Consider the following 288,358-nt stretch of genomic DNA (forward strand, 5'->3'; position numbering starts at 1 on the left):
TAGTGGATCCATAATTTTAACTTTAGTGATACTGTAAATTGGGCAATATATATTCAGCCACTTGTTATACCTCTCCACAATTTTCAACAGAGAAGTTGAACAGATAGTTGAAACAATATCACATGTTCCATTTCAAATATAGAAACAATTGCTGTGTTTTAGCTGATTTTCATTCTTGATCTGAAGTGAGATAGCAGTTTTTAGGCAACACCCAAAACTTCATAGATTCCAGGCAAGTTCATGCAGATTGGAAGAATAGCAAATTTGAATCCAGTATTTAAATAAAGTAGGATAGAGAACGCTGGAAAGGACATTAGTCGGCTTGGCATCAGTAGTGGGTAAAATTCTAGAATTTATTCTTTAAAGAAGTGGTAACAGGGCACTTTGGAAAATAGTAATAGGATTGGGTAGAGACGACATTGATTTATGAAAGGAGAATCTTGTTAGACAAATCTGTTTTTTTGGAGGTTGTGACTGAAAGGATAAGGGAGAATCAGTTGATGTGTTTTTAGACTTAAGAAGGCCTTCAATAAGGTGCCACACATGAGGATATCAAACAGGATTAGAACCCATGGGAGTAGTGGTTATATACTGGCGTGGATTGAGGTTTGGTTAACAAAGAGTAGGAGGAAATGGATCACTTTCAGGTTGGGAGGATGTGATTAATGGAGTACTGCAGGGATCAATTCAGATACCCATTATATTTCTTACAGATAACCTATAAACTGTGGTAATCTCAACCAAATTAGAAATTTGAAAACAATCTGTGTTCTTTAAAAAATTAATTGGTGCTAAATGCCAAAATGAAATGCAGCTCCTGTATGAAACTAAATTAAAGCCTTAATGGCACAGATTAACTCCAGCCTCCCAGACAACCTCAACCCACTGCAATTCGCCTACGGCAGACACCATCTCCCTGATGTTACACTCATCTCTGGAGCATCTGGACAGTAAAGACACCTACGTTGGACTATTGTTTATTGACTGCAGCTCAGCGTTCAATACTACAATTCCAAGTAAACTCATTTCCAAGTTCCTAGATCTGGGAATCAATACCTCCCTTTGTAACTGGATCCTTGACTTCCTGACCAACAGACCGCAATCAGTAAGGATAGGCAACATCACCTCTGCCATGATTATCCTCAGCACTAATGTTCTACAAAGCTGCATCCTCAGCCCCATACTCTGCTCCTGTACACTCAGGACTGCGTGGCCAGATTCTGCTCTAATGCCATCTACAAGTTTGCGGATGATACCACTGTCATGGGCCATATCTCAAATAACGATGAGTCGGAATATAGGAAGGAGATAGAGAGTCAAGTGACATGGTGTCATGACAACAACCTCTCCCTCATTGTCAGCAAAACAAAAGAGCTGGTCATTGGCTTCAGGAAAGAGGGTGGTGTACATGCACCTGTCTACATCAATGGTGCTGAGGTCGAGAGGGTTAAGAGTTTTAAGTTCTTTGGTGCGAACATAACCAACAGCCTGTCCTGGCCCAATCACGTAGATGTCACGGCCAAGAAAGCTCACCAGTGCCTCTACTTCTTCAGGAGGCTAAAGAAATTTGGCATGTCCCCTTTGACCTTAACCAAATTTTATCGATGCACCATAGAAAACATCCTATCCAGAAGCATCACGGCTTGATATGGCAACTGCTCTGCCTGGGACTGTAAGAAACTGCAGAGTTGTGGACACAGCTCAGCACATTACAGAAACCAGCCTCCCCTCCATGGACTCTGTCTACACTTCTCACTGCCTTGGTGAAGCAGCCCACCCACCCCAGACATTCTCTCTCCTACCCCTTCCCATCGGGCAGAAGATACAAAAGCCTGATAGCATGTACCACCAGGCTCAAGGACAGCTTCTATCCCGCTGTTATAAGACTATTGAACAGTCCCATTGTACAATAAAATGGACTCTTGGCCTCACAATCTACCTCGTTTATGGCCTTGCACCTTATGGTCTACCTGCACTGCACTTTCTCTGTAACTGTATCACTTTATTCTCCATTCTGTTATTGTTTTACCTTGTACTACCTCAATGCACTGTTGTAATGAAATTATCTGTATGGACAGTATGCAAGAAACGTTTTTCACTATCTCTGTACATGTGACAATAATAAACCAATTTACCAATTTAATATTTCTTGATTGTGGCCGGTGGTGACATCAGTACAACCATAATAAGAATTTGCTATATATTAATAAACACTGCCATTTAACACTTTTATTTCAGTTGAACAATATTTACATTTAACAATTATGTAACATCTTAAATCTTTTTACATTAGGTACAGTTTATACATCTTGCATTTCTAAAAGGTCTTGTGGTATACAGAAGTTTTCTTTTACAGAAATGTACAGGCGAAACAGTAAACTTACAAAGGCACTTTTTAGCTTCACTATAACATTATGATTAACACTGTTTCTAATAATGTGCTGAACATCTCTCACTACTTTTGAAAATGTAATTAACCTTGTTAAAACTGACAGGCCTTCTGCCTCTCATTCTGTTCCATGGGAATTTTTCTCATTTTTAAAATAGACATTTCCACTAGTCTGCATGGAAATTTCAGAAAATAACTTAGCAAAATGCAACAGGTAATGCTGAATATTAAGGTTTGATGAATGTTGAAGAGGCAAACTGCATTTCCCATAGAAATTAGAGTTTCGGGGGCCGTAAAGTATGTTGATAAAGTGATGACTTTACCAAAACATTCACATACATGCTATTCTAAGTAACAAGAATCATATCCTGTACATGTCCTATACATTAAAACAGTTCAATTATTTTCTCACACCTTAAGCACAAAGGTTCATCCAATGTCAAATATTTTTACAAAATTCACCAGTAGGAATTCTATAGGAGATAAGAGTTCAAATGAGATAGCAAACTATTTTCTCAGCAACCTAAACAAAAAATAACTTTACAAAACTGTCAACCAAGATTCAGTGAGTTTTAGCAGTAACAGCTGATCATAATTTAAACCTGAAAAATACTGTCAAGACAAGAATACAACAAATATCCAAAGTACAACAGCTACATTCACAACATTAATTTGCCTAATACTGACATCTAAATCTATTTATTTAATCCCTTCTCTCAAAATAGCACTGAGTTGTCATAGGCTTGATGTCAATTCAAGTAGTGTAATACATAACCGCACATATTAGAGCTTTCTAAGTTAAAGAGCACCAGAAGAATTCAAAGAGGAATTGTACTGATACTAACCCATGTATCAAGGCAGCAAGATACTGATCTGTGGGGCACTTCCTACACCTTTAATCAGTCCTAGTTTTCCTTTCAGTTTATTGAACATAAACTCAGTTGTGCTACAGTAGAACATCAAGTTTCCAATTTTTCCAACCATCACTGTAATCAAAGGCTACATTTTTATTTATCAGTAATTCAAAAACTACTGTACAATTTACTAAATGACAGACAACAAATATTCAAGTCAGAATTTAAATAGCCAACTCCTTTAGATGGCTCAAGTATTTTGTTTATGGCACAGTACTGCAGTCAAATTATATCACCATGTGTTCCAGAATATTAAAATTGTAAACAGAAGTGCAACTTTAGAGCTGCAAGGAAGAAGCTTTCTCTCACACATCGTTATAGTCTGGGCCAGGGAAATGGCTTGATTGCTTTTCTTAAAAATAAGAGATTAAAATTTTAGGCTTGCAAATTTTCCTTGGTTGGATGCACTAAATGTGCAGAATTATTACTGCAAGGCCATTTGATCCCCTTGCTTGCAAAGTTGAATTCCAATGACTTCAGTGGAACTGAATTTTGAAAGTGAGATACAACAACAAACCATTATGTGGTTATGATTTCTGAACATGGATGAATTTCTATCAGCTTTTCTGTTAAACTAAAATGTTCTGGTTTTTACATATTGGAGCAATTTATTTATGTAAATCAACAAAGGTTCAATCCAGAATTCTATTCACCATGGGACATTCTTCTGATCAAAATGAGATACCATTTGAAATGTATAAAAAAGCCACAATGACACCAGCAACTTGGTTCTGTATAATTGAGAGGGGGAAAAATAGATCTTTTTGCTCAGTGAATAAAACCTGTATCCATCTAATTACAAAACATGCTTTGTTCTGGATAAAGCATTGGTAGCCTATTCAAGGAAACACATTATTTACACAAATACACTTCAACATTTGCCATACAGCTGGTTTAGATGACTGACCATTACCTCATGTTTTGCTCATTGTACCCAAAATATTGACTTGCAAAATACCAAGTGAACAGACCCTGAAAAAAATTGCCAATTATTAAACATGTGCCATCACTGACTTTAGCACAGAGTTAACTGGTTTTGGGGTTAGTTTCAGGGAATAATAAATTCCAGAGGTCTCTAAAATAGAAATGAGCTCCACTTGCATACTCAATTCCACTTAGTTAGTAGTCACCATGTACATCGTAGGGGAAGAAACATATTAATATAGATACTGAAAATATGTGATATGGATGATTAGAAAATTTAAGTCACTAACTGCAATAACTGCTGAGATTATAATTTACATTATCCAAATCAGCAAGGTTTGGATAATGTAAATCACACTACGCCCAAAGTTTTAGGACTTGAAGATGTGCTAAAATATTACAGTTAAATTCAGAAATGAAGTCTTCAATAGTAGTTAAAGCCTTCCCTCAAACTAAACATTTATGTGAATACTCAGAATCACAATATTTTTACTGAGGATGAAGACAATTGTTGTAAAGTGCTCTGATATACTTTTATACAAACCTGGAAACACTATTCCATCAGTTTAGCTCAATCTTCCAAAGGCATTGGTGACTGAAGGCATCCAATTAGTCCCAGATTCATCTGTGTCGAGATTCTGAATTTGTGTGTGTATCTAATGTGTGTGTAACAGTGTAAGTACTGGTGAAGACTAGTTTATCAGTTACGATGATAAAACACCATAAATGAAGGATTACTTTTTCATCCATGCCACTGTTCTGATGTAACGCCAATCTCTGAAATGTTATGATAGGATGCATGGTGTAGCAGAAACAAATTAATAACTTACACTTGACTTTTTCTCTTTCACATTGCAGTGAAGAAATGTTTCTTATTGAAGTAAGGTTAATGGAAATGTATTGTTTTGGTTGATTATCTATTAATATGGATAAGAACAACCATTATGAAGTCCTGATTTTTCAGGCGGCATGCGAGTAATAATGGCAGTGGTAGCAGACTGGCCATATGAATATTTAGATTCAATATTTATGCATGCATGGGCTCACAGTGTGAATTACAATATCTGATCAGCAGGAGCACACTAAGACTACATTATTGTGCAACCTTTGAACTTTTTCCCCTCTGAAAGATTCACTGAACCATTGATAGCGGAAACAGTCAAGAGCAACATTGTTTTTTTACGGCATGATGGTCCTGTTGATTAGCCTGTTAGGCTTTCACATCCAAAGCTCGGTGTAATATATCCATTCTTCTAAGGTGGAAGTAATTTCCTTCCCATTACAACGCTGTGCCGAAATGAAGATATGTGAATCTGGTACACAAGATCAAAGGAGGAATGCGTGGAATTATTAATAATATGTGGAATAATGATAAAGCTGCAGGGAAAGAATAATAATTTTGTTTTAAATGTACAGAGAAGGCGTCATGTCTTTGTCAGATTTATAAAGCTCCAGTGTGGCTCAGGATGTTTTGTTGCTATGACGATTTCATTGTTAGTGCTGTTGAGAATCATATTTGTAGTACAATACTTGCAAAATTATTGCTTGCAGTCCTTTCTCGCTGCACAACAATTTCCAATGGGAAAAAGCTATAATGGTTTTCTTCTTCAGCTTAGAAATCCTTGTTTCCGGTTCATACACTCATTATCCTCCGTAAAGAATAGTTCGTTGCATTAAATACACAGTTAGATGCTGTAAGATAATTCCTGACTGCTGTCTCTAGTGTCCAGCATGTACCCATTTGTTAATCCTTTAGCATTCCATGTTTTTACTCTGCAGTCACTGAAAGAAATGTTAAAAACAAAATAAGGAAACAAATTCTGTTCGATAACCACAGTAAGCTACTTTTGTTTCATTGCTGGGATATTACAAAAATAAATGTTAAGAATAATTCTACACTGGTCAATTTCACACCAGAATACATCAAAATGTCTTGAAAAGCAAACGGCTACAGGCAAGAGTACCACCCATACCCTATTTCTAGATTCCACACAGACACTTGTCATCCACTGAGCATTTTCAGGTGAGAAGGCAAAGCTCTGAAGAGAAGGTACACTCCCTCGTTTAGCTTTTCTGAATAGCTATCAAAAGTTTGCACTAAGCGACATAGTTAGCCAAGTCATCTCACTCCCTTCATGTGAAATGCTTAATTTTGATTGGTATTCATACCTATTAACTTGGTTTTAAAGGGTCAAAATTAATCCATAAACAATGGACCCTTTCTATTTATAAAAGATTTTTTTCTGCACTTTGTTCTTGCAAAAGCTGATGTAATTGGCTATATTTAACTAATTTTAATTAAATACAAGCAAATCTGGCATACTGTACAGTATCGGTCTCCTTATTTAAGGAAGGATATCAATGCACTGACAGAGAAAGTTTACTTGAGTACTCCCTGGATTGTGCAGGTTATTTAACGAGGAAAAGTTGGAGAGGCTAAGCTTGTATCCACTGGAAGTTAGAAGAGCAAGAGGGTACTTCATTGAAACATAAGATCCTGCAGGATTTTGACAGGGTGGATGTGGAGAGCTTTCTTCTTGTGGGAGAATCTAGAATGAGGGATCACAGAGGTAGGTACAATTACAGGACATTTGGACAGGTTAATGGATAGGAAAGGTTTCGTGGGATATGGGTCAAATGCAGGCAAGTGGGACAAGCTTAGACTGGATGAGTTGGGCCGAAAGGCCTGTTTCCGGCATGGTAGCGTCACAGTTAGAGTAACGTTATTACAGCACCAGCGATCAGGGTTCAATTCCCGCCGCTGCCTGTAAGGAGTTTGTACGTTCTCTCCGTGACTGCGTGGGTTTCCTCCGGGTGCTCCAGTTTCCTCCCACATTCCAAAGACATACGGGTTAGTGAAGTTAACATGGGTGTAAATGGGCAGCGCGGGCTTGTTGGGCTGGAAGAGCCTGTTACCATGCTGTATAAATAAAGTTTAAAGTTTATGTAACCTTATGACTGTTTAACAATAAGGGATTTTCTAATTAAAAATGATGGGGTGAATATTTTTCTCTGATGATTACAGGGGATATTGGTGAGGTCACACCTGAAGTCCTGCTTACAGTTTTGGTCCCCTTATTTTGGAAACGATACACAAGTATTAGAAGTATGCAAAAGAGATTCAGCAGGCTAATCCCTGGGATGAAAGGGTTGTCCTGTCATGAGTGGCTAAAAAAGTGGGATCTGTAATTTTTTGAATTTAGAAGGATCTTATTGAAACATATAAGATTCTGAGGTGGCATGCAAGGTAGACGTTGAGATGTTTCCCCAACGAGGAGTCTCAAACAAGTGGACACAAGATAAAGGGGCGGACATTTAAAACTAACGTGTTCAGCAATTTCTTCTTGCAGAGGATGGTGAATCTCTGGAATTTTCTATCCCAGATGCTTGTGGAGGCTGGATCATTGGGGGTATTTAAGCAGAAGGTAGACATATTTTTGGAAGATCAGGAAATTTATGGCTGTGGGGAACTGATTCAGAAGTGGACTTAAGGCTTGGGGAGGTTGAGCCATGAACATTTTAATGGGCAGGCTTAAGGAGCCATGTGACCGACTCATGCTCCTATTGTGTTCTCATGTTCAGCAGAAATGGCAGAGCCGGGGACTGAGAGGACCGCTCCTGATCCTATTCTCCATGTTCATAAAATTTACATTTTCCTCTTTTTTCCTTTTCTGAAACTTTGGCTCATCGACAGTTTGTTCAACAACATTTTCCTCTTTTTTTTCTATGATCAGCATTAAACTGCACACTAATTACTAACACTCCAACACTAATGTTCTTGTTTCCTTCAGAAGTTACTACTTCATGAATGAACAGACCTCTTGGGACATTTTTAGCCCAGTTTGTGGTCAGAGCAAAGAGACCGTATTTGCTACCAACTTGAAAGAAAGCCCAGCGATCCCTCCAATGTGGATTTCACCTCTCTGACTTTAATTTTATTCTGGCTTCATCATGATAAATATGTCAACAGATAAGTTGAGCGGTCAATCACATTGAAGAATCCTTACCAACAATAAAATATTTACAGAGAGTGAAATAAATACCAAGGCAAACACATGAAATTAAGATGCTGAAAAATACTAAAATTTACTTTTGGAAAAAATTGCATTTTTTCTTGGGAAACCAGATACCACACATAAGATTAGTTTGTCAAGCCAAGGGAGGTGATTATAGCACAATGTCCTCTAATTGTAGCTCCTTCAATAAAACTTAGCTTTGGAGTAATGTGTGCAAAAAGTTGAAATTCATGTCAATTTAGTAACTGAAAATTTCCATTCATGAGGTGCACTGTGTGGGAGGAGCAGAGTATAACCCATGACAAAGAATGGATTCCAGTTGTGTTCTCTTCCACTGTTTAATGATTGCAAATGCACTGACACCACAGAATCCTGGCAATTAATTTTTCACGTCTCATTTTTTTATCAGGTTGTTTGCAGGTGGGGATGAGAGGGTGTTGACACCATGACCAGACACCATCTTAAGTTAGAAGTTGACATGAACCTTGTATATTAATTACAGCCATTATTTGTTGAGAAGGAGGCATTAGTTGGGTACATTTCCACTCATTGGTTATTTCTTTAAATATTTAAATCCACCAGAAAAATTAACCAAATAAAGGAAATGGCTGACTTAACTAAAAGGCTGCAAGCACTCTGAAATATTTAAATATAAAAAAATGTGAATGTTCCCTTAAAAAGATTCTGCTTGAATAACTATCGCATTAGAAAAACTCAACTTTTGGTAAACTAAAACTATTTCAATTGTAATGCATTTTTATGAGCTATTTTTCCCTTAGGAATCACAGAATTTTGATCTCTTGCTACTTCTAAAGGTATAGTTACAGCCCTCAAGTAAATCATTGCCAAGAGGCTGTAACACAACCAGCTCTGTACTCCCAATTCTTGATAAGAGATTCAATTCAGCCTTTCAAATTTCAAGAATTTTACTCTGTGTAATTTCATACCTTCATCTCAAAACTGGTACATAAAATCAGGCGCAATAGTAAGAATATAATCAAAATGGTATGATAGAAGAAAGTTAACATCAATTTAAAATGGTAACACTTTCCTATTGTAAGGTGATGTGGATAGATATGTAGCTTTTCAATAATGATTTAGACTAAACTGGTTATTATAAAAGCATAGGATGTAAAGTCACACAGATTTGGTGACATTGTTTGCTATTGTATCCTCTTCCCTGCCTTTTCATTTCACTCCTCATTGAAGTCACATTATGTCCCTCAAATTGATGGTTGGAATCATCAGCTATTACAGATACACCAAGGAGATAATGAATACTACTGTGCCAATATCAAACCAGCATGAATCCTTCTGCAGATTGGCATCGTCTCATTAGTGTTATTCCTCATTTAGTCGAATAGCTCTGCTGGCAAGACACCTTCATGTGGATTTAAAATTGTGCTGTGCACGTGAGGCAGCAGAGTCTGAAAACAGATTTTGCTTGTCTCAGTGTTTGAGTGCTATGAGAGGGACTTCATCATTCTACTGGCATAACTGGACTAGTGTCATCTGATATATTACTGTACATGGTCAGAAATTCTAATCAATTAGGGTATTAAAGAATGTAAATATTTGGGGAAGAGTTGAACAAGAATTGGGTTTCCAGAGGATATCAAACCCCACTATTATAATGATGCAATATCAATTTTGAAAATCCACTGGACCTGAAGTTCAAAATGGAGAAATCCATGATTTTTGCTTTTATTTAGAAAGGCTTAGTAGACAAATCACCATACCGATGAGCAGCAAAGAAGAATCAAGTACGGAGAAGAGCAGAAATCAGGGGTTTAAGGTATACTACTGGCACGGCTCTTAATGGCAAGGACACGTCGAGGCAAACAAGGAGTTAGGCCTGCAACATAATTCCATAGCTTCACCCGGCAATCGCTGTAGCAGAAAGGAAAGAGAAAAAGAGAGACAGGGGTATAATACAAGTCTGAAAGGTGTAAGGAAGAAAGAGACCCAAGGATCTGTAGATGTATGACACAGGGATTATCTTTTTAATCATCCAATTATTGAAATGAATACAGATGCTATTTAAGAGAGCATTGTTGTGGTAGGAAATAAGACTGTCTTCTCCTACCATCCTGAAAACAAAAGTATTTAATGGTCTTAAACTGGAGTAAGGCACAAGTAAAGCCACACAAAGCACCTTCCAACAACCAGGAGCAACATTTATGAATGTGCAGTTACAAGCCACACAGCCACCTCTACAACCTAGAATTTCAACCTCTTGTCCTTAGCTATTAAGTTGGAATAGGTGCTATTCAAAAGAGTCAAAAGATGGATGGTGCTTGCAAAATACTAAAACATGTCAATTCATGATAACTGTTCATGGTGTAATCCAATACGAGATTCTTAAGGTTCTTCTTGTTTCTAATTGTTATTGAACGCTTTGGGGCAACCTAAAATAGAGCTAACTTTATGCTGTGAGCAGTACCTGGTCAATCTTCATGAAAGTGAGGACAATTAGCATATCTGCTTGTCCTTGTGAAACTCCCAGCTTTTACCTAATATAACTGTACAGATGTTTGGGACTCCCAAGCAAAGGCAGAAGTCTCAAATATCTGCATAAATGATGGTCTCTCTCAGGACAACTGCACTTCACCGAATCCAACATGAGAGAGCACTTTGGCTTGGAAATCTCTCTGCTAAATCTGCTTTGTCAATCTGGTACAAATCCAGTGGGCCATTCATTTTGATTGGAAGGAATTTCTGTGGCTGTAGGTTGCAAGGAAATTTGATTTTCATAATTTAATCCAGTCAGTTTAAATGGGTGGATCTGATGTAACACCTCAATGTTAAAAGAAACTGAAAAAATTAAGGAAGTGTTGCTCCAATCTTAATAAGTTAGGAATCAAAAAACAATCTTGTTTTAATTAAATATAAATCAGATGAAACTTAATTTTAACAGTTTCAAAAAATTGTTAATTTCCAGACATCATTTTAAAATATACTACAAATAATTGGAAAACAAACCAGAACTAAGGGTCTGTTCACATTCTGAAACTTCTCAACTGTATTTTCCTTGACAAAAAACAAATGTGTCCTTTCTTGGCAAAAAAGTGTTTCAATTGACTCTTGTAAATGACTTAAGTATTAATTACATACCTGGAAGCAGTGAAAATCCTGCTGGAATTTGTGCAGATGGCATTAATGGGACTGTCATGGCCTCTGATCTCTCCCAGTGGTGTAAAGTTGTCTATGTTCCAAACTTTAAGCATTCCCCCTCGGCAACCACTCAGCAACAGATCACGGCCAGGTACAAATGCCAGAGCACATACCCAATCCTTGTGAGCATTAGGAATTTGCTAAATAAAATTAAAATAAAATATGTACACTATATGGAAATATAGCAAAGCTATCTCTTATTATCACAATTTCTGGAGAAATACTCATTCTTAAATTAACTTTTTTCTGGTCACTTAACAATTCATAATAATGCTACTCACGATGAATATATTTTAATGGAGATCAAGCTTTTTTGAAAGAAAATGGGCACAAGTCCCAATGAAACCAAGTGATAAATTTTTGTGATGGGGATATGCTTTGCAGTGTCTGTCTTGAACAGACATCAAACTAGTAGCCTTCAAAATATCTGCCCATACAATGCAACCACATAGGATTAGGAATAGACCACTCAGCCTGTTCTGTCATTCAATTAATCAAGGAAGACAATGTGTGAAATATTCAAATTTGCAAATAGTATTACACTGTAGAATTGGCTGAAAGCCCACAATAGATGAAGGTACTATTAGTGACAAGAATCAAGATGAGTAGGTTAAACATTTGTGAACAAACAAAGGTAAAGTCACATAACACACTTTGCCTAGGCATGATAATAAACAAAAACATTAAAAAATAGAAACAAAAAGAAAATTAATCAGAAAACTAATCTGAAGCCTTCTGTTCCAAATGAAAAGGTCAAAGAATTAATCTGCACACCTGTATGAGTTCTTGTCCTTCCAAGTCCCATTTTTTAATTCCATTGTCTCTTGATCCACTGAATAGAATATCACCATGGATTCCCAGGGATTCAATTCCATCATAGTGCGGAGGCTCAAAATTATGTGTAGGACTAACATTTCCCAGAGTACTTTCAGCAATTTCAAACTTCTGTGGAGCAAATAGATAGTTGTTAGTATTTGAAAATCTAAACATAATCTGAGGTAATTTAAAAGAAATGTAGGGTAGTTCAAATTAAACTCTGAGGAAATATAGGTCTAGAAATTCTTCAGTTTGTGCTTTCACATGTTGGGGAGATGATGTGCAGAGAAAAACAGGGGTGTACTACAACAATTCCAAACAAAATCCCATGGGTGTCATTCTACCTCACATGATACCCAAGGTGCCATATGCAGTAGAACTGGCAAATTCCAGTCTTTCAGTTTGGCAAATCCCATTAATGCTGCATGCTTGGCTTTCTATGAACTACAGTATCCACAGTGGAAGTGGCTGGGAGGTCAGGATAAGAGGTGCACGACAGATTCTCAGCTGGACAACATCAGGAGCAGCTTTGGAAGGAAATTTTGTGTGTTCTAGGGAGAAGATTTGTTTAGTGGTATGGGTGCCTGGTAGTTTTTGGTGAGTGGCTAAAGATCTTAGGGTGTCTTGGAGTTAAACAGCAGGTAATGGAAACTGATCAGTGGGGGAGTTGAGTATAGAGGCGATCATTTCAAATGTAAAGAGAAAACAGGAATTTATCTTCTCATCACAGCCAGCTCCCCAGCAGTGTCCCAGGAAATGACAGGCTTCTGTAAGGTAGCAGCAGGACTTAACCCTCTGGTTAGGACCTGCTTCTGCAGTTGAGGTCCACATTGCTCATTAATTGCGTACATGGCATAATAAAGGATCATGCAAGCACATTATTCATGGATACCCAATAGCGTCCTTTGTACTTTCGTGCATGATGGAATACCACATAAGAACATAAGAAATAGGAGCAGGAGTAGGCCCAGCAAGCCTGCTCCGCCATTCAATAAGAACATGGCTGATCTAGCTGTGGACTCAGATTCCACCTACCTACCTTTTCCCCATAACCGTTAGTTCCCCTACTATGCAAAAATCTGTCTAACTGTGTCTTAAATATATTTAATAAGGTAGCCTCTACTGCTTCGCTGGGCAGAAAATTCCACAGATTCACTACTTTCTGGGAAAAACAGTTTCTCGTCATCTCCATCCTAAATCTATTCCCCTGAATCTTGAGGCTATGTCCCCTGGTTCTTGTCTAACCTACCAATGGAAACAACTTTCCTGCCTCTATCTTATCTATCCCTTTCATAACTTTGTGTTTCTAATAAGATCCCCTCTCATTCTTCTGAATTCCAGTGAGTATAGTCCCAGGCGACTCAAATCTCTCCTCATAGACTAACCCCCTCATCTCCAGAATCAACCTTGTGAACCTCTGCACTGCCTCCAAAGCCAGTATATTTTTCCTCAAGCAAGGAGACCAGAATTGCACACAGTACTCCAGGTGCGGCCTCACCAGTATCCTGTACAGTTGCAGCATAACCTCCTTGCTCTTAAATTCAATCCCTCTAGCAATGAAGGCCAACATTCCATTTGCCTTCTTGATAACCTGTTGCACCTGCAAACCAACCTTATGCGATTCATGCACAAGCACTCCCAAGTCCCACTGCACAACAGCATGCTGCAATCTTTCACTATCTAAATAATAATCTGATCTATTTATCTTTCCAAAGTGGATGACCTCACATTTACCAACATTGTACTCTATCTGCCAGACCTTTGCCCACTCACTTAACCTATCTATATCTCTCTGCAGACTCTCCGCATCCTCTGCACAACTTGCTTTGCCACTTCATTTCGTGTCATCAGCAAACTTAGATACGCTACACTCGGTCCCCTCTTCCAGATCATTAATGTATATCGTGAACAGCTGTGGGCCCAGCACTGACCCCTGCAGCACTCCATTCTCCACCGATTGCCAACCAGAGAAATACCCATTTATCCCAACTCTCTGCCTTCTATTGGTTAACCAATCCTCTATCCATGCTAATACATTACACCCAACTCCATGTATCCTTATCTTATGGATAAGTCTTTGATGCAGCACCTTATTGAACGCATTCTAGAAATCCAAGTATACAACATCCACCTGTTCCCCTCCATCCACTGCACTCATTATATCCTCAAAGAACTCCAATAATTTTGTCAAACAGGACCTGCCCTTCCTGAATCCATGCTGTGTTTGCCTGATGGAACCATTTCTATTCAGATGTCTCGCTATTTCTTCCTTAATGATAGCTTCAAGCATTTTCCCAACTACAGATGTTAAGCTAACTGGCCTACAGTTACCTGCCTTTTGCCTACATCCTTTTTGAAACAGTGGCATGACATTTGCTTTCTTCCAATCCGCAGGTCCTGCCCAGAGTCCAGAGAATTTCAGTAAATTATCACAAACGCCTCTACTATAACTTCCACCATTTCTTTCAGTACCCTGGGATGCATCCCATCAGGACCAGGGGACTTGTCTACCTTTAGGCCCACTAGTTTGCTCATCACTACCTCTTTAGCAATAGCAATTGTATCAAGGTCCTCACCTTCCATCGCATTCATAACATCTCTCTTTGGCATGTTAGACGTGTCCTCCACTGATACAAACAAGTCATTCAAGGCAACTGCTGTTCCATTCTTACATGCATCAGATATTCCTTGGTTTATGGCCTGTGCGACTGCAATTCCCAATCATCTCCACCCTGCAACCACGTTTCTGTAATGGCCACTAAATCATACCCCTTTGTACTGATTTGTGCCACAAGTTCACTGATCTTGTTTCAAATAATACAGGCATTCAGATAAAGTGACCTTACACTCATTGTCCTTTTAGGACCTAGTAACCATTGTGTCCTTTGCATTTGACTTTTCTGTACTCCACTCCTACTTTTCTCTTTCCTAACTTTTGCTTTGGTCTTTGCATTGCTTCCCTCTATCTTTCTGCATGGATTCCCATTCCCCTGCCACATTAGTTTAAACCCCCTCCAACAGCATTAGCCAACAATCCCCGTCGGACATTGATCCCAGTCCTGCCCAGGTGCAGATGGTCCGGTTTGTACTGGTCCCACCTCCCCCAGAACCAGTTTCAGTGCCCCAGAAATCTGAAACCCTCCCTCCTGCACCACTGCTCAAGCCACATATTCATCCTAACTGTGCTGCTGTTCCTACTCTGACTAGCACATGGCACAGGAAGCAATCCCAAGATTATTACCTTTGAGGTCCCACTTCTTAATTTACCTCCTAGCTCCCTAAATTCCACTTGTAGGACCTCATCCCGCTTTTTTTTTCCTATATCGTAATACCACACCCCAAAAAAAGCTTGTCTCAGTCACAACAGCCATGAAATTATTGTAACAACCCATTAGGGAAGGAGATCCAGAGCAACATACACTATCCAGATGAAGGGTCTCGACCTGAAATGTCAACTATCCATTTTCCTCCATAGATGCTGCCTGACCCACTAAGTTCCTCCAGCATCTTGTGTGTTGGCCCAGATTCCAGCATCTGCAGTCACTTGTGTCTCCAGGGAAGGACATATGCCATCCTTACCTGGTCTGGCCTGTCTGAGATTCCAGCACACCAATGTGGTTTACTCTCGAATCCCTCTTTAGTTCAAGGACAATTAGGGACAGACGATAATTTTTTTTAATGTTTTGGACTGGTCTAATTACCATGAAGGCTTGCTCCAGGGAACAGGCAGGGGTAGTGGCCCAGAATGCTGAAGTTTGAATCAAAGAATATTACCTTCACATAATGATCTTTGGAACCAGTGATGACCAAATCATGTTTTGTTGCTGTACTCTCCACAGTGAGGCACATTACAGGACCAATGTGACCCATCAGTTTTCCAACAGGCTGAATTCTATGAAGGTGAGAAAGAGAGAAATCAATACTTGCCAAAGAGAGTACAGTGCATGAAAGAAGTTCCTTCCACCTAGAGAAAGCACCATTTTGAAAGAAATGCCAGCTCAGAAAATACGACATCAAGGTTAGAGTTCAAATTTCTTAAAAATAAATCAAATCCATTGAAATTGTTACATTATTAAATTTCATTCTTCGACAGTGACTACAAAGGCAAGGATGGCATTTACTGACCATCCCAAGTTGTCCCTAGGAATGTGCTGGGCCAGCTTCTTCAGTTGTCACCGAGCACTTGTAAGGTATTCCCTTTAGGCAGAAGTTTCAACCAATGGACACAGAAGGAAGAATAAAAGTCCATGGCAAGACTTGGACTAGCATCTGTTCATAAGTGTATTTCAATGCACACGTTGCCTGTGTCCTTCCAGGTGGTAGCAACTGCAGACTTCTGAAGTTCTGCAAAGAAACCTTTGCAAATTGCTGCAGTATTTTGGAGGATTTCTTTTAGAAATCTTTGTTGCTGCTACTCCCATTTAGCAAGTGGGTGTAATGCTATTGCACTACTCAGGTGCCTTGGAGGTAGCAGAACAGCTTTGGAAAGTCAGGAGGCGAGGCTGACATTAGTTTCCAAAGAACATCGCCTATAGCATATTTCAATATGAATACTTTATAACACATTTCATAATGCAAAAATATTCAATAACAATGAACCAAATGTATCAGCTGCATATTTTTAAAATTCTCCAAACCAATTAAAAATGCTAAATGAAAATTAAACATATTTATGCTACAGAAAAATAATGAAATATGCTCAGGGAAGGTTCCTTACTTCTTAAGGTCCCAGATCCGAACAGAATTGCCAGTTGCAGCATAGAGGAGAGTGCCAGTGGGATTCAGTGCAATCTGATTTATCTGGTGCTCCCCTTGTGCTATGCTCACAGTGCGGCTGGCTGTACTGGCACAAGCATCACCAGAAATTACCTGACCAGAGGAACTGATCACAGGAAAAGAAAATCAGACAGTTATTATTCTTCAAACTGTTACATAATACCATAATGTAGTTTGTTTCGTTCAGCCTCAAGGATATCAAGAAGTGACTTGCTACCTGCAAAATGAACACCCAGTATTAAACATGTTCAAGTTCCATGAGCTGTTGTTAATTAATTCCATTAGCTTCAGGCCATGGAACTAAAGCCTCAAGCTTCTTGGGAGACATATAATTAGAAAAGAGGTGTTGCAGGGTTAGCACAAGGCTGGGGAGAGTGTAAGGCCGAGTTGGATCTGGCCTACTAACTGTTTTGATTGTTGTTTTATTAAATGTTAACCTCTGGTTATTACACGTGAAAATTCTGGAATCTATTATGTTTTGTTCATTCTTCCTCAGGGGATCCAGAAAGCTAATCAGCCAACACTGTGCCCACATAAATTTTGTGAGCTGTCATTTTTGTCAGAAAACTCAGTAATAAGTGTGAAATCATTCTCTTGTGATCCTCCCACTCCCAACTGGGAACGACAATGGGATTAAATATTAACAATTTTCATTAATTTGCTGCATACATCATATCTTGGAAGTGACATTTATTGGGAACATTTGTTCCTTCAACAGCTATTGGTTTCTTGCTGAAACCCATCTGAAATCAGACCATTTCATTGGGTCAGATTGCACTGACAACTAGCTCTTTGCCAGCAGTTCTTTGGAGAACCGCCAACTAGTTGCGGTTCACGAGTGCATTCCACACTTCTGCATTTGTACACTAGGATAAGTGTAGGATGAGTGTAAATGGATGCTAGATGCTTAGCGTGGGCTTGTTGAGCTGAAGATTTTGTTTCCATGCTGTATGACACCATGACTCTGACCAATAGGTAAATATTCCTTTCATTCTTCTGCAGTCTCCAAACTCCTTGCTTCACATTGTTATTTCCATGGATTTTTAAAAGCATGTTATTGAGTGCTTCTGGGAGTCAATAATGATAGCAATAAATAGAACTCCATTTACCATACTAGTGAATGACTCCAAAAATTCAACAAAGTTAAAATGACAGAATGTACCTATCAGAATTTAACATGGATTTTCTCTAATCAACTTGTTGAAATAACCTGTCGTTTGTGTGTAAAAATAAGACCAGTAACTTACCCACAATGAACATTGAACTAACTTGTCTAAAGTTTCTGCTTTTTCGATCCCTCTGTTAAATGACATGTAATCTTCCAATGAAAAGAGCACAATTCCTTGTCCCGTCTTTCTTATAACTTTATGAGCCCAAAGTTTAGTTAGCATCAATTGAATACATATGCAGCAAATGGAGCTCTATTAGGCCATAGGATAGAGAAAAGTCTTACGTTAGTGTCCTGATGCATTTGGGAGTGTCTCGGATATCCCACACTTTGATGTACGACGTAGAGACAGTAAACACAAGGCTGGAGTAACTACAGTACTTGACAGAGACCACATTGTTTGGATGCCCTTTTAGGGTACTGATTTCCTGTCCAGTGGCCAGATTCCACACTTTGCAGGTCCGATCTAAAAGAATGACAGAGAATAAAACTCAACAAGCCACAGGAAACTCAGAAGTCCAGAAGCAGTATATTTTTAGTAATTCAATAAGATTTAAAGCAAATTTAAACTTAATTTAATCTCTTTTAAAGTTGAAAATGAAACTCGTTCTTCAAAGAATAACATAGCTCCTTAAATTTCCGTAAAGGAAAGTCTTTTTTTTAAAATGATATTTACATATTTTTAAATATCTTTTATTTTATTCTTTAAAATTGTTACTTACAGATAACTTGGACACAGAGGTTTTGCAGAGTGTCTCCTCTATTTCAATATCATAAGCAGACAGTACTATCGATCACCTAACAGGTCACTTACCACATCACAATAGGGAAGTTTTATACAAAATGTCTCTCCTCATTGAATTCAGCAATTATGTTTAAAGCATTAAGAATTTCCACTTTATCATTATTTATGTTTAATAGCACATGGCAAATGCTGCTCATAATCAATTTTTTCCCCAATATCATAATTGTGCTTTTTTATCAGCTAAGAAAACACAGAATTTCATGGTCTAAACCTTCACATTTTTTGGTTTGACACTCTGCTGGCATGACTTGAAGTCTAGCAGCATGGTAACAAACATACAAATCTGCACAATTCATTGCACACTGCTTTCTCAATCTCAGCCAAGCTGTCTACAACACGGTAAAATGAAATGAAAAAGGAAATTAATCTGCATGGCTCGCAGCTGGTTAATGGAGTGATTTTGGCACAGTTCTCGGTACATGACATACGGTATGACAGAGTAGAAAGTGATAAACAGAGACAACATTGTTTTCATTATACCTGCTAACCATATGACTTGGGTAAGGGTTAATGCACTTTCTCAACTGAATACTGCTAGAACCAGATGTCATTTTTACAATTGAAGACGAATGTGTCCAAATATTTACAAGTTGAATCAACATCCTAAATATTGTCATGATTTAACTGACAATGTTTCACAAATACAAATTAACAGTGTTTCTTCCAGTATCACTAATTTTGCAAGCAATTTTCAGACATGGACTGTGGCTTTTAATCAAGAGAAATCACTGCATTAATGAACTCATTTTAAACAGAAAAAATTCTCAATGGTTGAACCAACCAATGTGATCTTATGCTAGTTTGATGTAACACTTCATGTTAATGTGCAGAAAGAGAAATGTACTTCAAATTTGGAAACAGAATATAATTTAACATGTAGGAATAATCAGACAAAATACCAAAAAAATGGATAGAACGTGCACAAGAAGTAGTGGGAAATAACTCTAATAATCAACGAGAGGGTTAGATGAATATTGGGTTTACTCACTCACATCAGAACAAAAAAAACAAAATGCTCAAAAACTTAAATATTTATTCATTATTAACAACATATGATTGGTTGCTGTTTTCTGAGGGGGACAGGAGGAGAATTAGATATTTCAATTTTTTTCAAATTAGGATCAAAAGCATTAAACAAAGATGATATATAGAACATTTCCTCCCAAATTCCAGCATCAGAGTGAGGTGTTCTCATCGGAAAAAACACAACTGAAGGTGCTTTTATTCTATGTTTAACTGTGTTCAAGAAATTTCTTTCACCTCAACCTCAGAAGACGACCTGTCTTAGGATAAGGAGGACATTTCATTTCCTATAATCCTGCCAAGACTTCTTGAGCAAGTTATTTGATTTATTGGCAGTGTTGATCTGTCAATCCACTTTCTACACCACAGACAAAGAAGTTTATTATTCAATGTAAACTTATGTGACTCATTGTAGACCTAAAAAGCCTTTGCCTTCCCCTCCATCAAATCATTACCTTTTGAGCCAGTGAATAGCAGGTCATCAGTTGCATCCAGACACAGCACAGGTTTAGAGTGCCCTTCAGCAACTGAAATGCATTGGAGTGGGGCAGTCCTGCCACCCTTGGCACCACCAACTGGATTAATGACACCCCTGAAGAAAGAACATAAAATGGGTAAGTAAACTCTTTTGAACTGAGTGTTCTCCTCAAGGTAGTGAATGAGTTATTTGGAAATGGCTTATACTGAATATAAAAAGTACCTCTGATGTTACTTCCACCTTCCAATACGAATATTGATCACTTACTCAAATATCAATATTCTATCAAATATCATGTTTAGCCACTTACAACATTTAGTGGAAATCAGCACAAAATACAGACCATTTATCAGGTGTAAATGGTGATCCATTTCCATGCACTAGATATGTAACAATTAAATTAGCATTTTGTATTAAAATATTGTTGAAAAGAAAAAGTTGGATTTTCTAAAAAGCAAACACTTTTGCCAGATGATAAAAATCATGCAACACCAAACAACTCGCATGCAATATCATCGATTTCCATTAATGCAGCAGTTTGAAAACCAAACCAAAGTACTGTGCCAATTATGGAGATTCACTCAGATACTGAGCAGTCTTCACAGGACGTCGATGAGTATTGCTAGCTTATGGAGATATAGATCGCACCATACCCTCCGTGCCCCCTGTGACCTCCACCAGAGAGACAGACAAAAACATCAATTTTATCACAACACACCATTTTCAGTGCAATGAGACCTGGACAACATCCAGGTTGGATTGGTAAGTGATCAGTTACATTTGCATCACAAACATTTCACACATTGTTTATCTCCAACAAAAGAGAATGTTCTCTTTGCATTCAATATATTCACCATCAACATCCTGGAACTACCATTGGCCAGAAACTCAATTGGATGTCTAACAGAGAATAGCTATTCTGCCATGAATGACTCATGACTTGATTGCCAAATGCCTCCAACACATAATTCAGGAGTGTGATAGAATACCATCCATTTGTTTGGATGGGCACAGCTTCAATAATATCCAGAAGCTCAACAACACATATGTCAAAGCAGGCTGCTTTAGTTCCATCCACAACCTCAAATTTCGACTTCCCAACCACCCTTGTACTGTGGCTGCCTTAAGGATGCCATTCAGAGTTTATTAAACAGCACTTCTCAAAACCACAAACCTCAAATATCTAGAAGGATAAGGGGTACCTTGGAATACCACTTCCAGCATCCCAAGTAACAGACTGTCCAGACTTGATTCTTGGGTAAAAATTGTTTTTTTACCTTCATCATTTGTAAGGTAAAAATCCTCAAGCTCTCTCCTTATAGTGAGAATATCCTCTCCACATGTTTGAATCGATTTAAAAGAAAAGGTTGATCATTATGCTCATGGTTGGCTTTGCCAGCAAAATCCATATCCAGAGAAAGAATTAATAAAAAAAAAGCTGAAGCAGTTTAAAGAAAAGCCCACCACCTTTGTTTTGTAATTGGAAGTGTAATAAATGCAGCCTTTCCTGTGTTGACCATATTGTAGAACAAATTTAAAAGAAAGGTGTTTAAATACAATAGCACGAGTGATTTCAAAGTCCAGATAATGCTATATATTGCCATTTCAGCATTGCCCTGAAGTAATTCTGACACCTCAAAGACAAAACTTTCAACAGCCCATATTCATTGAAATAATGAGAAACAAAATATTGAACAGGAAAATAGAACAGGGAGGTAGACAGTGGTGTGCCTTCTTTAAACTGGAGACCATGTACGCAAGTCCAATGAGATTCCTGTTGAATATCATTGTTGCAGCATGATGCAAGTGCCCTTCCCTTCTGCTATACTGGGGCCTTCATCAGCTGATTAGCTCTTGAATAATTCACAATGTGTGGGCAAATTTATTGGCTATTATATTAAGTAATCTCAAAGTGAAAAATTGACACAAGTGAATGGAATAATATTTATCCACAATGTGATATTTGAAAATATAGCCTCCATCTCAATTCACAGGAATTTAAGGCCCCGTATTCCAAATATCAAAATTATTACAGTCCTTCTCTGGGTAAATCTATAGATGCAGTGCAAAATCTAATGAAAATTCATCACAAGGATATTTGCTGATATTGACATCAAATTGAGTTTCCAGCTGTTGGAAGGACTGGCTATCATCTGCTGAAACTCACACACATTAATTATTCACTAAAAGAGTCACCTTTTGAAATGGCTTCCTGCATGGTTACCGATCCTCCATCTTCAATGTAAAGCAAGGGACACGGACAATCTTATGGAGCTTAACAACATTTTTAATCCCATCAAGAAAATCATTTGTATTAAGCAGGGCTAGGGATGTCCTGCTTTATAATTAAATGAGCAGCTGTTATGAAGAAGTAAAATGCTTTGATAATAAAGGACTTTTAAAATTGATTCCCACAGAACCAGATGGTCCCACATGTTCTCCTGACTCCACAGTATTCCCAATGGCTCCACATCCTCCAATTTCAAGCATTTAACCTCCTTCCAGGATTTACCAATTTTCATTCCAGCAAATGGACAAGCTGACTAAGGTAATGCAATAGTTATTGGGAACCTAGTGAATGAACGTCAATGAGGGCTGATGTCCATTTACAGTCTGGCTTAGATTCCCTTGTAAGGATGCATTTATGCCCCAATCACCAAGTTCCTGCCCATAGTTGGAGTGATGAAACAAGCTTGCTTGATCCCAGTCGGATTTGGGATTGAGTTTGTAATGGACCCATTATTTAGAATCCTAGTTTGCATGCCATCTTGTGGCAGACGTATGATGCAACTCACCCCAACAAGCTTCCTGCTGGAGTGGAACCTATCTCTACCTATCTGCCCCATGTACAATATTGTTCCCCCACATTGAAGGTCCAGACAACACCCTGGAAAGCACGACCACTTTCCACGTCTTGGAAGCTACCTCGCAACAGAGGTAGACGTTGATAATGAAATTCACCATCACCTTCAATGGATTAATACAGCCTTTGTCTAAGTGTGGAAAATCATTTGAAGATCAAGACCTCAAATCCAGCATAAAGCTCATAGTTTACTGGGAGCGGTGATCCCTGTTCTTGTGCACTTCTGAGGGGCAGGGCATATGACTGTGGTGCACTACTTCCACATTAGAATGAGTTGGGGGTGGAGGGGGGGTGGTGGTTATGAGATGCTCACCATCCCAAAAGGGGGAAATCATTAAAATGCCACACGAATTCAAAACCCACCCTATGAAGACTGTATTCCTCTTCTAGAAGGTAGCATACCCCTTCGTACTGGCCGACTCTGGCCTGCCATGTCTCACTCAGGGCAGTAATGAGAGTATCAGTTCTTCTGAGTCCCCGAGCTTTAACAACAGGGCAATGTACAGGTCTGTTGCTGTTGGGGTGCTCCATCAGGGTCCTGACATTCTTGGTCCCAAACTTCATACCAAGACATGCATGTTTCCCACATGTGGCTTCTTTCAATATGGTATAGCTCTTACACACAGAGTTGCCTGATGCGCTTGACAGGCTGTGGTAGTGATACAGTGGTCAGGGGATACAAGAGGATTGAAGGCCAGTCTCTGCTGTGAGGACATAAACATACACATGTATATGGAGACACATGGGCAGCTGTCAGCAGGTGAACACACACATGCACGCACACTTGCTTGCCCAGTGCCTCCTCCCCGCTCTACTTCCCCTGCACCTTTCAGTCAGTCTCACACCCTGTCACTGAATCATGTCTCTTTCAGTGTTTCTCCCTTTGTTATCTGTGTTTACAGTAAACATAAAGTTGTTAGTCACGGAGAACAAATCAGCCACTTAAAATTTGAAAATGGCTCAATTTAAATGACATTTGAGCAATATTGATGTGTAGTCTGTTGATTTTGCATGATTTATTTATGTGGAAACTGCATCTACAAAGTTTAAAATCTGAATCAATAAATAGAAAAATGGTGCCGATGTATAATATTTTTGAAGAACTGCAGCACTAACTTTTAAATCCTTACCTCCATTTTGACCTTGAAATTATTATTCACCTGATATGCAAACCCCCACAGAACCAAAACTTTATTTCATGACATGGTTATTCAAACCTTTTCCCTGGAACTAAACATTCCACTGTTCACGCAACACCAAGTGATTCAACAAGAAATAGGACTACTAGTTTGACACTATGTATGTGTAAATCATACGCATTAAAGTACTGTCTCAGAGACAAGTGAAAGGTGCATGCAAATCAGCCCAATCAGGAAAAAAAAAGCAGACTTAGAAATGAAACCATCTTTACATTAAAGTGCTCCATTAAAAAGCTAGTCAACCACCAATCAACTAACATGAGGAACTGTGTTGCTTTTGGTACAAGTGCCGGGCGGACATAACACAAACAGTAACAAACAGTAACATGCAAACAGCAAAGCGATCAGCTGCATGGCCCAGTCAGACCAGAAGCAGAGGCCTGCACAATGCAAGAGGTGACAAAAGAAACTTGTACCTGGGTACCTCCGAGAGAGAGGAGTCACTGTCATCAGACCTACAAACAAAACAGCAGCAGGATTATGGGGAAGAAAGATGGAAGAGCTCCAGCATGTTGGACTGTTGAATAGAATCACTGATGGGAACAAGTAAGAGCAATAGGAGGTAGGCCAAGTTAAGCAGTACTGAGTGCCACAAAAGAAAGCAATTCATAAGAGAGGTAATTTTAAGGTTAATTTTTTTTCCTGATCTTTTTCCTCAAATCTATCAATTACATGACCTCCTGGACAAGCCATATAATACTAAGAGATGATTACAACTTGTAGGTTTAGATCATGTTTTCAATATTAATGAAAAATATTTGTTGGTTACAAGACTATGTAACCCATTTCATTCAAATAAATTAAGATATTCATCAAGATACTGTAGAAATAAAATGGAATTCCAAAACCTACATTAATTTATCATGAACAATATATTCATAATTTCAAACTGCTGGCATTTTAAAGTATTCATTTTGAACATGTTGAATGGGAAGACAACTCTGATAGTGAGAGGATGTTGCCATCAATCAACCAATGAGTGCTATTTTGAGTCCACGACAACTTCTCATTCATCTTTCTTCTAAATTGCAAGCAGTATCAACTGCTCTCCAAATGAGCAGTGCATAACTGTAACATCAAGTTGTTATGTTGGAGGTCAAGCTAAAACGCATTCAAACAAAAATAGATTGAAAACTGAATAATGAGCCAGAAATACTATGCATTTAAATTCTGCTGAGTGCCTGCCATGAGAAAGTTCATTGTTTAAAAAATGTCCTCCATGTATCTTGTGTTTGTGAATGGTCCCTACCTAAACACATTTCTGGTAATCATATTCCATCTAACCTGAAAGAAGTGCCTGTCAAAATAATTCAATTAGCAATTAAGGAATTTTTTTCTGACAACTGAGAATCAATTAGCGCAAATGTTTAATTGAATGCACATGGCCCAGAAGTGCGCACCTCATGTGATTTGTGCAACTTCTCATGAGCAGGAAGTAATCTCTTAACCCAATACCAAACTATTTCCTGATTGAACATGTTTGTATAGTTTTTCTGCACATGTTCAAGCAACATATTTCCATTTAGTGGGTCAGCCTAGAACTGTTGTGCATTAATTCCCATGGGAAGAAAGTTCAGCATTAGTTAAGAGTAAGATTCAAATTCTCAAGCTTCTAAATTTAGTACTCATTATTCCTTTACATCAGATTGTCCTAAAGCTACATTTATTGATTTCCCTTGCAGAATTTATTTTGAAAATATTCACACTGATATGGCAAGTTTGATTCTACTCACTTAAAGCAACTTAATTTATTCAGCTGAAGAACACTGAGTTGATTCTTGCTTACATCAAATTCTGAGAGAGATTTGTCTTTGAGCTGCCTGAGCTGCATCTGCAATGTGAATTGACAGGAACTTCCAATGTAGAAGAAAGATACTACTCCAGCATCACTGCTGAAAAGACAGAATACTCAATGCACTCAATTAACATTTCACTTATCCTTGGGAGGGTGAATAAAGAAATAATGTTCAGTCCTCATGCAACTAGGATTTTTTGTTTAACTTCCTGAATAATCAAAGAACAGTGCATGCCTGCTAATAGGCTGGGGTAATATTCCACGGGGAAATGATATTACCTCAAGAAATCTTTCCCTGGTCAAATATTACTGCTTATTTAGGTAGAAAGTAATGTTTTGTTTACCAGAGGGAGGATTCTGAGGAGTTCATGCTGTTTGTACTGTATGCATTTAAATACATTCTATCTGACATTTCAAACTCAGACGTGATCTTTTGTCAGCCGTTTTGGTTTGAGGGTTGAAAAGTATGATCTGCACACTACGAATGCTGCTGAAACAGCAAAGTCATTACATGGAAATTATATCATTTGATGTCATAACCCCAGAATATATTCTAAGAATCACCAAATTATTTATTCATAATCCTATCAATGTACTTCTGCAGAGACCCTGTTAAAATCAATCAAACCAAAGCATATTCTTTTAGTAGTTAATATAAATAGCGCATTAGTTTGTGGAATACTGAAGATATTTTGAACATATGAAAGCAACAGTGCCTTTGTAGCCTATACCCTGTGAAGCTAGATGCTGATCTAGACAATGAAGGTGAAATTACTAGATTGAATGAATAGAACAAGAAATTGATTCTGGTCCTAAAATTCGTCTGCAACTTTAATACTCATGATGTAAAAACAAAGTTCCTCTGGATGTTTTTACTTAGTTGTCTGCCCTACTCTTAATGCATGTTCAGGAGGCACATAATTCACACTGTATGGTAACTCTCACATAAAGAAGGTACAGTCATGCAAACAAAAAGTACTAAATGGATGACATAATGGAATATTCAAATAAAATGTTACTTGGCATACCTACTGAAAGCTTGATGACTGAGACGAGTAAACACAGAGCTAACATTATGGAAAAAAATAACATAGAGTGACAAAATTATTGTTATTGGAATAGGCAAACATACAGAACATAAACAAGGAATACAAGTGGTATGCATCTATTCCATTAATAGATTGGAAAGTTGATGGAAAATTCATGGGTTCTGGGAGAAAAAACACACAGCAATGACTACCTTTCTTCAATTGCGGATAATACATTTAAAGCACAACCATTGGCTAACTATGGACATACAGATTTTATCTGGATCTCAATTTGATCAAATAATTTTTAAGACAATTTATAAAAAAAAAACAATGACAAACCAGGCTCGAGTATGACAAGGTCATTGATCTGACTTAGATATGAAACACCTGATCAAAACAGCTGGAGTTTTAATAGACAAAGGATTTTAAACTAAGGGGTAAAAAGGGTTTGTCAGCACACAGAACAAAAGCACCAAATGTGGCTAGAGGGAATGTCCCAGGCTCACTCTAACTAGTGCCTACTACTTAAAGCGTCATTTAAAATGGGCAGTCTCTCCAAAGTGTGCCTCTGATATAGAAAGATATATTTTTATTTTCATCAAATTAAAATTATACTCAATATAATTTAAGCCCATGAAGGCTGCACACACTGTGACTTTACTGCTTTGGGTACAAAACAAGACTGGTACAAAAAATACTGGAAACACTCAACAGGTCAGGCAGCATCTGCTCAGGTAATCTGTCTAAGCAACACTGTAAAAATTTGCACGAAGTTTCTGCAGACCTTAAATGTTGGCTAATTTCTTATTTTTGGATAAAATCTTTCACAGGAGATCTTTTAAATACGTCACTGATAATTTATCATATTAACAATTCTGATGAAAAATAAGTAATTGATTCTGGTTCCACAAGGATTGGAAAGTACACATGATAGTGGTATTTTTCTCACTGTTTTTCTCCTGTAAACATTAAAATAGTTGAAGGTTTTAACTAAAAATTAAATGTTTGTATACATAAATCCATCGACAGCATTGCTCTGCTCTTAAGAAAAGCAATGAGTACATATTGTTCTAAAATAGCATTCAGATTTTGAATCGTCATCACTTTCCTGTTACTTTATGCCTGGGAGAAACCGCTGATCAGTTAAATGTTTTTTTTCTGCTGACTTATGGGGTAACACAGAGGTCTAAAAACTTTTTAAACATATATTTAGTACTGATTAGATAATTGGTCACCAAAGCTGGGGTTTGTGTAATATATATTTTAAACTCTATTGCAACTGCTCTGTTATACATTTGCACGTAGTGGGCAAGTTACACTCATGTGAGCATATCTGCTTGCAGCATGGGGACAGCAATTACTAAACCAAAGGTGCATCATTGGCATTATTTTAGGTCAATTGTCCTTGAGGAACAGATGATAAATTTTAATTATCTGTTCTTGTGCACAGTTGCTAACAGTTTAATCCAGGACCAGTGAATTGTTGGGGCTCGTGGACATTTAGTTGTACAGATTAGCCCCTAGGTTCATTCCAGATTTATTCTTAAATTTGCCATTGGATCATTGCATAATTTAGAATGAAGAATCATTGGAACAATAATTATAATCTTAAAACAAAGGCATGTTGTACTGCTACTAAAGATAAAGGAATTTAAAACTTTATTCAGGATCAAGTCACTGATTTGAAACAATGGCTTTATTTCTCTCTCCAAACATGCTGCCTAACTTTTTGTTTTTTTATTCCAAGAGTAATTATCTGATTGTCAATTTGGGGATTGTAATTAATCTCTCCCTTTATCCCTTTAAGAGCTTTTCATTATGTTAATAGCAGAAACAATAAGCATAATAATCCATAGATTGGAAAAAAAACGTGTAGAGAAAGCAGGCGTTTGGAGCAGTTTGTTTAGCGTTAATAACATGTAATAGAGCGCTTTGATGATCTCACACTAAGATAACATTAATCATGATAAGGACGTAAATGGAGCTACTGTCACAATTTAAAATGAAATTAAACTTTGGATTTTCTTCCCAAAAAAAACACATCTTGAAAAGTACATTTGAAATAAATTACTTTTCTTCTACCTCTGCAATTAAATCAGATTAGACATAATAGTAACCAAAGGTAAAGAAATAAAAGTGTTAAGTTTTCAGATATGATTTACTTTACCTTTACAATGTAAGTGTATTAAGTCAGTTTAGAACAATATTATTTTAATATTAATGGAGCATTAGCATACAGATACTTATAGCATAAAATACATTATTTATTTCTGAATGAAAAATGCCTATATTTCTTTACATTGTGATAGTGAAACTTCAACCTAAAACCATCTTCCCGATATGACCAATCAATCCATGAATATGGAAACAGACAAGGTAAATTTCTGGATTAGCTTGTTAAATTTCAAAATAATTATATTTTTTAAAAAATGCAAATTAAGGCCAGTATAAACTCCTTCTGCCATGCACTTACTTGTCGTGTGCAGGGAATGTCTGAAGCTGAGTATTGCTGAGTCGGGAGAACACATTCCTATCGTTACGAGCTCGAGTAGGTGGGGACGAAGGAGGAGTTATATTAATTTCAGAAGACCTCCATTCAGACCTGCAAGGGCCAACAGATTTATCAAGAATTATTTTGTATGAATTTACTAAAATATATTGAATATAGTCCTTTTCTCATCATATTTGTCATGAGTTATGAGAAGTAAATTATAAACCTTGTAAGGCAATACAAAGTCTTTAGCAGAAAAGAAAAAATCATCTGTTTTGGGTAATTCATTAATTATACAATTCCTGCCACTGTCTGTGAGGAGTTTGTACGTTCTCCCCGTGACCGTGTGGGTTTCCTCCGGGTGCTCCGGTTTCCTCCCACATTCCAAAGACGTACGGGTTAGTAGGTTAACATGGGTTTAATTGGGCTTGTTGGGCCAGAAGGGCCTGTTACCATGATGCATAAATAAAGTTTTAAATTACTCTAACTATCAGTATCATTATAGTACAGATTTTCAAATTATGACATGATAATTCTAAAAGTGGAAGCAATACTGTTGGTATAATGATCTGAAATTTAATAGTGTCATATCTAGGGATGGGAATAAAATATGTCTTTAGAACCATACAGCACAAAACAGGCCCTTCAGCCCTCATTTTCAAATCTCATTTTCAACAGATCCAAAACTGGCTAAATTCTGTGTTATGTTCCCATGTTTCTACAGACTTTCAATTGAAACTCGTTAAAGATACAGTCCTTAATGGCTCAGCTAACAACTGAAAAATAACTAATACACTGAGTTAGAATTTTATTCAACACCATCACTGACAAGTATTTTTACAATGCACTTACACAAGAAATGGAGCACATTCTGCAACATCACAATTGTAATGAAAACCTAGCCCAAATCTGGTAAGTATACCTAATCTAAAAGTGCAATGAAAATCCCCAAATGTATATCGCCATTATAGATTGTTAAACAATTTACAAATAACCCATAATGATCAATTCCATAAATTCTGCAGGTCTACTCAGCATCTTCTGCTGCAGTTATGATGAGTTATTGGACAAACTAAATCTGCAATGTAACTGCACCATTATACTACAATAATCATTTGTAATAAGCATATAAATTTAATTATCGACCATATGGTCAATAAAATATGAACATTTCTGCAGCATGTGAAATGGTGAATGTATGTCATTAAGACTTAATGAAGTAAAACAAAGGGCTAGAATTTTTATTAGTGACATGAGGTCTCAGAGTCTACTGGAAATGATTAAAGTGTTTTGGACACTATAATATATTGTGAAACAAGGCAATTGGTGTGAAATAGGCTCCAAGTTTCCGTGGTTGATTCAGCCTTGGGGAGATATAATGTGATCCAATTCTCCAACCATCTGGCTACTAATGTTTCAAGATGCTGTCTAAAACCAGAAAAAAAACCAGATCAAACCCTTTCATAACAGGTGTAGGCTAAAGTAGAACATGTAACTGCTAATGTGAGAACTCAAAGCATAATTGTTAAATTTTGTGTGGCAGGTATTTAAAATTGTAAAGTAATTCTTGATAAATATTCATTTCAAAGTACATTAATAGCTTTGTGTTCATCCTTTGCACTCTAACATGCTAATTATTGACATACAATGACATCAAAGCCAGCATGATGTGACCCTCTTCTGCACCTGTTCAGATAATGAGCGTCAGCAAGGCCCTACCTAAATTGTGACCATGTGGAAATTGTGGATAACACAATATCAGTCCTCTGCCACAAATGGGCTGGATCATTGGACCTGCTCCTGCTCCCAGGGTCCCTGGCCTTCCTCTCAACCAGTCCCAGGGTTTCGCTTGGCTACTCCTAGGGACAGCCATCTATCCACCAATTCCACATCTCAAACTGCAAGCAAAACCTATGAACCATACAAATCAGAAGACACGAGAGACTGCAGATACAGGAATCTGGAACAACACACAAAACAATGAAGAAACTCAATGGGTTAGGCAGCATCTATGGAGGAAAATGGACAGTCGACATTTTGGTCGAGATTCCTCATCTGGACTGCTGCAACCATACATCTGCCTCAGACGATCTGGAGCAATGAACAGCAATGCACCAAGGAATGCACATTGAACAACAATGATAGTTACTAAAATACTCCACAGATATTGACTTAATGGCATTATTCAACTGTTTTAAAATGTATAAAATCTGCTCATGTGCCTTAAGCTATTTCCTCTCATAAACCAACATGCCCTTGACTTTTGTAAATGACTACAATTAATATCGTAATTGATTTCTGCAATTTTGTTGGTTTTCTTTGGAATGCAGGCACAGTTTTCTTTAAGTTCCTCCTGCAAGTTATATTGCACCTTCAGCATCAGTAATTAAAAGTGGCTCTCTTCTACTTAAACTTGCATTAGTATTATAATGTTTCATTGTGAAGTTTTAATGAGAACAATTATCCCTTTATCACAAATAGGAGTACTCTGTTATTAATCTAAATTTAGACCATAAAACATAGGAACAGAATTAGGCCATTCGGCCCATTGAGTCTGCTCTGCCATTCGATCATGGCTAATCTATTTTTCCCTCTCAACCCCATTCTCCTGTAACCTTTGACGCCCTTATTAATCAAGAACCTATCAACCTCCGCTTTAAATATACCCAATGACTTGGCCTCCACAGACGTCTGTGGCAATGAATTCCACAAATTCACCACCCTCTGGCCAGAGAAGTTCTCCTCATCTCTGTTCTAAAGAGATGTCCTTCTATTCTGAGGCTGTGCCCTCTGGTCTTAGACTCTCCCACTACTGGAAACATCCTCTCCACGTTCACTCTATTCAGGCCTTTCAATATTCGGTAGGTTTCATTGAGACCTCCCCTCATTCTTCTGAACTCCAGCAAGTACAGGTGCAGAGCCATCAAACAATCCTCATGTGTTAACCCTTTCATTCCGGGTATCATTCTTGAAAACCTCCTCTGGACCCTTTCTAATGCCGGCACATCCTTCCTTAAATATGGGGCCCAAAGCCGCTCACAATACTCCAAATGTGGTCTGACCAATGCCTTATAAATCCTCAACATTACATCCCTGCTTTTATATTCTAGTCCTCTCGAAATGAATGCTAACATTGCATTTGCCTTCCTTACTACTGACTCAACCTGCAAGTCAACCTTCAGGGAATCCTGCACTAGGATTCCCAAGTCCCTCTACACCTCTGATTTCTGAATTTGCTCCCTGTTTAGAAAATAGTCCATGCCTTTATTCCTTCTACCAAAGTGCATGACCGTACACTTCATTACACTGTATTCCATCTGCCACTTCTTTGCCCATTCTCCCAACCTGTCCAAGTCCTACTGCCTGCTTCCTCAATACTACCTGCCCCTCCACCTATCTTTGCGTCATCTGTAAACCTGGCCACAAAGCCATCAATTCCGCCATCCAGATCATTAATATATAACGTGAAAAGTAGTGGACCCAACATCGACCCCTGTAGAACAGCACTCGTCACCAGCAGCCAACTAGAAAAGGCCCCCTTTATTCCCACTCTTTGCCCTCTGCCTGTCAGCCAATCATCTATCCATGCTAGTACCTTTCCTGTAATACGATGAGCTTCTATATTGTTTAGCAGCCTCATGTGTGGCACCTTGTCAAAGGCCTTCTGAAAATCCAAGTAAACAACATCCACTGACTCTCCTTTGTCTATCCTGCCTGTTACTTCCTCAAAGAATTCTAACAGGTTTGTCAGGCAAGATTTCCCCTTAAGGAAACCATGCTGACTTCGGCCTATTTTTATCATGTGCTTCCAAGTACCCCGAAATCTTATCCCTAGTAATGGACTCTAACATCTTACCATGCACTGAAGTCAGGCTAACTGGCCTATAATTTTCTGTTTTTTGCCTCTCTCCCTTCTTAAAGAGTGGAGTGACATTTGCTTTTTTTTGTGAGCAACCAAAATTTGGCCTTCCTTAATATTAACCTGGATTTGTCAGTTGAGATCTGTACTTTCTCATAGGATTTTCTCCTGGAGAGTGGTGATGTATCCTGCAGCTTCTTAGCAGATTGCCTGGGACTGTGGAGAGAAGAAAGATTATAAAGTTATCAATGACATTTGAGACACAACTTTACATATGGAAGGCTAGTAGCAAGTGGAATACATGAAGTAGTAATAAAGGATTGGTGATAACTGGAACAGGCACAAATCCATTTCAGTCCCAATTATACAAATGTTTTGCAGGTTGGTGTGTAACTTAACATCTAGTACTACGGATAGCATATTATGGTTCAGATCTAACTGGACACTTGCAGGTGTTCAGACAAAATTGCTTGTAAAGCATTCATTTTGTAAATGGACGCAAGATATAGGGGCACACACCATAATGAAAAAATAATTCAGGGCTTGTCCAAGCAATTAAGTTTGATCACTTTTGAAGGGGGTCTTTAAACATATTGTACATATATCCTGTTTTACTCTATGCATGAAGTAAAATAAAAAAAAACAATCCATTTACCTCTGCTAAATTTTTCAAAGTTGACAACCCTATTTAAATGAATGGGGCTGCACTATATTGTAATAGCTGGCATAAAGCCAAAAGGCCAGTTGCAAGATGCAATCTGAATTCTCTTGTGCTCCAACCACTGGTTCAAAATGGTCAGTTGTTCCAACTCACTGCCTTTAAGAAAAGAAGGCTGCACAGCACCATTCTGGTGGAATCCAGTGGCATTTTGAAACATGTCAGGGAAATACTACTGTGCCTTATTACTCATCTTGTTGAAAGAGACTTGCGTTTGGCTCAACCGCTCACAAAAATTGTTTTTCTACCAAAGCAGTTGAGCTTGTTTTGCATAATTACGTCTTCCAAAACAATCAGGAGCCTGAAATTCCCCCAAATTCAACCCAGTTTGAGACTACGTATATCTTTGAGACATTTCCTATTAAGGAACACAACTTTCCATTGCAAGGTAAGATTAGTACATTGACTCACAAAGTGTTTCCAGATCTGGGTTGAAAAGCAATGGATTCTCTATCCTTCGGGTTCCGGTTAAGGATGTCAGCTGTCTTGATGCCATTTTCTTTTACGTCAGTTGCTCTGAACAGACCTGGAGTGGACAGGTCCAGAGCAGAACCATAACCTTCCCGATAATGTAACTCAGTTCTTTGTTCGGTCTGTAAGTCAAAGATCAAAGATGTAAAGTCACTTCAAGAGTTAAAATACAATGGAGGAAAATGTCTGTCTCCAGTTGCCTGAACTAAACACGCGGGCGCTAATGATAACCACCTAAGCGTATATGGGTCCAGTGCCATCAACACATTTGTGTATGACTGGTGGCTGATAAGCACACAAGCCAACATCACCAGAGACCAAAATGTGAATCTCTCTCAAATATGGCTCAGGAATAAAATCAATGGCAGCAATAACACAGTAGTACCAGTGTAAAGACCTGTCCTAACCTCAACTATGCAAGATATAAATTAGCACAGGAATTTAGAAACACACTGTGCTCATTTTCCTTCTATGGACTTTTATTTTAAAGATTTATAAAAAAAAATTAAAAAGTGAGATTATCAACCTATTTATGGTAAATGGTAAAGTTATATATTTTGTGTTTGAACAAAACAGTTGCCAGGACAAGGTATGACATGCATGTATCCTTTAATAACCAAAATGCCAGCACAGAATTCTCAAATTATTACCAACAGTTGAAAACAAAAAAGGCTTTCTTGGGACTGAGTAAAGTACAACTTTGAAATATTGCAAATGATTGAAAACATGACATTTGAACAAAATGCTGCAAAATAGTAATGTTCATGCAGTATATTAAAAATACAAAGCCAAGTACAATACTTACAATATACTGAAAGGATACACTGGAATCCTGTTTATTGCTGCCCTGCAGAATGCTGATTCATTATAAGCACTCACAGGCCCATACACAAGTCTCTCTGCCTTGGGGATTTCACCCTTAAAATCAAGGTGCAGCCAGGCAGAGAGAAGAGGAGATAGCAGCTTTCATCATTTCTAACAGGAGATGATGAGAGACTGTTGGATCCTGTGATCTGTAAACACATGCAGGCGGTGACAGAGCTCAGCACTATGCTGGTCAGGGAGCACAACAGCTCAGCAGTTAGCAATCGCACCACTCATCCCAGTTTGTCCAACACCAACCCTCACAGGCAGCCATGGCACACAGGCAGCCTTGATGGCTCATTCCACACTGAGCCAATGATGCAGGAGTGCCGGCAAGAGCAAAGCCCTCAACCAGGCTCTCAGCACATCAGCAGGCAGCAGTGGGGAAGGGGTTCACCTCAGGTTTCTGGCACAGCAGTGCAATCAGTAATTCATCCCTAGATTTTACATCGATTCCATTAGTGCTCTTGTTCTTGCCAGCAGAGTGCTATGTGAGATGCCAGTGTAATTCCCTCTTGGCACACTAAGTATACAAGAGTTGCACATGTCTAATACAAATTAAGGGTATTACCTTTATCCTGAAATCTCCTTGGCTCAGGGAATGTTTTGAGTAAGAACTGGATGTTAAACTGGAAAGAGAAAATATAAATGTTATTGGAATTAGTTTCTAAATTAAATTTAAAATTTTTTAAATGTTTTAAAATTTTATTTACAGAGTGGTAACAGGCCCTTCCGGCCCAACGAGTCTGCGCTGCCCATTTTAAACCCATATTAACCTACCCGTACATCTTTTTAGAATGTGGGAGGAAACTGGAGCACCCGGAGGAAACCCAGACAGACACGGGAGAACGTACAAACTCCTTACAGACAGTGACGGGAATCGAACCACGATCGCTGGCGCTGTAATAGCGTTGCGCTAACCGCTACGCTATCGTGCCGCCCTCAACTTACTTTGAAATAGAAAGGTTAATCTTATACCATAAATCTCACTCTATTATTTTAAAATGTTTAAAATACTTGAAGGCAGTTATTCTTTAAAAATTACAATGAACAATTAATAGGTTTTCAAAAAATTGTGGTTCATAAATTGTGGTCCTTTGGGAGGACAAACCAGGGTAAGACTTACACAGTGAATGGTAGGGCTCTGAGGTGTGGGGTGGAACATCGGGACCTGGGAATACAGGTCCATAGTTCTTTGAATTGGCGTCACAGGTAGATAGAGTTGTAAAGTGAGCTTTGGCACTTTGGCCTTCATATATTGAGAACAGGAATTGGGATGTTATATTGAAGCTCTGCAAGACATTGGTGAGGCCGAATTTAGTGTGCAGTTCTGGTCATCTACCTACAGGAAAGATATCAATAAGCTTGAAAGAGTGCAGAAAGAATTTACAGGGATGTTGCCGGGACTTGAGGACCTGAGTTATAGGCAAAGATTGAATAGGTTGGACTCTATTCCTTGGAGCACAAAAGAATGAGGGGAGAGCTTATAGAGGTATACAAAATTATGAGGAGTGCAGATAGGGTGAACGCATGCAGGCTTATTCCCCCGCCAAGGCTGGGTGAGACTAGAGGACATAGGTTTAGGGTGAAAGGTGAAATATGTTAAGTGGAATCTGAGGGGAAACTTCTTCACTCAGAGGGTGGTGCAAGTGTGGAATGAGCTGCCAGCGGAAGTGGTAGATGCTGGTTCAAATGTAGCACTTAAGAGAAATTTGGATAGGTACATGGATGGGAGAGGTTTGGAGGGATATGGTCTGGGTGCAGATAGATGGGACGAGGTAAAAGATTAGGTTGGCATGGACTAGATGGGCTGAAGGGCCTGTTTCTGTGCTGTAGTACTCTATAGGGTATAAAAAAGCTAGGTTCCTACAGACAAACCATTGCTTGATTGGCTTTTGATTTCACCCAGTGCATTGCAAAAGAATGGAATTTCATCAATGTTTTCTTTTATCCTTTGTTCACTGTTAGGAGAACTCTTCTGGCTCAAAAGGTAGGAGCAGTTTGATTTTAGAACAATAAAACATCAAGATGAGACAACAGGCATGCAATGTGTAGTTGAGAGATTAACAGTTTCTGTAGTGAAATAAGACCAGTTTCTGACAAGGAACATAGTAAGGATACAATATGAATAATCAATGGGCAAACTCAATGAGGGCTCTGTGGTGGGCCAGGTCCTTTCTGTAGACCTGGTAATAGTTCCCTATCAGTAGCACTCAATAGAGGGAAATATTGGAGGCTGTCATCAATACCTTACTGTTGTGGCCATAAATCTTGAAAACAATTTAATATTATAGATGGATACCATTCTGCAGAACTGCATGTTCTGTGTGGTTCTAACATCCACCATCATGAAGTGCTTTAAGAGGCTGGTCCTGGCACGCATTAACTTCAGCCTCCCAGACAACCTCGACCCACTGCAATTCGCCTACCACTAAAACAGGTCAGCAGTGGATGCCATCCCCCTGGCCCTACACTCAGCTCTGGAGCATCTGGACAATAAAGACTCCTACGTTAGACTATTGTTTATTGACTACAGCTCTGCCTTCAATACTATAATTCCAAGCAAACTCATCTCCAAACTCCAAGACCTGGGACTCAACATCTCCCTCTGTAACTGGATTCTTGACTTTCTGACCAACAGACCGCAATCAGTGAGGATAGGCAGCAATACTTCCAGCACGATTATTCTCAACACTGGTGCCCCACAAGGCTGCGTTCACAGCCCTCTACTCCACTCTCTATACACTCATGACTGCTTGGCCAGATTCTGCTCTAACTCCATCTACAAGTCTGCGTATGATACCACCGTAGTAGGCCATATCTCAAATAACAATGAGTCGTACAGGAAGGAGGTAGAGAGCCAAGTGACATGGTGTCATGACAATAACCTTTCCCTCAATGTCAGCAAAACAAACGAGCTGGTCATTGACCAGGAAAAGGGGCGGTGTACATGCACCTGTTTACATCAACGGTGCTGAGGTCGAGGGTTGAGAGCTTCAATTTCTGAGGAGTGAACATCACCAATAGCCTGTCCTGGTCCAACCACGTAGATGTCACGGCCAAGAAGGCTCACGAACACCTCTACTTCTTCAGGAGGCGAAAGAAATTTGTCCTGGATTAAACTGTTAGCAACTGTGCACAAGAACAGATAATTAAAATTTATCATCTGTTCCTCAAGGACAATTGACCTAAAATAATGCCAATGATGCACCTTTGGTTTAGTAATTGCTGTCCCCATGCTGCAAGCAGATATGCTCACATGGTGTGTCTTTATTTTGGAACAATGGAGACAGAGAGAAATTTTAACTAGTTCTTGACAGGATGACCAAGATCTGCCTCTCTTGTCAGAGAGCTCATTATTTAAATTAACTGGTAAAGGGATTCAGGCAGAATCAAAGGGAAAAAAAGAATCACCCAAGGAGTACTGAGGCTTTGGAACATTGGTAGAGGGAGAAGCCCTCATCATGCTTAAAGAATACTTGGATAAGCACTCGAAGAGCCATAATTGACTAAGATATGGAGCGAATGAAGATTAAAAAAAACTGCAGGTACTGGAGCTTTTCCTTCAACTCCACTCACTTTCTCCAGATCAAGAGGTGTAGCCATGGAAACTGGATGGGATGCTTTGTGGGATACATAGAACAGTCTTTTTTCAGTCCGACTCTGGAGTCACCATCCTCCCTCATTCCAGTATATATTTAGAACATAGAATAGAACATAGAACAATTACAGCACAATTCAAGCCCTTCGGCCCACAAAGCTGTGCCGAACATATCCCTACCCTAGAAATTACTAGGCTTACCCACAGCCCTCTATTTTACTCAGCTCCATGTACCTATCTAACAGTCTCTTGAAAGACTCTATCATATCAGCCTCCACCACCGTTTCCGGCAGCCCATTCCAGGCACTCACCACTCCCTGAGTAAAAAACCTACCCCTGACATCTCCTCTATATCTACTCCCCAGCACCTTAAACCTATGTCCTCTTGTGGCCACCAATTCAGCCCTGGGGAAAAGCCTCTGACTATCTACCCTATCAATACTTCTCATCATCTTATACACCTCAATCAGGTCCCCCCTCATCCTCCGTCTCTCCAAGGAGAAAAGGCTGAGTTCCCTCAACCTGCTTTCATAAGGCATGGTCCACATTCCAGGCAGCATCCTTGTAAATCTCCTCTGCACCCTCTCTATGGCTTCCACATCTTTCCTGTAGTGAGGCGACCAGAACTAAGCACAATACTCCAAGTGGGGTCTGACCAGGGACCTATATAGCTGCAACAATACCTCATGGCTCCTAAATTCAATTCCCCGATTGAAGGACAATACACCATATAGGACAATACACCATATATTTCTCTGAAGATTATTAAAATGTTAATTGTAAACTCACTTTTCAGCTACCAGCAATATACATTACAATCCCATTGTAAAACAATAGAATTAAGAGTGGGAGCATGGAATTGTTACAAATATGGCATATCGGAGTGCACAGCTGAGAACTTGGTGAGAGTGGGAATTCAGGTTGGGGAGTGGGATGTGGAAGGAAGTGGTGGTTTTCCCTCCCAATTATTTTGGTCCTTCGTGCTAGGTTCAGAAAGTAGGTAAATAAGCTTTGTCCAATGTTTTAGTGCCAGTGCAAATTACTATACAAATCCCAGATAAAGATTATACAAAAGTAGAGTAGAACAGATTAGATGTCTGGAGTACAGGATGAAGGAGTTTGTTGCCATTGAGGTTGTCCAGAATGATCACCAGTTGACATCTCAGCCTCAAATCTCTCTGGCTCGGTGTTTCGAGGTTTTGAGATACATGAGTCTATAAAACATCTGGGCAATTTGTTCCAGACCTTGTCACATCTCTAAGAGGGCTATAGGTGACCAGCATAGAGTTGGAGTGATGAAGAAAGTGTATGGAATAAGAGGAAGTCTAGTAACTGGTCCAAGCAAAAATGATGTCATTGCAAGCTATGAGGAAATGGTGAAAGACCACGTGAAGATTAGCCAGAATGCCGACCAGGGAAGCTTGGAGAAGGAGCAGTCGAAAAGGTGAAGGGAAGAAATGAAAAAGTTTGGTAGCATAACACGATCATTAGTTTGTTTTTCAATAAGTCAGGGGATCAACGGCATCATTTGAAAACAAGTTTTGGTTTCATAACTTGTTGCCTACCTAATGCCAGGGTAAAATGTTGAAAATATATTGAAGTAGGAGGAGATGGGGAAAATCCACAGCTAATTGTGACTGTAATCAATTCATTTGGGAGAGCTGATATACACTTTTTATTGAGTAATTCTAATGGAGCCAGTGATATAATGTTAGTGCATTACCTATATGATCATATTGATCCCTTGATACTTTATATTCTGCACCAATAAAGAATGCAGAATAAGCTAAAGATATTTTTCAGCTGCTTACCTGCTGTCTAGCCCTATGCTGCACTCAGATGTTTCCTCATCACTGCTGAGTTCTCCATTTTCTAAAAGTCATAAATATTAAAAAAAAAACAAATTATTCAACTTGTCAAAGCTCAGTGTTCACAAATATTACACACATGATAACTTTTTTTTAGTTCTGTCATCTTATTGGTTGATGTTTCACACACATGCACAGTGACGTGTACAGTTGCTGATGCTCTTTATCACCGGGACATTTTATTATTAGCTTAAGGAATTTTTGAGTTAATTGGGGTGAAAAGGTGATCTGTTCTTGAAAGTTAACAATGACCACACTTTAAACCCTGCATGTTAATAATTACATGTAAATTTATATTGGAATTGTTTGGGAACACCCAATACATCAGCCTTTTCTCTGATAGTCAGTGCAGAAAACTCTTTTGTTCTCCGATCTGCCTCTTTTAAAAAAGTCTCTAAAATTTAGTGAGTAAATTTCAGTGTGTTGTGACTATAACTACATTTGAAACTTCTTTTCTAATTCAAAATTGCTATGAAAGATTAAAAGCAAGTTAGTGTAGAAACATGGAATAATGAATGCAGAACTACAAATCTTACAGTCTTTAGAATTTTAATAAATATTTCATTATAAAATATATAATTCTTACAAGATCAAGGAGAGAAGAAGAAGAACAGAGAGCAGATTACCTTGTGAGACACTTTGAAGCAATGTCTGTAGTTCAGGAATAGATTCTGCTTTTTCTCTCAACATGTTAATCAGCTGAGTTGGAACAGAATCAGTCACATCTACTTGCTTTAATCGACCTTCCAGCAATTTAATCTGAGCCTCTTTTTGAGCCACTTGCATCCCCTGGAGATGAAAATAATTGAGTGACTCAAATTCACAGCAAGGTGGCCAACACAGCCCAAGCAGATAACAACTGGATCTCAATTAATCCTCAATGTATCAGCAGGGTACTTCACTCCACAAGTATTATAGATCAAGCTCTCTTCGATCTTCACCCAGCGTGCACATAGGTGCGTTTCTGAGCAAGGGAACTGTGAACATAACATGCTTTCGGCCTACATGGGTTTAGTACTAATGTAAAAACATTTTCATATTTACATAATATTGCTGTTTGAGAACTGAGGGCTTCAACGCTACTTTAATTACTTTACCATAAACATAAGATTCCCAAAGCACAGTCTACAGAACAGCTGTTCAGATATGGTACATCAAAAGTTGCTGGCTTATATCATGGTTATGTGTCACTTTGAGAGGTAATATTAAAGACTGGACCAAGATGTTCACAATGCAAATACTTATGTTTTCTGACTACCCTCCAGCTAACAAACCACTATGCAGCATCCTATCATATCACAAGGGCACACAGAAGAGACTCTCTCACCTTGTCAATTGACATTTTAAGAAAGTGATCCAGCAGATGGCGTGCTTCAGCCAGGGAACAGGAACTTATTACAACAGACGTATCGGTTGAATTAATTTCATCCTGCAAAATACAGCAAGAAAAGTAATTATGAAACAGACTGCAACTGGTGAAATTACATCAGAACACTAAAACTGCCTGAGGATCATTCGATTTACATTAGTTTATGTTTTTCATTCTTTTCCCCGCTCACTCAAATTTGTCTTCTCTTTAGGGGGACTTCTGTCCCACATCATGCAAACCAAAAAGCAGCTGACTTGCCTTTAGACATTTACAGATGGCAAGTTTTAAAATTTTATTTCAGTAATTTTGGGCAACCTCACTAACCCACAAAATGTGTTTACCATTAGATGCACAATCACCCACAGACACAGTGTTATAGAATCAGTGAGACAAAGTTAGATAAAAAGAAAAACTCCAAAACATTTTTGACTCACCAATCTAGCAAAGTGTTATCAGTAGATGTCTGTGAAACTGCAGTGGCTACTTTACTATTTATTTTCCATCAGTTCAGTGACACTCCCATTCTATTTGGCCAAACAGAACTAAATGCAGCATGAGCCTTTTGGTGATGTTGATTTATAGTGATGAAATGAAGCCACATTTAATAATCTAACAAGCCCCAGAACAAATCCCAAGGAATTATTCAACAAGTTATAGAGAAATTCTTCCTGACGTCCAGCCAATACTTATTTCTCCACCACCCCTAAAAGTACTTTTTGGGACATTTATCTGATGTTCTGCTGTTCTTAACTGCTGGTCACTCATGCATATTACTGGCCTCATTAAGGTTACTGTTCTTTCATATTTTTCATGTTTGTAATGAGCATTCTTTAATACTTCACCTTATCAAGTGAACTCACCTAACGCAAAACTCCCTTTAAATACTGAGATTAAATTTCTCTGGATGTTGTTGTTTATGGGATGTTGCTGTGCCTAAACGGTCTGCTGGATTTCTAACATTGTAACAGAGACCACACATTAAAAATTCTTCACTGGTTGTCAAGCTCTTTCAATGTTCAGGTCACGTAAATACAAGTACAAGAAATTTTTTGCTTCATTCAGTGATCATTAATTTTCTTGGGACATCTGGTAAAAGTCAGTAAATCCTACAGCACTGAATGGGCTATTTGTCAGAGTTTCCAATGCAGAGTTTAAAATTCAGCAGTTTCCCACCAATACTACGACAAATGGCTTCTTCGGGAGTTCTGCTGTTCTTAACTGCTTGTCACTCATGGATACTACTGGCCTCATTAAAGTTATTGTTCTTTTATAATTTTCTGTTTGTAATGAGAATTCTTTAATACACCACTCTATCAAGTGAACACACCTAATGCAAAACTAGTTTTAAATACTGAGATTAATTTCTCTGTTGGAACCAAAAACCTTCCCCTTTCCCCACCTTCTCTAACCCTACCCCACAGATGTTAACTGTAAGATACTGAAAAGGTAAAGCTATCATTGGTTGTTTTTAATAGATTTACTCGTAATAATATTGAATCAAACTGGGTTAAGTTTCACATTTTAATTTAGTACAGGTTATTCAAGTGACTTAATTTCACTTTCCCACATTTACCTGGGCTCAGTTTTGTTTTATAAAAAAAGACATTGCTCTTAATACTGGGATTGATTAAAAACTAGCAGCAATAGCATTGGCTGTTTTAATATATGTTTTTCCAACAGTAACATCTGGGTTCAACCAGGTTACTGGCAGATCGAACTTCTCTTGTGATGTTAACCTGCTTTTTATTTCTTAGCTTGGACTCCTCTTCCAACAACTTCCTTCTATCCTCTCATTAAACAAGCTAACAGGTTGAATCAAGCTAGAAGTGTAGCTGGTGGTTCAGAAGGGAACAACTGACTGTTCCTCCCTCTGCTCGTTTTGGATTTGTGGCATATCTGACCTCCTACTCTGCCAGTGGATTCACCATCAAGCCACTGACATGACAGAGAGGGGACCAGATACACTTCACATCAACTCCCCAGCTTTACTCAAAGGATGGCTGCAGGGAAGATAATACCCTCATTCATCTGAATAGGGTCACTGACCCTATGGAGAAAAGCCAGTGCAGTGACTGCTTAAAATGTTCCACGCTATTTTAACAGTCTAATTGTTGTCAGTATTTGTTAGTTTTTAATTTCACGATTTTTTTAATGAAGTTTTAAAAATTATTAACATCCACTTGATTAGCTTTTAAATGTCTTTCAAGTCAAGTCAAGCTGAGTTTATTGTCATATGCACAAGTATGATGAGGTACAGGTACAATGAAAAACTTGCTTGAAGCAGCATCACAGGCGCGAAGGTTCATACAACACACAGAACATTAAATTATACCGGACACCAAAGGAAAAAGAAAAAAACTGCGCAAAACAAGATATTAGTGCAAAAACAAACACAATCAAAGACTAGTCCATGGTAGTGCAAGAGGTGGTCCATAGTGTACTGGTCAAGGTTAGCAAGGTATTCTGGGGGCAGGGTCTCAGTGATATTCCGCCCAAGTTCTACTTGTCTTTCAATGCTTGCTCAAGCTCGTGGGACACCTCAGTTGTGGACACTTAATTTGATCAGCCCTCCTACTCTGGCAATGCTAAGCAGTGGGCATGGACCTCAGGCAGCAAGTCCAGGCAGTGTGCTGGATCCAATATGATCCAAGCCAATGTTGTATGTTGCCATTTCAATATTGTGTTACCCCTGCCATCTCAGTTATTAAGTCTTTACGGTCAAACTTATTTCATACTTTCTACTTCTATCCCAGAAGACTTGTCTGCTGTTCTCATTCCAGTGTAGATCACCTTATGCACATACTCTCTCTCGCATGTGCCTTTACACCCCCTCCCTCCCACTCCTTGTTTAAAGTTATTCATCATTACGTTTTCTGGTTTTGATAAAACGTGATTCCCAAAACATTAACTTGCCTGTTCTTTCCACCCATGACCTCCTTAGTGTTTCATGGATTTTTTGTTGTTCCAGATTTCCAGTTACATTCTTTTTATCTTTACTTATTTTTAATACCTACAAGTTTCAAATGCCAAGCCAAATTCTGCATGACTGCTGATTGACAAAGTCTAAATACCTTGGTTTCTTCGATCTGCATTATGGTAGCCTGGCATTCAGAAATGTTGTCATTAATATAATCAATATTTGCATTCAAAGTCTCGAGCTCCTCATTTATTTCCTGTATAGACCCATCTTCTGGACTTTCATTTCGAATCCGTTCTCTTTTCCCATGTAGCACTTCCTGCAGGCCAATTAGTTCCTCTCGTTTCTGCAAAGAAATGACAGCTGATTATTATTTGTTTTCAAAAAGGTAGAATAGATAATGAAGAAAAACTAGTTCAGGCTCAGATTGGACGGTGTCCTCAACTCCAACAACCATTTGTTGAAGGTCAGGTAATTGGTGAATAGAAACACGATGGAACCATATCAGCCACAGGATCAAAGATACTCTAGGCTGTTGCTTTGGTCTTAGTGTACTCTACCATGTGGTATTGATCTGATATGGATAAACAGTTGCCACATCAGGCCAACAGATGTGCAACAAAACATCTGTACCATTACCAGAGCACTGAAGTCAATGGCCATCAACTAGGTCCCAACACCAGAGAACATCCCTTCCCTCTCAGCATTAGATGGGAAGCCTTTCTCTCACATCTTTGTAAGTCTGTCGCTGTTGAATAGGGGGCATGCCGAGATTATGGTTCAAGTCTGCAGGAGAGACTCCTGTAACACTACTCGTTTACCTCTTCACTGACCTCACTGAACCAATGCCTGTACGTAAACCTTCCGTGTAATAGATGGATTGCCCTGAACCAGACACAAGGAGGATAAGGAGGGTATGACTACTGCTTATACCATGTGAAACTACATCAAGTCTGAGTAGTGCCAGCAGTAATCAAATTCAAACAATGGAACACAATGTCAAAGAGTGATCCTCTGATCTTTCCCTGGGCACGTCTGATATTCACGTCACTACATGAGATGCTGCAAACCAGATATCAATTTATGAGGTATTAACAAGGAGGAGGAGGAGTTGAGAAATTAGTTCAAGGAATAACATGCCAAAAATATGAGGTTTGTCAATTTAAATTCAATTGTATGCAATGAATATTAAGCAAAATGGTGCATCACCACTATACTTCATTAAAATATTTCTGCAACTTATGTAGACATAAATGTTTGCCATTAAATGTAATAATAATAACACACTGCTTTACTGTTTAAATTCTAACTGGTTTTGAATAGCAGGTTTAACAAGTATTCTTCACAAAATTATTTGAATATATTCAGCCTGAACTAATGGTTCAACAGCTTCCACAAATGTGATATATGCCAATCTTCTGATTCTAATGTGCTTTTCATGTGTAGTTCCAGGGTATAGTAAAGGAAAATAAAGTTGAAGAAATGCGGGAGAACACTCCACGGTATGTAAGAAATTAATGTCTCCACCTTTCTTATTATGTAATCCAAAACTACTAACAAGGCAAGGCCTAAGATAGACTGTTGCAAGTTTCATCAGAAAGTTACTCTCATGAATTTACACTATTGGAGTATAATTGTTCCATTATTTCTGTTCACACCAGTTCATTAATTTTAGAAGTAAAGGAATAACAATGCACAATACTATCCAAAAATCCCACTGAAAATGTTGCAACATCTCTTGAAGCAACTTGGACTTCATTAAGCATTTCATTCCAACAGCTTAAACTAAAGATGATTTTTTTTTAAACTGTATGTCTCACTTTTCAGAACTTTCATAATAATATGAAAAATTCTTAACAGTGACACATAGCAATGATGCTTGGTAAATTCATTCTTCCAGCTGAATTGTGATACCTTGTGCCACAAGTTGCAAGTGCAAGTTGATAACAGGATGGTGAGGGAAACTGGACATCCGGGACACAAGGTAACAATGCAAGTGATCATATATTTCCTTAACTAAGTGAACTGAAGTATCCTAAAACAGTGCAAAGACTTAGAAAGAAGTACAAACTAAGCTGGCTAAATTCAACTCCAAATCAGGTACAGAATAAGAAACAAAGGGTAAATGAAAGATGGGATTATAGAGGAAAAACAATGGCAACAAAAAATGTAGTTAAAACCTAACATTTTTTAAATCTCTAACAAGAAATGAGACTCCAGACTTGCAATGGTTAATTTTCAGTGCCAGAGAGATTCACTGGCAGTAATCAATTCCTACTGCACGAAATCTCTAATAGTTAAATTGACTGAATAAATGGCTCCAAAGCCATTTTGCTCCAGTCCTAATTTTCACTTACTTCACATGTATTGGGTAAAAGGAGCAACTATAATGCATTTCAAAGATGTGCCAGACAGTGAGATGCTATTTTTACTAAGGTAATGGCATGACTTCATATCCAGGAAAACTACTTATGGATTTCCTTGTGTAGTCGAGCATCTGTCCTTACCTTTTGTGTGATAATGGTATTAATGTTGACTTTATTTTGGCAAGCACTTTAAGCCCTAGATCCAGCAGTGAATTCTGGAGCATAGATACAAATGGAAAATAACATTGCAAAAGGGCGATAACTCTACATGCTTTTGTTAATAAATCAATGTGAATACCCCCAGAAGACGATTCATATCTGCTTCCAAGTTGGATATAGTCATCCTCTGCATCACAATGTCACTTATCCTACATTCCAGTGCCTGCCATTTCAGCCGTGCTGTTTTAGAAAAGCTCTCACCAACTCCCTTTTTCTGGTACTTGTTTTTTCTGTGGAATAAAAAGAAATAACCAACACATTTTAACAAAAAAGGAAGACATGGTAAAATAGATACAGTGAATTCACATTGTTCATAGGTGTCAGGGGAGAGGGACACAGAAAACAGTCATCTGCTTTCATGAAATGCATTTTAAACAAGTTGCAAATTGTATAAGACACAACATTGGGAAGCTAGTTTTACATAATGTTTAATGGATTGTGAGAGTGAAGGTGGTGACTCAAGTCCCTGTCTCCTCCAAGCAATTTCTTTCCTTTCATGTATTCCTTGAGCCAAATTATATTTGGTTTATATCATGGCATTGCATTTATATCATGTTATTATGTTTATATTATGATAATTTATATCACGATAGTGATACTGGGCTTATAACATGCGACTGATATTCGGTTATGTCATGTACGCTTGGGTCAATGGAAAGATTTATGTTAGCTACTGATACGATTCCATGTATAAAGCAAAATCTGGAAGGGTGAGCAGAAAAATAACAGCGACTTTAAAATAACTTACACCTAAATCACACCTAAAATTACTGAAAGAAATAGTAGGAGACCAAATGAGTAGCCATATTGGATATCCACTTTACAGCATCAGATGGAGGTAGATGGATTCTCAAAAATAGACCATGTCTACTCATTCTCTCTTCAATCTAACTTTTTTTAAAACAATTACACAGCTTTTTCCAACAGCATCTGCCAAATTGAGTTATGGACCTTTCATCAGAAATGAGAGATTATGATTAAAAAATTCCTGACCAAGGTTCAAACCATTTTAAGTTCTAATACCAAATTTACAATTAAATATATATATTTGGTTCTCTGATGCAATGCAATGCAAAGCCAAAACGATGTCAGAACTTTTCATATTAACTGCTGGATTTAATTTGGGGAAAAATATTTTCTGTTTCTATGTTGTACTTTTTCCGATCATGTCCTTCATATCAAAAGCTTTTAACAAGTCAAATTTAGAGTACTGAGAGAAGATTTATCCTAACCTCTTGTGCTGGATGTTTCTCACATCCTACAGTTGTAGTTTACAGAGTTTATCACCTCCATTTCTTTCACTGACTGGAATTCATTAATGATGAATTATTGTTCATCTGTTAAGACCAGCTGTTGCTTCCATGCTTACCTCACTGTTCTGGTTCCATTCACTGCAGAAACAGTTTCATTCCAAGCTGCATTTAACTTTTTGTTCCACTGTTTAACAATGTTGGACACGGACTTGGAGGCAGACTCTGGTTCTGAAGATGTAGTACTGGCTGAAAGCTCCATACCCGAATCCAAGATATTTTGCTTGCGGCTTACACGACCAGCAACTCGGTTCGACATGGGTTTGGCTAATCTTCGAAGAGCACTGACCTAAGAATGACAAAAAAAGGCACAGAATAATAACATAAATACCAGAAGATGAAAGGACTTGCTTTTAGAGTCAGGATCTCTTTCTTCTTTGCTGCTTCCTAGTTGCACTATTTTACTTCAAAAATGCAAATCTAATCACTCAAACCAATTTCAATATTTACCTGTAGGTAAAATAATCATAATTTACTTGCCCTCTGTGTGTACATTATTTTTAGAATATTTCTTAGCTCCGACATAAGAGCAGCGCGCCAAATTCAGCATTCTAACAAGGAACATTACTCTTAGGAACAAATGTTCCAGGATAGTGCTACACATTGTTCTATTATTTGTTTAGTTTCCTTTAAAAGTATCAGTAATTAGTAAGAGTTTTCCTTCCCATCTTCATAACTTTCAGCCATGTCCTGAAGTAAGATCTCTCCTTGACTTAAGGTTGTTAGCTACAATTAAAGTTTGATGAAAAGATCAAAGTACTTCACTTCTGACATACTAGATTAATTAATTCCCTGATATGATGAACCACCAACAAAAATGTAGTATTTTCACATGTATACCTTACAACAAGTTAGTTGGCTTTAATATTGGTATATATTAATATTGAATTCCACTGTGTCTTGCAAATGTTAGGTAATTCTGCTCTCTTCTAAACATGGGTTCTGTGACCTATCTAATACAATCATTTGGGGACACTCGAGGCTGCAAATGCTGGAATCTGGAGCAACAAGCAAAATGGTGGAGGAACTCAGCAGGTCAGGCAGCATCTCTGGAGGTAAGTGAACAACAGACATTTTGGGTCACGATCCTTCATCAGTACAGATGTGGAAACTATTTTTATTTGCTAATCACTGTCAAAGGGACCAATGAAAAAGAGACAATTTAATTCAGCAGGTCAACCACAATGGGCTGCATCATGCTAATCTGTGCCCAATGTGGTCGACCTGCTGAATTAAAGTGTCTCTTTTTCATTGGTCCCTTTAACAGAGATAAGCAAATAAAAATTTATTTGCAGTTTTTGCAATTATATGTTCTTTTAGCATTGTTGCAATGATCCTTCTGTGTGGCACCAACAACCAAAGCAAGCAACTAGCCTGCAGGTGCCAGAGGGAAGGCCCATGGACCACTCTGATGGCTTTTGACAGTTTGTGTGATCAAATGGGCTTTGCACCATTCACAGATGTCTATGATCAGAGGAATTTGGAGACAGTTGAAAACAATTAAATGATATTGAAAATTTTTTAAGAAGTCAAAAAATCAACATCGATAAATTTATTTTTAAAAGATATCTTTATTAGTCGCATGTACGTCGAAACAGTGAAATGCGTCTTTTGCATAGAGTGTTCTGGGGGCAGCCCGCAAGTGTCGCCACACTTCCGGCGCCAACATAGCATACCCACAACGTCCTAACCTGTACGTCTTTGGAATATGGGAAAACACAAATTTACATTGAAATTAAAAAAAAACAAACAAGGAAGATTACTTCAGAGATCAGCAACTCCATTTAAATGGATGGGCCAATACCAGATGTTCCAGCTCTGCATGATGTTAAGATGCAGGGACACATATGGTGTACCCAGCCTCTTAGCCCAACAATTTATGGAGTGCTCCTAGACTTAAGGGAAGCACAGGCACAGAATAAGGTTTGATGTTTGCCAATCTAGCCTCCAGTGCAATCTCTATTTTGACATTGCAGCATGCAATGCAGCCTGCCAGCAACTCTCCATGTATCCAAAGACTGTTCCAGCCTTTTCTCATATAAATAAAATGCAAATCTAAATTCATATTGCACAATGGAAGAAACAGAGAAAGAAAGATGATTGTAAAACAAAAAAATCTCCTAAAACACACCGTTTAAGTTGACAGTTAATTATTGTCTATTTGAATCATTAATAATAATTTCCAAACCTCTTGAGTTTTCCTGCGTAGAACAAGTTCTTGTTGCCGTTTTTGAGACTCTAAAGCCCGAATTTGGTACTGAAATAAAAAAAATAACATCTTTATATTTAGTGGCTATAAAGGCAGAATACCCGATTAGTAAATAGGCCTTCCTTCATCTTGCATCCTTCCTATGTATGGTTGGCTATGAATTCTGTTGCCAATCTTCATCCCCACTTACGATCATGATCTCTCCCTCCCCAGTACTTACTTCTTGCCTCCTCTGTTCCTTTTTCAGTTGTGCAATTTCACGGTTCCTTTTGCTTTCAATCATTCTCATTCGTTGCTGATCTTCTCTCATCTGCTTCATGAGTGTTACCTACAAAAGAAAATTCCAGGGGAAAACAAAACAAGTTATTAGGTGTGAGGTAATGTGAATAGGATTTTGCAACTGGTTAACCCTGCTGGTAAACCTGCATAAAGAAGGATGTGGTCTGATCTCCTAAACATTCAATTCATTGCATGTACTGCATATTCAATGTATATGAGAGGATACCAAGCTGTGTGAGATCATACGTAGAAAAAGTACAAGTTACAGCAATCAACAATAAATAAAATCTGATCTCTGCAAGAGGCAATGGGATTTTGAAGCTGCACAGTAACAGCATTAAATATGTCTGACTCACACCTGTACAATATTCAATCACAGACGTGATTAAGAGGAATGGACAGCTAGCGCCTCTTTCCCAGGGCACCAATGCTCAATACAAGAGGGCATGGCTTTAAGATAATGGATGGGAAGTTCAAGGGAGATGTCAGAGGGAGGTTTTTCACCCAGAGAGTGGTTGGTGCATGGAATGCGCTGCCTGGGGTGGTGGTGGAGGCTGATACGTTGGTCAAGTTCAAGAGATTGTTAGATAAGCATATGAAGGAATTTAAAATAGAGGGATATGTGGGAGGAAGGGGTTAGATAGTCTTAGATGTGGTTTGAAGGTCAGCATAACAAGCTGGGCCGAAGAGTCTGTATTGTGCTGTATTGTTCTATGGTTTTCTATGGTTTTCTAAAAGAAACTGGATCACCTTAATGTATGGGTGCAACATTTTTGCATTTCCATTATAGTTCACGGGACAATCACATGATGAAGAGTAGCCCTTCTGAGGCAGGTCCATCACAAGGTACATTTTTACTAAGAACCAGGACAGATACAGTGGATGTGTGGGGCAGGTGGTGGATAATCAACCGCAGCTCATGTGAGCACAAGCAGAGATAAGGTCAGATAGTTGTGCAGTCTGTGGCAGAAAGGCCATTTCTCTTCCAACTCTGCTCAGACGGACAGATGAAAAACCCCAAGGGATATCAATGAAAAGGAGAATTGTGCAACAGTAGATTTCTAACATCTGCCAGACACACCATGCGCAGAAGGAAAGAGGGTGAAAGAGACCAACTCCACCCCTCCACCTTCCCCAGCTGACTCAATCTACTCATCATCCTTCACCCCTCCTCTGTCTACCGATCACCTCTGGCCCCTGTCACACCACTCCCCCTTTCCTCTTTATACTGGCTCTCTCCCCTCTCAGTCCTGATGCAGGGTTTCGACCTAAATCATCAACAATTCTTTCCCGCCCCCACAGAGATGTTGCTCAATTCGCTGAGTTCCTCCAGCAGATTGTTTGATATTCTGCTAATAATGTCTGCATTTACACGGTCACTTCTCGGGAAAGAACATGCAAGAGGGATTTCATAGAATCAAGGAACTATCATGGTGTTGATGGAAGCCAAGTGACCCATAAACTCCGTGCTGGTTCCTAGCTGAGCAATCTGGTCAGTTCCATTTTTCCTACAGCACTGCACATTATTTTTTTCAAGTACTATCCAATTCCTGTTTGAAAGCAAAAGCAATCTGCTGAAGGAACTCAGCAGGTCGAGCAGTATCTGTGGGGTGGGTGGTGATGGAGGAATCAGGATGAAACCCTGCATCAGTCCTATTGTGGGATCTCAACCCGAAATGTTGACTGTCAATTTCCCTCCACATTTGTTGCCTGACCCACTGAGTCCCTCCAGCAGTTTTCGTTCCTCCAGATTCCAGCATCTGTGTCTCCCTTTTGAAAGCAAGGTTTCATTCTGTTTCCACCATCCTTTCAGATGGTCAATTCCAGATCATAGTAACTCCCTATATAAAAAAAAGCTACTTCTTCACATCCCCCATGTATCCTTTGCTCAAAGTTTTAGATCAATTCCCCTGGTCCTTGAAACAATTATAAATGGGGTATAACACTATCTAAGCCAAGTCATGATTTTCCACACATCTATCAAATCTCCTTTCAATCTTCTTTGCCCCAAGAACAACCCTAGTTTCTAAGGTCTAATTACTGGCCATCTCCCCTCTTTCTCTCCAGTCCAGATGAAGGGTCTCAACCCGAAACGTCAACTGTCCATTTCCCTCCATAGATGCTGCCTGACCTGGTGAGTTCCTCCAGTGATTTGCGTCTTGCTCCAGATTCCACATCTGCAATCCCTTGTGTCTCTAAAGTCTAATGTTACCTGCATCCTCTCTTGAACCTTCAGTTCAAATTGTAGTAAAAATCTCATGAAATCAGCCAATGTAATTATTCTCATCAAATCAGGGATTCCTTGCACTCAGTCAAAATTGTCATGTTTAACTAGAAATGGTTTGTGCATGGTGGATTGGGTTTGATTTTTAAAAACTCTGCAAAATCAGCCTCTGACTCTTGCTTGTTGAAAGGAGTTAAAATTACAATTCCTGCCCCTTCTATCTCATATCTTGAAACAGAACAAGATAAATAACATTTTGCTATTTGGTATTACCCACAGCTTCCAATGATCCCAGGGACTGAAAGCAAAACAGCCGTGCAGATAATCTGCCAGCCACACCCAATTAGCTGCAGAGGTCATTGTTTGGCAATGTGGGGAGAAGAGATTCAGCTCAGGATATTCCTAGTCTCCGTCACCTGGAAAACATGAAAGTACATGGGCCTTGGGCGAGGACAAGATGGACCATGCCTACAGGTTTCCTTTCTTCATGAACAAACACTCAGTCCAGATGAAGGGTCTCAACCCGCAATTTTGACTGTCCGTTTCCCTCCATAGTTGCTGCCTGACCTGCTGAGTTCCTCCAGCACTTTTTGCGTTGCTACAAATATTCATTGTCTGGGTTAAGGGAGTTCACAAGGTAATGGAAGGTAACCCCATGTCTATAATATCACCAACAAAGAACTCCATGTCTGAAAGAGCAAAGGGACAAAATGATGCAAATGAAAATGTTACCTTGGTTTTCCTCATTTCAGCCACTTCACTCTGCAGTTTCCTCAACTCTCGTTCATAGCGAGTTTGATTTTTGAGTAGACGTGCATGTTCTTTCTGTGCCATCTGCAGTTTCTGGAGCTCTCGATTCATTTCCTTTAGTTTTTTCTCATAGTCTGCTTTAATCTTGCTAGCTCTTTCTTCCGTGTTGCATTCCATAGAACCTGAAACAAAAATCATAAAAACAATTTAACGTTCATCAATTTAAAATGCCACCTAAATATGGAATGTTGGCATGGCACCATGGTGCATTGTCATGGTAAACCAATAATTTAGGTTACGTTGCATTCAGGATTTTTTTCCCAATGTGTATTTGCAATTTCAGTGGTGCCTTGGTAATTGGTTTATTACTGTCACTGGAACCGAGATACAGTGACAGTTGTTTGCATGCCATCCAGACGGATCATTCCATACATAAAAACATCGAGATGGTACAAAAGGATAAAAAAAAGAATGCAGAATATGGTGTTACAGTTACAGAGAAAGTGCAGTGCAGGTAGACAAATAAAGTGCTTCCTGTTGAATAGTACACCTTGTTGAGATGTTACAAGAACAGGGGGATAAAGGAGAAATATTCGATCTCGTCGAGTTTCAGATCACTTTTCTCAGAGCACCCATTTCTATCTCTGCAACGTTGCCTGATTCCTCCCTGTCTCAGCTCATCTGCTGCTTTCATTATTTCGAGACTTGTTAAGTCCAATACACTTCTGCCTGGGCTCACTGATTCAACTCTCTATAAACTTGAAGACAACCAAAAATCTGCAATCTATGTCCTAACTCCCATCAAGTCCTTTCTTGTTAAATCATTACTCAGGATAAGGGTGTTGCTGGCAAAGACCAGCATTTATTGCCCATTGATAATTGTCCAGGAGATGGTGGTAGTAAGCCAATGTTTGAGCCGCTGTAATCCTTCTGGTGAAGGTACACCTAGAACACCGTCAAGTAGGGAGTTCCAGGATTTAGACCCGGCAATGATGGAGCTATGGCAATACATTTCTCAATCAGGATGGTGTGAGACTTGGAGGGTAACCTGCAGGTGGTGACATTATCCCATGCCTGCTGTCCTTGGCCTTTTTAGTAGTAGAAGTCACAGTTCTGGGAGATGAAAATGAAAAAGAGAAACTGCAAATGCTAGAAATCTGAAATAAATTTAGAAAACGCTGGAAACACTCAGGTCAGGCAGCATCTGTGGATGGATAAACAGAGTTGACGTTTAAGGCCTGAGACTCCATCAATTTTCAAAGATTATTAATTCTGTTTCACTTTCCACAGATGTTGGCTGACCTGCTTGGTGTTTCACACATTTCTGATTTTAATAACTGTTTTGGGAGATGCTGTTAGTGTAACCTGAATGAGTTACTGCAGTGCATTTGGTACATGGCCACACAAACAGCAGCCACAGTGAACTGGCGGTGCAGAGAATTAATATTCAGAGTGGTGAATAAGGTGCCATTCAAGCAGGTTGCTTTGTCCTGGATGGTGTTGAGCTCTTTGAGTATTATTGTTGCTCCACTCTTCTGTAAAAATGCAGGGTATTCCATCACACTCCTGATGTGCCTTGTAGATGGTGGAAAGGTGTTTGGGTGTCAGGAGGCGAGTCAGTCTCTTCTGATCACAGTATTTATTTGGCTGGTCCAGCTGATTTTCCAGTTAATGGTGAACTCCAGGATGTTGATGGTGGAAGACTTTGCAATGACATGCCATTCAATTTGAAGGGAAGGTGGTTAGACTCTTTTGCTGGGAGGGGAGAAGGGGTGGGATTATCTGGCACTCTTGTGCAAATGTTACTTGCCACTCATCAGCCCTTGCCTGAATGTTGTCTTGGTCTTGCTGCATGTAGGTATGGACAACCTCATTTGGTGATGGGATAGGAATAGGACAAACATTGTGCAATCATCAGTAAACATCCCCACTCCTCATATGAGGATGGCAGAAAACTTTTGATGATGCAGCTGAAAATAACTGGGCCTCAGATAATAATCATCCCTGCTGACCGTGATGCCTATCTGTGCTAATTCCATTTGCCCACATTAGACCCATATCCCTCTGCTCTGTTCCAATACAATTGTACATAATATTCCATGTGTGGCCTAACAAGTATTTTGTACAGCTGCAACATGACATCCCAAATATTATACTCAGCTTATGAAGGCAAGCATACAAATGCCATCTTCACTACCCTATCCACCTGCCTCCATCTTCAGGGAGCTATGAACTACACCCCAAGGTCCCTTTGTACATCAACACACCCGAGGTCCCTGCCATTGAATGTATATGTCCTGTTGGTATTTGACATCCCAAAATGCATTACTTCACACTTGTTTGGATTAAATTCTATCTGGCACCACTCCACCCAACATTCCAACTAATCTACATCCTTCTGCATTCTTTCACAACTTTCTTCTCTATCTACTACTCCATCAATGTTTGTGTCGTCAGCAAAGTTATTTAAATATATGACAAATAACAATAGTCCCAGCACTGATTCCAGCAATATACCACTGCTTATGACTTCCAGACAGAAGAGCACCCTTCAACCTCTGCCCTTTGCCTCCAATCATGAAGCTAATTTTGAATCCAGTTCACCAACACACCTTGGATCCCATGTGCCCTCACCTTCTGGACCAGCCTTGCTAAAGTCCACGTAAACCACGTGTACCACCATGCCTTCATCAGTTTTCTGAATTACCTCCTCAAAACAAATCAAGAGTTATGAGACAGGATTTCTCCTGCATAAAACCACATTGATGCCTCCTAATTAGTCCCTGCCTTTCCATGTGAACATAAATCCTGCCTCTTAGAATTTTTTCATTTCCCTATTACAGATGCAAGGCTCACCTACTTGTAGTTTCCTGGCTTATCTATTGTGAACAGAAGAGATTATGTTCAATATACTTTCCATTGTACCCTAAATGAAGAGTTGCTTCTAAAAACTGATTTTACATGACATTTGTAGAACATCTTTCCACTCCTGGCTTATTTTTTTTGTGTGGAGGAACAACTCATAACAAATGGCACATGTATTTCTTCAATACCCCAGAATCATGTTATAATTCATCAGTTAACCACATCAGAAGGTCACAGAGTAAGCAGCAGAATTATCCCCAAGTGCTAGCCTTGCAAGTTATGAAGACGAATCCAATGGCAGCAAGCAATTGAGTTGAAAGTAGTGCTAAAAGGGGCCAAGGATTCATCTAACAGCGAGCTCTCAGTTGACAGTCTCCCTTAGCTGCTGCACCTACAGTTGTCCAGCAGATGGCACACCTCAGCTACAGCTTAAAGACAGTATTTTTTAAAACGTTGCTCAGGATCACAGCTTTAGTTTCTGCAATATTATTTGCGAACAATAATTGTTGCTTTAAGGTTGCCATTGGTCTAAGTATCATATTAAATGGCTGACTACTTTCTGGTCTGCAAGAATGTGTACATAAACTTTAAGAGCAGTCCGTGAAGAGCTGAAGTGAACTGTACACATCTTGCTTGATCTCCTTGTGTATCACTTGTTTCAGTCTGTACGCCCTCCAGTGAACTTCATTAGAAGTTAAGGCACCACTGAATATACATATCTTGAAATGGTGAGTTAACCCCTCTGACATCTGGAAACAGGAAGGCATACCCACAGGGAGAAGCCAGGGGACGACAACAGAGGCTCTTTAGAATGTGTTGGTCCTAATAATTATCCTCCATAAAGCAGAGGAACAAAGAAGGCCATTGTTTGTTGTAACACAGATTGCAACCAGAAGTAAAAGAAGTCAGAGAGCTTCTAATAATACTTCAAAACAAATCTTCAATATTGTAATTATATCTCTTATATATATTTAAAAAAACCTTAAGAAACCATCAAAAAGAACTTTAAAACTCTCTCATGAGCCTAGGTACTGAAACTACATACTTTTATTTGAAAAAATCCTGACATTTTACTGCTATTAATCATTGGGATTATGGAGTTTCAGAAGTATCCTTGCCCTCTGTTGCCCCACTTTGAGCAATCCTTGGCAATTTTGCTCCCTTCCCTGCTCACCATTCCTGCCACGCCCAGTGAAACATGGAATTGTATGAAACAACATGGCCCACCAATGTTTATGTTTAAGGATGCAGAACACAAGCTGCTGTTGTTTTCTACCTCCAAGAATGGTAATTGTGCTGAATTATTTCTGAGAGTAGATTGTGGCTTTATGCAATACTGTAAAGGAGATGTTTGTGAAACAGGAGCCAATCTTTATAATTCAGCCAAATTTTACATCATTGAAACTAGAAAAGTAATAATTAATTGTCACCCCTTCTTCCCCTTCACCTAAAGACCAAATATTAATGAGTAAAAAAAAAGGTTAAATGGAAATACATAGAAATACATCCCACTAGCAGGCACGGTAATGTAGCGGTTAGCATAACACTATTACAGCGCCAGCGACCTGGGTTCAATTCCAGCCACAGTCTGTAAGGAGTTTGTACATTCTCCCCGTGTCTGCGTGGGTTTCCTCCGGGTTGCTCCGGTTTCCTCCCACATTCAAAGACGTACGGATTAGGAAGTTGTGGGCATGCTATGTTGGAGCCAGAATCATGGCGACACTTGCCGGCTGCCCCCAGAACACTCCATGCAAAAGATGTATTTCACTGTGTGTTTCGATGTACATGTGACTAATAAAGATATATCTTATCTAACCTTTGAACTAAAAATCAACCAAAACAAAGGTCAGACACATTTTGAAAGGAGAGTTAGAGTTTGCTTATCGCTTGTTCATTAGAATTAGTTTGTTGACTTTAAATTAAGTATGTATGGAAACCACGTTGAACTATTATAAGTAGATGTAGCTATAATTACAACATATTTTGAAAACATGATAATTGGGAGAAGAAATGATACAAAAATTCAGTGCTCTTTCTCACTGTCAACATGGAACAGTTTTAATTGACAATTTGTGAATAAATAACCCATACCAAGATTCTTCAGAACACGGTCTCTCTCTAGCTGTGTGTCCCGGATCTTGTTCTGCAATAGGATAAGTTTCTCCTCATATTGTTGTTTCAGTATTTGTAATCGTCGTTGGCTATTCTCAAGCTCATCAATCAGTTTCTGCTTGATTTCAATTTCACAAGTTATGTCAGCAAGATCAGCCTGATAGTTGACTGAAAATAAGCCAAAGAAACAAGAGAAAAATTATTCAAGAGTTGTACGTAAGTTATCGAAAACCTAAATTTTGAGGCTGTGCGACAGTCTAAAAATACTAAACCTTTCGATTGAATCCAATTAAACAAACAAAAAGGTACATAAAACAGCAATGAATCTGAACTCAAAATATTAAAAATGTTACACTATTAAAATAACGTGATTCATCTGCGTTACCAATTACAACTAAAACAAAGCACAGAGATAGTTTGCATATCAGTAACATAAGCTGCCTTCTGTAGCTGAGATATGTTCAATTTTTAGTATATAATGCACATTAAAATAGTAAAGCAACAGATTTGGAACAGGGTTCATCTCTTTCAGAAAATGGACTAACTTAGCTTAAAAGTAACAAAACTGGATTACTACACAAGCAGGTGGAAAATAAAGCCATAAGAAATGGACAGATTGGGGAATATAAAGTCTAACCAATTTGAGACAGACACTGCAGATTAGCTGATCGGACAGCCAAGAGCCAATCTGGGAATGGAAGTTTGATTTGAGTCACAAAGAAATGAGGAAATTTTTGGATCGCAGTATAATATGACTGCTGTTTTTCAATATCCTCCTCTCTTACAAAAAAAATCTATACAGCATCAGCACTATCTATGGAATTTAAACTTTGCTAACAGATTCTGATTTCTAAGTCCAAATTTCTCTTCTTCTATCCTGCACAGAAGAACTGACAGCCACAGTATCACTGTTATTCGTTTCTAATGCAATGATATCCTTCTGAATGACTGAAAATTTCAAAGCAGTCCGAATTAAAGCTTTACCCAGTCCAGTGCAGTCTACAGCTGTCCCATAGAGACCACTGTTAGGGACGTGGCCAGTCTCACTTCTACAATTGCAGTGAGCTGTGGAAGCCAGTCATAGCCTGAGGCAGCATTCATTGCAACGTGTTGGGAGGTGGGGAGTGGAAACAATGTCAGGGAGGAGAAACATGAACTGGCTGGAATGTTGGTTAAAGGCAGCAAGTAAATACAGGATGGAAGGGGATTTGGAAGGTAATAAACAGAAGCCAGACAGCTATGTGGATAACGTACTTCTTGCCTGAATATGGAGTGATTTGAAGCAGTAGCTACCTTTTCAGTGGGAGGTCCAGCCAATGGCCTTAGATGTAAATCAATCTTACAATAGTACCTGAAACAGGCATGTGGCCTTTGATTTGCACCAAACAATGACCTTTGGCCATTTTCAGGAACGTGACTAGAAGTGCTAATCAATGTGATATGTGCTGTAATTCTGGGTGTGGAAAAAGCACATTTTATTGCTCAACATATTACATCCTGCAGTGCTTACTTTATGCTTGAAGATATATTTCTAAGCCGAGTTACTTTGTTTTCACTCTAAAAATCATCTTTACTAAGCTCAAGCAATCTTTAATCACCTGTTTTCTAATTCTTTGTGTCTTTTGAAATAATTCTCCTCAGACTTTAAATTATTAATAAGTTCTTTGTTTTACCACTGTAATGAGCATATTGGTATTTCTAAATCTTCGCTTCATATAACATGTGCATATATATCATCTTTCACAACATCAGAATATCCCAAAGCACTCTTACATTGCAATACAAGGTCACATTTTCCATGATTAATTATGAAAAATATAATCCTTCAGAATCTTAACATGAATCATTTTGTTGTTTTCTTCTGTTTTTAGCTGTATTTCAGTCAGCCTAATGAACTGAGTGACTTCCACTACAGATTAGAATTATTACCTTTTTCCTCTGATTCAGTATCAGTTTCATCCAGACTTCCATCACTGTCAAATTCTTCTTCATCTCCACCTTCTTCTTCTTCACAGCAGCTTTCTTCCTGAAATTACAAAAGAATGAGATGTAGACGTAATAGGTTCCTTTTGTCTGTTTGGTTGATTCCTCATATACTCTCTTAACATTTACTCCCTCTTGTACTGGTGAACTGCGGCAAGGAGGGGTACCATCAACATAGTGCATTGTACTTATCTGCCAAGGCTAATCCAACAGCACCTTCCAAACCTGTGACCTCCGTCACTAGCAAGGACAAGGGCAACAGGCAAGAGAACACCACTATACACAAGTTCTCCTCCAAGTGACACATTATCCTGATATAGAACTATATTGTAATTGCTGGGTCTAATCCTGGAACAGCCTGTACATTTCACTGTAGATGTACCAGCATGAGGAAGAGTGGAGAAACTCTAAGGGCAGTCAGAGATGGGGAATAAATGCTGGTCTTGCCAGTGATATCTATATACTTAAAAATTATAAATTAAGAAAGATAGCAAGGCAGGTAACAGTTAATGGGACAAACAATAATTTTCATGTATATATCATTTCTTATGTGAAATAAGACATGAACATCTGATCATGAGGTGTGCAAAGAGCAGAAGATATAATCAACCGGAACATTCTATAGAATGCATTGGATTTGGATTTCAAGGTATGCACTCAAAGTTATTTTGGAAATTCACATTCCACTTAAGCTACACTCAATTATTTAAATCCCGAGCTGATCAATTTAGCTGCAGGAGTAGAGGCTAAGCAATAAAAAAAAGCCTACAAATCACAGTGGTCAGCAGAACAATATCAGCTGCAAGGTAAGAAAATATGCTTGAATTGTTGCTAGCTGATCAAGGACAGGAACTCAATGCTTTTATCAACTTGCTCTTTTTGTGGCCTAATGTTATGCACATCAGCAGAAGAGGCTGCACTGAAACTGCCTGGGGGCAAAGCAGATTCAGCCAGGCACAATGGGTTAATTTCAGTGTTCGAGCAAAAGTCTGTTTAAAATGGATTTGAACTTAGTTGAAAGGCAAGGTACTGGCTCCTGCAATTACTGCTAGTGTAAGTGGGTAGAAAGAGAGTTGGGGGGGGGGGGGGGGGGGGGGGGGGGGGGGGGGGGGGGGGGGGGGGGGGGGGGAAGGAATAGGCTATAGGGAAAAAAGCAGGGGAATGGGACTGATGGAAATCTTCTGACACTCAACGGACCAAATGTCCTCCTCCATCATAATATATGAATATACGTGAAAGTTATGTAAGTTTATGTGCTAAATAATACTCAGTGTTGTGCGTCAGTTCATTTACTTTCACGAATCTCTGGTTAATTTTGAAAAGTGCAAAATGCATTGCTCTCAGATCCAGCTTCTGCAGAATTTGAAGGAAGAATGTTAAAAAAAAATGTTAAATAGAAAAGTGATTGGAATCTAAGGTGCAAGCAGGAGGCTGTTCAGCTACTGACGCAGCTCACCGTTTCTAAAAGCTACGAAAACTGAGAAGGTACGGCATGAAACAGTTGGAAGGAACTTGACCCACATAATACCCCCCTTTGCCTCCATAACCACATACTTGGAAACTGGCTTGAAGTTTTGCCCCATCCTGGCTTCTGCTGACCTGCAAAGTCAGTTATTTTAGTTCTCAACACGTAGGTTTCACAATGTCTGTGCAAGTTGCTTGAAATCTTGGTAGTTACAGCCTTTCAGGTAACGCTGTTTGTTAATTATCCTCAGCTAACTATTCAGATCACAACATACTGTGATTGATCTATTTATGAGAAAAAAGTGAAAAGTCAGTCTTCAGCTCATATTTGTGCCAAATGATCTGCTGCCGAAGTCTCCACATTTACAGTATTTCTGCAGAAGGAATAAGCCTCTCTTCTCTGCAGAAGAAAGTTTGAGGCACTGGGCAATGGTATGGTTCATCTACTTGGAATCCTATTACTGGTCCTTTAATTCTTCTTGAAAAGGATGTGAAAGGGGGATTCCCCTTGGACAACCGATTGCTGGTACCATTAATAGAAGTGCAAAAAAATGAATGGTTCACTCAAATACAGAGATACAAGATTCTTAAATACATTTTTCATATTTTCTGCCTTTACATACTTCCTCTACTTCATTATCATCTGTCTCTTCCCAGTTCTCTGTCTGTAGATTCCTTCTTCTTTTCTCCTTCTCTGGACTTTTAAGGAAAGAGAAATAAGTAAATACATACCCAGAAAATATGAAAATTATGCTGGTAACTATCCAATTTATGGTCCATGATTTTTCTTTTAAGTTCAGTGATTTTCTTTTTGTAAAGATGAGATATTGAAATGCTTCTACAATATATTAACAACACAATATTTTTGTTTACAAGGATCAATAATCAGAGATGCATCCCCTTTGGTGGACATTAAAATTTAAAGTAATAGCTTTTTGGTCATTTAGCTATGTTAACCTATCATGTTGGTAAGTATCTCATTTTGTCAAATGTATGGCAGTAAAGTTTCCCCCTCCCACCCCATCCCACTAAAGTCTCTTGGCAATAAAAATCTTTATGCCATGAAGAAAAATAAACTACAGTGCTTTTCCTGAACAATAGACCCAAGTAACTCACAGTCAATGAAATAAAGTCACAGTTGTAATGTGAGGAAAGATTGCAGAAAATTCAACCTGGCAAGTTTTCAAACTCAATAAAGAAATAATCTCTGTTGATGCAGTTGGTTACAAGATACATTTAAGGACAACCCTTGCCCTCCTCTACCTTAAATTGCAACTTTAGTTCTTTCACATCCTGAGAAGGAAAAATTTGGCCGTATTTTAATGTGATTCAAATGATTCCACCCCCGACAGTGGAGTACTGAAAAAACAAAATCAATTACATTTTAGGTCTCTCAAGTGGGGCTGGAATCCAAAACATTCTGAATCAGAATGTCAGCCAAATCCATGAAAGGAAGCCAACACAACCACATCAGAGCTCTGATGTATGGTAGACAAGGGACTAGTTGGATACTTCGATTAGGATCCTCTTAAGAAGCATTCAGGGACTTCTGACTGAAAACTACAGAAAAAGCATACTTTAACCTTTCAGATCAAATTCAAAGAAGCCTATTATTAAATGCACATATTATTCAATAATTTAAGCACGCAATTACCTATTTCTTCTTTGTATCCTTTCCTTCTTCCTAAGCAGCTCCAAATCTTTTTTTGCCAGTTCAACAACTTCAGAAGTATCAGATTCCAGGGAGATGGCTAGACTTGATGAACAAGGCATGGGAGACAATCCCGCTGAGTACGGAGACTTGGATGTCAGTCGAGAAATATTGCGTCGGAGGGATTCATTCATGGCTTCACTCTCCAACAGTTTAGTCCTGCAACAAAGTGACCTTTATATCACAGAGGTCTTTGAGAAATGAAGAGCTGAAATAAAGTTCCAAAAAGAGTAACAAAAGTTTATAGGAAGGAAAATTATCTGCATTATCATTTGGATTAAAGTTTCCAAAGACTGGATCAGGAAATGTCTGTGTATGGACATACAAACATAAGAAATAGAAACAGGAATAAGCCATTCAGCCTCTCATACTTGCTGCTCCATTAAGATGATGGTTTATCTGAATTTTCCGACACAAACCCCACATCCTTGAAGAAACAAAGGACTGCAGATGCTGGAAGCTAGATGAAAAACACTATGATGCTGGAGGAACTCAGCAGGCCAGGCAGCATCCGTGGAGAAAAGCAGGAGGTCAACGTTTTGGGTCAGGACAGATTTCCTCATCTCAGTGCCAGTTTCCTACACCAACCACACATCTCTGGATTCCTTTAATAAATCAAAAACCTACCGATATGTGTGTTGAATACACTTGATGATTGAGCCTCCACATTCACTCGAGTGATGAATTCCAAGGATTCACCACCCGTAAAGTGAAGACATTTCTTTTCATCTCTGTCCTGGATGGCCAACCCCATATTTTGAGACCATGACCCTGGATATGCACATGGCAGCCAAAGGAAACATCAGTTCTGCATCTATCAAGCCATCTGAGAAATTTGTGCATTTGAATGAGATCACATCTAATTCTTCTAAACTCAAATCAAAACAACTACCTCATCATGGGTCAATCTGGTGAAACTTCATTATACTTACTGCACAAAATAAAGCCTGCAAAATCCTTTATCCCACACACCATTTTACAAAATGAAACCCCAGAGAGACTTAATTCATGGATGCAACATGTTTTACACACAAAATTGATCCACCCATAGAAGAATGTTAAGTATGGGAACGATTAAAGCATTCCATTCAGCTTTATCAAAATAAGTATTGAGAAACTTGCAAAGTACTGCGTCTTCATTTCATGTTAATAATTAGCAAAATGTAAGGATCTGTAAATGAAGTAGCAATTTTATTAAACTTTGTGAACCCCAGCTAGTTACATGGCACTGGCACTTTTGTTCTGTGGCACAGATCAAGAAAGACTAATACAAAATAGCCCTGATTTACAATCAAGGATATTTGTAAGGAGACATGAATACCTAGAGATTGGATGTCAACAATTTTTTTTGTATGCTAAGCAGTTGTTGCGTTTGAGCACCACAAAAAGTTGGGAAGTTGCCAAAAAGAGGCATGAAATAGCACTTGGATGGTTTACATCCAGAAACATATGCTAAAACAGGATCTTCGCATCCCTGACAGTAACCCATTCAATTAAATGCAGCTTTTGATAATTTTGAGAAAGCAGTCCTTATAAAAAGGAAAGTCATATGGAAGTGTGCATTGTGCCTGCCACAGAGAAAAGATATAGCAAAGGAGAGGAAGGGAGCCTATGAGAGAGATCACAGAGAGATAAATGCCAGGAGTGAGGTTACAAGGCCCAACATAAGAAAAAGAACAGCAGAAGATGGCTACACTAATCCCCCACAGATGTGAGAATCCTCACTCAATCAAGCAATTTGCAAATAAATTTCACATCCTCAAAATAGGTCAAGGTGAATTGCAAACCACTGAAAATAGCAGTGGTAATTGGATCGGGGATTCTTTTATTGATATCTTTTAATCAGTGCAGGTGGACGTTCCAAGGAGCATGTGAGGGATTATTAATTGCTATCTGGGCTCCCTGCCTGATTATTGGTATCGTATGTTTTTGATAAATATCAAAGAGTGCAATGGATCACTTGCTTCAGAAGATCCTTAAGTGAGGATCTTCAGGAGACCTCTGCATTTTCCACTACAGTTCTCTTCATTGAGTGGTTCCTTTTGCATCTGCATTTAGCTGCTATGGTTGAAGAGTGTATTGGTATGAACAGAGAAGTGAGGTACTTCTCTTGGGACCATAAAGGTGCTGAAAACGTCCAGCTCTGGCAGTGCTCACTCTCCATAATGGAGTTTTTTTGTGCTACCTGGAAATAAGGCATTCACCGTAAGGAGATTCTTTGGGTGATCTACAATAACTTGCATATTGGAGAACGCATGAACAAAAATCTGGATTGTTAATGGAAACTCTTATGGGCACAATGAGCATTTAATGACTGTCTACACTCATGAGAAGCCAGCAACACTGGTAAATCTCATAACCCAAGATGCCATTCTCTCCTCATTTAAGTCAAGTCAATGAGTGATGAATTGTTTGTGAATACACTGCCTCAGTGGTTTCTCTAATACTACAGTGAGCATCAAACTGGGAGAAATTGTGCAGATGTGCTGCAGCTACTTGAATGATCTGGCGGTAAAGAAACTGAGAGTCCATGTGACCTTGACCTCCACAAAAGGCAGCAGTCCAGATTTGAAGACACAAGAGAGACTGCAGATGCTGGAGATCTGGAGCAACACACACAAAATGCGTCAGGCAGCATCTATGGCGGAAAATGAACAGTTGACATTTTGGGTCGAGACCCTTCATCAGAAAGAAAGAGGGCAGAAGCCAGAATAATTAAGTGTTCTTTTAAATAAAGATGAATGCAAGAAAGTAGTGTGGTGTACTTCTAGCTGTATTGTGAATGTTCAATAATAGTTGTAAATGGCATCCAGAAGCCCCAATTTCTGTCAGTAAGGGTGGAAATATGCATTGTATGGAATAGTGATACCATTGAGTACATGCCTGATGGTAGAAAATTGTCAAACAAGCAAATATAATGAGTGCAAGCAATCACAGTGGATGTAATTTAATCTGGAAATGATTGCTAGCACTATCTACTCTGAATTAACTAGATCTACGTATGTGCAATATGTACTTCAAAAAAATTAGTAAATGATCCAATTTTGTGGCTTGAATTTCATTCTGATAATCCAATTTGCTTTTTATAATAAAGGCTTTGAAAATGAAGAAAAGGATTTTCCATCCAACTTCATGAATCAGGTTCACTAGCCACATTTTGATTTTGTTGGAATCCTAATGACTGTCAAGACTCAGAACCATCAGTCTTAATTTCACTAGATGTCAAGTAGTAAATTGGCAAACTGTGACAGATGCTAGAGATCAGGAGGTGTCTTTCCCTTTGTTTTTTTTCTTTGAGGTGTCCAGGCATTGGAATCCACAATACTGTGTACAAAGTGCATTGCTTGAAGTTAAGGGACCAACCTGAGATCCTGTATTTCCCGGATATAATTTTGAATTAGTGCACCTATTTCTTCATTGCCATCTCCTGCAGAACAAATAAAAAAATATCAGTATCAAATTTAGAGAAGCAAATTAATTAAAAATAGGTATGTAGAGGTGTTTTTGTTTAAAAAATAACATAACTAAATGGTTGGTCGTGAACATTAATTGAAAGATATGATTAACATAAAACTTGATTTCAGTTCCTTAAACCAGCATGCCACAATGCACTACATGTATTTAATGGCAATGCAAAACACGGTGGATGTTAATAATTTTAATAAACACAGAAATTGCTGGAAATACTCAGAAGGTCAGCTAGTTTCTTTGAATAAGAGAAACAGAGTCAACATTTCACATCGATGATATTTCGTTTCTGCTCATTGATCAGAATGCTATTCAGTCAAAGATCATTGACGTAAAATGTTAAGTCTGTTTTCCTCTCCGCAGATGCAGCCTGACCTATTCAGTATTCCAGCATTTTTTGCTTACATTAAAGTATGTGATGAAGTCAAAGTAAATGCATTTATATACATAGTAAAAGCAACAGAAACATCCAGTAATTACAACTTTGAGGAAATGCTGCTGACTGTGGTCACTAGAATCAAATAGAATCAGTCATTTCTCCCTGTCGATTAGTAATTTAGTTTAACCATTCAATATAGTCAGGTAAAAGCCAATAACATAATTAGCTTAGAGCTTCATTCAGAGATTACATGAAAGTAAATGAATAGAAGATTCAGACAGGTAGTCAAAAAATATAAATGATTTATACATAATAATCAATTCACAGTGATGTTGACTACTGATCTAAAGCATCACCTACAAAATACAATTCATTTAGAAAATTACAGCGATAAAACGTATTTACTGAAATCATTCACTTTGAAATAGCTATGAGTCACAGACCACCTCTTAATAAAACACAACTTTTTAAGAATTCTTACCTGAAAATTTCTCTCACATCACCTTTGGTAAGTTCTTGTTCTGATACAAACATCCGAATCATCATGAAACTGATAAATCAATGACCATTTTAGAGGTCTTAAAAATAGGTCTTAAAAACAAAGGAGATCTTAAAACTAGGAAGTAACTAAGCAAATAAATCAGAATCAGGTTTATTGTCACTGACATATGTCGTGAAATTTGTTGTTTTGTGGCAACAGTACGGTGTAAGACAAAGACATAAAAATTACTAGAAGTTGCAAAAATAAATATAGTGCAAAAAAGGACTAACGAGGTCAGTGTTCATGGACCATTCAGAAATCTGATGGTGGAGGGAAAGAAGCTGTTCCTAAGTCATTGAGAGTGGGTCTTCAGGCTCCTGTACTTCCTCCCTTATGGTAGTAATGTGAAGAGGGCATGTTCCAGGTGGTGAGGGTCTTTGATGATGGATGCCGCCTTCCTGAGGCACCGCTTATTGAAGACGTCCTCGGTGGTGGGGAGGATTGTGCCTGTGATGGAGCTGACTGAGTCTACAACCCTCTGCAGTCTCTTTTGATCTTGCACATTAGAGCCTCCATACCAGGCGGTGATGTAACCAGCTAGAATGCTCTCCACCATACATCTGTAGAAATTTGCAAGAGCCTTTGGTGACATACCAAATCTCCTCAAACTGTGTTGGGCCCAGGATAGATCCTCCGAGATGTTGACAGCCAGGAATTTGAAGCTGCTCACCCTTTCCACCGCTGACCCCTCAATGAGGACTGGTGTGTGTTCTCCCGACTTCCCATTCCTGAAGCCCACAATCAATTCCTTGGTCTTGCTGACGTTGAGTGAGAGGTTGTTTTTGTGACACCACTCAACCAGCCGATCTATCTCACTCCTGTACGCCTCTTCATCGCCATCTGAGATTCTACCAACAACAGTGGTGTCATCGGCGAATTTATAGATGGTGTTTGAGCTGTGCCTAGCCATGCAGTCATGAGTGTAGAGAGTAGTGCAGTGGGCTAAGCACGCATCTTTGAGGTGCGCCTGCGTTGATTGTTAGTGAGGAGGAGATGTTACTATCAATCCGCACTGACTGTGGTCTCCCGATAAGGATCCAGTTGCAGAGGGAGGTACAGAGGCCCAGATTTTGAAGCTTGTTGATTAGTACTGAGGGGATGATGGTGTTGAATGCTGAGCTGTAATTGATAAACAGCAGCCTGACGTATGTTTTGCTGTTGTCTACATGCTCCAAAGCCAAGTGGAGAGCCAGTGAGATTGTGTCCACTGTGGACCTGTTGTGGCAGTAAGCAAATTGCAGCGGGTCTAGGTCCTTGCTTAGGCAGGAGTTAATTCTAGCCATGACCAACCTCTCAAAGCACTTCATCACAGTAGATGTGAGTGCTACCGGGCAATACTTATTGAGGCATCTCACCTTGCTCTTCTTGGGCACTGGTATGATTGATGCCCTTTTGAAGCAGGTGGGAACCTCAGACCACAGCAGTGAGAGGTTGTCCTTCAGCACTCCAGCCAGTTGGTTGGCACAGATTTTCAGTACCCTGCCAGATACACCATTGGGGCCTGATGCCTTGCAAGGGTTCACCCTCTTGAAGGATGTTCTGACAAAAGCCACCAAGACAGAGATCACAGGATCGTCAGATGCTGTGGGGATTCGCACAGGTGTAGTGTTACTCTCCCTTTCAAAGCGTGCATAAAAGTTCTTCAGGGAGTGAGGCATCACTGCTATTTATGCTGTTAGGTTTTGCCTGATAGGAAGTAATGGCATGCAAACCCTGCCACAGCTGTCCTGCATCTGACTGTGTCTCTAACTTCACACGGAATTGCCTTTTCACTCTCACTATGGCCTTCCGTAGGTCATACCTGGACTTCTTGTAGGGTTCTGGATTGCCAGTCTTGAACACCACAGATCCAGCCCTCAGCAGACTGCGAATCTCCTGGTTCATCCAGGGCTTCTAGTTTGGGAGGACTTTGTATGTTCTCGACGGCACACACTCATCCACACAGGTCTTGATGAAGTCGGTGACGGCCTTGGCATATTCATTCAGATCCGAAGATCCACCAGGGGTGGAATGTACACCACTACAAGGATGACGGCAGAGAACTCCCTCAGCAGATAAAACGGATGACACTTGACTGCCAGATGTTCCAGGTCAGGAGAGTGGGACTGTGACAGAACTGCCACGTCTGTGCACCTCAAAGAGTTAATCATGAAGCAAACGCCGCTGCCTCTGCCTTTACCTGATGCCGCCGTCTGGTCCATGCGGTGGATGGTGAAGCCCTCGGACTGGAGTAATGTGTCCAGAATGCTGGGAGTGAGCCATGTCTCTGGGAAGCAGAGCACACAACAGTCCCTGATGTCCCTCTGGTACAGCAGTCTTGCTCTGAGGTCTTCAATTTGATTTTCCAGAGACTGTACATTAGCCAGGAGGATAATGGGGGGCGGGGGGGAGGTGGTGGGTGGTGGCGCCTTAGGACCCTGCGTTTCAGTTTTACCTGCAGCCCTGTCCTGCAGCCACGTTTTCTGAAACAAAATGTATTTTCTACAGAATACAAAATTCTAAATACAGCAGCATCAAATCTAATGATCCACAATTGAGTACATCAGACTGCTTCACAAGACATTGCTGAGAATTTCCCATTAAAAGTAAAATGGCACTTCTTTGATCAATATGATGATTAATAATTTTACCTGCACTGGCTATTATCTGAGTGGCTTCATTACTCAAGAGCTGTGTCACTCTGTTATTTAGTGCATCAATTGTTTCTTGCATGGCTTTTAATCTCATTCTCAATGTATCGTTTTCTTTCTGTAGCATTGCATTTTCATGGCATAAGTCATTGTAACCTTCAGAACCATCAGCATCAATGACTCGTTTACCCTTAAAAACACAACCAGAAACAGTGTCTTCATTAATCCAATGAGTGGTAAAGAAGGTTAGAGTAATTGGATCACACACATGGTCACAACATATGAAAATTTAAAACACAGTCAGTATTTTATCATGCTGATGAAGATGTCTCTATAAGTTCAAAATCTTTCTTCTCTCTTTGGATCTGAAGTATAAACATTCATGTTAATATACATGGGTTTTGTTTATTTTTGAGCTTTCTTTGCAAATAATGTTATGGTGAACCACAGCTAATTTTGCAAAGTGCTGTATTTTTGCAAAGGAAGAGTGCACCAATATCACATGTATATATAATCCCACCAATTAGACGGTTCTCTTTTCTTAGTGTATGGAAAATAAGTAATATTTATCCAATGTTATTTGAAATTTATGAATAAAATGTTATTACATGTAAATGAATATCCAAAGTATAACTCACATTTGCGACTGGCAGAACTTTGAGTAGAAATCAATCCCCATTTTATATTGAATTCATCAAGGGAAAAGCTTACACCCACTGAAGCTTATGCCCACAGAAGAATTCAAATTTAACTCTCTAGTGATGAAAGACACCTGGATCAATGCTCATCCATGATTCACTATCAATATTCTTACCGTCTTGTACTCCATCAGCTCCATCTGAAGTCGAACAATCTCAGCTCGCAAAGCACTGATTTGCTGACTGGTTTTGTCTTGGTTAACCACAACTTTGTTCTTTATATTTCGGGCTCGATTTGCGTATTTGAGGGTATTGAGAGTTTCCATGAAGTCACGATCAGATGGCTTATGCAAGCAATCATGATGGTTCGACTGTAAGGAAGTGAGTGATTTCATTCTTTTAACACAGCTGGGAAAATGATGCAATTATGCTGCAGGCTCTATATGTTAATGAATGAAAAGTCTCTCATTACTTCTACTGTTGCACATCTTAAAAACATTACTGCAGGCTTGAAAATTCTAAAATTATCAGTTGAAGGAAGAGTGCACCAATATCACATGTATATATAATCCCACCAATTAGACAAGCCACTTTACAAAGAAGATGTACTCAGAGATGAGCATTTTAGAATATTGGGCTGCATTCAATATTTATTTGAGAAATAAAAAATCAATGTCCCTCTGTTAAGAAAGAAAATCTACTTCTCTAAAGTAACATTTTTCACTTGTGCTTCCCCTACCAACTTCCTGTGCCTTTTACTTTGAACTTCTCTAATGTTTATACCTTCACAAAAGAGGCCCTTGACATCCATAAAGTCAGTGCAGTTGACTACATTAATATTCCAACCCTAATCTAACCTGCCTTTCAAGCAACATCTCCTCTCACCTCAGTAAATTCTCCCAGCTACATCGTCCACTGAATTGTGCTATTCAAATTGCTGACGTGAAGATGTTGGATTGATTTTCAAATTCAAACTCAGGTTTGGAGCCACTTCTTCACTCTTATCAATCGATCAATTGCGCATTTTCCATCCATCCTCCCTTTCACTGGAAAACTCTTTTCAGCATTGAATTAGTTGAGTCTACATTTAAAAGTCCACTAGGCTGCTCTCCTCTTAAACGTTTTGCTTTCTCCCTCATTCATGATCAAACATACTTAACTCCTTGATTTCATCATTTTGTAGAAATTTATGACACAGTAGGCTGCGCATTTATCCCAAGCTGTCATTACTGCAGGAATATAGAACTTTCTGACCACATCCCACTTCCCAGTTATTTACCCATAACCTTGTAGATTATAACCTTGCAAATGCTGGTCAAGTACTTGTTAAATGTGATATGTTTTTCTGCCTCTGCCAGGCAAAGATTTTCAGGGAGCAAATTTCAAATCCTCCAACACCCACTGAATCAAAAAAATCTCCTCAGATTTGCTCAAATTATAGTTTCAATTGTATTAAATCAATCCCACCTAGTAATAACTGTTCCAAGGAAAATAGATCTATTCTAACCAATCTATCTGGAACTCTCATTGAATCTTTCCTCAGCCTCTTTGATACCAAAGTAAACAACCCCAGCATATCCAATCTTCTGTAAAAATTAAAATTCTCCAGCTTGTGTAACATCCTTTCAAACATTCTCTGCAGCCTCTTTTGTTATCACTCTTTCCTGTCAGGTGGTGATCACGTTTTCTTTGTAGACAAGTTTGTTGGAAAATGAGAGAATCTTTGGTTGTTCTCTATAAATTTCCTTTTGAAATATGTGGCTGACATATAATATTTAGATGGTAGCAGTTTTTCCTTCTCTTTTATATTGCATGGAAGAGTATTGTATAGTACAATTCTTCATTGGCTGAATTATATTGACCGTAACTAAAGTTATCTTCTTATGCATCTCATGAATAAATACTAAACAAATCTTTACTGCCTTTATTGTATAGATCTCTTGCATTTTGGTACCTGTTTCCTCCCAGTGAATCTTGAAGAAGCCTTGTCAGTTTGGAGTCTCTGTATGGCACATGATGGCTCTTCTTGCTTTGGTCTCCCAATGCACTGATAACATTTCCCAGTGACAGCTTCAGTCAAGGATCAAAGTGAGAAACAAGAGGCAGATTAATTTTGAAAGGCAATTGAGTGTTTTTTTTTACTTGAGGGGTTAATTTAATCTTATAATTTTAATCAACTCCACACACCACTAAGGTGATCTCCCTTAAACATACTGTACTGAACTCTGTCGTTCTGAACCCATCCACAGTAAAATCCAATCCTTCCATTACTGAAGTTTTGTGCTTTTATAGACAGATGACAACATATTTTAGGTGGAGAAATATCAAAATATAAAGTATAGTACTTTGAATGTATGAATATCTTAAATGTATTCAAAGAAGGAAGTACCCCTGGGTGATACAATAAACATCTGCTAAATGATGTGTTTGATAAGTTGGAAATTTCAGTTTACAAAGTGACAACAAAAGTGGGAAACAAGATGAAATGAGAGATTTGATGAGTGTGATGTGCAATTTGTTTTCTATGAGAACGCTGAACTGATAATGGACAATGAAATAGTGAACTTAACCAAAACAGAATACTTCTCAGTCATGCATGTGTTATAGGAACATGTGTTGCATCAGGAACATTGTATTTCTGCAGCTGTGAACTCATTGCAACATACTTATTTAATAGAACATTTCACTCTCCTTGTATCCTCACTTTCACCTTCATCACCATCTTTCAATAACTCTAATACTGAACTATTAGACAGACCCTCATCAATATACATGAGGAGACAGTTCGTAGCACAGGATAATCTCCACTATTCTTTTTATCTTTTCCTTCTAGAATGATGAAGGAATATGTTATACCAAACATTCCATTCTTAAGTTTATATACCACATAAGCGACATATTAACACAGTTGATTCCACTGAGTACACAACTACCAAAGCAACCAACATTCTCCATCAGTGGATAGATTGTACAGTTAAAAAATCCAACTTGCATTCTTGTTCATCAACTTTCAGATCCAAAAATGTTTAACAACTAATAAATTACCTTTTGAAAGGTTGCTTTTTGGCACAATAATCAGTATTGAGTATCATTTGAAAATATTCATTTTCTTAGATATCATATGAAAGTTAAACATAACTTTCCACTGATTTAAACTCTCCTCCTGTAAGTAAGTTCAAATGGAAGGGAATTTCATTGTTCTTTACAGCATACAAGTGATTTGCTGATCTTCAGCAATGAATACATCACAGCAACTGCAAAGGGCAAGATTTAAATTTTAAAACTTTAAAAAAGGTCTAGTGAACAATAGATGGGAATAATAACATTTGAAAATTTGGAATCACATTCTTAGACAAATTACTTCGTTTGAGAACACAGGGAATCATTGGATATTAAAATAAATGGAAAAAAATGACTTACAGCTTTTCCAGAAATAATCAATAAGCTCCTGAATTCTATATCTTATTGCTGACTTATTAAATGTTATTTCAGATAATCAATTGGGTCATAATTCATAATTTTAGGACAGATCATTTTTAATGACACATGAAAGCAATTCTTTAAATAATTAATTATTTTTTTAAATTCAAATCTCTTTGAAAATGTGATAGATTGCTAACACCTGCACTTAACACATAACATACTGCTCAAAATTAATTGAAAATACAGGGGTTAAAACAAAAGTAGCGTTGAAGCTTTTTTGTCAGTAGACAGGCATTTACCATAAAATAAACAATGGATTGTTACTAAGGCTCTGTGGAGATTAGCAATTTTCCTATTTTCTTCCCACACTGACTCACTTCTATTGGTTAACACAATGTAGACAGCTGAATCTCGATACACCCAAGAGCCCGTGTCAGCTATACTTGAATTCACATTTGTGTATGCAACAATGAAGAGCAATTTTGTTATTTGTAAATGTTACCAACTACCTCGATGGTTGTATCTCAGTATTTTGATACCACAAAAGAAATAGGTGAAAATCAATTCAGCCAAATAGAAACACCTCATAGTATATATTTTATGTTGATTATGGTCCGCATTAAACCAATGGGTCATAACCCTCGAATACACACCAAAGATTATTTTGCTTTGTTATAAAACACCACAACTTAACATGGCATGGTTGGAATAATTTGTTTAACAAATTGAGTTTCCTTTATCAATTGTTTAAAAGGACCAGTATAATAAAATTAGAAGTATGGAAAAACATTTGGAACTCAAAATAATCATTTTCTTTCCTTCATTAACCTCTATATTAACTCCTCAAACAAAGGTAGGAGAAAGCAAGTTTAAAAGTTGTGACCCCAAATGACACCAACACAACCCCCCCCCCCTCAAACCGATGACCACCGTGATGATATAAAAACAGCCAAAAACTGCTCTTGATAATGTGTGATTACTTGTGTGAGGTGGGGGGGGGGGGGGGGGGGTCAATTAAAATTTTTGTTTCCTATCACTGCTTTTTCTTTCCCTCTTAAACAATATCATTTAAACCTCTTTAGGAAGAGAAAGTAAGGATGATTATGTACTCCAAACAGCTTCAGTCATGCTGCATAAATGACGCAAAGTATAATTTTGCCTTGCTATCTAATCATGTAGTGGATTGTGTAGTATCTTTTTCAACAAACTGCCTACTCTCCACAGGTGAAAAGCCCTGTACTAGGCAGTATAATTGGTCATTAACAACATAAAAACACAAATTCACAAATACTCTTGTCTCTGTTTTCCATGTAAAAACACATAAATTAATTGAAAATGAGCATTTAAAAATAGTTCAGTGACTTCTATGGAAGTGTTGAAGATCTATTGCTGGGTTTTTTTGGAACTGAGTAATCTTTTTACTTCAATAAACATGACTTCTCAAATCCAATAATTTTAGAAATGTATTTGTGTAACCCAAGTTCCTCTGACACCTGCACAGCTAATGCCAGCTCCTTCAATCTGCTGTAAGTTGCCTGGGCTGCTACTACTCATTGCTTCCAGCACTTAGCCAATTTTCTATCATGCCGCTACTTTCTCTTTTATTCCAAGGGCTTCAGTCTTTTTGACGAGTATATGAAGTGGCACAATATCAAACATAGTCACTGGAGCATTCGAAAATGCAAAGTTCAATGGTCTGGAATGGTCTTAGTGCACTGACAAGCTGGCGTTGGGAGCTTTACTAAATTCTAAGATGTGCTATACATATAAGTTACAAAGGCTTATCAAATTTCATAAATTGAGTTTTTGGGTAGTTTTCTTGGAATGTTACATGATTACTTTTGGCATATATTCCTTTAACTTTTTAATATGAAACACAAGTTCAGAGCCTTTACTGGGTGTCTGAGTTGCAGACTTGTGTCAAGTATTGTGGCCTTTTCCATTTCTTGGCTGACCCTTTAGATGATGGGAAGAGTTCTTCTGGAGCACATACACTGGAACCCACTGTGTTCCTACTTTAAGACCTTGAGCACAATATCTCACATGGTCACATTTGGCCCAAAAGCGTTTTTTTGTCGAGCCAACCCCAGGACATCTGAAATAGCAACAGGGGCCAGATGGGTAGGTTCCATATGGATGCAAAACTTTTAAACACTCCAAGAAAATGACTGAAAACCTAACTGTTCTTTTTGTGAAAGTTGACAAACCTCTGTGATATAGATGCACAGTTCATCTTAAAATTAAGTAAAACTTCCAGCCCCTAGCTTGCAATCACTAAATTGTCAGTGCTGTTTAAAACAGTGAGACCATTCCAGGCCATTGAACTGCATACATTTCAATGATCCAGAGACTAAGTTTGATAAAACGCTGCATAATTGGCTTGTCATCGAGACTGACGTTCATGGAACAAAGAGGTAGTAGCTGCATAAAGAGAAAATTGGCTGACAGGAAGCAGAGAATAGGAGCAAGGGGTTGCTCCTGAGACGAAATGGAAGCATACAGTAGTGTTCCCCAGGGGTCAGCACTAGAACCATTGCTTTTCATAAAAAGATTAGTCACTAAGACTTGGTTATACAGGACAATTTCCAAACTTGCAGAAAACCCAAAACTTGCAAGTGTAGTGAACTGTGAAGGGGATAGTAATAGACTTCAAGATCACATTATAAGTTGATGGAATGGGTCAGCATGTGGCAAATGAAATTTAATGCAGAAAAATGCCAACTGTTATATTTCAACAGGAAGAATGGGGAGATGCCTGACAAACTCAAGGACACATTTCTAAAAAGAGCACGAGGACAGAAAAATCTGGTGGTATATGTGCATAAATCATTGAAAGTAGCAGGACAGATTGAGAAACTGGTTGAAAAGCTTGCAGGATCATGAGTTTTATGAACAGAAGCAGAAAGCACAAATGTAACAGCATCATGATAACCATTTATAAAACATTGGTTCTTCTAGAACTGGAGTATTGTGTCCTGTTCCAGACATTACACTTTGGACAGGATATCCGGACAGGAAGTCGAGAGACGGCACTCAAGGCATTTCCCAGAATGAATCCAGGAATGAGGGACTTCGGTTACGCAGAAAGACTGGAAAAACTTGGGGTTGTTCGTCAAGGTTGAGAGAAGATCTTACAGACCTATTTAAAGTCATGAAGGGGGTAAACAAAATGGATAGAGATGAGGGCTATGGAAGGGTCAAGAACCAGAGTATTTCAACAGCATAAGAAAGGGCCTGCCAAAGGTAGATTGGGAGCATATGACTGCAGGTAAAACAACAACTAACAAGTGTGAGCCTTTTAGAAGTGAGTTGGTAAGAGTTCAGTGCCAGCATGTTTTAGTAAGAGCAAAAGGCAAAAATGCCAAGATTAGGGAAACTTGGATGACAAAGGATATTTAAGGTTTGATCAGGAAAATGAAAGGAAATATATGGCAGGTATAGGCAACTGGGGATGAGCGAGTCTCTTATTCCTCTATATTCCTTCTAGTGTAGCGGAGAACTTAAGCAAGAAATTGGGAGTGAAAAAAAGGGGTCATGAAATATCCTTGGCAAGAAGTTCCAAGACATTCTATAAGTAATATCAGGAGCACGAGTGTAGCAGGGAAAGAGTGGAGGACCTTAGGGACCAAAGGGGTAATCTATCTGTGCAGTCAGGCAATGTGGGTGAGATCCTGAATGAATATCTGTATTCACCAAGAAGAAGAATGTGGGAGATAGTGAATTCAGGGAGGAGAGAAATAGGAAAGGCTAGGTTTGTTTTCCATGGATCAAAGAAGACTAAGGGTGACCTGATAGAGATATATAAATTACAGGAGGCAAAGATACAGTAGATAGTCAGAATCTTTTTCCCATGGTTTGGGGAATATCAAAAACAAGAGAGCATGGGTTTAAGGTAAGAGGAAGGAGTTTTGAAGGGGATTTGAGGGGAAAATGTTTTTACTTTTACATGGAGAGTGGTTGATATCTGGAACTCACTGCCGGGGATTTGGTGGAGCAGGATATAATCACTACGTTTGAGGGAATATGTAGACAGGCACTTAAGTAGGCAAAGCATAGAAGGATATGGACTTAATGTGGACAAATGGGATTATTGCAGCTGGGCAAAAAGTTCTGCATGGGCATGGAGGGCTGAAGGCCTATTTCTGTGCTGTACAAATCTATACTCTATGATACAGAATAAAAGTGGTTGGCAGAAGAGCCAAAAGAGACAATAAGTAAAACTTTGGTTTTTGTTACGTGGTGAGGCTCTGGAATGCATTGCCAGAACAGGAGTGGGGAAGAAGTAGAGTCAGATTTAATGGTGGCATTCAAAAGGAAACTGGATAAATAGCTGGAACAATCTGCAGGGCAACAGGGTGGGGGAGAGTGGAACTAGCTGGATTGACTTTCATGGAGCTGGCACAGACTTGATGGGTCGAATAACCTGTGTAACCTATGATTCTTTGAGTGATGTTTACAGCTTGTTTCTCACACCATACTAATCATTTGCTTTCAGCAGCAATAGATTAATGATGATAATAATCCCACTCTCTCTTTGTGATGTTACTCCAGCAAAGAATGAAACATTGGGAGACAATGGGAAAGCACCTTGACAGAGACATCTCGAGGGCAGCATGGGTGGATATTAGATGAAGAACTCTAACCCATTCAACATTCACAGGACAGTAGCATTTTTTGGAGCCTCTGTAGGTGGACGGGTATTAGAAATTTGCTGTTTTGAGGAGAGTTTTAAAGAAAAGAGAATTTAAGATCAACAAACGGCTCCACCACCTTCTCAAACTTGAGCATTTATGTTTGGTCACTGGTTACTTGAGAGGACTCTGTTGTGCTTTTCTGGGACATGCTGCTGGTAGGAATTTTCATGAGGTAGGGATGAAGAATTATTGGGGTTGGGGTGAGGGATGGTCTCTCCCATTTGGCTGCTGCAGTATTTGCAAATGTACCATTTATGTGGGGACCAATTGAGAGGAAATTCCTCTTTCAATGGAAAGGAGCTCTATCAGTTTCCAAGTAAATGCTCTACTTTGCCATCTGGACCTGCATTTACCAGGTTTGTTCGAGATTAAGGTGTTTGATTTTAGTTAGTTAAACTTGCATAACCCGTGGATTCCACACACGATCTAGTTAGGCTATAACTGGAATATGCTTCCAGTTCTGCACATCTCACTTGAGCATTTATGTTTGGTCACTGGTTACTTGAGAAGACTCTGTTGTGCTTTTCTGGGACATGCTGCTGGTGGGAATTTTGATGAGGTAGGGATGAAGAATTATTGTGGTTGGGTTGAAGGATGGTCTCTCCCATTTGGCTACTGCAGTATTTGCAAATGTACCATTTATATAGGGAACACAAGTGAGCAGGTGGAGGGAGAGGAAACCAGCAGAGGCAAAATGTTCCACTAAAATTGCTTGGAGTGGGGCAGAGAGTGTGGGTGCAAGTGATATGTACACTAAGTCAGGTAACATATACATTTTTGAAAGTTCACTTCTTTGCCAGTAACTTTGTGTGGAAACCACTAAAGTGATGATGGTTTATTAGTGATCAAAAAGTTATGTAATCAAAGAAACAAAAAAGAAACTCATGTTGTTTCATTGAAAAGCAAGTAATAAACATTTTAAAACCCTTAATGAGATGTTATTGGATATAGACTGCTGTTAAGCCTTCCGGATTTCGGACTGATGAAATCAAAGAAAAACATTTTAAGCAAATTATGGAAACAAACACAGAAGTCACAATGCCTCTGTATTTTAAATAGGAAAAACCAATATTGGCATGTTGCTAGGGAACAATCTAAACAGAATCAAGGCTTTTAATAAGTTCTGGTATCTGCATTTTCACATTCGCTATTAAAAGCATCAGGATCTGGTTATAAATAGTGAAATTAAACAAGTTTCACTTCTGTGACCCTCAGAAATGATTTAGATTGTCAACCTGATCAACATGGTAGCGTAGCGGTTAGCGTAATGCTATTACAGCACCAGTGACCTGGGTTCAATTCCGGCCACTGTCTGTAGGGAGTTTGTACATTCTCCCCATGTCTGCGTGGGTGTCCTCTGGGTGCTCTGGTTTCCTCCCACATTCCAAAGATGTACGGGTTAGGATGTTGTGGGCATGCTATGTTGGCGCCGGAAGCATGGCAACACTTGCGGGCTGCCCCCAGAACACTCAACGCAAAAGATGCATTTCATTGTGTGCTTCGATGTACATGTGACTAATAAAGAAGATATCTTAACTCCATACAAGAAAAATGTGCACTTCTGGTTTAAGGACAGGATAATAAATGCTCCAAAGCAACAAAGCTCCTTTTACAAGTGTTTGCACAAGAATTAATATTGAGATTTGTCCCAGCATGAATCATAAAAGGCAAAGGGTCAATATTAGAGTGTATTCTGTCTTACCAATGTGAATTTTTCTTGGATATGATTCTAATCTCAATTGGATGTTCACAGAACCATCAAAAAGAAATAGTACATTAGGTGATAAATTTCAGAGCAAGAAAATTAGGTTTTTCTGTTTAATCCTTACCAGACCACAGTTGATAGAAATGCCTTCTTTAGCCCTCTCTCCTGTTGCTCCAGTTCGCTTCAGCCTTTCTGAACCGGCAAGGTCAACAAAGTGGAATTTGGCTGTAAGTGTTTCATACTCATTTACTGGCTGTGATTCATGTGCCACTCCATTTATCTCTCCATTGACCTACAGCACAAACATGACAAACATGACATAGCAATACAACTTCAAGTCATTCAAGTGGACTTACATGAATTGAATAAGCTTTACTTATCCTGAGGTGCTTTATGAATAATGACTTACTTTTGAATTACTTTTGTTTCTGTAGGAAAACCCACCAGCTAACCCAAAAATAAGGCTCCACAAACAGTAAAGAGGTTGGAGACACAAGAGACTGCAGATGCTGGAATCTGGAGCAAAAAACAAGTTGCTGGATGAACTAGAGTGAAGAGGGCAGTCGACATCAAGTGTCAAGACCCTTAATCTGGACTGCAAGAGTAAAGGGAAGATAGCCTGTATAAAAGGTGAGGGGGAGGCGTGGGGCAAGAGCTGCCAAGCGATAGTTGGAACCAGGTGAGGAGGGGTTGATTGGCAGGGGGATGGAAGGGTGGAGATGCCGACAGACGCTGGGAGATGATGGGTGGTGGCAACAAAGGGCTGCAGATTATGGAACCTGATAAAAAAAAAGGTGGAAGAACCAAATGAGGGAGGTATAGCAGGCAGGTGGGAACAGTGGAGGGAAGGGACCCAGTAGGAATGTGTGGGTGATGGGCAGAGGAAGGATGTGGGGGAGGGGAAAGAAACTAAGAGATGAGGGTCTAGTTTGGAAAGAAGGTTGTGTGTGTGAGAGCACCTGGGTAGATCAGAAGCAGGGAGAAAGGGACAGAGGGGAAGGAGGTTACCTGACATTAGCGAATTCAATGTTCATGCCGTCAGGTTGTAGACTACCCAGGATGATATGAGGTGTTGTTCTTCAAATTTGCATTTAGCCTCACCCTGGCAGTGAAGAAGGCTGAGGACAGGCAGGTTGGCGTGGGAATGGGAAGGGGAATTAAAAAGGAGCTCTGGGTGGCCATAGTAGACAGAGCGAAGGTTCTCGGCAAAAAGCGGCTGTGCTGTCTGCGCTTGGTCTCATCATTGAGGTTAATGGCTGGTTAACCTGAAGTTACCAAGGTGCAGTAATATGATCATTGTCACTGGAACTAAGTTAGTAGCATCCAGAGCCCAGGATTTTTTTATTCAGAGGCACAAGTTCGAAATGCACTTTGATAACTGGACAACTTAAATTCAAGTAATTGAAGAAGTCTGATTCAAATAATGAAATCAGTCAATAATGACAATCATGAAACAACTGTATTGTAAAAATTCATCCGGTTCACCAATGCCTTTCAGTGAAAGGAACCTGTCACGCCAATAAAGTCTGGCCTACATTTAACTTAATCCCAAACCCTCCCCACCAGTGTTGACTCTTAACTGCCTTCTGAAATGGGTTAACAAGCAATTATTTTTTTACTGGGCAATAGGGATGAACAAAAAATACTAGTCTTTCTTGTGAGTGTCTATATCCTGTGAATGAACAAATAAAAACTGTTTCTTGATGGTTTTCATCATGATTACATGGTGACAAGAACCACAAAAGAATATTCCTGCTCTTCTGTTATGAGATATTTTAAATCTCAAATTGATAACCCTGATGAAGCCTTAGTTTGGAACCTTGTCCTAAAGACAGCATCTCTGAAGAAGCAAACCTCCTGCAGTACTTAAAATGTGTTTATGCAAATGATATGCTCAGCTGTTAGCAAGGGGCTGAACTCTCAAACCTTCGATTCAATTATGGGTACCATTATTGTGAACATGAAAATTTAATAATAGGTACTTGCTTCCTTAGTCTTTCCAACATCGTATTTCATGGAACTTTTGCCTCTGGTATAAAATTGTTCATAAAGCCCCAATTTCAGTAAAATTGATACCTCCCTTAGGTAAACTCATTTTGGTCTGGCATACCTATTCCCATCAAGAGAAATCCTCCCTTTAACTAAATCTGTCACTTCTATAAATAATTCTGCCTACATTCAGCTCAACTTCCACTAGTCCATGAAAGGGTATTCTCCTGTCACTGAGAGAAGAATAATTTCCTAACATCCATTAGAAGACCACGACTTTCAGCAAGGACAACTGTAGTACTAATATGGTCAGCAGAGATGTTTATATGAGGAGCTGAGTCACAAACAGAAACAATTTGGAATGAATGTAACACAAATATTTCCTACTTCTGTCAAGTCCCACAGCTAATGTAAAGAAAGCAACTTTGCAAAACTCATTAAAAGATTAACCTAAATAAAATCAGAGATATTAAAATTATCGAAATTAATTTTAGACCATCTTAGAATATTTTATTCCTCATTTGTACAAGGTAACTTCATTGTTACAATAAATGTCAAAGTACCTGAATAGCAAACATCTCAACAATAAAATAAGAACTAACTCTGAAAATGTATATATGGGATCTGCATTTGAATAAGTTGGCAAATGTCCTGTTCCACAGTATTGCCTGGGTCACAGAGCAAAAGTTCTTCAATATTTTCAAGCTATTTGGTGATGGAAATGCAGTGCAAGAGAGAATAACTAGAAGCCTGAAATCTGATCCCTGGAATTGGTCTAAATGAAATGTCTACACATGGTCAAGTGACTGTTTAGGAATGAAAAATTGTTGGCTGTGTGATTTGTGGCCTGTGTGATATACTAAGTTAATTTGTAAATATTGGACCAAGCTGTCCTGGAACAGTTGATATAGAGCCATTCCAATGGACGCAAAGGCATCCAACAGAATGGTCCAACCTTGGGAGAAATTGACACCTAGATCCTCTGCCAGCTGCTCAAGCCTAATTGCTGGACTATGATGACTAATGTATGTGAAGTAAATGAGTTGGTTAAAACAGAAAAGATAGAAATCTAACAATGAAATATTTGGGGATTCAGTGAAATAGAATTTATGATAAAAACATAAATGAATTGGTATCATCTACTGTCAGGGGAAACATATCTTTCAACACCTGTTCTTCAAAAGAAAATAATAGCAATCAACATATTTCATAGGACTGCAAAAAAATTCCCTTCCACTTTAACTCAGAATTGCTATTCAGCATTAATCCTGTGCGAGACAACATACCATATCTTGTCTTGGGCAAACCCTCATTTGGCAGATGTGAACTGTAAAAATAGCATGGGAACGGGAACTCTCTGCATTCATCTGTGTGCTTGCAGTGGTGCGAGCAAGAGCTCCCAGCTTCAAGCACTGTATCATCTGCAAAACAAAGTTAAGAGTAATTGTCCTTTCATCTGCTCTCTGCTGACTTGAATTAAGCTCACAAACCTCATCAATGCCACTGGATATTCCCAAATGGGGCTGCCTAAATCATGGAGGAGATAAAGTGCCATTAGCAACTCCCTGCAGTTCAGAAGATGTGTCATATTCATAGCAAAAAAGAATCTCTCAACTGTATACATAAATGAAGGATCCATACTTCTGCAACTTCTGCCAAATCTAAGGTAATTGGTAATTATTTGTCATTGGACATTGTGCAATTTGTTTTTGTTAACATTCTGGTCCCAGGTTCTAAAAAGACAATGAACGAGGGAAGAGGTGGTCATGATCTTAATTATTTTACTGGCTTGCTTGCATTCATATAAGTTAGCTGAAGTTGCCTTATTTCGATGAATATTTCCACTACAGATGCAAATTCAAACATCATCTCAATAATAGTTGCAAATTAAATTCAAATAACCTGAGACAATTAGTTTGATGAAAACTGAAAGTGCAGGCAAAATGAAATCCAAAAGAAACAAAAGTAAATACAGAGAAAGTGTCTTCAACTTTTTTTTAAAGCTTAAACGTATATACCATATAATTCATTTATATTTTTTAATTGGTGATCATAATAGGTTTGCAGAAGCTTTTGATAATCATTCAAATACAAATTTCTCTCAATGCCAGGTAACAGAAGCACAGTTGGAGATTGCACTGCCACAGATGGGAAGGTGCCTGATTTGTTTCTCTGATAGCTAACTCAAGGAATGCAACAGAGTGTGTTTCTGTGCTAGATTTATTGCCAGGGTCTGGAAGGCAAAACTTTTCAGTCATCCCCAATTCCTCTGCAGCATCTACCCTTCTGGACACAGTGCACATTGAGAGAAGAAGGTTAAGTTCAACCATTATGCGTCACCTGGCCAAACAGCCTTCCAAAATTTAATCAAGTATGAACACAGGCCAGCTATTGGAGGGTTTCTGCCATCAAACAAGGCTCAACAACTTCCAGCAGGAAAGAAAAGTACATTTGGAAACAGCTAAAGATATCACAATCTATATTTCTCCAAGTAAGAGGAATAACTGTATTAAGAATAAAAGTGTTTGAACATTGTTTATCCTCAGGTAAATGCACAGTTGGTATTGTTAAAAACTCTGTAATATTTTCTAACAATAAAAATGGGAATTTAAATCCACTTCTGAATATCACATCCCAAAGTGCAGCATTTGAAAAATCACGCCACATAAAAAGTCAATTTTAGATGGAGAACAGTCCATCAAGTCACATGTGCTGACAGATCATCATAGTAGATTGAAAATGGCAGAGGTTAAACCAAGAAAGATAATCCAGGTCACGAGGAAATTGAATGACAATAAATAACGCTGGCTCCTGCTCTTGGCAGGACAAGCCGACATTCATTACCCTCATGACTGATTGCAATACATTCACTGCCACCAATGCTTATTCTCCTATCTCTTCCAAAGAATGGTCCACAACTTGCTGACAGCAACTTGCTGCCTGCACTCACTACTGATTCAAAACTAATTTCTGTAGAAACAATGATGCAAATTTGCTGACAAGCAAGTCTGGAAGCAAAATGGCCAGCCTCTGCACGTTGTTAGAAACTTGAACACAAGATGAGGTAACATGGTTGTGCCAGAAGCCCCAACAACAAAACAGTTGATAAAATTTTGACAGTCAGCAAAATCTCACCCCCATCCTACAGCTGTGTCAAGTGTCAATGTAATGGTGGATTTTGTGTGTTCTGAATATCCCCAAAATTTAGAAACATTCAAATATGATTGACAATAAACTTCAAATTAAAATAAGTTAAGATGAAAAAAATAAAAAAATTAAATAATAACTTAATGTTTTAATTACTTAAGTGCTTTAAAGTAAACCAATTAATTTTTTCAAATATGGTAGCTTACCTAATCCTTACCTTTCTTCCCCTCAGCTGTTCTTTTGTAATCAAATGAATCCTATGTGAGGTCTACCCTAACATGGACAGATTCTCTGGCAATATATGCAGGCTAATTCAGAATAGTCATATTCCATTGCCTGACTCCGTGCAGAGTCCAGCTAGAAAGTTGCCAGCAGAGCCCACTGTGCAAGTTTGGAGCTTTTACATTCACAAGGAAGTACCAAACCTGCCGGCACTAATGTTGCCCTGACAGAACTGCAGGCATTTCCAAGCAACTTCCATCTCATAAATTGCTATCATCTTCTTCCTCCAACTCTCCAATATACACATCAAGGTTTTAAGCAGAAACCAATAAAATAAAGGTCAGGAAATGAGCAGCAAATTTATCTGATTGATAATCTGATTTGAAGAATTTGTGTTAAAATGATTCACCAGAAGTATTACAATACATTCAGTTTATTTTGCTCACTGACCTCTTGTTCTGAATTAACAATGCGCGAAACAACCCCACTGGTATAAATCGTTCCATTGGCACCTTCGTGAATTTTAATGTTGGATTTCTTGTGGCGTGAATCCAGCTCCCGTGTGCTATCAAAGAGATCCAATATCTCTTCATTGTACAGCTGCAAAGGAATACAACAAATCCTTAAGTAAAGCCTGAAGGCAAAAATCACAGAATTCGAAATATTTCAATTTGATTGTTCAAATTTACTTGCAACATTGCAAAATTTTCACCACAATGGAACAAAAAAAACCTCAATCCCATAAAGCCACCATAATATTAACAGACAGAAACTGCATCCAAACAGCATTCTAGAAGCCTGACCTCACTGAAGCTTCTGGTTCAGGCAGTTGGCATTATAGAAGCAAATGCCCATCAGTCAAGGTTGCATATCTGGAGCAGTTGAGGGATGCAGCCAGCAACAGTAGCCAAGTGTATTGGGTGAACACACACATGACTCCTACTTAGGAATAGACAAACAGGATATTCCACCATTCCTGCTGATCTCTGCTTCCACAGAACCCCAATCCTTCAACAATCTTTAAGGTAAAACTCAGCCTTCGAAACTCCATCATGTGGCACAATTGCTTAGTGCTGTATTCGATGAACATTTTTTTCTAAAAAAATTAACATGCTTCTGGATCTTTGATCTCAGTTCTCTCTGCAAATGACGTACATACGCACAGAGGTCAGTGTGAACGCGTAACAATGCCAAGTGGAATACAATCCTCATTTTTACATTAATTGCAAAAAATTCTGCTGAGCATACAATGTCCACAAATAGTAGTGGCCTTGAATACTAAAAGCAGGTCGAGTACATTCCAGCCCATTAACATTTACCAATAAACTGATGCCATTGGGTTTAGTTTTCTAAGATAAAAGCAATGTGTTGACCTACCTCAAGAAACTGAGCATTGACTTTAAATTCTGGTGGCTGTTTTCCTTCTTCCTGGGCAGCTTGCTTTCGCTCTGCAATTCCTTCAAAAAGATGCTTGACTGCACGTGGAATTATTCCTTGCTCCTCCACTGTGATATTCACATCAAACCCAGTGCCCATAGTATACGTCTTCCCAGAACCTGTCTAAAATTAGAAGTTACACAAGACAAAAATCTTAAGAAACAACTTGAAGTTGAAAACTGATACCCATCAAGAAATGAACTAAGGGATTTCATGCAGGGCTTTGAATCAGAATGGTTATAAAATCAACCAAACTTTTCAGAGAAGTCCCATCTAAGGACTAATCACAAATGATGCATGATAACAGATGAAGAAGTCAGTGTGTGCCCAGCAGTACATCATTTAGTACCAAGGTTTTTATTTGGAATTTAGTTTCACTTATTCAAAGTTATTATCTGAATATATTGCCCAAAGATGTGTCATTTTAATCTATACAGAAGCAAACACTGAACCTTTTGGACGACTTCATTCTGTTTTAGTGAGCCAGTAGTCTTTCACTCTTTGTACTATTTCCTTCACATGTACAAAGTATGGATTTTTTTTTTTTAAAAAGACAGTTGAATTTACTTCTGTTTCTTCTTATTTCCCCACTCACAGTATAATGGAACTGGCACATTTTGGAGTTTATCATTATATCTGGATTGTGCTAGTTCTTTCCCATACGCAAGCCCAGTGGTTTTCATATGGGTGGGTGGGGTGGGAGGTGGCAGGGAGAGTGGGATTCAAGACGTTTGGGCGGCTCACAGAATGTGAAAAAAAGTGGGTCACCGGAATTGATTTTACTCATGGTTTGACCCTGCAAAGAAAAGAGTGGCTGCCTACTATGTAACTTCTCAACTGCTGTTCTATAGATTGCCATCTTTGCCTACACGCCTGCATCTTGTGATTTCAAAAACTGTTGCTGCTGATTTAAGGACGGTTCCTGCTTATATCAATGGTATGGATACACATACAATTAGATTTATAGTTAACTCGTTATTACCCTCAAGCCACATTTGTAAACCATTTGGTTAAAGTGGGTCTCCTAAAAAAAAGTTTGAAAAACATGACACAAGCCAGTCTCCTCCTCATCAATTACTTATGTGGTTAATATAACTTCTACAGGATTGCTGCCTTGCAATACATTTCAAAGTAAATGTCAGGCAACCAAACAAAATTTATTACACATTTTTAATCACCTCATTTTCTTACTGTGCCATTATCTTACTGGCACATTAGTATTTTGTTCTTACCTGCCCATAAGCAAACACTGTTGCATTATATCCTTCAAAGCATCCTTCCACAAGTTTATCAACACAGGATTTATAGACCTCATCTTGTCTGGCATCCATATCAAACATAAAGTCAAATGTAAAAGCCTTGTCTTTTCCCAGGATAACTTGTGGCTCCCCCGGTGTAACCAATGTACAGATATGACATCCCTCAATCTTCTCTTTGGCTGACTGTGGACGGATTCTGTGGCAGGAATACACAAAATAATACTGTCAACATCTCAAACTCATTATTTTATTTTCACTAATGTTAGAATATATCAAAGAAAATTTTAAAAAGAAAATCTTTCAAAAACTTCAACTCTGAAACACAGCACAGAATATTTAAAAGCATTTATTTCATCATTAAACATTCATTAAACATTGCTTTCATTAAAGATTACATTTAAACATATCACAACTTCAAGCACATTTGCATTGTTTCATCATAATAGTTAAGATTTTTGCTGCACCTTCAGGATAATATTTAAATAATGCTTTATGGACAGTCAAGAGAAGCATTATTGAGGGGGTGCTGTAGTCTAACAGATAAATCCATCTACCTATGGAAAATATTCAGGAAGGTATTTCACAATGACTGCCTTTTAGGAAATCAAGCACTTCCTACACCTGGAAAAATAAAAATGGAATCAGATGACACTAGGGCTATTGTTGGAATAAATCTTTCTGTAACTTAAGTTTGTGGTTGAACTAATGCACAAGTGACCAATGCATCTTAGTATTTTACTGTTGAACTGCATTTACCTTTGAGGAAAAAATATACCAACAATCATTTCTGTAACAAAACATTTAACATCATGAGACTGAAAACAGCAATGCCCCAGAAATGAAGCCAATATTCAGGGCAACCACTATATAAGTTAATCTTTAGAATGCTAATGGCAGAGGCTTCTGTCTACTCCCTTAAAGGGGGCACATCCCTCAGGATGGGTATTGCAGGAATACCTTCGGTCTCTCCAGTAGTTCAGGAGTAAAGAACAATCCCAGTAAAATCTAGTCTAATGGATTCTAAAATCACTGTTCAGGAACTGTCACTCTCAGGAGATAGGATGCCATTATCAAGCAAATCTCTTCTTTTTAAATAAAGATTGCTTTTGTGATTCAGGACGAGTTGCAGAATGTTGGTGGTCTTCATTTCATATTCATAGGGCAGTGATGTGGCTTCTCCTCTATTGTGGGAATTGAAAACAACTACAACCCCCTTGACAGCCACCAAAATCATTCTCCCGGGTCTCTCTTAGACAACTAACATTTGCTTCTTTACTAGCTTAGGAGCCTCTCTCCACTCTCTGAATTTGCAAAAAGAGAGGCCTCACAGTTCCTCGTATTCATACACCATCATTGCTGATACCACTTGCTGTTGGTGCCACAGTGCTCCATTCTTAACAGTTCCCTGAACATGAGACAACCTGGCCTTCCACCCGAGGTGTCACCCAACACCAGATATTTTACCTGGTAAGTTAAATTTCCAACAAGTAAATTGCTCCAAATCCTCCATCCCTTCTTGAAAGCCCCACAATCTATATTCCACTCATATTAAAAGGTTATGACATATTTTCTATCATGTGCAGTTTGAGCTAATTAATTTCCCATTAGTTTTCTGCACTGAGATCAAAGGTCATAGCTTTGTTATTGTCAGAAAGTGCACACTGAAAAAGGAAGCAAGTTTTTTTAAATAGGTCACAGCTGAGAAACTTCCTAGTATTATATACTTCTACAAACACTCTATTCCAGGAAAGATGGGAATCAAGAGTGATGATTCTCTTCCCTTCACCCCCCACCGCAATAATTGCATTGGTTGAATGCAGTTCTGGGAATGAATCATTAATCTTTAAGATGGAAAAATGACTACTGTTTATAGTTATGAGGCAAAAGAAATGCCAAATAATTCAGCAGTAAAAGCAACAGTGCACATTAGGCACAGTTAAATTTAGACAGAATTAAGAAGGGCGGGAGGCAAAAGATAGGAAATTATAGGCCAGTTAGCCTGACTTCAGCGGTTGGTTAGATGTTAGAGTCCATTATTAAGGATGAGGTTTCAGGGTACTTGGAAGCACACAATTCTTTGAGGAAGTAACAGGCAGGATAGTCAAGGAGAGTCAGTGGATGTTGTTTACTTGGATTTTCAGAAGGCCTTTGACAAGGTGCCGCACATGAGGCTGCTAAACAAGATAGGAGCCCATGGTATTACAGGAAAGGTACTCGCATGAATAGAAGATTGGCTGACTGGCAGAGGGCCTTTTCTGGTTGGTTGCCAGTGACTAGTGGTGTTTCGTAGGGGTCGGTGTTGGGTCTGCTACTTTTCACGTTATATGTTAATGATGTGGATGACTTTGTGGCCAAGTTTGCAGATGATACAAAGATAGGTGGAGGGGCAGGTAGTGTTGAGGAAGCAAGGAGTATGCACAAGGACTTGGACAGGTTGGGAGAATGGGCAAAGAAGTGGCATATGGAATACAGTGTAAGGAAGTGTACGGTCATGCACTTTGGTAGAAGGAATAAAGGCATAGACTATTTTCTAAACGAGGAGAGAATTCAGAAATCGGAGATGCAAAGGGACTTGGGAGTCCGAGTGCAGGATTCCCTGAAGGTTAACTTGCAGGTTGAGTCAGTAGTAAGGAAGGCAAATGCAACGTTAGCATTCAGTTTGAGAGGATCTAGAATATAAAAGCAAGGATGTAATGCTGAAGCTTTATAAGTTGTTGGTCAGACCATATTTGGAGTATTGTGAGCAGTTTTGTGCCCCATATCTAAGGAAGGATGTGCTGGCATTGGAGAGGGTCCAGAGGAGGTTTACAAGAATAATCCCAGGAATGAAAGGGTTAATGTATGAGGAGTGTTTGATGGCTCTGGGCCTGTACTCACTGGAGTTTAGAAGGATGAGGGGGATCTCATTGAAACCTACCGAATATTGAAAGGCTTAGACAGAGTGGATGTGGAGAGGATATTTCCAGTAGTGGGAGAGCCTAGGACCAAATTGCACAGCCTCAGAAGAGAAGGACACCCCTTTAGAACTGAGAAGAGGAGGAATTTCTTTAGCCAGAGGGTGGTGAATCAATGGAATTCATTGCCACAGATGGCTGAGGGGGTCATGTTATTGGGTATATTTAAAGCAGAGGTTGACAGGTTCTTGACTAGCAAAGGTTACAGGGAGAAGGCAGGAGAATGGGGTTGAGAAAAAAAATTGGCCATACTCAAGTGGCGGAGCAGACTCAATGGGCCAAATGGCCTAGTTCTGCTCCTATGTCTCATGCTATTAAAAATCAATAGTCTCTTATTTAAATTTACAATAGCATTGTTTAAGAGATACTTAGACAGACACATGAACAAGCAGGGAATGGAGGGACATAGACCATCTGCAGGCAGATGTACAGTTTAAATTGGTATCGTGGTCAGCATAGATATCGTGGGCCGAAGGACTTGTTCTTGTGCTGTACTTTTCTATGTTCTAATTCCTTATCAAGTAAGTGGTAAATTGCACAAACTCATGACGTTGGAGGAGAAAGTGCAAAAAAGTGGAGAGATATGTCAACACTGTGTTCTTAATGTTAAATGCAAATAGTGAGTGTTTTATTTTCTGTTAATATTACTGTTTTGATGTCCATTCACATCAGAACACAAACATCAGCAGAAAAACCAAAGGCTGCACAAATTTTTTTTTGACAAATTGTAACTCTTATTGCTTGGAGCAATCTATTCTTTGCAATGTAACAAACAACTTTTTTTGTTAATTAGGTATGGAGCAAAGGGAGCACTGTACAATACTCCAAACAAGTGCACTGATAGCCTCAAAAGGCTGCTAATACTCAGATTCAAGACATACAGGGGTTGAAGCTGGTCTTAGGCTATAGGACAAAGCAGGCAATGGAAAGCAGCAGCTTATTTTATATCCTGCCCAATTCTGAAGTTACCTGGTAAGGTAACTTCATATGCAACACATGCTAGTGATTTGCTGTTAACTGATGTGCCTTATGGCTTTAGAGCAATTCTATTCTCCACACTCTGCTGAAAGTAAGAATGCAGCTGTTGTACTGTTCTCTTAATCATCAAAGTTAATATCCTGCTTTCACAGATGTCAGTGAAGTATCTGATGATACAGTGATAAACAAAGTCATAGATTATGTTTCTACATTATTACAGTAGTATACAAGATACTATCTCTTTTAAAGTAATTTATCATGTATCATCATTGAACTTTATATTTAAGTCACAGATGTTTTCTTGAGTTTAGTGATTTTCAAACTAAAAAGTTTGAATTTTTTATTGATTTTCCAGGGCCACATCGAGGTTTAGTATGGCGAATTTTATCAATCATTTTTCACTCAGTCTCTTGCACCTACAATAACATTTTGAAAACCTACCAAATATCTTAAGGTTTTAAATTTGGCTAATAAGACAAATCTTTATAATATTTATAATCCAACATTTTTGTAGCCTAACTTGTTGAATATTTCAAACATTTTCTGTTTGGGTTTCAAGTTCCTATCACTGCTGCTATCTAGCCACCAGGAAAGGTTGGGCCAGTTGCTTCCTCTTCTTCTTATGTGAGGCAGATATCCTTTTCACTGGAGACATTCCCCATTCTAATACCAGTCTTTTAACTGTCCCTTTATTTGAACAATGTGCGGAATGAGAAAATGTTTTTTGTAAATTATTAAACAGCATAATATCAACATGACCCTTGTTCAATTGTTATATACCCTGTACAATCTACACATTAACTCAGCTATCCAGTGTAAACGAACAGATTACATTCTCAAGTGGTTGGTACTGTGATATTCTTGTAATCACAAAGGGGAGTAGCAACCTCTTGGTGAAAGTCTTTCTGGGAATAATCCCAGCTACCATTATAATTCTCCTCACAATTTTCTCTCCTCAGTTGCTACAGCACTGAAGCTGCCACAGCTCGCATTATCCAGTCCATCTATTCACTTCAAAATCATGCAAAGCATGATAAGCATGTCCATGACCTATGCTATGCAAATGATTTTAGCATCCTCATTAGGGAATTCAAATTAAAAAAATCATGCCCCACAATCAGATTTTTGAATATCCCAAATATATTGCTTTAAATTGATTATCATCAGAAGGAAAAAGACTCAAAAGGGAATTGACAAAAACTGGGAATACAGGGAATATTCAATCTCGATACCATTATTAATCATTTCAATACTGCAACCCTGTGATTTATGAATAATCATGTAGTTCCTTCCATTCTAATATAAAGTGAATAAAGTGAGGCAGAAACGAGGTGTAGAGAGTCATAAACACCATCAGATTCAGAACCATTTTGTCAGCAAGATACAATGTAATGAAGAAGAAATTGATATTTAACATCTTCTTTAAACTGGAAAATGTACATTACCATACAAGGTACTGTGCAATTCAAATGCATGCTACTACAATAGCATTTCTATTTCAACAGGAACCAGTGTGAGTTTCAACATACATTCTCATTCATTATTGTCTTAAGCCCCATGAAAACATTAACTTGATATTAACCTAAACCATTAAGCTTTTAATGCCAGAGAGAACCAAGCCAGTTCAGCTACCAGCTGTTGGGTGAGTGGGCTAAAATATACGAGCCAAACAACAAAACCACAGATTCAAATTAACTGAACCGTAATATTTCATAACATTCTCTCTCTGTATTCCTTACTTCAAACTTCGATAAAACTGCCAACCAGTTATTAGAAAGCTTAATTTAATGATTATTGGTCAAGGACCAACTAAAACACCAGTTTTTTGTTTGTGCTATGTGTTATATTCCCAGGAAAAATATTGATGGTAGATCTAGGAATAGCTGACATCTTCTGAGCTACATGACTTTTCTGTTCCAGACTATTGTGGCTCAGGTTTGTTTAATTAAACTGATAAAACAAGAGAAAGTTTGTAACATTCTGCAGGAAAAAGCACAAAAGTAGAGTATAGAGAGACTGTGCAAAAGTGACTTTATAATTGTCAGTTTCCCTATTTATTGAATGTCAACTGAATTCATGATGGAACCTACCTTGTGCCCAGCAAATCCAATAATTCCATTCACAATAATATAAAATAATTACTAAGGACCCCATGAGTAATTATGATTATTATAGTATCAGAACGTTTTGATCAAGTTGGTCCAGGAAAATAAATTACATGGGCTTGGTGAGTAATTTTGACAGAGCAACAATATCATGTAACTAATATCAAATCCGTAACATAACACACATCACTGACAAATGGAAATAAAATTTAGGAAAGGTACAAGGATAATTGATCTGATATAATCCCATGTACACCAAAATTCAAAATAACCCTTGATGTGTCTAAATGAGCAACATAGCCATGTATTTGTAATTGTACAAAAGAGGTTTCTTACTGAAAGCTATTCAAGATACCAATGGAAAGATATCTCAGGTAGTAAATAAAACCTTATTACACCCTATTCTACCTGGAGAGAAACATGGGTCTGAATGACTGTCATACCACCACCTTGTGCTCGAGTTCCACGTAGCCTGCACAGCATTTGTGGTCAGTGCATGGCCAGCATTAGCAATGGGAGGAGCATTTTGGCAGAGACCTAACCTGCTCAACAAAGGCCATGCCCTTCTTGCTGGGCATGCTGTGACCTGTGGGCTGACCAACTATGCACGCAGCCTGCCTTCACAAAGGGTCAGCATCCATCTCACTACTACTATTGCAACATGAGATTTTAACTGCAAATATTTTTCCAGTACTTCAGAGCTGTTTCATTGTTCTTAGCAATTTACAAAACATGTGCAATACATTGAAAGCATTTTAAAACATCATTTAAAGCACACACACAGTGATGTTGTTTTAATCTGAGTTAGCACATCTGGCTCCACTCTGCAGAGGCTCCCACCAAACCCCAGCCTGGCCAGTTCTCAGCACAATTAAATCAAATTTTCAGAAGGGCTTATGTTGCCATTCTCAGCACATTGCTCTTCAGATAAGATACCTTTATTTGTCACAGCTACATCAAAACACACAGTGAAATGCACCTTTTGCGTAGAGTGTTCTGGGGACAGCCCGCAAGTGTCACCATGCTTCCGATGCCAACATAGCATGTCCACAACTTCCTAACCTGTACGTCTTTGGAATGTGGGAGGAAACCGGAGCACCCGGAGGAAACCCACACAGTCATGGGGAGAACGTACAAACTCCTTACAGACAGTGGCCAGAATTGAACCCGGGTCGCTGGTGCTGCAATAGTGTTATGCTAACCGCTACACTACCGTGTCAGGCAACATCTTGCCAGTGTCATGCCATTGGACACTGCACGCCTTTGTTGATTCTGCCTCTCTGATGACCCTTGTATCACTCCAGTTGGTGTGATGTTACATGGTGGCGACTTTGCATGTCTGCTGGCTTCTTTTAATGAGATATCTGTTAAACAGTAGAAAAACTGAAGAGTGGGCACAGCTGTAATTTCTCAGAGATTCTCCTGCACAGACACATCCATGAAGTAGAGATGTGAACAGTAAAAGTTTTGGGGGAGCTCTGAATGCTCCTGCAAAGGTTAGTGTCCAAGCATGGAAGGAGGCTGCACAAATGATGACCACCTCCTCCCGCATACCCAGAATTGGTATTTAGTATTGGTTTATTATTGTCACTTGTACCGAGGTACAGTGAAAAGCTTGTCTTACTAACCGATTGTACAGGTCAATTCATTACACAGTGCAGTTACATTGAGTTGGTACAGTGTGCATTGATGCAGTGCAGGTAAAAACAATAACAGTACAGAGTAAAGTGTCACAGCTACAGAGAAAGTGCAGTGTAATAAGGTGCAAGGTCACAACAATGTAGATTGTGAGGTCATTGTATAAGGGAACCGTTCAATAGTCTTATCACAGTGGGGTAGAAGCTGTCCTTAAGTCTGGTGGTACGTGCCCTCAAGCTCCGGTATCTTCTACCCTATGGAAGTGGAGAGAAGAGAGAATGTCCCGGGTGGGTGGGGCCTTTGATTATGCTGGCTGCTACACCAAGACAATGAGAGGTAGAGAGTCCAAGGAGGGGAGGCTGGTGTCCATGATGTGCTGGGCTGTGTCCACAACTCTCAGAAGCAACCAGCAATGCAGAAAGAAGCTGATCTGATAGATGTAGCTAGGGTTTCACTTCTGGAGCCTAATAATGTTGCGTGCTGATGAAGCTGGCACACAATGCATTTGAATGTGCAAGGACAGGGTGGCGCTGTGGCAGAGTTTATGGGAGCTGGCTGGCATCTGCATTGGCTCTGCTAAGAGAGAGCAAAGTGACATTGATATATGGAGAACCACAATCAAATCATATTTTTGTCACGCCTTTTGTGGCATAAGAGTTGAGCAAACTCACCACCCTGGCTTTGTGCAGCCGCATGCTATGTTTGCGGACTACACTGGGAACCTCACACTGACCTTGCATATTTCTGTAAAATATGCACAATCAACACTGGTTTTAACAATTGTGCAGGTTAAGGCCTTTAGTCCTTAAAACCCTCCTCACATGCTTAATGAGAACCTTTTCCCACTTTAAAGCATAATGCGTATTTTTCAAAATGATGAAGGTAAAGCATTAAGTTGACTGTATTCTTCAAAAAAGATTGTACACTTTTACATTAGTAATCAATAAATTAGCTTTTATGTTACAGTGCATTGGATTTTTAAAGCCATTATATCAACAACATTATACATTAATGCTAGTAAATGAGCTGGCGTGGTTAATTTCCTGCGCAAGTGCTTTTACATTTAAAAAGACCACACAGTGCCAAATTAGCAACCATAACTTGGATACTGATGAATTGCTGACTAGACAAAGAGCAACTGCGGCTCAGAATTTCATTATCCTCAAGAGATGAAAGTCATTGACTTGCCAGGAAGTTCCTCATAACATTACAAGCTGCAACTAAAGTACTGCAATAAAACTCAATAAAGGAAACCATGGCGATGTTTGTGGAAGTGTTTGTGAACGTGGATCAACAATTATTTTAATAGAAATAAATATAATAATAATAATAATTTTTAACATGCAGATACATATTCAAGCACTTGACCAAGGATATATATCCACATCTGGTGGGGAAAATCAACTATAATGGATAATTTATACAGTATCCCACTTTTATTTTGAAATAATTCTTGCTTCCATTTTAACAAAGGGAGAATGTTAAAACTCCAATTTCAGGAACATTTGCCCAACTTCCCTCATTAGCACAATTTTACCTTAGAATGATTCTTTCCCCTTAACACGCTGCTTAAATTCTCACTCTCAGAATTTAGCAGTGAAAATTTTGATATGAACCAACAGCACAGTGCCAATGCACTACTTCTCAGCCACTATCAGAAATTATTTCATCTGTAACCACTGGCAACAAATGTTCAAGTAAGAAGTTTCATCACATAAGTATTTTGTTAATAGCTTAATGATGAGCTCCTCACCTCAAGTAAATTATATCCTTAACTTCCAATTTATTACATGACATTTGTTTATTTGTCTCTGTTGAGGGGCATTTAAGGTTAACTCAATACTAGAGTTGTGATTAACTAGAACACAGAAGTAAACATTAAAGGATGAAAATAATCAAATTGGGCCAGGTCAAATATTATTATTTTTTAACAAGAGAGGTGATGCCTGACCACCACCTGTCTATTTCTGTGGAATTAGGAGCATCCATTCAATCTATGATTTGAATATTTCAGTGAGGCTCACAACCTCTGATTCAAACTGCTTTGCAGATTTAACAGTGAGCAGCAGAGGTTCCAGAAAATTTGGAAATACAGGAGCTGAAGAAAATGAGGATAGCTTTGGAGAAAAGGCAAGTATCTTCACAGCACTGTTTGTGGGCCAGGAGCAGCATTGCCATCACGCAGCCCCCTGACAAAATGCCACAAGCAACCCCCCACTCCACCGCCATATAATTCCCAAAGTCTGAAAAGTAAGACCAAGCCTGCCTTGAGTGCCAGGGATGAGGTCTAACTTCTTTCCTCTGCTGTCATCACTTACCCAACCACGTGGCTCGCTCCTCACCAGCAGACTGGACCAATTGCTTTGCCAACACCTCCTCCAGCCCTATCAATGAATCCCTGTCCAATCATGTTCCTGACCACCCCATCATCCAACAGCAATTCTTAACCTCTCCATGCCCAATCCTCCTCCACCCTGGGCTTCTCTCAACTACATACCCTCCTCCACAATCCATGATCTGTCCATTTTCCTCTGCAATGGCAAAGTTAAAACAATAAAGGCCCTTATGCAGGTTTGTCTGGTTTTTTTTTGCCTTGTCTTTTTGCCAGAAAGACGTGCACCAAAGTGCCACAGATATTTTTCAAGCACAGTTGTGTCAATCACTTCCTTAAACAGTCTGAGTGAGCATTTATGAAAGATAAAATTACTTTTATATACCCAATTATGTGATAGCTAGACCAGGCATTCAACACTCAAACTCCATTGCAAAATGTACTGCTTTCACTAGTCTCTAAACAAATAAAGTTCATGGCCACATTGAGCTAACTGACAGCATGTGGTTCTGTAGACTCTCTCTCTCTCTCTCTCAATTTCCATATAGCCACGGAGGACAGCATATCATCCCTTTGCAACATTCTGGTGTTACACACCCTCTCAGGACCTTGTGTCTGGTTTTCAAACACAAAATCCAAAACGATTAACAATAGGTTCTAACACTAAGGTGCAGGTTTTATTCCTGAACCAGATCTGGCAAACAACTATCATTTTATTTGAATCCTCGCAAAATACCTATCTTGCATTATAATTCCCTTTCACTTGCTTAAAGAAACTGCCCCTTAGTACTGAATGCCTCAGAGAAGCATTGTAACATAGCTCATTACCTAAATTCTTGCCTTGATAATAAAATTAAAGGATGCTGAACCATGACTCATGATTACAGTTAACAATTCCCAGCATGCTTTCATGGTGCCACATTGAAGAAAAAGCAATGAGTTCAATATAATTAGAATTTATTAAACAACAAGAAAATTAAACAGCCAATTCATTTAAATATTGTGTACAGGACAGTTAATGCTGCAAAGTAATTTTTCAGAAATATTAAAGACTAAATCTGATCTATGTCCCTCACACAGACTGTCTGCTTCCATTCAGTTATGGATTTTTAGGATCCCCTGCATTTATGATTTGTGTAAACACAGTACTTCCAAGAGCCAAACTTATTAATTTCCTTTAAATGGAGGAGATTTTAAGGAAATTCTTGCTGTGAATACTTTGGACATTTTATATTGTCTGTAACAGAAACTGCACATTTAAAAGTTTCAACATCAAATGACGGAGCTGCAGAACATATTTTTGTGAGTCTAGCTAATCTTGCGGTTTCCAGTTTCCTTCAAACCTCATAACTGTGCAGCTGTTCTGTAATACACACTTAATTTCTTTGTATACAACATAAATCTAATGATACATATTTTATCCCATACTTGATATATACCTGATAGATAAATATTCTTAAACTGTTGGCATGAAAACTATAACAGCCATTTATTGCATTTATCTTTAAACAATAAAAAAAACTTCAATTACAGCCTTCTTCCCGTATGACCAAAAACCAATGAGACAAAACAGTTACGGAAGGAGGAAGCATTCTTACAGTGCTTAGAATGTTGGTCTGTTTCAACACAACTGAGGAGAACAATCACTTTGGTGGAACGAAAATGGCCAACAGCAAAGAAAATGACCAATACTACAATGAGGTTGAAGTAAACTAGGATGGCTGAAGATGTCTAACCATACAAAAATCATTAAGTAGGAGTTTGATCTTCTTACACATTACAATGTTTCATACATTCTGAAAAGAAATAGTTTGCAGAGGTTTTAATGAAGAAAATAGATTAAAATCCAGATTTTAAGCAAATTGAACAGCAAAACTAGGAAACAAATGTAATTACCATGCAATTGTTAGCCCAAGAAGATTATTCTCCACCTTAAATGGACTTTTTACTTCACTAAAAATTACAAACAATGGAAAACAACATGATTCTGGTCAGAAATTAGTGTTATATTGATTTCTGTAGTTAGGAATTAATACATTATATTTCACATTACATCTACAGTTAAGCTATGACATTATATGCACTGCCACTTCAATAAAAAAAAATCAAGCAAGCCATTTTTGATGTTGGTTATTAAATTCGCTTTTGTTGCGACTCACCGTCCGAGCAAGCGAACCGGCTCAGCGGTCGGGTAGCGCGTCGTCGGAGCGGCGAGGCCCAAGATGGCGTTGGGCCTTCGTCTTCCCCGAGCGACAGGGAGAACCCGCGTGCGGGAAAAGTTTGATGATGTAGCGCATACGTCATTTCTGTTTTCGGTGGGCGGGAACCGTTCCTCTTAAAAGGCCTGTGCAAGGCAGGAAAATAAATCAGTTTTGTTCTGCAGTCCACCGACTAGTGTCTTGCTTTCACATCGTGGTAGCAGCCACTACATTGGTGACCCCGACGGTCCAAACGGATTTTGGACCCACACAATGGATGACAACGCAGCAGCCAACGCAGTGGCACTCAAGCTGCCCACCTTTTGGACGCTTCAGCCCAGCGTCTGGTTCGACCAGGCTGAAGCACAATTCCAACTTCGGCAGATCACCTCCGACTCCACAAAGTGCTACCATGTGGTCAGCTCTCTGGACCAGGAGACAGCCGCCCAAGTCGGAGACTTCATCCAGTCTCCTCCTACGGAGGATAAGTACCCGGCTTTCAAAGACCTTCTTATTCGGACCTTCGGCCTCTCCTATCTCGAGCGCGCCGCCCACCTGCTTCAACTCGACGGCCTGGGGGACAGATCCCCAACGGCCCTAATGAACGAGATGCTGGCCTTGGCTGAGGAACACAAGCCTTGCCTAACGTTTGAACAGGCCTTCCTCGAACAACTACCCGATGACATTCTCCTGCTGTTAGCTGACACCGATTTCAGCAGCCCACGTGAGGTAGCTGCCCAGGCAGATATCCCATGGAAGACCAAACTTGAGAGCGAGTCGTCCATCAGCCAAATTGCCAGGCCGTGAGCCCAACGCCTACCTAAACCAGTCCCAGCAACCGAGCGACCACACCCCAGAAACACAGACGATGACACTGGCGACCAGCTGTGTTTCTACCATCAGAGGTGGGGCGTGGAGGCCCGTCGATGCCGCCCACCCTGCAAGTTTCAGGGAAACGCCAAGGCCAGCTGCTGCTGATGGCTACAACGGCTGGCCGCCAACACAGCCTCCTATTCGTTCGGGACAAGCAGTCCGGGCATCGTTTCCTCGTCGATACTGGAGCAGAGATCAGTATTTACCCCCGACCGGCCGCGACACTCGTAACAGGCAACAAGGTCCTGTACTCAATGCCACGAACGGCACAACGATACGGACTTTCAGTACCCGTACAGTTCGGCGACAGCCGTTTTACCTGGAACTTTACTCTTGCCGCGGTCGCCCGGCCACTCCTGGGAGCTGAGTTCCTTCGGGCCCACCGCCTGTTAGTCGACCTGCGAGGGAAGCGGCTAGTGCACTCCAGAACTTTCCAAACCTACCCCCTGGGAGAAGCCAGACTACCAGTCCCGCGCCTGGACTCCGTTTCCCTGTCTGGCAACGAGTTCACCAAGCTTCTAGCTGAGTTCCCATTGGTTTTGGCACCTCAGTTTACAAATTTGATGCCCAAACATGGGGTGCAGCACCACATCATTACCACAGGGCCACCCCTTCATGCCCGAGCACGACGACTACCTCCAGACAAGCTCCGCCTGGCAAAGGAAGAGTTCCGCCGCATGGAGGAGCTAGGGATTGTTCGCAGGTCAGAAAGCCCCTGGGCCTCCTCCCTGCACATGGTCCCCAAAGCCACCGGCGGGTGGAGGCCCTGTGGCAACTACCGCAGGCTGAATGATGCCACCACCCCGAATCACTACCCCATCCCTCACATTCAGGACTTCGCGGCAAACCTACATGGGGCCACATCTTCTCCAAGGTGGACCTCGTCCAGGGATACCACCAAATCCCAGTCCACCCTGACGACGTCCCCAAAATTGCGCTTATCACTCCATTTGGCCTCTTCGAATTCCTTCGAATGTCGTTCGGCCTTAAGAACGCCGTGCAGACTTTCCAGTGGCTGATGGACGCAGTAGGCCAAGACCTGGACTCCATGTTCATTTACTTAGATGACATACTAATCGCCAGCTGTGACCGCCAAGAACACCTTTCTCACCTCCGCCAACTGTACTCCCATCTCCGTGATTTCAGCCTCACTATCAACCCCACCAAGTGCCAATTCGGACTCGACTCTAGCAATTTCCTCGGCCACAGAATCACCAGCAAAGGAGCAACACCCCTACCTGCCAAGGTAGACGCTATCCGCCATTTTGCCCGTCCCAACACGGTCAAAAGCCTGCAGGAATTCCGGGGGATGGTCAACTTTTACCATCGGTTCATCCCTGCAGCAGCCCGTATCATGAGCCCTTTGTTCTTGCTGATGTCTGGCAAGGGCAAGGACATCACCTGGAATGACGAGGCTGTGGCTGCCTTCGTTAAGGCCAAGAACGCCCTGGCAGAAGCCGCAATGCTGGTACACCCTAGGACAGACGTCCCAACTGCCTTCACGGTGGACGCATCCAACACTGCGGTTGGTGGAGTACTGGAACAACTAATCGAAGGCCGTTGGCAACCCTTGGCATTTTTCAGCAGGCACCGAAGACCACCCGAACTGAAATACAGCGCTTTTGATCGGGAACTTCTAGCTCTGTACCTGGCGGCCCGGCATTTCCGGTACTTTTTTAGAAGGCAGGCCTTTCACCACTTTCACTTACCATAAGCCTTTGTCCTTTGCCTTCTCCAAGGTCTCCGATCCCTGGTCAGCTCGTCAGCAGTGACATTTCCAAATTCACAACAGATATCCAACATGTCTCCAGAAAGGACAATGTCGTTGCTGACACACTTTCCAGACCGACCAGCCACAGCCCGTCCCTGGGTGTTGACTACACGGCCCTGGCTGACGCACAGCAAGCCGATGATGAGCTGCCCAGCTACAGAACCTCAGTCTCGGGCCTGCAGCTCCAAGATTTCTTAGTTGGTCCAGGTCAGCAGACCCTCCTTTGCGACATCGCAACGGGTCAACCACGCCCTATAGTTCCTGCAGCCTGGCAGAAATGCGTTTTCGACTCGGTATATGGGTTGGCGCACCCGTCCATCAGATCAACTGTTTGACTGGTCGCCAGCAAGTTCGTCTGGCATGGCCTGTGCAAACCGGTCAGTGAGTGGGCCAGGACTTGTCCGCACTGCCAGACATCAAAAATCCAATGACGCACCAAGGTCCCGCCACAGCAGTTCGAGCCTACCCGTAGAAGGTTCGACCACATCCACGTCGACCTTGTTGGTCCTCTGCCAGTTTCAAGAGGAGTCCGGTACCTCCTTACCATCGTGGACCAGTTCACGAGGTGGCCAGAGGCAACCCCTCTATCCGACATCACGACTGATTCCTGCGCCCGGGCGCTGCTCACAACTTGGATCTCACGTTTTGGTGTTCCGGCCCACATCACTTCAGACGGGGCACCCAGTTTACCTCCAGCCTCTGGTCTGCATTAGCGAACACGCTAGGGACGCAGCTGCACACCACCACAGCCTAACACCCTCAATCAAACGGGTTGGTGGAATGTTTCCACCGCCATCTGAAATCAGCCCTGATGGCTCGCCTGAAAGGTCCTAACTGGGTCGACGAACTGCCTTGGGTCCTGCTCTGCTTATGCACTGCTGCCAAGGAAGATCTCCATGCTTCGTCAGCTGAACTCGTGTACGGTGTGCCCCTGGTCGTCCCAGGGGATTTCATACCCGCCTTTCGGGGCCAAGAGGAACAACCCACGGCAGTCCTGGAAAGACTGCGCGAGAGGCTCGGCAGCTTGGCACCAATTCCCACTTCACAGCATGGTCAAGTCCCATCCTGTGAGCCCAAGGAACTAAGAGACTGTAAGTTCGTTTTCGTTCGCAGGGGCACACCCCGGGCACTGTTGCAACGATGATACGAGGGGCTGTTCTGGGTCATCAAGAATAATGGGTCCACCTTTATTTTGGACATTGGGGGCAAGGAAGATGTCTTCACGACGGACTGCCTCAAACCGGCTCATTTAGATCTACAACAACCGGTTGAGGTCCCAACACCATGATGCAGAGGCCGACCTCCTAAGCAACGGCTAGCACAGCCCGCGAACCTTGGGGACCGTATCGCCGGTTCTGGCGGGGGGGGGGGGGGGGGGGGGGGGGGGTCGTGTAGCGACTCACTGTCCCAGCAAGTGAACCGGCTCGGCGGTCAGGTCACGCGTCATTGGAGCAGCGAGGCCCAAGATGGCGTTGGGCCTTCGTCTTCCTCGAGCAACGGGGAGAACCCGCGTGCGGGAAAAGTTTGATGATGTAGCGCATATGTCATTTCTGTTTTCAGTGGGCTGGAACTGTTCCTCTTAAAAGGCCCGTGCGAGGCGGGAAAATAAATCAGTTTTGTTCTGCAGCCCACCGACTAGTGTCTTGCTTTCACATTGCGGTAGCAGCCGCTACACTTTGCTTTTGAGAGCATTATTTTCATCGCGGAGGTTTGGACTGTTGTCTCTGACTTGTTTCAGCTCCCCATTCTCTAATTTATCAATTTTATTATTGAACACAATTATGAAAATATTCCTGTATAAAGGGGTAACCAAAAGGATTTGTTAGCATTATACAAGGTGAAACTTAAGGTGTGCGAGGACTTACTAATGGACAACAGTGATTCACTAATGGTGTGGTTTGAAAATAGACACCATCATTTCACTGAGAGGAAACAGAAATATCAATATACCACTTAAGTTCTCAAATAAAATATTACTGTCCAGGCAACGTACTTTTTCCAGCACTATGGGCAATTAGCCAGATATCACTTGCAAACTATGGAACAGAGATGCACACAATTTATTCAATTAAGTTATTATTCTATTATTTGTACTCTGGTGAAATGATCAAGAGAATAAAGAGGGTTTAGGGATCAGCAAAAGTCCAAATGGAGTGATTGGATTAATGGACAATGGGTCTCTTTATTGCCAAAGCATTTTAAATGCAGTTTCATACTCAAGGGGGTGCAACTGACAACACTATCTCGAACCTAATCATTGATAATGTAGAAAAAGTGTCTCCAAACAATCGGCTCCACATCTATCAGGTGGGATGAGGAGATTTACAGGTTGAAAGCTTTTAAATAAACAGGCACACCCACACAAAAAGAATGGCCAAAATTTACTTAAGGGTGAATCTTCTACAGTTGGAACACGTGAACTGCAAGAATTAAATACATCATGAGAGCTCATTGTCTAATGGTTGCAATAGCCAGGGACAAGCTCAGAGCCATACTGCGCAGAAATGGGCCCTTTGGCCAATGACTCCGCACTGAGAACCTATTATGCTAATCCTACACTAAACCCCACATTCCCATCAACAAACCCCAGATTTCGTTCACCTACTGCTCAAGGTTCAGGCAAGACTGCAAATCCAACACCTGCTCTTTACACTGTAAGGGATAACAGCAGTAATGCCAGTGATAGGAGTTAAAAAGCGAGGCATTTTTGAACTTTTGAAAGCTGTATTGGAAGTGGCACCAATCTGCACATGCTGTTGCTCTGAAACATCATCCAACTCTTACTCTAACTGGTGGTGTGCTCCACAGGAACAGTTTCAATGCGCAAGATTATAATTATCAGCAAGTATTCTGAGTGCGGTTGGATCTGGGGTCTAGATCTTTGGTCATTTTCATTGCAGAAGACTTTATTCAACAAACACCGCCCATTTGTTGTGCCACAGATTATTCCACAACTTTGGTGCTGTGGGTTTTCTAATGATGCAATAACAAAGAAGATACAATTCTCCAGTTCTATGCAAAAATATACAGTGGAAATTTTGCCCTCAGTAAGTTGTTCAGCCACCCATTGTATACTAATTTTCCTTTCCATTTTAATCAATGGAGGAAATCAGACAGTGTGCAGAAGCAAGCAACTAAACCACCACTGCCCACTTTAAACTTCAATAGATTATGGAAACAGAGACCAATTCGGCTCTCAAGCCTACAGTGACACTCTTTTACTGCATCTCTAACCACACAGAGTTGAACATCATTGAGATCAGAGTAAAACCTCTCTCTCCATCCCCATCATCAGAATGCATACACTCATGACAGTGGTGCTTTGGCTAAGCTGCAGAGAGTGCAACAGTGATCTTGTTGCTGATGGCAAAGCCAAATCCATGGTTGCACGTGCCACAGTCCAATTTCCTTTTCCAGAAGGTGGTGTAGATTCCAATGACCTTTTTCCTTTGTCCTTCCCTGGAATGCCAGGTTTTCCCAAGAGTGATACTGTATCTAATTCCTGGGCCACAATGTCCTTCTGGGCAATGCTCATTGATTCCACTTTCCAGGTTCTGAAGTTTAACTTTCCCATGTTTTGATCTTGGTGGTCTTGCTGGGTGTGGTTTACCAGCCAGGAAAGATGAGAGAGCCTGTGACTGAGGCAACACTCCTAGTCCCTTCCCCATTGGAGATGAGCAGATGGTATCCTGAAGAGGAACGCTTACTCATGGATGCAGCTGCCAAAGACTCTCACATCCTGAACCAAGTGCGGCAGAGCTGTATGACAGCTAATCCTCCATCGTCACAGGAATTTTGTATCTGACAGAAGCCTGCATGTGGTATGTTTAGCATAGGGACTATGGTGCTCTTTCAGGTTGACACAACCTTGGCAGTAGTCGGGGTGGGGGAATCAGTGCCACTGCAGACCACAACGACGGAGGCCCTCCCCCAGTGCAGCCTTCTTTTGTCTTCACAATCAATGGGGTCATTGGCTTTCTCTGCCCATTCAATTGTTAAAGATGTTTTGAATTATTCTTTGCCTGGACCTTCACCCTCAACCTTACCACCACAGGGCGACCCTACTCAGAGTGTTAAGCCCCAAATGTCATCGCTTTGGGGCGACTGGAACAGTCAAATCTCTCCATCAATACAATGCAACAGTCCTCAGAGACACTTAAGTTTAATTTGATGCAAAAACAACATTTTCTTTTCAAAAATGTACTTTATTCATAACATTTGTAATTATACAACACAGAGGACTCATTTGTCATCATTCACTTTACCAAGCATATCATTACATTTGTTTACAAGATTTATGTTTTGTCTGAATGGCATCAGTTTTTCATTCCCAAACATTTCGTCAGTGTTAATTCTGAGAGATTTTTGTACACAATGCTCAGTAGCAAGATGCTTCAAACAGTGGCCTGTCCCCATAAAGACTGCACCAAACTTCAGTACATCCCCCAACATGTGGTGCTGGAATACATCTGTCTGCAACATTCAGTCATGGACAGCTCCTTGCACTGGAAGGCCGGCAGATTTTAGGCAGGGTCAAGTGCATCTATCTCCGAGTCAACATTTCTGTTATCTTGGCATTGCTAACATTTAGATCTGCAGGGACTGTAACAGTACCGCTCCTCGACGATCCCCAGATTAGTTTCACAAGAAGTACATAGTAAACGAGGTGTGATCGACTTACCATCCTTTGATCAATAAATGCGTTCCACCACTGAAGAGCAATGACAGATCTATCTTTCAGCACTTTATCCATGATCTAACTGATATGAAGTACAGGTGACTCCCACATTACAGGGAGGGTTGCATTCCTAGAAAAACAACTGTATCATATTTTTCCATAACAGGAAACTGTTTCATCTGTGCATGTGTCAAGAAATGGGAGTTGAAAATAAATAAATTTTGTGTTTATTTATTTACTTTTTTTCCCCACATAAATTCCATGAGAGTGAACTTTATTGTGCATCTCAAAATTTTGGGTAGTGATTTATGAATTCTGGAAGGGCGAATTTCTGTTACCCAAACAGCCGTAATGTGGAGGTCATCTGTATAAGAAAACTAAACTGAACAGTTCAATTGGTGCATTTAATCTCCACACATTTTAATGATCAGAGCACAAGTACAATGGTAAAATAAAACGTTTTTCTTAAACTACTGCTACTTAAAGAGTACTTTTCATACCAGACCTACTATCCATCTGTGATGTTTACCAATTTGAAGCTTTCAATTTGATTAGAAGGGAAGAGAAACTAAGAAAATACATACTTATACAATATACTACCTTTTATACAAGGATGTTTTAGCTTACAACTTTTGAAACATACTCATTGTTATACTGCGAGCAACAGCCCTGCCAATGTGTATACAAGGGCCCAACAATAGCAACAAAAAATTGCAATATAATCTGTTTCAGTGATGTTGCTGGAATGAGAAATTTAAGCCTGAAAAATACCTCACACTGTGTCAAATGGTCAAATAAGAAGTCTGAGGGGGGCTAAGGTTGATTTAATATCTCAGGCAGTAGGGGTGACCTCAGATGGTGCAGCACTTCAGTATTACTTTGCCAAAGCGTCAGCAAAGATTATGAACTCAAGACTTTGGTATGAAATTTGAACAAGTGACCTTAGGCAAAATTGCCACTTCTAAACCATGCCCTGAGAGCACACAGATTAGTTGTCATTCTATTTGGGTGGAAAGCAAAGTCCATAAGCAGGGATCAAACAAAATGTTTACCATCATTTTAATCTCCAAATTGTTTATTGGTTTATTATTGTCACATGCACCGAGATATCATGAAAAGCTTTTCTTTGTGTGCCATTCATACAGATTATGTATTACATCGAGCTAATATAAAGAAAACAGAATGCAGAATACAGTGATGCAGTTGCAGAGAAAGGGCAGCACAGGTAGACAAATAAAGTGCAAGAGCCATAATGAGGTAGGTTGGGAGATTAAAAGTTCTGCTGTTACCTCTACTATACAGTCTCCTATCATAAACAAGTTAAACAATGACTCCAATTTCTTTGTATAAAATGAAATTATTTTAAAATGTTAATCCTGTTTCAAATTTCACGAATGATATTTCAAAATACCTTATTTTCCTATAGAGATGGAAAAGAACAAAAAGTTGAAAGAAACAAACTATACACAGGAGTAAACCATTCAACCCTTTGAGCCTGCGTTGCCATTTAATATGACTATGGCTAATCATTCAAATGAAGTAGACAATCAAGCAACTGCCGATGCTGGAATCTGAAGCAACAAATTGCTGATGGAACTCAGCGGGTTGAGCAGCATCTGTGGGAGGGGAAAGAATTCCTGGAAAGAGTGGACGTGGAGTGGATATTTCCAGTAGTGGGAGTGGGAGCATCTAGGACCAGAGGGTACAGCATCAGAATAAAAGGATGTCCCTTCAGAACTGAGATGAGGTGGGTATTTCTTTAGCCAGAGGGTGGTGAATCTGTGGAATACATTGCCACAGACAGCTGTGGAAGCCGTCATTGGGTATATTCAAAGCAGAGGTTGACAGGTTCTTGATTAGTGAGGGTGTCAAAGGTTGCAGGGAAAAAGGTAGGAGAATGGGGCTGAAGGGAAAAAATAAATCAGCCATGATCAAATGGTGGAGCAGACTCGATGGGCCAAATGGCCTAATTCTGCTCCTATGTCTTGTGGTTTTATGGAATTGTCAACACTTTGGCTTGAAATCCTGCATCAGGACTATGAGTGGAGAGGGGAGATGGCCAATATCAAGGGGAGAGGAGTCATGGTGATTCAGGAGCCAGAGGACTGAGAAAGGAAGAATTACAGTTAGATTGAGCCAGGTAGGGGACGGGGAGGGATAAAGTTGGCAGACAGAGGTAGGTGGATGGTGGCAAACAAAAAGAGGCAGATGAAGCCAGGAATGAGAGGGGTGGGTGAAGGTGGAGACAGTTGGGGGGTGGGGGGGGGGGGGAGGTGGGTGGGTGGTGATAAGCAGGAACACAAAGGCCATAAGAGTGGAATCTGATAAGCTAGGAAGGTGATTCCTCACCCCACCCACCACTGCATCCAAACTGGCTTTCCAGTTGCCTCTTTTTTTAAATCTACTTCCATCTAACATCTACCTACCTCTGCCTCCCCATCCCTGGATCAATCTGCCATCCTGCTTCACCCCTCCTAATTCCACCAATTACCTCTGGCCCCATCTCACTAATCTCCCTGTCCTCTTGATACTGGCTGCCTCCCCTCTCAGCTCTTAATCCTGGTGCAGGGTTTTGATCTGAAACATTAACAACTCCTTGCCCCCCAACCTGCAGATGATGCTCAATCCACTGAGTTCCTCCAGCAGATTTTTTGTTGCCTGCAGATTAAGTACTCTGTTCCAACATTTTCCCCGTATCCCTTGATCCCCAAGATACACATCTTTCTTGAATATATTTCACGATTTTGATTCAACTGCATTCTGTGGCAGAGGATTCCACAGATTCACCACTCCCTAGGTGAAGAAATTTCTTATTTTAGCCTTAAATGGCTTACCTCTTATATTTAGGTGACCCCCTTTCTTAGAGTCCCTGGCCACCAGAAACATCCTTCCTGCACCAAATCTGTCCAATCCTAAGAGAACATTTTATGTTTCTATGAGATCCCCTCTCATTCTTCTGAACTGCAATGAATACAAGCCTAATTGATCCAATCTCTCTTCATATGTCAGTCCTGTCACCCCAGAAATCAGTCTGTTGAACCTTCATTGAAATCCTTTCAAATAGCAAGAACATTCTTAGTCAGAGAAGGAGACCAAAACAATGCACACAATGCAAAGGTTTTGTTTTACCAAAACCTTGTACAATTGCAGTGAGGCATCCCTGCTCCTCTACTCAAATCCTCTGGCTATGAAGGCCAGCATACAAGTTGCTTGCTGCACGGTCTTTCATATTTTCAGCACCCCCTTTCCCAAACTATCACCATTTAGATAATAATCTGCCTTCCTGCTCTTGCCACCAAAACAGATAACCTCACATTTATCCATTTGATACTGCACCTGCCATGTATCTGCTCACGGCTTCAATGTGCCCAAATCAACCTGGAGCTTCTCTGCATCCTCCTCACGGCACATCCTCACACTCAGCTTTGATTTATCTGCAAACATAATGGTATTACCTTTAATTCCCTCCTCCAAATCATTAATATGTTTTGTAAATAGCTGGGGTCCCAGTACTGATCACTGTGGTATTACACTAGTCAGCTCCTGCCACTCAGGAAAAGACCTGTTTATTCCTACTCTTTGTTTACTGTTAGCCAAGCACATCTACTTCTTTGTTCCAACAAAAGTTTAAATAATTCTGAGATGTGGGAATGGACGACAGTACATATCATGATAAAGACAGAAGTCATTTGTTCATTTAACATTTTTCTGTTGACATTATTAGTTGAGCTTCAATCAGACCTGATCAGAAGCAGATTCAGACACAAAATGATAAATTGTCTTTCTCTTCTTGATGCCAATTGCCAAACTATTAATTTCCAGAATTTATATTTCTTCATAGATTTTTGGCATACCCGAAGTCTTAGTTTAGATTCGAAGTGTTTCACTTGCTTAGATTGCCAATGATTAAAAAATCCACATCACTGCTTCTCGACCACCATGCACCCAAACTGAAAGCGACACAAAATAGACATTTATTTCTCTTTGAACGTGCAAGGTTCACTTTTTAGTTTCAATTTCATCGCAGGTGTGCAGATGCTGGTTGCAACCCACCCCCACCACATTTATTATACACTGCACAAGGGACTCATTTTTGGGGGTGATTTGGTAGGCAGCATTTAGGGCCATTTCCTCACAACTCTGGTGGGGATTTCCACTGGGTACTTTTGTTTTTGCCCACAGACCCAGGTATTCTTGCAACTTATTATTTTACTTATTTACCACAACATAGAAGCAGCCATTGAAACCATCCAACAGAGTAACACCATGAGTCACATTGTCCTTATCTCCCATAGGTTTTTTCTCTCGCATGCCCAACTCCCCTTTGATTCTTGCATCACTCACCTCCACTAAGGGGTAATCTATTACAGCCATTTAACCTACAGCACCCCTTTGGGATGTGGAAGGAAACAAAAGTACCCAGTGGAAACCCTCAGCAGAGTTCTGAGACAAAAGCCCTAAATGCTGCTAACCATACCACCCCAAAAATGTCAATGAAAGTAAATGAATTAGAACACCACCCAACAATGCAATCTTCTGTACACTTCCTTATGATCATGATTTTACCTAAACTCTATATATCCAGTCTGAGAAATATACAGACATAAGAGACTGGAGATGCTGTAATCTAGAGAGTGAAAACACAACTGCTGGAGGACCTCAGTGGCTTGAGTAGCAACTATGGAGGCAAAGGGATCGTCAATATTTCAAGTCAAGAGCCTGCAACGGTCCTGATGCAGAGTCTCAGTTCGAAACTGTAATCCCTTTACCTCCACAGACGTTGCTCGACCTGTTGAGTTCCTCCAGCAGTTTGTCTTTTGCTTGAGAAATATACAATTGGTCTTCATGAGTGTAGTAAATACTTATATCATGTGAATATTGTCTATATTTTGAACAATTTTTATATTTATACAGTCCTTGTACATGATCAGCAGCTGAAACAGAGTGGGAGAAGACAGCTACGTTACATTAAAACATCTTCCTTTGCTGCCACCATCATACAAACTGAGAAGGTCAGCACGGTGAACATTTATTTAAAAATCTCATGAAATCTGCAGTTAGTTATCCAGACAGTTAATTTATGGCACAGGTCATGAAATAGCTGTTAAAACTTCCTTGCTGTCTAATCTTTGCCACTATTAACATCTGTTCAAGAGATGAACAGCCGCAGTTCAGTAATCAATGTAAATCATATAACAGCACATCAGTAATTAGTTTACATCACCAGACATGATAAATTCAAGCATCCATGAGTCAGTTCTTCTATTGTCCTATTTATTAATAATCTGGATGGGTTCTGCAAGGTCAAATGTGCTATTCTTTGAAATTTAATCTCACACTTGAGAATATATGTAACATCATTCCAACTGTTTTCTTACTATTTAGTGAATTGGAAAGACATTTTACTTTCCATTGGTAATATGGTAATTTCTATCCATAAAATCACAAATTCAATTGCTCTTGCTGTGGCGTTTCCTTTTTGTGCTGGTGAAGAAAATCCTCAAACCACTTAATATCCCGAACATCACATCAGAAGAACTGTGGCAACAAAAGTAGCACTGCTATTATATTCTCATGAGAAGATTCTTTCAATGACACCTTAAGTAGCCATGTGGTCACTACCATAATAAATGGTGCTCAAAACTTCATTGTACACAGAATAGTTGGAGTTTTATGAAAGTTAGGAAAGTATTCTACAATTTTAAATATGAAAGGAAGTATCATGAACTACAATTTCATTATTTCCAGTAAATAAAACACTTTCATTACTCTAAAACTGTAGTTTCAAGAATAGCAAATGCACAATTGTATTCATTAACTTGAATTTATTAAATGTAAGGGGTCCTAAAATATTTAACTTAGCTCAAGTTTTAATAAAACTTTTCAACACATGACAACCTCATTCTAGCCATTTAGGGTTAATTAAATTAAATTGTTAATTCCTTGTCTTTTTTACTTCCAAACAATGACCGTAAAACAATCCAAATTGGCGTAGTTTAAAATTCACCAATTAAATCACTTCTTTCAAGGTAGGGGAGAAGGATTTTCACAGGAATAAATTTGCTTTGCAATTCACCCTTAATCAGCATTATTAAACATATCATATTGTGTGTGTGTGTGTGTGTGTGTGTGTGTGTGTGTGTGTGTGTGTGTGTGTGTGTGTGTGTGTGTGTGTGTGTGTGTGTGTGTGTGTGGCAAAAGGAAAGTGTGGGCATTGATGGGGGCAAGGAAAGCAGGGGTGTAGAGGGAGACAAGGGGAACATAGGAAAGGGTTGAACGAGAGAAGAGGGAGGGAAGGGTAACATGAACAATAGCATGTGTGTTTACATCGACATGAATGCACAGTCAGAACGAATTTTGTGTGCGTGTGTGTAGCATGCATATGGGTGTGCAACACTCAGCTTGCCCAGCAGAGTTTGGTCTCCAATTGTCATCGGACCAAGACCTCACTCTGTCACAATCCTGCATTAAAAGAAATCATACATGAGCAACATCAACTCCAGGAAACACCCAAGTGAAAGCAAGTCATCTGTGACCCCAATCCCCTGCTAAGGCAAAGAAGAAGAAGAAGATGAAGTTGTAGACAATTATGAAGGATATGTAATGATATAATGCATTAAACACTCGCTCTAAAATCTGCTTCCAATAAAATCAATGGAACCAAATATCAGACATGGAGTGCAAATGTGCTTCTCTGTAAAACATGTAGTATAACTGAACAGGAATGAAAAGGGGGCACATATCTTTACAGGAATCTGCCAGATTTTGCTCTAGATGGCAAACGAACTCCGCTTGCTCTGGATTCTGGCATCTGCAGTCTTTTACGTATCCATTAACTTACACTAGCTGCTCATTCCTCTTGCTGTTTGATTTACTCTGGGTTTTTACATTGGAAATCACTGTAAATTAAACAGGCAAAGCAACCACGTGTCCTCTGTGATGCATCTGAGACTGGTAAGAACAGTGGTGAATTCAGCAAGTTTTACTCATTTGGATCCTAACTATTCATTTATTGTACTTGTACATTGTCTCCTAACATAAGTACATTTTTGATACTGGACACACAACCATGTTTTTTTTATCTAAGTTAGAAATAAAGCATGGGGAAAGCAGTGGGACAATATAAAAATAGGAATTACTCTTCAAATAATTTAAGATGGAGATAAGGCATTTTTTCCCTCTGAGGAAGAGAGACTCATGCCCCTCTAAGGGCAATGAATCCAGAATCTTGGAATATTTTTAAAGCCAAATATTTTCCCGACTGGTGTCCTATGGAATGATTATGTACTGTCAGAAATAAACAAGAGGGTATGGAATTTTGAAAAAAGTGTCCTTCCTTAGAAGGTAAATGAATAAGTGAAAGATATTGTTTATATAATTCAGTTGAATGGATGGAATTGGGTCATATTGCTCTTCAGGGGTATAGATGGTGTATCTAGATGCGTATAATGATCAATAATAAACACATTGAGCAAAGTATTCACGAAATGTGCAGTCACAGTGATGAATTTTGAATAGTACAGAAGCTGAGTACAAGCACAAAGCAGTCCACCTGGTGAGCCAACAGTACTGCCAAACCTATTTGCATTATAGATTTTCATTTACCAGTGACTTTCTCTATTCCACAATGTTTTATCAACAGGGACACATTTTCCAACCATGCCACGATACCAAGAAAGTTGAAATGACATCTTACAACCAAAAAGCCATCCCTTTCAAACAAGGATAAAGATTTTGTTCCCTCAAGTACTTGAATAAAAATGAAAATCAAGTTTGAATAATGAATGAGGTGCCTGATAAAGTATTGGAGACAAGCTACTTGGGAGCTGAGCTTGTTGCAAAACTAAAAATGCCTCATACAATTGCAGGGTATTTAATTTTACCATCACAGAGATTAGGAGAGTAGTGTTAAGCTTAAATACAGTTAATGAAATTGCAAAGGTTTCTCTTTCAGACAACACATTTTTGCTTCATTGATATACCTACTGATACAGAAATTGTTCAAGAAATAGTAAAAAATCAAGCAGAAAATTGACTCTGAAGCTTTACATGTCAATGTAATTTTATAACATTTAAATTTAATTTTTATTTCCCTTCAGCTCACATTGAAGATATTGACCAAATCCATGATTCCTGCTCATCTGCAGTAAAATATTTCAGCAAGCATCAACAGCAACTTACCTAATTGAATCACAAATTTAAAATTAAGCTTGGTGACAATAGTGTTGGAATCCTATTAGTCAACTGTTCCAAACAGCCATCCAGTGCTCTCAGAACATATGATTGTAGTTTAGTTGTCATTTTCAATGACATATTGGTGTGTGTTAAGTTTTTCCATGCCTGACTTGAGGTAGAAACAAATGGAGCATCTAGCTTTGGTGGAGCACTTTGTTACTGTGTTGCTGCTGCAAAATCCTAATTTTCAGGGCATTTATACCCTGAGTATGTTTGCCCATGACAATAAGCTTGAATAGAGTTCCACTCCCACTAAAATAAAACAAATCCATACATCAAGACAATCCCAAATATCACAGTGAAAGTAAATTCAGATGAATTTCCATGTTCAATGGGAATGGGGGCTGCACTAAGCAGAGTTTAAGTGGCTGGGAATTTTATTTAATGCAAATGTGTCTTGGTCTTGGTAGATCAGTGTTTTCCAAAAAAACTGGGAAACACTGTTCTTCCCAATTGTGGATCTGGATATGTTTAAGACCATGCAAAGGCTGAAGTAAGGTTGAGGAAGGATAATGCACCAAGGTTAGAGGAACATCATTTATGACATGGTTTAGGACCACTTTGGTGCTGTGGGAAAGGTGGAAACCTAATTAGAGATGTTCAAACAATGAGCAATGGGAGAGAGTACGTATCTAGGAAACAGCTGCACATTACAAGAAGAGACAATGAAGTGAACTGTATTAGCATGGATGCCTCCAACCAAGTCACTAATGCAATTTGGCTTCATGTACACTAGTGAATTAATCTCCATCAGTTTCAGACTTAATGAATGTGTCAGTGTTGACATGATAGATGCACTTGGACCAGACATGCTGACAGCTTTTAATTATTCATTTGCCATTTCAATCTTGTCCCCTTGGAAACAGAGTAATGGTACTGAGATATTATTTCCCAACTAAAACATGACCTGGGAAATTCTATTACATGGCAAAATGTCTTTGTGATGATTTTGTTTTATCATTAACCCAATGTACTTAGTTTATAATTTTTGTAGCAGAGGTTAACTCTAGATCCTCCATAAGAATGATGTACTTATATACAGAGATATCTGAACAAGAACAATGATGTCAAACAATATTTAATGCACATTTCTGGCATCACTTTGCAAAATTCATTTGTACATGCATGACCTGCAAACAGTGCAAACCACTCAGACAGAAGGAAGCTTTTATAGAACATGTAGTTTCTGCTTCAGCATAACTTAACAGTGACCAGCTTGACCAGATCCCATCTGTGGAGTCCAATGCATACCTTTGTTGGTTTTCCGCAAGCTGGCTGCCTTACTCTCTAATGTCTCTTGCCAATTCTTGAGATCGCAATACCTTCCCAATTGAGGCTACCATCCTTTACCCTCCTCACTACAGGTTTCTCTGAACTGAAAACCATCCCCTCCAACAACATTAACAAAACTCATGACCTGTCACTTCCCCAAGAGCACAAAGTCAAAGTCAGGTTTATTGTCATGTGCACAAATACAAGTATGCACAGGTGCAATGAAAAACTTACTTGCAGCAGCAGCATCACTGGCACATAGCATCATATAAGCAGCATTCACAAGAAAAACAAATTAAATATTAATTAAATCTAAATTATGCACAATTTTTACAAAAAAAACCACAATTAGAACAAAAAAAAGAGTCCATTTTAGTGCAAAGTGGTCATAGTGTTGCTCGACTGTAGTGATTAGGGTTTTGCCAGTTGGTTCAAGAACCAAATAATTGGTATTGGTTTATTATTGTCACTTGTACCGAGGTACAGTGAAAAGCTTGTCTGACAAACTGATCGTACAGGTCAAATCATTACACAGTGCAGTTACATTGAGCGAGGCGCTGGTGAGCTTTCTTGGCCGTGGCTTCTACGTGATTTGACCAGGACAAGCTGTTGCTGATGTTCACTCCCAGGAACTTGAAGCTCTCAACCCTCTCGACCTCAGCACCATTGATATAGACAGGTGCATGTACACCACCCTCTTTCCTGAAGTTGAAGGGAAGTAGCTGTTCTTGAACCTGGTGGAGTGGGACTTCAGGCTTCTGTACCTATATTATCATGTGCAAAGCCTTGGATCACTTGCAAAAAAATATTCATGCGGGGTGGAGCACACAAGCTAAGCATGCACAAGCCAACTGTATATCATTTTAACGCACCTTTGCTGGCCATAATTTTTGTCTGGCAGGTGAAATTGGTAATTATTTTTCCTTCTATTCCACATGGAATCACACAATGTTGTGATAATTAAATGCAAGCATTTTCCATCTCATCTTTAAACACAATCCAATTGTGCAAAATTGAAGCAATGCTAAAATATTTCTCTTCCTTCTCAGCCATGAGCCATTATTGTTGATTCTTATAAATAAAACTGTTCTGTGTACGCTATTGCTTATGTGCCATTTCAGTTCACACTTAAAAATATTTTTTTCTTCCTGGTTAAACAATCCGCCTACCACTATATACTTCAGAAATAACTCAGGAAGTCAACCCAGATTAACCCACACTTATCTCAAAGTATTCATTCCAACCTGTAATGATCTAGTCACACCCAGCTGTTCAGTCACACCACAAAAGTCAGTGCTAGCAAAAGTATTTTCTCAAGCCTGGAGAAGCTGATGAAAACAGGATTTTCTGATATCCTCGATCTCCCTTTTCTAAATGAAATAATCTTTCCATGAGCTGCTGCTTAGAAACAGAACCTGACTTCCAGCCCTCGTACATGTATAGCAACTGCTAGGTGTCTTCAGCTTTACTGTTCAATTTCATAAAGAGACACTATCAGGAAACTGCAACAATGCTTTCTTCCAGCCTCATCTCATTCTATTAAGTATTAAAATTGAGTATTAAAATACTCTTATAAAAGAAGTCTAGAAATTCCAATGTGAAACGTTATTGTTCCATCTCACAAAATTTTCATGCACTACACTTTAAGGTTCTATCAGAAAGCTTTTCACTGAACATATTCTTTCATAGCACATTTCTGACACACAAGTACAGAGGAGCCAGGCAAGTGCAATGACAAATTCACCATACACCGTAAAGTGAACATAAATGTGATCTACTAAGAGTACAGGTCTCAACTACAGAAACAGGTCTTAAGAGAAAGGATAATGCCTGCTCCTCCAATTCACTCAAACTTAAAACAAGGAGTTTCATTTATTATCTATCTCAACCATGTGGATGGGAATGTACTAGGTATCGTAAGTAAGCTTGCAGATGACACTAAAATTTGTGGTGTCATAGACAGTGAAGATGGTTATCAAGAATTACAGAGGGATCTTAATCCTGGATAAGTGAGTCGAGGAATAGCAAATAGTTTAATTCAGATAAGTATGAGGTGTTGCATTTTGGGAAAATAAATCAGGGTGAGACTCATACAGTGAACAGTAGGGACCTGGGCAGTATTGTAAAAAAGAGGGACCGAGGAGAACAAGTACATAGTTCCCTGAAAGTGGCATCACAGGTGGTAAAGAAGGCATTTTGCACGCTGGCCTTCATCAGTGAGGGCATTGAGTAGAGAAGTTGGGATGTTATGTTGCAGTTGTACAAGACATTGGTGAGACTGCATTTGGAGTACAGTTCAGTTTGGTCACCCTGCTATAGGAAGGAGGCCATTAAGCTGGAAAGAGTGCAGAAAAGATTTACAAGATGTTGCCAGGATTCGAGGGACTCAGTTAAAGAGCAAGTTTGAGCAGGCTAGGACTATTCATTGGAGTGAAGGAGATTGAGGGGTGACCTTATAGAGGTGTATAAGATCGTGAGGAGCATGGATAGGAGTAAACGTATACAGTCTTTTTCCCCAGGGTTGGGAAATCAAGAGCATAGGTTTAAGGGGAGGGATTTAATAGAATCTTTAAATAGGGCAACTTTTTCCTCCCTCCACACAGAAGGTGTTACATGTATGGAATGAGCTGCAAGAAAAAGTGGCTGAGGCAGGAACATTAACGACACTTAAAATCTACTTGGACTGGCACCTGGATAGGAAAAGGTTCAGAGGGATATGGGCCCAACATGGACAAATGCGACTAGCTTTGATGGGCATCTTGCTTGGCATGGACCAATTGAGCCAAAGGGCCTGTTTCTGAGCTGTATTACTCTAGGACTCTAGGATGGCTACTAGGGGCATGGGGCAAACACTAGCTAATTTACATTTTTTTTTAAACTGAGTTTAATGACATGTTTATGATTGTTTAAAGTTTTAAGTTTTTTTTAATTGTTTCATTAAAATGTAATAGCTTTTGAATGTTTCTTGTTTATTTTAGGTTGCCATGTATACCAATGAAATACTTAAGTATAGTCATTGTTGTAACATTGAAATTGCAGCAGCCAATTTATGCAAACATGCTCTCAAAATAGCAATGTGATAATATCAGATACTTTTTTTTATATAGTAAATATTGTCACAAGTATTGACAAAGAGCCAGGAAATTACTACCCTGATCTTCTTTAAAATAACACAGGGCTAGAGTATATTCTCTTCCCACTACTTAAACATATGACCTTGGCAGGATGACCAGTATAAATGTTGCTGAAATACAGACTGAATAGTCTGTTAGTATCATATCCAGTTGGCAAAGCTGAAACAAATAACATATATAGCACATACAATTTTTGTAATTTCAGAGTTTAGACCAAAAAAAAACCATGTTAGGTCAAGAAAAACTGATCAAACCACAGAAACCAGCATGAAGCATACATGACATCATCCCAAATCAGAACACAAAAGACCCAAGAAGTCCTTTAAGTAGACAGATGGGCCTTAGTACGATACCATATCTCTCACTCTTCTATTCCACCCTTCATATATCATTTCAGCGATATTGAAATATTGGAAGGAATGAAGAAAAATAGTCAATTAATTCCTGACTCAATGCATCAGTTTTTGAGAGAGACCTCATCAGCTGGGCCTGATTTTACCCTTTTGAGAAGTAAAGCCAGGAAATAATCGATTGAGATTTAATAGATAATTAGGGGACTGAGGACAAAGGATTCATAACTTCAAGTTAAGCCTACTATTAGTTTAGATGCAAGGTGGTCATTCTCTACTTATAGGAAGGTCAACCATTGTGAACATGTTAGAAAATTTCACTGTTGGTGCAATCTTTAACGTTGTAATTGGTTTAGTTTCTGAAAGAGTCCAATTTTGTTAAAAAGAAACAACTTAAGGCCCAGCAAGTGAACCAGTGAGACTGATACCACAATAATCATTTTTAGTGTTTTTACTCCCTGACAATGAATGAATCAGTATTTGTGATCAACACTGGGTTTTGCTCTCAGAAAATAAATGCACAACTCCTTGAGAACTCCAGTCAATAACAACATTCATTTCCAATACATGCTGTTTAACAAGATCACTGCAAAAGATCCAGTCTTCCACTGTTCAAATGGACCAGTTATTCGTAAGATGTTGAAAAGAGAATTTCATCAACTTTATACAAAAAACATGTTTGCCTAAAAATTGGACCACTCAAAGCCACATTTTTGTGTGCTATGTGACCCAAGTTCAATTAAAAATAACCAAACAGGATTGAAAAAAAATTGGGATTTTCATGCAAGCGACAGACAGTCTTCAATTTTTATTCTGGATTTTCCATTTGATCTGACTCGTTAACATACAGAGTATTCCTGATCCATGCACTGGCATCTCAAGATATGCAACACATGCCTAGACACCCTTTCATTTTCATTATTTACACACGAGCAGTGCATTGGCGCAGTAAGTACTACTCGTGCCTCACAGCTTCAGTGATCCAGCTTCAATCCTGACCTGTAGTGCTGTCTGTGTGGAGTTTGCACATTTGACCACATGGCTTTCATACAGATGCTCCAGTTTCCTCCTACATCCCAAAGACATACAGGTTGGTTACTGTAAATTACTCCTAGTGAAGATGGGTGGTAGCAAAATGGGGGCAGGGCATGTAAGAGAGAATGGGTTAGAGGGAAATAAAGTGGGAATGGGATTGATGGGATTACTTTGAGACCTGGCATATACTCGATGGGCCAACTGGCCTCCTTGCTACATCATGAGGAATATGAGAATGCATGGTCTGTAACCATCACGGTCCACTCATGCATTACAGGATTTTGTAGAAATTTAAGTCTGCTTCTGTGTGATTTAGGTCCCAGGCTGACGCAAGGAATTCAGTCTTGGTATATCTCCTTTTAGGTGGGCGATACCTACCCAAGTCTCCTTGAGATTCCCATGGCAACAGTGAAACTACTATCTAAAGATAAGATTCTTTCCCAACTACCATTTCACCTCACAATCTGCTGATCCAAGCCAAAAACCTCCTGCTAACCATGACCAAACACTTGCTTGAGACAAAGTCCATGACCCAGTCCCTGCGACTAACAAACCCAAACCGTATCACTTGCCTGAACCCTCTAAAGAGCAAAGGAATTCTCTTCAGTGTCCTTGGCAATAACTTATCTCCTAATCAACATCATCAAATATATATCGTTGGTTGTGGAACTAGCTGTGTACAAATAATTTGCTGTCTTTCTTACATGATAACAGTGAATGAACTTCAAACGTGTTCATCGGCTGCAAAGAACTTCGTAATATTTCACTGACAAAAACCAAGAATAGAAAATGCAACCATTCTATTCAATGAGTATTCTATAACGGGGTAACAATATGTTCCATGATATACCTTTCATATTGTATCATACTGCATCTCACATTTAGAGTTAAAGGATGGAGTGATTCCGAGATATCAATAAATGTGGAATCTAAATACATTCTTTACTTTGTCCAGGCGGGAGGGTAGTTTGTGAGGTAGTGCATCACTTCTGCCACTTATGCATTCTCTACTTTGGTTCATGTGAAGAATACCCCCAGTACAGCAATTTTAGTGCACACTTGGAGACTAAGCTCCAAACTATCATCTACTTGAAGCGTACTGGAGGATGGGGCTTATACTCAACATCCACAAAACAAATATACTCTACTAAGTTACCTCCACTATACAACACTGTTCACAGTGAAGTCCTGGAAAATATGGTCCACTTCCTTTATTTCAGGAGCCATCTCCCAGCAAAGCTAGCTCACCATTGCCAACACAACTCAATGTAACTGCACTGTGTAATGAATTGACCTGTACGATCGGTTTGCAAGACAAGTTTTTCACTGTACCTCGGTACAAGTGACAATAATAAACCAATACAACATTTGCCCAAATGACAAAAAGAGCATTTGAAGATTCAGGCCTCAGACCTGGCATAAAACCCATGGTCCAACAGGCAGAAGCAATCCTATTAGCTTCCGAGATCTTGATTACCAAGAACAGGCTCCTCAAGGTACTGGAAAGATACCACCAACATCATCTCAACAAAATCCTCCAATTTCACTGAATAGCTGAGTGAACCAACGTCCCATGTCCCCAACATTAAGGACCTAGTTACATTCAATCAGCTACAGTAGGCAAGCCAAGTTGTTTGCATGCTCAACAACTGGCTGGCAAAACAGAATCTCTACTCTGAGCTCTGCCATGGGAAGATAGGACTAGGCAGAGAGAGAAAAAGATTCAAGAATGTGCCCAATGTCTCCTTGAGAAAAAGATATATCCCCATTAACTCCTGGGAATGCTCAAAGTGGAGAAGGAGCACCCAGGATGGGATTGAGAAACTTGACTCCATACACCGTGAGCACACAGAAGCCTCGAATAAATGGCAGAAGTCATGCACTGCATCACAAACTACCCTCCCACCTGGCCCATGAGGCATCTCCTGCTCCATCTGTGGAGAAGTCTGTGATTCCCAAATTGGCCTCCAGTCACCTCAGAACTCACAGAGTGCAAGCAAGCCAATCAGTTCTGAGAGACTGCCAAAGAAGACGATGACGGCATCAAGTGAAAAGAATTCCCTCAACAATGGTATATCTAATGAAATCACCCATTGAACAGTGAACACAATGGGGCAAAAATTCATCCTTGATCACCAGCACTGAACATGCTGTATGTTGTGCTCCACTTCAGAACTGAAGTCCAGAAGTTTTAATCAGCTTCCACAGAGGATAAATTTCTCTGCCAAGGATCTTTCAGATTCCAAGCTTCAGTAACCTCAACTGAAACCCACACTGAAAGGTTGAGGGGTTTCTAATCACAGTATTTAAATTGGTCAACATTGTGGTTGGAGGAACTATTTCCTCTGGTGACAAATCCAAAGTGTGGGGCATGATACCATCAACAACATTTTACATAAAAGGTGATAGGTATCTAGAACAAACTCTCAAAAGAGTTGCAATGAATGAACAGAAAAATGTAATTGAGTTCAATGGATTTTTGTTAGCCAGGTATCAGGAGCAATGGTAAATTAATGGATTTGAGGAATAAGTCAGCCCTGAATTTATTAAATCGTGGAACAAGTCTGAGCAGCTGAGATTTGCTCTTGTTCCTAATTTGTATAAATATCATGTTTCTTAACTGAAGTCTGATTTTAATAAATCACATAATAAGCATACTAGTCAATAAAAGCAAATTCTTTACATGTGATTATATTTTCTGACAACTGAGATGTAAGAAACATAAAAGACTTTCTCTGGGCATTATCTAATTATATTGGTTAAAACCAAGTGTTTAACATCAATGAGTGGGAGCAGCACTAAAGTGCACCTGAACTCAATTATTTGCTGTTTAAGTTAATAAATTTCTTTTTCACTCATTCCTAATCATTTGAAATCTACAAATGCTTTATTTGAATTAACCATAACCAAAGCCTTATCATTTGATCCACAAAATAATTTCACATGATTCTATATTTTACAAATGTCATGAAGCAAGAGTTACTTGGAGTGAGTCCAATGTTATATCATTTCTTTTTCAACTCAATTGCTCCCCATTTCAGACTTACGCCAATCACATTCCACATTGAAGAGGAGCAAGGGGAAGACAATGACAGAGGAAATACTCCCAGTTTTGAATCAAAAATTTATCATTGTCAAATATTGACCTTTGAGTGTATAATTAGAAGAATGTTTTTGTTTAGACAGCTTGTGAGAGAAATCTTAGCCTTTTGTTGGTGGGGTATCCTCCTATTCTGCTAGCCAGTTGAAGGCAAGATACCTTTATCTTTATTAGTCACATGTACATCGAAACACACAGTGAGATACATCTTTTTGCGTAGTGTTCTGGGGGCAGCCTGCAAGTGTCGCCACGCTTCCGGCGCTGACATAACATGCCCACAACTTCCTAACCTGTACGTCTTTGGAATGTAGGAGGAAACCAGAGCACCCGGAGGAAACCACGCAAACGCGGGGAGAATGTACAAACTCCTTACAGACAGTGACCGGATTTGAACCCGGGTCGCTGGTGTTGTAAAGCGTTACACTAACCACTACACTACCGTGCCTAAAGTGGGTGCTAATATAAATTTCTGGATTTCTCTTCATAACTTGACCCTTCTCTGTACAGCTCCTTCCCTCATGATTTCACCAAGATTAGGAAGATACCATATGGCCAAACCTAAGGAAGTATTAGAGAACCTTAAAAGCAGATAGCTCTTCTCTAATTATATTTAAAACTGCTGCTAGAAAAATCATCTTCAATCAGCCATGCTCAACGCATAATACTGCAGTCCAATGTAATCTTGTGGAATTGAATTTCAAACATTTAGTCAAATTTTTGAAGTGCAGCTCAGGGTATAATTGTTACTGCTTTCCACATACCTCTCTGCTTGTTGAATATGAATGTGCAGTTGAACATTTTTTTTAAATAGCAAAGTGACATTTTGCTTTAATATGCAAGAGCAAAGACAGACACTTTTAATTACTGACACAAGAGACTGCAGATGCTGAAATCTGCAGCAACAATCAGTCTGCTGGAGGAACTCAGTGGGTCAGTCAGTCGTGCCAGTACTGATGCAGGGTTTTGACCCAAAATGTCGACAATTCCTTTCCCCCACAGATGCTGCTCGATCTGCTGAGTTCCTCCAGCAGATTGTTTGTTATTTTTAATTGTTATTTGACTTGCAGTTACACCAGAACCTTGGGCTCTTTCAGAATATCTGTAATATCTGTTTGTATTTAAGATGCAAATTTATTTACAGTTATGGAGACAAACATGGAAGCCACTTTGTGTACAAAAACCCATGAAGAGCAAAGAGAATTGTTCTCAAATTTGTAAAGTAAGAAACATTGGCAGGGTGCTGGGCAAAGTCCTTGGTTGATATAAAACTATTGGATTTTCAGTATCCACCTTTACAGGCAAACCAACTTCTACTTAACATTTCAAACAAAGAATGCTGTTAGAATGTTATCCTTGGTTATATGCTCAAATCCAGATTACCTGACTGAGAACAAGAACATTAATGCAGTGCTGACATTTTACAGAGCACTCACTCTGACTACTGGATCAACCATAAAAGAAAAGCTGCTCCTTTCCTGCGCATCCCTTTTCATTAGTTTATCTGCTATCTCTGCCCCAAAGAATATGATACTGATGAAAAGGCCTGGCCACTATTGTTTGTTACGGTTGCCAAGGCAACAGATACATTTACAGTATCAGGAGCTTCAACCTTTTCATTAAAATTCAGGGGATAATTAATCTGCACTTTTGTACACACAGAAACTTCAAAGGACATCCTGCTGCTTTCAACAAAATTATATTGCAGGTTCTGACCATCCACTACAGTGTGGCAAGACTGAAGCTACAGAAAAATTAAACTAATTATTTTAAACATAAAACAATGATAACAGAAGGTTCTGAAATTAACCCTTCATACAGAATGTACCTTTTCAAAAGCAACTTACCAATACAACTATTTTATTACTTTTCAATCCAGAAACATGTATGGTATCAAAGAATAAAAGCACAATGATACAGGGTGAGCCAGCTATGTGGGAATGCTGTTCAATTAATTCCACTCCCCTCCTCTTAACCCCAAGTCCTGTAATCATTTTTCCTTTTGTGCATATATCCAATTCTCCTTTGAAGGTGAATATTGAATTTGTTCCCCATTGTATAAGTGGTTTGCATGAATGAGTTGGGCCAAGGGCCTGTTTACATATAACTCTATGTATCTTAAGTTGTTCTAAAGCATTAATAGTAGTATTTAACAATGCAAATTTTCATATAGCAAAAGACAAACTGCTGGAAGAATTCAGCAGGTCAAGCAGCATCTGTGTCCACAGATGCTGCTTGACCTGTTGAGTTTTCCAGCAGATTACATCTTGCTCCAGATCCCAGCATCTGCCTTCTCTTGTGTCTCCTAAACTTCAAATAATTGGACAAGCAGGACATTGCAACTTAGTTTTGGATCATTCATTCAGTAAGTATAGATGTATACAAAGGAAATGAGAAGGGGGAAAAATACTTTGATATCAGATATCAAAAGTGTTTCAAATACTACAGTAGTTCATGAGAAACATACAATAGTTCCACCTCCAAAAGAAACTTGTGATTTCTTCATTTCTGTAGCAGCCCTGCAAGCTCAGATCTGAGCAACAGGAATAAGCCCTCATTAGCTGGTACCTCGACCTAATAAATCAACGAAAAGCCTCTGCATTAACATCACACAGCAGTAGTCTGCAATAAATAAATTAGATTATACAGTATAAGTATTGAGAAAGTGATTTTCTCACTTCAATAAACTGCATGGAAACCAAATCAACAAAGATCCACAATTAGGGCGATTCTAGGCAAAGTCATCCAACAATATCTTTGGTTCACATCTTTGAAACAACAACTTGGTGGAATGGCAAATCCAATTTCATGAACAATTAAATATTTTTGGAGATGCAAGAGACTGCAAATGCTGGAATCTGGAGCAACACACAAAATGCTGGAGGAACTCAGCATGTCAAGCAGCATCTATGGAAGGAAATGAACAGTCAACATTGAGTCGAGACCGAGTCAGCCAGGCTCGGTTACCATAGCCACGTGTCCTTCCTGAGCCAGTGCAGATGAAGGGTCTCGACCTGAAATGTTGAGTGTCCATATCTCTCCACAGACGCTGCCTGACCTGCTGAGTTCCTCCAGCGTTTTGTGTGTTGCAATTAAATATTCTTGTCCAGAAATTCAATCATGCAGTGCTGATTTTTCAGTAATACAAGTTTGAAAGTCAACTTTTCTTTTGCCCCAGAGTGGAACAGGGTTCCATTGGTCCTTGAACTGGAAATTAGTCAGGGACTTCCAGCTGCATACTGATAACATGCTCAGAGCATTTATCGGAGAAATATGTTCACGAGGCTCTAAAGCTCAATTGTTGTTGAGCACTTTGTACCCAAATGAGTTGCATTGGTGTTTTGATTTAAAGTGGAGTGTAGGGTGGAGGTTCCTTGAAAAGGTCCTAACCAATAATGGGAACACAACTCAGGAAGGGCCCCTTTCATTTATTTATCTCCCTGACCAACTGCCATCCCTAACCCCACCCAAGAACTTTCAACTCTCACTCAGCCACCCTGCCTCTCAACCTCCACCTTGAATTCCCAACTGAACAGCCCCTAGCTCTATCTAATTTGGCTCTCAACTTTACCCCAGCCTATGATCACAGACCCCACCACTACTGATGGCCAACAGCCGATCCTTGCCCCAAGTCCCCTTCTGATCATTCACCTTCCCATCCCTCCACTTCTTTTGCTACCTGCAAAGATTAAGGTGACTCTCTGGCCTCTGATGAATTTCTAGGCCCATAACCACTACTAATGAATCATTTTGATGCAGCTAATTGGGTAGAATTTTATCCCTTGCTCATTGCAGTGAAATTAAAATACAGTACTAGTTGCTTGCTGTTCTACATTTTCAAAACTCCAAAATCATTGTTGTGAACCTCAATTTCAGAAGGGGAGTTCGAAGAGCAGCCACTGCTACAGTGCACAATTTCTAAGCCAATGGATCTTTATGGTAGGAAAAGTCTTGTTGATGAAGCTCCTCAAACAACCGAAACACACTTGTCCAAGTAATGCCTCGACCTGAAACATTAACTACTCATTTCCCTCCACAGATGCTGACTAACCCTCCAGCGCTTTGTTTTTTTGCTTGATGAAGTAGTAAACATTTGATTCAACCACTGTATCAGAAAACTCAGTGGAAAATGTTTTCAAAATCAAAGTGCAAGTCACCAGAATCTTTCCACAAACAATGATCTGTGCAAGATTGATATATTGAGGAATGAAACTGCAAACAACGGTTGTTAGTTGGAAACTGATTTATTTTATTATTGGAGCATTTGTTGCCTGTCATTGACCCTGTATAGTAACACATGTCCAGCCTCTGTATCCATCATGCAGCCTCATGGGAGATGATACTCCACTAACAGCTGACATCTGGCTGAATCAGAGCTAGGATTGTTTTAAGCCTTAATTTACCAAGGTTAAATTCAAACCCTGGGGATGGACACCAGATTCCAAAGACACATAATATGTTGTAGAACATTCAACAAATTAATGATCTTTAAACAAATGATCCCCTGGGGAAAAGCAAAAATCTATTGTTTGTGTAGAGTGACAGTTTTTTCAGAACTAGCACTTAAGTTATCATGATCCAATTCAACTCAATTTAATGAAATGAATTTTAAATATTCAACATAAAGATGCATGATTATCAGAGAATGGGAGCACAATATATTAGCATAGTGTCATGGCATTTGATGATGAGGAGAGTACTGAATGCTGTCTTCAGTGAAGGTGTTAACACATCTTTAATAACTGTGAGCTGGTTTCCAGCAGTTGAGTCCACTACATTAAATGACCCAGAGACAGTAGTCTCACCGTGTCAGGTTATACGCTGACAAAGAAACTATAACAATCCCACAATTGCCATAAAGGGAGTATTCATCTTATGTCAGAGTGAGGTACAGTATTGGTACTTACCAGATGAAGCCTCACTCTATATCCGGTCAGGTTAAACCTGATGAGGCTTAATACTGATACTGGCTGCCAAAATTATTTAACTTCCAGCACAACAATTCCTCAGCCTGATCAGTGGAAAATAAAATTGCAGACCCTGTTGCAACACCATGCATAAATCCACCGAATGTGCAAATTCAGGTGAAAATACGATAACAGCACACATATGTCAGCAGGGTGAAAATGTGATAACAGCACACATATGTTAACTTAGTTTTAAAAATAAAGATTATCTGCAGTTCGAAACTTTAGCTTGGAAATTTTTCACACTTAAAGTTTGTTTGTATTCTCTCCTCCTAAAAATGAATTTGTATCTCTCTTTCCCAGTTCTGATGAAGTCACAGATCTGAAACATTAACTGTTTTTCCTTCCACAGACGCTGCCCGACCTGCTGAGTTTTTCCAGTGTTTTCTGTTTTTATTTCAGATTTCCAGCAGCTGCAGATTTCCTTACTTTTTAATTTTCATTTACTGTTAATTTTGATGTTGCATGGGGGGTACCCAGCCAGTTTCCTGCAATGACCAAGGGATCATAACTAGGCCGTTCACTTGAAAACCAGCAAGAAAGCATTTCCTTTGGTCCTTCCACAATACATCACTGTAGAGCTTACAGAGGGAACCAGGGAGACCACAGATTGAAAAGATGTGGGGGTAGGTTAAATCTAAAATGAAACAGTAGGATTGAAGTCGGGGAATGGATCAGGAGGTCAGATGCTCCATTGGAAAGTGGGCTGTAAGGGTTGGATTTATGAATGGTGACCAAGCAGAGAGGAAGGTGTTACTTCTCAGCAGACCAACCTATCTCAAGATAAATGCCTTGGGTTGGCACCTGCATATGCACTTGGAGGGACCAGAACAAATCTGGGCAAATGGGATCCAATTACTAAATTAAATATGGTTTTAGATTAAATTCCTTAACAATATCCAAAAGAAGTTACATTATAAAAACTTCCTATCCATTTTGAATTTAATAATCTAAGCAATTCTATAGAAACATCACATGAATATAATAGAACAACATAAAAATGCAAACTGAAAAGCAATAAAAACTGCAGATGCAGGAAACCTGAAATAAATCCAGAAAATTCTAGAGATACTCAGCAGTTCAGACAACATTTATGGAGAGGCCATTGACCTGAAGGGTTAACTCAGTTTCTCTCTCTGAAATTTATGTCCGTCTTGCTGAGCAACGCCCCCCCCCCCCACTTTCTGTTTTGATGATGGAAACAGAATCATTAGCGACATGCTCCAAGCTTCACTGGAACAGGAATAAGACATTCTGCCTCATTTGATCTGGTTGAACTGTAACTTGCTTCCGTTAACACATTTGATCGCCATTCCTTGATTCCTTCACTGAACAAAAGTTGCAGTCTTAAAGTTTCAACTGACCCTCAAGCGAAGCCTTTTCACAGAGGGTTCCAGATATCCACTGCTCTTTGGTGAAAAAGTCCTGCAAGATTTCCCTCCAGAAAGACTGACTCTAAATTTTGAGATGACATCCTGAATTCCCTCGCTATGGTAATTTCATTGCAAGACCCTGTTGAATTTTACTGTCATTTTAAAAATCATGCTTTGATGATTTATTAACCCCCTAAACACAACGGAAAAACAAACCAAATTTAAACAGCTCGCCCTCATAAATTAAGCCTTCATTCACTGGCTTCTCCTCCATTAAACTATTTAGCTTACTGTATGAAATGATGGGGTGTTGTGAACTGTTTTGCAGTAATCCCAAATCATTGGAGAGATAGCAATACCTGCTATGTCCAACAAAAAATGTTTGTATTGCATTCCTGAACTGCATTATGCAAACACTTCCAAAATTTACTTAAATCTGATGACATTTGGCATTTATTTTTCAGAGATTAAATTATCAGGTTTAATTAAAGACTTAATTTTGACTGATAAGATTTATTTTTAAACCTTGACAAATCTGCTGGATCCTTCATTTTGTGAACTTCAATTAGGGCTCTGGGATTATTATCCCTTCAATAATTTTTTTTTCAAAATGTGTGCCTCCAAAAGTACCCATTTGCCTATTTAACACTTCTTAATCTGCAGTTAGCTGCATCCATAATTGTAATATATTAAATGTTCTTTAATATCTCAGTTCCTTCCTCAAAATACATTATCTGCTTTACTCTGATATCAGCAAATTTACCAATTTACATTTAGATTGGATTTGTGCCATTTGCATCCAAGGAACTGTACTGGGCTCAACTTTCCCCACCCCCTTTCCTCCTGTCCAGTACATTTTAAAAATTAAGTGTCAAATTGGAAGGCAGTGCTATTTCCATCCAATCTTCCATCTGGAATTTAATTAGGCTCGCAGTAATCTCGGTTTCTGTATTGGCATGTGAAGCAAATCTAATTTGATCGGAAGCAAATAATTTTTTTTGTTTTTCACTTCAATGCTAACATTAAGTTTCTGTAATGCAAATTTGGCACTAATTGTTTGTCTAAATTAGCATTAATCTATATTGAATTACAATTTCTGTTACTTTGAATAATCTTGCAGCTAGGAACTTAATCTGATGTTTAGCCTATTAACAGATTTCTATACATGGGTTGACATGGAAACAAACTTGGTTTTGCTTTTCATCAGCACTCGGTTACCAGAAATTAATTCATTCCCCTTTTACCTGGTCATCATAATGGTTTAGTTCTGCTTGCATAGCTCTATTAGAAACAAATGGAGTTATTTGACACTACAGCAAAGAATTTCAAAATGTGTGCTTGCAATGTGATACAGTTTCAAACAATTACCTGAAAGAACATTACATTATTTATGGAATGCAAATGTATCTCTCTGGACTTCAGACCTGTGCTTGGGACAATGCGTGCGACATTACTACCCCACGTTATGGCTGTTTGGGATACGGAAATTCACCCTTATACAAATCACTACCAAAAAGATTGAGATACAGAATAAAATTCACTCCCACAGAATTTGTGGGAAAAAAAAGTAAATAAGCCAATACAGAAGTGTTTTTTGTTCAAATTGCGTTTCTTGATGCACGTGTAGATGACAAGTCTTCATATTACAGAAAAATTGCAATATGGCCCATTTTGCACACCCCTTCCAAAATGCAGGGGTCATCTGTACTGTCTACGGCCCCTCTCCCCAACTTACCCAACCCTCTACACCATCAGTTGGCAGTGCGAAATACACCCACGTAGAAGTGGCAGCATGTTGGAACGTGCTTCTGAAATTCAATTCAAACAGTGACTTCTCTCGTCTACTGATCAGGTACTCAAATAAAGGGAACTCAGGAATATTGGGTTTCCTTGAAAATCAAAAAATGAAGATGCTGGATCTCTGAAATAATAACAGAAAATACTAGGAATAGTTCTTTGACCCAAAACGTTAACTCTGTTTCTCTTTTCACAAATACTGCCTGTCCTACTGAGCACATTCATTATTTTCTAATTTTTTAATTGGTCTCATTATACTAACGCATCTCTTAAAGCAGTAAGTCTATAGGCAAATGTCACCTGGTGTCTTAAAAAGACAAACGTCTAAAAAGGTGCATTGGAGGAATTCAGCAAGTACCTGTACAAGTTGTTTGGCAGTGTACGGGGATGGATAACTGTGTTGTGCCACAGAACTAGCTACAATACCAGAAGATGTTTAATAACTTGAAAAGGACTGCATGTTAAGACTCCTAACTCGGGTCTCACATTATTCCACTTAACTTTGCACACTGTCTGTAGCCCTGGGACTCCTTATTTCTTCCCGGTTACCAGCATTTTCTATAATCGCCACTTAACTTTGCACACTGTCTGTAGCCCTGGGACTCCTTATTTCCTCCCAGTTACCAGCATTTTCTATAATCACAATGGCACACATTCCTCCATTTCCATGAGCTCTTCACACCTCTACCAGCCATTACACGTCAGCACCACAATCCTAAATTACAATTATGCTTCAGAAAACTCAATTTACCATTTAACTGCCTAATCTCCACCATAAGATTAACAATCTTATTTGTTTACAACAAGCCAAAACCACAGCAAAGACAGAGAGCAGCTGAGTATCAGAGAAGGGAGAATGGACATTAGTGTTCTCACCTCAATAGATGAAGATATTGTGGAGATTGTTGGCCAGGTTTAGAGCGCAGAGTAAAGCTAAAGGATGTATCCTGAAGAATTCTTGGCAATCCACCTCTTCTCACTGAAAGCTCATAGCAACTCACTATGAATAACCAATTCCAGCTGCTTCTAACAACCACATTCCTTTCTGCTTATCATTGACAGTAAATGCAAACCTATCCCTCTCCTCCTTTACAGGTGAAGCAAAGAGGGAGTACTTGGAGGATATGGAGGTGGAAGTGGGAGCTATAAATGAACCCACAGGATGATATGAAATTAAGCTATGTCCCTTGGTTAGTATTGATGGGTGTACTCGGACTAACTTCAGTTGGTGAAACATTGGATTTCAAATCATTATAAGCCAGTTCGGGAATTTAGGTGGTGGTGTGGTGGCAGGGAGGAAGGGCAACATTAAATTTCAGTTTTAAAAATTATTTCATTTGGAACTTTTATGTGATAACTGTGCATAAATACAACAGGATGTTCAATTTAATTTATTAATTGCACACTGGTGATTTCATATGCTGTAATCCACATCAGCTCAACATGATTACAATCAAACCATCTGGCACTTCCCTAGCACTGGGCAGTGTAAAAGGAATGGAACCAAACAGTGCCACTGTTGGTGAATTAGCAAATCATGCGTCAGCCAAATAATCATTATTGACACAAAAGCAGCTCGTGACCCAATTCACCTTCTAGAACTAGAGCTTAAAAATTACACAGTGCAGTACCTACGATGCACTTTTAGTTCAGGGACTACTGTTCTCATGCTTTCATTCTCTCACTAAATCACAACTCACTCTCTCTTTCAACTGATTTACATGAGAATAAAAACTGACATTATGCATAGCTAGTAGGTCAGAAATTAAGAGAAAGGTTTTCTTTCTGATTGTTTTATAAACATATTCAAATAGTACTCAATAACAATAGCACAATTACCTGTACTTGTGCAAGTTATATTCCTTAAAATAAGCTTTGAATTTTATCTGTAAGCTTGAAGAACCAAAGTATTTTAATAGAATGAAAAACACAAAAAATAAACAAACAACAAAAGAGAACACAATGGACAATATCAATCTACTGTGTGTAGCCAACACCAAGGAAAAATAAAACATCATAGAAGACAACAGTAAAAACCTTGCAGAGGATGCAATTATATAGTGAATTGAGGCTGGCAATATTGACATTTTTCCGATTGGAGAAGCAGAAACATCACCTGCACTTTAAAAAAGGCAAGCACAGGGAATATCACATTTAAAAGATTTAGGGATACAGGTGACCTCATTAAAATCAGCACTTCATGTCAGCAAAATAATTAAAAATGTTAACAAATCACCAGGTCTCAATTTTTATTTCTGTATCTTTAAAATTAGTTAACTTACAGAGGAGCCTGTGCAGGTCACAACAATTTGATCACCAATAAAATAAATATTGAAGCAAGTGAGGAAGAAACTGGAAGAAAATTTGCGAGGATAGTAACAGAACAGAAAGATGTGGAAGAGATTGCATGTGGTAAACCTTTGTTTTAAACAAATTGAGAATAGAAAAACGTAGGAGCTTTGAGATTGTTAAAATTACAAATCGTTGGATGGGCAGAGGTAGAGAAATAATTCTAAGTGACTGAATTAACAATTCGAGTTTATAATTGGAAAATGAGCAGAGTGGTTAGAATGTATATCTCACCACCGCATAAAGTGTTTAATTTTTTTTAAATGTTTCCAAAAGGAATCTGAACTAGCACAACAGAAAAGGTAAGTCTAATGCAAGGAGATCCTTGTGAATAAGCACAAGGGCAACCAGTTGAATTGAATAGTCTACTTTTTTTTTCCTATATATTCGATGTAATTGATCTCATTTATCAAGTGAAATGGTGCATCACCACTGCCTTAACCCATATATATCCTTCTTCCAATGGTGCCAATGCTGAGTCAAACTGAAAACTAACGCAGTTATAAAAAGTACTTGAAATTATACGGTCAATTTCCTGCAGTGAAGTTACTCCCCATTTATCCAGAGCTTTTACGTGGATTTTAAAAGAGGACAGCGTGGGGATTCAGAGAAATCTACTTTTTTTCCCCCGTCTGGTTCTTTTTCTAATGTTTACAGACCTTATTTTAAAATGAAAATTTAACCGTTTTACCCCCTGGTGAATTATCCACTCCTTTCTTTCTAAACTGCTCAAGTTTGTTATTTATTCCTTCAAGTCCATCCTTTACCTGGCACTTGACATTATTCTCTGCATTCTCAAATGCATATTCTTTGTGGTGTGCTGACCCATAGGAGTACAGTAGCATGTTGTCATTTTAAACACAAAATGTTTTATTTGCCTCTCAATACAGAGACTGTGTTTTCAAACCCCATTCCAGGACACTTGTCGAGTCTCAAGACTGGCACTTCAGTACTTGAGTACTGAATTGCCAATTTCTACCTCTTAGATGAGGTGATAAACCCAGGCATTGTTTTACTGTCCACATGAACTTTTGCAAAGAACAAGAACAACATTTATCACAGAACACGTTACTTGGTCATTCATATCATTTGTGTTCACTGCGTCCATCTTGGCTACCATATTTGCTCATTACTGAATTTATTATCTGTGAGGCCACTGTATAAATACAGATACTTCTTAATCAAACAGTGATGCAGTTTAGAATAACCTCTGAAACAGGCACGTATACTTGAGGGATTCCCAGAGAATGTTGGTTTGCAAAAATAACAGAAGAAAGGTCCACTCCACCAAGTGTTATGGATAGATGTTAGAAATAATGTGGGTTTGAAACAATGTACCAGAGGTTTATCACTTTTGATATTTTTAAATACAGCAAATGATTATTTCTAACAATTCTAATCTATAAAAGTGAATTTTGCAGAACAAGGCCTGCCTAAAGATCCTTCCAATGATGGATATTTCCTTCCAATTTTTTTTCACCCATGGATGCTGTCTGACTTGCTGAGCTTTTCCAGCATTTTCTGTTTTTATTTCAGATTTTCAGCATCTGCGATTCATTCATATTTTGGTCCTGCTCAAGTATGCTTTCATGGATGAATTACATTTTTTGACATCTTTGTTCCTGTGTTTTTATGTTTTAAAACTGCTGATCTGAAACATTCCACCAGGAGATCATACTGTGTATGACCTGTCCTCTTTGCAAAATCTTTACTGAAGAATAAATGGTGGAAAAGGTTTATGGGCAGAATTTATTTTGTTTTAGTGAATATTGTCAAATGAAATTTCAGCACAAGCCAGTTTCTGCCTGTGAATTGAGACCTGTTCAAATTATTTTCCAGCAGTGTGCATCTTTTAGGATGTCACTGCAATACAGTTTTGCCTTTCATTCAAGAGATACATTTATCACTGCTAAGACTGGCATTTATGGAACATCCCTAATTGCCCTTGAACCAAATGCCTTGCTAACCCATTTCAGGAGGGAAGTTAAAATTCAACCACTGAGGTTATGGAATTACACAGCTCAGACCAGGAAAGGATGGCAGGTCATCTTTGCTGACAGACACAAACAGATTTTGTTTTTAAATTAAAAAAACAGTTTCATGGCCATCATTAATAACTACATGTGAATGTATCTTTCGCAAGCATAAAAAAATGCAATAATCTGAGCCGCTGTTCAACATAAAAATAAATTAACGAAGGGTGTAGTGGCTGTCAACATGTCCTTTTAAAGTTTTCAAATCTATTCTCCTGTACTAATAGAATGGCTTACATTCTTAAAATCTGGAATAAGGATCTACAATGGGGGCTAGCTCTTCAGAATTTCGATGCAAGGATTTTCTGACAAGAGAGAAAGGCTGAAATTAATACACAAATTGTAGGCAGGCATAGAAATCAGTTACATCTGCATTGCTTGCACTATGCCCCACAATAACACAGGGTTTCTTTCAGTTTATCTTAAAATACATAAGCATTTAAACTGAGAACTTAGATTTTGTATAATTGGTTCAATTAAAGTTCCAACTCGAACTACCCTAAACAACAAAACTTTCCTTTGCAAGCCACGTGCATTATGTTAACCACTGAAGATCTTCAGCGATCATTTCTCTGCCAATTAGTTAGATAAACGCACACAATGGAAGTACAAAAATTTAGGTTCAAAGTCAACAGCAGGCCTACATCCTTCCTGAAACTGCATGCTACTTACACTTCCTGATTCTTTACCATGCAACCCTGAAAGTGATGATCGGAAGTAATGATTGCACATGGAATCTATTAGTACCAATATACAACAAAAAAAGTTAACAGACCTACACCTGCCAAAGTAATTTCATTATAATACATCAATGGATTTGATTGAAGTTAATAGGAAGTAAAATAAGAACAATTAAACAGCAAGATTGATGATGTTTTTTTAGCCTTTTTTTTCAGCCACAACTTCCCTAGAGCACAGCCAATTAAACTGGTACCCTGTTTCAATGCCTGCCTGTTTTTGTTATTAAACACACACGAATACAAGAGTGGCAATATGCTTGTCAGATCATATCGAAGAAGTTTTACAATTACTTCCAGCTGCTAATTATTATTTAACATCAGTTCACTTAAAAAAATTACTTCCTATCTTTTCAGGGTTTATACTATCTACTGCAAATGATTGAGAGATTTAGTTAATAATTATAATTTAACATTTTCTTTGCAAGGTTCTGCTGTTGCTGACAATATTTGCAAAGTTGAATATTTTATACATTGTAAATGACTTATAACGAACATTGTCTCAGCAAAATCCCCCAGTCACACTGGTAAGATAAATAAATCAATGTCGGTGTCCTCTTCCAAGCCAACATCCTTAGCACTGAGGCCCTAACGAGCTCCATTGGGCAGAATTAGTCATTCACATGCCTGACACCAGACTGCCAAACACTCTATTCCGAGCTCTGCCATGGTAAGAGATTACCAGGCAGACAAATTAAAGGATTGTCCTAAAAACCTTCTTGAACAAAAATGCAACATCCCCACCAACTCACGGGAGTCCCCGTGCTGCTTAAAGTGGAGATGCAGTTTTCAGGATGATGCTGAGCTTTGAGTCCATGCATTGGGAGTGCATTGAAGCCCAGAGTAAATAGCAAAGGAACGCACTGCTTGACAAACTGTCCAACTGGCAATTCCATCAAACACCCTTTTCACCAAGTGTGGTAGAATCCCACATTAGCCACCTCCACAGAACTGAAGTGGAAGCAAGTCATCCTCAGTCTCAAAGGACCGCCTAAGAAGAGAATGCAGAGTTACATTTAATCCCATATTTTTAAAGCTGTGAAGTGCTTTGAGATGACCCAACGCTATGAGAGGCATGATATAAATTCTAGTCTTTGTTTTACAAACCCCCATGAGGAAAAATTATATGGTGTGAGAAGCTTTTGCTTCAAACCAAAATGTTGCTTTCAATTAGGTTTGTAGACCAGGAACTTAGCAGTTACTTACTTAATGAGGAGGAGTCATTCATTAATCAATTTGAACATACAGTAATTATGCTGCTGATGGATTAAATCCTCATGTTAATTTAGCATTAAGATGGTTCATTTCTCTCAGAAACTAAAACCATAACAAGCTTTGCCTTCATACTGCACAATGTTGTCATCGGTTGTGTTCAAAATTTCCTATCCAATGCAATTCAATATAATTAAATAAGATAACAGAAAGCTTACAATTATTTACTTGGATATAACTTTGGTTCTTGATCTCAAAAATTTTACAGTTGAAAGTAGTAGACTGACGAGTATGAACTACAGTATTAAAATTCAGCTACAATTACTCTCGAAACTTAATTTAGTTCTTAAAGAAAATCCTCTTTTGTGATATCTGTGGCTGAGGTCAAACCACATGAATGAAGTGTTGGATGAAGCAAGTTATGTTAGCTGAAGATAGCCACTACTGTGTGTTTATCCTTGGAATTAACTTGTGAATAATCCATTTGGTTTGTGAAGTAAAATTATAATTATTTTCTGAAATTCTACTAAATTAGCTTCACAATCAGGATGGGATGAAAAACAACAAGCCTAGGACTAATTAAATATTCTGCATTCTACTCTCTATCTTCATATAATTTTTATTTCTCCATCCTATCATTGCCTTATTTATATCCTCAGTGTAAATTAAGTGTAGTTTATTTATTCCTGTTGATACTTTTCTGGGCAAAACGTTCCAACCCATGCATACACTCTTTGTTCTCATTTTCTACCAGTCTGACAGAAGATGTCATTGTTACTTTAAGATGATCACTTTTGCTAAATGGAACTGCATAATAATAATCACTGCAAAACACCAACAACATATTTCACAATACATCTACTTCCAAATGATTCTTCAATGGTAAATATAAAAAGCCATTGACACCTTTTGGGAGGATGGGAGGGGAGCCAGCCTACTGAGAAGTGTAACAAAAAGATTAATATATCATACTACCTCACCTCTTCACAGCTCACTCTTAACTATGATCATATTTAACATAAAGGGAAGCAAAACTGCATTATTCTCCCGACTCACACCCAGGAGATATCCTTTCCATATCCGTGAAATTAATTCTGTCCCCTCACCATTTTAACTGCTTCATCACTTTGATGAACAAAGACTAAATGGTTGGACAGAGGTACAACGGTTTTTATTCCTTTGAAAGAACGTGATGTGAAACCTGCGACAATAACATGGGTGGTGTCACTTATTGCTGATCGCCAAGGTTAAAAAGGGCACACTTTTGGTTCATTTTCTCAATCCAGCATTTTGATGGAAGTCCATTGTCTCTAGATACTAAATACTCAAACGCCCAAATCAAAAACACAGTCAATGTCAAGGTAGTGAGTGATCAGTTCACATGCAACCGTTTGTTCTTATGCCAAAATGCAACCAATGACAAATGACACAATGCATTCAGAATATATTTAAAAATACAAATAAATTAACTTCTGTCACCTACTCAAGCAAAGAGCCTTGCACAAAGCACCAGCACAATGGCTTCCTGGCTCTTACTGTCCTATCGGCACGAACTCACCCAATAATAGATAATGTCTTACCTTAAAGCGACTTTGACACTACAGCCGTCTTGATTAGTCGCCATTATCGAGTGCAGCGTGTGCTATCTAACCTTCATTCAATGAATAATAAAGCCTGGATCCTTACTGAGGTGCTTCAAAGGTATAAATAAAGAAAGGTACATGCTTCACAGAACTTGAACCGTGTCATCTTGCAGTTGCCGGTATCAAAGCGGCAGAGGCACGATTGCATTTGCAACATCCTGTGTTACATTGTATTCGCTGGCACTCCGCAATGCAACATCCAGAGCAGCCCAGAGCGCTGATTGCCAGGCAACCGTGCTCGCTGCCTGGGCGGGGTTCATCTTAGATTGGCGTACACATCGGCCATTCGCAGCCTGGGACACGCTGAGGGGGCGGCCTCAGAACGAGGATCATCCAATAACAGCGAAGCAAATGGAAAAGGAAGGACTGACAGCTTCACTGGCAAGAAAAAAGGGAACTCTTTCATCAGAAGATTGTAAATCTGCTCAGTTTTAAGAGATCTGAATACTATTTTTACTTGCTAGGTTTTTTTTAAATATATGGATTGCATTAAACTAAACTTTTTTTTTGTAAAACGGCGATCTCTCCAATGCAAAAGTATTATCTCTGCAAACTAATAGTCCAAGGGATCAGTGCCAAGGACAACTAATTCACTCTTTTGTAGACTGGGGATTAGGAATGTCTTGGAGGCACGTAGACATTTTTGAATTATTCGGGCAGTCTGGATGCTGAAAAGTTTTTTGTTGCTACAAAATATTGATGAGACAAAAAGAAGTTAAAAATACTACAAAACCATGTTGATTATACATGCCTCTTAGGGCGGGGACATTTTACGAAGATTTTAATCTAATCTTCATGAAGTATAATGGAGCAAATGGATATGGCTGGCCATGTATACAATTCGTCAGTGCACAATGCAAAAAGTAGCCGAACGTAAATGGAGAATAGACCCTTCTTTCAAGGCAGTTGGAATATAAAACCGAGAATACTCTCCTTCAATGCCAGAATACACTGGATTCCTGTATTCAGGTTTGGGCTCCATAACTTCAGTAAATATATGTTCCCTGGAACTATCTGCCATTTAATAAGTTTTGGATTCCCTTTACTTCATTGGGGGGCAATCAAATCAAGCCTTTTAAAATGATGGAAGGGTTCAGAAGGATAGATACAGAGAAAACATTTCCTCTGTTTTAGAAATCCAGAACCAGGTGGAATAATCTTAAAGTACAGTAATTTGGACTGAAATAAGTATTTTTCTGCACAAAGTTAGAATTCTGTGTCTCAGTGAAATGTTCGGATGGAGATCACTCATTAGCACTCGCATAGGGTACCAATGGAACAGAGTCTTCAGATCAATCAATCAGGTATGATTTAATGGTGGTTTGAGCTGCTGCTATTTCAATGTCAATGGAACTGGAAATTATGAAGGTTGATGGATCAACCTTGGATTTTACTCAGAATATGTGCTCCAGTGACAAAATGCACATTAGATTAAATGGGAGAGATATTCTTTCATAAATGAGGAATGAAGTAGGGTTGCTTACTGTCATTCATAACTTCCAATATCTATTTGAACTATATTTACTGTTGATCCCTAGCTGCCCAGAGATGGTGGCGGTACATTGCATGACCATTAAATAAGCAATCACAATGTAAGGTATGGTGGGCTGGTTTAGGGAGGGATTATTGGAGGGATTGCAGGAGGACAATAATTGGCAAAGTATCTTTGTAATATGTTTTGAGTTTTGTTTTTATTTACAATTATCCACTCTGGTTTACTGTATAATCAGAGTTTGCTTTATCTAAACCATCTAAAATTTGAAATATTTCAATGGATTTCCTTTTATTTATCTTTTTCAGACTGGAAATCATTTTTCTCTGATTAATAGCCCATCTCTTTTAAGTTGGAATGACTTCTTTGTTTTGTGGTTTGGAAGTTATTGTAATAATAACTTAAAATATCTATACATCTTCTGGAGTTGATTCCCTCCGAACGTTACTGATACGTCCTCATTACACACCTTTCCATATTATTAATTGTTTCTTAGCTGAGTTTGACTTAGTAGTTTGGCTCCATTCAGGAAACTTTCACTGTGAGACAACATCAATATTAGAAGGCTAGAATTAAATTGCATTTATTTTATTACAAGTACAATGACTGAATTTTCCATATCTATTTCTCTTAATTCATTGCTGAATGCTTTAAGATGAGGGTAACTCCCATTTAAGTTTATTTCATTTTGCACTTATCGCAATTGCCAAAGCAAATCTGTTCATTGTTCATTAAATCACTGGAATTTACTTAGCACAAAATACATGCAAATCTCTTTAAGCTTTAGTAAACTGCTCTATTGTTAGTATGAAATAGGATTTGTGTTTTGGCTTTCTGCAATTTTACATTATTATTTTCTCTTAAAGCTACGGTTTTCCACTATTAAATGTTTCCAAGAGCATCTAAAAAGCTCACCATTTGCCTTCAAAGAGAATTTGTCCAAAAGCTGACTGATTTCTTTCAACAGCACTCTATAATAGTAATGAGTAATTGTGTTTAGACATTGATGTCTTCTGATTGTGAGGTTATTAACTTTGCAATTGTTAAGAAGAAGAATGAGGCTGAAAGGCTTGTGTCCTGAGCACATGAACTCAGAGCTTATTTCACCAACTCACCCCAAGAAACCTTTAACTGTTTACGAAGGCGATTTGTTTTAAAGCAGACCTCTTACTTGCATGTGGAAAATATTTACTGATGAAGTTATGAAAATTTAAGCTTTTACTTCTTCTGTATCAAGATAATGAGGCATGTAGTTGCAGGCCCAGCTTGTTTTCTGTCACTTTTTGTGTCTGTTTCTGTTTTCTAAAGTCACGTAACTGGTCAGGCACTCTCACTTCCTTGTGCTTGTGATTTCCCCACCATCCTGTTGTGCATTAAAATGTCCATTTTGCAGCTATCAAACCAGCATCTAAAACAGAAAACATTCAAAACACACAGAATCAAACAGTATCCGTGGAACAATATACAATTAATGTTTCAGGTTCAGGACTTTTCACCAGGACAGCAAACACAGCACATTAATTCAATCACTATATCTGCTTGTTACTGCTATTTTGAAGTCACTTCAACACCTGCCACTGTTCTTTTCTGTTATTGGCTCATTTTAATATGGTTGAAAGCAAAACAATTTGAAGCATTCTTGAAAAAAAACCACCAAGTATTTCCAAAGAACAAAATACGTTCATTTAGTGCTTTCACAATCCCAGCATGCTTTGCTGCTAATGAAGTAGTTAATGAAGTTTAGTTTTTTCATTAATGCAGCTGCCAATTTGTGCAAAGCAAGCTCCTGCAACAGGAAAGGATAATGACTGGATAACTGTTTATGTCAAGTTGATTGAGGAATAAACATTGGCTAGTTCATTGAAGATAATTTCACTGCCCTTCAGTGTAGTGCCAGGGGATCATTTACATCCACCTGAAAGAATGGACTGAGGCTTGGTATAATGTCTCAACCAGGGAGGCAGTGCTCAGTACTGTTCTTGGCCGTTTCCCTACCTCCAAAAAGTTTCCGATAAATGTGGTCCTATTACCTCGTTTTTCCTCATCTCTCCTAATTCTCAAATACTTAATGTCTGCTGAATGATCTGGGTTAGCTTGTTACATGTATTGTTTACCTTGTTCTTTCTGTCGTATAATTTGTGTCTACCATTGTTAATTTATTTCAGAGCATTCTGTACACAAAAACATATTTTGGCTCTCATTTCACCCTCACATTAAAATAATGGATCATTTAATGGCCCTCAGGTTAAGGCAGAAAACCTTTGTTGCTATTCAGATTCTCTGCCACGTAACTTAGTTGGTGATAAATGTGCTGGTTGATGAGATGGATGAGTTTCTTTTGTTTTACTCTGAGATGGATAGCTCCCTGAGGCCCAGCTGTGACCTGGTAAACCTCATTACATGTAAGGCTGGTCAGTTTAAACAACTGTTGTAGCTCAGCCTAAATAAATCACAGCAGTGCAAAGTGAGTACCGTGGCAAAGGGGGCGTTTGAATGTGGAATATTATAACTGATCAGTTCTTGGGCTACCAGAGAACACTGAATCCCAGATAATAGGGCTCCCAGTCATTTTAATGAGAAAGCATTATGGAAGTGCCTCATAATTTAGAAAAAAAAGATTTGTAATGGTTATTGCTGCACAAATTAAACAGCTGCAGAAGAAAACACATAGGTCTATGTTTAAGCCACCAGTCTTTTATTAATTGAGTACCAGTTGTCATTTAATAAAGGATAGAATAGGTCAGCCATTCTCATATTCTCAGTGAAAAGGAACATTGGCTCTTCTTAAACTCCATACAAAATTACACAGAGGACCAAGGCCAACTGTAAATTAATCAGGGATACAACAAGAGCAGCTTGCATCTTATCTTTACCACAGCAAAATATCTGAACACATTTCAAGGAGTGTTATCTCTAGAATTAAACAGAATTGTAAAGAGAGATATTGGAGCAAAAGCTTTTTCAAGGAAGTTGGTTTGGAAAGATAGCGTACACAATATATATTCAAACCGCCTCCTCCTTGTATTGAATGTTTAATCTTTAGTGTTTCAATAATATTACATAATCTGAGGGTAAGATTGTGAATTAGCAAAATTAAGCATCATGTGTAATGTTTGTTATTTCTATGGTTATGTAATACAAAAGGCAGCGATAGCAAAATGCATGATTAACCATATTACAACGGAGTGCAGTTTTTTAAAAACTGGATCACAGCATAATAAGGAATTAGGGTTAATGCTCTAATTTTTATAGCTTTCTCTTTTCCCTGCATCTTGCCTACTTGGTCATTTATTCTGTCAAAATTTTTAATTTTATCTTAATAATTTTTAAAAGACCTTTTGGTCAGCCTTTCTGCTTTATGTGCGACTTTTTTTTAAATCCCTGAACAAATTAGTGTAATGTGCGTTTGTGTCCATTATTGTGACATTTACAGTAATTTGATATCTTTCCTTAGCAAATACTGTAATTTATTTGAATGGGACATGACAGCTTTAGCCAGGGGACTAATATTTAGTTAATTAACATGGGATTATAAACAAACCTTTGTCTCTTTCAAACTATAGCTAAATAGGCACATTTGTATTTGTCTTCAGAGAAGGACTACTCCAAAAGCAATTGTGCCTGAAGCTGTCTGTGTCACATGCTGAATCTTTTGTTTCAGCATGTTTCCCCATATCTCCAGTTAGAAGGAAACAGGAATACCAATCTATTTCACATCAGCCGTTCCTGATAACTGCTAAGTCAAGTGTCAATCATTTCATTAAAACATGTTTATTAGCAGTAAAGGTAACTATGTAAATTCTACTTTACAGACACATAGTTTGATAACTTATAGATCTTGACAACAAGGAGAAATAATTGCTGCATGTGTGACACTAGTAAACAAAGACTTGCATTTAGGAAGTGTCTTTTTACAATTTCAGGTGCCTCAAATCATTTACACCCAATTAAGTACTTTTGAGGTCTGGTCAGTGCTGTACTGTGGAAAAAATGTCACCAATTGGATCCAAAATTGGCTTGGTCAAAAAAGACAGACAGCAGTGGTGGAGGAGTGTTTTTCTGACTGAAGGTCTGTGACCAGTGTTATCCATAAGTTTCAATGCCAGGACCTCTGTTGTTTGTGATAAGTATTAATCATTTGGGTGAAAATGTAGGTGATCTAATTAGTAAGTTTGCAGATAAGATGAAAATTGATGGGGTTATGGACAGCAAGGAAGGTTCTCAAAGGATACAGTAGGACATAGATCAAAGGAAATTTGTGTGGTGAAATGGCAGATGGAGTTTAATTCCCACATGTGTGAGGTGTTGCATTTTGGGAGATCAAACGTAGGAGGAAAGTATACAGTAAATAGCAGGACCCTTGGAAGTACTGATGTACTAAGGGATCTTGAGGTACAAGTCCGTAGCTCCCTGAAAGTGGCAACATCAAGTAGATGGGGTGGTAAAGAAGGCATACAGCATGCTAGCCTTCATAGGTTGGGATATACAGTAAAATGTTAGTTGGGCCACATTTGGAGTATTGTGTGTAGTTCTGGTTGCCAGATCAAAGGAAGGATATGGAGGCTTTGGAGAGCACGCAGAAGAGGTTCACCAGGATGTTGCCTGGATGGAGTGTATTAGCTATAAGGAAAAGTTGGTCAAACTTGGATTGTTTTCTCTGGAATGTTGAAGGCTGAGGGGTGACCTGATAGAATACAAAATAATGAGAGGTATACATGGGGTGGATAGGCAGAGTCTATTTCCCAGGGTGAAAATATCAGATACTTGAGGGCATGGGTTTAAGTTGAGAAGTGGAAAATTTAAAGGAGATTTGCAAGGCAAGATTTTTACACAGCGAGTGGTAGGTGCCTGGAATGCACTGGCAAGGGAGATGGTAGAAGCAGCTACGAAAGAAACATTTAAGAGGCATTTGGAAAGACACATGAACATAAACAAAGTTTTCTCGATTAAATTGATTTTCAGTCACACAGTACTGATTAAAAAAAAAAGCAGAAGTAAAACCAGAATAAGTAGGCTGAAACATTCATCAGGTCTGGCAGCAACTCTGAAAAGAGAAAAACAGTTAATGTTTCACGTAGAAGACTCTTCATAGGAACTGAGAAAGAGAGAAAAGCCAGTTCATTTTAGGTTGCAGAGAGGATGGGACAAGGATGGATAGGACGAAGGGAATGAGATAGATTGACTGGTTGAGTGGTGTCGCAACAACCTCGCACTCAACGTCACCAAGACCAAGGAATTGATTGTGGATTTTAGGAAGGGCAAGTCGGGAGAACACACACCAGTCCTCATTGAGGGGTCAGCAGTGGAAAGGGTGAGCAGCTTTGAGTTCCCGGCTGTCAACATCTCAGAGGATCTATCTTGGGCCCAACACATTGATGCAATCATGAAGAAGGCACGCCAGCAGCTCTACTTCGTTAGGAGTTTGAGAAGATTTGGTATGTCACCAAAGACTCTTACAAATTTCTATAGATGTATGGTGGAGAGCATTCTGACTGGTTGCATCACAGCCTGGTATGGAGCCTCCAATGCACAGGATTGCAAGAGGCAGCAGAGGATTATAGACTCAGCCAGCTCCATCATGGACACAATCCTCCCCACCATCGAGGACTTCTTTAAGAGGTAGTGCCTCAAAAAGGCAGCATTTATCATAAAGAACATGCCCTCTTCTTGCTACTATCATTAGGGAGGAGGTACAGGACCAGAAGACAACAAACTCAATGATTCAGAAACAGCTTCTTCCCCTCTACCATCAGATTTCTAAATGATCCATGAACACTGCCTCATTATTCCTTTATTTGCACTATTTATTTATTTTTGTAATTTATAGATTTTTATGTTTTTGCACTGTACTGCTGCCGCAAAACAACAAATTTCACGTCATATGTCAGTGATAATAAATCTGATTCAGATTCTGATTCTCTGGTAGAATTGGATCAGGATCACTGTAATGATAAACTGATGATGAAGCCAGCTGGTTAAAAGAATACTGAGGGACGTTTGAGAGAAGGGACAAAGAAAGGGACATGTAAAAGCAGCAGAAATGCCCAGCAGTGTCAGTAGAGAGAGAAGACTGAATAGATATTGTAGATGGAGGACCAAGTGCAGAACTGGCCAGATCTGAAATGAACAGGAAAGTGAGTTACATGAAATTGTTGAATGCACTATTGAGTTCCAAAGGCTACAATATGCCAAGACAGAAGATAAAGTCCTGTTCTTCAAGTTTAGCTCGGGCTTTATTGGAATAGTGCAAGAAGCCACAGACAGATAGGTCAGAGTAGGAATGGGATAAGTATTAAACTGACAGACAACTGGAAGGTCAGGGCAACTAAACTAGGAGCACCATTGTTCTGTCCATAAGAGAGACATTGACCTTCCAATCTAACCTTTGTAGGGCAGAATACACTTTGCCTTCTATATATTATGAAATACAAGTTCCTGATGTGTCACTACTGACATAAATATCTCATTTTATGTGTTGATATAAACAATTTCCTGACCTTAATATTTCAAAGTAAGAGTTTGTAAGATTTTTACATCTTTAAGCAAGTGTATGCACTGCTTCTGAGAATTATTTAATGTGATGGGCTGGTGATCAGAGGCAGTGGAAAAGGTCTGACTGCATCAGCTGTCAGAAGGCCATCAAAATGGTTTGGAGTGGGACTTAAATTTACTTGTGGCCTGGTCATTGCTCATGGATCATGTGCCTCATGGGACAGTCACAATAGCAACACCCCCAAGGCACTGGGAGCCACGTGGCTGCAAAAGGAAAGTGAAACTGCAATATGCAGACCACTTTGAGCACAATCTGACTCAACAATTCAGTCAGCACTGCCTTATGGTGTTTACACACTAACTTCAGAATCTCATTAATGTCCTTAAGTGAAAGAATCTCCCACTCTGATCTATAAAGAACTTCATACACACAGCACTTTGGTTGACTCTTAACTACCTTTGAAATTGCGCAAGCAAGTTATTCAGTTGCATCAAGCCACTCAAAAAGCAATAAAAAAACAAGAAATGGATGAGTTACCTATCGTCAATCCAAGTGTGGGAAATGAAAGCATATCCAGCCTTGTTGAAAGATGTCAAGTCAGGAGTTACAGATTATGCAAATATAAAATTGTGGTCAAATACAACAGTAGATGAAAGGTCATTGACCTTACATTAATTTTGTTTCTCTTCCCTGAGCACTTCCAGCATTATCTGTTTTCATTCTGGCCGAATCAATGCTGAAGTCAACTTCTCAAATCATAGAACAGTACAGCATAGGAATAGGCCCTTTGACCCACAATGTTGTGCCAAACTAATTCAGCTAATGACACCTCATCCCTTCCGCCTGCACATGGTCCATATCCCTCCACTCTGCATATTCATGTGCCTGTCTAAGAGCTTCTTAAATGCCTCTATTGTATCTGCCTCCACCATGACCCCAGCAGCATTTTCCAGGCACCCACCATTCTCTGTGTAAATAAACCTGCCCCACACATCTCCTTTGAACTTTCCCCCTTCACCTTAAATTCATACCCTCTAGTATTAGACATTTCAGCCCTGGGAAAAAGATACCAGCTGTCTGCTCTATCTACACCTCTCATAATCTTATAAACTTCTATTAGGTCTCCCCTCAGCCTCTGCTGCTCCAGAGGAAAAAAACCCTAGTTTGTCCAACCTCTTCTAATCTGGGGGATCATATTTGGGGATTTACCAAGTTTGGGAGAAGAGTGATGCAATGGTATGAGATAGTCATACCCAGAGAATCCATATCTTACAGCCGTGTTACAGTCTGTTTTAGACCATGCTCAGATTGGTCTTGTCCCAACAACAAAAAGATCTATCAGAGGTAACTACACTATGGTAATGAGTCAGAAGGAAATGGCCCTAGATTCTTCAGTTTTGAGATCAGGTCAATCACAAGAAAGGATATCTCCCACTCATTGTTCTACCTTGGGATGATGAATCTCTACTCCTACAACTTTCTTCAAGGAACCCCTGTGGCAGCATGAACACACAAGTGGGGGGGGGGGGGGGGGGTGGTTTCACTGTCCAACGTGAAAAGGAGTTGGTTGTACCACATTGACCAAATGGGCCATGTCCTGAAGTCCTGCTGTAATGGGTCTGCAGCAAGTTGTAAGAGAACAGACACCGTGACAAAGTCTTGCCCTCAATAATTTATTTATGGCTGATGTACAGTCTTTGTTAAAACTGTTTACGTTGGGTAGAACCACTACAGTGCAGCAAAGGAGAGAGATGGAACAGATCTAGCAGCCCAAAGCTGCTTCCTGAGGTGTTGAGAGCTATCTGCAGAATTGTATTTTACCACAACCTGTAACCTTCTGACTCAGCAAATTCAAAGTCAAAGTTGAGTTTACTGTCATATGCACAAGTACATGTGTGCACAGGTGCAATGAAAAATGTACTTGCAGCAGTATCACAGGCACATAGCATCAGATACACAACATTCATAAGAAAAACATAAATTATACAAAAAAGAACACAATTAGAACAAAACAAAAAGCCCATTGTAGTGCAAAGTGGTCAAAGTGGTCATAGTGTTGCTATACTGAGGTAGTGATTAGAGTTGTGCAGGTTGGTTCAAAAACCGAATGGTTGAAGGGAAATAGCTGTTCTTAACCCTGGTAGTGTGGGGCATCAGGCTTCTGTGCCTCTTGCCTGATGGTAGCTATGAGAAGATGGCATGGCTCAGATGGTGGGGAACCTTGATGATAGATGTTGAACTATTCCTCACTAATATTCCTATCAATTGTTGGCCTACCCCTGTTCAAATGCGTGCAAAAGAGAATAAGAAAAGTGACGACAGCAGTTAAAAATGAGATATCAACCTGATAAAGTTACAACATAGGATGATAACGTATGCCATACAGGAGAAGATACAGATAGACCTAGATGGAGGAGGGTGACCTGAAACCTTCAGGTCAGATCAAAACTCCTTGGTGGTCCTGCCACATTAGTTGTGGATGGTGGACAACAATTCAACAACTAATGAGAGGAGGGAATTCAGTGAAAAATCATAACCTCAGTGATAGCAGACCAGAACATGAATGAAAGACAAAAGACAAGGTTAAAACATTCACAACCATCCTTAGCCACAAGGACCTGATGGATAATCTCCACAAGATATTCACTGAAGGTGCTCCATGTAGGAAAAAGAAATGGTGCTGGGTGATGATATGGCAAAGGTTATGGCACCAGACAGCATTCAGCAAGATTGCAGAAAGTTGTGTCCAGGACCGTGCCTTCAGCCAAGCTGTTCCTGCAGAACCACAACATTGGCATCTACCCAAATGTCCATGTGTGCCCTCAATATGAAAAGTGAGAAGAATCCAATTTGATGTAATACTTCCCCTTCAGTTCACGTTCAGTCACAAAAGCCATCAAATGGAACCTACACGCCAACAACCAGAAGCAGCCAAGGTCATTTTGGGTTGTGCCAGGGCAACTTGACTCCAGAACTTTATACAACCTTGATACAAAAGTGTTTGAGTTGCAGAAGAAGAGTGAGAATGGTCGTCTTTGATAGCAAGTCAGTATTTGATTGAGTGCATCATCAAGGGAGATTAAGGAATTTAATTCCACTTACAATCAATAGAGAACTCCATCTAGTACAAAGAAAGACGATTGCATTTGTTGAAAGCTCAGCTTCTCAGTCCCAGGATATAACTCTCGATGTTCTTCAGGGCAGGGCCCAGTTATCTCCAGCTTCATTAACGACTTTCCCTTTATGATAAGGTCAGAAATTGGAGTGTTTCTTGATGATCACAGTGTGAAGTTTCGTTTATAGTGCCTGAGTTAAGGAAAAAAAAGTTCATGTTCACGTGCAGAAAGATCTGGACAACATTCAGGTTTGGGCTAAGAATGGCAGGGGAAGATTTATGGCAACAGGTGTCAGGCCATGCTCACTTCCAGCAAGAGAAAACTAACACCCTCATCCTGAGGTGCAATGGTATTTCCTGTACTAAATCCCCCATCAATAAAAAACATGCTGGGGATCATCAGTAAACAGGATTATAACTGGACCAGAACATAAATATTATGACTAAGAAGCAGTTCAGAGGCTGGATATTCTGATTCCTCACAGTTCCCACCATCTACAACCCTGGAACATGATAGAACACTCTTCATATGCCTTGGATTAATGAAACTCCAAAAACACTCAAGAAGCTCAACAGTATCCAGGAAAAAGCAGATCACTTGACTGACATCATCACCCTGCACTTTCAAATATAAATTAAAAACAAAATGCTAGAAATATCCAGCAGATCTGGTAGCATCTGTAGTGGAAGAGGCAGAATTAATATTTCAGATTGCGAACCTTTCATTAGTTGAAAGGTGATCAACATGAAATGTTAACTCTGTTTTTCTCTCCACAGTTGTTGGCAGACCTTCTGGTTCTTCCAGCGTTTTCTGTTTTCAGATTTCTAGCATCTACAGTATTTCATTTTCGGAGCACCATAAACATTTCCTTCGTCCAGTACCGGTGCATTGTTGTTATGGTGTGTGGCCTCTGCAAAGTATACTGCAGCAAGCTTCTTCAACACTTCCAAAACCCATGGCCGCTGCCGCTTGCAAGCTCCTCTCTTTAATAGAAAACCACACTAAACATATCACTGTTTCATCATCATCACCAAAATCTTGGAACTCATGTTTTCAGAGCAATGTGGCAGTTCCTTTATTACACAGAATACAGCACTTCGGGGAAGCAGCTCTCTGCCACCTCCCGAAAAGCATTTCAAGATGGGCAATAAATACTGACCTTGCTGATGACACTCACATCCATGAAAGGGAAAGTTCTGCCTACGGCCTGATGTTAGACCTGCTAATTTGATGCTTGCTTAATTACTTCTTTTGATTTAAGAACGGCACCAGACAAGTTCCTTTATAATTAATGGACAATTCCACAAAAAAATGGTCAGGAAATACTTCGATGTTTTTGAGTGCTATGAGAAAAATCAGATGATAATGTAAAGCCTATGATAATAGATATATATTTCTTAAGCAATAATAAATGAAAAAAAAAGCACTATGTGGTTTTACCACACCTCTCATTATTTTAGGATAAGATGAACTGGAATCTGGATTCAATGTCACAAAATAAATATCCTCCATCAAGTAAAGCACCATCATAATTATGTCCTCTGGCCCACTCTCAGAATACATAACAATCACTGATTTAAAATTATAATGTTGTTTTTGTCCACACATCTATCTTTGAAGCTAAATATTTGCTTCACAATATTAAAAGACGTCTTGGTTATTAAACAAATTGGGACAGATGAAAAAAACACAGAAATAAAATCTAAGACAAAGTTCAAGCAGTGAAACTGACAAGTTTGGAAGCTACTGATCATCACAGAATTGGGAATAGTTTGACATTAAGCAAGCAGTGATTAAATGTTGATGGATTCTGCTGAAAATAATAAACTTTTCAACATCATCTGCCACTGTGGAAAAGATATCAGAAAATGTCAGTACTGGTATTCACCTTATATTTTGTTTTCAGTTTTATATGAGGATTTACAATCTGACAGCAGCATCATTCAAAATGCCCCTGGCATACATCATAAGGCTAGACAAAAGTACTACTTCTCATCTGTCAGTATGTCAGTATTTCAAAGAATAATTCAGCCCATATTGCAAGATTTAAAAGCACCATTGCTGAGTAAGTGACAAATCATGTGGACAGCTTGACTGATACCACTAAACGTTTTTGTTTATTAACTCCCCTGAAGGCAAATGAGACAGTTTACTAATCCTTTATTTTTGGATGGAACATTGCTCTTATTCATCAGTGTGTTGCAATTTCTTTATACAGTACGTTTAAAAATAGTTTTGCTTGGTGCAAGGAAACAGGAAAGCATTTAAAGTTGGACCTACAATTTACATTGAAATTAACTGATCACCCAAACTTGCAAATGTGGAATTATGACCAAGCATTGTTTAAAATTAAATAGGATAGACAGCAGAGGATAATTATATCAGAATGCAAAGGTTTAATTCAGTCCTTACTTTAAGGTACATTACCTCTTAAAGATCCCTAAATCCCTTGCCCTCTGACAACCAAGAAAAATCAACCCAGACAGACATTTTAACAGTATTGTGGGGCTTGATCACAAAGGTTTTCAGCATTAACTCCAGACCTGCAAAGTTTTACATTTTCAGATCATGCCAGGTCTTAACAAGCCATGGGGCCCTTTCCATTTTAACATCGGCTTTGCCTATTTAACTTACTGCTTGAGCATTACTGCTAGAATGAGAGAGTTCTTTCAAAGTACTTAACGGCGCTCAAGGTAAGTATTAGTGTTGCTTCTCCTGATTATGAAAAACACTGAAAATATGAGTAGTTGTGCAAAGTGGCTTCAAGGGGATATGGAAAAGATGAGCAGTGGACACAACATGGCAGATGGAGTACAATGTGCAGAAATGCTGAGTATGTCTTAAATGGTGGGAGATTTTGGAAATATTGCAGTTCAAAGGGACCCAAGTGCCCTTGCACAGAAATCACTGAAAGCCAACATGGCAAGTGCAGCAGGCAATTGGGGAAAGCAAATATTATAATGTGCCTGTATTCTCAGTGGACTTGAGTACAAGCATGAAGATGTCTCACTGCAGTTATATAGGACTTTGGTGAGATTACACCTGGAGTACTGTGAGCAATTTTAGTTTCCTAACCAAAGGAACTATATAATGAAGATTCATCAGACTGGTTCCTGAGAGAGTGGGTGTATGCCCACTCAGAACGAAGAATGCAGGAAGGCTTGTCAAACACGAAGGTGCAGGCAGCACCAGGTAGAGGAAGCACTTTGAAGTCAATCAGCCTTGATGCAGACATCCTTGACTAATTACAAAAGTAAGTCATCTTGTCTAGCCTTGCTGTGACCCCAATCAACCACAGGCTGAAAAGACCACACATCAAATCGAGGTTTTGAAAGGAAATAGAATCCCTTCTTAAATTCTAAAAGTTAGCAGAGAGAACAAGTTCATAGCCTTATCTCCCACATTTGGGAAAAGGACATATCAGGAGGGCTCAGAGGCACAGTATTGTGACCATCTTCAAGAAAGCAAACAAATCTATTAAGACTGGAGACTGATCTTGTGTAAAGGGTCAAAATAGATAAGAAATTGGTCATTGAACTGACCAGATAGGTGTCAGGATGTCTTTTTGCTCAGCCTCAGAGAGTGACTAAAAGAAGCTGAAATTTCAAATAAATAGAAATTAGTGTCAATAAACTTTTAAAGGAACATGCTACATTAAAAGATTAACCACGTGATGAGATACCATTGTATCCAATTACTGAACTCTGAAAAAAATTGCACACTGCTGCCCAGTGGCCATAGCAAAGACTTACATGGGACATTCAAAGCAGCAGAGCCACCACGTGGTCAGATGCTGTATTTACAATTAATACAACAACAATTCTGACTTTATAATGATCAAAATCAGAGGGACCAAAAAAATCCCCACTAGAAATGAGATGTTGCAGACAGGAAAAATGCACAGCATGATATTTGAAGTTTATATACATCTTGCAAAATTAGCTCAGTGCTGACCAGCTCCTGGACAAAATACAAAGTTAAGAGTTCATAAAATGATTGTTATCCCCGGAATGTGAGAAATATTGAGAAGTGATGAAGGACAACTGAATTCACAAGAGTTTTTGGATCTGTACTGATCTAAATACTTCTGTCTTCTATGAGACTTTCAGTTTTATTTGACATTATTTGTCCATTGTTTCTTGTATCTTTGTAATACAAGGCCAATTTGGAGTATTGTGAGCAGTTTTGGGCCCCATATCTAAGGAAGGATGTGCTGGCATTGGAGAGGGTCTGGAGGAGGGTCCAGGGAATGAAGGGGTTAATGTATGAGGAGCGTTTGATGGCTCTGGGCCTGTAATTGCTGGAGTTTAGAAGGATGTGGGGGAGGGGTGGGGGTCTCATTTTAACCTACCGAATATTGAAAGGCCTGGAGAGAGTGATCGTGGAGAGGATGTTTCCAGTAGTGGGAGAGTCTGGGACCAGAGAGCACAGCCTCAGAATAGAAGGACATCCCTTTAGAACAGAGATGAGGAGGAATTTCTTTAACCAGAGGGTGGTAAATCTGTGGAATTCATTGACACAGACGACTGTGGAGGCCAAATCATTGGGTATATTTAAAGCGAAGGTTGATAGGTTCTTGATTAGTAAGGGCATCAAAGGTTACGGGAAGAAGGCAGGAGAATGGGGTTGAAAGGGAAAAATAAATCAGCCATGATCGAATGGTGGAGCAGACTCAATGGGCCGAATGGCCTAATTCTACTCCTATGCCTTGTATTCCACCAGTTTTCAAATTTGTTTCGAGAGAGTGCCACACTGGTGAAACAGTTAGTGCTGCTGCCTGACATTTCCAGAAACCTGGGTTTGATCCTGACCTTAGATTGCTGTCAGTGTAGAGTTTGCATGTTATTCCCAAGACTCATGAGTTCTGCATGGTGCTCTGATTTCAAGAGTTGATGGGCCTGTGAGAGGAATAAGTTGCAGGAATGCATTGAAATAACAAAAAGGGAGAGTTGAATTGATGGAATTTCTCTGCCTGGGGGCTGGCATGGACCCAATGGGCCAAATGACCTCCTTCTCTGTTGTAGTAAGTTTGTTCTGGGGTATATTTCTTGTGTGAACCTTCCTTTTATTAAATCATTTCAGATTTGCTGCATTTCAGATTTCCAGCATCTGCACTTTGTTGATTTACATGTTGTATTGAACCATTCTTGATTCTATCTGCTCCTGATATTCCTCTCCAGTTACTCACCTCTACTCTTGGTAGCTTTTGCTTCTCAAAGTTTCTCTTCTTCCAGGGGATAGTAATCACATCTAAACTTTGATCTTCATTTTTCGAAAAATACTTTTGTCTAAGTTGTTTGGTGCTTATAGAGGTGTGTTAAGCAATCATTTTGTTGTACCCAACAAACATTGTGTTCAATAAGCTGGTGCTGGAAAATTCAGCTGCGTACAAGATACAAAGCTTTGTTTGATTCTGAATAGGCCTTGCATGTTCAAGATATTGCACTCTCAATTCTAGAGCTGGAGCTGGGTCCACAGAGTTGTGGGGCAGAGAGGCTTGGTGTGAGGAGTGAGGGGTGAGGCTTTGGGGAGGGTGAGGATCAGAAGTTGGGGCATTTGGACAAGGATAGGCTACTGGGATCAAGGGAGACAATGATCAATAGTTAGAACATAGAACAATAAACCTTTGATGGTTGTAAGGAACATGGGCCTCGAGTGATTCTTCAATTGTTTGATTTCCACTAACATTAGCGATGTGTAATAACGACAGCATTACCAGAGACACTCGCGTCCCACAAAGGAAAAAAACCACAAGGGGCACATTTCTGAGTCAGTAATTAAAGGAGGATTTCTTTGGTGGTGATCTATCTCTCAGCATTGCCCCAAGTATTTCTGCTCAGTTTTCAATATAGTTTTTCAATATAGTCAGCGCTCAACCTCAAAGTTTTTGGGAACATTTGGGGAAATTGTATTTGGAATATCATTAACGTAGAGTGCAAGCCGATGAACCTGTGAAACAAATTAAAGACATCAGGTGAATAAATACACTCACACTTGATCTAAGAAGCTGACATTCTCCAAGGGAATCCACCTGACTGGTCTTGCTGGAATATTTTTTCTTCACTTTGGGATTACTTAGACAACCCATTGGACTCAATGTAATCATTTAATTATCACAGGCATTTTGCTGTTGCTGGTATAATAGAAATGTCATAGAGCAATAGAACACGTGTACTGGCCTTTCAGCCCAACCAGTCCATGCTGACCACAGTGCCCACCCAGTTAGTCCCAATTTCCTGTGTTCAGCCCATATTCCTCTAAGCCCCGCCCCTGCATGTACCTATCCAAGTGCTTCTTAAATGATATTGTTGTACCTGCCTTAACCACTTCCTCTGGCAGCTCATTCCATATACTCACCACCCTCTGTGTGAAAAAGTTGTCTCTCAGGTTCCTTTTAAATCTTTCCACCCTCACCCTAAATCTATGCCCCCTAGTTTTGGACATCCCTACCCTGGGGAAAAGACTGTTACCATCCACCTTATCTATGCCTCTCATAATTTTAAACACTTCTGTAAGATCACCCCTCATTCTCCTACATTCCAAGGAATAAAGACCTAGCCTGGCCAACCTCCCCCTATAACTCAGGCCCTCTAGTCCTGGCAAAATCTTCATGAATCTTTTCTGCACTCTTTCCGGTTTAACCACACCTTTCGTATAACAGGGTGACCAAAGCTGTACGCAGTGCTCCAAGTGCGGCCTCACTAATGACTTATACAACTGCAACGTAATGTCCCAACTCCTATAATTAATGCCCTGTCTGATGAAGGCCAGCATGCTAAATGCCTTTTTCACCACTCTGCCTACCTGTGACACTGCTTTCAATGAACTATGCACTTGTACTCCTAGGTCCCTCTGTTCCATTACATTCTCTTATGCCTGACCATACATAGCATAAGTCCTACGCTGGTTTGACTTTCCAAAATGCATCACCTCACACTTATCTGTTTTGAAATTCATTTCCCACTCCTCAGCTCACTTCCCAAAATGATCAAGATCCCCCTCTAATCTACAATAACCTTCTCCACTATCAGCAACACCTCCTAATTTCGTGTCATCCGCAAACTTACTGATCAAGCCTTGTTCATTCACATCCAAATTGTTTATATAAATAACAAATAACAAGGGTCCCAACACCGACCCCTGTGGCACACCGCTGGTCACTGACCTCCATTCCGAGAAACAACCTTCAACCACCGCTCTCTGCTTCCTACTCCGAGCCAGCTCACCCTGGGATTCCATGGGACCCTAACCATGCTGGACCAGCCTAGCATGTGGGACATTGTCAAAAGCCTTTGCTAAAGCTCCAAATAGACAAAATCCCATCCCCTTCCCTCATCCACATTTTTTGGTTACCTCTTCAAAAAAACTGAAAAGGTTTTTGTCAAAAACGACTTCCCAGTACAGATCCATGTGACTCCTCCTAAATCAGTTTTATCTATCCAACGCTGGTAGATCCTATCCCTCAGAATTCCCTCCTGTAATTTCCCCACCACTCCTGTCAGGCTGACCATCTATAGTTCCCTGGCTTGTCCTTGCTACCCTTCTTAAACAATGGAACAACATTCGCCACGTTCCAGTCTTTGGGATCTTCACCAGTGGCTAACGATGAAGCAAATCTCTGCAAGGGCCTCTGCAGTTTCTTCTCTAACCTCCCACAAGGTCCAAGGATGCACTCGGTCAGGGCCTGGAGATTTATCCACCTTAATGCGCTGTAAGGCTGCAAATACCTCCCTCCTGGTAATATGAATGTTCTACAAAACATCTTCACTTGTTTCCCTTATTAAATGTATTTATTAATTGAGCTTCAAAGTAATAAATCGTAGTTTAGTAGTTAGGTTATAACTACATCTGTTTATTCCACATTTAAAATGTTATTTGCAAAGCTTCCCGCCTTCCTCATTGCACCATCACTCCCAGCAGTTTATTTGTTGTCTATCCACTAGATGGCAATACCAAACTATATAAAAAAGCAATAAAAAGGAAAAACATAATTCTAACAGCAGCCCAGATGTTTGGGCATTACCGGCAGATGGAGAATGTGGTGCAGCAAATTACAATGCTAGGGAGGAAAGCAAGAGAAAATATTTAAGGATAAATCAAACAAACATTAAAGTTTCTAAATGGCATTACAAAAATTCATTGAATCCCATTGAATCAAAATGCACAGCACTTGGCAAATCATTCTAAAGACTTCAAGATATTTTCTTTCAGTGAGATACTTCGCAACAATTCCATTTGCAAGGTGAACATTTTATTTTCTTAACTTAGTGACAGACCATAGCAGAATACCTCAGAAGCAGTGATCTGGATAGTCTTTCGTACACACAGTGGACTCTTGACAAAGTAAGACTGGAAGCATAACATTAATAAATATCTTTAGGTCTTATAAACAAAGCTGAATCCAGCAAGGGCCTATACTCCTTATCATTTGTACATCTGATGATTACGTGGAGAATAACAGATAAAATGTTAAAACAAACTAACATGCAACTCTACAGTTCTCTCCTTTTATGTTTTGCCTTTTGCTTCAACCTGATTGTTGTTATATTTCTAACAGTTGTCAGATTTTGAACAAAGACAAAAGATTCTGGATAGGAAAAATGGAGTTCACTGTGTGAAATTAGCACATTCTCCCTTGAGACCGCACAGGTTTCCTTTGAGTGCTCTGGTTTCCTCCCACATTCCAAAGATGTGCAGGTTGGTAGATTAATTGGCCAGTATAAATTGCCCCCAGTGTGTACTGTAATGTGTAGGTGAGTGGTAGAATCTGGGATGAGCTAAAGATGATGTGGGGAGAATAAAAATGTGAGATTGATGCAGGATTAGTGTAAAATGGGTGGCGTCTGATCAGTGTGGATTCAGTGGGCCAAAAGACCTGTTTCCATGCTATATCTTTCTATGACTCTGTGAAACCCATATGGCTATGTGCAAACTTCTAAGCCAACAGAAGACCCTGATTCCAACTTTGAAGGGGAAAATGGAGCAAAATGTTTTTGAAATGTGCTGTTCACCCTGCTGATTTTTCTCTGGCCATAGTGCGTTTCATAGTCCCTAAATTTACAACCTTCAAATAACTTGAGCTTTTCTCTCCCTCTCTCCATATTCAAATATTCAGCCTGACTATTCTTTTACAGCAAAACACTCTCACCAACACTCGGTAAATTTTTGGCCTAATTATGAGGTAATCAAGCTTGTCATTATAAGAATTCACTTCCCCTTTCCCAAAGTCAGTTTTTGCAAACTCTGTATCACTTGTGTTTAAAGGTAAGGATTCATTTTCTTGGTATATTCTATCAAAACTGAGATCTTTTCTTCTACAAGAAATCTATGCTGGATCATGCACTTACATTCATGCAGTGCCCCCTTATATTTTACATAGAAAGACAATCCATACGTCTGCAGAAAAGCATTTGAAAAAAAAGTTAAATCACAGAAGAGGAGATTGTGGTTTGGCAGCAGGCCAAGGATGTTGGTGAACAATACCTGACCAGAGAGGTCACCTAAGGATGAATGGCACCAGAGAGGCAATGCAGAGGGGTTCCAAGTAGAATTGCAGCCAGTAGTATTGAGAAGTTGGGGGAGCGATGCACAGGCCACCATCCGAGAAAGGGGATGAGAGATATATGGGCTGGAGAAAGTTACATGGATAAGAAATGACACCATGGAAAGTTTGGAACATCTGGATAAGAATTCAGAATTTGAGCTCTGGAGGACCATGAGCAGGATTTCTTATTGTTGACTTCGGAGATTTGACTTCCCCCACTCCTTTTCTGATTGCTACTCCTCAGTGCTATACCAATCCTCAAAAGATTTTCCCAGGACCATAATATGGAAAGTGGTAGGTTATAGGCCCAGGGAAAGTCTAGGGGTGCACTGTATGGATGCAGTACACAGACTATCTCTTTCTAGTTGGTCCCAAACACTCACTGATGAGCACCCTGCTCTTGACTGAAGCCTTCATTGATATGGAAGATCAACTTCTCAACACGTTTTATTCTGCTTTTGTATCTTCTGGCACTCTACAAACAATCACTCTGCAGAGCTAAATGGATTTTTATTACGGTTAATATTTTGCTGATAGTCACAGATAGCCTCTGGCTTATGTGCAAAATGGGGCAGGTCTGTTCGTAGGGGATGAAGTTCCAACCACCTGAAATCCACCCAAAGGGGAAGATTGATGGAAATATTTCCTTCGTTGGGGGTTGGGGGTTAAGGCTTAAGTCAGTGCCTACCTTGGATTCTCATAACACTTCCTGTGTCATATTTCTCTGTTCTTTTTCCTTTCCCTATCACTACTGGATCAGTGGTTTTTCCACTGTATGATTGTCATCTTATTTATCAGTCACACATTCCTCCCTTCTTTTGAAATGAAATTTATTAACTTAATACTGGTTCCTTCATGCATGGGGGGTGGGGTTTGATTTTGTGCAGTAAAGTTAATCAGATATTATCGAATGGGCAGAAAGCGTTTCACTTTTTGTTTCTGCTGACTTGCATTTGATTTGTCATTTCCAAAAATCAGAAGATCAAAAATAAAGCTTTGTTTTACTCCTAGCAAAAGTAATGCATGATTCTGCTAACACATAATACACTGAATGCAGTGTCTTTCAGAAGCAGAGTATTGCTTCAGATACCACAAAATGACTTTAATTGCCCAATGTGAGCATACTTATTTCTTGAATCCTTCTGATTGCATAATTTTTGGCAATTCTTTGCATGATACCATAACTTAACTTGAATGAAATATATTTTTCAACCTTCAATACTTATCAAGATCTATACGTACACCTGCAGAGGGAGATGAAACAAAATATTGTAACTGTTAAACTGTGGAAAAGATTCACTTACAGAAGCTACTTTTAGACCTTCAACAGGAAGAGTTTTATATATAAATATAAAACAAAATATAGCCACACAGAATAGCATCAGAATGCCAAGATCATTCTCCATGTAATGACAGGTGGCATATTCCATATTTACCACTGAAACATCTCACGAGAGACACTTTTATTGCATTGTAAAGTAAACACTTCTTTCCTAGCAGATGGCTGCCATTGATTAGGCATTCTCTTGAGCTTGTTGCACTCTGTTGTTTGACTTATAAGCTAAAAAATTTCAATAATGCTCCAGGGACATGTTAACCAAATGTACCAATGCCTACTTTTATGAAGATGTATTCTAATTAATCAGAGCTGCCAGAAGTGATCTGACACTTGCTTTATCCTTTTCCAAATCAAGTAATTACTGATGTAAAAATACCATTTGAAAGCATTGATAATTCTTGTTACAATGGGCTTTTGTTTTAAACATAAGAATTGATGAGTTATTTCTGTGGTGTCCTAATCTTCCATGATGTAGAGGCTGATTGTCTGCTTCCATTTCAATTTTCTCTGAAGTGAATGTGTTAAAGAGTTCAATATTATTACAGACAACACACATAGCCAATTTAATCTTCATTACAGGAGCCTGGAGATCCACACCTCAAAGTTCAACAACAGCTTCCTCCCCACTGCCATCAGGTTCTTGAACCGACCTGAAAAACCTCAGCTACAATATTTTGGACTATGTATTTTTTTCTCTCCTCTCAGTCTTGCACTTGTGTATGTTTGTTTTGCACACGTGTAGAATTTATGTTAATTTAAGTTTATGTTAACTTATATTTGTCCATATCTTGTAATGTACTGTACAGCTGCTGCAAAAAAGCTAATTTTTATTGCATTTATACCTGTGTGGTCTAGCATGCCTATGACAATGAACATGAACAGCTCACACTTGCCACTTGTGAAGAACTGCCTTCTTACCTCAACTCTCTAAAAAGGCTAAAGTTGCGACAAATGCATTCTGCCTGTTTCTTGCTCTCATTTATTGTAACATACATTTTTCTTTTTTTTATGTTGAAGAGATTGCCAATAATAATATTACTCCTCCAGGATCTTTGTTAGTTTATACTTTTTTGTTTGTTCTTACTTCATAATTAGCTTTTCTTCCACTATTTGACCACAGACCTTAATTCGCTGCATTACAGATTTGTGAACATAGAGCTGAACAACTCAGAAACAAGCCCTTCAAGCCAGCATGTCCTTGCCGACTGTTTTGCCTGTCTACGCTAATCCCATTGCCTGCATTAGGTCTATATCCTTCTATGCCTTGCTTATTCAAATACCTGCCTAAATTCCTTTTAAACAGTGATTATATCTGACTCCACAATTAAAATTCTCCAATACAGGCAACATATTAGTGAATCTTCTCTACACTCTCTCCAGTACAACCACATCCTTCTTGAACAGAAAATGCTGGAAATACTCGGCAAGTCAGGCTGCATGTATGGGAAGAGAAACAGAGTTAATGTTTCAGGTCAAAGACCCTACCTGAGAACTGGGAAGGAGTCCAACTGGGTTCAAACCAGAGACATCTAGATACATTGATAACATGAAAAATATGAACACAAAAGTGCAATACTGGAAATAATGTTGAATTAATTCTAAATTCATTGGCCTTTTGTAAGCAAGAATCTCAGAGATATTGTAGAAATAAAAACCCAGATGTTCCCATGTTTGCACTTAGGCAATAAATAATTGCTTATATAGAAATAAAGGAAAATAATCGGGTAGGTTGTGTTATGGCATGAAATATTTCGTGTCCGATTTTCTTGTAAATGCTGCACTTTAGTCATTATTTACTTCTGGTGAAAAAGGAAAAAAAATGCATCGATATTTCTCCTACCATTAATGAGATCTTAAAGAGAATATTTTAAGAGACAAGTGGGAGTATATTGTAATCCAAGCACTTTTCCATAATATAGCCTTCTCCATTAAATTTGCTGCTTTTCATTAAAACCTTATTCTGGAAGCCCCCAATAAGCAAATTAATAGGATTTATACAAAAATGGCAGGAATTATATGATTTATTTTCAGGTTGATGAGTACCTATTTAAATAATGTCTCCAATCCAAAAATTAAAATTTCCATAATCTAATAGCATATGCAATTAATGCACAGATTCAGAAGTACTATCTGAGGACATCTTTCATGTTTTCTTGATCAGTTTCCAGTTTTTTTAAGCAGCGTTTTCAGTCTCCGTGTCTTTCAGTGTTCAACTTGCTGCATATCAATGAGCCAGAATCAAAGAACCAGCCTTGGCTCTTCAACAAGGAGCAGTATTTAAGGTGGCAGTGTACTGAAACTGTTTACAAACTGAAGTAACAGGCACTGCAGAAATAATGATGGCAATAATTAGGTCCCACTTTTTCTTTGTATTGGAACAAAATGTTTCTTAAGTATTTCCCTTGGGAATCTCGCTTCTCCCTGAGTGTTAGCCATGAGAGTGAGATACCGTCATTGTGGTTTTCCATTTATGGCCACATTTTGGCAAACATGAAATGTAGTTACAAAAGCTGATAACTGCCGGTATATGTGTGACATGAATGAGTTCTTATTTGCACCATGCTGAACCAACAAGTCATATGATTTCTCTTTTCATTCTGGAGAATGAAAAGAAATGTTTGAATGCTTATGGTTTTAGAAAGAAGAATTGTCCCATCCATCTGCAAATGTGATGAACTTCAGTGGTGTACTGAATGGTGTATGCAGAATCTTCAAATCAAGGAGGAAGGTTTCCTCTACACTAAATGGAACAAAATCTGAAACTACTTTATATTGAAAAGGTTAACAAAATTATTGAGCATTATCTACACAGTGCATCATTCTCCCAAAATAGTTCACTTTTAAAAAATTATTATTGAACTAACTGTCCTAGGAATTTTGAGTTTTAGTCCAACTTTAAAACGTAGTCTTAATGTAGTTGGTACTACATCTTTTAGACTAATGCCCTCATAGGTTAAACTCCCTCCACTGGATTCCAACACTAACCTCAAAGCTTTTAGTTAGACTTCTTCAGTATCAATTCACTTCAAAGCTTTACAACTGGAGAAAGGCAAGAATTTCACTATTGAAGCATTGAAAGTTTACATCCAGCATTTCTATCATCAGTGACACTTTCTTAAATTTGACCCCATGACCCCTGATTACATAAAAAAAATGCACCTCTCTTAAGCTACCATTGATCAACAGTTAAAAAAAACCTTTAAAACTTTAGTTAATTATCTTTACTATTGGGAATCATGAAACCTAAAGCCTGGATTTTAACTTAACAGCCTCATCTGCATGGGTTATGTAAATCTCCCAATTTTGAACCAGTTGAGAGTTCTGGTATGCCTGTGGGTAGGAGTGGGATTTGGAGTGTTGGAAGGCTATTGTCAGTTGGGTATTGCAGTGGAGATATGATCTAGGACAGAAGAAGTTAGAAATATCCTCATGAGGGCTAGGTTAAAATTGTAATCTGATCCAAAGTAACTTGATCAGAACCCAATCTGAACTCAAAAAACTGTGTTAAAACTGCAGGTCATGGAAAGTAGTAGAATCAAAAGAGGTAGGATGTTATTTTAGCTGCCTGCTAGGCCAATTTCTACCAGACAGGCTTTAAAATCTGCTTAAATTTTCATGGACCTGAAACATTACTTTTGTTTCTCTCTCCACAATGATGGACCAGCACTTTTTGTTTTTATTTCAGATGTCCAGCATCTTAGTTTTTGGATTTTCATTTAAAATCAGCCATTTGCTCACCTGGTGAAAATAGAAGATAGCAGCAAATGGAAGTCACTGGTATAGATGTTTTCTATGTTTCTTCCTGGATGATGAAAATGTAAATAATATTTCGGAATTTTCTGTTTCTGTTTCAAATTGTGCCCTGGTGCATTCCAACAAATGTGGTAACCTTACCATGGATGACAACATGAAAGGGATTTGAATGTTAGGACAGGACTGAAGAAAATTGAACCTTTCAGCTTGGAAGGGAAGCATCTGTGAGATGAATTGATGGTTAGCAATAGATAAATCTAGAATCCCATTCCGAATGATTTATTGAGAATCTAAGTAATAGAAGCAGGGGTGTGTACCTGATCCATTGTTCAATAAGACCCTGGTTGGTCTTTTACCTGAGTACCACCTTTGATGTCCTTTGATTTTCCTAATATCTAAAAATCTATGCATCTCTGTCTTGAATTTGCTCAGAAACTCAGACTGTACAGCCTTCTTGGGTAGAGAACTTTAAAGATTCATGGCTGTCGGTGTGAAGAAATTTCTTCTCAGCTTTATCCTAAAGGGCTGTCCCCTTATGTTGAGAATGTGACCACTGGTTCCAGACACACTAGCCAGGGAAAGGATGAGCTCCTCATCTTACCTGTCAACTATCTGAAATTTTTTTAGGTGTCCGTCATCCACATTTAAGAGGCATTTAGACAGACACTTAAGGAGACAAAACATAAAAGGATAATGTTCTAATCCAGGCAAACGTAATTAATGCAAATGGGCAAAAAGGATCAGCATGGATGAGGTGGACTGAAGGGACCGTTTCTGTGCCATGTGACTCTCTATGACTCATTGTTCTGGTTTCTAGGGACTATAGGGCCAGAGTGTTTAATCTTCATGCAGAAAGTGAACAAGGGATTTTCAAATGGAGAATTGTAGAGCAAAACTCCAGAATCATTTCAGAAGCAGTTGGATGCAACAATGAGGGAAACACTTGCCTCTTTCTGAATGGATGAATAAAGAAAGGCAAATTGTCTTTACATGACATCTATTATATTCTATGATCCCACACTGTTAGCTGCACTAGTTGATTAGGTATGATAAATGGAGCAGAACTATCTCTTGCTGAATTTCGAGGTAATGTTTTCAAGCATTACAACTGGAGAAAGGGAAGACTTTCAATCAACTGTATAATGTAATTGTTGATGAGAGTTTAAAATATGAGAGATTATTAAAACATATTCACAGCTGAATCAATTTCCTTCCACTCCTTGGAGTAGATTCATTTGTGGTAGAAATGTATGCCAAGTGCCTTGATAGAATATTTGTGTTAATGAGTGGGAGGTATTAGCTCCAGTTAATACCATCATATAAATTCAGAGAATAATTTATTTTTATTAGGTCTGTCCCACCCCACAAGGAGCTCAATTGGTTATTAATCACTATATCACAATGCACTGGGTTAAATTATATTTGGAAAATACAGATGTAGTGATTATTATTGGCATTACATTGCTGTCAATGGAAAAAATGTTGATGTGCATGCAATAAAGTCACTTAACAGTACACAATTTCAGTATCAGTAACTTTATGCAGGTGGACTTCATGTTAAATTTAGGTCATTCAATACAACATGTAGACTACAGCAGGTACTCAGCTGGTTGTGGAAGAAAGCCCATTGTCAAACACCAGTCAATTAACTCAACTATTTATACATCAAGAAATATTTGAATGGCAGTTTACATCACAATATAAGAACTAAGGGCAGGAGTAGGTATTTGACCTTTCTCTCGCCCTCCCTTCCTAAATAGTGTGGTCACATCTGCTATCATTCAATCCACAGCAATGTTTCCAGACCCTATAACATTTGGGAAGATGATAACCAGAGTGTTCATTATCTCTGCAGTCACCTCCTTCAAAACTCTGGGAGGTAGATCATCAAATCCTTGAGATTTATCAGCTTTTAATCTCACCAACTTCCACTGTGCCTTTTTTAATTAATATTTATTTCCTTCAGTTCCTCATTCTCACGAGATCTTTGGGTGTTCTCTGGTATTTCTGATGTTTTATTTTGTGCAGACACAAAGTAGTTGTTTAATTCTTCTCTCATTTCTTCTGTCTCTGTCTGAAAGGACCAACATTTGCCCTTTTCCTTTTCCACATCTACAAAACCTGTTACAATCTTTTTTTTAAGTTTCTCACCAGTTCACTCACATTTTCAGTCTTCCCTTAATTGATCAATTTCTTGGTCCTTCTTGCTGAGTTTTGATGCTCTCCCAATCTGCATGTTTACTGCTAATTCTGGTAATGTTAGAAATAACTGATAGCTTTACCTACATTTTTTTTCTTCATGGTCGACCAATAAATATAAGTAAATGGTTCAGATAAAAATTTTGCAGTGGAACAAATGGAATAAAACAAACAGGATTGACAATCAATTGAAAAGCCAGGGTAAATTATTGAAGTATTGAGTGGTGAAGTAACTACAATATTTAGAAATGGAAACGGTACATTTGGCTTGATGGTAAATTTCTTCACAGTTGTTCTTTGGGTTTTGTTGTATATATAAGATTACAAGCACAAGGTGGCACCAGTGATCTGTTGTATGGCAATGTACCAGTGTATTTGCAAAATGAAAGAGCAGCTGCTATCATGGTTCAGATGTTCATTCTCCACACGAATCCATGGATGATGATTTGTAAAGAGTTGGGGGTTGAAATTTATCATTGATAAAAGTGTGGAATGCACAGTAAGTGAATCAGCTGCCCATGTTGAACATCCTGTTCTCTGCTTTCGTTCACAATGTATATATAATTGGTGGCCATTTCGCAATTGCACATTTGTTCAAATCCCTATAAAATGGGGATTCAGGATTTAAAGCCATTGCAAAGGCATAAATTATCTAAAGTATCTGTACACAAATACTTTGAAGTCCACAGAATGCTTTTTACAACAGGACTTTGTGCAGTGGGGTAGAGGGATACCTGCTGGGGCAGTGTCTACCCCAAGGGTCACTAAGTGTATTAAGGACCTTTGCCTGAGTATACATATATTTTACATGTGTGAATAACGTGCCAAACTGAAAACAATCAAATTTAAATTCCTGCGTATTCTCCACCTCCTCCAATTATTTGTCTTTCTTCTGTTAGCAGCTGCTTTTCTACCTGCCTTTATCCTGTTTGATTTGACTTCTCTTGTACCTTTGTCATTCTCCCCTTGCCCCTGGATTACCCAAATGGAGGTCAATTGTAATTTGATTTGTTGACAGGGGAGGACAAAGAGAGAGATACCTGATTCATCAGATTACACTGTACTTATCTTTCTTTACTCCCAAACTCAAATTATTAGACATAAATGCTTCCAATTCTCCCAATACAGTGTTAGCTGAAACTGTGCTTTTTAAAGGAAGCCATTACTGATTTATGCTATTTAAAATTTAAAAATAAGTATCTGAATAATAAATAACCACAAAACAATCTTTGTAAAATGCTAAAAATAAATCAAGTAGAATTCCTCAGTATTTTGTTGCACCTCCTGCTTGTCTCTCCAAATACTTTGCAAAAAGCATTGCACTGCTAATGTCTGTTAAGGTCACAACTGCTCTGAACTTCATCCTGCCAGGTTACAAAGGACTGGAAACACAGAACTATAAAATCCCATAGCCAAGGACCCCAGTCAATTGCAGGGAGCTGCAGACAAACACAAGGCCTTCGGTTTAACAGGCTTGTGAGCTAAATTTGATATTCTCTGAAAATAGGTGAAGGGATCATGGTGTACAAAAAAGACATCTAATAATTGCAAACTCCAATGATAAGACAAGATAAGATAAAATAAGATATCTTTATTAGTCACATGTACATTGAAACACACAGTGAAATGCATCTTTTGCATAGAGTGTTCTGGGGGCAGCCCACAAGTGTTGCCACTCTTCCGGCGCCAACATAGCATGCCCACAACTTCCTAACCCGTACGTCTTTTGGAATGTGGGAGGAAACTGGAGCACCCGGAGGAAACCCATAGAGACACAGAGAACGTACAAACTCCTTACAGACAGTGGCCGGATTTGAACCCCGATCATTGGCGCTTTAGTAGTGTTAATAGAGAGAGATCTGCAGGTTTTGGTCAGTTTCCATAAAGGAGGTGGAAAGGAGATAGCCTGCCAGGTAAGTACCTCAGCAATTTAGTTCACACTTTATAGCCACCAGTTTAGGTAATTTCACCGCATGTAATTCAGAGTGCAGAACATAAGTGGGATCTGCATGTGGTGAATCACAGAGCAAGAGTGATCTACAAGGCAGGGCAATGGGCAATGATAGCATAGGGGTCAGGATGATGGAAAGAGCTTGATTTTCCTGCATTGGATTCAGATGAGGACTTTCATGGGTAGCCTACAGAAGAATGAAATTGTTGCTGTGTTGAAAAGCCTTCCAAAATCCTCAAGTTCATTCTCAAGGAGCAGTGTAAAGGAAGGTACTAATTGGATGCAGAGCTTCATAATATGCTTTGTATCCATTATTGGAAGTGTTGGCCAACTATGTTCGCACACTTGTGGATCCAACCATGTGACAGCTTGCCGCAGGACATTGCTGAGAGCTACAGATCATCTGGTATTGGTATTGGTTTATTATTGTCACTTGTACCGAGGTACAGTGAAAAGCTTGTCTTACAAACCGATCGTACAGGTCAATTCATTACACAGTGCAGTTACATTGAGTTAGTACAGAGTGCATTGATGTAGTACAGGTAAAAACAATAACAGTACAGAGTAAAGCATCACAGCTACAGAGAAAGTGCAGTGCAATAAGGTGCAAGGTCACAACAAGGTAGATCGTGAGGTCATAGTCCATCTCATTGTATAAGGGAACCATTCAATAGTCTTATCATAGTGGGGTAAAAGCTGTCCTTAAGTCTGATGGTACGTGCCCTCAGGCTCCTGTATCTTCTACCCGATGGAAGAGGAGAGAAGAGAAAATGTCCTGGGTGGTTGGGGTCTTTGATTATGCTGGCTGCTACACCAAGACAGCAAGAGGTAAAGACAGAATCCAAGGAGGGGAGGCTGGTGTCCGTGATGCACTGGGCTGTGTCCACAACTCTCTGCAGCTTCTTGCGGTCTTGGGCAGAGCAGTTGCTGTACAGCTGTGATACATCCAGATAGGATGCTTTCTGTGGTGCATCGGTAAAAGTTGGTGAGAGTCAAAAGGGACAAACTGAAATTCTTTAGCCTTCTGAGGAAGTAGAGGCGCTGGTGAGCTTCCTTGGCCGTGGCATCTACGTGATTTGACCAGGACAGGCTGTTGGTGATGTTCACACCCAGGTACTTGAAGCTGTCAACCCTCTCAACCTCAGCACCATTGATGTAGACAGGTGCATGTACCCTGCCCCCTTTCCTGAAGTCAATGACCAGCTCTTTAGTTTTGTTGACATTGAGGGAAAGGTTGTTGTCATGACACCATTCCACTAAGCTCTCTATCTCCTTCCTGTACTCCGACTCGTCGCTGTTTGAGATACGGCCTACAACGGTGGTATCATCTGCAAACTTGTAGATGGAGTTAGAGCAGAATCTGGCCACACAGTCGTGAGTATATAGGGAGTAGCGGGCTGAGGACGCAGCCTTGTGGGGTACCAGTGTTAAGAATAATCGTGCCAGGGGTATTGCTGCCTATCCTCACCGATTGCGGACTGTTTGTTGGAAAGTCAAGGATCCAGTTACAGAGGGAGGTGTTGAGTCCTAGGTCTCGGAGTTTGGTGACAGCTGAGCTGGAAGTGGAAATTCAGATTGCTGCAATGCAAACAGAGACTGCTGTCCTAATGGCTGTGAATTATTGGGTGGAAGGGGGCTTACAAGTTGTTACAACAGTCTAAAAGTAATTCTTTCAATTCTTCACAAAGGTTGTTGAGATTGCAACAGGTACGCCCTACAAAAGATGAATCTGCTCTCTCTTTCAGGAAGATCGTGAGGGATTATTCTGGAGTTATGAAATTATGGATAACAGATATGAACTAAAATGGGAACCAGTCTTCAGGAAATAAAATCTGTTCACAATTTAACTTGAACTGATACATTAAGACTATTGAAACCAATCATTGGCTGTGGGACATTCTGATTCTGTACCATTGAAACGATGCAGGGGAAAACAATAGATGAATGCTCATGTTAATTGATGGTCATTGAAACCTTCAGGAGATCAGGGAAGGCATTAAGTGGCCATCTCCTGTATTAACACGTCATTAAAGGCATATCCCTGCCATTTAATGTGCATTTCAAGACAGGTCTGTTTTTTCACTTAACATTTCGGCAGTTGTGTATTCGGGGAGCCATCACTCAACACTGTAAGAGGTACATTTTGGGTGTCTGGAGTTTGTGCTCAGAAGCTTTTGGACCAGCCACCAGCATCTGAATATTCAAACGAGTTCTGCTAGTTGGGATGTGCTCCCATTGTAAATATGTAATTCTGCAAAGTTACCTGTCTACATTCATAATGTTAAAATTAAGAAGTTAATTAGAGCTGTTGAAACTGTAGTTAATTGTTTATGGTTTTGTCTTCAAAAAGTATAAAACAGTGGGTTGGGAGAGGAGAACTAGATTTTCTCCAGAAGATCTGTTGTGTTGAATAAAAGCTTTTATATCACTAGTTTTAGTGTCTCTCCGGTAACTCAGTTCTCAGTCACAACCAAGCCAATCTGTGTTCTCCGACTCTACTGTTCGATAGGTGCCCTTTCCTGTCTACCATGATGGCATCTCAAAGATGCTGCAGTTGACATATGATCCTTCTCGACTAAGACAGCTAGAGGTTGTTCTTTGATCAATTGCTCAAACACAATAGCCTTCCGTCAGCCACAGAGGTACCACCATGTAGAAATACAAGGACACGCAAAAACACGTGGAAGACCAACTGATGGAATGCACAAGATTGATAATTTGCCTATTTTGTGGAAACTGCCAAGATTTCATTAATAAATTTAGTTGCAATGCTTATTTCGTGCTGGTCTTTAATTCTCTGCATTGTGACTAGGTACATGATGCAATGGTCAATGACAAAGGGAATGTACAGCTTAGGTTTCCTGATGTACAGAAAATTTGGAGCAATGGTGACTGGAAGCTCATTATAGCCCCTAAATTGCTTGAGAAAATCCTTCAATGTTAGAATTATAATTTTTAAACATTTTAAGTATAAACTATCAGTGACAAACAATATTAAATCCAAAAATAACCATTACATTTTGAATTGTTATTAAAATTAAATAGTTATGAGGAATTTTAAGAAACTCATTACTGCATTGCCTAAGCCCTGTAACCTTTCCCATTGAGCAACAGAGTTATACAGCACGAAATAAGGCCCTTCAGCCCAACTCATCCATGCTGACCAAGATATCTATCTGAGCTAATCTCATTTGCCTGCATTTTGCACATGTCCCTCTAAGCCTTTTCTATTCATGTACCTATCCTAAACATTGAAATTGCTTATTTTTGTTGGAAGTGACAGAGGCAGGTACAATTACACTACATCAGTCCAGTGACCCAAAATCCAAACTCATAAATCACAATGGTTAAAATCCTGATTTTTTTTTTGTTTTACCACTATCCTGGAAGCAGAATCACCAGCAGGGCAGCAACATTTCAAAGATTCGCAACATCAATACCCACACAGGGCAATGCCAACATTGTTCAGATCCTCAGACTTGGGTAATTATGTACTTTGTTCTTCAAAATAACCTTTGATTCTCTCTTTTGTAGATATTTTAAACATTTGTTTTGGTAAAGCTTACCAATTCCAAAATGATATGTCAACATCAGTTCTTAAGGCAAATTTATGAACATTGTAGAATAAATCATGATAAGCACACTATCTTAGCTGTGATGATTTTAATGTTGAGTTCAGAGAAAACAAAAGAATTTAATAGCTTTCGGTAGTTTCTTATAAATACTTCACATCCTGAGACTCTGGCAAATATCCAACAATGTTAGTGACCATAATTCTATAAATTTTAAGAAAGTGATGAAAGCAGACAGGACAGATCCACAGGTTAGGGTCCTAAACTGGAGCAGGGCTAATTTTGGGGGGAATTAGGCAGGATCTAGCAGAGGTCAATTGGATGAGTCTGTTTGAAGGGAAAGGAACGAATAGCAAGTGGGAGGCTTTTAAGAGTGCAATACTAAGAGTCCAGGAGCAGCATGTTCCTGTTAGGGTGAAGGGTAAACTTGGTAAGTTTAGGGAACCTTGGCTGACAAGAGATATTGAGGCTCTGGTCAAGAAAAAGAAGGAAGCATACATTGGGTTTAGGAGGTCAGGGACAAGTAAATCCTTTGATGACTATAAAAAGATTAAGAATACTTAAGAGGGAAACCAGGGGGGCAAAGACAGGGTATGAGATGGATCTGGCAGGTGAGATTAAGGAAAATCCCAAGAGGTTCTATAGCTATATAAAGAATACAAGGGTGGCCAGGGAGAGAGTAGGTCCCCTTGGAGATCAGCAGGTCCACCTATGTCTTGAGCCTCAGGAGATGGGTGGGATTTTTACCGAATACTTCTCTTTGATGTTTACTGAGGAGAAAACCATGGTTGCTCAAGAGACAAGAAACTAATGGAGATGTTTTGAAGAACATTCGTATTAGTAGGGAAGAGGCTTTTGCAGCCTTACAGCACATTAAGGTGGATAAATCCCCAGGACCTGACCAAGTGCATCCTTGGACCTTGTGGGAAGCTAAAGGAGAAATTTCAGAGGCCCTTGCAGAGATTTTTGCTTCATTGTTAGCCACTGGTGAAGTTGCTGTAGATTGGATGTTGGCTGATGTTGTTCCGTTGTTTAAGAAAGGTAGCGAGGACGAGCCAGGGAACTACAGGCAAGTCAGCCTGACATCAGTAGTGGGGAAGTTGCTGGAAGGAATTCTGAGGGACAGGATCTACCAACATTTGGATAGACAGAATCTGATTAGGAGGAGTCAGCATGGCTTTGTGCATGGAAATCCATGCTTGACAAACTTTTTAGATTTCTTTTGAAGAGGTAACCAAAAAGATAGGTGAGGGTTAGTCAGTGAATGTTACCTATTTGGAATTTAGCAAGGCCTTCAACAAGATCCCACCTGATAGGCTGATCTGGATGGTCCCATGGAATCCAGGGAGAGCTAGTCAGGTGGATTCAAAGTTGGCTTGGAGGTAGAAAACAGAGGGTGGTGGTTGAAGGTTGTTTCTCGGAATGGAGGCCGGTGACTAGTGGTGTGCCACAGGGGTCAGTGTTGGGACTCTTGTTATTTGTTATTTATATAAACAATTTGGATGCGAATGCATAAGGCTTGATCAATAAGTTTGTGGATGACATGAAATTAGGAGGTGTTGTTGATAGTGAAGAACGTTATCGTAGATTACAGGGGGATCTTGATCTGTTGAGGAAGTGAGCCAAGGACTGGTAAATGGATTTCAATACAGATAAGTGTAAGGCGATGCATTTTAGAAAATCAAACTAGCTTAGGACTTATACTATGAATGGTAGGGCATGAGGGAGTGTAATGGAACAGAAGGACCTAGGAGTACAAATGCATAGTTCATTGAAGTTGGCGTCACAGGTAGGCAGGGTGGTGAAAAAGGTGTTTAGCATGCTGGCCTTCATCAGACAGAGCACTGAGTACAGGAGTTGTCACATTATGTTGCAGTTGTATAAGTTATTTGAGTCACTTGGAGTACTATGTACAGCTTTGGTCACCCTGTTATAGGTAAGATGTGGTTAAACTGGAAAGAGCGCAGAGAAGATTTACAAGGATGCTGCCAGGACTAGAGGGCCCGAGTTATAGGGAGAGGTTGGCCAGGCTAGGTCTTTATTGCTTGGAGCATAGGAGGGGCAACCTTATAGAAGTTTATAAAATTATGAGAGGCATAGATAAGATGGATGGTAACAATCTTTTCCCCAGGGTAGGGGAGTCCAAAACTCGGGGGCATAGATTTAGGGTGAGGGGAGAAAGATTTAAAAGGGACGATGGGCAAATTTTTCACACAGAGGGTGCTGAGTATATGGAACAAGCTGCCAGAGGAAGTGGTTGAGGCAGGTACAATAGTATCATTTAAGAAGCACTTGGATAGATTAACGCAGGGCAGGGCTTAGAGGGATATGGGCCAAACGCAGGAGATTGGGACCAGATGGGTGGACACCATGGTCAACATAGACTCTTTGGGCTGAAGGGCCTGTATCCGTGCTGTATTGCTCTATGATTCTATGAGTCCAATTTGTTAAGGTAGATATTCATAGACGTCATTAAAATAAAACACTTGGAGGTTATACTTTCATCTGTTTGCTCATTGCAACAACATGTTAAATAGTGAGTACTTGTGGCAGAATCTATTGACCAATTATTATTTTGCATTCAGCATTACTGAGTGTTTGGGCATCTTTATAAAACTGTTCTTTAGTAAAATGCTGAGAAAAATTCTATTGTACGTTTGTTTTGATTTTGTTAAGGTTGTTCAATAGGAAAATGGGGCATCCTGAAAATATGCAACTATCGAAAGGCAGACCATTTACTTCACTTTCAATCCAGACTCAGAACTGCTGAGAATATAGTGAAGTAAGTGATTTTATATTCATGTCTAAAAAGAGAAATTATAGGAACTGAAAGATGACTACTTACCCCAACAATAATGGTGAAGTTTAAACTCCATTAAATGTTATGACACCAAGTTCTTCAAAGTACCAACAAGAACGATCTTATCAGCTGTTAGATATACTGGTGTTTTCCATTCTGACACTGATAATTTCTAATTGTAAATAAAAAATTACTGATTGCAACTTCAATGAGTATAAATTCACTTTACTTTGTGCTATGGTGCTTGTGATTTATCTACTTTGCCCTTGTGTAAGCATGAATTTCTGTGTACAGATTGTTGCAATATCCTTCAAAAATATGTGGCCTTGGCTGAGAGAATACCACGCACATGAAAAATTTGAAACCAATTCTTCCACCTGCTTTATCAAAATTATATTGGGTCTGGAAGTGGCATGGTGCTGATATGTTTCTGTTAGTTTGGTTCTTCTAAGAGATTGGTGTTTATGGTCATTTATCAAGGCCTGTGCTGCCAAATTGATCTGATCCAAGTTGCTGACTGCTCCTTCACTATTACAGTCATAGCATTGCTGGACTGTAGCTCCTCATATTACTGTGGTTTTGGAGTGCCTCTCCCATCCCTGTCCATAATCATTCTCCAAATGATGACCTTAACTTCATTTTTGGAATTTGGAACACAAAATTCAGAATCACTTAACTAGTAAAAAAAAGTGAAATGTTTGCATGTTATGGAATTAGAACATGGAACAATACAGCACAGAAATAGGACCTTCAGCCCACCATGTCTATGCCCACCATGCTCCCAATCCAACTAATTCCATCTGCACCCACATGGTCTATACCCTGATATTCCCGGCCTGTTCACGAGTCTAAATGTTTCTTAAACATTCTATCGTATCTGCTTCTACCACCTCCCCTGGAAGTGTGTTCCAGGCCCCTATCACTCTCTGTGCAAAAGCTTGCCTTGCATATCTTTTTTAACTTTCCCCCTCTAACCTTGAACTTATGCCCTCTAGTATTTGACATCTGTACCCTGGGAAAAAAGACTTTATCTACTCTGCCTATGCTTCCCATAAATTCATATACTTCTATCGGATCACCCCTCAGCCTCTGACATTCCATAGATCACCCCTCAGCCTCTGACACTCCAGAGAAAACAATCGTAGGTTGTCCAACCTCTCCTTGTAGCTTATATGCTCCAATTAAGGCATCATTCTGGTTAACCTCTTCTGCACCCTCTCCAAATCCTCCACATCCTTCCTATCGTATGGTGACCAGAACTGCACACAATATGGCCTTACCAAAATTTTATCCCGCTGCAACATGATTCCTCAAATTTTATAGTCAATGTCCTGACCAATGAAGGCAAGCATTCCTCATGTCTTCTTAACCAGGCTATTCACTTGTGTTGCCACTTTCAGCAAACAATGGACTTGCATCCTAAGATTCCTCTGTTCATCAATTCTCCTAAGGGTCCTGCCATTTACTGTAAAATTTCCTCTTATATTTGACTTCCCAAAATGTATCACCTCACACTTGTCTGGACTAAACTCCATCTGCCATATCTCCACCCATATTTCCAACTGCTCTATATCCTGTTGCACCCTTTTACAATCTTCCCCACCATCCACAGCTGCACTAATTTTCATGTCATCTGCAAACATACTAATCAGACCACCTTCATTTTCATCCAGATCATTTATATATATTACAAACAGAGGTCCCAGCACAGATCCTTGTGGAACACCACTGGTCACAGACCTCCAGTCAGAAAAACGCCACTGGTCACAGACCTCCAGTCAGAAAAACACCCCTGCACCACTACCCTCTGTCTTCTATGACCAAGCCAATTTTATATCCAATTTACCAACTCACTGTGGATCCCATGTAATTTAATCTTCTGGACCAGCCTACTATGAGCGACCTTGTCAAATGCAAATTGTTTAGTCCCTCAATTTATAGTCAAAAAGTTATCTTTGCAGTTACTGTTGTCAGCCAATGTCGGACCAAATTTCCACGCAGTTGAAAGTGCACAAATGGCAGTGAGAAAATATCCCACTAATCTGCTTTAAATGGTGCCATTTATGGCTTAACTGTTGAGCACTGCGCAGGAAGAATTGTTATGCTCTTTGAATAATACAATAAGAATTATTTTATATCTATATGCTTGATGGAATGAGTCTTGATTTAACCCCTTTTATATGATGACATTGATGATAATGTAGCTATCTGCAGTACTGCAGTGAAACCTCAATTTATATGACTGTTCTATTCCCAGAGCAGTGTTTAGACCCACAGCCTCTGAGTCAGAGGTGAAGACACTGCCATTGAACTATAAGTGCTTTTATACTTATGACCTGTGTAACTGAGGTCTCCTCTCTAAATCCCAGCACATATCACATGTGTAATTGTAAAATACAGGCATTACTCCTCCATAATAGTGTATGGGATTTATCCACATAATGCAAGATCCTATTTGTAAGGAGGTAATTAACCCACCCGAGACTCACCAGTCACATCTTCCACCACCACTGGTACACTTCCCTAATACCTAATGATTCACTTGTGCTTTTTAAAGCCATCATTTCCATCATCTGGAATAAGTGCATCACTTCTGGTGTGTGTTTCAAATGGGGCTGATGATGCTCAGTGCCCTGGTGAATGGAATTCTGTATGATTTGAGTATAACTGGTTTAGTTGTATTCTGTGGACAGACAAAATGGTATATTATTAATAAAAGTGTATAGTTTCCTACTGAGCTACTGTTATTATAATACATTCACAATTGTAAAGTTCTGGACAAGTATGAACAGTTTGATCCAAGTCAGAATGCCTGATATTACAAGATAGGCTGTGGAATTTACACTATTCTCCAATAGCTGAAAGTCCCAAGCCTGCCAAGCTCTCCACCAAGGTCTATCAAAATTCAACAAAGAATGAGTTGTTTCATGCCTGGGGCTCCTCTGCCTGTTATACAACCTCAGTTATATACATGCTCTGCTCTCAATAAAGTTGTGAATTGAAAGTATGAGTTGCTCATACAAAGTTCTTACTGCAATATTTATCTTTTTATTATTAGGAGACACGTAAATGATATTATGAAATTTATCATAAAAGATATTTGGTAATTTCATTCCTGCTACATTCCTTGCTAATATTTCACTGAGTAAGTGCAGTGCATTTTTTTTCATGATGTTGTTCAACTGCAGCTATTCCCATTTAAATATTCAAAGTATATAGCCTCATACCTAATGTAATTTTTAAACCCTGGAAGTGAAAGTGCACAGATGGACTTTCAATACAGTAAAGCTTTGATATTACTTCTGATAGGGACTAAACAGGGGAAAAAAGTCCATATGGGCCTTGACTTCATGACTTCGGTCTCTGCTGAAGCCATGGCAGGATTCTGTTGCCAAGGAATGAGCAGTGCCTATTCAGCTAGATGCTCTGGTTACGGAGGGCAGAAGTGGCTGGGGCTATTAGTATTGAGTCAATTCTAATGTGAATAATGATGTACCAATGCACGTTTGCAGCTCGAATTGCATTGGTAGTCACAGTGGTGAGGGCATCAATGCAGCAGTAGCTGATACCCAACAGAAATGTTCAATGGGTGAAAGTCATGACATTAATCAGCAAAGAATGCAGATCTAGTAGCAATTATATTTTGTAGCTCAGAATTCCAAATGGCATGCTTTCTTAAACTTGTGCATTTGAACACACATCACCAGGCTTGTTTCTGATTATTTTCTGCCAGCTTTTGATGCTTTCTAAAATAATTTAAAGTTGCTAAGCTCTGCAGGGAGAAATGTAACAAGTGCTGAAGAACTTTGCCTTGACATCAAACTTCCACACAAACCAGTTGCCCATAGTCTTGTATGCATTCGTAGACTTTCACTTTGGAACATGACTTGATGCACATAGGGACACCCAAGTTGTTGAAAGAGAGAGTGGAAGAGAAGGTGCTCTCAGTAGGTGGCTATTTCTGTCCCAGGGGTGGGTTTCAGGAGGCAATTCTCCCAAGTGCTTAAGCTTGTGTTTAAAAATCTAGGTTTGCATGGCAGCAGTATGAGCTTCCTCAATGGTCTAAAGATGCTAGGTGGCTTTGGCTTGTGCTGCAATGGAAACTGAAATATTGGCCATTTCACATATACAATGAACTTTAGCGCGAAAGCCCCTCACTTCCTTGTGGAAAGCCCTGCAAGGTTTTTTTTTTCTGAACTTCTCCATACTCCTTGGCATCTTTTCAATTTGCTTTCAATTTGTTGGGGAACAGATTGCTGGACTTTGCAAGCTCTGCTGATTTGGTATCCTGAAGCAGGATGCAGCAGTCTGAGTTTCTGCAGCAGCACCCGGGCATTGGTTTTGCTGCAATGGAAGCTGAGACATTGGCCACTATCCACCACTTCCATGCTGGAAAAAGTACGCTTCAAGGTCTCAACAAAATCCTACACTAGACATCTCCACGTTTCTTGACAGTGCACATAGGTTTTCCAGCAGACCAGCAAATACACTGAGGATTGCATTGTAAATACCTATCAAACTTCATCTGTGGGCTGCCCCACTGAGGTCCTTGTCTATGTGATCTCTCCTTCTTGAGAGCTGGTACTTGCACTCCTCTTTCCCCCATTCCCACGCTGCAGACCTCTGCCCAGCGATCCTGCCAGTAAGTTAGCCTTTAAATTTTGCAGACAGCCATTTGACATCATTGAAAATATGGGTGATAGCATTTAAAATATATATCAAAACAACTCTTCAGGACTTGTCTTTTTTCATTCTTCAATCTCTCGTGCTGTCCGTGTGGAGTTTGCATGTTCTCTCTGTGACAGTGTGGATTTCCTCCATGTACTCTGGCTTCTTCCCATATGCCAAAGATGTGTGGGTTAGTAGGTTAATTGGCTACATCAAGTTGCCCTTGGTGTGTAAGTAGATGGCAGAATCTGCGGCAAGTTGATGGGAATGCGGGGGGGGCGGTGGAGGGGGGGGGGCGGGTGGAATATGGAATTAGTGTAAATGGGTGCTTGATGGTTGGTGTGGACTTGGTGAACCAAGGGACCTGTTTCTGTACGGTATGACTCTATGACCACTCTATTTAAGTTAGCTGTTCACATACTTATGTGAAGTTTCCTAGCATGTTCTGTAACTTTGGAGAAAACTCAATATCCCCAGAAGATAAAGTCCTCATGGACAGAAAACAGACTTTTTAATACAAAAAAGCTTACTTTAATACTCCATGTGTTGCTGAGTGAGGATATCTGAGTGATCAGTTCTGAGTAATGAGCTTTTAAAAGGTAAGGATGGGAATATTTTGGTGTTCCCTTGGGAGCTGGCTGCAAAATGTCGCCACTCTTCGACACCATCACATGTTTTCTGGGCTATTATTATGTTATTACTTTTGCTAATATATGTTTATGTTAAATTATGTTTGTCCTCATCTTGTAGTGTACTGTGCTGCTGCAAAAAGCTAATTTTTATGTCATTTATACCCTGTATTTGAACTTGAGTACATGTATCTGGACAAAATTTTCCCTGAAAACTCCACATGAAAGTGAATAAAGGTTCATTTTCAGTTAGCTCTTTTTCTGATTATACTAATTCAACTTGGAGAGAAAAACAAACCTATGTCACATGTTTATATTAAAGTAAGAAAGATTCCTTAACCAAAATATATTTAAGTGAACAACGGCCTGTGATGTAAGAGAAGAATTGTGGTAAAGAAGGTAATTTTACTGTATTAAACTACATTCCAGATCTTAAAACAGGCTGCTGTTTTCCTTAGTATATTAAAAGGTAAAGTCAATACACCATGTCAATGATAGTTGCTGACCTGTTGTATTTCCTACTTTGTGTGAGAAGTTCTCTTTTACCTCCAACATGATGAAGTGACTGAATTTTGTGTTTAAGCATGAAAATCTTCAGTTAAGGTGGAGATTTCACTCAGTCAATTTTTCTCAATCAATTATTTTTCTTTATTTACTCCTTTTACTAATCGATGACAGTTGCAAGTCCAGCATGATCCCTATAGTTACATCAATACCATGCATATACTGTATACTTATAATAAAGCATGAGGTTATGGCTACAATATAGCTTTCTGTATAGCAATTGTGCAACAATAAACACCCACCGGAGTCATTCTCTCTTCTCTCCTCTCCCATTAGGCAGAAGGTACAGGAGCCTGAGGGCACGTACCACCAAGCTCAAGGACAGCTTCTATCCCACAATGATAAGACTATTGAATGGTTCACTTATACGATGAGATGGACTCTTGACCTCACAATCTACCTTGTTTGACCTTGCACCTCACTGTCTACCTGCAATGCACTTCCCTGCAGCCGTGACACTTTACTCTGTATTCTGTTATTGTTTTTACCCTGTACTACCTCAATGCACCGTGTAATGAATTAATCTGTACGAACGGTATGCAAGACAAGTTTTTCACTGTACCTTGGCACAACTGACCAATACCAATAAACTAATACCAATACCAACAAATAAAGACATAGCATGAATTTATATTACATGTTATCACACTCTTGAAAATGGCCATACTTCTTCACATCTAATGAATTCCTTCGAAACGCAATCATTGTTGTTCTGGTGAACAATAGAAGCCAATTTGTACGCAAGGTGCCATACATGAGATCTGTGAATCTTTCTTTAGTTGTCTTTGTCGCAACACTTGGGAAATTCTTAAGACCTAAAACTTCAATCGCTCCGTACATGATTTCTTTTGTGCTGCTTGGCAGAGTGGAAATGCAAAATTGATCATTTTTCTGAGTACACAGAGCACACAACTTCATGCACAAAAGTGAGAAGGTGGTTCAAGAACCAGACTCAAAATCTGAGGTCAGGTTAATAAGCACAATTACCTAAGGAGGTTGAAAATAATTCAGAACATTGACCATACAAGTGTGCTGTCTGCAAACTCTGAGATTCTGTTATTTGCATCCAATGCAAGAACAGCCTAAATTGTTTGTGAAGCCTTCAGGATCAGTGAGTGGCCTCATATACCAGTAGATGACATTGTATGAAAAACCAATTCTCCACCAGCAGAGGAAATTATGAAGCTAACCAGTTTTGAAAGCTGAAATGTTTCCCTTACTAATCTTTCTGTGTATTTCTTAAGCAGTTGGTATAGTCTGAGTGGACAGTTCTATTGGCATTCTCTGATTCTGTTGCTTAATATTTGTTATCTGATAACAATTCGAACATTTGTTAGAAAATGACTAAAATGCTCCAAATGCCTATTGAATGGAGAATCTATTCTTAGCATAGACTTTATGCCATTGAGGTTTGGATCACACCAGACAGAGGGCTATCTCCTGGCTCTGCACTATCTTGGTCTCGAGAAAATAGAATGATTTCTTCAAAGGGCAGGAAATCTGCTCCACCAGATTATTGTTCAGTGGTGACAATGATAAAATTCTAATTCCTACCTCAAAGAGAGGACCACCTTAATCTTAACTGATCTGAAACCTTGTGACATTACTAAATGGAAAGAAGCATCAATACATAAATAAAAAGCTGGTGGACAGGTTTCAGATATGGCATAAAACATACTTCACACAAAAGATATGAGTACTTTGACACAATCCAGTGAATGGGTTAAATAATAATTAGAGCAGCAGGAAATCTACCACTGAAAATAGTACTTCTATTTGTAGCTTTATGTAGCAAACCTTAATCCTGCCAGAGAGACGTAAATAATTTCGCTATTACCGTATTATATTCCTTCAGCTTATGAATAATAAAAGAACAATCCTTCAAGTGCTCTATTAATTTGTCAGTAATGGCCACATGCTGTAGTATTCTGTTACGACAAAGAATAGCTCGTCTCCCAAATGAAACGTGTCCCATGTAAATGAGTCTTTAGGGAGAAAAGAGCAGGGAACAAGGGCAGTGCTATTCATTTTATTTTATTAAAATGCTGATCTATGCAATTTAATCCAGCTAGAAGAATTTTTATAAGGTTGTTAAGAATAATGAAAAAGCTCAGGAAAACCTAAGACACCAATGCAGAATAATCAAGAGCAGAAACGCGACAACCATGTTCCACCTAACATATATTGAAATGAAACACAACACTCTGATTACTGGGTTCCAATAATTTTTTGCATTTAGGATAAATGAAATGCCACTTATGAAAAGCTCAAAGTGAAGTGAGGTTGAGTTACACAGATTTCCAAGTTTGGTGAAAGAAAAGGTAGTTCTACCCAATTTGCTCCTGTCATTTAAAGGGACTTCAATGCCCTAATTTCTGGTTGCTAAGTTTATATCACTCCACTTCCCACTGTAATATGAATCTGCTCTTTTGAAATTATGGTGCACAACAATTTATTCCACAAGTTACCTTCAGCTGCAATGAACATGATTACTCAATTAACACAGTTTTGTGGATGAAATCCTATTCCCTTGAACCGATCAAATTGCTTCTCATTCTGCTACTGATTCCTTACACGTTATAATGTTTCCATTGAGTTTTATTCCACATCCTTTTATCTTGAATTATTTTTCTAGAAATTAGTTTTCACTTATTTTTGGTATGCTATATGGTTATTGTGCTTAACACTAACTTCAAATTAAGTTAACCGCGGAAAATTATAAAACTTGGTAAAAAGATCCCTGTAGTAGCTCATGTAGGTTTACACTCAGAAAGATGCGCAAAAATGGCACATACACATATTTGATGGGAGCTGCAGAGGATGACTGTGTGCAGGGAAGATTATCAGACCAAAAATGACCCATTGCCAAGACAGCCACGGAGCAATTACATAAAAGGCTGTCACTGAGGTGAGGCAAGATGAAGTGGAGGGATGACAATGTAATCTTCAGAGTGTGTGATCCACAGTGCTGTGTGGCTCATCAATAGTAAGGTGCAAAATGATCAGTGAGGCGGGGACCACAATATGTTGAGGTGGTGCATAAAAGAAAATACCTTCATATTATTATGGAGCAGGAATAAATGATTGTTAAAGTATATTGAACATGAGACTATCAGATTTTGTGATCAAAATGAGAATGTAGACCTCTTTGCATCCCTTTTGGGATCTGAGTGCTTCTTGTTTTCTGTGACTGTCATATGTCTTTCTCCAAATGTCAGACATCCAGTTTCAGTCAGGAGGGAAGTCAAAGTTGATGTGCTGATGATGTGACATCATTTCATGCTTGTGTGATGCTGCTTAGAGGCCAGATACACGAGTGTGGATCTCAACTGGAAATACATAATCCTATTTCATGATGGATATGATTTCACCCAATCTCCTCCAGATAACATCAATTTTTGCATAATTAGTTCCTAAAAAAAAGGAGCTAATCAATCCATTTTCTACCACGCAGTTCCTGCTTTCCTTTTTATAATTCATATGCCAAAGATGTGCATGTACTCTTTGAATCTTCCTCACTAATATCACAGATGCATAATGCCATGGTATTATCAAGGTGAAGAGTATAAACAGGCTAAGAGAATAAACTCCTTCAGTTTACATTGTATATCAAAGCAACATATCCTAATCCTAAACTTGGAATTACCACAATAGTTTACACAACTCTCACCTGTCCACTATTTAAATGGAGTTACTTGTAGCTTATATCATTAAATATACCACCGAGGAAGAAATTGATATTCCAGACAAAAGCTGCCTGAAAATTTAAAGGGGGAAAAGCTAGATTGAATCAGAAGTTATATGGAGAAGTCTTGAATTTGTAGGCAACAGCTTTGTATCTAAAAAGCAGGTGGCCAGTAGATAAAATTAGGTTGGGGAAATCGGCTGGTGCTTTGAATCAGTGACACAATTCCAGAATCACTGTGCTTCTTGGAGAAGGACATCTCACAAAGCTTCTGCTTGACATTAGAGTGCATATCCAATGCAACATTAAAACTGGTGTAAGAATGAGTTTACTTTCTTTGGCCAAGGTGCAAACCTATCCAACTTCAAATGCTCAGGTGGCAATATGGTTGCCAACTTGTGTTAGTGATATTCCTGAAGGTTTCACTGTGCAAGTTCCAGTCTCCTGGAGGTTTCACAAACACCCTTGCAGACTTTCTACCCACCACCTCTCCAGCTCCCACCATTGTCTATCTTCAATGCACATCACATTGCCTTGTAGACCATAAAGTAAATGAACTCTGCTCGAAAGGATGGTTCTTTACCGTCAACACCTTTCTGGCCCAGGTCTGATGATTTTACAACTAATAACCAAAAGTGTTGTCAGAAAATGTTGTAAAAAAAATCATTTTTAAAGTCCTTAAAATTTTTCTCCCTTGTTCCTTGCAAGAGCCCAACCTTCAGTTCTGGGGAATTCAGGGAAAATCCTTCAGGGAAAGCAACAGTAGAGGCAGGGATTCTCCTGACCACATGCTCAAAACATTTAAAATTGCAATACTGAGCAACAATTTTAAATGTATATGTAACTGACTTTGCACCAAACTGTTGGTTGAATAGGAGAGTTAAAAGTTCCAGCCATACAGGAGCCAACCAATGTAAACAGAGTTATGCCTGCTGGAGCCTGAACTGCAGCAACTGCTCTCAAGGTCGGGAATTATTGCATAAATGCACAATATGGATATTCAGCACTCTTTACTCTTGCTTCAGTCATAATTGCATCACTTCTGTGTACACTGTTATAACAACACATGCTCTGATAAAAACTGAAAGTGAGTCATTGGAGAAGGTACTTAAAATTTATTTATTATTTTCTGAGTTAATATAATGGTCTGTTCTATTAGTGAGAACGTTGTACTGAACAATCTTGTTTCAAGATGCAAATTGTGGATTACATATATCATTACATCAGCGGAGACATTCATTCCAAGTCTAAGATCTGTAGGCTTCGTCTCCGTGGGTGCTTCTCGATATTTGCCAGTTCAAATGCTGGATATCAGCACTGGCTGTGAGGAAATTTTCCAGTCTATCTCTGAGCATGGCTGAGTACAAATCTCAGCCACCACAATATTTTTGAAAGTTATCTGCTGGATTTCAGTGCTTTTTTTGGCTGGTGTTTCCCATTTTGGATCTACTACATGGCAAATTAAGTTTGACAGTGGCAGAAGCCAAAAATTCTACTTCAAGGATGTAAGTCGCTACAGGCTGTGTGGTCATCAGAGGGAGAAAGATTGGTCAGGTCCCTAACAGCCAGATGGCAACCGGTATAAAATGTGCAAGTAAGGGGGAGCATTGTAGGGATAATGGGTCAGATTATCCTGGCCTGGTTCCTGGTCTCACCACCCACTGTCTCCACCTGCCCAGCTGTCAAAGTCTTTTCACTATTTTTAAATGTCACTGATTGAGATTTTAAAAAAAATATTCAAATAGATTTAAGTATTTTTAAAATCAAATCAAAATTCTATAAGGCAATAAAGTAAATAAAGCACTTGATGAACTTTATCTTCACTCACTGAGTTGGTACCCCAAAACCTGCTACTTAACTGCCATATTGAGTCATTTCGTCTCACCCTATCAGAAATATTCTCATTTTATCCATTCCTTCCCAGCTTCTCTGCTGCTGAAAACCAATGTGTTTTCTCTCTTTCCAATGAAGAGTCCTAAATCTGAAACACTAATTGTTTCTCTTTCCACAGATACTGCCTAACCTGCTGAGTGTTTCCAGCGTTTTCTGTTTTTCTGTTTGGTAACTATATAATTAAATGGTATTGCCATTACTTCACCATTCCTCCCTAAAGCTGAGGCTAAATATGCATGTTCTCTTCATGTGAGCCACTACACTGCTGCAGGATCTAGTGGTGAGGCAGACAACCTGATGCGCCAACATCCAACCTCCAGCTCATCTTGGACTTCAGTGTTTGGAATTTTTGGAATTCTGCATATTTGGAATTTGGAGAGACATTGAGCCACAAAATCAATGATAGCTTACTTTCAGGACCTGAATGGGTGGTGGAGGCAGGTTCTTTCACAACATTGAATATCTAGATGAACACTTGATTTGTCAATGTAGAGAAGGCTACTAACCAAATGCTGTTAATGGGATTAGCATAGATAGGTACTTGATAGTCAGCATGGACATGGTGAGCTGAAAGGCCCGTTTCTCTGCTATATGACAGCAAGGCTCTACAACCAGTTACCAGTCAGCATGTCTCAGGTCCTGGAATGGATTTCTGGGACTCAGAATCTTTGTAAGTGTAGCATAAAGTAAAAAAAATCCAGTAACTTAGCATCATGGCATCGTGCTGTGGTTTTCATCGTGGTAAATGATCCCATGTCATGAAGTTATGGTATATGACCCAAGGGATAACTTAAAAATCAGACTTAATGTAACTGATAAGAGTAGTCTCCAGGGAATGGTGACTGTTGCAATGGAGATCCTTCATCCCTTTGTACAGAGAAAGCTACAATTATGTTGTATGTTTCTTTTAGTAGAAAGATTTTGTTTACTCTTGGTAAATTACATTTTACCATGTGGTAGAAGTAAAATTATAATTATTCTCCACACAAAATATATTACTCATAATATCAACAAATTTTTATACATAGAAAGTTATATAGGATGAAATATGTGGCTTGGATGGGTTATTAATTAAAAACAGATAAGTTAAAATACACAAAACTAAGCAGCTCGTAATGCAGATTTAGCAAATGCTAGAGCAGCAATAGACAGGACAGAAATGCTGCCCAATCTGATTAGGATAAATGGATTGCTCTTCAGCTGATTAGAAAATCAAGAGATCAAATTTGAATTGTTTTCCATACATCTGGCCTGAATCATTATTACATTAAACAAGAATAGTTTAAACACCATCAGAAATTAACATACCCAGCTGACAATGCACTTTTAGGCACCAATGATTTAGATTCAAATTCAGTCTGGATAGATGTCCCCAAAATTTATTTTTGATTGCTGCATTATGTCTAAAGTAAAAAAAAAATTGGTAATTTTAAGTTTCAATTGGGGTTGAATGCAATTACTTGTTAATAATTTAAAAATGTCTGTAATTCTGTATCAACTGGACAATTTTAAATGTACTGCTCCAGATTCCAGCATCTGCAGAATTTTTTGTGTCTCAATTTCAAATGTAATGATAATGCCAGAGATGAGAAACCCTACACTGATGTATTGAGTGTATGTTTTTGAATGAATGGGGCAATGCTTGTCAATTTATATTTGAGCAGGGTTTTCAAAACCAACTGAAACCACATTCAGTTCTTGCTATGGTTTAACAAAATTGCTTGATCACATTCATGACATATCCATTAACAGAACATGAGAACACAGTTCATTACCAGTACAGGGATTTGATGTGTATTGAGATAATGAGATTTTTCTCATGTGCCATAATAAAAACTGAAAATTCGAGAAACATTTAGTGAAAAAGAACAGATAATGTTTCAGGTCCAAGCCCCTTCATCAGATAGAGAGGAGTTAAGTTAGTTTGAGGTAGAGGTAGCAGAGAAGGTGGGGGGGGGGGGGGGTGGGCAACAGGACCGGTGGGTAGAGCAAAGGGAAGATCTCGGATGGAGTGAGACTGGATGACCTGGCAGTTACGGAGCAGTTAAAATCAGATTAAGCCTTTTTGTCTGTCGAATGTGTTGCCAGTGGCAAGGCTATAGAACATGCCCAGACTACAGAAAGTCAACCAAAGTAATGGCACATTCTGTTAAGTCCTGCAGGCTGCAATGTACCTGGATGGAAGATGAATTGTTGCTCTTCAAGCTTGTATTTTACCTTGTGGTAACAGTAGAGGAAGCCACAGATAGAAAGGACAGAATGGGAGTGTGATGGCAAATTAAAATGGCAGGCATCTGGAAGCTCAGAGTCACTCCTGTGGACTGAAAGCCAGTGCTCTGCAAAGTGACCATCCAATCTGCATTTGTTTTCTCCAATGTAGAGGAGGCCACATTGTGAACAGTGAGTGCAGTACACTGGATTGAAAGCAGTGCAGGTGAATCACTGCTTCTCCTGGAAGGACTGTTGTGTCCCTGGAAGATGGGAAGGGAAGAGGTAAAAAGGATAGTTGTTGCATGGGAAATGCCATAAGATTGTGAGCAGGAACAGAAGAGTGGACCAGCAAGTCGCAAAGTGAGCAATTCCTTCATAATGCTAAAGGGGTGGGGGTGAGGTGAAGAGTGGAATATATAATAGTTGAATTTTGTTGGAGCTGGCAGAAATTGCAAGGGATCATCCGTTGAATGTGTAGGCTGATGGGGTGAAAGATAAGGACCACGGAACTCTGTTCTTGCTTTACCCAGGAGCTGAAGAGGTGAGGGTAGAGATAGACAAAATGAATGAGATGGTGGTCAAGAGTTCCGTCCACTGTGGTTGAGGAGAACCTATGATTCAGGAAGAGGCACCTGTGCCAAACGTCTTGATACAGATGGAAGAACTGGGAGATTGGAAGGGGACCTCTTCTGGGAGTCAGGGTAGGAGGAGGCACAATGAAGATAGCTGTGGTGCAGGAAACACTCAGTAGGTCAGACACCATCTGTGGAAAGAGAAACAGAAAATGAGAAATTCTCTGTTTCTATTTCAGATTCCCAGCATCTGCACTTTTGTTCTGGTTTTTTGCTCATATGCCAAATGTATATTGACCATAAGACCACATGAAAAAGGATCAAGAGTGGATCATTCAGCCCTTTCAGCCAACTCCACCCATTTGAAAGGATCATGGGTGATCCAATTTACCTCATCCAGTTTCCTGCCATCACCAAAATATTTGCTTCCCTTACTGATTAAAATATATCCATCTCAACTTTGAACATATTCATGGGTTCAGCCTCCACAGCTTCCTGTGGCAAGGAATTCCAAAGACTCACAACCCTCTGAAAGAAGAAACTCTGCTTCTTCTCACTCTTTAATGGACCCTCTTATTCGGAGACCATGCCCTCCGGACTCCCATGAGGGAACCATCCTCTCAGCACTTAGCTTGAGGATCCTTTATGCTAGAATAAAAGCACCTCTCTGTCTTCTTAATTCCAATGTGCACAGACCTAGTCTGTTCAACTTTTTCTCGACATCCCAGGATCATCTTAATGAACCTTCTTTGAACTGCCTCCCCAATAATACACCTTTCCTTGAATAAGGGAAACAATTGTACCCAGTACTTTGATATGGTTTCATGAGTGTCTTGGACAGTTGCAGCAAGACTTCTCTACTTTTATACTCCAATCACCTTGAAATAAAAGCCAGCCCTTCAGAAGCCATTCAGATTACCTACTGTACCTGGATGACAGTCTTCTATATTTCACATACAAGGACCTCCAAATCCTTTTGTGCTGCAGCTTTATGCAGTCTCTCTCCATTGAAACAATAATCTGTTTTATCATACCTTCTTCCAAAGTAAACCACATCTCCTTACATTATACTCCATTTGCCAACTATTGCTCACTTACTTAACCTATCTATATTGATCTCTGAACTGCTCATATCCTTTTTGCTTTCTCCCTACCTTTGTAACATCTGCAAATTTGGCATTTACTTCCTTTCTCTAAATCATTCTCTGAATCTGCAGTCCCTGCACTGAAACCTGAAGTATCCCACTGGTTACACATTGCCAGCCTGAAAATGACCCCCTTATCCTTGCTCATCACTTCCTGAAAGATAGTCAATCGTCTATCCTTACCAATATTTAACCTCCAACAGCATGAGCTCTCATCTCATGAAGTAATATTTTGAATGGCACCTTGCTAGGTGTTTATTTAAAATCTAACTATAATATTTACTGGTTCCATCTATTCTATCTAGCTGACACTTCCTAGAAGAATAATATATTCATTAGACCCAATTTCCCTTTCATGAAATCATGCTGCCTTTCCTTGATCAGAATTTGACTTTCTAAATCTTCTGCTATTACCTCCTTAACTAATAAGGGAGATGAACTCAAAGTTTTAATTCACTTGTGGGACTACAATGTCATTGCCATCACTGAGGCATGGTTGAAAGATGGGCAGGACTGACAACTCTGTACTCCGGGGTACAGAATTTTCAGGTGAGACAAAAGGAGATGTAAAAGAAGAAGGGGCTTTGCATTGTTCGTCAAGGAATGCGTTACTTCATTATTGAAGGAGGATATCCTCAAAGGTTCTTCAAATGAGGCCATATTGGTAAAGATTAGGAACACAAGTGTGTAGTCACTTTTTTGGGAATGTGTTACAGACCACCTAATGGTCAACAGGAGATAGCGGAACAGATATGCAGGCAAATGGCAGAGAGAGATGGTAAAAATAGGGTTACAATACTGGGGGATTTCAATTTCCCAAATGTTAACTGAGATTGCCTTCGCATAAAAGACTCAGAGCGGGCAGAATTTTTAAGTAATGTCCAGGAGAGCTTTTTGACACCATGAGGGAAAGACCTTGTCTTGGGGAATGTAGCTAGTCAGGTGGAGGGAGTGTCAGTGGGGGACCATTTAGGAGATAGTGACTAACTCCATACATTTCAAAGTGGTTATGGAAAAAGGAGAGACTGGGCATAAAGGTCTTAAACTGGGGGAAGGCCAATTTCCTTAAAATAATTGGCCTTTCCCCAATTTAAGACCTTTCTGCCCTATTAGTTTGCTTAACACTAACTTTCTTGGGATGGTGATGGCATTTAGTTCCTTCCTCATAATGTAGGTTTTGGTATTAAGGGGACATCTGTAGCATCTTCTATCATAAATATCTACTGTATTTCGCATCAGTCTTTAATTCCTCTGTAATTTCCTTGTTTCCTATCACCATTTCCCCAGCCTCATTCTCTAAGGGAACTAACGCAAAACTTAAGATTACAATATAGTTCTGATCATATGAATCATATCACAACTACCTAACCAGTTAATTGCCTAATATTATATGGATATATCTGATAGTCAGGATTCACATGGACATGCTGAAACACACATGTACGAGAAGACTGAGTGAAAAAACAAGACATCAATTTCTGACAACAACTTCTTTTAGTATGATTGAATTATAATTACAACTGTGAATTAAGCAGTTATCACAGTTTGAAGTAGCAGCATGAAGATGCTCATAAAAGCATTGGGAGCATCTCAACTGTAAAATAACACAAGAACTTGGCATCTCACAAAAGATGCCTTTATCACTAAGATATTGAATTATATGCAATTAATTCATTTTTTAAATTCTGCATTCACTAAACTACAACTGGGATAATCCAGATTCATAGAAACACTAGACTTTCAGAAAGAAGAATTCTTTCACATTAAGGTCAATTTCACCACCAATGGAGCAATTAATACATTTAAAATGTGCAAATAACAAGCATAAGTTTTGACAAGAGAACGTATTGTAGGCTGAATAATGTGAGCAAAGTGAAAATATTTAATGCTAATTGTGGGAAGATAAATAACTATTCTTGACAAATAAGGGCAGTGATAGGATGACTGGCTAATATGGTGGAGTGGGGTTCACAAGATAATAACTGAAAGCCTGTTTTTCGAAGCACTGGGATATTTCATAAGATATGAAGAGAAAATACAAATTATCCAGAGTATACTAGGAGCCAAGTTCAATTTTTTGTCCATTGTTTTTGAAAGCTGTTCAGGTCAATGTGACAAGCAAACAGAACAGGGCAAGAAAAGCAAAAGCAAAGGATACAACCACACAAGATCATAAAAAGACCAAGAAATAGGAGCAAGAGTTGGCCTTCAAACCTGGTCTGCCATTCATTAAGATGTTGGCTAATCCTTTACCTCAGCAATATCTCCACATTCCTTGGTCTCCTTAATGTTTGATCCCTGTTTTGAGTGAACAAAACAACTGAGGATCCACAGCACCTCTAGGGTAGACCAGCAGTTCCTCAGATTTCAGGGAAACTTTCTCCAGGTAAAACTGTATACACCCCAGGCTTCTCACCAGAGGAATCACTGAATGTTGGAATGTGCAGCAAATTTTTAGAATGCAACATATTTTCCAACTTTTTAAAAGTACAACAGATACATTATGAAGAGTGTATTTTTTCCAGTATTAAAACTTTGTCAGCTACTAATTCATTCCCATTTGGTAGCATTAAACATGCTATATAATTGTGTTGGTTAGTCAATGGAATAAATTTTGAGAGATGACAAAACATACTGAGACTCCATAACACTTTGTGGTATTGTCAAGAGATGAATTTCAAGGCAATTCTCTTCTTTGTCTCAGCACGAGCATGTGTATTTAATTTGTTTCAAATAATTCATGTTCATTCATTCAAAGACTAAAGTGCTAATTATGACTGTTTCACAACAGAATCTCTTTACTGTAAAAAAAAATTCACAGCTACCTTTCCATTTTCTCATCTTCCATGATTTCTCTTACTTTAGTCATCATTTTAGAATATCTGGCAGTAAGTTGCAAGGTAGAGATCAGATAATATTGCATACTGCTCCTGCAAAACAAGTTGCAATTCCCCTAGTGGATTATTTGGAATTGGGATGACAGTGAAAGAATCATTAGCTTTACACCAACAGAACAACCTCATGCAAAATATCAGCCTGACAAATATGACACTACTAATTATAAGCACAGCTGGAGTCTTCTCAGTACCAGGCATGTGTTGATATGACTTCTGAACTACTAGATATTAAAGCTAGCTAGCTGCAACTTTGTATGTGATTTAGTCATTAGAGAACACATTGTGTGAACACTTACCCTTTAGTTATACTAAATTAGATAGTACTGTCACTGAGTTTTGCCCATACATTCAGTTGGTAAGTTGGATAACAGCAGTGCAAAATATGGAATTATAATCCTAAGTATCTGCATGATCAACAGATGTACGTTTGTTAATTTTATCCAGAAAAAAAAATTAGCCTGAACTTTGCCACTCCATTGACAGTGTAACTTCTTGTCCAGCCTCATTCTCAAGCACTCATTCACAGGTGTGTGTAAGGATGTATCACTGATTTAACCATTAGAAACTGCAGACGATACTAGTGCAGGACAAGTTCTTGAATACGTTTTTAAAATAAAAACCGGCACCACTCAGTAGGATAACTCAAAGTAAGGTGAAAAAAATCCTCATTTGCATAGAGCATAAAAAGCAGAGGTAGCACAACAGAAGAGACTTCCTAATTTTCAAGAGGATCACACACTTCTTGACTTAAGAGGACGTATTTGGCCAAAACTTATAATTCAGATCCTTTTCCAAGACCATTTTAAATACTTTATCCACTTTATTATTTAAATTCATTCTTTATTGTTTCCAATTGGTCTTACACTTTCTTCGAAGTAGACAAATACAGTAATTCCCTCACAAAAGTGCAATGTTTTTATGCTCTGTAAGAATGATTTTTTATCCAAAATCTAATTTGGAAATGAAGTTGGGTACTTTGTGTATGCATGTTGTACTTACAGAAGTTTGATTGAGCTCTTTGGTTCGCATGACATGCTAGGTATGCATGTATGAAAAATATCTTCCACCACTGCCCTCTGCCTCCCATTATTTTGGATCCATTTAGCCAACTTGCCTCAGATCCCATGTGCCTTAACCTTCTGGATCAGCCTACCATGCGAGACCTTGCCAAGTGCCTTACTCAGGTCCATATCGATAACATCTGCTGCTCTGCCTTCAACAATCTCCTTTGCTACCTTCTCAAAATACTCAAATCAAATTAGTCAGGCAGGATCTCCCCCACACAAATCCATGCTGAATATTTCCACTCGATCCCTGCCATTCCAAATATACAGAACTCCTCTCCATTAGAATCTTCCCCAATAAATTCCCTACACTGACGCAAGGCTCACCTGCCTATAATAACTTGGTTTATTGCTGCTGCCCTTCTTAAATAAAGGAACATTAGCTATCTTCTTTTACCACAGTCACACATGCCTTCATTCTACTGAAAGAAAATGCAACTTCTGGTTTTGACAGACCTTATCAATTGTTTCACTTGAATAAATAATAGGATGATAACCAGACTGTGCAGTGTTAATTGCACTAGTATTAATTCCATCCAAGGGCAAGTTTATGCCCCAAGTTAAATTTCAACTCAGCTGCTAAACTGAGTTAAGACTCATTGATGATTCCTGAAGTTAGTTCTGAATTAACAGCTGGAGTTATTCCAAAAATATGACTGACTGGAAAACACCTTAATCGCTTGCAAGTCTGTTGTTATTTCTATTAAAAACCCAATAATATGATGGAAACTTTTTTTTCTTGGAAAGGGAAAAGGGTCACCAACAAGGACACTAAAAGGCTTTTATCAAGATAAATGTACAAAAAATATTTATGTACAGAGGCTGATCAGCAAAAATATTTTTTTTAAAATGTGCCATCCATTCGGAAAAAACATTAACTGTTCTTGGTATTTTCAATGTTATTGTCCAGATAGCTTCTTAAAATAGCATATGTGAGCAGGAGAAAGCTATACAGCTCATTAGACTGATCCTGGCTCTGCTGATGTTCACTGTGTAAATCAGAACAATAATTATTCATTACAAACAACAAGTTATTTCAGGTAAATCACTCAGGGCATTGCGCGTGTTCCTTGTGAACCACTGGGGCACTTGTAAATTTGTACGTATGTGTTTTCCAAGCCATACAAACTACATCCAGATGTTTGATGCCTGGGATGGTTTTCATTGGTGATGATAAACAAACACTTCAGGCAAAGGAGAGGGGGTGGCATTGCACAAACTGTACAGCCTATTAAAACCCAATGAACACTGAATTTTGGGCAGGAACTCAACCTTGGATGCCAGGTCATACTTGCCATTGAGACATAGTCATGGGTGGTAAACATACTTGGCCAGATAGTCAATAATAAAATAAAACAATTCATCTGTAGAATGGTTATACAAGTCCCAATAGTATTCTGTTTTTTTATTGTTAAATGTGAATTCTATTTTAAGGTTTAATATATCCATGCCATAAGAGAAACACTTTAAGACAGATACATCTCCAAGCAATGGAACACTACGGACCACCTCCTACACAACCATAGACTTGTTTCTGATTGTAGTTTTCTTGCACTAATGTCTCATTTTTCCCACAGTATTCTTCTTCACTGTCTTGTATAATTTATATTCTGCGTGTTGTCTGAACTTGTGTGGCTGTGATACTGCTGCAGGCAAGTTTTCCATTGTACTGGTACTTCACTGCACTTTGTGCATATGACAATAAACTTCACTTGACTTTGCCTGAAATCCTGAGCTAATAATGCACCCTCCTGGCTCCATCTTCTTCTCTTTTTGTCTGCCTCCATCTATCATTGACCTGCCTGTCTCCCAGCTCTACCCCTTCCCCTGGCTCAATCTGCTATCTCCCAACCTCCGTCTCCATGCCCTCCCCCCCCCCCCCCCAGTGCAATTACCTCTGGCCCCTGACCCACCACTTCCCCCCACCTTTATACTGGCCATCTCCCCTCACCATTCTCAGTCCTGACACAGGGGTTCGACCCAAAATGTTGATAATTCCTCCTCCATCCCACAGATGCTGTTTGACCCGCTGAGTTCTATCAGTAGATTGTTTGTTGTTAACAATTTGCTTTATTGTTGGAAACAATTATCCAGTGAGGGTTCAGCAATGAACTAAGATTTTGAACATTTTTAAACATATTTGTTTGAGTGGTGAGAGAATTGTGAAAGGAAATGTAATCAATAATTAATATAAATATTCACTGCTCCTTATCATTATAGTTAACCCATTTGTTCATGTGTCTTATTAATAAAAACTTAACCAATTGAGATCTAAATGTTGAGTTTGGAATTCCATTCGATGGCATCAGGAATGATCTGATGTGTAGCACTGATAGCTCATGGGAAACGTTGTGGACAATGGTCTGTAAAATGACAAACAGATTTCACTCCATCTCATTCATTGTGGAATATTCATTTATTTTCCATCAGTGAAGGAGTTGGTTGTACCTGCTGGGTATTGTTCAAATGTGATTAAGTATGCACCAAGGCCTTCTGAGCATGTTGAAGCAGAGGCTGTTTTAGTGTTGGGTCTTCAAATACATGCCATTTCCTTTTTATGCCACCAAATGCTGACATCCTTTTGGTTTGTTTGAAAATATCTGCAGCTCCTAGAAGGATTTGTGAAACATGCACCAGATTGGCACCTTAGATTTGATGTCCTGGTATATCAACAGTTCTCAGTTATTCAGGATCATTAAGTACTTTGTTAACACAGCACCTTGTGCACACTCACAGTTTTGATTGTTCACTGCAGTAAGGGGAAGGAGGGTGAAGATGCACCAGTCTACATTGGGGGATCAGCAGTGAAGAGTCAGCAGCTTTAAATTCCTGAGTGTTAACATATCGGATGACCTGTCCTGGGCCCAGCACATAGATGCAATCGTAAGGAAAGTGCACCAGTGTCTTTACTTTCTTAGAAAGTTAAGGTTCAGCTCGTCACCAAACACTCTAACAAACTTCTAAAGATGTACTGTTGAAAGCATCCTGACAGGTTGCATCCTGGTCTGGTGTGGCAATTTGAATGCGCAGGAACACAAGAAGCTGCAGAGAGTAGTGGACTCTGTCCAATACATCACGGGCACATCCCTCCATTCTATTGGTAGTATCTACAGGAGGCACTGCCTCAAGGAGACAACATCCATCAAAGATCTCCTTGCCATCTTTTCATAGCTACCGTCAGGCAGGAGGTACAGAAGCCTGAAGTCTCACATCACCAGGTTCAAGAACAGTTACTTCCCTTCAACCATTCACTTCTTGAACCACCCAGCAAAATGCTAATCACTACAGTTTAGCAACACTATGACCATTTTGATCACTTTGCACTAAAATGGACTTTTGTTCTAATTGTGTTCTTGCTTGTAAAATTTGTGTGTAATTTATATTTTTTTTTTCTTGTGACTGTTGCCTGTGATACTGCTGCAAGTAAGTGTTTCATTGCACCTGTGCATACATGTACTTGTGCATATGACAATAAACTTGACTTTTTTTGACAGTAACTCCATTTACCCTCCTGTCACCTCAATGAGCACAGTGCTTCCATCACTGAGTACTCTCATTGCAGCATTGACTTAATAGGTTTTGGATGGCAACTTTGAGACCAGATCTGTAGGCAATATTCTGTTGCTGGTGGGACTGACACTGGTATTGATACAGAGCTTGAGCATCAATTCTCCATTTTCCTCCTGCTAGTTTTTGTTCATGCTTGTCTAGTACTTGATTTCATTGTTGCTAGTGTTTAAGGTACTGGTGATAACCAAGAGTCTGTTCTAAAGCCATCCCAGCATCTCCAATTTGAAATAGCACCTCATCATTTGGAGATCTCTTGATTGTCTGTTCTGTTGTCTCAAGGGAAGACAATGCATGGCAAATATCACATTATCCAAAACATGAAGATATGTATTAGGAGTATCCAGGCAAGCCTGCTCTGTCATTTGAACACATCTGATCTGATTCTAACCACAACTCCACATTCCTGCAATAATCTTTCATCCACATCAAGAAATCATCTACCCCTGCCTTAAAAATATTTAAAGGCACCGCTTCCACTGGCCTTTGAGGGAGAGAGTTTCAAAGGCTCAAAACTCAAAAAAGCCAAAAAGTTTTAAATGCACGAACACTGATTTTTAAGCAGTGACCCAAGTTTAGACTCTTCCACATAACTTCTCCACATCCACCTTTTCAAGACCCTACCAAAACAATTGCACATTTTCCCACATTATTCTGCATCTTTGATCTTTGACCCATTTATCTCTCTTTGTAGCCTTCTTATGTTCTCTTCATAACTTACCTTCCTACCTTTATATCATCAACAAATTCAATAACCATACCTTCAATACCTTCAGACATGTCTTCTATAGGGATTGTAAAAAGTTAATGCCCTAGCACCCATCTTGTTACATCTTGCTAACCAGAAGACAGACCCATTTATGCCTCCTTTCTTTTTCTTGTTAACCACCCAATCTTCTATCCAGGCCAAATGTTATCCACTGAATGTCACGCTTTTATTTCTGCCATAACCTTGAGGTAACATCTTATCAAATGGCTTCTGGAAATCCTCCAGTTCCCCTTTATCCACGGCACGTTACTTCTTCAAAGGACTCCAATAAATTGGTCAATTGTGATTTCCCTTTCACAAAACCATTGATATTGCCTGATTATCTTAATTTTTTCTAAGTGCCCTGCTATAACCTCTTAATAATAGCTTCCACATGGATGAATTTGTGTGATCTGGTCACAGAGAAGTTACTGGTATCGCAATTGGAAGGGGACAGTAACAGGACAGAACGCTGTGGCAGTCCATTATTCATCTTCTGCAACTGACTGTTTTTGTCTGGTGATCATATGACTTTTAATCATCTCCCCAGTCAGACAGTGGTATTTGCACTGCAGCTGCCATAGGTTTGTGGCAAAAATTTTGGAGAGACTGAAAAACCTCCACAAGATGAGTGAAACATGACTTTGTCCAAGTAATTCTACTGATTGTTTATTTAGGATTAAGAATAGCTGTGATACATCGACCAGTTTGTGAAGGGGACTGTAAAATTAGAGAACATCTTACACACCTTTATCTTTAGGTATCATCTTCTGGGATGGTACAAGAAGTCAAATGGAGAATATTGGAGACACAAGAACAATCTTTGTTACAGATCTGCTGCATTGTTGTTTCTTATGAAGGCAAGTTAGAAGCTTGAATAATTCTGGGGGAGAAGTTATGGTATGCTAGAATAGTGAATACATCTTACCTTTTGGATGCTGGATGAAAGGTTCTCTCCTTGTTTGAGGGTTGATGTGGTATTTAGTGCGTTGACATTTTAAATTACCTTGCTGACTGTAACCATTTTCCTTATGCGGGCAAGCTTTTCTTTCACATTTCTGTGTCACTGCTAAAAGAAAACATATTCTGTTAGTCGACAAAGCTCAAGTAGCTCACGTGCAGCTGTTAAGCTGATTTACAGGATTTCAAGCCATAACACATTGGATAATTTAATTTACTAATGTGAGTAATACCAAACCTGCAAAAGTGTTAAATCATCTGTTGTCACTTCAGCAGAAAATGGATGGCAATTGTTGTGATCGATCACACCAATGCTCATAACAACTCTATAATGAATACTCTTGTCAAGAAGGATTTGCAACTTTACAATGAGCTCATATTTAATTAATAAAAGTATTTTTGATGGCATAATTGCCCATTTGCAATTAGGCCCAAAAATAAATGGCAGGTTAAAATTCTTTCAAAGACAACAATTCATTTTTCAAACAGTTTGTTCACCATCAGCTGCCTCTTCTATTGCTGAACCCGGGCAGTCAGCTTCTCCAGGACAGTGTTTCTTTGAACCTGAGCAGCTAAGCTTTGTGCCGAAAACAATACCAGCTGTGTGAGACTCAGTCCTCCTTGAGCACCTTACAAGTGATGCGTTAACCTTCAACTAAATAAGATGCATGGAGCTCTGTTATTTGACCAGCTAATTCTGCAATATGATTGGCAGAAAGTAAATACTTAGGAGTCTGAAGACCACTCTGCCAAATTGATGCAAAAAGTAGTCTTTCTAAAAAAAAGTCAGATGTTTCTTAGGGATACTTCCTGGTCACTCTGAGAGATTGGGGCTTGATTGAAGTTCAGCAATAGTGAGGGAGAGTGGGAGTGGTTTGAGGAAAGGGAGATCAATTAGCTGTAGTGTAGGCTGGGAAATAGTGGTTCAGGGGGTGGTGAAGTCAACCAATTGGCCACCAAAAGCAGAAGGGAGACCAAAGGTATGCTTGAAGAGCTGACTCCTCCTTAACCTAGCCCTTTGCTTATATCAGGCTCCCAACAAGACCATGGAAGCCTAGATGGTCCAAGAATCCAAGATGGAACAGTCACAATACCATGCAAATCTGCAAAATAGAAGTATGAATGTGACATGCTGGGGAAGATTTAACGTTCTTATCCTTCTCTCCGTCCCCCCAGGAGCTCTTCTCCCATATGGAGTGACATTCAAGGTTCAATGCTGATCTCAATGTGCTTAAGATAAACAGGACAATACAGTCATAGCCTGTGCATTTTGAATGAAGAACATAAATTGTCTGCTGTCAAAAGACTGAAAATTCACTGAAGTAAAGAAACAGTTGTGTTTGGTTAAGAAATCTATAACCAGAGGAGAAGTAGCTGTTCCTGTTTCATTCACACTTTCCCCCATTGCTTTCTTGGTTTGCAGTGGGATTATAGGCTACCCCTGGGTTATCAACGGCTGACTTATGGACACTTATAGATATGAATGAGCTCCCACAATATTAATAAATTCAAAAGTCCAACATGTGTATACGTTTATTCCTATGAATGGCTGAACTAGTTTCCTCTCTCTCTACATTTTAGCAATTGTTCTTTCTTATCAGTATTGTGTTTTTGATGCCATTTATTACAATACTGTGGAGGTATCATTACTACATTGAATGATTTGTGTATTTTCCAACCTTTAGACAAAATCAATCTATGGATGTTTGTAAAATCAGAACCTATTTGTTACCCAGAGCCAGCCTGTGTATCCAGCAATATCAGCAGCCCATTACATGTTGCTGATGTTGTCATGCTTCATGACTAAGCCTGGATATGTGGGTGCAAGCTGCTCTATAATGGAGGCAACCATAGCCCAACTAGAAACTTATATCAATTTCTCCCAAGACTGTATGTAAACACTGTCACTCAGCAGGGGTCACAGTTCAGCAGTTGTGAACAATTAATTTATCTGATTTTTTAATGTATATATTCCCAGGTTGGAAGCACCAGTGCTTAATAACAGTCACAGCACTTTTACTAATATCTAAATACAACAGTATCGAACCATCAATATTCTTGCCACAGCTTTTGAAGCATTTAGCCAGGACGTTTGAGGAACAAAACAAAGTTTTATTATTGAGTCTTCCTGCTGATCTCTGGAATTGTAACCAGATCTCTGGAATAGAATGTGCCCTCCTTTATGTAACAGGAAATAAGAAGCTGCCAGTAATTTTCTCTACCCTTGAAGGATCCCATTAAAGTTTATTGACACAGTGAACTTGACAGCCATTGGCAATGCAGTACAGGGGCAGGCCCAAGATTGCAATTAAGGCTGGGGCAGATTATAGATTTCAATGGGGACAAATTTACTGAAGCACAGTTGTCTCATCAGCAGGTAGAATTTCTCCCTGAACACTTCCATCACATATGGCCTCCTGTTGGAAAACCATTTCCCTTTCCCATCCTCCTTCTGCTTCTAGCAATTCCCTGTGCTCTTTGACCCAGACAGGGGGAATGTATTCATGCAGAAGAGTAGCAAGTTTGTGCAAAATCCTTAATATCAAGACAAAGCCCTTCAGTAATATGCACACCACTTCCTGTGGACTTCAGCAAATTTAAATAACTTCAGAAATCACTAAACATTTGCAGAATCTTAGAAACCTTCAGAAATCAAATATTAACACTTATTAGTCATGGGTGATCCCTTTACATAGTGCCGATGAGGTAGCAGCCACAGGAAGGAATGGGGTGGGAATCCTTTGTTCTATTATGTACACGTTCAGCTACGCAAGGTTAATGAGAGGTGGACCACCAAGATCCAAAAAAGGCAGCAGTGGTGACAAATCAGCATTGCCATCTACTGACGATGTACTCGTCAAAGAAAAATGGAGAGCAAGGAGCTAAATTTTGAGATCTTTATCTCTGCACACCAATAAACACCCAATGGATGCGATGCTGTGTCTTCTTCCTCCCATGTTCAGAAGTTGACCCATCTCCATTTACAAACAAGTCAGAAGAATTTTCTCACTTTTTTTTTAAATCATCCTTTTTGTTATTTACTCTCTCCTCCAATACAACTAATCAGAGTTTCCCTTTTGTTCTCTCTTCCACATATCCCTGCATTTTAAAATTGTCCTCTGTTCTATTGACAGGTCATTGACCTGAAACATTAGGTTTCTTTCTAAAGAAGTGCTGCCTGACCTGCTGAGCATTTGCTGATTTTCTTTCAGATTACATTCACAATGTTTTGCTTTTAAACTATTAACTGCACTGTTTTAAAAGCTAATGCAACTGGATTAAATTATCAAAAATTTCCTGCTTGGTGCCGAATCAAGTTTCCTTGCTTTTTTAAACTGGAAAATTATTTATGTCCCTCATTTAAAAGATGGCAACATCTGGGAGCAAAATAATACATTCAATGAAATGTGGTATTACTCTGCTCTTGATCAAGTTGTGTAAAACTCCATGAGATGAGCAACTTGCTGGCTTTTGAGAATGGCTTAGCTGTATGACAGCAATACCTACTGTGAGTTAGCTGTTTGTGCAAGTTTGCACAAGGATTCAAGTAGAAACATTGAAGAGAAACATTATTTTGTGCTTCTGTTTAAAAAGTTTGTGGGGAGTTATTAGAATGCCAGTGGTTATGTGGAAAAGGTACTCAACCACCCAAAACAGTAGATGACGTTGCATTAAGATTTTTAAAAATATTCTTTTGGAAAAAGAAACTTAAAAGTGATTTAAATAAATAACAGGACAGAATTCTGTTTGTAAACTGCATTTTAGCCTCTGCACTGTTCTGCGGTGCTGTGCTTTTCCGATGTTTATCATCTCCAAAACAATTTTTGTAGTTATTTGATTGCATAATATTTGTAATGCCAAAGCATTCACAAAACCACGGCATAAATCTCCTATATTTCATACACAGGATTGGTTTCACCACACATTTAAGGGCTGCATAAATAATCACAATGAAAAAGAGAATTTTGCTTAAGATAGTATGTGCTTTAGTGGCTTGTGAGCAGTGGGCAATTATAGTTGTTCGATCCCCATTCAGTGTACTATTAACTGAGAAGTAAACACATGAAATCTACACATTTTACATGTGTTCTACAATCTGTATAACTTGGGCTTCTGATGTAATGGTAGCTTTGTGGTTTACTTCCAGTTCCATTAACTAGAAACCATATGATAACAGTTGCAGTATGGACAGAAGGATGTGTGTAGGAAATGTTGAGGAAATGAAACTTTGCTCTCATCTCATCAACTTTAGTACCTCCCAAGGAGCAAAGTGATGCACTCACTCAGGTAATTCTGGCTGAAACATCTGCGAAGATTGAGATAGGTTAGTGCAGCCCTTCAACAGATAGGTATTTGCACTGTATTCATAACATGTCCATGCAAGTTGTCACACAGCAAATATAACAAAGATAGAGTGTGTAGTTAAGCAACATTTGCACATCAAATGTGTTTTTGTTTCTTATTCCCTTCTTTGGCAGTGTGGGACATCACTGAATTCTCAATAAAGAAATTGCATTCCTCTGTATTAATCCAGCAATACTGGCATGAAGGATAACCTCCTGTTAGCATGAACTGTTGAACTTCAGTTATTAGACTAATACCATGGAAATGCTGAAAATCTGGATTGGATAATGGTAGGTAAAGATCACACAAAAATATCCTCACTCTTGTGTTTGTATGGTTGGTGCTCAGTTTTCTTCCCGGTTACAAATTAATACGAGGGATGAGACCAAAACTCCATTTTCCTCAGGCTAGAAAATACATCTGGTAATACAATGTTTTTATGAGTTATCAGGATCAAAACTATTGCATAAGTGATTGCACAACACTGTATATACAGCATGAATAGGGAACTGAATCCTCCTGGTTTATGACATCCTCAAGCTTGGAGCCTCATGCTGGTAAAGTACTGATGCCAGAGGTGTCCAATATACAACTTCTCCCACTTTTATGAAATTCCAGTGAAATATGAGCTTCAAAAACAGTGTGGACCCCAAATGCAGGGTGAGGTTCTAACCAGTGGGTATATCTAACTGCAAAAACAGGTTTATAAAAAAGGAATCTCCTGTCACTTCCTGGCTTGTCCTTGCTACCCTTCTTAAGCAACAGAACATTAGCCATCTTTCAGTCTTCGTAAACTTCATCAGTGGCTCACGATGAAGCCAGTATCTCCACAAGGCCCTCTGCAATTTCTTCTCCAGCCTCCCACCAAGTCTGAGGATGCACTCAGTCAGGCCCTGGGGATTTGTCTACCTTAATGCACTGCAAGGCTGCAAATACCTCCTCCCTGGTAATACAATGTCCTCCAAAACATCACCACTTGTTTATTCCCCAGGCTACTCCATGAGGTGAGGGAGGTGATTGCTGAGCCTTTGGCTAGGATCTTTGAGTCCTCGTTGTCCACAGGAATGGTACTGGAGGATTGGAGGGTGGCAAATGTTGTCCCCTTATTCAAAAAAGGTAGTAGAGATAGTCCAAGGAATTATAGACCAGTGAGCCTTATGTCTGTGGTGGGCAAGCTGTTGGAAAGGATTCTTAGAGATAGGATCTATGGGCATTTAGAGAATCATGGTCTGATCAGGGACAGCCAGCATGACTTTGTGAAGGGCAGATCATGTCTCACAAGTCTGATCGTGTTGTTTGAGGAGGTGACCAGAAAGATTAATGAGGGTAGTGCAGTAGATGTGGTCTACGTGGATTTTACTAAGGCGTTTGACAAGGTTGCACATGGTAGGCTTCTTCAAGAAGGTCGGAGGGCATGGGATCCAGGGAGGCTCAGCCATGTGGATTTAGAATTAGCTTGCCTGTAGAAAGCAGAGGGTTGTGGTGGAGGGAGTGCATTCACATTGGAGGGCTGTGACTAGCAGTGTCCCACAAGGATCAGTTCTGGGACCTCTGCTTTTTGTGATTTTTATTAATGACTTGGATGAGGGGGTAGAAGGGTGGGTTGGCAAGTTTGCAAATGACACAAAGGTTGGTGGTGTTGTGGATAGTGTAGAGGATTGTCAAAGATTGCAGAGCGACATTGATAGGATGCAGAGCTGGGCTGAGAAGTGGCAGATGGAGTTCAATCTGGAGAAGTGTGAGGTTGTACACTTTGGAAGGACAAACTCCAAGGCAGAGTACAAAGTTAATGGCAGGATTCTGGATAGTGTGGAGGAGCAGAGGCATCTAGGAGTCTATATCCACAGATCACTAAAAGTTGCCTCACATGTGGATAGGGTAGTTAAGAAAGCTTATGGGATGTTAGCATAAGTCGTGGGACCGAGTTTAAGAGCTGCGAGGTAATGATGCAGCTCTACAAAACTCTGGTTAGGCCACACTTGGAGTACCGTGTCCAGTTCTGGTTGACTCATTATAGGAAGGATGTGGAGGCATTGGAAAGGGTGCAGAGGAGATTTACCAGGATGCTGCCTGGTTTAGAGGGTATGGATTATGAGGAGAGACTAAGGGAGCTAGGGCTTTACTCTTTAGAGAAGAGGATGAGAGGAGACATGACAGACATGTACAAAATAGTAAGAGGAATAGATAGAGTGGACAGCCAGCACCTCTTTTGCAGGGCACCAATGCTCAATACAAGAAGACAAGGCTTTAAAGTAATGGGTGGGTAGTTCAAAAGAGATATCAGAGAAAGGTTTTATACCCAGAGAGTGGTTGGTGCATGGAATGCACTGCCTGGGGCAGTGATGGAGGCTGATATGTTGGTCAAGTTCAAGAGATTGTTAGACGAGCATATGGAGGAATATGTGGGAGGAAGGGGTTAGATAGTCTTAGGCAAGGTTTAAATGTCAGCACAACATTGTGGGCTGAAGGGCCTGTATTGTGCTGTACTTTTCTATGTTCTATGTTTCCATTACTCTTGAGCAACCATGATTTTCTCCTCAGTGAACAACGAGGAGAAATTCATGAAAAATCCTGCCCATCTCCTGTGGCCTGAGAGATAGGCAGCCCTGCTGATCTCCAAGGGGACCTACTCTCTCCTTAGCCACCCTTTTAATATAGCTATAGAACCTCTTGGGATTTTCATTGACTTAACCTGCCAGATCCACCTCATACCCTCTCTTTGCTCTCCTGATTTCCATCTTGAGTATGCTTAATCTTTTTAGTCATCAAGGGATTGACTTGTCCCTGACCTCCTAAACCCAATGTATGCTTCCTTTTCCTTGACCAGAGCCTCAATATCTCTCATCAGCCAGGTTTACCCTTCACCCTAACAGGAACATGCTGCTCCTGGACTCTTGGTATCACACTCTTCAAAGCCCTTCCATTTGCTATTCATTCCTTTCCTTTCAAGCAGGCTCACCCTATTGACCTCTGCTAGATCCTGCCTAATTCCCCCAAAATTAACCCTGTTCCAGTTTAGGACCCTAACCTCTGGACCTGTCCTTTTCCATCACCATCTCAAAACTAATAGAATTATGGTCACTAGAGCCAAAGTGCTCCCTGAATGCCACTTCCATGACTTGCTCTGCTTCATTCCTACGAGAAGGTCCAGTATTGCATCCTCCTGAATAGGACCCTCTATATATTGACTCAGGAAACTTTCCAGGATGCATTTCACAAATTCTACCGTCTAGGCATTTAACACTCTGGTAGTCCAGTCAATACCCAGGAAATTAAAATCTCCTATGAATACAACACTATGATTCTTACAACTATGAGCAATTTCTCTACACCTGCTCCTCGTTCCCACTGACTATTGGAGGTGGGGGTGCATCTATAATACAGCCCCATTAGTGTGACCCTACCCTTCTTGCTTCCAAATTCTACCCATGTCTCTTCTGGCACCCAGGTGGCAACACACCATCCTGGTGTCTCTTCTGCGACCACAAAATCCAAAATCTCTCATCTGTCTCACTCACTACCGCCCTGTCTGATGGCACTCTTTCCCTCTGAGCCACAGTGCCAGAGACCTGACTACTGCTGCTGCTGGCCCCTGAAAGAACATCCCCTTCTATAATATTGAAAGAGATATACATATTAGTGAGGGGAGTGGCCTCAGGGGAACCCTGCACTGACTGCTTACTGCCCTTACTGTTTCTGGTGGTCACCTATCTATATGAAGCCAGCACCTTGGGTGTGACCACCTCAGTAGAAGTCTCATTTATGATGTTTTCAGCTTCGCAGATGATCCCGAGTACATCCAACTCCAATTCCTTGACCCAGTCTGTCAGGAGCTGCAGCTGGGTGCACTTCCTACAGATGGAGTCATCAGGAAGACTGGGAGGTTCCCTGACTTCCCACATCTTGCAGGAAGAGCATTTCACTGCCCTAACTACCATGCTGCCTACTCTGAATCAAGGACCAACAGCAAAATAAAATCTTACTCATTCTTACCTGTCCCTCCTCACTAAAGCCTTTTATATAAAAAAAAATCTGCACTCCCCCAACACCTGGGCCACTTACTCAGTCTCTTCACATTGAAGCTCCTTGAGCCAAAGCCTCACCTCTGCTACACTAACCATTCAGTGTGGCTGCTCCAAAATGGCCACTCTGCTTGACCCCATCTTGTTATTATCTGCTGTTAATTAGCTAATAAGCCAATCAACTATTAACTAACAATTAGCAAAATTGCTTCATAAATTCCTGTAAAGTGAAACTCACAAGCAAGCTCTGAGACCCACCTCTTTTAAACTCTCCCACCCCAGGTCCTGAAGCAAAGGCAGCTGAGAAGTGATATGATAGAGGTATAGATAGGGTAGATAGCCAGGGTCTGTTTCTCATGACACAGGTGTCCAAAACTAGAGGGCAGAGGTTTAAGGTGAGAGGGAGAAGGTTTAAAAAGGGTGTCTAAGGGATAATTTTTTTTTATTTAAAAAGAAACAGTAGTTATCTGGAATGAGCTGCTAGAGGAGGAGGCAGGAAAAGCAACATTTAAGAGGCATCTTGACAGGTACTTAAATGAGCAGGGAACAGAAGGATATGGAAATAATGCAGGCAAGTGAAGTTAGTACAGATAGGCATGATTGTTGGTTGAGGCACTTTGGCCACAGGGCCCATTTCTATGCTGTCCAAGTCTATAGCTTTGCTTGTTCTTATGATCAAGACACTCTTGGTGATGGACATGGAATGTACTCAGGATGAGGGACTTCAATGTCCTTGCTAGTTTCAGTGTTTAGCATAGAGAAACACTGATTCATCAGGAGGAGGTTTCCTTGATCATGTTTGACCCAATGCAATAAAATTTCACCTGAACCATTTACTCCATTTCTCTCCCCACAGATGCTGAATGACTTGCTGAACCTCTCTTTTTAATTTCAGATTTCTATCCACAATATTTTAAGTGTTGAACTTACTTGATCCTCAATAAATTCTTTGAATATGGAAAATCTGCAGTTGATCAACAATGTGCAGGTGCATGGAAGGAAAATCTATAGTTTTCATGCTATTGTTTTGTGCCACAATGATCCTTGAAGCTTCCTTCTTGAAGCAGTAATATCTTAAAATGTAAATGTATTCAAATGACCTTCTTAGTGTTAACCTTTAAATTTTCATGTACAGAAATACTTAAATTGTCATCTCACTATGGCAAAATATAATGGTAGTAATGTTACATTGAAAATGTTTAGTTCCTGTCAACTAATTGTGATGCTAGATGCACAGGAATCATCTGCTATTTCCAAGAAAGGGAAGGAAACATTCAATGATAAATAGTGAACAGTCAGAGTGTCTCAGAAAGGGCGGAAGACAGATCCATCACATTCTATTTTTAGTTTCATAGAAATGAAGCTGCTGTTTCTCTTTCAATTTAAAATAGTCTTTCTGGAAATAGACATGAAGACCCATCTATAAATTCTTGTTAGTAAAGGTTAAAAAAGGCAAACTCCATTATCTTCAGGGCTGCCTTCCTATTAATTTGGTCCAGCTTAGCTTCAGAAAGTGAGTTAAGGGTACATCTTACATTTGTCCCCATTTGCTTTTAGATTTGAATAAACATGGGAAGATAGTGGAGATACTGCACTTTGAAATATTCATTAAAATAGCAATGATATTTTGAACTGAATGCAATGGTTCACATTTTAAAATATATTATGGCATTTTTCATCACATTAGTGTGGCAGCAAGATTTTTTTTAATGAATGAAAGGAATGCAGAATGAGGAAAATGGCAGAAGGCATTAAACTCATTTGGAAAATGAAAGGTTTGCCATTGAAAATAATTACTCAGAAGACAAGAAAGACTGATTTTGCCAAGAAACAAAGGCTGGCTTTCTCAATCCCATCTTCCAGTTAACAGCTTTTACAATGCTGGCTTTCTGTGAAGAAAAGCATTGACACAAAGTGCAGGCACATAATCAAAATTGCTGCTGCATAATGAGAAGTTTATATGCTCTTTTCATCTGTTTGGATAGTAAATAGGGACACAGCCTTATATTGATATACAAACCAGATACCACAAGTATTTGGAATATCACAATGCTTGGATCAATTCTTTTTTGAAAATTCCAGTTTTGTAATAAATCTTATTGGAATTTCACATTAATGAGGAAGCAAGCAAGCAATTTTGTCTGTGTTGTCTTTCTACTTACCTGAAGATTTCCAGAAGAAATTGCACCATGTCACAGCTAACCCTTTTACTTAGGCTGTCCTTTGATGTGGCTGTTTATAGCCACCACACTGATTTAGTACAACACATTTAAGGCACAAGGGAGTTTCTTTTAACAGTAAAGGACTTCAAGATTTGTCATTTGAAAAAGTTACTGGCCAAAAAGGTCAATCATGCAGCATGTGATTTAAGTGGCTTGCAGTTGATTTCAGATATATAATTAATCACTAAACACATCATGTAATGTGAACTTGAATTGGCAGCTTGTGTCCATGTGATGTGGCTCCACAGAGTATATGGAGTGCACACAGGTGAAGTCAATTTTCCTACAGCACCTAATTGCCAGATCCTCATGAAATTAATTATGCATATGTAATTGGCCCAGAGTGGAACTCAAACAGGAAAGCAGACCCACAGCAGGGACAAGACTCCCCCCCCCCAAATCAATGTTGTCTGAGTAGTCTTTATTCAAGGGTGTGGAAGGCTGCAGATAAAACTGATTGCCAATTCTGGAGGAGCACTGTTTGGATGCCAACATACAGCCACCTTAAACAAGATGACAGCATATTCCTTGCCCTTGCAGCCAATCATATTGATATCATTTGTGACCAACTAAAAATAAATCCTGTCCCATCCATATTGATCCATCAGCAACTTTTGACCTGATTGACAACACCTCCCTCTTCCAACGCATCTCCACAGGCATCCATCTAGGTGGGACTGTGATCACCTGGATTCATTCTTATCTCTCGTCAGATAGAGAATCACATGCAATGGCCACACTCACATGCATCACTGCCCCTGGTTCCTGCAAGTATCTATCATTGGTCTCTTTCAATCTCTCATCTACATGCTACCCATCAGCAATGTCATCCAAAAGGTTCCTCACCCCCCCACCTCCGCCCTCCAAATTGTCAGACTGCTTGTGCAACATACACATACTGCTCAAACAGATATTTCCTCCAGGTGAGAAGATATACATTAGGATCAAGGGTAGGCTCTTTGAGCCTGCTCCGCCATTCATCAAGTTTATGGCTAATCTTCTTACTTAACACCATTCTCCCACATTATGCCCATATCTTTTAATCTCCATTTTGAATGAACACAATGTCAGAGCATCCAAAACCCTCTTGTGCAGAGAATTCCAAAGATTCACCACCCACTGAGCAAAACATTTTAGTACTTCCTTGGTTTGAATTGAGAGAGACAAATTGGTGGCTGTCACATGTGGATAAATAGTTACAGAACTGCTTTATGCCAGTGAGGATGGGGAAGCCAGGAATATGATGGTCACTGTGACCCAGTGTATTTCATTTGTGAATATTTGACTGCTCCATTTGTCTATTAGACAACCTCTCATAGCTCAAGTAGAAAAAGTGAGTGGCAGATCTGATACCAGATGTGTCGAATTCAAGTTATGATCCATGTTAATTAGTAGTTTGTTCCTCCTCCAGCTTGGTCCTCACTTCAGCACATTGCTGTGGCAGGGTGGAGCACCCAATTATCATCATAGACTTTCACTTGGTGCATACACTAGAGTTAGCCACTATCAGGTCCCTCAAGTGTGTCAATGTCTTACTTCATGAAAGATCTGGTCATCATATCTGCTAACGTTTATCTGGTGCTATCCAGAAGGTGTAACAGCCAGGTTTTTGTTATTTATTCACCCAGCAGTTACCATTTAAGGATGCTTCTTGACATGTTAAATTTCTTGGGAAAGTTTGATTACAACCTTGTGAAAACATCTTAGCAACTTCTGGGGAAACATATCACAGATCTACATGGGTATTTTCTTGTGGTTATCATTATAATCCCACTAGTGACCATAGTTGTACTATTGACAAAGATAACTACAAGTGAAGAAAAGTTGCCTTTTGAAACTAGCAATAGAGGGAGAGAAAGACAAAGGGGAAAAAATTCTGGACTAAATTAAAATCCCAAGTCAAAGGGATCCTCATTTTTCAAGAAGTACTACATGTAGGACGTTACAGAAAGAATTCATCTATGAAGGATTCAAACAAAGTGCTAGAGGAACTTAGCAGGTCAAGCAGCACATGTGGAAGCAAAGGGATATGAGATTAGGAGTAAGCAAAGGGATTGATGTTTCAGGTTGAGGCCCTGCATCTGGTTGGAACACACTTGTCAGTCCATTGCACTTACCTAGAAGAAAAACAAATTCAAGGCCAATTTCCATTGGCATTTTAGATAGCCAAAGAAAACAAAACAACAACTTTTCAACAGGAAGTGGCAACTATGTGCAATATTGGGCACATTATCACATGTAGAAGACACATCTTAATGAAGTTACTGAAGCTTCACAGATAGCTAGATTAAATAGATATATCTGAATCTATATCTACATTCAGATTATAGATCTTGATCTATAACATTCATTAGTAGTTGCATTTCTGGTTATACACACAAACAAACATGTACTAGATTTAATTTAAAATGTCACTGCAATGATCTTATGCAAGAAATTCAAATAATATGGCAACAGTTTAAGTTGTAAAGTTACAAGATATGCATAGCACATGAGCAATGAAAAGGTCTTAGTGATTGGCACTGCTTAGCAATAAATATTTATTGGCAACAACCAAGAAGGTATTCCAAGGTTGTTGTTGTTTTCCCATGCATTGCCAATTCTTGAATTGTACATACAATAAATAATATTGTAGTACATACTCACTGTTAAAATTGTGATAGGTAACTTGAAAATCTGAATACATCCATGTTTTGAATGCTACTTGGTCCCAAGGAATTTGGACAAGATCTACTACTGCAGTCCCTTAATGAGACCCTGTTGCAAGATGCAGGTTTATCAAAATAGGCTTCTGATCCAAATCAATATGTATGAGCACATTATCACTAAACAATTAGTAACCATGAAAACAAGTTTGCCCCAATAAAATAAACAGGCCTGATCACTCTACCTAGTAGAGACCCTTGGTGAAAGCAAATGTAAGAGTCATCAATAGCCCATAAAGCCACTAATAACCACAGTTCAAGTAAGGAAGTCAGTCAAATGTACTAAGAAACAAACTATTCTCAACAAGAAGTATTCTCACACTCCCGCTGTTCTGGACTCTTGACAACAATAAATGTATCAACAACTTCTCTGTTTATAACCCCTAGTAACATTCACAATGCCAATCCAAGTGAAATATCTCCTTATATATAAAGCACGAGCACAACAACTTCCTGTCACCTGACAAATTCTTCCTGTCACATGATCAATTCCTATAAGCATACAAGATTTAAACTTGTTAACAAACTATCATATCAGTGGTTTTTAACAATATTGCATATATCACAGAGAATTAATAAACTGGGTAGAATGTATAATATCACCATTCTAAACCTGTTACAAAGTTCTGGCTGTCTTCTGTGTTACTCCACAAAGAGCACTCTTAGAATAGTCACATACTTATCTGATATGCAGTGGTACAATCAATTAATCCTAATCTATTAATTTTAAATATAAAGGGCACTTCTTTACTCAGATTTTAGTTACAGACAACATTTGGTTTTTGCAAGTTGGCAATCACAAGCAGTAGACAATTGGATTACTTTTGTGATAATTGAAGATAACTGGTGTAGGGGCCAATCATTTCCAGAGTTCAGGGTGGATTATAGTTGTCAAACTGCTGCAGGACTCCTCAGCAGAAGTAATGCACAAACAGTGCAGCAAGATTGTGGCAGAAAACCTGGGGAGGTTTTTCAGCGTTTGTGAGGAGAGTTAAGTTCCCTTGCTCAGAAGGAAATTAATATACCTGCAGTGGAAAAGATGGGGAGATCACTTAAGAATCATGGAATGCTGCAATAGATTGAACATACCTAGTAGGGTATGTCTAAATAATTGTCAAATGGTCCTATTTTCTGTGTTTATCATGTGAGTGTAGCTGAATAAAACACATCTCTAAAACACCATCTGATTTGTAACAAAAAGACTTGATTTTTTGACCTTTTGGAGCCAATTAGATTTCCAAATTATTAAATTTAGAAATTGTTATTGGTATACAGAAGTATGTTAATAATGCAGCATTTCCAAAGCCTCAGCATATTTAAGGGAACATTGTGTGCCCAAAAGCTTTACAGAATGACCTCAAACACTCCAACTGCTCTGAATATGGCACAGTTTGTAAGGAACCTCTAAATTACTTAATTTGAAATACTTTAGGCCTCTGTTTTCAATTGAGCTAGTCCTGCTTTTTATATATTGGTTTCCCTAAATCTATTTAGTCAGCATCTCCTCTCCATCTGTGCACTTCATTCACTGGGCTGGGAAGCCATGAGAAATGAGCTTCTCCTTGGACATTGTGTCTAATGCAAGGATAAGGCAGAATAGACTCCCAGATAATTTTATTTCTCTTCCCACTCTCAGTTGGAAACTGCTTCTTCAAGCATGTATAGTGTAGTGGTTAGCGCGACGCTATTACAGCGCCAGCGATTGGGGTTCGATTCCCGTCGCTGTCTGTAAGGAGTTTGTACGTTCTCCCGTGTCTGCGTGGGTTTCCTCTGGGTGCTCCGGTTTCCTCCCACATTGCAAAGACATACGGGTAGGTTAATTTGGGTTTAAAAATGGGCAGCGCGGACTCGTTGGGCCGGAAGGGCCTGTTACCACGCTGTAAATAAAATTTTAAAAAAATACAAGCCAGTTACCATAGTTCTGATCAAAGATTATCAAACTAAAATGTTAACTCTACTTCTTTCTCTAATGAATATATAAACAGAGAATGCTGGTATGTTCAGTAGGCTGCCTGGCATCCTCTGTTTATATATTAACCCGGTTAGTAGCTCACTCACAGTGGAGAGACAAGCTTGCTCTCAACAAAGGGTGGATTTGAATTCTATTAGCATGGTGGCTATGACCATTAATCCAGAGACATGGTTTTGACCTAATAACAGCTTCTTCCCCACTGCTATTAGACTTCTGAACCAATCACCTCTTTCACTCCTACTTCCCAGTGGTGCTGCCATGTTCTTGTACTCTTAATTCTACCTCTCTCGATTATTCCATTATTGTGACTTTAGCATTTATTTTTGCACTACTTCAACTTGCACTGCAATATTTGCACCATTCTGCTGCTCTGTACTCGTCGAATATATTATTACCATGCATACCGTTTACTCCGTAAACTTCATGCAAGCAAGGAATTTCATTGCACCCTAGTGTATATGACAATGATTTAATCTGAATCAACTAGGACAGCTGAAGAATTTGATTTCAAATAATGAAATAAAAATCCAGAAATTAAAAGAAAATTATCTCAGTAATGGTGACCATGAAACAACTGGACTGTTGTGAAAGTTAATCTGGTTCGCTAATGGCCTGCAGAACAGGAAATCTGTTTGACCTGTAAGTGACTCCAGACCAACCAGTGCTATTGATTCTTAACTTCCTCCTCAATTCAGGAGAAATTAGATAGCAGCAATATTGTCAGTGAAGTCCATGTTCCATTAACAAATAATTTTTTAAAAATCAAAGAGGAAATGAAACACTCCACTATTTTGTCTGCACCTAAAGAGTTACTGATAATAAAATAGAAAATGCTGAAAACACTCAGCAGATCAGGTGGAGGGAAAAATCTTCCTAATGAAAGATAATTAACCTGAAACATTGGGCTGGACATAGCCAGTGCCGTGCGGTCACCGCTGCCCATGTGATAGATCCACAGTTGCAGTTAACTTGTACAGCTGTACCACTGATGACACATGGCTGGCGATGCTACTGTGGTTGTGAGGTGGATGGTAGCTAGGCCTCAGGAGCCTTGAAAGTCTTTTCATTTATTTACAAATATCTCTGATGGACAATTAAAACATTATTAATTCTAATAGTGCATAAAAAAACTACCTTCACCTTCGCTAACCTTCACTTTTTTGATGAAGGTCAGTGACCCTGTTCGGGTGAACAGCATGATACAAGATGTTCCAGCTATGGTTGGCGAAAAGGTAAGGGGGTAGGTAAAACAGTTTCCAGCCCCACAGCTTAATAGGCTACGAAATACTCCTGGATTCACCAATAAGTCTGCCCTTGCTCTCTATTGCACTCTGTACCTCTTGCCGTATTGGGGTCCAGAATGCATTGAGTCACGCACAGCAGCTGGCCACCGGTTCTTTATGGAACCATCAATGCAGCCTGTTAATATCGCTTCTGTCACCACAGTTGCTGCCTGTCCATCTAAGTGTTTCCAACACTACTGACTTTATTTCAGATTTCCAGCATCTGCAGCATTTTGCTTTTGGCCAAATCAGTCATTATTTTAACATTCCATTTACGTTCATCAACAGCCTTCCGTCAAACCACAAAAAAAGGGATTCCAAATGTGATTCAGTGAAGAAAAGTATCTGACTCCAGCTTCATGGTCAATGCAATTTCTGCTCTTATCCTAATAACAGTGAATAGTTAAGTTCACTTCAGTTTAAATTTCTGCCTTTGAAAGAAGTAAAGTCTAAATCAACATGTCAATTTAAATGCAAATCATGGCGGTGTGCTTCGATTGTAATGGAATGGCTGCACTGAGTTAAATACTACACACTGTGCATTTAATAAGACCCCCTTCTTCCCATGAATGTCAGCCAGTTCTTATGAAACCCTTGGTCCATGGGATAGGGAATATTTTTTTTGTTGAAAAAAAGAAAGAATGTTCTTTCTTGTAGAATAAACAAGGACATCATTCACTGATCACAGGAAGCAAAGCAATGTGAAGGATTTGTGGGAAATCTTTGAAAATGATCTTGACAATTGAACAATAAAGAATTGTTGCAAAAAGATGCACTTGCTCAAAAGCTGTTTTTGCCTCTCAGCCAAAATGAAGCAAAACAGGAAACAGACCATCATTCAGATGTTTTGTTACAATGGTTGGTACACTGACAGATGTGGGTCACTTAGCAGACTGGCTCAAACCTGCAGTCTCCTGATGCAGACGGAATATCCAACAGTGGAGAGTGACACAGAGGTTAGTGAGACAGTGGCTCCAGAACTGTGAGCTAACACATCAGGGTTTGCTGGAAGCAGGTTATTAGAGTGCTGGAAATTACGTCCTTATGCATGGAAACTTTGTGTTGCATTTTATTTACATTTCAAAAATAAATAGAACAAACAAATAATTCCACTTGGTTACAATGCAGATGAGTTGAAATTGGAACAAGTCAACCACAATCCAATGTGTCCAACGTGAGGAATATATTGCAACTGAATATCTTCCACAAAGGCAGGTCAACTCAGTTCAGCTTGCAACACACATTTTATTTTTAACATTTTCTGTTTTGTGTTCTAAAGTCACAATTACCATTTATTAATTTTTCATGTATCATAAAACAAATTGAGCTGAGCACCTTAAATGATTTTCCAGGGTGTGTTTCCAGTGGGTGTCTTATTGTTTCAAGTCTGAACATGCTTTCCATGGAGTGTGGGTAATCAATTAAAAGCTTAATATGCAAAAAAAACTGATAATAGTAAATAATTCAACTTCACAGAAGCTATGGTTAAATTTGTTCATAGGCTTACAATATTCATATTTCTATTTCTGTGGAACTTTATTGATTAATTCCCTATAAACACGGTCAATAAGATCAAAATAAGATCAAAATAAGATCAAGAGGTTTAATCACATGGACATTTGTGGACTAGAGATTTAAAATAATGCTAATTTTTAATTTGAAACATTGTTTGAAATTTTCCTTTTGATTTAGAGACATCTAAAATAGCAGAACTACATTAATAAAGAAAGACTTCAATAAAAGTAATCAAACAACCCCTTCCAGTATGACTGTACAAGTAAGAAAGTTACATTACTTTCAGCCACACTAATAAGCAACAATAAAATGGAGTTATGATGAAATAAAAAACAATTAGATGCTATTTAGAAGAGATTTTGTAGCTTTTTCCTAAAAGCTGTAGTGATGGAATTAAAGACTTCATCTAAAAGTTTTCCACCAAATGTAAAACAATGGTGTCATGCACAACAGTGACCTTGGATCAAATCACACAGGACTTGAATCTGTCCAAACTTTATTCAGGCCTGTACTTCATTCAGATGTGTGCAATAAATACAGAGAATAAAGTATGAATCTCATCTGCATCATTTCTTTGACATTTTAGTCCGGTTTACTGGTTATAACTTTGCAAGTTTTGTATAAAGAAAGCTTTGCTATTCGCTGAATTGAACTTTACTGCTGCTGTGTGTGTAATGCTATAACAGCGCCAGCAACCCGGGTTCAATTCCAGCCACTATCTGTAAGGAGTTTGTATGTTCTCCCCGTGTCTGCATGGGTTTCCTCTGGGTGCTCCGGTTTCCTCCCACACTCCAAAGACATATGGGTTAGGAAGTTGTGGACATGCTATGTTGGCGCCGGAAGCGTGGCGACACTTGCGGGCTGCCCCCAGAATACTCTACACAAAAGATGCATCTCACTGTGTGTTTCGATGTACATGTGACTAATGAAGATATCTTATCTGTGAAGTGGCAATGTGGAGACTACATGTAACTGTTTGGAGTTCTGAAAGAGTACAATTGAGAAATTACTCATTGATTTATTTGGAAATATTAAGGAGAAGAAGTTCACCTTTGGATAACAGTGCTGGCAATGTCTGAGAGTATTGGCCGTACTCAGGAACTCACTCCTTGACTTGCAACCAAATGTGCAGAGGTGAGTAGAGTCAGAGACCAACACTGCTGCCTGTGTTCAGCACTGGTAACCAAGATGAATTCCCTGAATGTTTCATAGATCAGCTCAGCTGCAAGACGAATGCAAGGCAGTAGTTAAACTCAGTTCTAAAGTGTAATGACAGATTGATCTTTGGGAGGCTATTGACTGAATTTGAATATTTCCTATATCCATGCTGCCAGTGTGATATTGTTTTGGAGTCTCTGCCAGTAATATGATACACATTTGTACCTTAGTTCAACCACATGCAGTAAAACTCTGCTAATCTGTAACCCTAATGTTCCGAAATCTTGATTGTTTGGCATCTTGTTCACCAGGGTCCCATTCCCATGGTCACTTTAAGCACAATAGGGCTCCATTCCCACACTCACTTTACGCACACTGGGCCCTGATCCAACACTCCTTCTAAGCACACTGGGGCCCCGTTCCCACACTCCTTTTAAACTCACCAGGGTCCTGTTCATGTGCTTTCTTTAAAACTATCTGATTCACTGGAATATATATTATACCACAGGGTAACATCTAAAAAATATCAATTACGGGTGAGTTGGTGAATAAATGGGTGTAATATCCAATAGTTCAGAAAATCTGCCAGTCCAGCACTGACACAGTCCCGAGGGTGCCGGATTACTAGAGTTTTATTGTACTACGATTTCATAGCAGTATTGCGGCATGTTATCAGTCCTCAAGACCTTCTGATTGTACAAGAAAAGGACAACATGCTTTTGTGGAATTATTGGCAATCGATAATTGTTGATTATGGATCAAAATCTATCGTTGCTGAAAATCTGCTTCTGAGCAGTTATTGTAATTTTTGTTATTAATGAACAATAGATTCCTTAGACTTGCTGGGAAATTGAAAACAAAACACAAGCAACCATTAAAGTACAAGTACATGTAAGATGAGAAACACTTGAACATGTACTTTTAAGATCAAGGGCAGAAAATGCACCTGTTCTGTCTTCAAACGCTGCTGGCCATTGTTTCCCACAGGTCAAAGTTTTTGGAGTTGTCTTACAGACAAAAGATACCTGGAATTCATACAGAACTAATAACAGAGATGGATACTCAGTAGATAATAAGTAGATGGTGGTAAACTACAGGACAGTAATTCAACTCAGTTCTAAAGCATAAAGACAGTTTGATCTTTTGGAAGCTTTGGACTGATTATTTTCTGCATCCAAGTTGCCAGTGCATCCACGGTGATGAAGGTACCAAGACATTCTGCATTAACATAGAGAGAATAGATATTAAAACATTATAGCATGAATAATGGGCAAACTTGAAATGTGAAAAGAAAAATAGCATAAAATATGGTTGAAAAATAAATAATGAAAACAAGGTGAAATGCAAGAAGGAAGTGGTGTGTAAAATGAAAATATAGAGCGTGGACTGTGATTAATGGATTTCTGTGCCTGTGATCACAACAGAGTTCAATATCAAAAACCTTCATATAACAGGCCCTTGCAGTTTAAAACAAAATTTTATATATATTTACTGGGCTAGTGTCTACATAAATATTCAGTTAGCTCAAGCTGCATATAATCATAACAGTATCCCACAAAGGGGATATCATGCATGAGCCATTTGTGCCATACCCTATTTCTTTTTTCTCCAGCTCTATCTCATAACCTTTGTTCATGGTATTATAATAGGTCATCTAATCCTTATCTATTTTCGGCCTTCATACCTTCATTGTTAAGTCTGCCTTGGTGATAACTGATGTTTCTTAACCATGCACCTTAACACAATGCCTGAGTCTTTTGGTTCAGCCGCTTTTGTTCAATCAGAAACAAGAGCTTTCCCTTTGATCCACGTTGGACTTGATCATTTAAATCACTTTAAGATATTTCAACAGATGCGTCGTCTAAAAGCTCTGGTTTGGAAATTAGATTGCACGGAGCTATTCAATTAAACCCAACAGGATGGATAATACACTAAACACAGAGTGAAACATGATAATGACAATTTCCGAGTTGTTTTACGTCAATGGAGAAATTCAGCTGGACACGTCCCAACATGAGCCGCACTCCTATGTCTGACGTGTTTTCTGTATCAGATGCTCATCAAATGACAACATTCTCTATGCAGCACTCCAGCTGATGGAACATTGCAGGGGAAATTAGGCCATGTGGTCCTTGGACAATTAGGCCTTCATAACACAGTCCAAAACTGAAACCCCACGATGATAAATACCATTCTTACCTTTTATCTTTCAGGGTCATCTCCTACCAACCACTTCAACTAATGCATCAATCTTCTCTATGGTCCATATACTTGCGCAGGCATTCCAACCTCTCCATCCCAGCCTTTAAACTTCCATCCATTTCCCAACCTTTGTCCAGCCAGAAACTCTAGAATCAGAATCAGGTTTATTATCACTGACATATGTCATGAAATTTATTGTTTTGCAGCAGCAGTACAGTGCAATACATAAAGACATGGAAATTACTGTAAGTTACATGAATAACTAAATAGTGCAAAAGAGGAATAATGAGGCAGTGTTCATGGATTCATGGACCGTTCAGAAATCTGATGGCAAAGGGGAAGAAGCTGTTCCTGAAATGTTGAGTGTGGGTCTTCAGGCTCCTGTACATTCTGCCTGGTGGTAGTAACGTGAAGAGGGCATATCCTGGATGGTGAGGATCCTTAATGATGGATGCCACCTCCTTGAGGCACCACCTCTTAGAAGTGAAGAATTAGGACCCAATTTCTCATCCACCCCCACTCTACCACCTGTCATTTACCTGATCCCTGAAATTTAAGCCAACACATGTTCTCCCCAATCTCAACCCCATCTCAGACACTTAGAAGACTGCCAGCACAACCACAGGCCTAATCTGACTTAAAACTGCAGTCCTCACTGCCCTGACATGGCCTTGGCCTTGGTCCGGGGTGGTACACTTTTTTTCAATGTCTGGTTAGTAGTGCCTCTCCTCGAGTATAGATCAACTAACACAAACATTAGGGTGCACTAGAATGTTTAGGCCCACGTTTTGATGAAATGGAGGCAGCAGTGGATGGCAATAAAATAGCAGAAGACTGAAAGACATTAAACTGCAATGACAACCAAGGTTCCAATGATAGAGGTCCATTTCTGACACCTAACATGCCCTTTTATTGGAAACATAAATGACCAGTTAGCACATGAGGAATAAATACTGCACAGTTGAATGAGCAACTCATAATCCCAGGGTATCAGGATGAGGGAGTAGCAGAGAATATAAGGAGGATTGTTTGGCGCAGGTAAGGAACAAGATGTCAGATGCAGGTGAGTGTTTTCACAATAAAGGAATTTTTAGTCTTTAGATTTGGCAGTGAGGTGGGGAGAGAGTGGTAGTTGGGCTTGTACATATTCTCTGGAAAGAAGCAGCAATAAATAGGATTATGAGACATAGCAAAGTTCTTGAAGTTAAATTTGATGAATTCTAAGCAATGGATATGTATTACAAACAGTGAAAATAGAAGCAAAAGTACAGCTTATAGCCAGCACCATCATTCAATATAATCAATGGTATTTTTCTAGCTCAATATCATATTCCTGTTTTCTTCCCTGCCCCTCAATTCCTTTAGATCAGGGATACTCAGTTATATTCATTGGATTTCTATTATTGGACAAATACATGCATTAACGATCAATGACACCGTCATTGCCAAGTCCTTCACTACTGACATCCTGGGGATTGCCATTGACCAAAAACACAACTGGGCTAGCTGCATAAATGATGTAACTGTGAAAGCAGATCATAAATTGGGCATGAAACTCTTAGCTTTTTCCACTATCCACAGGCACAACTTTGGATTGTGAAGAAACAATCTCCATTTGCCTGAATAATTACAGCTCCGACAACTCTTAAGAAGTTTGAAACCCCCCAGAACAAAGTAACTTGCTTAATTAACCACCCTCCACACGGGCACATGGTGACTGCATTGTGTACTACTCAATGAGTACACTGCTACCCTGGCAGCACTTCCCATACCTGGGACCTCTATAAGCAAGAAGGACAAGGGCAATAGGAAAAACATCTCCTGCAAGTTGCCATTCAACTATATCTCTGGTTTTTCATCATTAGTTGGTCTAAATCCAAGAATTCCCTCTCTTAATTCCTCACGCATCTTAATGATGTGCTGGTAGGTTAATTGACCACTATAAATTACCCCTAGTGCCAATGGGTGGCAGAAGAACTGGGAAGAGGTGATGGACATGAGAGGGAGAATAGATTGCTGGGACATAAATGAGGGAATGGGATTGATGGGAATGCTCTGAACATTGGCATAGACTAGAAAGGAGAATGGTCTCCTGTATCTTGTGGAAACAGGAGATCAGTCCTGAGAGAGGAACTTTACCAGAGGGCTGCCGTGGTTCATGAAGGAGGTTCAACACCCCCTTCTTGAGGGTAGCTGGGATTGGACTACAAATCCTGATCTTGCCTCAAAAAATAAATGGAAGTAAAATTCTAGCATTGTAGCCAATTCCTAGGTCATGTAAAAACTGACTAGGTCTGAAAGGGACACAAAAAATTCTGCAGATGCTGAAATCTGGAGCAATACACAAAAAGTCTTCCCTTATTTCTGTGGCTCCCTTCCCCCACTTTGATGACCTGCCCATCTCCTCTCTTCCCCTCCCCCATCCTTTATTCCGTGGTCCACTGCCCTTTCCTACCGGATTCCTTCTTCTTTAGCCCTTTGCTCTTCTACCTATCATCTCTCAGCTTATTGCATCTTCTCCCCCTCCCCCACCCACCTACCATCCCCCTCTCACCTCGACTCGCCTTTCACCTGAACTCACCTGTCCCCTGCCTCCGTGTACTCCTCCCTCTCTCCCCCACCTTCTTATTCTGGCTGCTGCCCTCTCCCTTTCCAGTCCTGATGAAGGGTTTCAGCCCGAAACGTCGACTGTTTATTTCCCTCCATGGATGCTGCCTGACCTGCTGAGTTCCTCCAGCATGTTTTGTGCATGGGTCTGAAAGAAATACCTAAAAAGCGTTAATTTTATTTTGGGTGTTTATTTTGAATGAGCAATGTGGTTCTGCAGATGTAATTATTTTTTTCTATAAGTACACATGGCTACAGCCTTCTACTGCATCAAAGTCCAGAAAGTACATTGAGCACTGAACACAGGTAGATAATTGATTCAAATATTTATCCAATTAGGTAGCAGATTGAAAAAGCTTGGAGCCCACAATAAGGAATAATCATCTATAGGAAGCTATTCAGATATACACGGTAGTACCGATTCTTCATTTGTCAGTATATCTGCCACTAGGTTTTTTAAACTGAATTTGCATCAGTTGAATGCCACATTGCCACAGTAATAACCTTCACATCAAAACCAGTCGTCAACTGGCTTTAAATACGTCGGCAATGAAATTCTATATGGGTTGCTTGATTACTCCTGCTCATCACTCATGAATTAGACAAGAGACTGAAGGATGCCCCACAGCATTTCAGACCCTTTGAACTTCATGACCAGTAATAGATTTTGATAGCTTGCTGCGCAGCCTTCCTTTGTTAATCATACTTTTCTATCAACGTTTTCATGGCTCTGTTTCAGTTTAATGCATGTGGATTCATTTAGTTGAAAGGTATTGTTACAAATTAAACCTGCATCAACATGATACTAATTCACCTGTTTTGACTTTGTACTCGAGAGTTGTTAACCAGCAAACTGTGTAAATGAAGAAAGTCAGTGTGGCTCAGCACCAGCTGTTTTAAGTGCAAAACAGCTTGAACCACAGTCACATGCGGAGGTCTGGAAGTGAGAGCTTCCCAGACAGGATATAGATCCCATCTGAGTCTCCATGGTTGGTTGTCCTCTGCTTCCAATCACTACTATATCATATTAGCCAGGACAAATTTCATCCTCAGGTCTTGGCATAATATCATCTCTAAAAACAGTACTTAACATAATGTAGCACACCATCAGTTCAGATTATAAATTTTAATCATTGTTAAGGTTCAAATCTACAACTTTCTGACTCACAGGCACAAACACTGTCAGCTGAGCCAATTTTTCAGAATTTTATTGTCTTCTCTAGCTTTTACCCAGCAACATGGTTTGACTTAATTTTCTGCTTAAAGGTTCATGATGGAAAATCAGTACTTTAATTCATTATCATTGTCCCAGATTCTCCTCTGCACTTGGTTAATTGTGACCAACTACCACACTCCATGGCTTTTGGATCATTTGAATTCATAAGTGTGCTTCACATGCCTGATGCAAAATTTTGTTTGGCTTGTGTCCAAGCTTCCAGTAACACAAATATCCACTGACCAACATGTTTTGCAAGCCACCACTTCTCCAACTCTATAACCAAGGGATGCCAAGGGGATGAGGACCTCCTTGGATATATTTCCTTTGCACACCTTCTTTCTGCAAACCCATCCATATAGGGTCAGGAAATGAGAAATAGGAAAACACACAGCAAGGCCTGATGAGACAGAGTGCATCCTATGTAGTTCTCCAACACTTCCATTGAAATTGGTGGTGGATAGACAGTAACCTCAGATCATGTTCCGCTGAAGCTACATGAAAGATAGAGACACAAGTGACTGCAGATGCTGGAAGCGGGAGCAACAAACAATCTGCTGGAGGAACTCAACAGATCGAGCAGCATCTGTTGAGAGAGAGGAATTGTCACCGCATCGTGGCTAAGGGTGGAGAGTGGAGATGGTCAGTGTAATGAGGAGGGGAAGTGGTGAGATAGGGGCCAGAGGTGATTGGTGGACTGATGAGAGGTGAAGGATAATGGGTAGGTTGTGTTAGGTAGGGAAGGGGATGGAGTGGAGTTGGGAGACAGAGGTTGGTGGATGGAGGCAGACAAAAAAAAAGGAGAGGCAGGTAGAACCAGGTGCAGGAGGGGTGAATGAAGGTGGAGACAGCTGGGGGTGTGGGTGATAAGCAGAGGAACACAAAGATTACCAGTGCTGGAATCTGATAAGGAAGGAAGGTGATACTGGGAACTATTAGAGGGGACGTGAAGGGCTGTTGGAAATGAGAACCAGATGGGAGAGGGGGGTTGGGGACAGCCAGTGGGTAAAATGTGTGGGAAGTAAGGGGATGAATATGGGTGATGGGGTCTGGAGTGAGGGTATGGGAAAGAGGAGAAAAATGAGAGGATTGGAGGAGGAACAGAAGGGGGGTGAGGGGGGGGGTACCTGAAATTGAAAAATTTTATATTCATACCATTGGGTTGTAGACTATCCAGACGGAATATGATGTGTTGTTCCTCTAGTTTGTAATGGGCCTCACCCTGGTAATGGAGAAAGCTGAGGATGGACAGGTTGGTGAGGGAATGGGAAGGGGAATTGAAGTGGCATGCAGCTGGGAGATCAGGATGGCCATTGTGGACGGAGCACAGGTGCTCTGCAAATTGGCTGCCCAGTCTGTGCTTGGTTTAGCTGATGTAGAGGAGGCTACATTGGGAGCACCGAATGAGATTGGTGTAGTTCATTTTCAGAGCACATTTACCCTCCCCTCACGCCACCTGTCTCCATCTGCCTCTCCTTTTTTTTGTCTGCCTCTATCTATCATCCACTGACCTCTGTTCACTAATTATCTCTGGCCTCTTATCTCATCGCTTCCCTTCTCCTCTTTATACTGGCCAGCTCCCCTCTCAGTCCTGATTCAGGGTTTCGACCCGAAACGTTGACAATTCCTCTCCCCTTGCAGATGCTGCTCGACCCGCTGAGTTCCTCCAGCAGGTTGTTTGTTGCTACTTGAAAGATATTTCAATTGTCACCTGCTGGTAATGTTCTGAAATCATTCACATTTAGTCCAAAAGATGGAAATTAATTAAACTGTCAAATAGTCACCGATAGAAGCTGCATCATTTCCAGGGATCACAGCTTGGTATCTTTACAACATATCTGGTAATTGAATGGAATAAAGTTCTATTCTTTAATCTTTCTCCAAACATGTAGAATAAATTGTTTCTTAGAATTACCCTACAGCAACAAAGTAATAGAAGTGCATTTGTGATGAAGGTCACTGGAACATTTTTCTTGTAAAAATTACTTTTCTTTTTAGAAGCATTTATATAAATCGGAGATGAAATGAAACCATATGTGCCTTTATGTAAGAATGCAGATGTGTTCACTCTTTCACTGACTGTGCAATTACTTTGTAGCACTAAGGTTGAAGCATATGCTGTAAAAATAAGTTCAATGCAAGTTGATTTTAATTCAAATATATTGACACAGTGGCGCAGCTGGTAGTGCTGCTGCCTCATGCTGCAGTGATCTGGGTTCAATCCTGACCTCGGGTGCTATCTGTGTGGCGTCTGCATGTTCTCTCTGTGACCAAGTGGATTTCCTCTGTGTGCTTCGGATTCCTCCCAGATTCCAAAGACATTGGTTGGTAGGTAATTGGCCACTTAAATTGCTCATTGTGTGTAGGTGAGTGGTAGAATCTGGTGGGAGTTGAACAGCATGTGGGAAGAATAAAAAAACATAGGATTAAGATAAAATGAGTGGTTGATGGTCAGTGCAGATTCCATGGGCTAAAGGGTCTGTTTTGTGCTGTACCTCTCAATGACTCATTTATTATTTGCATTTTGAATAGAACTAGTTATACACCATCATTTTCTCCAAAGGGTGTTGAAAGACAGGTAGTCATCAACTCCTTTATAATTTTTGAAACTTGAGGACCTCAGATGACTACCTTTTTTTATCCCTGCAATTGTCCCATCTACCAGCCAATATAAAACCAGACATAGGTTATTTTGTACATTTGGGCAAACATATTGCTGCTCATCTGAATTTTGGTCCATGATGAAATGATATTCAATCTATACCAATGCGCGTCAGATATCAAAGACAAAAGAATCATGTAATAAGGTTCTGATGTTGTTCCATACTCGCACCGGACCTTGAATTACAGCAATATATTTTCTTTATTGTCTTCATTCATGTGGCACAGTGGCACACTGGTATATCTGCTGCACCACAGCTCCAGTGACCCTACCTCAATCCTGACCTCCAGTGCTATCCATTGGATTGCACCCGGGTCCTCTAGTTTCTTCCTAAATTTTAAAGACGAGTAAGTTGCTAGGTTTCTTGGCCACTGTAAATTGTTCCAAGCTTGGGTGTGTGTGGTAGAATCAGAGGGGTGGTTTCAGTGGATGGGGACTATGAGAACATAGAACAGCACAGCACAGAACTGGCCCTATGGCCTACAATGTTGTGCCGACATAGCTAATCCCTCCTACCTGCAGAATGCCCATATCCCTTTATTTTCCTCTCATTCATGTGCCCATCCAAGCCCCTCTTAAAAGCCCCCAGTGAATTTGCCTCCACCACTCTATCAGGCAACACATTCCAGGCATCCACACTCTCTGAGTTAAAAATGTACCCCTCACGTCCGTTCTGAACCTACCCCCCTCACCTCAAGTGCATGCCCTCTGGTATTGGATTGCTTAATAATGGGAAAAAGATATTGCTTGTCCACCCTATCTATGCCCCTCATAATTTTATACACTTCCAACAGATCACCCCTCAGCCTCCGCCACTCCAGAGAAAAGAGCCCAAGTTTGTCCAGCCTCTCCTGATAGCACATGCCCTCTAATCCAGGCAGCATCCTAGTAAACCTCCTCTCCACCCTCTCTAAAGCCTCTATATCTCTCCCATAGTGAGGTGACCAGAATTGCATGCAATATCCTAAATGTGGCCTAACCAGAGTTCTGTAGGGATGCATCATAACTTCTTGACTTCTGTACTCAATACCTCGATTAATGAAAGCAAGCATTCCATAAGCCTTCTTAAACACCTGAGTACTTGTGTCACCGCTTTCAAGGAGCCATGGACTTGCACCCCAATTGTCTCTGCTCTTCAACACTATTAAAAGTCTTGGCCTTAAGAGTGCACTGCCTCTTGACATTAGTCCTACCAAGGTGCAACACCTCACATTTATCCGGGTTAAACTTCATCTGCCATTTCTCTGCCCACATCTGCAACTGATCTATATCATGCTGTATCTGTCGCCAGTCTTCCACACTATTCGCAACTCCACCAATCTTGGTATCATCTGCAAACTTACTAACCCACCCATCAACATACTCATCCAGGTCATTTATGTACATCACAAACAGTAGAGGTCCCATCACAGATCCCTGCGGAACACCACTACTCACAGGCCTCCAGCCCGAATAAGTCACTTCAACCACCACCCTCTGTCTTCTACGGGCAAGCCAGTTCTGAATCCACACAATCAATTCTCCACTGACCCCATGCATCTGAAGTTTCTTGATGAAACTTTCTTGAGGAGAATAAAATGGGAATAGTGTAAATGATGTTTAATAGTTGGTGTGCTGTATGCCACAACAAATTCTGGTAAAAATATGTTCACTTAATATGCTAATATGCCCTTTAATCTGTTCTAGTGGCTCCCATGAATGTGAAAGATCACATTCCATGAATGAAAAGATCCCTGGGTATCATTCTTTCCACTGCTAAACACACTAATATTGAATTCATTACTAATTTTTCTCATCATTGATTGTTGGTCTATTGTTTGCAATTGCTCTCTGCTTCACCTGCTCAATAATAAGATAAACAATTTATGTAATATACCTACAAATTAAGAATGGTTTAAACTGGCATGCTTTTGTTTATTTTTCACAAATCTTCATAAATGTATGGGAACATGCCTTGCAGAAAAATTTAATTGTCAGACAGATAGACTCAGACTTTATTCATCATGCATTTTATTATTACAGATTAAGAGCTGGGAATTTATCAGTAGGGAGGAAAGTTTCAATGGGAGATGTCAACAAGCAATTGATTGAAGGTTATAGAAAAAGTCCATTTGAAGCTGCTATCAATGTTTACCATTTTTAAAATAAATGCACTTGATAGGTAATAAGCACACTGAGAAATTAGCAGCCATTTTCATTTTCAATTTGGTACTCTATTGCCATTTCGTTTAATTTGGGCATAATTAGTGCTTTCAGATATCTTCAGCTTTATACACTAAACAAATCTTCTGATGTTGAATCACTGAGGAACACTTTAATACTAGAGTTTTCACTTGCAACCAGCTTATTTTGATAATGTTTTCATTCATACATGTTATAACAATCATAAGTGGAAAAATATGTAATGACATAAGCTTTTGTAAAAATAAGAAAACATTTGAATTTCACTACATGTTTTGCAACTAAAGATCAGAAGTATGAAAATAATTGTAAATCACGATTGTTTTAGAAACTGCTTGTAATTGAGTCAGTTAGATTTTCACTGTGCAGAATTATATAAAACTTTTGATTGTGAATCACTGGTCAGTGGTCCTGACTTTTATTTCCATTGATATCAAGAAAAACATATGGAAATAAGTTATTTACATTGTGACCATGAGATGAAACAATTCTCAATGTATTAAAACAAGCAATGTTAGCAGTGAGAAACAAAATAAGGTTTACTGTTTGTGGTAGTTAAGTGCAAACTGGGTAAGAAACATGATGGATTGGATGCAGACAAAAATTCCTGTCGTCAGTGTAGTTTAACTCCAGTTTCAAAAGGATCAGGGTGAGTATTCAACTTCAGACATGTATCGGCTGGAATTAAGGTTCAGAGTGACCAAAATGTTTTCCTTCACAGCAACTTAGTGCAACAGAAAAGAGCTGGCGAAATAACTGGATAGGCAATTGTTATATCTTCCATTTCATATTTCTGTGATTTATGGCTATTCAAAATGGAAATTAATCTTGTAAGTCACTGCCAAGATTAGTATGAGATATGACATACCCATTATGTTGGAGTACACAATGGCTGCAACATCCATCTGCCAAAGTTCTCCAACTGAGCAGGCAGAGAACAGCTGATCCAACTGCAAATTCATTGAACACAATCTTAATTCCCCATTACACAACATCTCCCAGCTCCAACTGCCTGGGTTGCTAATTATCACAGCATTTGCTTCAGCTGGTTCTTTTCAGGCCTTTTATCCTTTGGAACACATCCTCATGGTACCACACTATAGCCACCTGTTGATTGTACTCCCTGACCATTTCAGGCCACAACTTCCAATCACCTGAGCCTGTAATCCTTGATGGCCCCAAACATCCAAGACCATGATCCCCTGATTTTCTGATCTTCTGATGTCAAGTAACCAGATTTTTGATAGACTGAAGGCCTGACAGAGACATTGCCATTCCTATCTCCATCAGCTGATGGGAATGATCACCATTCCTGAATCCATCGCCGGCTTCAGACCCATGAAATTCAATCTGGCCAACTCATCTTCAGTCTCATCTTCATCTTCATCTTGAGAGTAATATCTGATGTCCAACACAAACACTCCTTCACCCACGTCCCAAGGCCTGAATGGGCCACTGACTGCTGGCCCTCTCTGACCCCCAAACCAGCCTTTGGAACCAGAAGGTGTATTTCCTTTCACATGTTCTATAGTATGCAAACAAAATGTGTAAAGCTAGTAAATCCTTCAGTACTATAATTCCAAGCAAACTCATCTCCAAACTTCAAGACCTAGGGATCAACACCTCCCTTTGCAACTGGATCCCTGACTTCCTGACCAACAGACTGCAATCAGTAAGGATACGCAACAACACCTCCACCATGATTATCCTCAGCACTAATATTCCACAAGGCTGTGTCCTCAACTCCCTAGTTTACTCCCTTTACACTCACGACTGTGTGGCCAGGTTCTGCTCTAACTCTATCTATGAGTTTGCAGGTGACATGACCATAGTGGGCCAAATTCAAATAACAATGAGTCAGAGTACAGGAAGGAGACAGAGAACCTAGTGGCATGGTGTCATGACAACAACCTTTTCCTCAATGTCAGCAAAACAAAAGAGCTGGTCATTAACTTCAGGAAGGAGGTGGTGCACATGCTCCTGTTTACACCAATGGCGCCGAGGTTGAGAGCGGTGAAAGCGTCAAGTTCCTGGGAGTGAACATAATCAATAGCCTGTCCTGGTCCAACCACATAGATGTCATGGCCAAGAAAGCTCACCAGTGCCTCTACTTCCTCAGGAGGCTAAAGAACTTTGGTAGGCCCCATTTGACCCTTGCCAATTTTTATAGATGCACCACGGAAAGCATCTTATCTGGATGCATCACTACTTGGTATGGCAACTGCTCTGCATAAAGCCGCAAGAAACTGCAGAGAGTTGTGGACACAGCTCAACATATCACGGAAACAAACCTCCCCTCCGTGGACTCTGTCTACACTTCTCACTGCCTTGGTAAAGCAGCCAACATAATCAAATGGACTCTTGACCTCACAATCTACCTCGTTATGGCCTAGAACCTTATTGTCTGCCTGCACTGCACTTTCTCTGTAACTGTAACACTTTATTCTGCATTCTGTTATTGTTATTCCTTATACTACCTCAATGTACTGATATGATGAAATGATCCGTATGGATGGCATGCAAAACAAAGTTTTTCACTGTTCCTTGGCACATGTGACAACAATAAACCAATTTACTGAATCCTAGGTGTATTATTAAAATGATCATTGGCTCTCTGTGCAATGACCACACACTACACATATAACAGTGGACTACAACATCCAAACAAAGCTCAGGTTGTCTTCCACCAATGAGAGCGAATGCTGGCCACTCACGAACCTGTGTCCCCTGCTGATCCACTGAAGCTCAATTCAGCATCAGCTTGATGCTGAAATCATGATAATGAACAGTCACCACAGATTTTTGCTGGGTCTTACATATACAAGTAACAGCTCATTGCAATCCAAGTGCATGCTTTCCAATTTTGCTCCCAAGGTTATTGCATGTTTCATGTTTTACAACCTTAGAACATTTAAAACATCTGAGTTAACCATTCACTGCAAGGGATGTAAAATAAAGAAAAAAGTTGAAACTGAGTTACAGGTAGTAATACAGTTGTTAACCTCTGTCAATGTTGAAGACCTGATTAGGTTTCACTCTTGTGTTTCACAATGTCAGCTGGTCATGATCAAGTTCCAGCCTTGTGATTCATTCACAGGGTAAAAACATTCAAAAATCCAGAAAACACAATTTTGCTATTGTACGTCTAATATTGTGAAGAGCTTAAGTCAACAACATGCCTCAATGTTTATTATTTTGGTTCACATCCATGCAACATATGATCAAAAGATAAAAAAATTAAGGAAGGAAGTAATGTGGGAGGGCAATTTGTCATGCTCATTTGCTCTAGATTGTTGGTCACTGACTTCACAGGAACTAAATGTGCAGAGATCAGTACATCAATGGACCAGACCCTCTAACTTGTTTAGTGCAAGTAACCAAATACAAATTTCTCAGTCTGGTATAGCCTTCAATATGAAAATTTATTTTCTCAATATTGGAGCAAAAATATTCATAAGAAAGTTGTATCTGATAGTTTATACATTTTCCTGATGAAACTTATGCTAATATGTATTCTATTATAATATTTACAAAAGGATCTGGCAAAGTTTTGGTTGAATTGGGATAACCAACTGGGCAAATTAGTTGTTTACTTTAATCATTTCTTCCATTTGTAAACGGAGTTCAGGGCAGAGGCTTCAAAAATCAAAAGGTGGATTAGCCAAATTTGTTTACAACAACTGTTGTCACATACAATATCATTCATCAAATAGTTAGGGTCTTCAGGGATCTTACAACCAACTCATATTATGTGGTCTATTTTCATTACCTCTTAGAGAGCATTTTTGGTTGCAGAACTTAAAGCATATAAAGAAATCTTGCACTCATAGCAATCCATAGTGACAGCAGTAAAACATTCTGAGCAAATGTTAAACAACTCAATCGTAAATGCTGATCTTATGGCAAGTTTAAAGGAAAAGATGGAGATGGCAGATCAGTGAAGTCTAGAGGTGGAATTACTGAGACCTGCATGGCTGTTCATGGTGGAGTCAACTGCTGGAGTTTGGAGAAGGTTGGAGATATTGGAGAATTCAGGTAGGTCACAGAGAATTCTCCAGTATCTGCATTCTTCCCCAAAGAAAGGCTTAACTAGAAGGCAATAAAGAAAGGTATAAAGAACAGTTGCTAAGATTCAGATATACCCTGTGATAGTTGCAAAGGAAAGGAATAGGGTTGGTGTTGAACAGTCATGGTGAACACTAAATACTTCCCAGTGGTTAGCTAGAGGATGCTGCAGACTATTTAAGACTGGATGTTAAACAAGTAATTTAATAGCAGAATTGATGGAGGCATGAAGAAAGGAGATAGAGCAGTACAGTCTAAATATCACCAATATTTGCTGAACATAGTCTGTAGGTCTTAGATGATGTTACCAAGTGGCAGTGTATGTGAATTTCAAGAGGGGCTAACAGTGGATATGTGAATGATCCTGGAGTTGAAGTGTTAGGAGCTGGAAAAAAAATCATTACTGGAAATTTCCTGGCTCTTCATGTCATCAAACAAGGACATGGAGTAGGAATGTGTGATTAATTGTCTCACAGGCTGTACAAAGACCATGATGATCAATGTGCCACCACCACAGATACAGTCTCAGGACACAGGGTCTGGGATGAGAAGTTGTGGTATTTTTGTTAAAATTGTTATTTTTGATAAGTATAAATCTATTTTAAATGCATTATTGCCTGAATCTTTGGAATTCTCTAATCCAGTGAGCTGTGAATGCCGCTGCCTTAAAAATTCACAGTTGAACAGATCAGTTATCTCCTTTCCATACCCTCAAGGATTGAAATGCCCTCCCCATAATCACAGATGTTAAAGGCACTGAGCAGCTGAACTATATGGTTAGAAGGTGCAATCCTTGTTTTGTGCTGTTTAGCTGGTACCAGCCAGAGCGAGGTCAACCATTTAGAATTAGACTGTGATGGTTTTTTTTGTAATAACACTATTGACTGAACATTTTAGGCTAATCATATGCCAGCTGTAATCAATCCTGAACATTTTGATTGGTAATTGTCCCCACACAAATCCCCTATGCTAGAAAAAAAGCCAATACTAACAACATAGGGCATGCTATACTGGCACTGGAAGCGTGGCGACACTTGCAGACTGTGCCCCAGCACTTTCTCAGTAATGCAAAAAGACGCACTTCACTGTGTGTTTAGATGTACATGTGACTTATAAATTAATATCGAGAATTCAGATAAAAATCTGTATTTTATTTTAAGTGGACATGTTAAAACTAGCATGGAGAAGATAATTGTCTGAATTGTTCTTGGTATAGCCCATGTCTTGGGTACAACCACATACTGTTCCCATAGATGTACTAACCTTTTGTGGCTGCATGGTTCCTGACAACCTCATGACAGCACACAGCTGCAGATAACATTTAGAAATACTTCAGATAGATCAAAATAATTTAAACCATTACACTTAGCTGATGTTAATTAATTAAAGATATAAATTAAAGAAGGAAACATAAACACAAATCTTAGCTAAACCAACCTCATTAATGAACATCAGTGACCCTATTAAAATGAATGTGGTGGTGCTTGATCTATGGAGCTTGATGGAAAGTATATCTAGTCCCTCAACTCAGTTCAATCATCAGTTGCTCCTTGATTCAGTGGTGACTCTGGGGCGGAGTGAGAGGTTAGATGTGTTGGCACCTAACCACCAGCGCATTCCATGTTTCTGTAATGCAATGTGCAAGCATGGGAATTGTGCAGATTGCAAGGTCCTCCTCACTGAGTTCATTGTCTCAAAACCCAAAACATCGACTGTCCATTTTCCTCCATAGATGCTGCCTGACCTGCTAAGTTGCTCCAGCATTTTGTTTTTTAAACCCTCACTCGTTGTTCTCCTCTGAACCATTGAAAAGAGTAAGCGTGATCTAAGCCAATAAATCAATACAATAGAAAAAAAAAATCATGGACTCAACAACAAACTCTCCAGAGCTGAAGACACAGGACAATCACTGATAATATGAAAATAAGTTTTGAGACATATAATAAATACGCAGTTTGAATCTGATAGCTCATTTATTTTCAGTTGCACAGAAATATTTGAGAAGACAACATGAGGGTAAAATCAATTCTTGTCTCAGCAGGGCAAAACTAATATGATATAGGATGAGTAAAATCTTCTGCTAAAATAGGCTGTTGTTTTCCAATTCATACACAGAATATTGAAAATCAGTACGTCTAACAGTATAGTTATATAAATGTGTAGATATTGGTTTTGCATTGTTCTATGACAAAATACGTGTATATTGTGAAGACTGCCTTGGATATACTATACTCATCGGGTAATTAGAAAGGTTTCATTCTTCATGAATGAGGAATATTTGCACAGGCAACTGTTTTATACAATTATTAATATGTGGCATGGTTATGTTATAACAAAATATTTTATTTTATATTAAATTAATTAGACTAAATTAGAAGGCTTCTATTGCAAGCAGAACACAGTGTAGATTGTCAGCAGAAGAGGTTCTAGAAATAAATAGGGGCATTGGAACTATTAACAATATTTTGTTGAATAATTTTATCTCTCTTATTGGTTTATTGACACTTCTTCTCAGAAGACCTTTTACCTAAACCCTGGAATTTATTTTCTTATTGATAACCTGCCCTTCACAAAGTGGTATATACAAAGGATTAATTATGAGCTGCTTACTGCCTTCTCTATACATTGTAATGCAATGCCATTCCCTCTGTTTTGTTTTACAAGCTATAACAAATAATATAATTGATTTACAATTAAATGGAAATATGAAAAAAAAGAATTCTTCAAACATCATACAGAACAAATTCTAAACCAACCGTGAACAAAAATCTGTGAAGGATTAATTAGCTTTCTCAGGAAAATCTTTGGAAAATAAATCATATCTCTTAAATGGATTTAAATCTTCATGTAACATTAGCTTTACATAATATCTGATCAAAGACTGGAACACAAGAATAGACTGCTAAAACTAAAAAAACACTGGAGCTTTTAACATGTCTGGGCATTTAAACCACTTCAGAAAAAATCTTCCAGTCTTTTATTTTCTTTGCAAGAGTTTATGAGCTTAAAAGATTGGTTCCCAGGCAAAGAGACAAAGCTCAGTGGCAGCACTCTCACCTTGAGCCCATAAATCAAGGTTAATACCACAATGTAGTATTGAGGGATTGCTGCATTGTCAGTGTTACGATCTGCCTGCTCAAATGGACGTAAAAGAATCCCATGGCAATATTCAAAACAGAGCAGATGGGTTCTGCTGGTGCCCTGGCTGACATGTACCTGCTCATTTGCGAGTGGTTAGTGACATTGTGTATTGAGCCCATCAGCTCAGTGAACAAGAACCTACACTGGACTGAATCCAGGAGTGCAGCAGAAAGTCAGATGTGCCGGCATCTGACCTCCAGTGCATTCTGTACTTTTGTGTTAAAGTGCACGGTTGCAAAAATCCAAGGGCTATCCATCAGTGCAATCTAGTCCTTTAGAACAGTTCAGTCTAGGTAGATCTTGCAGGGAGCTGGCATGAAACCATGGGCTGTAACCTTTCTGAGATTTAAACACAATATCTTGCTAGGAATGGAAATACAAAAGGGTACTCATCAATCATCTGTGATTTGATTAGATAATATAGAGACATATAGCATGGAAACAGGCCATTCAGCTCATCATGTCCATACCAACCAGTGGGCACCTATCTACGTTAATCCCATCTTCCAGCTCTTGACCCATAGCCTTATTATGCCTTGGCAATTCAAATGTTTATTGAGACACATAAATGCTGTCAGCAATGCTGCTTCCACCACTTCCTCTGGCAGTGTATTCTAGGTACTCACCACTCTCTGGGAGAAAAAGGTCCCTCTCTGATCTCTAAATCTCTTATCACTTACCCTAAATTATTGTCCTTTAGATAAGAACAAAGATTAAAGTTTAATTTCAGTCATCATGCATGGAAATTAAATCTTAGAAGATCACCTACAGAGCACATAAACCCATCAGTGTGCAGTGAGCAAATGATTGCTCAGGCCATAAGCCTGCCACTTAAAAATATAGCCACAGGCTTTAGGCACTTCCGCACCTCCTGACTTGCACACTGTGTCATGACAGAGTGTGCAATGGAAAGTTGCAGATAAATCCAGGAACAGGGTGGGTCTGAACATTTGCTGGGAATCAGAGCCAGGGGTAGACCTTTGGTTCATCAGGTTGGAGCCCGCAGAGGTGGGATAAAGATTGGGCTGTGGAACAGGGCCTGGAGTTCAAGAGGGGATGCGGATTGTGGCCTGTCAAGGGGGAAGATGGGGTGGGAGAACATGTCTGGCAATCAGGGTCTGGAGAGTGAGAGGATCAAGTTCTAAAATAAGTGGTGGCAAATGTAGAGATGCTGCTGAGGGCACGGTGGTGGAAATGGGCATTGGAGTCCAAAGGCAAACAGGTGGGTAAATAAATTAAAGGGGGCTTACTTGAGTTGAGTTCTCACCACTTGGCTGGGACTGATTGAGGGAAACCCTTTTTAAAATTACACTGCTGCAGATCAAGCAACAATTTTAAAAGTTATTTTTCTGGAGCGTACCTAATAACAGGGCAAAGTTTAACTTCAGGCAAACAAGGACGATTTTTTTTGCACTTCGGGTAGCCATGAGTGTGAATTTGTGGCAGATGAAACTTTAGCTACCAGCTAAACTTCATTTTAAACTAGCATAATTAAATCCTGATAAGGATGAATGTTGCAAAGTAATTTTAATTCTTTGCTGTTATAGTTTGGAACAGGCAACTTTTGAGTGCTGGATTATGTCAAGTTAAGTGCAACAAAACCTTGCCATCATAATTTCTGAATAAATAATAATAATCTTCTTTCAGTGGTAAACTATGCCAAGACCCTCTGTTCTCCAATGTTTGTAAGTTGTTTCCTTATGCCAGCACAATATTTTGGAAAGAGATGTTCAGTCTTAAAGAAAATGATAACAATGTGATTTATTCATTATTCATCTCAAATCAAAACCTCAAGAATTCCTGGATTTCCTACAGTTTATCTTTGGAGAAAATAATAATTTCCTGCCACTGTTATTCATAGATCTTTTAAAAATTTTGCATCGACTTTCTTCTACACAATGTGCAGGTGAAGGATTTTCCACCCTCTTTTCTACAAAGTTTGTTTTAGTTTATGATTACTTCAATGGACTTTGACAGATAAATGATGATTTAATTCACTGCTTGATCAGTTGTATCCTTCATTTTGAATCTATGTTGTTTGGAGTTTATTTGAGTTAAATGTTCCAAGGATTCAATCAACAAATCATCTACATTTCTTGTGGATTTCTGAATATTTTGTAGATATTCATTGATCTAATTATTTTTATTAGCTGATAGGTCAGACACTGATTGTTTCATGAGGTTTCAGTAAATCCAAGATAACAGCAGTACAAAAAGGTGAGGTGAAAAATACAGCCCTTGAATTCAAGGCACTATTGACTGCGTGTGACATCGAGGAGCCCTGGTAAAGCTGAAGTCAATGGGCATCATGGGGAAAGCATGAAGTCAATGGTTGGAATCATACCTCACCTAAAGGAAGATGGCTGTGGTTGTTGGAGGTCAATCATCCCAGTCCTCGGATATCACTGCAGGAGTTCTTCAGAAGTGTCCTAAGCACAACCATTTTCTGCTGTTTCATCAAAAGGCCAGAACTGGGGATATTTGCTAATGAATTCACAGTGTTCAATTCCATCAGCAAATACTCAGCAAATGAAGCTGTCCATGCTGCATGCAGCAAGACTTAGACAACATTCAGACATGGGCAGATAAGTGGCAATATTCAAGTCACAAGAGTGCCAGGAAATGGCTACCTCCAACAAGGTGGAATCTAACCATCAAACATTGACTTTTAATTACTATCACCATGTCATCCATGTGGGCAAATTCCTCAACTCTGAACACCCCAGAGCCTCTCCATCAAGTCAGAAGTGTGACAGAATACTATCCCCACTTACTGCAGCAACATTCAAGAAAAAGCAGCTCACTTGGTTGGCACTCCATCAACCACTGGTGCACAATGGCTACATTGCCTATCATTTACAAAATGCGCTGTAATTACTCACCCAGACTACTCTGATAGTACCCCCCAAACCCATGATCTCATCCAACAACAAGGACAAGGGCAGCTGGTACATGGGAACACCACCAGCTTCAGGTTCCTCTCCAAGTTGTATGCCATCCTGACTTAGAAATATACTGACAGTCCTTCAGTGTTATTGGGTCTAAGTCCTGGAACTCCCTATCTAATTACTCTGCAGGAGTATCTTCATCTGAGGTACTGCTGTATTCAAGAGGGTGATTCACCACCACATTTTCAAGTGAAGGGTGATAAATGCTGGCCTTGCCAGCAGTACTCTGATCCCCAAAAACTGAATAAATCTAATTGATACATGCATCCTGTTCTGCACAAAGTTCCAATTGCACATCACAACACCCTTGTTGATGTATAAAAGGTTCCAATGCAATCAATCCAAAACCTTAATTTCATCTTTTAGCCCCTTATGACATTCAACTAACTTCTCCTTGCAATCAAAGTACTATTGTTATCTAAATGTTTTGTTCCTCTGACCCCCACCATTTGTGCATTCTCTCTCTCTCAACTCCATGCTACCACTGGTGTCTTGGATTAATTCACCCCTATTCAATGGATCTTGTCCAGTAATCCATCATGCCTTTCCTCAGCCATGGTAACCACAAAGCTATTCGATTGCCATGAACACCCATTTAGTACACAGTTCTCCTTCAAGGAAGGAATTCTGTGATCCTTACCTCTTCTGATCTATATGTAACTTCATACCCTTCAAAGTCAGTTAGCTGCCTCCTCAGTTTTGGGCCAACCAGGAGAATAGTGCTGGATAATAAATGCTGATCTTCCCATTGATGTCCCCATCCTGTGCACAAACAAATAAAAATCCCCTTTCACTCCAGTTTCAAAATCCCCAGAGAATCCCTATTTTTGCCCTTGCCTATCCACCTGTATTCTTTCCTCCTGACTTGGTGTCCAAAAATAATGAAGCATTGAGAAGTGCAACCACAATTGTAAGGCAGTGAGCCCACAACCAATCTGCACACTGCAGGTTCCCACAAGCACAAATATCTGGGAAATCTATTTTAGTGAAGTTGGTCACTGAATAAATATTGATAAAGAAAATAGGGTAACTCCCCATGTTTAAAAATAACACCACAGGGCAGATGTTGATCATAATGGAAATAAGACAGAAAAGCCAACCACATGATTGAGTATGTAATTATTAGACTAGGCTGGGATTTAAAGTTTTATCTAAGGAACAGTACTTTCAGTAGTGTATAGAAGCCTCAAAAAATGTTCCATACCCTTATCTCTTCTGTGGGACTTAGCCCAGAATTTGGGAATACTATTTTTCAGTCATGACTTGAATCTTTTCTCGATCTACATTAAAAAATAATATTCTATACCTGAACAGTGAATCCACTGTACATTTAAATAGGTAAGGCATAGAAGGGTATGGTCGTAATGTAAGCACATGAGATTAGTGTAGATGAGCAATAAGAGCAGCATGGGTGTGGTGGGCCAAAGGGCCTGTTTCTGTGCTGTTTGACTTTATGACTCTGTACCACATATTGTGTGAAATATTGGCCACACCTTCTACTTAACCAGGTGGAAACTCAGCACTCCCAAGCATGGGTTGGTGTCCAGTCTTCTGTTCCAATCAAGTGCTGCTCTCAAGGGTGCACCCATGTTGTGCTATTGAGCTTCCTGAAGTAGGGAATTAGGCTGGGAAATCTACCTACTGAGCCTGCAGTGGGTTCCCTGGCCCAAGTCCAGCAGGTACATTGATCGAAGAAGTGGCGCTGGAGAGAAAAGTAAATCCAAGTTAATTTCCTATTTCTTCCAGCTCGTTGTGGTGGTTTAAATGTATTTAACTGTATTAATTGTGTCACAGAGGCATACAACACAGAAACAGGCCTCTGGCTCACCATATCCATGCCAACTGTTGTACTTATCGACACTTGTCCCATTTACCCATAATTAATCCATAACCTTCTATGCCTTGGCGATTCAAGTGCATGTCTAGATAGTTCCATGTGTGAGCATGATCATACGTTAAAATGTTTTTAATAATTTCAAACTTTTCAGTGGAGTTTTTATTCTTTGAGAGTGCCTGAGTGTTCTTGAATATTCGCTGAAGAAGTTCACATTCAATTGAAACAACAGCTTTGGCAGTCATGAAGCTTGGAGGCAGGTGTCACTGGCTGTGATGGAAGTGCAAAGGGTGGAGCCAGTCATTTAGACTCAGAGAAGCCATGTATCCTGTCCAATAAGCTGAGATCTTGCTTCCTACTGAAGTTAATGTCTGGGAAGAGTCTGCTCCATGGGCAGGAAGAACAGTAAGCTCAGATGAACGTTTGGTCAGCAGAAAATCCTCACAGCTCAATGTAATATTTTACCTAAATTTGCATTCTCCATTTTTTTAATGGAGGAATAATTAATTTATCCCTAAAAATAGTACCATCATTCTGGAATTCTCTTTTGAAGATAATGTAGTTATAAATTAGCGGTAGTATTATCTTTAGAATGTGTTACAGAGACAGTAGAAAGCTTAATGAGACATACTTAACAGTGCAATCCCAGTGTAAATGCTTTCTTGAGTTGATGATAATGGATATAAGTCAGAAAACATATTAGAGGAATGATGCCTGTTATGATAAAGCAGGAGGCACTAATTGTCTTCAGAACAAGAAACAGCAACTGGTAGACTGAGAGGAAAATGGTCCCAGACCCATCAGCAGAATGAATTTTGCCAATGAGATAGGGTCAGATGGCAGACATGTGTTCTGTAATATCCCATAATCACGGTAGTGTAGCGGTTAGCGTAACACTTTACAGCACCAGCAACCCGGGTTCAATTCTGACCACTGTCTATAAGGAGTTTGTACGTTCTCCCTGTGTCTGCGTGGGTTTCTTCCGGGTGCTCCAGTTTCCTCCCACTTCCAAAGAGGTGCAGGTTAGGAAGTTGTGGGCATGCTAAGTTGGTGCCGGAAGCGTGGCGACACTTGCGGGCTGCCCCAGAACACTCTACGCAAAAGATGCATTTCACTGTGTGTTTCGATGTACATGTGACAAATAAAGATCTCTTATCCTATCTTATAATCAATATATTGATAGACAGTACATCACAAATAGATCGATTTTACCGCTAATTGGAGTATAATTGAGTTTTCCTTGCAGGATCTATTCATATATTGCAAAACATGTAAAGTTAAGAGTGGGTGTAAATGATTAATTTAAATGCAAGCACATGTTTGGATTTCAAACTTATTGAAATAAATCTATGACTCTTGAAGCTCACTCAAACTAACCTGGCCCTTCCAATTGGCCTGCCAGAGATTTATTTGCTTTCTCAGAATGGGAGTCAATACTGTACTTTGACAATGGCAGTTTGGATGAGAGATCCCCGAATGTTCCTCACTCTATAAATTAAAATATTTAAGCAAATTAAAGAATTTCTAAAGAGGTTTTTCTTTGGCAAGGAACTTGTCTCAATGATAGTGCAGTAGGAAATTTGAATGAATTGGTAAATCCTGTCTGTGCTAATGGGGATACCTTCTTGTCAGCAGTGTAAACTTAGAAAATTACATCATTAAATTTAATAGGAGAATATTCCATCCAGTCATTCAAATACATAACATTCAACACTTATGTCCATTTCTCAAAAAAAAATTGTCATGAATGGAAAATTACAGAATTAAAACAAACAACATCCTCACTCCATCAGTAAATATGGAATTGGATCATTAGATTTACAGCAGAGACTTATTGGGTTTGACTGTCCAGATGCAAGGAGGGACAGTGAAGCCATCGTCTTTCTTCACAGTCATGTTCATGGTTAAACTATATGTTTTTCTGCAAAAAAAAACAATTTATGAAATATCCTTACTAATATTTTCATAGAAGTTCATATCTGCAATTGAATGAACCACTGTTCCACACTTTTTCACCAGAACTTCTTGGAAATCTGGGATCCCCCTGTGGTCCTGATCCTGATTCTATTGGCTCAGGGTACTGAACTCAGACAATATGACGCCTTTACTTATGGCTGTATTTTGAATATTATACTTGCAAGATATTCTAAAACCACAGGAGGTCAGAGAAGAAAAGAGATTGTTAAACTTTGGCAATGCATGTCTCTCCCTTTCTCACTCTGTTCTCACAGGGCAGTACAGTGGCACCAGTACAACCACTGCCTCGCAGTGCCAGCATTCAATCCTGACCTCTGTGCTGTCTGTGCGGAGTTTGCATGTTCTCCCTGTCACTGCATGGCTTTCCTCTGGGCGCACCAGTTTCCTCCCACGTGCCAAAGACATGCGGGTTGGTGGGTTAATTGACCAGTGTGAATTGCTCCTCGTGTGTGGGTGAGTGGTGAAATCTGGAGGGAGTTGATGATCATTATGCAATCCAGTGAGTCAGCGAGTGGCATAATCTGCGGGGGGGGGGGGGAAGGATGGAGGGTGCAGTGAGGAGTTTATGATATTGTGTGGAGAATAAACAGGATTAATGCAGCGTCAGTGTAAATGGGTGGTTGATGGTCATCATGGACTCAGTCGGCTGAGGTGCCTGTTTCTGTGCTGTATGTGTCTATGACAGACATTGCCCATTTACAGAGCCTTTGGTCTTATCATGGCATGCTAAGATATTAAACTTCTGCTCAATTTCTGTATATGCAGGCTACAAATTGCCTCCACTATATAACTGCCTGGCTTTTTTGTGTAAATACAGCTAGCTGCTCTTCCTGAGATGAGACTGCAAAAGGGAGTCCTTGTGGGCACATGAATGCAGTCAGAGGCAAGATACTGCCTGTTCCCAATGAAATTAGGGTAGATGAAATTGTTTCCTCACGAACACACCTCCTGCGTGAGGTCACTGAGGCTCCAGTGAACAGCACATTGGCAGACATTGCAGCCATCCACTGAATCTTCTTGGAATGATTGATTGGTGAGGATGTTTGGAGTCAATGTGACCTTAACCTTCCTTGAAAGACCAGGGCCAAGAGGGTGGACAATGAATGTCGTATATTTTGGAGATGAGAAGGGTCCAAGCAGGATGTAGTGCTCCTGAAGACTGTGGTTGTGTCTTTGCCTCCTGCCTTGTAGATCCCAACTCACCCTGAGGAGACAGTCATGAACATAATAAAACTCCCATTAATGTAGTGGCGACAGCAGTGTCACCACCCAAGCACCATTGAATATCAGCAGTTAAATGCAGGAATAAACACTCCGATGGTTTAAGCATATGGTGGGAACTCTGGACAGTGTTTAAGCAGCTTGCAGCCAGTTCTGAAGCTAGACAACTAGATACCCCAATGTCAGCAGTGCATCTGTTTTAAGTAGTGAGAAAAGGATCAAACAAACATGACATGCTCCAAGTTTGAGTGAGAATGTTCTACGATATTTATGGTGTGGTGATTTCAGCTGCAGTTTATGGGCACAAGGGGGATTGCGTAAATAGTGAGATCACTTGGTGTTAGACCTGAAGAAATGTCAAATGCTCTTGTATAAATGATGGCTGGAAGTTCCCAGTCTAAACTCATGATTGATGCAAATTCACCTTGAAGAGAAAGTTTGTGTGAGATACTCAGGGAAAAACTGAAATTGTATCACGTAGTACTAAAAAATTAGCAGTATGCAATCCAGTTTTTATTTTGGCTAATATTGTATTATTCCACACCTTATAGTTGAGGGCTAATTAATATTACATTGGATGAATTGATACAGAAATGACATGGGGTAGTGGTAGGTGCATTATGACTTCTTAACTGTTGATGGCATCATTGAGCTTCTTTGTAGGCTGAAGGAGCTTACAATGTTTTGTCTGTACACATTGCACTGTTGCAGATACACAACCATTTGCTTATAGAGATGCAACTCATTTAATTTTGAGCCTGCTACTATTAAATATTGCTTTCTAAGTTTTTCACTTCCTTTTGCAGATTTTCTTCTGATGTATAACATCCAATGGGACAAAATCTTCTTTGCCAGACCCTTTCTATGGTTACTCACCAGTGAGCCTGTGAAGTGAATTATTTTTTCAGCCAATTTTCTGGGATTTGTGCACCTGTGGCATGAACATAGAGTGGATAAGAATGAGAACTCCTAGAGAAAGTCACCTGGTACTGTTTACAGGACTGTCTTGTTGATAATGATGGGGATAGTTTTAAGTAGCAGCAACTGGAAAAAGAAAAATCTCACTGTGGTGTAATATCTTGGCAGTTGCTTCCTTGCACTTAACATTTGAGAAGTGTGAATGTTAATGACATCCCATCCTCCAGTACGGCCTGTTATGAAATGTTTTGCTGCTCGTGGGGCTCTCAGTGATGCAACTGTAAGACACCTGCCAAATTAACAAAAGTTGCCCAATTGTCTCAAAAAATTGAGAACTTGGTGATGAGAACAACATACAAAAATTTGCAGATCAATCAGTTCATGACCTTTGGGAGTTAGATGAGTCATTGTTCTGGTTACCTTGGCCATTAGAAAATGGGATGAAGCTCAATTTATGTCCTCCAAAAAGTAAGATAAGATGAGATAAGATGAGATAAGATAAGATAAGATGTTTATTTATTAGTCACACGTACATTGAAACACACAGTGAAATGCATCTTTTTGCATTACTGAGAATGTGTTGGGGGCAGCCTGCAAGTGTCGCCACTCTTCCGGCGCCAACATAGCATGCCCACAGCTCCCAACCTGTACGTCTTTGGAATGTGGGAGGAAACTCATGCAGACACATGGGGAGGACATACAAACTCCTTACAGACAGCGGCAGGAATTGAACCTGGGTCGCTGGCGCTGTAATAGCGTTATACTAACCGCTGCACTACGGTGTCGCCAGAGGGAATAATGTTATTATGTGCCCATGCAATTTTCCTCTGCATTGTGGTTACTATAACCACACATCCCACCATCCCTCTCCCGGTTTTGTCTCCACCCACCACTTTCCATTCTCTCTTTAGTCTCTTCTCCTCACCTAAGTCTGCTGTCCAATGGAAACTCTGATGATCAAGTATGGAATGCTATCAGTTTTCACTTATTGATTAATCTTGCCTAGATTGGATAGTTGTGAAGAAGGAAGGTGCACATAGAAAGCTTCCATTTTTCATTTGACAGCAGTGCATGCAGGAGAAAACATGCATGGCAGCTTCTTATTGGTATTGGTATTGGTATTGGTTTATTATTGTCACTTGTACCAAGGTACAGTGAAAAGCTTGTCTTACAAACTGATCGTACAGGTCAATTCATTACACAGTAGAATTACATTGAGTTAGTATGCTGGAGTGGAAGCTGTTACTTTAGTTAGTAGGTATGTCTTTGGGTCCACAGCTGTGGGAATGGCTCACAAGTGACGGTCCATTGACCATAACTTCCACAATGAAAAGGATTGATTCAAAGCTCTGCAGAAATCACTGCCAGATTCCTGATGCTTCTTGACAGCTAACATAGTTATTTTTGCAGGCCTGACAAAGTGACAGGTACTTCATTGTGCATGTCTGTAACCCTCCTTCCGCAGCCTGCCTGGCTGAAGAGCTCATCAGAGTCCGTTGCAGCAGAACGCATTTTCAATCCCAGGTTCCAGCAAGCTCTCATCTGAATTATCCGTCTCCCCCTACCCTGGTTACAGGCCTCTGGGGTCCTTTGGGGATCCCACCTGTATGCCAACCTGAAAATTATGTGCAGGATATAGATCAGTTAGAAATATGTGTGGAGAAATTGCAGATGGTGTTTAATCTGGACAAACATGAAGTGTTGCACTTTGAGAGGTCAGGTGTAAGAGGAAAGTATACAGTAAATGGCAGGACCCTTAGGAGCATTAATGTGCAGAGGGACCTTGGGGTGCAAGTCCATAGCTCCCTGAAAGTGGCAATATGTGGATAGAATGGTAAAGAGAGCATATGGCATGCTTGCCTTCATTAGTCAGGGTATTGAGTATAAAAGGAAGTCATGTTGCAGTTGTATAAAACTTTGGTTAGTCCACATTTGGAGTGCTGTGTGCAGTTCAGGTCACCACAGTACAGGAAGGACATGGAGGCTTTGGAGAGTGTACAGAAGAGGTTCACATGGATATTGCCTGGATTAGAGAGTATTAGCTGTAAGAAGAGGTTGGACAAACCTGGGTTGTTTTCTCTGGACCGTTGGAGGCTGAGGGATGACTTGATAGAAGTGTATAAAATTATGAGAGGCATACATAGGGAAGAAATGTCAAATACTAGAGGGTATAGCTTTAAGGTGAGGGGGGAAAGTTTAAAGGAGATTTATGAGGTAAGTTTTTTACACATAGTGGTAGGTGTCTGGAACATGCTGCCAGGGGAAGTGGTGGAAGCAGGTACGATAGCAATGTTTAAGAGACATTTGGACAGGCACATGAAGAGGCAGGAAATGGAGGGATAGAGACCATGTGCAGGCAGATGGGATTAGTTTCAATTGGCATCATGGTTGGCATAGACGTTGTGGGCCGAAGGGCTCTTTCCTGTGTTGTACTATTCTATGTTCCATGTTCTATGTCAGTTTCTGAGCTGTGGTGTTAGTGACAGAATGTCTTCATTTTCATTGCCTTCTTGCTTCTCGTCGGTTTTTGTGTATCTGAAATGAAGAAGGATTTATTAGATTTAGAAGGAAGTAGTGAGATGGCCTTAGTTTGTTTGACTCATGAACATCGGGATTGACAGGCAGAGAGAGACCAGCTGGTCCATCAAACCCACCTGATATTCATAATGCCTGGAGGACCAAGGCTAGACGCTTCCTAACCCTCAGCAGCCAAATCCTCATGGGACAGGCATAAGCAAACAAACAAAAGCATTGCACAAAAAATTGAGTTGACCGAAGCAGTCTGCAAGATACATTAATTATGATCATACAGTAAGATCAGTAAAATATTTGCTTAACCCAGGTGCTGATATCATAATATCAGCATCATATCTTACAATGGTATAAATGCTTAAGTTGCACAAGTTAAAACTCATTGTATATCAGGACCTACACACTTCATGTGTCACTCCCCAAAGGAAACATGAGAAACGTGGCTTTCTTATGAATTTGTGTAATATACTAGTATTTGATTCCAACCAAAATTTGCTTTAAACCGATAAGATTAATTTTGTTTGCACTATGAAACAATTTCCCTCAGATCTCAGAATGAAATGAATGCAGTTTTTTTTTCCCCTTCAAGCGGGAATCTTGGCTGAAACCCAGTTTAGCTTGGCTGCCGCTTATTAATTGTCACAGTGAGAGACACACCCTCCCGGGCACATTACCATTTTTATCCCAGTTAAATGAGTTTCATTTGAGAAGATCAATTAGCCGGTGTAGTCAGCTTTGCCAGATGTGTCCCTAATAAGCAGAGTCTCTCTGGACGATCAACACGAAATTTCCTGCATTAAATCGCATTTGTGAAAAAACTGTAGTCCACCTGGAAAATAGTTGGCTGAGAACATCTATTGAGTTGTTCAATTATCACATTGAATAAAAGAAAGCAAAGTTATTGATTTAGGATTGATTTTGATTTTGTATCCCTTGAGTTACTGATGGATGAAAAGAAATCAATCCTATCTTCAATTCTTTTCAGGTCTATACACCTTTATGTTTCAGGATTTTTAATGCTAATCTAGTCCTCAGGGATTAAATTCCATTCTTGTGACATTTTAAATTGATATTATTCATAGTGGAGTTGCCATTTTGTCCTCTTGTGCTGTTCAAATTCATTGCCTATTAATCGCTGTTGTGCAAAATGTCATGGTTTTGTCCATTTTACTTTCTAAATTTACACTTCTTTGACTAACAAGGTTAATCACAGATTGTAACACATGTTTCATTGACTTTTGTGCATCAGGAGCTGGGAGAACTCTTGTGACCTATTATATGTTACTCAGAGGCACTTCGGTATTGACACAATTTTAACTGTTGGTGGCAGCGGAGCTATCCAGGTCTGGAATTGTTCGTGAAAGCTGGTGGCCTTGAAGAGTAGGGCTAAAGAGGCTGAATAAAGTATTATTTATCAGTTCCTTGCAGGCTGGGATGTTTATGAGCTTTGGAGGTATCTTGGATATCCCCTATGCTTCCCAAAATTCTTCCACGCCCTCCTCATCTTTCCATGAAGTTTAGTCCAGGAATTACTTCTTCCTTTTGACCACTGGCCATTTCGTTGTTTTTGTCTGCTTCAAGATTAGTTCCATGATAAGAACAACCAAAGTTAATAGCAGCCTCATCTTGAGCACAAACAATCTGCTGGAGGAATTCAACAGGTCAGGCAGCATCTGTGAGGGAAAAGGAATCGTTGATGTTTCATGTCAAATTGCTGACAATTCCTTTCCCCACACAGATGCTGTTTGACCTACTGAGTTCCTCCAGCAGATTGTTTGTTGCTCCAGATTCCAGCCTCTGCAGTCTCTGGTGTCAGACTCACCTTGTGTTGATTTCCCCTTCTGGAGGTTTCTCTCACGTTCTCCGCATGGCCCCCATTCATCAATGCTTCTATGGGTTAAATATTGCACTCAAAATTTTGGAGGATAGAATAGGGCAGAAATGATTTTGTTAAGCATTCTTAATCACTTAATATAGTTCAGTGGAACTCCAATGTATCCTGCAGTGTAATGATTTGATGCACTGGCATCTGTGATATCTCAGTGCTGCTTATTGATCATGAACATGCTGCCAAGATAAGGTGAGAAAGGGTAGTTAGGATTAAGAGGGAAACACTGAGATGGCCAAGTTTCAGGAAGAGGCAATAAGTAGGATCAGCATCCTTCTGAGGTAGTGAGTGTAGTACTGCATGTATTTAGATATTTTAGATATTTAGATATTTATTTATTAGTCAAATGTACATTGAAACACACGGTGAAATGCATCTTTTTGCATTATTAAGAGTGTGCTGGCGGCAGCCCGCAAGTGTCACCACTCTTCCGGCGTCAACATAGCATGCCCACAGCTCCTAACCCATACGTCCTTTTGGAATGTGGGAGGAAACCGGAGCACCCGGAGGAAACCCACACAGTCATGGGGAGAACGTACAAACTCCTTACATCCAGCGGCGGGAATTAAACCCCGGGTCTCCGGCACTGCAATAGCGTTACATTAACCACTACACTGCCAGGACTTATCTTTGTGTAGGTGTGCGGAGTGAGTGTCAAGCTACACAGACTCACCGTGGCAGTCTGTAGAGACATCCTATAATTCATCATTTTTAAAATTAATCATAGAAATAACCTTGGCCCCCGACACATGTGATTTAATGTAACTCACTGTGTTACAATTACAATCTGTCTTAATAAAAGCATAGTTCGTGATTATTCTCCACAGGGACAATGAAAGGTTCTGAGGTTCAGTCACCCCGGGCAACCATCATGCATCACCTATTGATTGGTGTCTGAGTGAAATTGGTAATGGCTGGGTGACAGTGTAAGGAAGGAGGATAGAACATTGAGGAAAACTTACAAAAAGAAATATACACCCTTATAATTTTAGCTGCACTTCTTCAGTCATATAATAATTTTCATAATGGATGATAGAATGTGTAGGTTGATTACAGAGCAATATATGCATTGCTATAATTGTGGATGTGCATCTTTTCACTGTTTATAAGTATACACCTGACCGCTACCACACAAAGGGAAGATAAGGTGAATACAAAATCCTGATGTGCAGAACATATTGCTTACTACTAATGGAATATCAATTATTGCAACTTGAATTCAAATCATTGAGTTAAAACTGTTTTTTCTTGAGACACAAGAAATTCTGCAGATACTGGATGTATCTGGAGCAATACACAAAAAGTGCTGGAGGAACTCAGCAGGTCAGGCAGCATCCATGGAGGGAAATAAACAGTTGACGTTTCGGGCTGAGACCCTTCATCTGGACTGGAAAGGAAGAGGGCAGAAACCAGAATAAGAAGGTGGAGGGAGGGGGAGGAATGCATGCAGGCAAGAGATAGGTGAATTCAGGAGATAGGCGAATCCCGGTGAGTTGAGGTTTTTTCTTGAGATCAGGAGTTGCTGGATGAACTATGGCAAGTAGCAACAATATAAAAGAAGAGTTACAAGACTTTGACCTCGGTAAACAATTTACAGCCTTGGTTACTATCAGGAACATGATTTGGCTTTATACACCTCAAATGCCAACCGTTAGATTTGAGATGCACACCCCATTGCAGCTCACTGGCAGGGAGAATGAGAAATCTGCCATATTTTCCTTGGATTTGTTCTGTGATTTGCATCTTATGGTGTGGTAGCAGACGGATAGGGGTGGGATGGGGTTGGAGGGTTGGCAGCAATGCAGACTACATACCTGCTTTTCATGGGTCCACAAAATAAAATGACCATTTATTGGAATTTTGATCAGCTAATTCATCTAAGGCCCAGGTTAAGCCACTAATTGTCTGCTGCTGAGCAGCTCTAAGTTCATTTATTTGTTCCTAGTTTTTGGACCCATGGTCCTAAGACTACTTTAGGTTGCCACTTTGCACATTAAGACATCTCTTGGCGGCAAGAGTCCTGGATGATTCAAAACCTCCCAAAACTTTATGTCATATTGGTATCAATGGGCCTCAATTAAAGACTGGCAGAATGGCAGATTATGTCAAGACAGTCAGAGGCCTATTGCATACCAGAAGAACCAGCAGCCTCAATTAAATTTCACTACGTCAACCTCATAGTTTAAACATTTCAATGTTTTGTAATTAATCACTGATCCAGGGAAGTTAGAGTAGGCTATCTCATATAGTAGTTGCATTTGGGACAAAAAACAAACTGCTGGAGGAACTCAGTAGGGCAAGCCGCATCTGTGAAGGCAAAGGGATGGTCAACATTTTGGGTCATGACTCTGCATCAGGACTGAACAGTCAATCATCCCTTTGCCTCCACAGATGCTGCTTCACTTGTTCAGTTTCTCCAGTACTTTTTTTTTCTACAGATTCCAGCATCTGCAGTCTCTTAAATCCATGTAGTACTTGGAAATTCATCTCAGAACCCCAACTTTAAAATCTGGACCCAATAAGTTGTGACATGTAAACATCCCCTCAGAACCATAGTGATGCACCATGTTTTCCTGGAAGGACGAAACTTTTAGTGCAAGGTCAAAATGCAGGAAGCAGTGTACAAATGTAAATAGTATAGAACTACTTAGAACGGTAACAACACTGAAGGAGACCATTCTGAGGCCATGCCCTCTCTGTGTAAGATCAATGAAGCTCATCTCATTTTCCTCATAATGTTGTAATTATTTTTCATTCAAGTACTGATCCAATTCCCTTTATAAGCTAACATTGAATCTGCGTCCAACACCTTGTTGAACAATGCTTTCCAGATGTTAACAGTTCTTATGTGTAAAAAAAGTTTTCCTCATTTTACCTTTGTTTCTCTTAAATCTGAGTCCTCTTGTTCTCAACTCTTCCATTGTTAGAAATAACTATTCTCTATTGACTCAGCAACAATCTCTCATTATTTTGGATGACTTGATCACATCTCTTTGCCTTCCCTGCTCAAAGTAGAATAATCCAAGTTTTGAGTCTTATCCTGTAACATAAGTCCCACATCTCTGGAAGCATTCTCGTAAATCCTTTTTGCACACCCTCCAAGACCTTCACATCTTTCCTATCGCGCAGTGACCAGAATTGGATGCAACTCTCCAGCTTATATGCATCAGGGGAGTGCTTTTATGGCTTTTGTATTAATGAAGCAGCCATAAACATTGTATTACAGTGAGATCCTGTGACTGATGAAATCAGCAAATGCATAATTTTTGTAGGGCACGCTAGTATTATGAATCTGAAGTGTCTATTACTAGCTTGAATGAAACAATGGATGTTAATATCACCCACTGGGCTAGTGATGAATATAATGGCTTAACAAAATAATGTTATTACTATTACAAACAGAATTAAGATTGCATGTGAAATTTTACTTCCTGTGAGTTTTGTTTTGCTGGATGATGACCTTGCACTATCAGTATTGTGACAGCACTCCTCTTAATGCTACCGTTTCCCCTATTGGTATCATAATAATTTTACATGCACCTTGGGACTTCATAACTCCAGGTTATATGATCTCAATTAGCTGGTTAGTAAAGGAGCCATGGCAAGTCCTGAAACATCTCACTGATGAAGAGGTTAGATCATTTGACAGAATAAGTAACACTGGTAACTGATCTTTGATGAAATAAAATCTTATTTTCATTTCAAAGATTGTGGTCAGGAATGTCCTTGTGTGAATCTCCAGATTGATAGCTAAATGACTCAGGAGGAATGCAAAACTACTTTTATATATCTGTTCAGGATTTACAGTGATTCATTTGGAGAGAATCTGAGAAATTTCAAATGTTTGTTTTGCAAATTTATTAGAGATTTTTAATCCCACCACTTTCAAATTTCAGGATTTGAAACGGACAGTAATTCAAAAGACATACTTGAATTTTTGATACAGGAACACAAGCTCTATGCTGCCTTAGCTGGGCAGCAAAGAAAGCATCAGGATAGCACCAATGTCCCACCTCAGAGCAATGGAAGAAAAACAGGCAACAAAGCTTGCTGTTTTTGCTTTGAGTGAGTTCCAGTTTTAGAGTGGCCATTTGTAAAAAATTCACAAGAACTAAGTTTGGCTCAATTCAGATTTCTCTGTGGTCCAGTAATCTGCAGAAACTCACAGGGCAAACATCTGAAGAGCAGCCTCTTGGATGATGAGGTATGGTATCTACTGTATGTGCATGGAATAATTTCCAACAAGAGGCAGTACCTTCAGAAGGGAAAGGAAGGAATTGGACAAAAATACCTTATATTATTAGTTCCCTGAACATCAACAGCAACTCTGATTTATATGCTGCCACAATTTTTTTAAACCACCTCAAGGCACTTCACAGGAGTGTCGAACAAAATATGGCACAAAAATGCACATGGAGATATTAGAAAGTGTGATCAAATAAATTTTGAGCCACATCTTAAGTGAAGAGAGAGAAATAGTTTTGCTGTGAGACTCAGCAAGAACATTCTACCGTCTACTACCTAGGCTGAAGGCATGGTTGTCAATAGTATAGCAGGGGATCTCAAGATACCTAAGTCAGGGAAATACAGAAATATTGATGGGTTGCATGGCTGGAAGAAACTCTCAAAATAGAAAGATATTCCACCATGCAGAGATTTGTTTTTATTTTGAATATTTTAAAGTTGGGGCATTGCTGGGCTAAATGTCAATGCAGATTAACAAGCCCAGGAATGATCAGTAAATAAGAGTTCGTGTGAGCCACAGATACTACTGTGTGGCAAGCTTATGTAGGGTGGAACATCATAAACTAGATACCAGATCCTTGTAATAATCAGATCAAAAGGCAAAGTAGGCATGGTTGGGGGTTCAGTACCTTATGAACTTTAACAGAGATGGAGTCAGGCCATGCTCTTGAGGTGGAAGTAAGCAGAAATACTATGCTGAAAGACTTAAAGACCTCCAGTTTTAAAGGCAGTATCCAAATGTAACATCTCTACTGAAGTTTACATGTTGCTGTATTTCTTGGATCTCATAAAGCTGATAATTTTACTGCTCAAATGTCAGTATTATGCATAGTCAGTCTAAACAAGGTTAATAAGTTCTTGAAACATATTTTCCTCTCCTCACAGAATCAGCTGCATACAACAGGAAGGCTTTGGTTTTGATAGTAATTCCTTCTGACACCAAAAGGAGGAAGGACCCATTCTCAGAAAATCTGATGGTAAAAAATCTAAAGTAAATCAGAAAGTGAGATGGCATCATGCTGGAGGTGCTGGAAGTATTGTAAGATGATCCATTGGATTAACAAATAGTGGGGTGGAAGGAAGGAAGGGATAGGAAAGAATGAAGCAGAAGAATTGAAAATGGAATAGGCATGGTTTAGTATCCTGTCAGCTATGGTGGAGTATCCTCAAGTGGGAAAGGTATATTCAAAGTGCAAAGATGGAATCTGGCAAATATGTTGATAAAGAAAAATTATTTGGTTTGAATGGATCAATGCTGTCCACCTTTGCAATCACGTGTTATCATTTACAAAAGCATACTTAGAATTGTTCTTCCCAACTTCAAATGCCTTGCCTGTACTTGGGAAAAACATTGCCTTGTGACTGGTACATTTAAGGCTTCCAGAGCTGATTCTTCACAGCCCACTACATGTAGCGCATTAATAAAGAAATCTTTTCAATGCATGTATATTCCTAAATGTGAGGTTACATGCTACAATGTGTTCTTCATGTTTTCAAGGGTACTTTGTATACTTTGCTGCATATATTGAGAATTGGGTATTGCCATATTGGCCTAGGATTTGGAATGCTACTTGATCTCACTGCAGCCCATGTTGAATGCACCTAATACATCTGGAGGCAGGACTAACTTAAATTAACTAATTTTCCCATTATTGGGGAGCTATAGGTACCAGTTTTTAAGTAATTCTTTGTGAGTGTTGCCAGCATGGTTATCATCAATAGTTGACTTTCTGCTGTCTTTGAGAAGATGATGGTCAGCCTCCCTATTCAATCACTTTGGACTGTAGTTGAAGATTCTCCCACCATGGCATGGGGAATTCCAGGATTTTAAAGCCACAAAGATGAAGGTGTATGTGAGTCAGGGCGGTGTGTGGTTTGGAGATATTGGTGGTTCCATCCACTCACTACCTTTGTCCTTCTAGGTGGTAAATTATTGTTTATTTATTCACAGGATGGTCACCAATGTCCATTCCAACTGCTCTTAAACTGAGTGGCTTGCTGGACAATTGTTGTGGGACCCAGACTTACATATAGACCAGATCCAGGTAAGGATGACATGTTTCCTTTTCTGAACGACATTAGTAAATTGAATATTTTTCTATAAACGCAATCTAGTAGTTTCACAATCTTCTTACCCATTACTGGATGGGAGGTTTGTGAGATAGGCTCAGTTATAACTTATTAATCCAGGAGGTTAATCTTGTCCACTTGTCAAGATCATACAAAGTTTTGGGCAGACAGTGATCAGGAAGGGGATCTATCAATGATTGGTATTATTTTGTGGTTTTACTCTGGGGCAGGAAGGAGCAAATGTGCTCCTCCAAGCTCTACAATAGGAAAAGAAATGTTCAAGCTTGTCATTCCATCGGCAGCCTGACTGATGGTTTGATTGCCAAATGCAAGCAGACATATCCGGTCGGGTTATGCAAAGGAACTCACAATTGTGTTATTAAGTATGCAAATATTATCTCATACTCAGAATATTCCACCTGTGTAAATGTGATCTAATTGTTCGGGGCTCAATCTGTTGTGCTCGAAATGCGAGATGACTGGCTATTTGGATGGATATTGAAGGATCATTATAATGATATTAAGTTGTGATTGATAGCTAGTCTGCATAATCTGCAATTCTTGCTAAGCACAGATGAAATCTAAGGAGTAAATGCATCAGTCTCTAAAGTAAAGAGCTATACTGAAGCAGTTAGGCGATAAAATGTTGCTGACTGAAGAAACATTCGGACTTAATTTTGACTTTCCAGTGGACTGGGATCTGGATTTACAGGTTGGGCAGACTTCTGGCAGGAAGAATGGGGGCCACTAGAGAGTGACTTTTGGGTAACTTTGTAAGAAGTTCTTTAACCAAGTCATTGCATTATCATATTATTTCCCTGTTTCCCAATCAATTGGGTTGAACAGCTGCAGTGATAATGGGCATGGCTCAATTTCTGCACCCGCTTCCCCACTGGTATTTGAAGGCACGTTGCAAATGTGGCAAATGTCAGCTGTTGGAGTTGGCTCCACAGCCCAACCAATTGACAAAATGGACAGAAGACAAACCAAGGCTGTACCTGCTGGTGAAAGGATGAAATCGATGGGCAACACAAAGAATGTTATCCAGAATTTTGGCTAATTTAGCAATTAACTTTGATTACTTGGTCTTCCCCTGCACTGGATTCTACCTCAAACAGAGCAGAGAGCTGGATATTGCTGTGTTGCACAAGCTAAATCAGGTTTCTCTATTTCACATCTCCACATGAATGACAACCTCTCATGGATCATGTGTCCTGTAAACTCACAATGGATTTCATCAGTTAAATTAGAGAGGATTCCAGAAGATGATTTTCAATAATGTTGTTGATTGGGCTGGTGGTGAAACGGAGTCCCATTTGTCCAGGAAATGCAATCAGTTGAAGGTTCTATTAACTTTTATAGAATTGACTCATTTGTAGGGAAAAGCAGACTGTATTAATGGTGTTGATAAGAGGCAGGGCACTACTACTTTGGTGAGCAGGAGATCTGACAGGCCAACTATCGAATAAAAAGTACTTGAAAGCAACTTGATGGAGCCTGGAATTTCCCATCCAACAATACTGTGGGAGCATCTTCACCATACCAACTGCAGCAGTTCATGAAGGCAGCTCACAACCTATTTCTAAAGGGAAATTATGAAAGGACTATAAATGGTGGAGTTTTCAAAGATGATCAGTGGAGTATCCCTGATCAAAACAGCATATTGTCTTCATTCCTACCCATGCAACTGATGCTCTAATAATACCAAACAGTCACCAGTATAACAGGGTGAGGCATGTCATGTCATATTGGACAATAGCAGTGGAAGGAAAAGTGGAATCGTGACCAGGTGCATAGTAAAGTTCCTTGGCCTGACTGTAGGACAGGAAAAGGTTTAACACCAAGACTGCCATAACTCTCTGCACAGTCTGGAACACTGTAGTTTAAACTGAAACATTCACTGCACCAGTCGCTACTCTAAGAATGGAATTACATTTCTTTCTGCTTACACCTCCAGCCAGAACATCTGTTATTGACTTCACAGTTTAGCCTCTTGCCCACCCGTGCTGCATCTTTCACATTCTAAGTTGCCACCCACAACTTGAAAATCTCTCAACAGGGGGATCCACAGTACAACCCACACCTCCGGCTCGAGAAACTCACACAAAGTTTGAGGTCCCATTGCATTGCTCATTTCAAATTGTGGATCCAGCCATTGACCAGAATGTATTGCCCCTCACTAACTGCCGCTGAGAAAGTAGTAGTGAGCCACCTTTTTTTTAAACCGCACTCCATTATTGTGAAGCTAATTCCACAGTGCTCATAGGAATGGAGTACCAGGACTCTGGCCAGACACCAATGAAGGAATGACACTTCAGTTTCAGGTCAGCATATTGTAAGATTTGTGAGGTAAGGGATGGGGAACATTTAGAATTGGTGGAGACCTCACATGCCTATCAACATTGTCTTTCTAGGCTGTAGAGGTCACAGGCTTGGGAGGAGATGTCAAAGACATCTGGTCAAGTTGCTGCTGTTGATCTTGGAGACAATCCTCTGCCATTCTGCTCTGATAGAATTTGAGGAAATTTTTCTCACATCTTAATTTACTGAGAGTGTGTTGTATGATGAATGCCATTGTTGCGAGAAAATGAATCGTACTCAGCAAATAACACAGACTGGCTCAAGCTCTTGGTATAAATCAAGGCTTCTGTGAGCTGAAATAAGATAGATAAGATGGAGTCAAGAAAGTTGTTTCCACTGGTAGGTAAGACTGGAACCAGAGGACGTAGCCTCAAGATTTGGGGGAGTAGATTTAGGATGGAGGTGAGGAGGAACTGCTTTTCCCACAGAGTAGTGAATATGTGGAATTCTCTGCCCAGGGAAGCAGTAGAGGCTACCTCATTAAATATATTTAAGGCATAGGTTAGATAGATTTTTTTCATAGCAGAGGATCTAAGGGTTATGGGGGAAAGGCAGGTAGGTGGAGCTAAGTCCATGACCAGATCGGCCATGATGTTATTGAATGGCGGAGCAGGCTTGATGGGCCAGATGGCCTGCTCCTGCTCCTATTTCTTATGTTCTTATGAAAACTGCAGCTTGAGGATTTGATGCTGTCTCTTGTCAAGAGGGCTCAGGACTATCTGTGGTCACAGACCATGCTCGACCCACTCTATAATCAGGCATAACCCTTACACCATTATCCCCTCCTGCCTCTGTATCTCACCTCTCTCCATGGGGGATTTTCAATCTCAGCTGCAATGGACAGATCCCTGTAATAGTACTGACCCATTTCCTTTGGGTCAGTGCATGAATCCCATTGCTGCTGCCTGCCCAGCGAGCAACAGTGTCTGTGAAATATGCAGGCAGAGTTTTAACGCTTCTTAAAGGGAGTAAACCAGCAAAGTTTTAAAGCAAGGCTGTCCCAGTTTTTTAATTTTTTCATGATGACCTCCACTTTGGTATTTGGGCTGCTATTAGTGATTAATTAATGCATTAAATATGGAAGGAAGAATCCAATCTCCAGGCAAATATTTGAAGCATTGCTGTTGAATAATCTTTTAAAACAACATATAGTGGCACAGCAGTTGGCAGTGCTGTTTTACAACACTTGGATTTGATCCTGAATCCAGGTGGTGTCTGTGTGAAGCTTACACATTCTATCTGTGATCACGTGGGTTTCTTCTGGGTGCTCCGGTTTCTGCCCACATTTCAAAGATGTGCTAATAGGTTAATTGGCATTGTGGCACGCACTGTTGTGGGCAGTACAGTGGTGCATTTAACAGGCTGCTGCCTCATTGATCAATCCTGACCTTGGGTTCTGTCTGTGTGGAGTTTGTGTGCTCTCCCTTTGACTGTGTGGGTTTCCTACAGGTGTTCCGGTTTCCACCCACATCCCAAAGACTTACGAGTTGTTAGGTTAATTGATCACTGGTAATTATCCCTGGTGTGTAGCTGAGTGGTAAAATCTGGGAGGAGTTGCTGGGAATGTGGGGAGAATAGGTTACATAGAAAATTAGTTGGGCAGGGAGATTGCTCTGTGAATCAGCATAGACTCAAAGGGCCAAATACCCTCCTATGTCATATGACTTCAGTGAGTTACCCCTTAGTATAGGTATGAGGTAAAAGGGGATGTTGATGGGCTCGTGAGAGAGAGTAAGTTGCAGGGAATTAAGAAAGGGGTAAAGGGACTGATGAGATTGCTCAGTTAGTATGGACCTCTTGGAACCAGTGTTGCTTCTATGTTGTAAGTTAAATTTACACTTGCATTTGGGGAAATGATACACACAGGACCATTGTGTTTTGAATGTATGTGTTAGATACACACATATGCATGGTTTGCATTTTCAATTAAATCAATCTGTATTCAGTATCACCAGCAGGTTAAATGACTGCCAAAAACTGCTGAGGATTTTGGTGGCTCGAGAACTGAAGGACTTTGTTCACTGGTGTGTAACTGCAATGTTTACTGAAGTCTGTCTTGCTGTCCTAAGCTAATTTGATTTTGATGCTCTTTCAGTTTAGTTTAAGAAACACAGAATTTGAGAAAAAGTTAGTTATGATTGAACAAGAAATCTGACAAATTAAAGTTAGGTTCAGTAACTTCTTCAAAAATAAAATTGTCCATCTGTCTTTTCTAGGATAGGGTGCAGAAATAGAGCTTGTGATATTTGCATTTTATACCAAAGAATAGCAATTTTCATATTGTTACATTCATCAAAGAATATAGTGAAAGTTTATGTTATGTGGCTTGGAAAACACTTGGGCCCCCAACGTCATAGTGCAAACTTCACATGTGCCACATGAATAATTTCCAAGATTGGAGGCTTACTATGAGGAACACAAATTATTTCTTTTAAGATGAGATAAGAAAACTTTATTAGTCACATGTACATTGAAACACACAGTGAAATGCATCTTTGCATAGAGTGTTCTGGGGGCAGCCCGCAAGTGTAGCCACGCTTCCGGCGCCAACATAGCATGTCCACAACTTCCTAACCCGTACGTCTTTGGAATGTGGGAGGAAACCGGAGCACCTGGAGGAAACCCACGCAGACACAGGGGGAACGTACAAACTCCTTACAGACAACAGCTGGAATTGAACCCGGGTCGCTAGCACTGTAAGAGCGTTACGCTAACTGCTACACTACTATTTATTCTGTATCCTCTGCATATGGTGCAATAATGAGGGAGGTGTAAAGATATGATGGTGTGCAAGTTTGGATGCCACTTCTACAAATTTAAATTTCAATGTGTGGGCTATGACCACTGCAGATGTGAGCCTTCACCACGAATGTGAAACATGTTTTGGTGAAAATTAAAAGAGGTCAGCCTGAACTGGTCATAACCCAAGCAATCCGGCATTAGGAATCTGCTTCAGGGAAGTTCCATTTAAGTAAGACAGCGATTCCTCTTTCTTGAGCACCTACCACTCTCCTCCACTCCTGTCAATTGTGACTCTAAAACACCCTGCTCTCTGATCACGACCCTGATCCACCCAGTAACTGGTAATGACCTGCTCCATACATTTTGCCCCAACCTGAACATTGAGGATCTGATTCCAGCCACCATTACTGATGGTCCAATCCTTCCCCACCCCCATACCTGCTTCTCACTCACTGTGACAACCAGCAAACTGGACTCACTTCCTAACCATTTTTCTAAAGGATGGAACAAGCCTTGTTAAGCACATGAATCGTGAGTCATGCAAGGCTTGTTCTGCTGCACACAATGCTTTGTGAGTCATGCAAAATAGAACTTGGCAGTGTCTGGCCTTCCCTAAAACAATTCTTGGCCCAGTGCACAGCCATGCCTTACACACATTTCCAGGAGGTGAAGTATTCCTGGCTCTGAAGTGGCTTTGGATGAATAGAAACTTGAAGAATTTCACTGTCAACTGCTACAGTTTGATCATAAAATGCTATGTAAAATATTATCAGTAAAATGTTTTTGTAAATAATAAGTATACAAAAAATAATGCCAATATTTTGGTACTCACAAATAAATCCATAATATTCAGTCTGGATTGCCTTCTTCTCACAGTGCTAGTGTGAACCTGCCTACACATAACAACCATGAGTAATTTATCATAATTTACTTTATAAAGGATAATGTTTGACATCTATCTTTGACGACCTCTTACTATCATTCCAAATTGGCACATGGCCTGATTGCAGCAATAAATCCTGTAGTTCAGCCAGTTCAGTGTCCCTGGCTTTTTGAATTCAATAATGTGCTCTTAATAAATTCAGGGGAAAAACTAGGAAGCTTGATAGGCACATCCTCATGGTTAAAGAGGCAATGTGGATTTAAAATTAATAATTATCATAGAAAATTAAAACAAAAGTGTAAGTAAAAACAGAAATCATTAAAATGCTACCTATTACAAGAAAGAGATATGTGTGGGGGAAGTTGAGGGGAATGTGGGAAGAATACAACATGTGCTTAATGGTTGGTGCAGATGATGGACTGAGAGGACTGTTTCCAAATTGTTCACCAGGATGTTGTCTGGAATGGAAGGCTGAAGTTATAAGGAGAGATTGGATAGGCTGGATTTATTCTCACTGGAAGATAGGAGGCTGAGAGGGTGACCTTTTAGAGGTTTACAAAATTATGAGGGGCATTAGAAAATCAGAATCTTTTTCCCAGGTCAGGGGAGTCTTGTACTGGAGGGCATTGGTTTAAGGTGAGAGGGGAGAAATTTAAAGGAGATCTGAGGGGTAGGTTTTTCACACAGTGGGTGGTGAATATCTGGACTGAGCTGTCAGAGGAGGTGGTGAAGGCAGATACAATTACAGTGTTAAAAAGGCATTTGGACAGGTACTTGGGTAGGAAAGGAGTAGAGGGATATGGGCCTAATGCAGGCAAATGGGATTAATGTAGATTGGCATCACAGTTGGCATGGATGAGGTGAGCCGTAAAGTCCCTTTTGGTGCTACACGCTTCTATGATTCTATGTATGATTCAGTGTACTCAATAAGAAGTTGAAAGGTGGCTGCTGAGTTGTGTTCGTGGTGGAGTGACTAACATTATGTTCGAGGACGTGATGCAGGGAAATTCAGAAGTGCACAAGGCTCAAGGCACTCCTGATTAGGCCTTCCATAACCAAAGCCCTTTCCTTTACAGTGCCAAAGGAATGTAGAACATAGAACATAGAAAAGTACAGCATAGGAACAGGCCCTTCGGCCCATGATGTTGTGCCAAACTAATTAAACTAGTAATTAAACACCGAACTAAACTAATACCTTCTGCCTACACAATATCCATATTCCTCCATTCTCTGCACAGTCATGCACATATCTAAGATCCTCTTAAACACCTCTGTCGTACTTGCCTCCACCATCACCCCTGGCAGTGCTTTCCAGGCACAATATGGTTAAGTCGAGGGAGTTAAGTCAAAATGTGGTTAAGTTACGGGACAATGCTAGGGAGTAACAGAGGGAAGTTATGAGTATGTGGTCAGAGATCGGAATGGCTGGAGTACAGACCGGGCTCCATGGAAAGACGGATGAATCAGAGCCAGGACTGGAAGGTGGAGGAGTCAGGACTGAAACTGGAAGGTATAGGAGCTGGAACCAGGGCTGGAAGGTAGAGGATTTGGAGCTGGTGTTGAATGTTGAATGTTGGAGCCGGGACTGGATCACAGGTGAGTCAGGAACAGGATAAGAATGAGGAGGAGTCAGTGATGTAATCAGGAGGAAGAGAAATCAGAGCTGGGATCAGAACAAGGAGGAACCAAAGCCAGGATTGGAAAGTTGAGCATTTGGGGCAGGGGCTGAAGGTGGAGAGATCTGGGTTGAGATTGCTAGATGCGGGGGTCAGTGCCAGGAGGGTTGCAGAGTCATCAGACATGGGTTGGGGAGGGGTAGGTCAATAGTTTAGAGGGGGAACTTGGTGGTTAACATTTGAGTTATGAGGCTCTATACTCAGCAGGGGGTGCTGAATCAATCATAGGTGTTGGAGGTTGCTGGCATAGTGTGGGTTGGTAGTTAGAAGGATGAGAGTTGGTCAGTAGTTAGGGTGTGAGTTAGGTCAGAAGACTGGTGAGTGGAGGCACTGAGGGAGAACCTGTTTTAGAACATTTTAAAAAAGTCAACACAAGGCAGGTTTCCAGTGCTGGACTGGTATCCTGCACAGACAGAGAATTCCCTCAAAGTAAGATTGAAGCTGGCCTCACAGGAATGCTGCCATGTAGGTCCCACCTAGGCCATTCATTCATGGGTTAAAATGCCAGAAGTGGCATCCTGACAAGCAACGGATGCCTTTCAGCATCACCTCCATCATGTGTTCACACATCTGATGCACAGAGGACTCAACAGACATTGTGACACACTCTTTCAACAAGTTTTATTTTTCAATTTCATTGCTACTACAAATTTATGTGTTCAAGATAATAAAATTTAACATGGTTAACTTAAAACAACCACCAACCCGATTTTAAGTATTTCAATCTTTACAAAGTTAAACATGTGGAATACAACATCTCACACACACAAAGCATTGTATCAATGCACTATCTGTGCCATTCCCAATAGTCACCAGCTAAAAATAATATCCGTTCTCCCCTTCGGATAGCTGTCAAGACACAGAATGAGCAAATGACTTTAAATAATATAAAGGCTTAGAATAACAAATGTATTTATTCAAAAAATATATAGAATTACTAAGAATGGTTAAAAATGACCTTTAAACAACATTGTATTGAGGTGATGAGACTTGAATGGGACATTTAAATAGGGATTTTATTAAAAAAACTTTCTTTGTTATTTGAAACCAATGACTAAGTGTATCTGAATGGGGAGACCTCTTAGCATCTGATAATCCCAATAGACTGTACAAAAGAATTGTAAGAAGTCATATAATTTGTGCAAGGATAAATTCTGATGAATTGCAGTTAAACGGTCTTTTATAAAGCTCATAGGCTAGATGATTTTTTTTAATGCAGTGAGTTGTTATGATCTGGAATATACAGCTTGAAGGGGTGGTGAAAGCTTATTCTATCACTTTCAAAAGGAAATCAGATAAATACTTGCATTTGAAAAGAATTAGAGGGCTATGGTGAAAGGACAGGGAATTGGGGCTACTTAGACAACTCCTTCAAAGACCTCGCGTAGAAGTGATGAATTGAATGCCTCCTTCTGTGCTGTGCCTATAACCAAATGTTCGAGCCATATGCCACTCTGCATGCTTTTGAGTGAAATTTTTGCTCAACATCTCCTTCTTGATTCTCTAAAGATGCTACCCAGAAGGAGAAGGTTTAAGAAAAATAAATCTAAAATTGCCTCTATCCCACAGAAGACATACCAGAGACTTGGTAACACCCTTGACAAATAAAAATGTCTCAACTTTTCCTGACATGTTCCACTGTTACTTACCCAAGCAGTGAAACAGAATGATTGTGACAATAATTGGAGATTATAGTCCCCAGTGGCCAAATAGGATGATCGTGGAATAAATTAAGATGAACAGAAGGTAATATTGAAAATCATTTTTAATAAGAGATTACTAAAGATGTAACACTGCTTCAAGTTATGTTTCACACTATACTCGGCAAAATATGAATTGGAATTTTGAATCTGTGGTAGCAAAGCCAAACCAATTTAACTAATTTTAATTGCAAAAATGTGGATGCAAGTATACTTTTAATACTAGGTATACTTTTAATAACTATCCCTAGGTAATACTTTTAAAAGGTCCAGTTTTATGACAAAGCCACAGCCAAACAGAATGAAAATGACTGAGTAATTCCTCTATTAGGCAGTTGATCATGCTGTTTTAATTGACAGATTGATGGAACCTACATAATTTAGGTGCAGCTGTCCTCCACTCATTGCATTTTTTGAGAACACTGCTTTTATTGGGAGAAGTTGCTGCAGTTTCTGTTTTCTCCTCTCTTTAAATGAATTCTGTTTTCTGCTTTCTACACTACCCAATAAACTGTTTTGGCTGACACGTTGTCAACATATACTTTGTGCTTTAAAATGACATGTTAACTTTCTTATTGTACTCATTTCACTACTTGGAATATTGGATTAGCCAGTTGCACCTTTCATATCCAATAGTGTACAAAGTGAATATCACAGAGAAAATGGGAAACATGGATTAAAAATGTACAAATAGTGGATAAATACTGATGTCGAGTTTCCAGGACTAAACTCAACCAGACATATCCAAAAAAAAACTCACAACTCCATGAAATTACAGAAAGAAAACACAGAATTATGCAGCACCTTTCAAAGTATTTTCTAGTCAATTAAAATGACATGTCTTTTGTAATGTAGGAAACACATCTGCTATTTTATGTAAAGTAGACTTCAACAAACAGGAAATTGATATTGATTCATCAATCTGTTTTTCTGTAACGTTGAGCAAGAGATAAATACTAGTCAGGGCACCAGAATTATTCCTCAGCTCTTCTTTAATATATTGCTATGGGATCTTTAACATCCATCCAAAACAACAAAGATCTTAATTTAACATCTTTTTCAAAAGATTGTGCTTCTGTCAACATTCATTCATTTCACTGCATGATTTTGAAAAAGAGCAGTTGAACTAACCCTGATGTGCTGGTCAATATTTATCTCCCAATGTGTAAAACTGAAGCAGATTATCCAGCTATTACCATATTACTGTTTCTGGGAACTTGGTGTGTGCAAAATTAGCTGCCACAGTTTTGTAACATTTCAACTGTGACTGCACTGCAAAAATATTTTGGTTGTACAGCATTTTGGGACATCCAAAAACATTAAAGAAATTTGCTTTAATTTCAAATGAAGAAGCAAAATAAATCTATCAAGTAGCATTTGTATAAATATCTGGACATTATTACTTGCTCATTATTTCACTTCTTGTGTGAATTGACTGTGTATTTTCTCTATTACTGCAACACCAGCGGTAACACTTTAAAATAACTGTAATGGGCCTTGAGATGTCCTGAAGCTGTGAAGGAGGCTATGCAAATATAATTTCTACCTTAATAACATAAAATATAGTGACTAGGAAGGTGCACTAATAGACAGAACACTGGGATGCTGTCCACTGTTTCAGTATTCGCCCACCATTGCAAACATGTTTGAATCACAGGCCTTGCAACTCTTGAGTCTGATAATTTGTTATCTCGTACCCTGTTCAAGCATGGGCTCTGGAGATAGCTGGCAGTCCCATTCTCATTGGTTCTACACTGTTGCTGGGCTGGGGGGGGGGGGGGGGGGGGGGGGGGGTGTGAGATTTGCATCAGAGCTCATCACTGATGGTTGGAGGGGGTGGGTGAAAAATTTCAGGTCATAGTAATGGTAGATGATTGATGGAGTGGAATAAGACATTGGGAATTTGATGTTATATATGGGATGGTGGATGGCAGATTAGAAATCAAAGCTGGGATTTATATTAGTGAATGTTCTGGGGATATGGGATCTTGCAGATGGGGAAACCGGTGCCATGGTGGTCCGGAGGTGACTGGCAAATTGGATGGTCAAGACCACAGGGTAGCTCAAGGTTGGGTTGTGTTATGGAAGTTGGTGGTTGATGAAGTGGTTGATGCATTCCAGGATAGGTTCAAAGTTATTGACTGACTAGACAGCTGTCCGATTGGTGCTGCTAGGTTGTCCCAGAAGTATGCAATGATGTTTTCTCCCAGGACAATGAGCTCCTAGTTCCCATGCAGCATTCCAAAAGGATTGTTGCATGGGAATGATGTAATTCAATGCACCCATTATGGAAATTGCATCTGTGATGTATGTGTGACTCATGCCCAGATATTTCAGTCAAATTTATGGAGTGACATGAAATGATCCTATTGCATTTCACACCAAAAGCAAATTGAATTTCCATTGCATAAGAGCGAGGAAAGGAAAAGTGTATTCAATTGCATTTTCGGAGTCATAGATTCATACTACACAGAAGTAGGCCCTTTGGCCCACCGAGTCTCTGCCACCATCAAGCAGCCATTTAGACTAATCTCACACTAATCCACTTTTCCACTTTATTCTCCCCACATTCCCATCAACTCCTCCCAGGTTCTACCACTCACCCCAATGCACTAACAGTAATTTATGGAAACCATTTCACCTATCTGCATGTCTTTGGGATGTGGGAAGAAACCAGAGCATCCAGGGAAACCCATGCACTCACAACGAGAATGTGCAAACTCCACACAGACAGTAACAGAAGTCAGGATGGAACATGGGTCGCTGGAGCAGGGAGACAGCAGCTCTACTAACTGTGCCACTGTGACACTATGTTGACGTGTTATAAAGTACATTATAGAAATTATAAAAATTGATCGAAGATTGCTCAGTCGATAAATGGAGCATGTTGTTCACATTGAACTGTGGGGACAGCAATAGGACTTGGTATCATTGAGGTCATACAACCTAAACTGGAAAGGTTATTTTTGAAATATTAGGAAAGAGAAATATTTGATTACAATGTAGTGATAATTTCTGGCAGTTAACAAAAGAGGATGGAGATTAAAGACTGTTAAGAATGGTCCAGAGTTAATTTGCCAATGCTCAGAAATTAAAGGTTTATAATGAAGCCATAAAAGAGAGCATAAACGATGCATTCACTATGATGAGGAAAATATCGCACATTCCTCTGATATATTTGAGATCACATATTACAATTAAGATGAGGATAATGAACTGTGGCTACTCTGTGGAAATTCACCCACACCAAGTGAACATCATAGAAAGAAGCATCAAGCAGCACTCACGGAGAGCAAGGAGCCCTGGTTTGGCACAGTAGTATCTCCAAGAGCACTGTCTTCTGCAGCAAGTATGAGATTAACCCTTGGATCCTACTTATTGTCAGCAGGTAATTTCAGAACTGCAAGATCCATCAATAATTTGGATAGGTATTTAAAGGCAATTAAAGCACATCAGTTTGTTCAAACTTATGTGGATTTGTCTGTATTGTATTTATTCAATAACATAGCAGATACTTTATAACCCTAGATTTTTAAAATAACATTCTATGGATATAAAAGTTAATATATGTTTATACTAGGCACTATCAAAAAATGAGTGATGCCTTTAACGAGTATTTGAATAATGAAATGTTTAATGAATAAATCAATGAAAATTCTCTGGTGTGAAAGCAATGAAAAGATTAATATTTTCACACATGATGACACTGCTGTCGACCTTTGATAGTCTCCTATTAATATTCCAAAATGCAGGAACCAGCTGCTGAAAATAACTCATTAATCCTCTGAAGAACAATGGAAAGCTGTTGTGTAGGGGTGTGGCAGTAAAGATAAGAAGGATTTTAGGAACATAATACATCTGTTTAGTCTGCTGTATTAGTGCCGCTTGCTTTGACATGTGCTATTACAGTTCTTGGGAGAGAAAGTAACAGTGAGGATTGGCAAGAAAGGAAGGCAAAGATTGACAGAAAGACGGACTGAGAGATTCCTGTTTATGTGACAGCTTTATGTTTCAAGGTCATAGAGTCAAAGAGTCATACAGCACAGAAACAAGTGCTTTGGCCACTGAGTCTGTGTCAACCATCAAGCACCCATTTACACTCTTCCTATTTTGTTCTCCCCACATTCCCATCAATTACCCACAGATTCTACCACTCACCTATACACAAGGAACAATTTACAGAGACCAATCAACCCACCAAACCTCACGTCTTTGGGACTGGGGAGGAAGCTGGAGCACCTGGAGTAAACCCATGCAGACACAGGAAAATGTGCAAGGTACGCACAGACAGCATTGGGGTCAGTATCAAACCCAAGCTGCTGGGATTTTGAGACATGAGCTTTACTCACTGCATCACCATGCTGCCTATGACCATTCCTCCATTCCAGATACTGCCACACAAACTGGTGTTTTGGATACAATCCACCCAGTCACCGTATCAAAACATCTCTAATGCTACCAAGTGGCAAGATCTGTGGGCCACCTCACCTCAGAATTCATGGAAATGGAGCAAACCATTCTTGACCCTGAAGGCATCAAGATGACGGGATACTGGTATGAGATAGCTGGCCACAATGATGCATGGCAGACAAAAGAAACTTCTTAAAGGAAATCAATGAAAAATTAAAGGATGACTTGCCTGAAAACATTTGAGCACTGCTTCTGTAACTGCTCAGCCACATTGGTTGATGTCCATGGGTGATAAAAGAAGCAAGAAACTGTCACTAAAATGGAGGAAGCATAAGAAGTACATCCACTTTTTTAATGTGTGTAACATAGAATATGTTAAATCATGTGCATTGAAGTGAGACTCTGAAAGCTGGTTCCATTGAAATTGAGATCAACGCATATATGGTACTACATTGCATGTGCAACATCGATTACAACAGAAGATACATTTGTATTCCCATACCTTCTTACAATAAATGAAACGTTAGGGCATCTGGAACTAGGGGTAACAGTCTCTAAACAAAGGGGTGATAAAAAGGAAATTGTTCACCAGATGGTAGTGAATCCTTAGAATTCTCTATCCAATAGAGCCATGGATGTTCTGTCACAGAGTATATTGAAAACAGAGATTGATAGATTTTTTAGATATCCGTAGAATAAAGGGTCACAGGGTTAGTACAGGAAAGTGACGCTGAGGTAATTGATCAGCCACGAATCAATGGCCCACTTTTGTGTTTTTTTTAATGTTTTTATGTTACAAAATGGATAATCACTTAGAAATGCACATGTTATTTATGGATTTGTGGAGGCTATTTACTACCTTAATAGTCTTTGATGAAATGATGGAGTGCATTCTCTAATGCTTAGAGAGATAAAATAAATCACTGACAAAGTATTTCAGGATAGGTTAGGAGCAAGGCATCACCCTCCAAGATATGAATTATCAAAACTCTACAGGAATAACTATTCCACGTGAATATCTCAACACTATTGCATCATCTTTGGTGAGGATGCTGCTTAAATATTTTGATGGTTCTCAGCAGAGGAGGGGTTTCAGGAAAGGTTTATGAAAATGAAACGAAGGGACAAAAGCCTTCAGATTCAAAGATATTGGCAAAATCTGGGTTCTTCTCCCTAAAACAGACTAAAGTGCTCAGAGTTATGAAAAGATGAATAGGATAAATATGAAAGGTATCATTTCACTGCCTGTTAAACTCCTTATTCCACAGCATTAGAAAACAAATAATCCTGAGCATTGTTGGGACTTTGAAGAGAAATTGTGATGGGAATGAAGTTCGTGACAGTTCTTAAATAAATATTTTAGGGAGAAATGTTTCTAAACTTTGTAGCAAGAGTAAGAGAATAAGATTAGATGAATTGCTTTTTCAGACTGCAGATATAATAGCCTATAAATTCCATTATGAAGCACAATATGTAATAGAATTTAACCAAAAAAACAATTGCTTGAAGAATTTTACCAGATTGCTTCAAGATCCTTCATGTTTAAGGCCCACAGAGGTGCTGATACACATTCAGTGATGTTTAACAGCTTGTAACACATGTTTGGATGCTACTTCTGTTAACTTTGGTTATGCATTTGTGGTCCACACAAGGTATGGGCCACTCATGCACAAGCAGGCTTTCATACCAATACAAGGCCTATTTGAGCAAAACTTAAGGGAGACCTTCTGGAGCAGGAATAAGGCCATGCTGTACTGCATTTGGAAATGCTTACAGAAAGGTGTCCTTTAATTTGGACATTTACCTCTCTCAGCAGTCTCCCTTGCACCCCATTACTAAACTCAGTAAGATAGCAAGCCCAGACCTACCATATAGACAAAGTCTTGGGCCTTACGTGTAATATAATTAAGCGGTATTCCTCCGCAGATGCAGCATGTGCTGGCCTATTAGTTTAAAGTATCTTTCCCAGAATGGGAGGATTCCATTGTCAATTGGCCTTCAATTGTCCTGTCAGACTCCTCAAATAAAGTTAAGTAATAAAAGGAAATATATTGTTAAACTTTGCATCTTGCCCTCTCTTATAAATTTTTTTGCAAATTTAAAGACCTCCATCATTTTGTTCAACAGGTGAACATTTAATTTTGATCATTCTTATAACATAAATTAATGTAATGTCAGTGTACAGTTTGATTTGAATTTTATTAATTTCTTCCTTTCAATGTGAATGTAACTAAGAATGAGAGTTAATTTAACATATTATACAAATCAACGTTGCGTGATTTTTGCATTATAGGGAAACGATGCAAAATTACATACCTGCATATTGAAGTAATAAAAGTACAGCTGTGTTTAAAGACAGAGCATCATTGTTTTACTCAGACATTAGCCTGATCACATTGACAAATGGTTGGTTGTTTATTATGTAGCAAAGTCCTTAACTTGAATCTCAAAATAAAACAATTTCAAATCTCAGAAAAACTGGAGTTGGTTCACTATTTCTTGTTCCATCTTAACCTAACTAGAAAGTTGTGTGCATACAACTGTGGTCTCAGCCCATTTGCTTATGTTCTGTGTTTACCTTTTGCAAATTCTCACGTGGTATTCAGGGGACATTTCTTGTGGCTGATGACACCTTGTTGATGACTTGATGTGCTTTGGAAATATCTTTGTTTTGCTTCATCAATGTTTGTAGGGAAACTTTGTTCCTATAGTTAAACCTCTTTACTGTGGTTTGAACTACGTCCTGACATAACCATGAGCTAGCTTGCATATGTTGATAATATCTTGGGCGTTGCCTCTGCAACCTTTTGCCTCATATAGCACAGAAAGAAGCCATTCAGTTATAATGCATGTACCAGGCTTCTGAAAGAGCAACCAGTTAGTCTCAATTTCCTACCCTTTATCCCCCAACCTCTGCCCCTCCGCCCACCCTTTCCCTCACCATTTGCAAATTTTCCCTTTTAATATTCATCCAACTCTTTTGGAAACCATCTTTGAATCTGTTTCTACCAGCTGCTCAGGTGATGTATTGCACATCCTATCAACTCCCTAAGGAATACACATCTTCTCAAATCCCTCCTTTTTGGCAATTATTTTAAGTCTAATTTAATCACTGACCCTCCAGCCACTTGAAACAGTTTCTCCTTATCAACTCTATTGCAGACAGTGAAGGAGATGAAAGAAACACTTTTAAATAAATTCTCTGTACTTAAGAGCTTGTAATGATGAAAGTTAATGTCACATTTTGTCACTTCCTATTCATTTAATTTCTTTTACACTTAATTTTTCACTGCCCCACTTTACTCCTTTCCCTTCCTGAAACGGACATCATTTGGAGCATGATTTTTTTATCTGTGCCATTACAGAATATTTCCAAGTTCTTGCTCTTCACGTGTAAGCTAGACAGCAGATTATTTGAATATGGAACTGGACCAGTCTCCTCAGATCCATTTCCGGAGCCTCTTTCTTCCGGAACGGAGTACTGCATTCTCAACAGGAATTAATCAAGGTCTTGCACAATAAGGACATGATGTTGTACTTTGTTTTAAATTGGAAATGTTTCCAAAGAATTTGATGCCTTGGTTTATATGGAAGGAACAAAAGTGAGTCTATCAATGTTCACTGTTGTTAAGGAGAAAATTCCAACATCTGGCATCCAGACATAGATAGTTAAACACAGAGATCGGGAAGTTATATTGTGATTCATTCTGCTCTGCCAGAGGTCTTGCACCAACAGGATTTTGTTGAAAGAGTTAGTGTTCAAATAACTTGAATGGTTAGTTTCAATGAGCTCCTAAATGCAATTGAGAATGGGAAACTATGAGATATTGCAAATAACAAAAAAATCAAAAAACTACAGATACTGGAAATCTGAAATAAGAACAGAAAATGCTGGAAATACTCAGCAGGTCAGGCGGCATCTGCGGAAAGAGAAAAAGTTAATGTTTCAAGTCCAGGACCCTTCATCAGAACTGGGAAAGAGAGAGAATAAGTTTCAGTTACAGTTGCATGGGAAAATGCCATAAGATGTAGAGTGGTTGGTGGGGTTGGAAAAGCAGGCCAGAGAGTCGGAAAGGGAGTGATCCCTTCAAATTTGTAAATATCCTGCCTGAAAAGAACTAGATACATTATTAGTCACCTTAGCAACCATTGACAGTGTGGTTAATGCCTTATTTTAGGTTTTATTTAATTCAATTATGAGATATGGATGCTGCTAGCAAAGCCTATATTTATTCCCCTGCTATAATTACCCTTCTGAGGAAATCTTCTTAACCAACTGCAGTACTTACAGTCAAAGTACCTCGACAGTGCTTTTGGATTTTGACCCAGCGACAATGAAGGAATGGTGGTGTATTGCCAAGTCATCATGTTGTGAATTAGAGGGGAAGGTGTAGTGGGAGACATTCCCACCTGCCGTTGCCCTCGATATTTTAGATCACAGGATTAGGAAGTGTTTTTGAAGAAGCTTAGTTGAGTAACTGAGATGCACCTGGTGGATGGTTCCACCTTCAGACACAATGCACTTTTAGTTGGGAGTTTAAGGTGGTAAATGTTAAAGTTTGTTCCTAATGGCATTGTGCTCTTTGGGCCGTGTTGGAGCTGGATTCATGTGAACAAGTCAAGAGTGTTCTGAGAGAAAGATGGAGATTTAAATAAAGTTGTTACAGGTAATAGAATTCACTGAGAATGTCCTTATTAAAGCTCAGATATCCATATATTGTCTCTATTCTCTCTGAATTTCTCCCTGTACCAGGGAGAAAGGCCAGACAGCCTTTTCCTTCTCCTCCTCTTCACTTGTCCTTTTCTGTATGCACTTTACTCACTTTCTCACTCATGGGATATTCCATGGGTGATCCATATGAATGCACTGTATCTTGCAATAACTGGTTTATGCAGAAACTTTGAAGAAATCAAAAGGTCCTTTAGCACTTTCCATTTTACTCCCTGTAGACTCTTGCAACTTGTACTACTGTGGAAAACGTTCAACACTTACTGAATGGTAGTAACAGCCAAAAGAAAACATCCACCAATTAACGAGTAAGACATGGATAATTACTTGAAATATTGATGGTCAAGGGTCTTGGAAGAACTGGGTAATCTTGCTGCTTTCCAGGCATTGCAAAACTGTAGAGTCATCAGCCAGAACATTTCATTACAAAATTACAAAGTTGGCTTCAAAGCAGAGCGGCAGGCTATCTGATGTTATGATCTATTCATTTAATTTACATTGTGTAGACTTCCTTTGCACATGTGCTACATCTAACCAACATGGTGGCCGACACAATTTGCCCACAAATTTGCACATACTTCACTGATATTATTTCAGAATTCCAAGAGTTTACATGACATCCTTACACGTGCTCATTTCCAAGCTCAATTATAAGTCCACTGTATTTATATATCCACTGTGAACTGAATGTCATTCACTTACTGGAACATAACCAGTAGTTGTCTTCTTATAACCAAATGCTTTGAATAATTGTCCATGGGAGATGAAAATGGAAGAGAGTCCAACCTCAGTTTTATGTAATTTCCACAATCATGGCTTGTTTAATTTTGCCTCCATTTTTCATAATGAAGCTTTATTTGTTCAGTTGTCTGTTGCAATTCTTAGCAATAACCACCCCCCCCACACCACCCCCCCCGCCCCTTATTCTGGTATTACAGAATTCAGCAAGAACTACAGCAATTCTCCACATTGCCAAATGTAAATCAACTCTTTTGAAAACAAGCAAACCCCCTCATTAATAATAACCTTTTGCCCTTGATCTCATGTTTTTATCAGCCACTTGTGAATATTTTGAAACACTTTAATAGAAACATGTATGTCTGTGTAACTTTAAAATATCCCCCTTCATAAATTTTTAGCAAACTTTTAAGTTGACTGGTGTGAAAGTACAACAGAACAGCCGTGTGTATTATGGTGTTGATATTATATAAGTGTGACGCTACCCAAAATTTATTTTGATCACATCATGTTCTTATATCATTTGCTGCACCTGTTGAGGGAAAACAGGGTGTAATTCCATGGGAAACATCATGAATAAATAGATAACTAACTGGATAAACATAAGAACTGGAGTGTGATGGTTAATCAAATATTCAAGAACTGAATAAACTATGGCAATAGAAAGCAGCAATTGGAAGGACATCCAATAATGAAGCATCACATTCTCTGTAATTTGCAATGGGGCAGTGTACAGTTTGGCACACCTTGTGTCTTCAGTTCCTCTAAGCTGCACATAGCATTATTCCATTTACTGCTTTTTAAAATACTAATATTCTTTCTTGAATTGAAATCACATACATGCCTAGAAATTCAGATCTCTAATAGCACTTAGATGGCAGTTCCTTTAGATTTTGAGGTCTGGTGGTTGTGAGTAGTGAAACGATTTCACAGAAGCCATTTAATTGTTTGTCATTGGGAAAAAAAGACTTTCCTTTTTATAGCACATTTCACTGCCTCGTTGTCCCAAACTGCCTTGCAGCTGATGAAATAGTTTTGAAGAGTATCCACAGATGAAATGCAGCATTCAAATTATACACAAGGTAATCTACAATTAGTAACATGATAACAGAGATAATATGCTTTCAATAATGTTAATTAAAGGATAAATATTAGACAACTCACTAGAAAAACTTCTTCAATATCGTGCCAAGATCTTTCATGTCCACCTGAGAGAACAGATGGGGCATAGGCTTCAAAACTCATCTGAAAGTTATTACCTCCATCAGTTCAGTACTTCCTTGGGGCTGCACTGAGATGTCAGCCTGAATTATTTTTGCTCAAGCCTCAGAAGTGGAACTTGAACTTACAACCTCCTCGCCTATTTGGACTCGCTTATCACCTGAATTTACCTATCCCCTGCCTGCGTGTGCTCCTCCCCCTCCCCCCACCTTCTTATTCTGGCTTCTGCCCTCTTCCTTTCCAGTCCTGATGAAAGGTCTCAGCCCGAAATGTCGACTGTATATTTCCCTCCATGGATGCTGCCTGACCTGCTGAGGTCCTCCAGCACTTTTTGTATATTGCAACCTTCTGATTCAAAGGTGAACGTGCTACTGAACCACGACTTTCAAATAAATATTTGTGTATAATAATGTGGTTCAATGCCTGATTAAATTGAATAAAAATGTCTCCAATGATGAAGTATTGTCTTCACAACAGGTCAACCTTTGGACCTCTGTGATAAGATAACACAACACAAAATTCAACACCAATGATCCCCAAAGTCTCATCATTATCTCTCGACCATACTCATTAGAAACATTTGTCTTTATTCTGCTCTGAATTTTTTTCAATATCACACAAAAATTCTGATTGATAATTAAATAATGTTGGCCCCATCTGTTGTGTTTCAGGGCTCCACAGAATATTTTGACTGTACAATGGAACCCTTCTGTTATCAAGCGATATGTTAAATTGATAGCTTGATTTTCACCCACTGTTTCCAAGCTTTATATTCAGAATTAGGAAGCATTTATTCAGTGCATTTTCATGTGCTTTGAAAGTTAGCCAAAGCATTTCATGTACAATGAATCACACTTGCTGTTATGTAGGAAAATGTAAGCTTTTACTCTCCTGGTAAAGTCTCACAAAGGGCATTGAAGGCTGTAATCAAATATATTTTTCTCTGCTTGGAATGTAACTTACACCTGTGGAAGGGATAGACTCAATCAATAATGTAACTTATTGTAGTTCCATATTTAGTTCAAAGTTCTTATCAAAAACTAAGAAAGTGCATGATTCTCATTGCATATTTTCTTCTCTAGTTGCACTCCATTGTGTAGGCCATACATTGTTTGGATACCCAACACCAGACTCCTGAAGCAGACTCTCTGTTCCAGGCTCTATTACTGGAAAGGATTACTAGGAAATTCAAATCAAAGTATCTTTAAATAAATGCAACATTCCAACTGACTGTTGGGAACTTAAGATCCATGACTGCTCAAAGAGGAGAAGGAGCATTCAGCATGGTATTGAGAATCTTGAGTCCATTCACTTGGAGCACACTGAAAACATATATAAGCAACAGAAGGAATGCACACCTCACAAACTATCTATTTGTCTGCCCCATTGGACATCTGCTGCCCCATCTGTGGATGAATCTGTGATTCCTGCATCGGCTTCATCGGCCACCTCAGAATTCACAGAACTGGAGTCCAAGTATCATCTTCGATCCCAAGAGACCAGCAATGGAGAAGCTAAACAAAAAGAAGTAGAAGAAGAAAAAAAGAAGAAAAAGAAAAGGAAGAAGATTTTCTTCTTGGAACTAAAATTATGGGTGAAACTAAAGATGAAAAAGCAATGCAGAAAATATAAAGCTGCATAAAGCATAAACATTCATAAGCCGTACTTTTTTCTTAAGATCCTGTTATTTACTTTGCATCAGTATATGATGCAAAATACTTGACTTCGTATGAGGGCTCTCATGACTTCAGAGTGTCCCAGAGCAATTCCCAGCAATTAAGAATTCTGAATTTAAACCACCATTGTAACATGGGGAAATCTACTACCCAGCTTAAGCATAATATTGTCCAATGAAGAGGAATGGGCTAATGGCCAGTTATTCTAGTTTAGATTATGGTTGAGGATATAAACTTTGAATGATTTCCTGGAATCTTTACTACCCACCAAAGAGGGCAGATATCCAGAACATGTCAGGCTTGATAGTGCAGCACTCCTTCAATACCTCAGTGAAGTATCAGCTTAGATTCAAGCTGCAGTAGAAGTTGAGCCGCTCCTGGAAGTCATGACTTTTTGAAATGGAGGTGAATGTGTGATCACTGAGTCAAGTCTGTTCATGTTCTCCTGAATGTATACATGGAACAATTCATCTGCTTGCTAACTGAGTCAACTTGAGTATCAAATGAAACTTCCAATTATGTGGTTACATTATTTGAGAAAAAACCTCACTTCCTCCCTACAGCAAGAAAATAAATAATGTTATTCCAGTTTGAATCCCTTGCTACAATAACCTTTGATCAAGCCACATCACACTTCCAAGACTGAAACTCCAGCATTAGCTACTGATGTTTAAAAATGTGGTGGTGTTAGTACATGTTCTATCTGAATTAATCTATGATTAAAATCAATGTGAAATTCATGCAGTGAAATATTTGTTAAGGTTATGACATGATTGTCAATAAACAGTTATACAACCTTTTGAAGAACTGCAGCCATCCTAAGAATGAGTTGAATGTGGCTGGTTTGAATTTGTTATCTTCTACTTACATTAAGAAGACTTCTTAGTAGTTCAGACTTTAAGCTCACTGACTAATGCAGGAAAAGACACTATTTAATTAAAGACCCATTTCTTCAAAGAAATGTGTTCTGCTGAGGCTGTAAACTAATGAAGCTGTCACATTTAGCTATGCAGTGGCATGAGATTGGTACCCAGTGTTACAATAACCATTAGATCACAGAGTTTAGAGAAAAGATATGATTGGGCATCGGTGTTGTAAAATCTCTTAGGATGTTCACTTTAGCACGTTGAAAGTACTTTTCTGTCAAAGATGATTGGGCATGAGAGAAATTGCAGAGGAGATTTATCAGAATGGTATCAATGATAGCTTTTAGGGTATGCAGAAAGACCAAAGAAGTCAAGATTACTCTGGTCTGACCAAAGAACATAAAGGGAAATCTAATGAGAGGACCAAAATCAGGAGTGGTTATGACAGACTGGAGAGGGACAAACTTTCCTTGATCAACTCGACATGTAGCCAAAGAACATGTGTTTATTGGTAATGATGCAGAGGAGGAATTTAGGAGGTTTTTATTTTAACCACCATGAGTTATTAATAACATGAGAAGGTGAAGGAGATTCAACAGTATTTTTCAAAATGGAATTGAATATATACTTGAAAGGAAAAACTTGAAGGGCAATGAGGGCAGGGTAGGGGAGAGAGTCTAATTGGATGAGGCGTTTAGTGAGTCAGTAGATACATAATGCATCAAATAGTTTCCCTCTTCAACCCATCTAAGGATTCTGCTCACTCCTGTCATATCAGAATAGTACATTAGTGCTGACCCAGGAAGATGTGTGATTACCCCTGCCCCGCTCCCCCCACTGGGATTATTTAACTCATTAAGGACCAGGGAAGATGCAGTGCAAATCAGCAGGGGCACCTGCTTATCAGTTTTTATGGAACTAGAATGGATGTTTTAAAACTCAAGCACTTACAGTCATACAACATAGTCAAGCGTTGCTTGTATTCCCTTTGGAATCATGGACTAGCCCCTGGTCCTATGATAGTGGCATTGAACGGGTCATTGTGAAATAAGCTCAGGTTCATCTTTTTTGCTGCTTACAGAAGAGCTACAATCAATGGCAAGCTAAACAGAATGAAATATTCCATTTCACCCCAGCACAAATTTTACTGACAGGAGCAATTGAATAGTGCTTGACGTTCATCACTCTTACAGCTGCCCACAGATGTTTTATTGACATTTTTGTGGCAAATTACATTTATTAGGTGCCTGAAATAACACACTACCCTCCATGGGGCATCTAGGACCTTTGCAAACAAGGAGAAAATCAAAGTATCTTCCCAATCAAGCCCTACTGAGATAAATTGGTTTGGATTATCCTAAAAATGGGGTGTAGGGATTGTGACGGGCAATTAAACATGCTCACTAGTTTGTATGATTGTTGCATTTTACTCTCCCTACAGATTCTACCACTTACCTACACACGAGGGGCAATTTACAGTGGTTAATTAACTTAGCAACATGCAGGCCTTTGAGATGCGGGAGGAAACTGGATCATCCGGAGGAAATTCAGGCAGTCACAGGGAACATATGTAAGCTCCACATGGACAGCACTGGAGATCAGGATTGAATACAAGTCACTGGAGCTGTGAGGCAGCAACTCTGATGGTAGCGCCACTATGCCACCCCATGATATTGGTGCCAGTCTTAACTCTAAGTGTGCCACTCACAATATTGTCCCCTTGCTGATGTGTGCAGCAATGAACAGTATGATTAAGAATTAGCTGAAGTTGAACGTCAAGCTGCTGACCCCAGGGAGCATGGAGGAACTAAAGAGGGATTACACAGGTTGGAGAACCGTGAAACCCCTCTTTGACTTCCCTGTGCACTGGTGGGAAGTGACAAAGGAGAACATCAAGAGGTTTTTCATCCTCAGAGGGGTCCAGAAAGCAGGACAGAGTCAGAGGGAACTGTGCCAACTGCAGGCAGACCTGCAGCAACTTCTCCTTCTACAGTCGAGTGGGGTGGATGTGAGGGAGGAACTCCAAGAGGCAAAGAGCTGGCAAGCCCAGCTCCATGCCTCCGAATCCTCCAAGATTATCTTCCGATCCAGGGTCCGCTCCGTGGAGCAGGATGAGACGTGCTCACGTTTCTTCTTCCAAAAGGTGCACAGGGGGAGCTCCGTGATTCACAGCCTTAAGGAAGGGGACAGCTCAGTAACATCCTCGAAGATGGACATATTAAGGATCTGCAGATCCTTCTATGCCAGTCTGTACGACAAAAAGGCCACAGACAGCACAGTCTCCCAGAACTTCCTGTCCTCTATCACAGAGGTCTTAGATGACAGCAAGCGGGAGAGTCTGGACCAACCACTGACCCTGGAGGAGCTGACTGGCTCCGTCCATTCCTTTGACTCGAATAAAACTCCCAGAAGCGACGGCTTATCGGTGGAGTTGTACTCGGCTCTGTGGGACTGGATGGGCCTGGACCTGCTGGATGTGTACAATGCTATGCTTCTGTCTGGCAACATGTCGGAATCCACGAGGAAGGGCATCATTACCCTCATCTACAAGCAGAAGGGGGAGAGGGCGGACGTCAGAAATTGGAGACCCACCTCACTATTGAATGTGGATTATAAGATCCTGTCCAAGGCCATCGCCAACAGGGTCAAGTCTGTTCTGGGACAGGTGATCCACCTGGACCAAACCTGTATTGTACCTGGCAGGAAGATCTTTGACAGCCTCTTTCTGCTCAGGGATACCATCGCCTCCGTACAGGACAGAAGGGTGGACACCTGCCTGGTCAGCTTGGACCAGGAGAAGGCCTTTGACAGGATATCACACACATACATGTTGGACGTGCTCTCCAAAATGGGGTTTGGGGAGGGAATCAGGAATTGGATCCAACTGCTCTACACAGACATCTGGAGCACAGTCCAAATCAATGGGTGGGAAACAGACAGCTTCCCCATCAAGTCTGGAGTCAGGCAGGGCTGCCCTCTTTCCCCTGTCTTGTTCGTGTGCTGCATAGAACCCTTTGCCGAATCCATCAGGAAGGACAAGAGCATCAGAGGGGTGACGTTGCCAGGCTGTTGGGTCACCCAGGTGAAAACCTCCCTGTATGTGGATGACGTCGCCGTCTTCTGCTCGGATCCAAGGTCAGTTCACAGATTGGTCAGCATCTGCAACCAGTTTGAGTTGGCATCAGGGGCCAGAGTCAACCGCACGAAGAGCGAGGCCATGCTCTTTGGCAACTGGTCTGACTGATCCAATGTCCCCTTCGCCGTCAGGCCTGACTATCTGAAGGTGCTGGGGATCTGGTTCAGAGGAGCTGGGGCATGCAACAAATATTGGCGGGAGTGGATTGGGAAGGTGAAGCAGAAACTGGGACTGTGGGAACGGCGCTCCCTATCGATAACTGGGAAGAACTTGGTCATCAGATGTGAAGTGCTCTCAGGGCTGCTGTACTTGCACAAGTGTGGCCTGTTCCTTGCTCCCCAGTTTGGAAATCACCCATGCCGTCTTCTGGTTCATCTGGGGATCCAAGATGGAGCAGGTCTGACGGGTCACCATGCACAAGTCCCTGGACAATGGGGGTAAAGATGTCCCCAATGTCGCCCTCATCCTGATGACCACCTTCATCTGTGGCTGCATCAGGCTGTGCATGGAACCCAAGTACGTGGGCACCAAGTGTCACTACGTACCAAGGTTCTACCTGTCCCGGCTGTTGAGAAGGATGGGCCTGGCCCCGTGGCCACACAGCGTCCCAGTCAGCTGGATGTTGCCGCACTACCTGTCCTTCATGGAAAAGTTCTTCCAGACCAACACCTTTGACCACAAGTCCATCAGGCAGTGGTCAGCACGTAACATCCTGCAGACACTGCAGGAGAAGGACTCGATGGATACTGTGGTGTGGTTCCCTGAGCAGACTGTCCAGGCCATCTAGCAGAATGCCTCATCGCCAGAACTCACCAACAAGCACCAAGACCTCACTTGGCTGGCGGTGAGAGGGGTCCTCCCAGTCAGATCCTTCCTGCATGGTCGGAACATCAGTCCCAGCGCGCACTGCCCCGGGGAGGACTGCACTGGGGACGAGATGGTCGCCCACCTCTTTGTGGGCTGTGGGTTTGCGAGGAGGGTGTGGTGAAAGATGCAAGGGTCCTTGTCACGGTTCATCCCCAGCAGCTGTGTAACAGAGGATTCTCTGATCTACGGGCTGTTCCCAGGGATACACAGAGAGACGGACATCAACTGCTGCTGGAAGGTCATCAACTC

General features: G+C 39.5%; 1 protein-coding gene across 1 annotated transcript; it reads right to left on the bottom strand.

Moving 5' to 3' along the window:
* Positions 1-2,224: 2,224 nt before the first annotated feature.
* Positions 2,225-143,486, bottom strand: kif21b (kinesin family member 21B). Its single transcript, XM_052034870.1, is given in 36 exon segments — positions 2,225-6,009; positions 11,358-11,557; positions 12,192-12,362; positions 16,008-16,125; positions 16,951-17,115; positions 18,463-18,643; positions 20,461-20,597; positions 24,962-25,000; positions 29,845-29,973; positions 33,845-33,937; positions 34,851-35,032; positions 36,346-36,403; positions 41,187-41,247; positions 41,870-42,032; positions 42,571-42,672; positions 45,684-45,875; positions 48,194-48,344; positions 49,484-49,713; positions 51,613-51,681; positions 51,854-51,961; positions 54,869-55,068; positions 59,843-60,031; positions 61,793-61,889; positions 63,934-64,009; positions 64,965-65,180; positions 68,385-68,448; positions 72,040-72,229; positions 72,854-73,023; positions 73,026-73,048; positions 74,632-74,747; positions 82,624-82,791; positions 85,775-85,909; positions 88,308-88,457; positions 89,235-89,417; positions 90,527-90,749; positions 143,252-143,486. Coding segments are annotated over 36 exon segments (4,890 nt in total). The 5' UTR covers positions 143,296-143,486; the 3' UTR covers positions 2,225-5,912.
* Between the last annotated feature and the right edge of the window lie 144,872 nt (positions 143,487-288,358).

The sequence above is a fragment of the Pristis pectinata genome, chromosome 20, assembly GCF_009764475.1.
Source record: "Pristis pectinata isolate sPriPec2 chromosome 20, sPriPec2.1.pri, whole genome shotgun sequence".
NCBI classification, from domain to species: Eukaryota; Metazoa; Chordata; class Chondrichthyes; order Rhinopristiformes; family Pristidae; genus Pristis; species Pristis pectinata.